Source organism: Meriones unguiculatus, chromosome 9 (assembly GCF_030254825.1).
Source record: "Meriones unguiculatus strain TT.TT164.6M chromosome 9, Bangor_MerUng_6.1, whole genome shotgun sequence".
In the NCBI taxonomy this organism is placed as follows: domain Eukaryota; kingdom Metazoa; phylum Chordata; class Mammalia; order Rodentia; family Muridae; genus Meriones; species Meriones unguiculatus.
Window position 1 is genome coordinate 100594619 of NC_083357.1, and position 288358 is coordinate 100882976.

Genomic DNA, 288358 nt, shown 5'->3' on the forward strand with positions numbered 1-288358 from the left:
CTAAGTGGGTTCCAGGCCAACTGAGGACGTAGTTTGAGACTCTCACTCACACCTAAAAAGAAAAAAAAAAAAAAAACAACTTGAGTTTATGCTTTATCTGTAACTATATCCATTTCCCTGAATTGCAGCATCAGATGTGTGTTTGAGAAAACAAAACTACAAAGCAAAGTATGCTAGTTTAAGGAGAAACCCTAGCTTTATTAAATTTATAGAAATTAATAGAGTTGCATGTAGAAATTAATCTTAATTGAGTACATAGATAGTTTAGCTTGAATTTTCCTCTTCTCAGTGAAACAGACAACAGATTGCATGCCACCATATTACCGTAGTAACATGGTAATATTACCCTTAGTATGTACATACCTGTAGAGATAAGAAGGGTATTACCTAAGGGTACATACCTGTAGAGATAAGAAGGCAATTGCTACCTATATTTTAGGTAATTGGACTAGAGAATTCGATACTACAATGGAGCAGCTGAGAGTGGCCATTGTCGCAGTAAATTCTACCAGAGTGGACACAGGACTAGCCACAGGATTATCATCATGGATTGCTGCAGCCATGAATCATCTGAAGGAATGGGCGGGCATGGGAGCGTTAGCAGGCCTTCTGGTGTTGGTCTCCTTGGTTTGCCTGTGGTGTATATGCAAGATTAGAGTCTCACAACAGCGTAATGCAGCCATGATCATTCAGGCCTTTACAACCATTGAAGCAGGACAGTCTCCCCAAGCATGGTTGGCTACCATAAAAATGTTACGCTCAGGATGCGAGGCTAAGCACTGCACTCAGGGTCAGCCGCTTTCGACCCAGAGAAGAGCATGTCTGATTGCATGCGGGTTGATGCCCCAGGTCCCGCCTCTGAGAAAAAGATATCGGTCAGGTCTGATGCTCTTTGGGTGGATGACACCTAAATGAACATCAGTACAAAGTCCCAATTTATTTCTAATATCAGAGATCAGACCTGTACTCTTGCCTGATGCGTCTAAAACAAAAAGGGGGAACTTTGTAGAGAGCTGCGGAATGCTATGCCTCAAAGATGGAGCTGGTTTCCGCCTTCCACCTTCCCGATGGTGAGTACTCTCTGTCAGGAACAATTCCACATTTGGCTAAGGCTGAGGATCTGGCTTGCTTCCATGTATGTGGACCTATCTGCATTGCCCACGTGGCACGCTGGGGTTGGCTACCCAGAGGCTATTTAAGCTGTGGGCTGGCTTTCCCTAGGGTCAGATGATTGTTCAGGGTTCCTGAATAAACTGCATTGAAAAAAAAAAAAAGAGAAGGCAATTGCTGGATCACAGTCGTTCCCAGCCTGTGCATTGAGACACCTTCAGGGTCTCTTTCATGGGAGTCTCCTAAGATCATGGGAAAACAGCTATTTACATTGTGATCCGTAATAAATTTGTAGCCAAATTACATCTGCATTTTTTTCACATAATAAAATTACAGTTACAAAGTAGCGATGAAAAGAATTTCATGGTTGGCAGTCACTGCAGCATGAGGACTGCAGAATAAGGAAGAGTCAGAACCACTGCCTTAAGGTGTCCAGAGAACCATCATCAAAGCTGGAGAACATGAACAGGGGTTCTGAGTAACCAGTATGTCTGACAACAGTGGGGCCTGAGAACAGGAAGTGGGTATCAGGGATTCTCAAAGTACTGTTGGATCAGCTCCCATGCTGCTCTCCTAAGTGTCTCTGAATGCATTGTGTTTCCCTACAGCGCTCTGGACAATGTGTTGCCTTTATATTCTCACAGAGTTAACGTGAAAATTTACTTGTTGAAGAAAGTATATAACTAGTATTCTTAGCTATGAATATTCTGCTGTGGGGCAGATCTCTGAGACTTGCTCATCCGCTACAACTCAAACTTAGTACCCTTTAACCTGTCCATTTTCCTCTTTCTCAGGCTAGTCTTAGTAGTACCTTCAGTGAGCGGAGTTTATGCTGAGTGTTCCTGCAGCACCAACTTGTGATAATGAAAAGAGAACAGAGAATGGGAGGAAAGATTAGAAAGTAGCAGCTGTACTTAAGGCATAAGTTGTGATGAAGGCTTCATGGATGCCTACTTACCTACAAACTCAAGTATATACATTAAACAGGCAGGTACAACTTCTGTGTGAGAATCACATATCAGTAAAGTAGATTTTTTTAGTTAAATTATAAATATAGTAATCTTTGATCCTAGCTGTATCATTCCAATACTGTAGCCAGTGAAAATGTGAACAGATTCATTTTACATATAATAATAATCACACATTGTCCTGTAAAATCACTCAGTGTTTATCTAAGCCTCTGCTTTTGTGCATTTTTATTTTATTTTTGAGGTAGTATATTACATTTCTTCCTTCTCTCTGCTCCCTTCAACTTCTCCCACATACCACTCCTTGCACACACACACACACACACACACACACACACACACACACACTTATACAAATCACTCCCATACCTACGGCTCAGAGAACAGCACAGAAGGGATGATAAAAAGATTGTAAGAGCCAAAGATCAGGGAGTTTGCTGTTAGATTGTGTCTCCTAATGATGTTGGGAGTTATACCCATGAAGTATCGCTAGTATTACTACCCAAACAAGGGCTGAACAAAGACTACATTAACAGACTTGTCAAAACAGATGGGAAAAACCCATGAGAATTCAACCTTGAACAAGGAACTACAGAAAACTAAGGAATACTGAAAGCAGGAGAAACAGTCTTTCTCAGGAAAGAGCCTACCAACTGGTTATCCAATCCCAAATGGTTAGCCCTGAAAACACACATGACGCAGCATAAGCTTCTGTTGCTAAGATCACAATTTTAGAAGATATGGTTGCTGTTCTCTGGCACAATTCAAACTCTTAGCCCTAGCTTTTACTATTTTCCTTTCTCAATCTCAATTTCTCCATCTTATTCATCCTCTCTTTGAACACGCTTGTTGCTCTTAGGTGGCCTCATTTACTAGAACCAGAAAAAAAGTAAAGTTGTAGTCTTGGATCACACCGAAATTGATAGGAGAAAACAAATTATTTAAAAGCACCATTATGAAAAAAAAGTTATATATACAAAGAATAACTTTTGTCTCACCGGGGGAGAGTGAAATTATGTATGATTTATTTAAATGTATTTCAAAAATAGGATCTACTTAGCCAATGCAGTACATTAATAAACAAATAATAGTGTCAATAAAAATCGTCACGGTGCACTCACTAATCCGCTGACAGTACAGGAAAGGATTTCATTAATAACAGTAATTGACAGGTAGGACTCTATAAAATTTTTAAAAAATCAGTGTAGTTAATTCAGAGAAGAGACAGCTTATAAAATGGGACATAATTGTGGGTAGTTATTTATCCAACAGAGCATTAATATCTACAATATTCAAATAATAAACATATAGTTCTTTAAAAATGAACTACATATTCTGCCATACTTGCAGACAGGAGCCTAGCATATATGTCACCAGAGAGGCTTCACCCAGCAACTGATAGGACCTGATGCAGAGGTCGACATCAAAATATTAAGTGGAGCTTCCTGTGGAAGAGAGGGAGAGAGAATTGAAGCAATCAGAGAAGTCAAGAAAACCTACAGACTTAACTAACCTGGACCCATAGGGGCTCGTAGAGACTGAACTGACAACCAGAGAGCATGCATGGGATGGACCATGGACCTCTGCACATATGTAACAGTTGTGGAACTTGGTCCCACAGAGTTGTGGGACTCCGAAAGCAGCAGCAGGTGCTGTCTCTGACTCTGTTGCCTGCCCTTGGGTCCCTTTCCCCTAACTTGACTCTCTTGTCTAGCCTCAGTAGCAGAAGATGTGCCTAGTCTAAATGCAATTTGATATGTCAAAGCTGGTTGATATCCATGGGCAGAGGAGGGGATGGGGGAGAGGGAAGGACTGGGAGGAGAGGAGGGAAGGGAAGCTATGATCAGGATGTAAAATAAATAAAAAAATGTATGTCTTCAAAAGTATATTTGATTAGTCCTTGATGAGTGCTGTGTGCTGACCATTGGTCTAGCCATCGAGGATGGTGGAGCTCTTAAGTGTGTTGTGAAGAAGTTAGGTGATGTCATTGTTTAGTGTGAACTGTAGCACCCAAGCTCACCTGATTCCTAGCTGATGTCTGCTTTGGAAGGCTATGGAAACTTTAGGATGTGATGCCTATGTGGAGAACTTAGGCTTTTCTGAGGAGATATGATTTAGGGACTGTTGGTATCCTTAAAAACAAAACAAACAAAAAATCTTTTATCTTTTTCTTCCAACTCCACCTTAATCCTTTCCAACACCCCAACACCAGGCAGGAGAGGGAAAGGGTTAGTGGGAGAGGGGGCGCAGTTCTCTTAGCTGCTTCCTGCTGGTTAGGGCCCTGGGTTCCTTGGAGCCAGTCCAGCCATCCTTTCAGGAGATCTCCAACTTCTTATCACACAGCAGCTACCGAAAGCAGCAAGGGTGAAGCAGAAGCAGCCTTGCTCTTTCTGTGAGCTCCCAACACTCTCTGGGCTGTGGCATTTGGTCTCTCTCCAGATTCCTCAGATTTAAACTATCTGCAGCTGGCAAAGATCTCCCCTTGGAGCCTTCAGGAGACAGTCAGCTTCTGTGGACCATCTGAATCAGGCCCACTTCTCACACCTATGACCAAAACAAAAAACATGTTTATGTCCACAACAAGGGACCATAGTCAGACCTCGCTTTCAGTCTTTCCTTCATGGGTCCCTCTCTGTCTCTTTCTATCTTTGTCTCTTCCTGCCTCCAACCCCATTGAGATAAAATTTCTTTTTAAGTTGCGTCTTTTAGCTGTTTTATCAAAACCAGAAAGGCAACTAACACAGATAATAATAGATTTATATTATAATCATGGTAGTTATTTTGTTATAAAAAGAACTGTTTATTAGAAAATAAAGTGTTGATTTTGTGTTTATTCAAACACATTCTCCTTATTTGAAACTACCCTCCCCAAAAAACTCTCAAATTCATACCTATGCCAGTCTTAGCAGAAATAATCTTTTTTATGAATCAGCTATGATACACGAATTTTGTTGACTTCTCATCTTTGCTATACTCTGCTGACCATATCTGAATTTAAAGAAAAATAAAAGGTTATTGAATGCTGAAACTGTCCTTTGTGCTTTTTTATCCACTCTTATCAGTGACTCTCAAGGCTTCCTTTACAATGCATGGGCTCTTGCAATGACTTCTTCAGCGGTGAAGGTCCGTGGTCAATGGATGACAGTCTGTAGTTCTTTCTTGTACTGTTACTTAAAAAAAAAAACAAAACAGTTACCTTAATGTGATTTTTTTTTCCCATTGAACCTGATGGAAGGAAGAGTTTGCCACATCAAACTGACACCAGATACTGATAACCTAGTGTACTACAGGGTGCAATATCCCAGAGGCCACATCAGCAGTAAAGTATGCAAAATAACGTTCACTTGTTTCTGCTGAGCTGTCTTCACAGGCTCCATGCCCTCTTTCCTGTATCTTCTTTCACCTCTGGACTCAGCAAGAATTCTGCTACATTCTGTCAGAGCCTCGTCCTGTTGTTAATTCTAGTATAGAATCGATTTCAAGTCCATGTTTTGACTATCATGAACCATACCCGACAAGGTTTACTCTCTGAACTACCCAAAGGAATTAACGGGAAGTTCTTTTCACCACTGCAGGCTCAAAGCACGACGGTATCACTGTGACAAACCTTTGAACAATTCACTTCTCCTGAACATAGTTTCTACTTCTACATTGTTTTGGTATCAGTGATTGATAACTGATACAAGGAGCAGATCAAACATTCTCGGACCTTCTTTCTAAGAGCAATGGCTACCACAGCATTTTCTTCACTGCCCAGAGTCCGCCAAGGATTGCCAGGGTGTTAGTCACTCTTGAACCTATCAAGAATAATTTAGGTATGTGGATGCTTCCATTAATAAGGTTTTGTCTAACTAGGCCCACCAATGGAAAATATTGTTAATAAATATTGAAAATAAATAAGACAATCTCAGATACTCATAAGGGTTCTGGAAAAATGTGTTTACAGAATTGAAGTCCGGAGGAACCAACTAAAGTGATAGCAGTCAGAGTGATCAATGGCACTAATATTTGATTGAGAATGAGCCCTCATGAGGTTTAAAAATAAAGTGTCTCTTCAAAACAGTTACACATCTAAGGATTAGGGGTGCTATTTGAGAGGCAATTGGGTAATGAGGGCACTAACTTCATCAGGTGATTAATCCATGGATTGGTTAAATGGGCCAGTAGAAGTCAAAACCTAACTGAAGATTGTGAATGTGCTTCAAGGATTTATCTTAACAGTGTGCTCTCTTCCTCTCCCTCTTTCTCTCTCTCACTTGCTGCACCTGGCTTTCATAGGATGAGAAGATTTTGTCTACTATGTCCTTTTTGTCATGATGTTACATCAACACAAGACCTAAGATGGGGGTAGGCAACCATGGACTGAAGCTATGAGCCCAAAACATACATACATAGATACATGTATATGTGCATGTGTGTGTGTTTGTGTGTGTGTTGTCTTATGGTTTCATTGACCAAGGTAACACTTATAAAGGAAAACGTTTAATTGGGGCTGGCTTACAGTTCAGAGGTTTAGTCCATTATCTCCATGGTGGGAAGCATGACAAAGTGCTGGAGAAGGAGCTGAGAGTTCTGCATCGTGATCTGCATGCAGCAGAAGGATATGATGTGTCTCACTGAGTATAGCCTGAGCTTATATAACCTCAAAGCTCACCTGCAAAGGGACATACTTCCTCCAACTAGGCCACACCTACTCCAAAAAGGCCATATCTCCTAAAAGTGCCACTCCATACAGGCCAAGCGTTCAAACACATGAGTCTATGGAGGCCATCCCATTCAAACCACTGTATACATACATATTTAAACATTTATATATGTAGGCATGTATATGGGCCTTACACAATCCTGGTTGTGCGAAATTTAATGTATACAAAGAAAGCATTTAACATAAGCCAGGCTCAAAGTAGGGGTGGAATGAATATGAAAGGATAATGATGATGATTATCTTTCAATGCTACAGAATTTTGATTTCTTATATTTTTAATTTTTAATTTTATGGAGGTAATCCTACCATCTGTGAACATTCTATAACTTAGTCTCTTTTCGACCACATAAATTCTGTGGAAAAATTATAAAACTTCTCTACCTTTTAGTCAGGCTTGGGTTCTTTAACACATTCTAAAATGTTGCTCCAGAAATTTAAAATAACTTTTAATATTTTTAAGTGTGTTCTACATTTTTCCACACAACGTTCCACTGAGAGGTATTTATTCCATTATTGTAATTGGATTTATAATGTAGATAATGTAGTGTGGCCAAAGAATATGACACAGAAGGTTAGCCAATAACCACACCATAACTCTTCGTCCTGCCCTCAGTTGAGGACTCAGTTAACTACTCACCTAGTGTAATATGTTCTAGTGTAATATGTAATATGTAATATGTACCTAGTGTAATATGTTCTGTACCGTACCAAAAATGCAAGCTCATTGTGCCCAGTGCCCTAGTAGAGTCTTCCAATCTAAGATGACAAAGAGAAATGAAATTGATCAATGTAAGACAAAGAATACTAATTGTGTATACCAGAATGTAACTACAGAAAATTCTGTTGCCACTTAGCAATATGGGTTTTATTTTGATAATAAAGTATGAGTATTTGTATCAGTCTCTGGAAACATTAGCCTTAGTAACTTTCAGCTAAGCTGATGACAGCATGCTCTACCCCAAACTGTCATCTTGATCATAATTCAAAGTTGTTTTTATTTTTATTTTTTTCAGTTTTACTGTCATCCATCCTTCTCTCTGTGAGTTAGATTCTGGTCTGGTTATCTTTTTGATTCCCCTCACACAGCCATCTTTGTCCTCTGACTAATCAAAGAAGAGAGGCATAGGCCAATGCATAATGCCCTGGCTTTCTGTTTGTAATACTCCAAACTGAAGACCTGCAATTATTCATTAACAAGTGTGTATGTCACACCTAACTGATGCTCTTAGAAGATACAATGTATGAAAGAAGGGGGAGTTAATATGACCTGGAGAGGACAGGAGCTCCATAGGACCAAATATATCAGGGCACAGGGTCTTTTATGAGACTGTTTCTCCAACCAAGAACCATGTATATATATAACCTAGAACCCCTGCTCAGATGTAGCCCATGGTAGCTCAGTATCCAAGTGGGTACCCTAGTAAGGGGAAGAGGGACTATTTCTGACATGAACTCAATGGTGGGCTCTTTGATCTCCCCCCCCCCCCCCCGCAAGGGAGAAGCAGCCCTGCTAGGCCACAGAGGAGGACTTTGCAGCCAGTCCTGAAGATACCTGATAAACCAGGGTCAGATGAAAGGGGAGGAGTTCCTCCCCTATCAGTGGACTTGGAAAGGGGCAGGGAGGAGATGAGGGAGGGAGGGTGGGATTGAGAGGGAATGAGGGAGTGGGATACAGCTGGAATACAAAGTTAATAAAATATAACTCAAAGAAAAAATAAAAAAGAAGAGACAATGTATCAGATCCTCAGGTTTTTTCTGATTCCATGTTTGCATTTGACTTCCCATGCTCATTTTACATGAGTAATTAACAGCCATCACAATGAAATGGTGATTTTGTGAGGGCACAAACTGTACCTTATTTACGTCTTGGGTTTTAGCATCGGATTGCTACTAAGTGAAGCTCAGTATTAGTACACATGGCTTTGCTTTCGTTTTATGTTCTACTCTTGTCTAGTCAGATTAACACCGGCCAGCTTTAGTAACTCCCACATGGATGATTATGGAGCCCATATGAAGAAAAATATATAAGAATAAAATAAAAATGAAACCCAGCAACAGTTTCCTTCTTTCCAGCCAATGAGTCGAAACAGAATAAATCTGAGTTCTTAACACTTCTCGCTTATGATTGGCAACACAAAGATTCATTTCCTCAGATGCCTGTTTTGAGCATTCAATGTTCTCCAGCTGTGGGTTTGCAAGACTGACTAATGCTCTGAGGCCCTAAGATGCAGACTTTTATTAAGTGGACAACTGGAGTGTCACCGGCACAGTTTCTGCACAGTACATTAATTTAGAGAGAAAAAGGTTTCTGGGTAACTTAACCAAACCGAACAGCTATTTCCACTTTACCTGAATAAAGTATTTTCATGTTTTATCACACTAGTTTGCAACTGCAAAAGCTTCACCCAGTTTTTAAGAGTGGCTATGAACTGTCAGGATACATTATTTGAAATGAAGCCTGACAGCTCCAGGCTTGAAAGTAAAATACATTTTATTGTTTAAAAGCATTTCTCCATCACCTCACTTTCATAACTCCCCCAACCCGCCAAACTCCACCTACCCCACTGCTGCTCATAGGCACAAACATTCTGCAATGGTTTCACCCTCGCCAGATAGGAGAAAAGATGATGTGTTCTCTTCTTATTTTGAAAGGAACCAGAAGAATAATTACTGAGTTAGGTTTCCATACATGAAGCAAATAGGTACAGAAGCTATGTTGCTACTACAGAATGCAGAATTAGAAGCAAAACAAAGAGAAAAAAAAAACCTGCTGAATCAATATCTGAGGTTTGATCATTTCCCCAATCTGCTTGGTTTGGTTCTGGATCTGCCATAAAAAAAGTTAGCCTGATGACTCAGTTGAAGGAGGGTGACAAGGTAAAGTCGTTCATCTTTTTTATACTAGAGATTCTTGGGTCCTTAAAGCAATCTCTGGCCTGATTCCAAATTCCAGTGCTGCTGACTTGTCACAGAGTGCTGTTTTCCCAGAGAAACATCTCCCTAGATTCTCGAAAATTACCCTGAGGTTCCTCTGCACTCTGGGTATCCCTTAGTATTTTTTTGAAGACATATTCTTGGAAACACCAAAGTGGGGAATAGTTTGCCAGTGAATTCTCTTTTCCAGAAATTCATAGCTGTCTTCCTACCACAGTGTTACTGTGGCTGAAGAGATGCAGGATTCTATTCTGAGAGCACACGGCAGGAGAGAAGGACTGGGAAAAATTAACTCACAAATGCAAAACCTTTTGTTGTTACTGATGCTCTATAATGGAAGCCTCATCTCCCATGTATATTATCATCTGGCAAACTAGTTACACATTTAATAAGGTTTTGCTGTATAAATTATAAATGAAATAAACAATTCTGTCACCATGGTGTGCAATGAATACACCACATGTTACATGTAAATATATTAGTCATTTGCCTTTTGTTTATGTGTCACTGAAATCCATTTTCTTTATGCTGTATTTTCTATTCCCTATGGGCTCCAGAGTCGTTTCAGTCCTACGCATATCGGCCTTTAAAGTGGAATGATGTTGTTATTGTCCTCTTCCTGCCCAGTTTTAATAACACCTGCTTTTTGTGCCAGTTTCATTTACTGCTGCAAATTGTTAATTCAACAGAGAACAACAACAAAACAAAACAACAAGACAAAATACCCAACCACCCTAACGGTAAATGTGACTCCAAAAAAGGAGCTGTGTGATATATTGCCAAAATATAGAGAACATATTGGAACAATTTTTATTCTCATTATTCCCCCCCAATTAAATATGAGCATAAAGCAAGTTTACGCATTCTGCATGTCTCCCTCACCCACCCCTCCCTCCACTCTCAACCCAAACCCTTGGCTTTTAACGAGATAATTTTTTTTTTTAAAAAAGAATCAACAATAGCCTTTCAAGTGGTGGCATTTTTATTTTAAGCAGAGCAGCATAGATGCATGTTGGTTGCAAATGTGGACTCTTCCGATGGCTCTCCACGGTGTGACAGCTGTGGATGGGATCAAGACAAAAGCAGTGACGGCTCCAAGAAAATGATGGCTTAGGCATCTCCAGCCCAATCAATAATCTGGCATGTTCAGGTCAATCACTTCATGGCCGCGTTTAGTTCAAGCCAGTCAAAGATTATTAGCTTGACACCCAGAGGCTATTTCTTGCCGCTGTGGATGGCAGCTTAGGCTAATATGTATCTCTTCAGAACCAAGTACGGAGAGAGTATTTACAACGATGGACCACCACACAGACTTTAGAGACAGTCCAATTTGTTGGGACTGAACTGATGCCATATCACAGTCCAATTTATGCTACTATTACCTTGTCTTTCGTCCACTTCAAGGCTCTACAAAAATGTTTTGAAACTTCTACTGTACTTCTGCTTCTGACTTTAGAATCTGGGGATAGAACGAGGGATAAGAATATCTTTCTTATAAACCTAGAAAGGAACACCTAGACAATCACCCAAAGGAGTGATTCCCCAACCATTGCATTCCATTCTTACCTCATCCTGATAAATCACTAACATAATCCTGGAAAGATCTACTCTGGACAGAAAATGCAGGCTGTAGACAATCATTATTTCAAATTAGTTACAGGCTAATGGTATCATGATCATGATCTGATCAAAGAGATGGTTAAAAGTGGGGTCCAAAATGCATGGAAAAGCATTATAAATTACTAAAAGGGCAATAGAGTTGAGCGGGGAGAGCCATTTCTAGCTGCCATGCAGGTTCCATCGCTGCAGCCTGTGAAGGCGTTCTGTTGCCTACCGTGGTTTTCACATATGCACGCTGATGGGAAACAGTTTGTGGAGAGGAGGGATCCACAGGAGTACCTGGAAAGGGCTCCGGCTGTCAGAGACTTCACTGATCATGTTTTACTGTTTCTCCTGGACGGCATGCCATAGAGTATAATAAATCTCAGTTTGTTTATATTCTGAGTCTGTATTTGCACTTTGGTGATTATATTTGAATTCATGCAAGATCCCCCTTTTTTTTAAGAACTCCAGCATAATCTTCTCATTAATCCTGTCCTGTTTGTCTGTTATTAATAGGCCACTGTACAATGTATTCTGCTGCAAAACTCCACCAGGCATGACTAATTCAGATAATTAATTTGCTAGAACATTAACACCATCAAATGAGCCTGCTAAACCGGTAAATTTAAAGTAAATTAAACTTAATGTGCAGGTTATTGCAATTAAGTCTGCCTTGTCTTTCTGAGGGATTTCAACATCCTCAGTATTTAAGAGGCAATCATAATGCATGCAAGTGGGCGGGCTTTTTGGCTAATTAACACAAGAGTCTAATCTGCTTTTCAATTAGGATGGATGTTTATAATGTGCGGGCGACAGTGTTGCGATTCTGTGCAGCCTAACAGGAGCGCACAGCATAATTATAGCTGAAAAGAGAGGCTCATGCCGGGCCTTTTTAGGGGTTAATGAGACATTGGCAGCTTCCAGCTGAGGAGATCGAGCCAGTTTAGTGTAGCTTCAAGAGGAAACCACCCATAGGGGTTTCCTTTGAAGTGTCAAAAGGTCCCCTTGTTCTGGGTGGCTTATGTTTCATTTGTCTGAGTGGCATATCAAAAATTGATGAGCTGCCAGCAGCAGTCCCTATGACATTAATTCACCAATTGTGTTTCTAATAGTTTCATCCTTAAATAAATTTGGATGATGAGAATGGTAAGGGGAGTCAAGGTTCTGAAAACAATGAAGAGGGGCCAGGCCGATGTTCGGTTTTTATACAGTACAGATGAATGTAGCAGTGGTAAATGTTAATGGCAGGCCAGGCCTGCTGAATCCTGGGTTATTAGCTGGTGCAAGACAAAGATGCATTGTGCCAGTGCCCTCTATTGAACAACAGTGGCTCAGACACCAATAAAGATGTGGCCTTCAGTGACACAGGGTTTAAACTCTAAATACGTGGGAGAAGCGTCTCACAGGAGGCTTTAGAAGATGAAACGTGTAGGAAGCTGAGGTGAGTGTTCCTTGCAAACCCTGAAAACAAAGTCATATGTGCATCGGGCTGAGGTTGAGGGGTTACAGCCAAGTAAACACATAATAAGAATGCCACACTTAATCAAAGAAATAGCTATTAACTCCCTTGTACCTAAAATAAACAGCAGGCTAAGGTGTATGGGCTCTGTTTAAAGCTAAGCTGTGGCAATACGTGTGTGACACGGTCTTCCTACAGTACCTTTAGGGTCTAGTTCCTATAAAGACAGGCATGCCAAATAACTTCACTCCCAGGTCTTCAAAACTCTGTGGAGATAGCATTACCTTTTAAAAAGAAGTTATGGGTTGAAAAAAACTATGACAAGGATGATGACTGTGCCTACCATGCCCCCATTTGATCTGGGTACAGACACATGGTTTGGAAGAGCTAAGATACACTTTCAAAATACTTAGGTGAGCACCCAAAAATGTGAAGACACCAAAAGCCTGTACAAAAATGAAGCTGTTCACCTCTTCAGTACTGCATATGTCTTTTAAGAATATCGAATTATGTTTGGTGATTAAAAAGATAATTGTAAAGATGGACCTTCCTCTGGACTTAACACGAATAAAGCAAGTTATTGCTGTGTAAAACTCTTCTGTTGCGCAGAGATGAACGAGGCAGTCACTTAACGTATTCCAATTGCTGTTGAAATCACTAATCAAATTATCTACGGTAGTGGGAACTTTCATAAACTACTAGTGTTACAGAGATATTCAAAGAAAGCTATGACATATTATAGCAGATACTGCTGAATAAATGCAGTGATGCATTCATTCAAGTGCGTATGCTCTCAGCATTGCTGTTATTGTTGTTATCCCAAAATGACCCTGTGTAATAAGCTAAGATGGGGGGGGGTGTCATGTCTCTGTGACTGAAATATGGCCATACATTTGAGAATTGAGAGAGAATTAGTCACTTAAAGGGTCACTTTAACCTGAATGTGAGGGGAAGTTTTTGTGAGAAAACAGTATTTATACTGAAATATAAATGGTGCTAAGGATTTGAGTAAGACATGACCTATTTTGTGGTTTCAAAAGATCATTATTTTTGTCTATTATCTTGAAATTAGCAGTGGTATGGTAGAGCATCAGCCATGAACCATGAAGCTACTCCATTCCTCCTTCTAATGTCTCCAGAAACCACTTCCTAGACCCAATTTCAGGACTCAAAATATCATATAAAAATAGGTTCGCCAAACATTGTTGTAGAAAAGTAAATTTTGGAATAAATTATTTTACATTTAAGTAGGCGTATAGAGTTGGAACTCAGATACATGAGTACAGATTTGGAATTTTTAAATGGAATTTCATGTTACTTGAAGTCAAAAGAAGAAACATCTTTATAGTTATCTTCATAAACATCACATAAAATTTGGTATTCAGAGCTGAAGAGGTAAACACAGAAGTTTCACCACATATTCAAAAGCATGGAGTAGTAAATTCTGCCTGAGGAGTTCACGTGAAGTGGTAGAGTCCCGTCCCTAAGTTACAGAGAACAAGAGAAGTCAGCCAAGGAGGCAGAAGCTGAATGGCCGCTGAGGTCAGGGGAGCTAGCATGAAAATGAAGGAGAATGACACTGCAAACAAAGGGAAATGCTTCCAGAACAACACAGCAGCCAGCTGTGTTGAATGTTAATGAGAGATTGAGTAAGATGAAAAGACACAAATGTCTATTGGATTTAGCATCATGAAGGTCAATTGTGACCTTGACAAGAGTCATTTTCATGATTGGAGGGGCCAGAAGGAAACCTGCTTGGGGAAAGAATGGCTGATGAGGAAGTTGGGACAGTGTCTGCAAATAGTCATAGGGGAATAGAAATAAAATGGTGGCAAGGAGGCTATAAAATCCAAGAGATACTTCTCAACATGGAAGAACTCAGGCGTGTGGTGGTAACAACAATTTGGGAAACAGAAATTTGGTGACAGAAGAAAAGAAAACAATAGGAAGCCCACATACATGGAGAAGAAATGGTCATTAGTGGGAGCAAACTCCTGAAAATGAAAGGAGAGTCAGTATGGGGAGAGTCTCAGGAAGAGGTTAGAAGAGACTCAAGAGAAACAGTTCTTGAGGACCAAACAAAAACAAAAACTAATCCACTTCAAATCCCAATAATTATGGTGTCCATAATAATTTTCAGTGTGTTTAGTAAGTATTAAGATGCATATTTAATAAAAACAGAAAAATAAGAAATGAGCACTTTTGCCCTGCAGACTATCAATGTAGTTACTGAGACATATGGGCAACCTTTGGGCAGAGTACAGGGAATCTTAGGAAAGAAGTGGGAAACAGTAAGATCTGGAGAGGACAGACACTCCATAAGGAGAGCAACAGAACCAAAAAATCTGAGCACAGGGGTCTTTCCTGAGACTGCTATTCCAACCAAGGACTATGCATGGAGATAACCTAAGACCCCTGCACAGATGTAGCCCATGGCAGTTCAATATCCAAATGGGTTCCATTGTAATAGGAACAGGGACTATCTCTGACATGAACTGATTGGCCTGCTCTTTAATTACCTCCCCCTGAGGGGGAAGCAGCATTACCAGGCCACAGAAGAGGACAAGGCAGCCACTCCTGATGAGACCTAATTGACTAGGATCAGAAGGAAGGAAAAGAAGTCCTCCCCTATCAGTGAACTTGGAGAGGGGCATGCATGCAGAGGGTGGAGGAAGGGAGGGATTGGGACGGGAGGAGGGAGGGAACCACGAGGGGGGGATACAAAGTGAGTAAAGTGTAATTAATAAAGAAAAATTAAATTAAATTAAATTAAAAAAAAGAAATGAGCACTTGTATTCCAAGAATAATGAGGTGCTTTTACAGTGGGGGAAAAGAGTTTTATTCTTTTTGGTTGAAAAACCAATGATAAGACTTAAAATCAGTAACAATCTATTTGGTCCTAGGGACCTGCAGTCATTAGGCAACTAGAGACAGTTCATCTGTACCAGATATTTGATGAAAAGTTAAGTGTGGGCTTGCGGTTTGTGTCCATGTTGGCTGTCCTTGCCACTTCCTCGTGGGTCCTCAGTGGCTCGTTTTTAAATGTGCCTGGGTATTTGTTTCCTTAGGTCCTAGGTACTCTTTCAACCTTATTAACTACTATGAGAATTGGAAGGAAGCTATACTACTTTTCCTAGGGAAGAAGAGAAAAATTTGTTATCTAATACCAAATGGTCAGCACTAAGAACATACATACACATAACATTACACACCCTGAATGAGTTATATTAGGAGCATATACGCATATGTATGTACACATATATTTGAATATAACAACAATTATTGAGAAAAATGTCATAAATTTGAAATAAAGCAAGAATGGACATATGGGAGGCTTGGGAAGGAGGAATGGGACAGGAGAAATGATGTAATTATGTTATATTCTCAAAAATAAAAAAAAGAAACTTAAAATATTTTTTATTTTTATTAATTACAGTTTATTCATTTTGTAGTTCCCCTGTAGCTCCCTCCTTCATTCCCTCTCAAGCCCATCTTTCCTCCCCCTTCTCCACCCATGCCTTTCCCCCAGTCCACTGATAGGGGAGGACTTCCTCTCCTTCCTTCTGATCCTAGTCTATCAGGTCTCATCAGGAGTGGCTGCATTGTCTTCCTCTGTGGCCTGGTAAGGCTGCTAACGGCTCAGTGGGAGGTGATCAATGAGCAGGCCAATCAGTTCATGTCAGAGGCAGTCCTTGTCCCCATTACTATGGAACCCACTTGGACACTGAACTGCCATGGGCTACATCTATGCAGAGGTTCTAGCTTATCTCCATGAATGGTCTTGGTTGGAGTATCAGTCTCAGAGAAGACACCTGTGCCCAGATTTTTTGGTTCTGTTGCTCTCCTTGTGGAGCTCTTATCCTCTCCAGGTCTTACTATCTCCCCCTTTAATCAGATTCCCTGCACTCTGCCCAAAGTTTGGCTATAAGTCTCATTATCTACTTTGACACCCTTTCAGAGGCCCTCTGTGGTAGGTTCCTGACCTGTTCCCTGTTGTTTTCTTTTTCTGATGTCCATCCTCTTTGCCTTTTTGAACGGAGATTGAGCATCTTAGCCAGTTGGTGGGAATGTAACCTTGTACAACCATTTTGGAAATCAATCTGGTGTTTTCTCAGACAATTAGGAATAGTGCTACCTCAGAATCTAGCTATACCACTCCTAGGCATATTTACAAAAGATGCTGAAGTATACAACAAGGACATTTGCTCAACCATGTTTGTAGAATCTTTATTTATAATAGCCAGAAGCTGGAAACAACCCAGATCCCGCTCAGTTGAAGAATGGATACAGAAATTGTGATACGTCTACACAATGGAATATTACTCAGCAATAAAAAAAAAACAAACAAGGAAATTATGAAATTTTCAGGCAAATAGTGGGAACTGGAAAAGATCATCCTGAGTGAGGTATCCCAGAAGCAGAAAGACACACGTGGTATATACTCACTTATAAGTGGGTATTAGACATATAATATAGGATAAACATACTAACATCTGTACACCTAAAGAAGCTAAGCAAGAAGGAGAACTCTGACTAAGATGCTCAATACCCATTAAAATAATTTTAAAATAGTAATTTTATGTTTTTAGAAAAGTCAGTCAAGAGCCATAAACATCCTGTCTCTCTCTCTCTCTTCCCATTCATATTCAGTTTGTGTCCCAGAAAAATTCATGATAGCTTCTTCAATTATTATTGTTACATATATATACATATGTACATGTACATATATTGTGTAAGTTCTATATGTATGCACACATGTATATACAACTCAATAAGTAAATTTATCTTTGCCTGTGTGAACATGTGTCTAAGCATGACTACTTGGGTTGGTCAATATATGTGGGAATTGAAGCTTGGAGGATGCTCATTCTCCCTTTAAGCAGACATTGACCATCTGAAGCTTCTTATCTAAATGTGGTATCTTGTGAGATTTCCCCTGTTTTGGTTTGGTGTGGTATTACCGTGTGGGTATTGTTCAGACAATCATACTGTTCTGAATTCATGGTGCAGATTCCCTGTCATACACAGGAGACACTATCCCACAGCAGATACCCTGATGATCTTCTGGCTCTTACAATCTTTCTGACCCCTCTTCCCCATTTTTAATTCAGCGCTAGGTGTAAAGATTGAAAGAAAGATATATCAGTTGGAGTTTGGCACCCCACTGTTGGTTGTCTGCATTTGGATGAGTTGTGGTTCTCTGTGATAGTTTCCATCACTGTAAAATAGAGTTCTTTGATGAGGGCTGATAACTACAGCTGTCTACTGGGTATAAGGGTATTTAGAATACGTTTAGAAATTATATTGGCTTATGAACATGGCAGAAATGTTTCCTCTTGGGTCTCTCTCACCATTTCTTCCTGCTGTGTGAGCTGTAATTCCAATTACACAGTGTTGGTTACCTGCATTATAGTAGTGCCACTATTGCACCACTGTAAATATCTTGCTAATTTAGCCATTGTTGTGGCTCAGAGACTTAGAGATGAGTAGGGTAATTGACTGCTTCTTTTCCTTGGCAGTTTTCATAGAATCTTCCAATACTATGAGAGATATCCTCAGAGAGGAGGCATGCAGATTCATTCCAGTCTTGATTCCTCAAAGTATTATGTGCAAAGTGTGTGGTGTCTTCCACACTAGGTTCTTACCTTCAGGTTCTGGGAGGCAATCAAGGGCAACAGAGATAGTCTATATTGTTTTGGGAGTCTCTTAGACTTTCTTGACCAACAGGTCTTGAAAGTTGCAAGTTATTCTCCTGTATATACTTACCACAGTTTTAAAATCCATTCATCCATTGATAAGTAGTTAAGTTGCTTGTTATCTTGAGGATGGAAAAAGGGCATTTCTTCAACATGCTGATTTTGGATATAGACTCAGAAGTAGAATTGCTTGACCAAATGAAAATCCTGCTTTTTTTTTAAAAAAAAGAAACTATGCTATTTTCTAAATTGTCTGTACTAACTTACTATACCACCAACAACGTTCAAAGATCACGTTACCCAAAGCTTACCTTTCATCTCTGTGATAATAGACATGTTACCAGCAATATTTGGTTTCTAGTTACATTGTAATTTGAATTTCATTGATATATCATATCTTATCTTTGCAGTTATTCATCTGACAGAGGGTTAGAATTCAGAATATCCAAAAGGCTAAACATTAAGAAAACAAACAATCCTATTAAAATGGGGCACAGAACTAAGGAGTTCTTTAGAAATAAAATTAAAATAGCTGAGAGGTTTTTTTAAACGATCAATATCTTTAACCATCAGTGAAATGAGGAGTAAAACTACTTTGGCAGTTTATCTTACCCCATCCTAATGGGGGTAAAAATGAAAAAAGACAAATACCGACATGTATGTGGGGAAAAGGAAACACATGTCCTCTGCGGGCAGGAGTGCCAGCTGATGACACCACTACAGAAATTAGTTTGAAAGTTTCGCAAAGAACTGTAAAAATCTACATGATCCAGCTGTGCTAATCTTGGGAACATACCTCAGGAACACCTTAACCTACCATAGAAATACCTGTTCATCCACGTTCATTTCTGCTTTATTTACAGTAGCCAGGAAACAAAACAGCCTAGGTGTTCATCAAAGGTCGAACGGATAATGAAATGAGGTACATTTACACAAGGATGATGGAAGATGGTGGTTGTTTAACCTCGTATCTGTTGGCTATTTAGATGTCTGTTTTCCCAGAAACGACTCTTCTGATCCTTTGTCCACCTTTTACATACATACAATTTGTAAATATTTTCTCTAAATATGTAAATTATCTCTTTCCTCTTTTCATTATTTACTATATAATAGTTTTTTGGTTTAACCACCTACTTTTATTTTCATTGATCAAATAGAGAATCAGATGGTTTTTCTTGGTGAAATGTCCATCTCTTTAGAATTCAAATAGCTGAGAGGATTTTTCTTTTTGTTTTGTTTTTTACCCACAAAGCTTATGGGGCTGTGCACTACCACATACATTATTTAGTATCAATCAACTAATTGATAGCTAATAAACTGGATTCAGAACAGTTAAGACACTTTCCCTGAGATATGTCTAGATTGCAATGAAGAGTCTATCTCAGGACTTCAGATCCTAGATCTTTCTATTCTACACCATTAACAAGTAGATGAAAATTCTTTCCAGTTTCTAAGCCTATTTAGGTGAGAACCCAGCAACATTCAAGGATGTTATTTTCATAAGCGTGACACAGTGTTCATTCATAATTGGGAGGGCAATAAAATGAGACTAACATAAAGAACCTGAATATTCTTTGCTCAGCTATCTATCTTTAATGCATTCTCAGCATCTGTGAGTCAGATTATCCTAGAATAGAGTTGATGGTACTGAAGTAACTCAGAGTTCCCAAGGCTCGGTGACTGTGATGACTAGACTGAATTCTCATTCACATGACGTGACCTATGAGCAAAGTAATTATTCTCTTCTAAGCTGCAGCTCAACATGAATATCATAACCAACGAAGCATAAAGATGAGAACCCAATGATCTGACACCTCTGTATGTCCCCAAATTATAGCTTCTGCAAACTTCTGCCCTAGGTATGTTTCATCAACAGCACCACAACAATCTCCAGGTTCAAGCTCCAAACGTCAGGCTCCTGTTGAGAGGCTCCCCCTCTTCATCTCCAGCATCACAAAACCATTTACCAAATTCTTTAGATTATTCCATTTTTCTATCTGACTTCAGTATGTTCAGTAGTTTTGTTACTATTGCATATGAGACTATCTACCACAGATACCATTTGGGAAATGGTTTTGTTGTTGGTTTTTTGTTTTGTTTTGTTTGTTTGTTTGTTTTGTTTTACTTTATATTAGAAGTGTAATGCTTCAGAGAGACAAAACAGAGCATGAACCTTGGATTCATAACCTATGTTTTTATTTTGAAGTGTTTCCTTAATTTCTGTAAAACAGGGATGATAAAGGCTTCATTCCACAGGATTGTTGTAAGAATTAAAAGGCCTAAATGATGAAGTGCTTTGGATGGAATAAAATCCTGTAGACCTGGTAGGAATTATCATTATTAATATTAATGTGAACCAGGCAGTAATAACCTTGAAGCAATTAGCAGCTGTTAATACACTAAACTGGATTTACTTGTCCTAATGAACTATAGGATGGCTTTACTTAAAGGGCAAAAGCGATTGTTAATTTTCTCAAGCATCCATTAAGCACATATTGTGTGGTAGGTCCTGTGGTGAGTACAGTAGATAATACAAGTCAAAAGAAGTTAGTTTCTGTCCTCCTGGACACTAAACTATTATATGACAAAATCAGAAAGAATCAAAGGACAATGAGAGACTTATAAGGGCAACATGATTTGAAACAGGCTGCATTAGAAATGATTTAGTTGAGCGTTACATGCTGTCACTTGACTAATCCAGGCACTTAGACGAAGCAGGAGATTCTGTGTTTGAAGCCAGCATACACTACCCAGTAGGCTTAAAACAAACAAACAAACAAGACATTTTAGTTGAGATGATAGAGCACAACAGAGAGAGAATAAGCATTCCCCAGTGACGAGGATAATTGAGTAGTTGAAACACAGTGAAGAGTTGGCTACAGACAACTGTGTCATAGCTCTGAGACCTACACAATAACTTAAGCCTCCAAGCTGCTGAGCTGTGGTGAGGAGTCAGAAAAGAAAGGTGAACCTCTTGCCTCTGAGACTAGACTGTGTGGGAACTTTGGCTGTCATGCTTCAAGGATGAGGGCTGGCCTCAGAATTAGGAATTCCTTCAAGCTCCCAGGTGACACTGACAGTTGATTATGGCCGGCCTCTGAGAGGCAGGGCTGAATCCCTTTTTCACGAGAGCAGTGGTTCTCAACCTTCCCAGTGCTGCAACCCTTTAATACAGTTCCCCGTTTTGTGCTGACCCCCAACCATAAAATTATTTTTGTTCCCACTTTAGAACAGTCATCTTGATACTGTTCCTGTTGTGAATGGCAATGTGGTATTTCCCGATGGTCTCCCACAATGCCTGTGGAAAGGGTCATGACCCATGGGTTGAGAACCTCTGTGCTAGAGTCTGTTCAGTAAATATAAAATAAAAACAAAACAAAAACAAAAAAAACCTCCAGCCTTCTGTCCTGATCCCAGTCGAATTCATGACCTCTTCCTGTTTGGTTGACATTGTCAGTAAGCTTCTTATTTATGCAATCATTCCCAATTCTGGAAAAAGTGAGAGCAAATGCAAGGTATAAAAGCATAAGGTCTGTTTAACCAGAGGTTGCCTGAAATTCATACCAAAATCTCCTATCTGTCTATGTTTCTTAAACAACAGTGAATCATGATTTTATTTTCATTTCTTTTTTCTTTTTTTCTATTTATTTATTTGAGACAGATTTTCAAATGAAGACTAAGCTGTCCTAAAAATGATTCTCTTGCCTCAGCCTCCTAAATACTGACATTACAATGGGACAGCATGCTCACCTAAATTGTTATAACTGACAAACATAAGTGATATAAATTGATACTTTTAAACCGGATAACTGAGAAAGTGAATACATAAAAATACATGGGGAAGGATGACAAATAACTCGAGTATTCATGATGGCAATAATAAAAATTTGAGAATGTTTCCATTATAGTTTTATATCTTTCTTTGTTTTGTGGAATAAAACTTTTAAATTTAAAAGAGTGGGTTAAATGAGGATTAGGGAATGAGAAGAACTGGAGCCAGATGATACAGGACGGACTGGAAGAAGGAGAGGGAAGAGGAGGAGATAATGTGATTATATTTTATATTATTAATAAGGAAAAATTAATCTCCAATACTTTGTTGAGGCTTTAGTAGTTTTCTTTATTTTCTTTCTAAAACCCATGGCACATGGATTCTTCTGGAGTATAAATGACCATACTTATCAGGCCACACTTGCTTGACCAATCTAATTGCAGACACAAGATCATTTGCTGATGCTCTCATGAACTCCGTTCTAAAGGATTTGCTCAGAGAGCATTGATGCCCTCAGAAAACTTTGAAAAAGTGTTCCATTAGAAACAACTTTGTCCATGCCATATATTTTCTGCTTATATCTCCATCATTTATATTCTGTAGGACACTTGGGTGAAAATTTCATTTCTCTTGCTTGGGGGACCATGTGCTATGGCTTATTCCTCGCCTGAAATTATGAGCTCATGGTGACAGCATAAGATGCTAAATTCGGAGTCACAGAAATCACACTGAAAAATTCCAACCTCTGCCACAGCACTTCATTCATACACAGACAAACACACACACACACACACACAAGAGAGAAAAAAAGCAGTATTTTTTCCTCAGTAAGATTCATTAGTTACAAATTATTTGTTAATTATAATTGAAGTATAGCACCAACATTTCTTTAAGCCTTGGAAATAGCCAAGCTGTCAAAAATGTATTGACACCTTTACGATTGGGTGGTAAAAAAAAACAATAAATTATCCAAATGTTTTCAGCCTCTTATGAGGCCTCAAAAAGTGCGACAGAGTTGTATACAGTGGGCATCCAATGGTGGATATAACTGAAGCTCTGCCTAGCAGGATCTAGTACAGGGGGGAAATCTATTGGCCCGACAGTGTTGACTTCCCCGTTGCTGCCTCATTCTATAACTCACCAGGTTTCATAACCGTCAACTTATCTATAACCTTCAATGTTCAGTCTGCAATGCAGGTAGGTGCCATAATATTCCAGGTATCAGAGCCAAAAATAATGAGGGGAGTTCAAATGGAAGAATTCTGCATATCATACTAATCTAAGGGAAATCTGTAGGTGGGGAAAGTAATAAAGTTTGGATTGGCTGCAAGATGGTTTTTGGAATACATTAAAATGGATACCATGAAAATTCCCATTAAACAACATATAATACCATAAAAGATTTTTATTTTTATTAATTACACTTTATTCACTTTGTATCTCCCCATAAGCCCCTCCCTCCTCCCCTCCCAATCTCACCTTCCCATCCCCTTCTTCACGCATGCCCCTCCCCAAGTCCACTGATAGGGGAGGTCCTCCTCCCCTTCCTTCTGATCTTAGTCTATCAGATCTCATCAGGAGTGGCTGCATTGTCATCTTCTGTGGCCTGGTAAGGCTGCTCCCCCCTCAGGGGGAGGTGATCAAAGAGCAGGCCAATAAGATTATGTCAGAGGCAGTCCCTCTTCCCATTACTATGTAACCCACTTGGACACTGAAGTGCCATGGGCTACATCTGCGCAGGGGTTCTTTGGTTATCTCCATGCATGGTACTTGGTTGGAGCATGAATCTCTGGGAAGACCTCTGTGTTCAAATTTTCTGGTTCTGTTGTTCTCCTTGTGGAGTTCCTGTCCTCTCCAGATCTTACTATTTCCCACTTCTTACATAAGATTCCATGCACACTGCCCAACAGTTGGCCATAAGTCTCAGCATCTGCTTTGATAGTCTGCAGGGAAGAGCCTTTCAGAGGCCCTCCGTGGCGGGTTTCTAGCTTGTTTCCTGCTTCTTCTGCTGTCCTTTCTCTTTGCCTTTCAGGATGGGGATTGAGAATTTTAGTCAGGGTCCTCTCTCTTGATTAGTTTCTTTAGGTGTACAGATTGTAGTAGGTTTATCCTATATTATAGGTCTATATGAGTGAGTATATACCGTGTGTGTCTTTCTGCTTCTGGGACAGCTCACTCAGGATGATCCTTTCCAGGTCCCACCATTTACCTGCAAATTTCATAATTTCCTTATTTTTCATTGCTGAGTAATAAAAGACTTTTTAAAAGGACAAAATAATAGAATTTCATTAAATTTTGTCCTTCATTACAGCTTTATTACACATTGGTTTGGTATCTGGGGATTTGTTTGCCAGGAGATTTAGAAGTCTTTCAATTGCACTACAATACTGTGTGGCCATTTTATATTAGGTAGAGGATCAACAAAATGTAAGTGCCCTGGATAGTGTAGCTGAAGATAACAGGAGATTTTGAAGACTAAAGAGATCTCTGCTACAATTCAGTTTTCTAGACTGCCATTGGTCGGGCATTTTACAAGTTTATGTTAAAGGTTCCCCACATCCAGGTGGACACACATGAATACCCACAAAGTATAGGGCATAGTCCTGACCATGGAGGTTGGTAATTTACCTGTGGTTGGATAAATAATAGTGGTGCCTTTTTAAAATCTTGGAAATGTGAAATAATATAAAAAAATTGTACTTGAGGAAGTTATAGCACTTCAAATTATCAATCTGAAGTGCTATTATTTATATTTATGTATATCACATATATGTTAAAGTATATTGGAAAAAAACAAGAAATATAGAAATGGGCAGGACTGTGCCAGAAGACCAGCTCAATTAACGACTAGCTGTGTGATGGGGAGGAATGTTCTTAACCTCTTGAGGCTTTGGTTTCCTAATCTCTGAGAATCGGTTAATAATGCATAACTCATGGAGTTGCTGTGAGAATTAAGCCAGATAATATTTATGAGGAATCTAGCATAGAGCCTGGCACACAGCAGGAACTCAGTAAATATTAGTTTCCCTTCTTCTTTACTGTGGGGGATTCTGGTACATCAAAGATGTGGGCCCTAAAGTCTACGCTCCTGCAATCTAATTAGGAAGATGAGACAATTCCTCCAGAGAAGAAATATGTTAGGTAATAGTGAAAAGTGATAACTGAGCATGCATTAGAGCCTCTGGAACTAAGAAAGAGAGAACTGGTAACAGACGGGATCAGGAGAAATGTTCTTTAAAAAAAGGGATGTAAGTGGGGTAAACAGGGGGCTGCTAAAGGTTGAGAGGGGAAAAGAGGTCCAGAATGACTTTACCTGCCGGTGACTAGAGAGGATAGCAGGAGTTGACATGAACAAGTCAATGTGGAAACCATGGAGCAGGACAAGAATACTACAACAAGGCTTAGAATTTTAGGACAGAGGAACAAGAGCAAAGAAGTGATTTAGAAAGTAAATCAATGGTACAAACATCCTGTATGTTTGTTTCCTCCCAACTCAACTATAATGTCCTGAACCAAATACCCATGTCCACATATTTTTGACCTAGTGCTTGTAATGGCCTAGTAACGTGTCAGAAATAATTTTATGCCTGTTCTACTGAATGGCATAATTCCATGGTTTTAAATCTGATGGTTATTAATACAAAATATTTTTATTTACCACATAAGTATCAGGTACAGAGATATCATTTAGGAGCAGACATTTAGACTAAAAGACTTACCCATCAATGAATATTCAGTGGTGTTCAACTCTTGTCTGATAACCTACAATTTTCCCTTAGAAGCTTAACTTGGAATGGTGTGACCAAGAGAATTTCTAACTCAAAAAAGCAGAATGCCATTGTTCTTTATGAACACCCTTAAGCTGAATGATTATTTTCCTAGAGACTTTAATGTATCTATAGTCTCAAAATATATCAGGAGCAATTAATGAACACTTAAGAGTGGCAAAACTTAATCTTGAAAATATCCAATGTAATTTTCTATATGCATATTATTTTCTCTTTTTACTTTATAAATTGTTAAACTGTGGTAGTCAAGAAAGAAGACAGGAGATTCTCAGATGTTTTGCCACCTTGGGAATAAAATCAATTACATTTTTCTTCAGTACTTCTAAGGGTTAATTGTCTCACAGCTAGACTTTATTTGTAACTGCAAACTACTTCACACATTACTTAAACTGGATATAGCAATGACAGCTACTTCATAGGATCATTCTAAGAATTAAATAAAATTAATTCTGTAGTGATTTTAGCACAACACCAAACACAATATAACCATTTATTGAATGTAAACAAACATAATTGTTACAAAATAGACACCACATCTTTATTGCAAATTTGGAGTTATACCTTCCTCCTATGTGAAAAATGGGACCATCTTTTTTTATATAATGAATTATATATAATCATTTAAAAATAATTCAACCAAACTGTTTTGAATGCTTCACTGACACTCACGCATGCAGTATTTAAAACAAATGAGACTAATGCTTTGCCCTCTAGGATCCTGTAGTTAATTGGGATATACCTGCAGAGGAATCTAGTGAAATAAGTACTACATGTGAATTATAGCCAAAGTGGTGGGTGGGTGCAGGGAAGAGAGTGATTAACTGAGTGTGGAAGGTTAGGAAAGAGAAAAGGTAATTATCAATTGGACGTTATTAAGGCAATGAAACTGAGTCAAATAGAAAATGGAAGCAATGAGCATTTTAGATGTCATATACAGAAAATGAAAAGTGTGAAAAAATGTACTATATTGTGGGAAAATTACACCTCTCCTTTGACTAATACATTTTTCTTTTGTTTGTTTGTTTGTTTGTTTTATTGGTTGGTTGGCTTTGGTTGGACGGTTAGTTGGTTGTTGGGTTGGTTTGGGTTTTGTCTGCTTCTTTGTGGTTGTTTGCAAAAAAAAAAAAACTATGGTTGTAATTACTGGAAATGTTGATAATGGATGGGAAATGTATGGATTATAAGGGGGTAGATATTTTGGGGGTAAAGAGGTAAGAACGCTTAGCATGAAGTCAACTTGTGGTCACTATAGGCACAATGTTTCCCAGAAGGCCTAGACCTTATTCACCATGCATAATGGAAGTAAGTCTATCTATTATTGTTCAGACTTTCCCAATAGCACTGTCACCAGGAGTGTAAAGTCATTCTACATAGCATGTTAGTCATTTTCCTTATCACTGTGACAAATTTTCTGAAAGAAGCATGTCAAGAAGGAAAAGTTTACGTTGCTTCCTGATGTTATAGAGGTTTCTGCCCACTGTGCTGAGAAAGGCATGATGGAGAAGCTCCATTGTGATATGCATGTGAGACAGTAGGTGTTCACGTGATCCAGGACAAATGGCAAAGAATGTCAGGTGGGACTAGGGCTGCGCGAAGTCCAAAGGGCCACCCTTAGGCACCTACTGCCATCTTCCAGATCCTATGTTCTAAAGGCCCCAAATCTTTTCAAACAGTGCTAAAAGCCACAGAACAAGCATCAAGACAGAAGGAAGCCCAGGAAGGACGTTTCAGATCCAAACACAAGGACTCTGAGACATAGTTCTCTTTGAAATTTTGAGTAATACATACATAGATGACATACATAGCATACATAGATGACAGTAAAGAGTGGGAGATATAGGTTTATGAGAAAGACTTAGAAAATATGAATATAACTTTTATGAAAATTCTAGTTCCAAATCTCATCATATGGCTATTGCTAATTGAATTCAAATCAAGGAAGTGTGTTCAGAAACAAAGCCATGAGACACAGAATAATGGCATGATTGACAATAAATGATAGAGAGAGAGAGATGATGATGATGGACAGACAGACAGATTAGATAGATAGTTGGACACAGAGCATCTAAAAGAGGTTCAGAATAAAAAAGGTGACTTCTAGAATAAGAGGTCCTTATGGGGACAGATATTCAGAAACCATGATTACACCCACAGAGTAACACTGATCAAGTGCACTGAGTGTTAATGGATTACTTACTCATCTGAGTCAGGTGAGACTGAACAGTTTCAGATGCAACCAGCTGCATGAAACCAAATTGCTCTTACCAGATGGGCAGAAAGGGGGGAAATAAAGTCTATAATCTACTATAAGCCAGGTTACTAAAGGCCAAGAATAGTTATTAAGGGTCAGTCCAAGACAACCCAGGGAACTATCCTGCACATGTATACTGTGCCCATGAGATAACAGATATCGTGGGAAGATAGAAAGGCAAAGGTGTTTGTTTCACAGGGATAAGGTGTAAGAGTTCAGCATGACTGTACTGAGCAATGCTCATCCATGCTCTCTGGATCATGATCCTCTGGAGAGCCATGCAGAGTGACCATATGAGGATGTATATGCATGAATTTGTGGGTCTCAGATCTATCTATCATCCATCCAGCCATCTGTCTCTCTCTCTATCATCTACATATTTGTCTCTATATGTTTACATTCAATACCTGGCAAAAATAAGATATGTATTAGTGACTGTGCATATAAACCCTTGTGAGTTTTTTTTTAAGACTTTGCTTTTACCATAAATGTTTATTAAGGACCTACTATGAACACAACTATCAGATGCTGGGAATGAGGCTCTTGTTTGTACTTCAGGACAAGGAGACCTCAGTGATGACACTTCATGTAATTTGTGTAAGGGAGACAGTATTAAAAACAAATTACTTGTATATAAAAGAATCATGTCAGGAGTACAGGATGGGATGACAATGTGGAAAGAAAACAAGCTAGTATTTGGGAACAAAAAAAATCTTAGAAGAGTATTTCTTGAGAGTCACAAAGATGAGTAAGTTATTAAGTTTTGCCTGCAAAGCAATAGCTCATGGGGTAAAGCTTGTTAGAATTTCAGAGAAAATAATTACATTAAAGAACTAAAAGACAAAAGACCCTCTGAAAAGACATGCAAAAAGTTATTTGAAGACTTAAGAGGAGCAGATGTTTTAGGGGAAAGAGACTTGCCCCCTTGGAAAACACTGGTCTTGAGATTGTGCCTTCCAGGCAGAACTAGATGTTGGAACAGAGATAGGAGAAACCTTCCAGGGAAGGGACAGGCTGAGCACGGTTTGTTGGCAGCAGGGCATGGTGGCAAAGATCTAGGAGATAATTTCACTCGAATCTACTAGAGGTAGAGGAGCTGGGTGACCAGTTATAAAGATTGTTTAGATTAGACACTTACTAGCTAGATAAGAATGAAGACTGTGACTTCAGGCAATTGTCTCACAATTGTTTTCAACAACCTTTAAAGAAGTGTTACATGGACTGAACCAGCAGTGACCATGAAACAAGGGAGCGAGATATTGGGTTGGAGGAGTTAGACGCATCCAAGGGTTTTGCTTTTACCACAAATATTTATTAAGGACTACTATGAGCACAGCTATCAGATGCTGGGATTGAGGCACTGGTGGGTGCTTAAGGATGAGGACACCTCAGTGACACACACCTCATACAGTTTCCTCCCTGCATGGCTTTCTGGACCATCATTACTGAAACAGTGTTGCTGTTTCTTTATTTTTACTCTATACATGTTACAGTTACTGTCCTTTAAGCACTGTCTGAAAACAGCGTGCTGCTTCAGGGAGGAGGAATAACATCAAATATGAAATACACTGGGGTCTGCACTGATGCAGCTGGGCACTGCCATGTCACACTGTGTGCGTGCTACCTTGGCCTAAAGTACTTCATATTTGTACTAACTGTGAGCTGGCAGTTGGCCTTTGTATACAGTCTGTTCCCCAGGGATGACCCATGGGCAAGTAAATCTTCCCTAGCCGAGCTGCAGTGCTTTATGAATGATGATTGTGTAATGATTTTTTAATAAAAATATATTCTAATGTTTACTTGAAGCTTGGCATTATCCATCCATGTACTCCTTCATTTAAATAAAATAAAGCACAGGAAAGATGTTTCCAAAGAGGTTTCAATTTGAGCCACTCTCCATAAATCTCCTCTGACTTCTTTGCTTTATGTTTTCAAAAGTGGAGGGAGAAAGCTATTGGAATGTTAGCGTGCTGGAATTTTTTGTTGGTTGTTGATGGTATAAAATCAGTATCATTATATAAAGCAACTGCCAAGTAAGTATGTTCTACTCACAAATCCAGATCTCTTTATGACTGTGGTCTTAGATCTAATTAAGGAATTTCTAAATGCTGTATTTTTGAAGTGTTTCGAAAAAACAAAACAAAAGATACCTACCACATTTTAGCTGAGATTTGTGAAATATTAGCTCTGGACATAAAGGAAGCTGCCCATTCTAAAGCTGAACTTTAATAAATTACAGCAGCATTCCATCTTTCATAATGCTGTTGTGAAAGAATGTTCCTCTGCTAAAGCCTTCGTGAGGCAAGAGCTGGAAGGATTTTTCACTGCTATGAGGTCCTCTGAAAGGACTAGATAAACACCATATGAATTCTGAAGACATTTCATTCCTTCCAAAACTCAAAACCTGAAATAAAAATGGTTTAGTGTGTTTTGTGGGTAGATGATGAGGACATGTAGGTTCCAAGAGGTGTATTTTAGCCATAATGAACTTCAATAAACATATAACACGATGCCTAGTAGGCATTCATATTTTCTATCTCTAGAGTAGAAATTGGGTTAAAAGCATTGTAGCAAAGGAGGCTTCTCTGAGCTAGTACAGGATAGAAGATCTTTTTGCCATATATTTAAATTTTTCCTTTATTTTTAAAATTTGTTATGTGTTTATAATTTATCCATTTATATCCTGATTGTAGCCCCGCCCCGTGCATCTCCTCCTGGCCACAGAAACAGGGAGCTCACCTCTCCCTCCATCCAACCCTAGCCTATCAAGTCTTATCAGGACTGCCTGGATCCTCTTCCTCTGTGGCCTGGCAAAGCAGCCCAGCCAGGGGAAAGTAATCAAAGAGCAGGTAACCTGTTCCCCTTACTAGGAAACCCAAATGCAGACTGAGCTGCGCATGGGCTACATCTGAGAAGAGGGCCTAGGTACTCTTCACGTATGGTCCTTGGTTGGTGTATCAGTCTCTACACCACCACCACCACTGTGCTCTGGGGCAGATTTGTTGGCTTTGTTGTTGTCCTCGTGGAGTTACTGTCCCTTCTGTGTCTATCTCCCACTCTTACATAAGACTTGCTCTGCCCAAAGTTTGGTTGTGAGTCTCAGCATCTCCTTGGCTCCCCTGATGGGTGAAGTCTTTCAGAGGACATCTATCCCATCCTGTTCCCTCTCTTCAACCACTTTCATTATCTATTCTATTTGCCCTTCTGAATAAGAATTAAGCATCCTTCCTAGGGTCCTCCATGTTATTTAGCTTCTTTAGGTCTATGGATTTTAGTATGGTTATCCTGTATTATGTGGCTAATATCCACTTATAATTGAGTACATACCATGCGTGTCTTTCTGTCTCTGGATTACCTCACTCAGAATGATTTTTTCTAGTTCCCACCATCTGAATGCAAATTTCATAATTTCCTTGTTTTTAATAGCTGAGTAGAATTCTCACAGTCTGATGTCAGCCTCCTCCCTCCTCTTCTCCCTGTGCCACCATCATGCCACTACCCCACAATACTTCCCTCTTTATCTCAGAAAAGAGGAGGCTAAGCGTACCAACCCACCCTGGCATTTCATGCTGCCAGAGGACTAAATGTCTCCTCTCCCACTGAGGCCTGACAAGGCAGCCTAGCCCAGGGAAAGTGATCCAAAGGCAGGCAAGAGACTTACAGAGAGCCCCTACTCCCATTGTATTCTAAATGTTTCTGCATGTCATAGAACAGATGTTTCTTCATTCATTCTTGCACCATCCATCTATAAATACAAAAATAAAACTTGGGAACATATTCCAACAGTACAAAACTTGATGCTCATGCCTGGGAAAACCAAAGATGGCAAATCTGTTCCTTGTCATGTTTAGGAGGACTGTATGTCTCCACACCATGAAACAACTACTAAATGTGGAAACACTTGAAGGAAAGAGGTAGCCTTGTTAGTAGTGCAATAGTTATGGCCTGAGAATCTGATATCCAGAAAGCAAAATACCACTTTCTCTTCAAATAGGTTTTACCATGCAGCCATTAATAAAGAAACTATCATAAGTCAGGATGAGTTGTCTTAAAATCCACACTTGGAACATATCCCCTGGTGAGGGAGCTACAGTAAGAGTTGTATTCAGACCCCCATAATGCTGATGATAATTCACTTCTGCATTTTATTTTGTGTGAACACTCATGAAATAAAACCTGAATGCTGTGCAAGACTTTGAAGGATTTGGCTCCAAAGACTTAACCTATTTTAGAATGATTTTTTTATTTTATGTACAATTTTAAATGTATTTAAAGAAATATCACTTTGCATTTTCAGATCTATACATATGTAACCCTTGGAAGTTGAAAAATTAGAAACTCTGTGTTAGCTATATTTAATGTATAGTTTCTATGGACATATATTTCTGCATATAACTGTAAATACATGTCATTGTATATATCTATACACTATACAAATGTTTATATAATTTATACATATGCATACACTACACACCTACAAACACACATGTGTTTACAGACAAATTCACTCATGTGAGTGCTTTATTGGGTTCATGTGATCAGCAGCCAATATGTTACTGCCTTGGCCTTTCTTCTTTTTTACACAAAGAGCCAGATTTGCCTCTGGCCACACTCTGCACTCTGTAGAACATACACACAACTTCAAAGAGGCCACGTAAGCACTAGGCTTTTGAAGCTAGGCAGAAGGCGTATGTCTACACGCCTTAAGGCACAGGAAGGTCAACCAATGCCCTTATGGTCACACAGAAAATGTATCTTTGTGATCAAACCAGCAGTGAAAAGTCTCAAACCTTCCACTCCAGCATCACTCCGAGTCATACAGACAAATGCTAATTATTGCAAAAAGCACTGTGATGGCCAATACCTCATTCAGAAACAACTCATCAGGAAGTGGATGGGTTATGAGCAGATTTCTGTTGTAGTTTATGGTAGTTAATATTTGGGGATTCTTACAAAAGGCCCTTTTTGCACTTTATACCTGTCTAACCTGAAATATAAAGTGATATGTACTATTATTGCTATTTGTTGCTCACTTTATAGCTATTTAACCCTTTTCTACCCCTGCAAAATATGCACAGATACTATCTTTGTGTTATAGATAATAGACCCAATGCTTGCATAAATAAGTAGACAGGGTTCTGAACAGCAGAAGCGGGGCTGCAGTCGTGGGTTCTCTGTCTTTAAGCTTGTGTCTGCCTCTTATAAAAATTTAACTGAGATATTTCTTTGAATACTTGAAGCATTGTGCTAAGGAGTGCCTGCCTTACCTCTGTGACATTCATCACATGCTATTTTGTAAAGGTTTTTATTATCTTCATTTCTTAGCCAAAGGACAAAGACCCCTAAAATGTCCTTAATTCCCACATATCCTGCCTCTCCCTTAGATTTTCTATCTCTCTCTCATCAGAATTGTAATTTGGAGGGGAAAGTACGTTGCAGATCAGTCTTAGAACACCACTGCTAAGCACTTCTTGACTCATTCCTCTTCCAGTCACCTTGCTTTCCGTGAGAGCTATGGGAAAGTACATATAAATAACTTTAAACAAGAGCTATGTCCCTCACCCCAAACCGATGGTGAAATCTAAGCTATGTTTCATGTTTCACAGTGAACTCATGGGTGTACTTTGTGTTATTCATCTGTGTAGATCACAAAATCATCTATGATGAGTGTAAAAACTGTGCACAGCCATAGTATGAAAATAAATGAAAATACACAGATCGATATAATCTTCTGAACCTTGCCCTTCAAGGCTGACCTATCACAGTGTAAGTACCTAGCACATAAACTCATTCAATAGGCCATTGCCTCTTTCCGTGCCTTCAGACAAGAGCTTCTACCTGAATATAGCAAGTGCCTCTTGGGAGCATACTTTGAAGGCAATGCTGTTCATGACGGTGGAAGCTTTCCTGTCTGTCTTCCCTCCAAACCCCCTTCACCAGGAGCTACCCTTCCCTGGCCAAAGTTGTTCGACCCAACTTCTGTACAACTTGTGAAGTTCGTGGCATTTACAACAAATGCTCTCTCTGCCAGTCACCTTCAGGCCTTTGAGCAGACAATGGAACTGCTGACTCTGATTGTTTTTGCCTAGGCTCATACTCTGTCCATGGCTGAGGCATGAGACTTTCCCATAGCTAAAAGCAGGGCATTACTAGCCTGTTTCCCCCGACTAAACTGCAACACGGAAACCTAAGCATGCATTGTACTTTTTCCACTGGGGAGACAGCCTTTCTCTTAGCATGAGAGAAACTCATACTAGGAAAATCCATTTTAGATTTACTCACTCATCCATGAAGCAAAACTATGCCAATCAGCCATATAATATGTCAAAGCGAGATTCTAGAAAAAGCCTTATGTTGGATGATTTACCCGCCTGCTTTGATTCTTAAATTCTCCATTCCCTTGCTGACTTATATTTGGTCAATTATTACTAAGAACAAGTACCTCTCCATTTTGAAGATGGACACAAGAGTATTCAGGCTGCCAGTTTCATCAATTCTTTCAACATCAACAGCAATAGCATCGAGGAAGTACAAAAAGTAGAAAAGGGACCAAAACCAAAAGAGAAAAAGTAAAAAACAGAGATAATCTGATATCTGGGTACAAACTTTGGTGCATCCACAAGGACAACAAGGCTCTTTCAGAAAACAATATTCCTCCCATCTGGAGCCTGGCACTCGGAGGTCATGGACCCTTTTGTTTTATACATTCTAGAAAACATCTGAATTCTATCTGTAGTTCCCATTGAATTCTGCCTAATTCTATGATCTGCAAAGTAGATGAAAGGGGGATCACAATCTTCAATGGAATACCGAGCAAATTTGTTTAGCATAAGACAAAAACAATGTCTATTCCCTATGAATCATCATTCAAAAGTTAAACTTTTCGATCATGACAGAACTTTAGGACATATGATTTCATTAGACTTGACGTTAGTTTCTCCATCCATCAAATGTGTGAACACGGTTTTGGAAGAAACTGGTATAGTCATATTAAAGGGGGAATGACAAAAATTTCTATTTAAAAGGCAAAAGACAGAGGGAGCATGGGTCCTAACCCTGTCTTCATTTAAATAAGATGACGAGCAAATAGAAATAAAGAGCAAATAGGTTGAATTTGTGTGTGTGTACGTGTGTGTGTGTGTGTGTGTGTGTGTGTGTGTGTGCAATTTGTTTGGGGAGGATCCATAGTTAAACTATTGCAGGACACCATTCCATCCTCTACCTGAGGAATGTCGAGTAGTCCTTAGGCAAAAAACATGTTCACCTCCCTTTCTCCCCATAAAACCTGTTCAGCAAGGACCTAGAATTCCTGGAAATTCCCTCCACCCTATGCTAATGAGACCTTGGCTTTCAGCCAATGACTTTTTCCCATACCTTATCTTCCCCTACAACTCTACTGGTGCCCCTAGGATAATTAAGTACTGTGTACCTTTTCTTACTATAGGACTGTGCCACTTGCATGTAAATGAAGTATCTCTGGCACTCCTAGCCCCATCGAATCAAATACATTCACCCTCAAAACTCTTTCCACTACCCAAGGTTTATAAGTTCCTGTTCTCACATAAAATAAAGGGGCTGCCCTCATCCATTTTACCATGACTGTCTGAGATCTTTCATTTATTCTGGGGAAGGAAAAACTCCCCTCCTCCCTGGAGACTTTGTGGCTAGACTCCCCAGTTTAGCCTCTGGCTAGGCAGCCATAGTGGCCTTGATAGCCACTGAAACCTGCCCTGTCACCATGAGCTCAGAACTCATCTGTGAAGGCAAGCTGCTGACCACTGAGGAAGCAGCAACTCTACCTGCTTTCTGGCTGTGGGCATTCACTTACATCCTCTGCCATTAGCATGGAAGGGCTGTAACACTGTGATATCTCTACCAGCTTTGGAACTCCCAAGTTTCCTGTGTCATCTGATAGAAGCAATCTCATTAAAAAAGAGCTAATTGTAACACGTGGAAAACTTTTCTACACCTCCAGTGAAGTTGGGAGTCTTTTGCATGGACCTCACTCTGGGAGCTCTGATTTGCAGGACCAGTTTCTCACATTCCAGCAGTTTATATAGAGGGTAGATGTTGAGGTGGGCCAAATCAAAGCCCCGGCTGAGCTGGTCAGTCTGCCAGCTCCTCACCACCCACCCAACCAGGGTGAGCTCTCCAGCACTGTCCCAGCTAGCTCACCTCATGCCACAGCTAGCAAGAGCCAAGGCCAGCTCTCTCATTCTCATGCCTGTTGGGCTGAATCAGCTATGCCCAAGACACCAGAGCCAACTCTACTTGCTGCCCAGGTGAGGCGCAGAGTTCATTCTCAAGAGTGTTGCACCTGGTGAGGGGCGGGGAAAGCTCTCCCACTCTCAGGAACCTGGCAGAGAGTGAGTGAGGAGAGAGCATCTCTCCTTCACCCATGCTACCACCACATGGCAGACGAGTTGTGGGACCAACTCTCCAGTGCTGACCCCCTTAGAGCTTACTCACCTGCACCCATACCACAAGGGACAGCTCTACTGTGCTGCTGAGGCAAGGTGTGGGGTTAGCTTTCCAGCCTGGCTGCTTCAGGATGCAAGGCGTGGGGAGAGAGGAGAATCTCTCCTGCAACCCCATGCCATCTCACTGCCAGTGAGGGTCAGGGACAGCTCTCCAGAGTTCATGGCCTTGGAGCTGGATTACCTGCCACCACCACCGCTACCACCACACACAAGGCCAGCTCTACTGTGATTTCTGGGCAAGGTGAGATGTTCATTCTCCTGAGTGTTGCAGTTTGTGAGGGGCAAGGCCAGCTCTGCTCAGCCCTCAGACATCAACATGGCTCCAGACAGCAGCCCAGACCAGGGATATCTGCTTGGCCTTTGGAGTTAACAAGCTGCTGCAGAGCCATGGGCCCGGACATGACCCTGAGTGGCAGCGTGGGCCAGGACCTCTCCATGGCCTTAGATGGCATTGCTGGCTACTCACATCAGGTTGTTCCTCGCTCCATTTTTGTGTCTCTTCATTGTGCCCACATCCTTCTGCTCCTCTTTGTCTTCTATCTCTCCACCACTTATCTGAGGGGACCTCTGAGTTTCTGGTGGTCATCTTGGTTATGTTCTGCCCACCCAGGCTGGCAGTGCAGGGCTGGAGGATGAAGAGATTCATTCTTAAAACTCAATGGTAAACTTCCTAATTACATAAAATGTATAGCAAATAAAACATTCAGTTTCATGAATACATTACCTCTTTTGGAGTTATTGGCCGGTGAATTCCCAGCAAGCCTCAAACATCAAAGGCTGTTGTCAATGCTCGTTTGCCCTATAGAACTTGACCATAAGACCCTGTTGCTGAAGCCAATACATATGTAAACATGCAGGACATGAGAAACCAAGCTGCTATTCACCTGGATGGGAGCAGTTAACCACTTTCTTATTGGATAGAAAGCTGATCCACAAGATTAAACCATACTACTAATAGGGCCCAGAAACTCTGACTAGACAGGTCATAGGTCATAGAGGAGAATCTATTACTGTTATTCCAATAAGTCAACAAAGTAGTAAACTAATTCTTAAAAGATCACTGTATCTACAGATTAGTGTATCTCTGATCTCTCATCAGACAAGCTTCTTTTTATTGTATGCAGCAATTAACAGGCCCACAACCATTCGAGATGAAGAAAATAAGAGTGTGTGGAATGTTCAGCTCTAAACAAGAATTTTATGTCACATCCTTCCTTTCCAAGGCTCAGGGATCATTGTGGAAGGGGAGAGAGCAATGCTGTAATAGCTAGAGGATGACTAAAAAAAAATCTTTTCTGGACACAGCAGGACAGTTGCACATATGAACTCACGGTGTCTGTGACAGCATTCATAGAAACTGTGCAAGCTCAAGCCAGAAAAAAATTCCGTCGTGGAGAGAGAAGGTGGGCACAAAGTCTCACCCCAAACTAAAAAGCAATTAGCAGTTATTAGCTACAGCAAAATCAGTTTTATTTAAGGATGAAGTGGTTCCTGGAAGGTAACTACATCCAGTGGAGGGCGACACAACTAAGAGTATATGGGCAGCAAAAACTGGACATGTTAAGTATCAAAAATTAAAGAAAGCAGAAATAAAGTTGGGTGGGTAGGGAAGGGAGAGGATCTGGCCTGAGTTAGGGGACAGGATGAATATGATCAAAATGCACTTGTGAAATTCCCAAAGAACTAATTTTTTTTATTTTATTTTTTTTTATCAGTTACATTTTATTAACTCTGTATCCCAGCCGTGTCCCGATCCCTCATTCACTCCCAGTCCCTCCCTCCCTCCCTCATCTCCACTGTGCCCCTTTCCAAGTCCACTGATGGGGGGGACCTCCTCCCCATTCATCTGATCCTGATTTATCAGGTATCTTCAGGACTGGCTACAAAGCCCTCCTCTGTGGCCTAACAGGACTGCTCCTCCCTTCGGGGGTGGGGAGACCAAAGAGCCAGTCATTGAGTTCCTGTTAGAAATAGTCCTTGTTCCCCTCACTTCGGGAAACCAATTGGTTACTGAGCTACCACAAGCTACATCTGAGTGGAGGTTCTAGGTTATATCCATACATGGTCCTTGGTTGAATGTCAGTCTCAGAAAAGACCCTGTGCCCAGATATATTTGGTCCTTGTGGAGCTCCTATCCTTTCCCCATCAGACTAACTCCCCTTCTTTCTTATGATTCCCTGTACTCTGCCAAAGGTTTGGTCATGAGTCTTTGCTTTGAAAACACTGCTAGTTAGAGTCTTTCAGATGCGCTCAGTAGACTCCTGTCATATGTTCAATGCACATCCCATCTGTCTTTCTAAACGAGGATTGATCATCTTACCCCATGTCCGCTCAATTGATTATCTTTTTTAGGTGTATAGATTTCATTATGTTTATCAAATCTTATAGGTCTATATAAGTGAGTATATCCCATATTTGTCTTTCTCCTTCTGGGATATTTCACTCAGAATGATCTTTTCTAGATCCCACCATTTGCCTGCAAATTTCATGATTTCCTCCTTTTTGATTGCTGAGTAGTATTCCATTGTATAAAAATACCACAATTTCTGTACCCATTCCACCGTTGATGGACATCTGGGTTGTTTCCAGGTTCTGGCTATTACAAATAGAGCTGCTATAAACATGGTTGAGCAAGTGTCCTTTTTGTGTACTTGAACAAACTTTGGGTATATACCTAGCAAAGGATACCGTCATCAAAACAAAACGACTGCCTACAGATTGGGAAAGAATCTTCACTAACCCTTTATCTGACAGAGGACTAATATCCAGTATATACAAAGAACTAAAGAAGCTGAAAAGCAGCAATCTAAGTAATCCAATTAAAAAATGGGGAACAGAGCTAAACAGAGAATTCTCGACAGAGGAATATCGAATGGCAGAAAAACACTTAAAGAAATGCTCATCCTCATTAGCCATCAGGGAAATGCAAATCAAAACGACCCTGAGATATCACCTTACACCCATCAGAATGGCCAAGATGAAAAACTCAAGCAATAACACATGGCTGGAGAGGTTGTGGAGAAAGGGGAACCCTCCTCCACTGCTGGTGGGAATGTAAACTGGTACAACCACTCTGGAAAGCTATCTGGCGCTTTCTAAGACAAATAGGAATAGTGCTTCCTCCAGACCCAGCTATACCACTGCTAGGTATATACCCAAAGTTTGTTCAAGAACTAATTTTTAAAAGTAAAAATACGTATGATGTTTTTCATATGTCTGTCAAATAGTTGAAATTCTATTGTTGAAGTTGATTAAAATCTTTAAAATCTACTGTGCTTATATGGAATAGAGTTTGACTACTGTTAACAATAAATGAAAGTAAAATTGTATAATGAGGCAAATTTCTCAAATAAGAAAATATCCAGGGGGGGTCCCTGCAGAGATGGATACTCCAACCAAGGACCATGCATGGAGCACACCTACCCCCTGTTCAAGGAAAGCCCATTGGCTGCTCAGTTTCTATGTGGGTCTCCTAGTATGGGGAGCAGGGGCTGTCTCTGACATGAACTCAGTGGCTGGCTCTTTGATCACCTCCCCTGGTGGGGTGCAGCCTTGCCAGGCCACAGAGGAAGATGATGCAGCCAGTTCTTATGAGACCTGATAAGCTAGGGACAGATGGAAGGGGAAGGAGGTCCTCCCCTATGAGGGGACTAGTGAAGGGCATAGGCGGAGAAGTGGAAGGGTGGGTGGAACTGGGAGGAGATGAGGGAGGAGGCTGCAGCAGGGATACAAAAGGAATGAATTGTAGTAAATAAATGTATAAATAAAATTAAATTAAAAATATTAATCTTAAAAATGAAGATAAATTCATACATATGAATAAAGAGCTACAATGTTTTTACCTTTAAGAAATTATAGGTATTTAAGAAATTAAAATGTGATTTTTTTAGGTTTATAATATTTATAACTTGTACTATGAAACAAATCTATACTTTAAATATTATAATAGCGCTATCTTATAAAAGTTCTTTCAGAATTTTATTAGTGTGATTTTTTTCATGAATCATTAATTTCACTAAGGAAAAGGTGAAAATGGAAGGACTGATAATAAAATAACTCCAATATACTGAATTTTAAAATCAAGAATAAATTAGATGAAACCTGTTCTCAGAAGTAGCATGCGATTAGGAAGATGTGTGATTGGCTAAACTTTAGTTCATGTGTATGCTTCCATGGTTGTAGGATCTATCAGAAAGAGCTTTCTCCTGCTATTTGGGGTGGTCAATACACCTCCAACAACGGAACAATTGTAGCAGGGGCTCTGGGGACTTCTCCGGCTAATACCTGAAGTCTAGTAGACACGTAAATCAGATCACATGTTAATAGCTTGTTGCTGGAACCTGTTCAGGAATGTTGCCAAAGGCCCTTCCTCTTACATGAGCAGTAGTAGAGTAATAACCTATGCTAGGTCTCCTTCTGACAACTGACACCAGGGATTCTCACAAATAAAAAAAACCTTTGAGACTTTGAGAACTTGTCACCAAGTTCTATGAAACTGCCCTAACTCCCAATACACAGACTTTCCCCATCTGACTTTCAAATTTTTTTAATGTCTCAAAGTCTGTTGCATGTGGCTCTTTGAAAAGTTTTTCATAATCCAAAACCATCTGCCAGGGACATGCAGAAAAATGGTCATGGGGCTGGCTCATCTAGATTCGCTGCGATAAAGTCCTCTCACATGTCCCTTGCCATCTGTGACCATAAGCAAGATACTCAGAACTTCTGTAGCTCGCTTTCCCCTTTTGGAAATGGAGGTTAGATTTTAAACTTCCTCATTAAGTCATCTGAGGAAAGAAACAAAGCATAAAAAACACATGACCCCACAAAAGAAGCAAAGTGTAGAGTTTTGTAAAGCATTTAATGGGCTACATTATTTGTCTTTATCTAAATTTATAATTACAGAAATAAAACTACAATAAGGTATTTTTGTAAGCAATCATTCCATAATGACATGTATTTCAGCAATGTCCCTTCATCAGATAAATAAATGCAACAGCTCAAATAAGGAGGGTGTGGATGTGATGGGCCTTGACTCTAGAGATAACACATGCAGGTATCATATTGTGATTTTAAAAATCATCACATTTCCCCTTCTTTTGAGATAAAAATAAAATTGCAGAGGCCATGCATGAAAAGTCAATTTTAAATGTGTCCCAGTAAATACCCAAGCAATCTAAAGTTGTTATGATCGGTAGCAAAACTGGATTGCAGCCTGCCAACTCTGCCTTTCTTAATTATAGAATACAATTTCAGTTTTGAGCCTTCCAACCCAAGGTTTACAAAAGCTAAGAGAACTCCACTGCTCAGCTGCTGATTACATCAGCAGAGCCCCTTTCGCAGGTCCTTTCCGACTGGGTTTGGATGATAATTACTTAGGAAGTGTTTGATCTCAATGATGAATACATGATTAGTTTTTCATGAAATCAGTCAACCACACTGCACAGCACTACTCATGTGAGACCTTGTTGATTTAGCTGTTAGAAAGCACACATCTCCCTCGGTTCAGATGTGGGACATTGGTCCTTGGGGAAAAGAGGGTGGGAAAAAGGGCAAGTTTGTGGGTAATGATATTGCAGAGGTGGATGGCTAAGATATTGCCTCATTTTCCTCCCACTTATACTCATCTGGCTGTCATTCTACTGCACGACTCCTGATTTCATTTCAGTGGCAGATATTTTTTTCAAGGAAAGAAAGAAAGATAGATAGAAAGAATGAAAGAAAGAAGGAAGGAAGGAAGGAAGGAAGGAAGGAAGGAAGGAAGGAAGGAAGGAAAGTGAACTGCAGAGTTTCATGACACTATTGTTATCTTTCAACCCTATAGGGGGTGTTGCATTGATGAATAATATTTTATATGTGAAATGTTTATGTGATTTTTCAAGAGTGGTAATCCTGCTACCACTTAACTTTGATGCATTGCGAGCATAGGTTCTCTTCTGTAAAGTGCTTTTAGACACCCCTCCCATAAATTGACTTAAGAGTTAGAAATGGAGCATTCCACACAACTTGGATGTGCAATAGAAAATTGTCTAGGAGAGTATTTTATGTTTGGTTTACACACACACACACACACAAAAAAAAAAAAAAAAAACAAAACAAAAAAAAACAAAAAAAAAACCACACTTTCCTAAAAGGCCTAGGTTGAGTATATACACTTCTTTGTTTCTTTGTGTCTGTGTGTATACTGTGTGTGTGTGTGTGTGTGTGTGTGTGTGTGTGTGTGATATGTACTGCCTATGAGTCAATACAACTTGTGTTTTCTTACACAGCAACTAATCCTGCTCAGAGGTCGGTTAAAAGGATTCAGTTGTTCATCTTTAAACTGTAACTTGTTTGTTTAAAAAGGTATAAACATTACACTTGAAAAGAATAAAGAAATCAATTCTGTAAAATGCCTGATTTTTACTAACTCAGTGCAGGCCTAAGTGAAATGGTCCTCTAGATTAATCTCATGAAAACAATTTATAAAAATGATTTTTCCAATACTCTATCTTCATAATAATAATTATAAAACTGTTTTGAAGAGAGAGCATTATACAGTTTGCACACACACACACATTGTTTCAAAAAATCATCCTCAAACAATACTATAATATTTTGGTCAAAACACCTTTGAAAATCATGTTCATGTCTTTGTTGTTTGAAGAGTAGAGATGGGGCTGGAGAGCTGGCACAGCAGTTAAGAATACTTGCTTCTCTTCCAGAAAACTCGAAGTCTGCTCCCAGAACCGGGGACCAGCTCCGGGGGCTCTGACACTTCTGCTCTCTGAGGGCACTTGAGCTCATGTCCACATGCAAATGTACACATTTACACATAATCTTAAAATGATTAAATACATCTTTTTAAAGTAGAGATTAAGTAATCCTGTGTGACTGTTTGATATTTGCACTGGAAGCTGAGACAGTGAGTCCTTTTAGAAGAGGATTTCTTGGAGGCATTAATATTTCGGAGCAGACCATGCCAACTCTTTGTTGTGGATGTGCCTTCTACATCTTTAGCACTGCCCTGACCTCAGCCCATTAGAAGCCACCTCCATCCCCTTTGCATCTCAGACTCAGCAATCAGAAATGCCTCAGGACATTCTCCAATATGTTCTGGAGCCAAAGTTGTCCTGATTAAGAACTGTTGTTTGGGGCAAGAAAGAGTTTTTCAGACCTGTGTCATTTCTTTTTTTTTTTTTTAATTTAATTTTATTTTATTCATTACACTTTATTCCCTTTGTGGCCCCCCATAAGCCCCTCCCTACTCCCCTCCTGGTCCCACCCTCCCTCCTCTTTAACAAACTCTGTCAGACAACGGGACAGGATAAGGAGCCATATTTGTTCCACGGACTAAAAATATATGCCAAGTTACATGCAAATAGCAGTAGCTGGTTCCTACACAGCATCTCTCATATGCTGTGGTGGTTCTTTATCTGCAAATTTCACTTTTGGAATAAAAATGAGTGGAAAGGGTAACTTCAGAAGGTATAAGAGTTAAAAGAGCAGACAGTTCATTTTGATGACATGCCTTGAATAAATGTGATAAATGTTAATATGAAAGGAGGTCATTTCGTTGGTATAAATTGTCTAGACAGATTCATTGTGCAGTGTGAAAGGATGTCTTTACAACAGTGAATAACTGATATCAGAAGCAAAATTTCTGCTGTGTCTGAGGCAGGACCACCCACCGCTGTTAAATTTTCATAGGCTGACTTAACTATTATCTCATTATTCTTTTCCAAATGAAATAGTCAAGCTGAAAATGCAAACAAGTAAGGTTTTTGAATAGCATAAATAGTACCATTTTTATCATTTAGAGCTACAAACACATTGCAGCACCAACAAAATTGCCCTGTTAACCCAAATGCCACTCTGTTTTTGCAGTAAATTCTAGAACATGGCAGGCCTCTCTCAGCATTTCAGGTTCCTGCACTAGATCATCAAAATTACCCACATTTAGATTTTCTTTTCCTCTTCCAAAGGCACATAGCCTCAAAAAAATGAATTTACAGCACTTAGTATTTTAAAATATAAAATTGAGCTGACAAATAAGTTTTTGTTACCAACGCCCAAGGTCTACTTTGTACACCAATGCGAGCGCTTAATGCTACTGAAAATGGTGTTGATCTTCATTGAAATTTGCTCTAGTGGTGAATCAGATGTTCGCCAAGCCCTTCAAATCCATCTGTTGGCTCTTTTTTGAAATAAAATCTTTAATGATGGGTAAAAATATCTAATATTCAATATGCCAGGCAGAGAAATAGAGTTTTTACATGTATCACCTCACTTACTCTTTAAAACAACCCAGTGGAGTATAGAAACAGCACAGTAGCTAGGGGACCTGGGTTTGAATTCCAACAACCACAGGATGTCCATAACCTTCTTAAACACATGTCCAGTGGATCTAATACCTTCTCTTTTGCCTCTGTGTGCACTAATCATGTATGTGGTTCACATGCATACATGCAGGCAAAACATCTATACACATAAAATAAAATAACTAAATATTGTTTTAAACCACCAGTGAAAAGCCTCGTTATTATTCTTTGATGACTCTCTAGTGAAGAGAGATTGATACTTCTCACACTAGCTAGAAAAGCAGCTGAGTTTTGTTGATAACCAGCCTGTATATATTGCTTACTGGGTGTTTTTGATAGTGCCTACTTTTTTCTTTCCATATTTTTACAACAGATGGTACAAAATGATTAGCTAGGCATTCCTTGATGAACTGAAGTCCAGAGATAAAATAATCTTATTTAACTGAGTAATAAGAACAAAAGATCTGGTTTAACGCAATGTCAATCCTGGGTTTATGACTAAAATTTCACTAATCTATAGCTTGCACTAAAACATGCATTGCAATCTCCATTCTGAGTAGAAGGGCTGATTGTATTTTGATCACATCCACCCAGACTTTCTTCATGGCGCTTGCCAAGGACTACAGTAAAATCATTTACTTGAGTGTTGGTTCCTAGTTAGGTGCTACTATTCTCTAGCCTGAAAATATAGCAAAGCTTTTCTGAAGAAGAAGAAGGAGGAGGAGGAGGAGGAGGAGGAGGAGGAGGAGGAGGAAGGAAGGAAGGAAGGAAGGAAGGAAGGAAGGAAGGAAGGAAGGAAGGAAGGAAGGAAGGAAAAGCAGTTTCCTTGGCCTCACTCATCAGTCTGCAGAGAATTAAGCCATGTTAATAATAAGAAGCAGGAGAAGGAGGGGAGGGGCGCAGAATAACTTCTGCAGGGGATGGTAATTCTTTGCTGGCAACTTGCCACAAGTACAGTGGAATTCTAATTTCTAACCTGGTTCTTAGGGGCTAATTCCAAATCTCAATGAATTTGGCACCATTTTACTGATATCAACAAAAATAATGAAAGTCTTGTAACAGTCTTGTAACATCTGAACTGTCTCAGAAATGAAGACTTACAGCCAGCCAGTGCTATGACCATCCACCCTGTGTCAGAAGGGGTCACTATTAAACTAAATGCCCATTTTTCATCATACATGTTGAAAATGCAACTCAAGTGTCTGAGAAAGATGGATGGATTCATTGTTAGGGTATGGAGACAGCAGCTTGGGGCTCCGTGACTTGAGGCCTATGGCTATTTTTGCCACAAGGTGTGTTCCCTGGGGCATTGTAGATCATTTCTGCATAAGGAGTTGCCTTGGGTGGCAGGCTAATAGGACTAACACCTAACACAAGGGTTCCCATGATAGTATATTCTAAGCGACTAGAGACAGATTTATTAATAGAAACATTACACGAGCCACTCAGCCGCATCTGTTTTGGAAACAGAATAAAAATTGTGTTGGTAATAAGTTGGGCTTTCTAAACAAAACCAGGGAAAGTAAGTCCTCTCCTTATATAAGAGTGAAAATCTGGCTTTCTGTATCTATAACACCAAGCACAGTTAGTGACCTTTCTATAGGAATTTGACATGTTTATAGCCTAAGGGATGAACACAGACCTGTAAATCAAGCTTGGGCATGAGATATAAGAATTACCTAAGTATCAAAAACACAGAACACTATGAGCGTGCATTAAGCATCTGCCTGAATAAGAGATGATCTACCTCAGATGCTGCTTCTGACTGCTACGAAAACACGGCCTAAAATTGCAGCCATAAAATAATTCCCACATAATGAAATGATGGGGAAGACTCTTCTCCCACTGTGCAAGGATATCAGAGATGGGGTCGGTACTTTAAAGGGAAATCAAAACCCGAGAGAATCAGATTTTCCAGACCCATAAAAGGTAGGGTGGGGATTAAGAATAATATCATTCATTTACAATAAAGATCTCCTTAATTTAAAACCCAGGAAACCAAAATAATAGACTTTGAATTAACTGTTTCAGTCTCCTTATGCTTTCACTTCTTTTATTCTTCATTTAATACCATGAGGATATCCTTGATTTATATGTAGTTAATATTGAAGTAATGAGGTCTTCGATTAATTTTTTAAAGTGATAAAAAGCCTCCTGCTTCAAATTTGTTCCACAAAATTTACTTGTCTCTCTACCCGGAACCCTGGTATGTTTCCTTGGTCACTGATTTTTCTTGAGATGGCTCTAATATAAGCAGTTGAAAAGAGAGCGACCCCACGTAGAATGTGCTAAAATGGAAACATCTTTTTCACTTTCATGACTTGGCTAGCCATTTACAACAGCCATAAAAAAAAAACAAAAACAAAACAAAAACAAAAAAAAAAACAGCTTACACTAAGTATTAGGTCATCACTACTCTGAGTTCTGTGCTTCAGGAGGAAACATTGTGTTGGTCATAAGATTGTTTACCTTTTTTTTTTCCACTTCAAAGAGCCTACACCCGGTCCAGGAGGCTCGCTGAAGGTCACCCTCTGGGGAAGACTCCTGGATAGCAGTTTGGAACAACTGTGTAGGATCTTTAGAGTTCTCCAAGCTAACAATTGACCAGGCTAGTCCAGGCTGTTTGCTTTGAAGAAAACATATCATAGTGTTAACGCTCATACTTATGCTTATACTCTAATTTATGGTAGTGTGACAAATAAGGTGACAGCAAAAATGTTTAGGTAGGTTAATTGGAAAGAGTTTAGACATACCCAAGACATGAGCAATTCAGAATAAAAGCCAGTTGGCTCCAATGTGGCTATTGCAAAGTGAAGAATAATGTCAAATTTCTAAGATTTGGTGTAGAATATCTCGTTGATGAGTTTGCGTATCTTGAATTTTGAAATAATAAGTATTTGGGGGCATCAGGCTACATTAAATATTTTATTAAAACTAATTTCCTTAGACTGTAATTGAAATGCGTAAGACACTACACTCTTTAATCTCCAGGCTGCTTTTGGTGTTTCTCACAGCAACAGGCAGCAGACTAAGCCAAGCTTGTATAACTATGCAGGTCCCTAGCCATCCTCCTCAGCACATCAAGAGATCTTTAAAGAAGCTGGAGTTGTGGAAATGTACTGCCAGTATCAGGCCAAGGTTCATGACTATTTTCATTATGTAAATGTTAGCCCTTCATTGGAGTTAGAATATTGCACTAAAGAAAAAAAAGGCTCTCAATGTTATATAACAATAAATTTTTTTGTTCATTCTTTGCTTAGACTTCCAGTAATATATTTTGTCACATAAGTTTTAATAAAATAATAGACAATAAAAGAATTGAAATAGTATAGTCTAAATAGAAACTGAGGATGGGACTGAGAGACAAATATTGCCAGAAACCACTGTGCTCTACATTCATAATGTCCCCAAATGAAGGAAGATAGTTAAGACTTGATGCTAGTCTAATCGTTTTCTTTATTGTTGTTTTTCTTGTTACTGTCGTCTTTTCTTCTAGCTACTAACCATGATCATGAAATAAATAACTGTATAGAAAGATAAAATATTAAAAAAAACTACCAGAGATACTAGAAAACACTACATTTTAAAAGAATGATATTTATACAAGTAGGAATTAATGTCTTTTCAATTTTCTCTGCCTAAAATCAGGGAAAGGTACCATACAAGTTAGCCTGCTGTTACCCTGTGGTTTGTACATGTCAGTCAAAAAGGAGGCTCTGTAAGGGTCAGCATATATAAGAGCATGGTTTCCAAACTAAGAAGACTCTCTAGGCAATGAAAAGATAACAATACTGCATGGCAAGTGAAGCAGGGTACTTGCAGCAAGCCTTTGGATGACTTTGTCTCTGTCCTGTTGGATTTGCTTTGGTGGGATATACTTGCTAAGACCTGGAGCTCTCTGAACTTCTCTATTACATTTTAATTCACAGTGATGTGATCCATCACAGATTACCAAACACATGGCTACTCCATCGAACTCACAGGACCAAAGAATTTCCACACTGCTCATTGTTAGTCTTCTTTTAGAGGAAATGCAAACTCACAAACACTTCTATCATTTACCATCAGAGGAAACTGAGTTCAACTGTCCATGTGCCCTACAGTTTCAGCTCTAGTCTTCACTATATGGACTAAGCAATTTCTTTAAATAAAGCAAAAGTTTTAATATACTCTGGGTTAGATGAAAAGTTTTGTATAATTTTGTGTCTACTACCCTATCTGCAATAACCAAAGGGGGAAAGGTCGACACTGGGAACCATATTCAAATAGTCATTCACAGGTGGACTGTCAAACACGATACACCTGCAGACACAAGTCTTCTAGACTTTCCCAACACATGCTGAGTCTTCCACCATTCAATGAAATGCATGTAATACTTTTAGATAGATCGTGTATTCAAAATAACTTCATCATTTAATAAATAAATTGACAGTCAAAAGGATGTCAATTTCCTTGTCAGAGCCAATATTGACAGACTATATGCTGTGATGCAAATGCCATTAACTTACTCATTCATTCATTTGTTTATTTGTTCATTCCCCAAATGTTTGCTGAAAACAATGCCAGAACACTGGTAGCTGCATTCTAAGTGCTAGATATGTATACCGAATAAGACAAGCAAGAGTCTGTGGTCACTGGGGCTCTTGTCTAGCAAGGAGGAAGGGTACTTATATTGCCTGAACCTTATAAAGATGTGAATCAGTGTTACATACTTTGTGCTCATGAAAACGACAGTAGAAATTATGACAATGGTAAGAAACACAAACATTTTAAATGCAGATACATTGGTTTGGTGAGAAAGGAGAAAATTATAACATGCGTACACTCATCTGGTTCTAAAATGTACATCCTGTATACTTCATCATAACAGCCTTTAGGAAGGAGTTAAGCCCTTGAAGCTTTAGACTGTGTGTGTGCATGCTCACATATGTGTGCACACATGTCTAAAATGCCGAAGAGGATGAATTCAGAATTGTTAAGTTCAAGAAGGATGCAGTCAGCACACACCAAAAAGAGAACACGTATATGTAAAACTTTATAATAAACCCTGATGGGAGCCCAGAAGAGACTGTGAAACGGAGAGAGGGAATGAAACCCAAGGTAAAGGCAGTGCAAAGCCAAGCTTCAGGCAGGGAAGAATTAGGGACCCTTAAGGAGGCCAAGGAGCTTTCTCCAAGTGAATAAATAGCAAAGGGTTTTAAAAGCAAGTTCCTTTAAGAGATTTTGAGCTCTTCCCACACCAAATGATACATTGTTGTAAGGTATTTATATGTAATACTCATATATAACATCTCAGTTGAATTTCTTCTTAGTCACTTTAATATTTGGGGTTTTTATCATTACATGTGTCCTTTTACTTGCAGAGCTGTGTGATGTTTCTATTTGTAAGTGCATTACAATTCAATGATTTTTTTTATTTCAAAAAAGTAAAAGCAATAAAATTCTATCACTACATTTATACTACCTTGAGGAAAAGGTTTACAAAAATTCTTCATTTACTAGGTAATAAAGGGCAGCACTGAGCTGGATCCCTTGATACCAGGAAAGCTTTTTGCAAGATTAAATGGGATTATCATCAATAGGCCCACAGGGTGTTTGGATTTGAATTAAATATAGAAATCTTATTAACAAAATTTACATTCCTCCCTTAACCTTAATCTAATTTTGCTGGCCTCTAATATACAGCAGCTCTGCAGAATGGCGTATGGCTTGCCATCCACCCATTTTTTCCACTCTAATCAGAAGCCACTGGTCAATGTGGGCAGAAATAGATGCATGAATTTTAAGCTGTTCATTGCATTTACTTTTTTAATATAAACCAACATTTTATTCATGAAAACATTAAATATTATATGACTAGCAAAATACTTTATACCTTACAATTCATTCTGAAATGGAAAGTTTTTGTTGGTTCCTTGTAATTATTGTTCTTCAGCTGGCTGTCTTTGCTCTATCTCCCTCAAGACCAGTGACAGCAGCTTCATTTCCTAACAGGGACAATTTAACTGCACCTTCTGCAGACAAGGAATTAACCCCAAGGAATTGCATGAATGATGATAATTCTAAGGCCTGACGTTGGCAATGGGCCCTGTCAGCAAGACAGAGGAGCTTTGAAGTGTTTCTCTTCCTCCTACAGGAAACCACTCTCACTGTCATTTGCGGGGGGTGGGGGCAAGACAGAGAAGATGGGACCCCAAGGTGAAATATATTATAGGAACAAACTATTCTGAGACATTCTCAGTGATCCATATTCAAATTGTCACCAGAAATCCTTCCCTTTCATTTAAATGGCTAAGAAAATGGAATAGTTGAAGGTGGTGAAGAAGGCCATGTTATCGGTTCACCCTGGTGTGTTTAGGTACTGCAGAGCAGTACATTGACATGGATGATCTCCAAGATAATGAAAAATGCAATCAAATAACGTTGTGGCAGAGTCCAATTCATAAAATATTTTTACACGGAATTTTATATTTCAAAAGTTCTGACAGTAGCGAATTATCCAAGATGTTGAAAAGTTAAAATGGAAGATAGTGTATCCTCGGCTTGGCTTGCTTGTTTTCTAAGCAAGAGGATAATCTTTTGCACTCTGATACTTTATTTTAGGCACAGACATTGTACTCCTTTTCTCCAGTGTGTGAAGAAAACACACATTTTTTTTTGTTAATGTGCATTAACAGACAAGCAAGTCGACCCAAGGCACAAATACCATGCGCCCAAATTCCTTGGGGAGGGTAGCAAGCAAATGTCTGCTACCAGTGGAGAATGCGAAAGCTTTTGTTGTTATGTTGATAGTTGTTACTCTTTTTTTTTTCTTTTTTTTTTCTTTTATTTCTTTTTATCAGTTACATTTTATTAACTCTGTATCCCAGCCGTGTCCCGATCCCTCATTCCCTCCCAGTCCCTCCCTCCCTCCCTCCCTCATCTCCACCTTGCCCCTTTCCAAGTCCACTGATAGGGGGGACCTCCTCCCCATTCATCTGATCCTGTTTTATCAGGTATCTTCAGGACTGGCTGCAAAGCCCTCCTCTGTGGCCTAAAAGGACTGCTCCTCCCTTCGGGGGTGGGGAGACCAAAGAGCCAGTCATCGAGTTCCTGTTAGAAATAGTCCCTGTTCCCCTCACTTTGGGAAACCAATTGGTTACTGAGCTACCACAGGCTACATCTGAGTGGAGGTTCTAGGTTATATCCATACATGGTCCTTGGTTGAATGTCAGTCTCAGAAAAGACCCTGTGCCCAGATATATTTGGTCCTTGTGGAGCTCCTATCCTTTCCCCATCAGACTAACTCCCCTTCTTTCTTATGATTCCCTGTACTCTGCCAAAGGTTTGGTCATGAGTCTTTGCTTTGAAAACACTGCTAGTTAGAGTCTTTCAGATGCGCTCAGTAGACTCCTGTCATACGTTCAATGCACATCCCATCTGTCTTTCTAAATGAGGATTGATCATCTTACCCCATGTCCGCTCAATTGATTATCTTTTTTAGGTGTATAGATTTCATTATGTTTATCATATCTTATAGGTCTATATAAGTGAGTATATCCCATGTTTGTCTTTCTCCTTCTGGGATATTTCACTCAGAATGATCTTTTCTAGATCCCACCATTTGCCTGCAAATTTCATGATTTCCTCCTTTTTGATTGCTGAGTAGTATTCCATTGTATAAAAATACCACAATTTCTGTACCCATTCCACCGTTGATGGACATCTGGGTTGTTTCCAGGTCAAAGTGGATCAAGGACCTCAACATAAAACCAGATACCCTAAATCAATTGGAAAAAAAAGTGGGGAACAGCCTAGAACTCATTGGCACAGGAGACAACTTCCTGAACAGAACACCAACAGCACAGGCTCTAAGAGCAACAATCAATAAATGGGACCTCATGAAACTGAAAAGTTTCTGTAAAGCAAAGGATACCGTCATCAAAACAAAACGACTGCCTACAGATTGGGAAAGAATCCTCACTAACCCTTTATCTGACAGAGGACTAATATCCAGTATATACAAAGAACTAAAGAAGCTGAAAAGCAGCAATCCAAGTAATCCAATTAAAAAATGGGGAACAGAGCTAAACAGAGAATTCTCGACAGAGGAATATCGAATGGCAGAAAAACACTTAAAGAAATGCTCATCCTCATTAGCCATCAGGGAAATGCAAATCAAAACGACCCTGAGATATCACCTTACACCCATCAGAATGGCCAAGATGAAAAACTCAAGCGATAACACATGCTGGAGAGGTTGTGGAGAAAGGGGAACCCTGCTCCACTGCTGGTGGGAATGTAAACTGGTACAACCACTCTGGAAAGCTATCTGGCGCTTTCTAAGACAAATAGGAATAGTGCTTCCTCCAGACCCAGCTATATCACTGCTAGGTATATACCCAAAGTTTGTTCAAGTACACAAAAAGGACACTTGCTCAACCATGTTTATAGCAGCTCTATTTGTAATAGTTGTTACTCTTAAAGGGAGAAATCCGGAGAGTTCTAAGAGGAGGAGTCTCCCAACTTCAGCTTCCTACCAGATTAATAGAGAAAACACAATGCCAAAGGAAACTCGGCTCAGACAAGCTGCTAAGGCAATTCCACTGTATTATGATGTTGTGGTATGTTACTCTGATGACCAAAAGAAATATGGTGCATGGTACATAAGTCACACTTCCAGTTAGAAGTATAGACATACTGTGTTAAATGTAAAAGAGAGTAGATTTTTAGTTATGCTTACTGTTTGAAAATTTTATGTATGCATATGGTAAATTTTGATTAGATGTACATGATTTCCTCCTTGACAATTCCTCCCCATCCACACCCCCACAGATATTCACTCCCAATTCCCTGAGTTCTTTTCTTTTAAAAACCCAGGCTTCACTTCTAGGTGCCAGTATGTGCAGGAGGTAGAGTCCAAGGAACATGGACAGGCTCTCCAGGCCACATCCCTGAAGAAAATTGACTCTTCCTGTCCCAGCAACCATCAGTGCCCATTTACGGCACAGCTAAAGCTGTGACCTCATGACATACCTCCTCTCCTATTCATGCTACAGATTTTTTCTGGCTTGATCCTTCATGGTTCTTATGAATGCTGTAGGAGACAGTGTGAATTCAGGTGTGCAACTGCCTTGTGATGTCACAGCAAACACTGTTTTGTTTTAGCCATACACTGCTCTGGCTGTAACAATCTTTCTCCTCCCTCTTCCTCAAAGATCCTTTTGGGAGGGGCATGGAATGCATGTCCTGTTTAGGGCTGCTGTCTCTAATTCTCTGTTCTTTGACTACAGTGGGTCTCTGCATTAATTGCCATTTACTGAAGAAAAAAAAAAACTTTTCTGATGAGGTGATGAGACAAACTCCTGTACGGCTACAAAGATAAGTGTTTAGGAAGTAGTTTGATGCCATTTATATTTAGCAGAATAATGATAATAGGTTCTCCCCTAGGGCCTGTGATCTATGCGGCTATGGTTTCTTAGTTCCATTAATCTTACACTAGGAATGAGTTCTGACTTGTGCAGCAGCATTTAAATGCATTCAGAAAGTGCCTAGTTACTGCTATAACATCTCTGCCTCTACTACATGCTCTCTAGCCCACTCGCTATTGTAGTATCCATAAGTCACAGATAGGTAAGATGAACGATTGATTTACTCCCTCAGTAGCATGGACAGTACCCCCAGCACTGTGAAAAGAATCCAGGAGAGATGACGTTTCCAGGTCAGTTCTAGCCTCCACTGTCTATGACTCAGTATTTGGTGTACTCAGCGATAATGTCATACATGAGCAATGACACTGGACTGTCTAGTCTCCACTGTCTATGACTCAGAATTTGGTGTACTCAGCGATAGTGTCATACATGAGCAATGACAATGGACTGTCATGTATTGGGGTCTCTGAGACCTCACTGACTAAAAATGTCACACTTTCACCTAGCATTAGGCTTTTTATTTGATAGTGGATGGTGCCTGGAAGGGGTGTTGTCTCCCTGTCACAGGGCAGTTCCATTTAACCTCTTTTTGTTTCTGTGTAAATGTGTTCTAAGAAGCTTCTACAGTAGGAGGACTCTATATGATCTTCAGGGTTAGTTATCCTTCCTACACATCCTCCTCTGCTTTTTCCTCCCATATCCCTCCCCACTCAACCCCTTTTGCCCCATAATTGCTCATTCCCTCTTTATATTACTTATAGTTTATCTCACATCCTTTGAAAGTTCCCCATGTGGTGCTTACTATGTTCTCTCTTCTATGGGTGCACACAAACCTCAATGTTCAAAGCTAGCATCCACAGAAAAAGAACATATGGCACTTGTCTTATGGGTCTAGGTCACCTCACTCAAAATAATTATCTCCAGCCCCATCCATTTACCTTCGAATTTAGTGATTTTATTTTTCTTTGCGGCTGAATAATATTACGTTGTGTGCATGCACAACATTTTCATTGTCTGTATTATTGATGACCATCTAGGCAGTTTCCTAGATGCTGTATTATAACAGCAGTGAGCATGGATAAGGAAGTATCTCTGGATCAGGATACAGAGTCCCCTGGGGACATTCTTAGGAGCAGTACAGGTGGATCATGATATAGATATACTTTAGCATCTTTTAGAACTTCCGTGCTGGTTTTTGTAATGGATCCACCGATTTACACTCCTACCAAGAGTGAATAAATACTCCTCTTTCCCACAATTACACTACTATTTGTAGTCAGTTAGTTTGTATTGAGGTTAATTTTATAAAACTGCATTTGTTTCTCTTTCACTTTTAACCTGCTATCACCTAAATAACTGAGACTCTTACTTTTTTTTTAATAATAAGCTTCACAACACAATAACTGAGCAGATATTACTCTAGTCTCAACCCTCTAAACTAATCTGGTTTCCTCCCAGCATTCATCTCAGAGATACTTGTACTTTAGCTTTTACTTAACTGCAGCTCTTCACCTTACATCTCTTGGATGGCTCTCACGGCTCAGTCTCCTTACTTCCTCTTCTAATGCCCCTTCTCCTTGCTGGCAGGAAGTACAGCCCTATAGAAAATCTACTGATTTTGTGTGGCAATTTGCAACTTATCCCTTTGCTAAATATATTTATAAGCCAAAGGAACTTTCTGGTGGAATCTCTAGAGTCTTTTATGTATAGAATCCAATCATCTGTAAGGATGGACACTGAATTCTTTCCTATTTGTATCCCTTTATCTTCTTTTCTTGTGTTATTTTTTTTTTTTTAGGTAAGATCAGTCACTATTTTGAATAAGAATATGGAGAGCTGATATGTTTACTTTGTTTCTAATTTTAGTAGAAATGCTTCATTTTTTTTTCAGTTTGGAATGATGTCGGAGCTGGGTGTGGTGGTGCACAACTGTACTGAACACTCAGAGAGGCAGAGGCACAGGCACACAACTCTCTGTGAGTTTGATGCCAGGCTGGTCTACAAAGCAAATCCAGGACAGCCAATTCTAAACAAAGAAACCCTGTCTTGAAAAACCAAAGGGGAAAAAAAGAGAAAGAGAGAAAAAGATGTTGGCTATAGGTTTGTAAATATTGCCTTATTATGTTGAGATATGTCTCTCATATCCCTAGACTCTCCAGAATTTTTATCAAAGGCCTTTTCTTCATCTAATGAGTGATCATGTGGTTTCTGTCCTTAAGACTAGTCTTGTGATACATTAGTTTGTTATATGTTTGTACATTGAACCATCCCTGAATCTCTGTGATGATGCTGGCTTGACATGTTCTTGAATTCAGTTTCCAAGTATTTAATTGAGATTTTTTACATCTATGTTCATCAGAAGATTAGTCTATAATTTTATTTCTTGTTGTGTCTTTATCTAGTCTATATATTAGTGTAATGCTGGCTCCATGAAAATAATTTGGAAACATTTGTTTCCTTTAATATTTCACAAAATATTTTGAGAAACATTGATCTCATATTTCTTTTCTTTAAAAATCTGATAAACTTTTAATTAAATCCATCTGGTCCTGGAATTTGGAGGATGCTGTTTTTTTATTCAGTCTATTGCTTATGCTGTATCTATTTAAATTTTTGTCTTTTCTTGGCTTAACTTTGATTATTTGCATTCTTGCTAATACTTTTATATAGCAGTTAGAACTATAAACTTTTCTTTTAGAACCAGCTTTTTTGTATCCATAGATTTTTGGTATGTTGTGTTTTTATTTTTATTCAATTATAGGAAATTTTAATTTAAAAAATCCTTTGCTTATCTGTTTATCATTCAGTGTCATTGTTCAATTTCTATGACTATGTATGTTCCTATGTAATTCCTATGACTATGTGGTTCTTATTGCTGTTGATGTTTATGTTATTCCACTGTAATCAGATACATTACAAGGAATTATTTCAATTTTCCTGTATTTGCTGAGAGATCCTTTGTGTCCAAATGTGTGTCTTATTGTGGCAAAAGTCCTACGGGCCCTGTGTGGATGGAATGCTCTGTAGATATGCTAAGTCCATTTGGTCTGGGCCGTTCTTTAGACCCATCATTTTTCTCTTCACCTTTTTGTGTGTTCATTTGTGAAAGTGAGGTATCAATGTCACATCATATTAATGTGTTGGGTTAATCTGGTACTTTACATCCAAAAGTACTTATTTTATGAAACTGCTTACACCAAAATTTGGCACCAACACACTGAGAATTGTAATGTCTTTTTGGTGCATTTCTTACTTTAATCCATGAAGCAGCTTTCTTTATGTTTTCTGATTAATTTTGGTATGAAGCAATTCCATGTTCAATTTGTTTGGAGTATCCTTGCCCACATTTCTATTTTAAGGTGACTTATATTTTTAAATCTAGTCTACTAGTCCGTGTCATTTGATTTGGGAATTGAAGCCACTGTTTTCAAAGGTATTACTGAAAGATGTATATTGATTCCTGTCATTGTGCTGATTTTATTTTTTTTAGTGAATTTCAATATCTCAAATGAGAGAAATCACGAAGTGCTTATCCTTGGTTATATTTCCATGTCCTTGAAAATTGGTACCGCTGAGTACTTTTTCTGTTAAAAATTGGCTGTTTGTCTTCTTTAAAAATGTCTGAATGACAGAGCTATGGCCACCTTGGCTACTTCCTCTATCTTACTGTTAGCGAGCTCTTTGCTACACCAACCAATCACCAGCATGATTAATTTAAATACATATTATCTTTTTGCTTTTTGAACAACATTGCATCATCCAGTTAACTTTTTTTCCCAACCCAGTTGACAGTAAAAAAAAAAAAAAAGGAAAATTTAAGTTGCTAAGTTTTTTTCTTACCTTTTGTTTTTCTTTTACTATTATCTTATATTACAATTTATTTGGTAAGGTTTGTATGGCAAGTTGATTGCATTTATTATGCAAAGAATGAGGACAACTGAGTGTAGAAGGTAAGAGTGTACAGAGCTTGGAAGCGCTTAGGAGCTACACACATCATCACATAAGTTTTTCCCACTTCTCCTGTCATTCTCTCTGAATCCTCACCTAACTCAGGAAGGTCTTATGGTGCACATGTTTAAACTTATCCCTTGCCTAATTCATACATTAAATCCTGCCTCTTCCATTAGCAAGGGGGTAATCTTTAGGTTAGTGCATTCTATGAGGCATGTTGACCCAAGGTCAAAGAGACCATTACTGAGACTGCTATAATGTTTTCTCCTGTTGTCTATGAGGCTAAAGGTCTGGAATCTTAATTAGGATTACTTCATGGGATTCTCCATCCTGCGTTTCCGTATTCCCTAAATTCTCTATCACATAAAATCTATACAATAGAGTTTATCCAACAGCATTTAGTAATCACCCACAGTATACCAAACCTCTTCTCGATGTTAAGGATTTGGCATTAAATAAAGCAGGTGAAAATTCTGTTCTTATATTTTCCTCTAGAGAAGAAAAGGAAAAAGGGAATCACACCAAGATATATCAGACACTGACTGTGAAAAGATTGGAAATCATTTACTAACAGATAACCATATGCTGGGTGTTGGAAGGGTATTTATCTGTGGTGGTGGCAGGTGTTTTAAGAATCAGCTAACTACCAAAAGCCTCGGGGTGAATGGCCAATGCAGAAGGATGTTGGAATGAGTGCTCTATCACCTTGACTCTAACATCACTGAGGAATGTGCAGTGTGACAGGAGCAAAAACCAGCCAGGGAAGCTGAAGAAGAGTACTCAGAGCACTGGGAACATGAGAGCTTCCGACTTGTAGTCCCAAATCCTCATTCTCACAGCTGTTATCTTTCTACATAATAAAGAGACTGTGTTAGGCAATAGAAAGTGGATTGCCATTCTGCCTAAGAGAAGAAGGGAATCCATTACGTAAAACAACAACTGGAAAGTGTGTCAGGAACTGAAGTAAGCCAGGCACAGAACAAGTGCTTAGAAGCCAGCAGCATTGAACTTCGTGTTAGGTGCTAACACATAGAAGCTGCCTATGCTATGGAAATTCATGACGGAGCTGATTAAGTTAGAGAAGGCTTCAAAGCAGCAAAAGCAGCAGCTAAGCAATGAAACGTCGAGTCTGAGAGTGGACAGTTGGGTTTGACTAAGACCATAGTAGGCATGGTTGAGCAATGTTGGCTTTCTCTCTCCCTGAACCAAGATGAAGTCTTCTCAACACTCTGCTAATCCATAGAAATTGGTTAGAATTGACGTGGAAACAAAACAAAACAGAACAGAACAAACAAACAAACAAACAAGAAAACAGGAAGGAAAGTTGAATATATTTCAGGCAGGAGTAAGAAATATTATCCAGAGTAGATGCAAGCAAGTTCACATCCTGTTTTCAGATTTGAGAGTAGATATAATATTGTAAAGAAAACTTTTAAAAATTAGAGGAATAAATTAAGTCAGCTTATAAATACTGTGCCCATATAAAAAAAATTATGATTAGTCTTGATTGCTAGAGTATTAACCAGTACCCTGTAATACTCTTATGTGCACCCCCACCCTTCATTTGCTAATTTGTAGTTGAGTAATCTGCCTTCCTGTCTCACAGATATGCCCACAGACCAACCTAGTAAGGGCAATTACTCAATCGAGACTCTTTTCAGGCGATTCTAGGCTGTGTGAAGTTGGCAGTCAATTCTTACTAGGACATGCAGTAAAATGAAAATAAGACACATATTAAAACATCAGTATTCTCTATTTCAAGGGCACTGGTCTTTTTAGTGGTGAGCCAAAGGCCTTAAAATTGAGCAGTTTCCGAATTATAGCACTGGCAATTTCTGAACAGCAAAGACTGTTGCAGGAGATTGCCTACACATTGTAGAATGTTTGCCAATATTTCTTCTTTCTCTAATCATTAGATGCCAAAAGCATCTCTTAGTAGTGACCATGAAGTGTTCCCAAACATTGCCAGATATCCTCTATACAACAAAACTACCCCAGCTGAGAAACACTGAGCCCCAAAAAACACTCTGATGATACTGACTGTATTTAGACTTCTGAAACCTCTTCACCAGGCAACTAAGAAAGCTGACCCAGACTTTGTAGTCTGAAAAGTCTGATTGACTGTCAAGCTAACAACAGTCAAAGAAGCATTAAAAACTCAGTGATTTCTTTTTGAAATGGTTTCTTGGTATCAATTCAAATAGAAACAAATGTAAATTGACATTTGTACTGACATTTCATGCATTATCATTGGTTTAACATCCAGGAGGACAAGTTTTGCAAAACATTATAGTAAGAGAGGCTTTGTGTGAATGAAGACAAATGGGCAGATTCAGAAAAAACATAGGATGCTATTGGCATCATTTCCCATGAGCCAGAAAATGCTCTGACATTGTAGGCTGACAAAGAAAGGCCTAAACTCAAACATATTTCAACATGCATTCAGGAAGGATTTTCTGTGCTTTTAAGGATCAAGCAATATATTTTCTAATATTCAGGAAGAGTTTGTGTATGTGTATATGTGTGTGTGTGTGTGTGTGTGTGTGTGTGTGGACATGTGTGTGAATACCAGAAACTCTTTAATATATGTGCTTTTACAGTATTTTTTATCTCCCAGCATTTGCTTTTTACACTCTTTAGAGCTTGACACATTCTCAGTGATTAATTAATAAAATGAGACATGTGTCTAAAGTAAATAGCAATATCCCTTATAGCAGTAAAATTCTATGATGGTGAATACCAAAATTTCATTATACCAGAAGTCTCTAAGAAGTAATAACCCAGTTATATCTAAAATACTCTCAGCTCTGAACTATACTTAACAATTTCTTAATTATAAACCACAGTCTCCGGATGTCATTACAGACATATTCAAGTACCTTAAATGAACCGTGCAAGTAATTATTATTATTATTATTATTATTATTGTTGTTGTTGTTAGCTTGTCTTATGAGTGTGTCATGGTGTCTCAAGCCTCAGCTAAGGATTGGGGATGTTAAATTGGCAGACTTCTTTCCTCTAGAAATTTGAAATTTAGCTAGGAATATTGGCCATTACAAGAAAAATATTACCACATTTTGGGGTCAATAGCAAATGAGAGACATAGACTATGCATGCTAAGGAAATTCTGAGGATGAATTCTGGGATGAATATTACAAATTAAAGAAAAACTTAATGAGCGCACAATGTTCATCAAGAAACTGTGTTAGTGTTCTGAACTTGTGAAAACACATGGACTCTGAGATCAGAAAGCCTGGAGTCAGCATTCTAATTTCCACTCTGCTAGCTATGTGCTTTGAGACCTATTGCTTAACTTCTCTAGTCTTCCATTGTGAAATCAGCACAAAAACAATAGAATTTCATCAAAGGTTGTTGTGATGCAGTAGCAGGATTAAATTATTTGGCTCACACAGTCTGTGTACTCAGAACCACAGCTGGCACAAGCAATTCAAGTGTTAAAAACTTGTTAAAAAGAATTCCCCTCTCAGAGGACTAAGGGAGAGACATAGGGGGAGAAGAAAGAGGGAGGGAGGGAGGTACTGAGAGGAGACAAGGGAGGGGGCTACAGCAGGGACACAAAGTAAAAGAATTATAATAAATAATAAATAAATAAAAATTTAAACAAAAACAGTACAATGCTCCTGAAAGACACAGGCTCACCACTTAAATATATCCGAGATTCTGATCTGGGTCATAAAAATGTCCTTAGAGTCACTGAGCATCATCACTTTCGATGGGTTTCAGTCCTTCTGTACCTAATTGTAGAACTGTTGGAGAAAGAAAAGTAGTGACAGTCGCTGTGTGCCAGGCAGTGTGCCTGCTGCAGAACTCAAACACACACTGCTGCCTGATGTAGAATTTGTCTTCCATATGTCATTCCAGTAAGTGCTTATTCATCACTTGATGTTGAAACAGTAATTAACAGGCAAGGTGTGGTAACTATGGCAATTCTCAGGCATTTCATGGTTAGAGCTGCACATGTACCATTAGGAAATCAGAATCCTCTTATTCTGATTCTGTGGTAATAACAGCAACATAATAAATAAAGCCCTGGAGTCCAAGTCCTGAATCTAATGGCAACTAGCCATTAGACTGAAAAAAGCTTGGAAAATCTCCTTCCCTAAGTCTCCTTCCCTCTCCATGTCTCTCTCTTCCTGCATATCTCAAAGAGAAATAATGTACATAATCTGCATCACAGGACGGGGTCAAAGCTCACGGTATGTGGAGCACAGGCCTGTCTTGAAAACAGTACATATGAAAGTGCTAAAGCTTTTTAATTGAAAAGGTCATAGTAGGGGATCTACAAATAGAATTCAAAAGCATTACTTGAAAGAGGGATAATTTTAAGAAATTCAGTCAATAGCCACATGTTTGTGGCTCATGTCCTAATAATAACAGAGTTTAAATTTCTGAACACTGTGTTGGGATGAAGCCAGCCCCGAAGGACCCCTTCCATGGCAAGGGGGGCTTGTGTTTTCTTTAATGTAGCCGAGGTAGATGAGTTTCCTAGATGGTGTACCAGGCTGACTTGCCCGGCATCATGCAATATTAGCAACATTCTTTTCTTCTCTTTGCAGACTGTTGAGTGATCTGTGATGAAAACTAACAAGCAGCTGTCAAAATCCGAAACCCAGGCTTTCCTGACAGAAGGTCCACTGGACTTTCATATCAAGAGAGCCTTTAGAAGGAGGCTGCTGCCTCTCTCTCTCTTTCTCTCTCTTTCTCTTCCTCTCTCTTTCTCTCTCTCTCTCCCTCTCTCTCTCTCTCTGGCAACAGAGCTCATCAGAATTGCTGGACTCTTGACTTTAAGGGCATGCTGTCTTCCATGAAGGACTTTTGATCATGGAGCTTTTTATTCAGATTTGTCTTCACATTATGGTGAATCAATATCTTGCAACTGCCCAAGTCCCAGTCAGAAGCACACCTCTCCATCAGGCAGGGAGGCCTCCTAATTGAGGAAAAGTCAGAGACCTAGGCGCTGAGCCCTCAGGCCATGGTCTGCACCCACTCTCTCCCTTCACAGCCTTCTAGGGATGGTGGAAATAAAATTTAGAGACATGACAGGCGCAACCTAGAAGGATCAATGCCTGTCACTTGCCACCAGTGTTTACTGCTGCCCCTGCTCTTCAGAGGGTGTTTTTCTTTTATAGCTTAGGGGAACTTAACCTTTTAAAAATGGGAAGATGGTTTCTTCATGAATTTTAAATTATTTTATCTCCTTTGTCTAGTATTGTTGATTAGATTAAAATGAGTATTCACTTCCCCCTCCCCAGGACCAAATTTTGTTCAGTAATAGCTGAGGAAAAATAAATGTAAATTGTTATGCTGGTATTTGCGGCCACAGACAGAAGGAGTCATATTGGTAACGACTTCTGTAACAATGCACCTGGAGAAAACAGCATCCTCGTTTCCTCAGTGACAGCAGAAAGTAGAAAGGAAATTCTGTTCTCAAATTGTCACCACTTTTTTTTTTTAACTAAGCTATTTATATGTCTGGAGAGTATTAAAGGAAATCAAATGCCTCAGTGAGAATTTAAAGTACATGAGCATGAGTTCTAGTATGTCCTGCTATACCAGTACTTGTATGTCTATGGAGCTAAGGACATTTTCCCTTTTCAGCCAATTGTTTGGGAATCTATGAAACATGTCATAATTTTTCCATAGCTAAACTAGAGGAGAGACAAAAGATGAGTCTATCTTTAGTAAGTCAGATCATTGATGAATAGACTATTTTCATCATTCCAGAAGAAAATTCTAGACAATTAGAACTCAATGAATTAAAAACAGATTATTAGATATGTTGAAACAACTGATATCCCTGTTTCTAAATTATTGAGCTTTTTGTATGCACTTTTTGTTCAAGGAAAACTGATGTTAGACATAATAATCCTCAGGCCCAAAAGGCTTTGAAGTCTTTCACAATTCATCAAAGAAAAATAGATTTCACTTAATATACTACTGTAACCCAAGTGATAACACAAACCAGCACAAAGGTTTCATTGCTAAAATTATTGGATGGTGAAGTGGCTCAGTCACTTGACCCCCAGTCTAGACAGTTAGTTTCTTAAACATTCCCGCTAACTTTGTTAATTCCACGTTCTTCTAAACACAAGTTTCTTAGACTGAAATTTCTTTCTAAAATTATATTAAAGAATAAAGACTACATCAAATTTTCTTGCATATTGTTTCTAGGAAGTTATTTTGTGAACATATTTGCCAGCTAGAAAATGTTTATATTTAAACTTACAAATACATGACGATTTAGATTGGCGTGTATTAAACATAAATACGTATGCAATACATATGTGATTATATGGCAAAAGGAACGGTGAATCACTGTATCTATTTAACAAGCTATACTACAGTTTAACTGGCCGAATGACCAATTTTTACTCTTTGGTAAAGGTAACATTGTGGTTGAAAGTACCCAACTTTTTTTTTTTAGAAAATACCCACCTTATACATATGTGTAAGATTTTCATAAACCAAGCATACTCACAGGTCAAGAGACTTGTTTACTTTTCATACAAAATTCAAAAATACATGAAAAACTATAATGAATGTAAGCTTACAGATAACCAGAATTTTGCATATAAATGAACTGCCATGTTTTCATAATCATAGTACTTGCACAACTATGTACAAGGACTATATAAATGTAGGACGTGGAATTAACAAAGTTAGCCAGAATGTTTAAGAAACTAACTGTCTAGACTGGGGGTTAAGTGACTGAGCCACTTCACCATCCAATAATTTTAGCAATGAAACCTTTGTGCTGGTTTGTGTTATCACTTGGGTTACAGTAGTATATTAAGTGAAATCTATTTTTCTTTGATGAATTGTGAAAGACTTCAAAGCCTTTTGGGCCTGAGGATTATTATGTCTAACATCAGTTCTCCTTGAACAAAAAGTGAGTGCAAAAAGCTCAATAATTTTGAAACAGGGATATCAGTTGTTTCAACATATCTCATAATCTGTTTTTAATTCATTGAATTCTAATTGTTCAGACTATTCTTCTAGAATGATGAAAATAGTCTATTCATCAATGATCTGACTTACTAAAGATAGACTTGTCTTCTGTGCTAAATGTCTATATTTTCATCAGTACTTACACAAGCTGAGCAGTGTGTACAAATTAAGAAAATTTATAAACTACACTAACTTTAAGAGCTGTGTTTGGAACAGAACACCTGTGGGTTTTGGAGTACTCACAGGTATGAAAGAGCTGATGTCCTGTGTCTTTCAATGATCCATAGAAGTTCTTTCTTAATAAATAAATAAACGCCCTCTTGCTTTTGAAGTCTTGGAATAGGTCATCTCCTCTGCGTTCGAAAAAGGTCTTTTCTAACTCAAATACTTTTCATAATTCTCGTACTTATATGAATTCTTTAGTTCTTAAAATTCTTGTAACTACTGCAAAATCCAGTACAAAAGGCCTTTAGTGATAGAACTATTGCCTGAATGTGGGAACCCTTGTTTTTTCTCCCCTTTGGTGATTTTGATACTTGGTGTCCAACTTAGAATTGAAAACATTGCAGTGTATTCTGAGACTCTTAAAACAGCTGTCTGTCTTTCCAATAAGAACCCATTAATTACATTCAATTCTTTCTACTTTGATATCTCATTAAAATCTTATAAATGATCATGCAGTGACCTTGAAGGTTATGCATAATACATGAAAGTAAACCTGCAGTAAAATGTATTCTTTCACTCCTGACTGCCTACAACCCATGCTTCTGCTCCTCTCCCAAGTGACTCCAGTTGGGAGAGCTCTGCTAACGGCGCCAAGGTAGGCCAGGATGTGCACACCTCTCAGCTCTGGTATCTTTCTTAGTTGTGACAGCTGCAATATGTTAATGGCTTCCTTTTGGATGTGATGGCCTGGTTACCACTTAGGGCACTATGCTAATTAACATAGGATGGGGACAACAGGTGCAAATGTCATTTTATATCAGCATCATGCACATGCAAAGAGAAGCTTGCAGCCCGGAAGCAGGCCAGGAAAATGTTAACTTGAGTCAGCAGCCTTGCAATCTCTGAACAGATCGGCTTTAATGCCCCTGATTAAAGGATTCACAGGAGAAGCCTCCATGGCCATTTTCTCTCTCTCTTCTGCAATAATGGTATTTCTGAATGTGTGTGGGTGCTTTCATAAGCTTTTTAAACGTTTTATTTTAACAAAAGTTGCTTAGGTAGCAAAAAAGCACAAGGTCTGTGTTTAAGACTTTCTTATTGAATGAAAGTTCTGCTAAGACATTTAGTGCACTTAGCATCTTCAGAAATGTACATGGTTTTTGCACAGAAAAGTCATGTCAGTGAGCACAAGGTAATGTTCCCTGCATATTTGTTGCATCTTTTTAAATTTGTGTGTTTATTTGAAAGTTGGTTCCTTTTGACCTATATTTTTCTTACTTTTAATGAAATTGAGCAAAAGTGTAAGCATAAAAATTCTTCTTAAGGCACAATTTCTTGTGCCCACTTTAAGAGTAAAGAGGAACAACAACAAAAATGAGTAAAGAGGAAATTCACAAATGAACACCTTAGAGTAAGAAGCAATCATTTCTTCTTTAAAACATAACATTGTTATTTAAACAAAGCGATTTAGGAGAACTTTAATAAGGGTCACTCACATGTTGTATAAAGTGTCCCCAAGAGAAAATGTGTTCCGTGTTTGAGTTTTGAGACTCATATTTAATATCTAAGGCAACAGCAAGTTATAGAGGAAGGGGCGACTGTATGCTGACACTATTCTGGTATCAGTGGCATCTATGAAACTTTGTGCTCAATTTAAGAGCATCTTTCCTGAAGGGTCAATTCAGATGTGCAGAAGGAGTCATGCATAGAATTTTGTGATTTGAACTTTAATACTGGATACAATTGGTTTCAAATTGTATATCTGACCCTGTGTGGCTTGAATGAGCAGCTTAACTCATCTTGGATATACCTTTCTCTTTGCAATAACAACAATTTTTGCTTCAAAGTATCAGCATGAAAATTAAATAATATCATTCAGGGGATGCGTCCAGCAGATGGTGTTACTGGATAGCAGGGAGAGGAGCAAACAGCGTCCGTCCTACAAAGGTTGTTCATTTATTCATTACCCTTTAGAACACACCACAACCTGTGACACCATGAGATTCCTAAGGTCAGACCAAACATGCCAAAGGTAATAAATAAATGAACACCAAGAACTGTCATTTTCACTTAGCTCTTTTAATGGGTACTAAGGAGAATTTCACTCCTAATCTGCAGCCAAATTTTTCACAGCTCTTAGTTTTTTTCTAGCAGTCTGTAAGCTTACAACCTGCCAGGATCATGCACTGTGCTGCCCTCTTCTGCACTGTCCCTTACCTTCTTCCTCTCCCTCCCTCTCTCTTTTTCCATCCTCCTCCCTTCCCTCATCCTCCCCATTTCCCTTCTCTTCTCCTCTCTGGGCCACAGGCTGTTCTCTTCTTCTAGGACCTTCCCTCACCTGCATACTCTTAGATCTGATTTTTCCCTTCCTATGCTGTCTTGGTATTCCAAACTTCAGGAGCCACTCTGGCCAAGACTGATCTCCTCAAAAATACAAAGGGAAGTGTTAAAAGAGGGGGCATGAGCAGATAAGTATAATAGGGTGTTATGAGGAGGAACCAAAAGTGTATAATACCCCACCTCTCACAAATGACAACTAATACCTACATGCCCATTGCTCTGCTAGAAGCTAGAATAAAGCAAACTCAAAGGAACAAATATGGTAGAATATCAATTCCATGAACACTCTCTGAAATTCATATTCATGCTTTTATGAAAATGTGTTTTTATCTCAAACACAGAAATATCAGAGAGAAATGACAGGACTAGAGAGAACGCACAGGCAAAGGTCTATCAATCCTATCTGATAAATTACAGACATTTAGCAGGGAATGCAGAGTAAACTATCTCTCCACACTTCTACTTTTAATGAGGCAAGGCAATATTTACTGAAATAGTTTCTAATGTATTTTTCATATTCTGTCAATCCTGTTTCCTCATATGCTCTCATTCATTGAATCGATGGCATTTCTCACTTGCAGATCAATGGCAGCCTGAAATAAGGCAGAGCTCAGTTTTAAGTTCCCAATCAGACAGTTTTTCTAAGACTACAGGCTTAAAGTCAGATGTGTTGGAGGGTGGGGAATGGGTTTTCCAAGTTCCAATAGCTTTACTACATTCTAAATGCAAACATGCCTGGGCCACTGGCTCACTTGGCAGTGCAGAGCAGGCTCTTTACTAAGTAGAAAACAACAATGAAAGTCTATAGAAAGTAAAACCCTCTTAGATGCTGCCTGGTTCCTCAAGAAGACAGCCAACCTCTGTGTCACATGGCTCTCCTTTTTCCACTTTCCTGGCATTTCCCTCCCTGGGATTTCCTTTCCTCATGGGCAGAGGCCCAATCCAAGAGAGTTCATAAGGAAAGCATTAGGTACATACTTGTCAAATACTTAAAAACAAGATATAGGCGATGACAACCGCTTAGCAAAGGTTAACTGTCACTACAGCAAATGGTAATAAGCGTCACTGCATCTGTTAGCATTTTCATTCACATTGTGGTGTCATATGTAACTAGCTTCTTTGACTGTATTAAAATGAGAAATCAGACAGACTGCGAGCAGACAGTGTCACATGCCAAAAAGGAAAAGTAGTTTAAATTTATTCAACTAAGTATTAGTTGAGCATCATTAAGACAGCCTGACCAAGGTGCAAAGTTAGCAACTGCAAAGACCCAGCTGCATCTGAACAAAACCTGTCTGTCTTTGTATGCCTTGAGAGTTACGGGGGCTGAAACTGTAGTCTCCTTCCCAGCAGCAGCATTTATAAGTGGTCCATCCAATAAAGAGTGAAGACCAACAAAGACTGTCTGGAAAGTATCCTTTGATGACTACTGACAGCCCACATACTCTGCTTTTCCATGGTTCTCTTTCATCAGTTGAGCAAGGCATGTGTAGAAAGTAGGGGGTGATGCACTAAAGTTTTTAGTTGTGGAAGGTATACTCATGACCAGTTGTGAGCCAGGCTTCAGATCACAGGGTTTTGAACAAAGAAATAAGATTAATTTTTAAGTGATCTTGTAGGAACTTGGGCTTTCCTTTTTAAGCAAGGAGGATGTAACATAGGCACCCTCCCAAGCTTCCCTCAAAGTCACTAGTGCAAAGCAGAAGTTCTGAAACCCACAGCTGGAACAGGACTTCGCCACGCTCTATCCTGGAGCTCTCATCTGCGCAATTCCTAAGTCATTGTGTGCTCATAGCTACAGGAACTTTTATGATGATTCCAGTGTTTGACTGACATACATAATGCCACCCATTCCTCACCTGACTATTAACATAATACTGCCCCGAAGATCAGGGCGAGATCTCTGTGGGTATATGAGAATTCTCGGAAATGGGGACTTGTTACTGAAAGAATTCTACTGACAAGCAGTTTAGCTTCTGTTTGTTTAGGTTTTCATTTGTTTAGGTGGCTGGTTGGTTGGTTGGTTGGTTGGTTGGTTGGTTTGGATTCTGCTCCCCCAACGTTGGTTTTAAGAAACAGGGTCTCACTTTGTAGTTTTGGTCACTTTGTAGTCTTGGTTGGCCTAGAGTTCATAAAGAACCACCTGCCTGTGCTTCAACTGCTGGACTTAAAGTCATGAGCCACCATGCTGGGTACAGTTTGTTCTTTTAACCCATACTTCTCTTTGAACCATTCAAACCATTTTTTCTTCTTGTAATTTTTTTTTCATTAAATGTATGTAGAATACACTAGAACATTGCCAGCGTGTTGTTGCAGCATCGGGCTTCCTCAGTTATGGATCTGCCTCTCAGCACTGTTGTTAGGTACTTAATATATACCAAATATTTTCAAAATACTAAGGAAAGCGGTCTTACTGGCTATTTCTCATTCTGATGTTTATGAGCCAAATGACTAGGCTGTTGTCGTAGGCGATTGGCAGGAAAGAAACCCCATGCCTCTTCTCCCTATGTTCTGGGTTCCCTCACAGTGTGGAGACCCCAAGAGAACTGGGCACTTTCACAGTGGCTGTGCATTTCAAAAGTGGGTGTCCCATGCAAAGCAGAATTTCCCTTTCCCCCTCCTGACAAAGCTTCAGAGAGCACACAGTATCAATGATCACGGTCTACCCATTACAAGCAAGCCACAAACTTTTCAAGGACAGAAGAAAGAGATTCCACTACTGGGGACAGTGCTGGCAAACTTCCAGAGGGACAGGTAGGAAAGGAAGTCATATTGCAGCCATCAGGGAAAAGGCAATCTTTCGTTGATATAACTGATGAAAATTAAGGGGAAAGTCATTTGATCTAGTTAGTTGAGTTGGCTTTGGAGTTTTCAGCAGTTACAGGGCATTCTTAGAAGCATCTTTTTCCTACTCTGGAAACTACTCATTAAAAACAAAAAGGCAAGAATGCTGGTGCAATGTAACACAATAAGGATGTGCCCATCCTTAAATTATGCTTAGGAACACGTTAGATAAGGATGTTTTGTGGGAAGGAACTGAGAAGTATGTATTTTTAAGCTTTTTGTGTGTGTTATAGAACGTGTGGGATCAGGCTGAATTCATGGCTCTTCATCAGAACAGCTTTGATGGGTTCGTACATGAACATGTTCCTAGAACATCTGGATTCCTATGTGAAACAAAGCCACTTCTTAGGCCAACACTGAACAATTATAAGAAACTATTAGATTCTGCAGGTATAAATATGCTTTGAACATGAACCTGAAAGATGAAAGTAGCAAAATACAACTGTCAAAATAGCACAGAGATTATCTAAACTATGAAAATGATATTTGTTCTGAGAGGAAGCATGGCTTTATAGTAACTAAATTGCATAATCATCTATATTTTCAATATTATGTAATAACACAACCTTAAATGTCCAAGTTATCTGTCATATCTTTTGTAAATATACAGCTTTCAAAGTAATCAGTGAGGGAAGATTGAAGGATATATGCTTCCTTTCAAACCCATAACAAATTAGTAAATAATTCAGAACCAAATGCTATCTTAATAGAGTATCTTAGTAAAATGTCGCTCTTTAAAAATTTTTACACTTTCAATTCAAAACACAACACACACACACAAAAATCTATCTTCTTCATGAAGAGATATTTAGCTAATGGAATTATAACTCCTTGCCTTGGCTCATGAATTGTGCTTGCTCTCTCAGAAATCCAGGCAGCATTTACAGGGCTTTTAACTCCAGAAAGCCAAACCCTGGGTGGGCCTGCTAATACCGAGCACATTTTATTTTCATGCACTTCCATTTGCGTGTGCAAATACCCATATTTGCTCATGGAAATTGCACAGGCAAGCAGATGTTAATTTAGAAAAAGGACAGCCCTATTCAGCACGCACCGATGCATGAAGAAACACATGCTTTCAGAGCATGAAGATTTTCCAATCTCTGGATAGTTCGAGAAGAGAAAAAAATTAATGTTCATGTACACATCGTGACTAAATTGACAAATAATAGGAGTGTACTTGAAGCCTGATAAAACTTAGCATTATTGCATTTTACACCCATGCTATTCTAACTTACTTACATAATTCAGTGTAATTTTTCTACTTTGAGCAGCAACAAAAACCTACTAATCTAAGGACAATTCACTCCTTTATCCCCTCCTCCTTCCTAGGAGGAGATTCCTAGGATCATTCTTCCTGCCTGTAGAAGCTGAGGGCCTCTGGTGAAGATTTTCATGTCAGTGCCTTTGCTTTCTCCTTGGCTGAAATACTTGGTAATGTGAAAACTGCTCCCTTGATTACTTTTGTTAATAAAGCTGGACCTAGCTCTGACCTGCAAAGGCTCACTCCTAGTGGCCTTCTCTGCCAGCTAGATCCCACTTCCAAAATCCTGCAGCTTCCCAAAACAGTGCCACCAGCTGAGAGAAATAAAAGCACTCATAGTAAGAGCATGTGAGGGACATTTCAGGTTCAAATCATAACGAGAGGTCTTTCCACTGTAGCTTGTGGGTTCTGCTCTGGATATGGTTCTCAAGATAAGAGATCAACTGATAGAGAGTAAACTTGCTGAGTTAACAGACCCCAGTTGAGAAGTGCCCAGAATCTCCAGTTCCTTCAGCCATCCTGGGTGTTCTTACTGAATCAGTCTTCTCAAGCATGGCAATGTCTCTGTTTAAGCCAGTTTGTCTACTACTACAGTGCTACACACACACACACACACACACACACACAGAGAGAGAGAGAGAGAGAGAGAGACAGAGACAGAGACAGAGACAGAGACAGAAACAGAGACAGAGATAGAGATAAAGAAACAGAGACAGAGAGGCAGAAATGAGACACACAGGTGCGTGCAGCTTTAATGGGTAGGTAACTTCACCAATCCAGCGGACAGACTCAAAGAGCACGAAGCTCAACACTGTGTGCTCCACAGCTAAGCCTCCTTTGAGTCTTCAGTGGCCCATTTACTTAGCTCGTTGTTTGTCAGAGGGATGCTAACAATATCAGCCTAAGAATTTGTAAAATACTTTTTAGTTTACAAGTCCAGGATACTACTTATTTGGCTGAAAAGAAAGAGGAAGACGCAGAGAGGTGGGTGGCAGGGGGGAGGGGAGGCAGGAAGAGAGAAAATAGACACACAAAATAGTAAACCATATAATTAACTGTTGTAGACAATATCAGCAGCAGAAAACACACATCCCACACAAACTGAAGAGCACTCTCCCACCAGAATGACAAAGCATTTAGTGAGCAAGGAAGAATGACACCTCTGAGAGCCGGTACCTTCATTTGCAAAGGACCTGAATTACCCTGTTGTAATTCGACGTGATCTTTTTTTTAATCTATTTTGATAAGATTAACATGACATCTGAGTATTTAAAAGAAAATGAATACAAGAGAAATGAAAACACTCAAAAGTAAGACAGGCAAAAGGGAAAGGAAAGATAGGGAAAGCAGTAAGCTATCTTTCCCAACAAGATTTACATCAAGATTACAAAAAAAGTCATAATTTTGACTTGCCAATGAGGTTCAAAAGGTGTTATGAATAGGTTAACTACTAGATATCCCAGATTTAGACAGACTAAAGGGTAATGAAAACAAATGATGAAAGAACAATAAATGTAGAATTATTTATGAAAATAGCCTAAGCTAGCAATATATAAACTTTACCTCATTCATGGGGTATGGTAATTATCTAGGTACTAATGCAGATTGCTCATGGGGACAGAGTTCTTCCTCCACCTTTTCTAAACTGAGGCTCACTTAAAGTAGTCAAAAGAAGTTGACTACGTTTTACCTACAAAGTTTAACTTAAAAAATAACTTTTTATACTTAGCTATTTACAAACTATATGTACTTGTACATATATAATGTGCAATCTCCACTGCAGCCATTTCAAGTGTATAATAATGGAAACCAGAGTTATTTTGGACAAGCAAAATTCATTCGAACTTTGATGATGTGTACTCGTGTGTGTGTGCTTTCATAACGTCTATGACACAGATATAATATGATTTAGATTAGACTGAGGGCAGGTATGGATCAGTGTTAGAACACATAAGGCCATGCGTTCTATCCCCAGGAACAAAGAAAATTTTCATTATTGGGACTAAAACAAGAAAAAGTGCTCAGTAAATATCTATGGGCAACAGAAATGCTGTCTGCATGTGTGAAAATGTTTCATGACTAAATATTGTTTTTAAAGTTCCTAATTGAATTATGTCATTAACTAATTTTACAATCATAGTAATTTCACAACATAGTAATATAACATTTAAAATATTTATTATAAGTTTTTCAACTTAACATACATATAAGTGTAGGAGTTACACTTCTGATGAAAAAATACAAAACAAGAAACAGATTTAACCCTGTTGGATTATTTGAATACTTTCTCTAAAATGTATTTTAGAAAATAGTCTATGTATTTTAGAAAAATTCTAAATTTTCTAAAACATAATTTCTTGCTATTTTGAAATTCTTCGTGGCTTAAAAACTCATTGTACCTCCTCCGTTTTTATTTATTTTCTCATTTAAAAAAAAGTTTCAAATATCAATCTCTGGCCAAATCCGTTTTGTGGTTAATAGATTGCCATATTACCTAACAACTATAGTCTAATTAGTCTGTATCTTTGTTAAGGGGCAAGCATCCTATTAGTAAACATTTAAAATTTTAATATGGTAATTTGTTCACAATACAATGTGATCTCTACAGCCTTCCACCTGAAGCATATTCAGCGTAGGTCAGAGGTTAATGTGAGCCAAGATGAACAGTGTCAACATCAGCCAAGATATAGAATCTCAGGTCCGAGAGCAGGTGCCCTTTGCTGTCTGTGTCTAGCTTTGTGGTAGAGTTCCAGCAGCCACAATTCTAATTAGCTGATTATAAAGATCCGTCCCGTTTTTGTTTAATCTTTAGACACACAGCACACTAAGATTTTCTGTACCCTACCAGGTAACTTACCCGACATCTCCTCGCCTGCCAAGATGCTGCTGTACAATACCTGCTGTTGCGCTGTGATAACCTGACACAGCACTGTCCACGTTAACTAACAGTCCGTGTAAAACTGATGAGACCTGAATCGTTAGTAGTCCTGTGTCAAGGACTGCTTTCTGAGATTCAGTCCGGATTTCATTCCATCAAATCTTCTTCCCTCCGAATGACTGCTGATTACTGAATCATGAGGCATTAGTCATTCCGAAAATATGTCTTTACTGTCCTTAATAGTTTTATGGGAGTTTTCTCAAGTGCACCCCAAATCACAAGTCATGTCCTCTCCCAAGTTAAAAAAAAAAAATCTGGTTCAGTCTGAACACATTCCATGTCCTCATTAATTTCTACAGCTCCATGTGTGAAACAAAGCCAAGTGAGAAATATTAATTAGTACAGATTCTCTTTGAAGAAGGAACCACATAAATGTGACTAAATAGTTTTACTAATCTCCTTGGTGCTGGGCACGGTGGCACATTCCTTTAATCCCAGTACTCAGGACTAATAGGTAGGTAGATGTCTTCAAGGCCAGCGAGCTCTAGAGAGTAAGCTCCGAACCAGACAAGGACACACAGTGATACTCTGTCTGAAACAAAAACAAAAGTCTACTTTGTACTTTCAGATCCTTTCCTAAAATTACAAACATCTATGAGGCAATTTAAATTATAAAACGTTACATTTCACCCTCTTTTATCTAGGATTATCACTAATCAAAATAACTAATATATTTATATGTTTTTGCTTTATAACATAGGTTTGAAAGTCCTTATTTTAAAATAAATGTGAAAATGTCATGGTATTTTTTTTCCAAGAAAATTCCAGTAATCCTAAAAAATGAACCATTTTGCTACATATTGAATAAATAAAAGTGAAAAGGGGCCACGTGGTTTCACATCTTCCATTGGCAAAAATGCATCAGATAAGCAAATCTCCATTGTTTAGATCCAGGATCAAGAAATGAACTTTGCATGAAAAAGTAAAAGCTTTGCATCAAAAGCAAAGGGATTAAAAAAGACTCCAGGTAATGACTGACATACTACTGTATTGGGGGGAGGGGCAGGGACTAAGGTCAGTGGGAGCTAGGAGCTAGCAGGAGAAGAGTGTCACCAAGAGCAAGAACTCCAGAGAATTATGAAACATTCATTGAGGGTTGTCTCAGCTGGCCTCAAACTTCACCAACTTGGAGCAGTGTGAAGGAACCTGTGTCCTGCCTTCCTGAAGGTAGATGTCTCATGGAGGTTATCTCGCCATCGTAAAATGAGTGGCATTTTTATTTTCACCTGATATTTTCTAGGAACAAGGCTGGAAACCTACTTTTTGACCTGAGAAAATTCAAGGAATTATTCTCTTTAAAAGTTATCTTGCTTGGCAGACACGTATATCTAGTTCCAGCAAATCTACTTAAACGTGCTATTTGGAGATTCATAAAAGTTGAATAAGTCAAATTTGCTCTGTGTTTTATCCCTCAATCAACCTTCAAGACTGTTTTATTTCTTCTCCTGTTTTAATATGTTTAAAGGATAAGGAAGAAATATGGTCCTTTCGGTGTACTATTTAGGTCCTCTCTCTCTCTCTCTCTCTCTCTCTCTCTCTCTCTCTCTCTCTCTCTCCTCTAAGAACCTCACAAATCAAAAAGGAAACAAATATTTTCTAGATTGTTTTTTCCACATGCCTGCCCTCTTGGCAATATTTACTGAAGACACGGCTGCATAGGAAGGGCAATCACCCACATACGAAAAAGAGAAATGGCGAAATTATCTCCTTCCACAAGACCCTTAGAAAAACAAAAATGCACGCTCCACAGATTTTGTGCAGAAGAAGCTTCAAAAATTAAAATTTAGTTGCTCTCTGAGTGGGGAGTTTGTGTGGTCTCAGTTTAAGACAATGGAGATTTCTTATTAGAAGACAAAATATGAGCTTAAGACATTTAAGCCTAAATGTCTTTGTGACCTGGTTTCTGAGGATGGGAATGTTATGCCGAAAATGAACAAAATAATGTGAACAGCATATACTTGGAGCCAAGTACTGAACTGTGACATAAAAACAAGTCTCACAGGACGGAGCAGAGCAAAGTGGGAGTGAGTTGAAGAATTCTGTCTTTGTTTCCTTCTGTTTTTCCTTCCTTCCTGTTCCATTGATGATGAGCATGTGTACAGTAAGATAAAGGGACTGCGCTGATGAACATAAACACAATTGAGGGTCCGCCAATCTGTACCTGTGTAACTCACACCCACACTGAGGGCGAGAGCCGTCTAGCATTTTCACTTGCTTCTTCCATGTCAATGCACTCATCTCAGCCAAAGTTCAGCCGTGTTCTGCTTCCTCTTACACAAGGAAGACTAGTGAAACTGTAACTACAGACGACAGAAAGAAGCAAGACACTGAAACTAACCCTGAAGTGCAAGGAAGAGGATGCAGGAGATGGCAGCCTTGGGGAAACTGGGCTTTTTAATTTTGTGCTTTGAATTATATTTATATCCAACCCCCTTTCCTCTCTACCCTCCAAATCTTCCCACGCTCCTCCTTGCTCTCTCTCCATTCATGGCCTCTTTTTTGAAACTGTTGTTACATATATACCTGAGTACATAAATACAAACTGTTCAGTATGTATATTACTTGCATGTATGTAATCTCAGGGAAGGCTCCTTGGAATTGGAAAACCAACTGTGGCTCTCTTCCTTGGGGAAGACCAGTTCTCCTGTTCTCAGCATGCACATACTTTTTTTTTTCCCCCGAGGGGAAAAGGGACCTAGGATTGAGGCACCACGAGCTTTTCCTCCATGCTCTTAGCATGTCCATAGGTGTCATCATTATTCAGCTCCTGTTCACGCAGACATGTTTGTGAGACTTCACGGGTATAACTTCCCTGACATTTCTAAGAGACACAATTGCACTACAAACTTCCTGTTCCTGTGGCTCTTATAATGCCACCCTTTCCCCAACGATCCCTAAATGTATAGGTATAGGAATTGTCTTGTAGATGTATCTGTTGGGACTCGGTATCTCCCACAAAATCTCTTTGTATATTCTGATTAGTTGTGTTTTTGTTTTGTTTTGTTTTTTGTAATGGTCCCAATCTATTACAAAGAGAAGTTTCTTTGATGAGGGATGAAAAGTACACTTATCTGTGGTTTTTAGGATAAATATGTAGAATGTAGTTAAGAATTATACTCGTTTAGTAAAGTAATGGTTGTAGATTTTCTTCCAAGATCCATAACTTCTTTAGTCATGGATAGTCGGCAAGCCTGCCAGTACTAGACATGATTTCCCTCTTGTTAAGTGGACCTTAAGACCAGTTAGAAAACTATTACTTACCACCAAGGTATGCATGCCACCATTGCACACTTAATGTTATCATGTATGCTGGTCAAGGTTGTAGGTCATAGGCATTGTACCTGGTAGATCTAATGGTTGCTTTTTTCCCTCAGAAGCTTGTATGTTTCCTTGTAGTACCTAGGAGAATGTTTTCAGGTGAGTTCCAGCTCAGGGACCCCTGGGCTCAAGGTCTGGAGTGCATGGTGTCTTCAAAAATAAGGACTTGCCTGCCACCTTTGGGAACAGTGATCTTGCAAATCATTACTGGACACCACTCCCTTTTAAACTACCCCCAGCCAATCCTCACTTCTTCCAGGGACTGATAGAGGTCTGCAGAGAGCAAGGAAAACCTTTTCTCCCTTTTCCCATTTAGAGAGCTACATCTATGTGGGAGAGTTACCTGCTATTAGCTCTGTCAAAATCTTGATTGTACCACGGGGATTGTGCATGTGTCTGACAAACTTCATAACTGTTTGATTATTTCTTTAAATTTTTTTAATTATTATTTAATTTATACTGGTGTCCTGTCTCCATGTACGTCTGTGTGAGGGTATCAGATACCCTGGAACTGGAATTACAGACAGTAGTGGATTGCCGTGTGGGTGTTGGGATTTGAACCTGGGTCCTTTAGAAGAGAAGCCAGTGATCTTAAGCTCTAAGCCATCTGTCCAGCTCCTAATTTATTTCTTATTTATTTATTATTTGGGTGAGGGGACTCTCAAACCATGCCAAGTGTGTAGAAATCAGAAGACAAACAGCAGGGGTCAATTCTCTTTTTCTACAATATGGGTCACAAGAAGCAAACACAGGTAGGTCATCAGGCTTGATTCATGGGTATCTCATAAAGTTCACACACTGACACACTTAAATCATTATAAATGGAAAGTTATGGACAGGTGAAAAATATACAAATAAGTAGTGTTCATATGGAGAGATAGACACAGACAGACAAGTAGATGGAGAGGTAGGCAGGCAGGCAGACGGACACAGACAGACAGACACAGGATAAAGGAGAGGAGATGGCCCAGAGTGGGCAAAGCACAGGGATCCAACAAAGCTAACTGGTAAAGAACTATTAAGGTTCCTGGCAGCATTGACAACATTTCATAAGAACATAACAGATGAAGGGAAAAACTCTTATGGAAGTCATGAAATCCATGATGCCATGTGTGCCAAGTTGTCATCTTCTGACAGTCATAAATTTACTGTAAGTAGATAATATTTCCTAAGATCTGGACCATCAATGGCTGAGCAGTTGTTAAAGATGAAGCCTTCACTATCCCTTTTAGAACAATCCCTTCACATGTGCTATTAAATGTACTTATTTCATCTACAAGGTTTGCCAAACTAACAGCTCCACCGAGGATGCCAAACTCCCAGTTGTACCTGAAATTACTTTGAATTGCTGGTGGCTGTAAGCTTGCTAGAATATTAAATAAAATAAAATCTAATAAAATGTTAAATTTTTTAAGCACTTAATTCCCACAGTTAGAAATTCCTCTGCGTTTCCCATTTCCTGCCTGTAGCTAGAAATCACAGGTTCACTGACAAGCTGATTTCTGTCAAGGGTTGCAATTTGTTTCCTACGTAAACAAGTTAGGAACATTTCAACAAACTGACGTATGAGCCAATGTACCCATTGGTAGTTGGCTTTCTTTGAGCGGGGCTTTGAAACTATAGCAGTAAGCATAACAAAAATCCCAAGAGAAAATGTGCTAATACGACACTTAAACATTGCCCCTGTTCACGTGATTTCAGTGCTTTTTAATGCGTTTGGAGTTTATTTCAATCATGACCAACATTTCTGAAGTTGCATAAACATTTTAGTATCAATGTGTTTGTGTTCAGTTAAGGCATTGATTGCCTAAAATATGATCATTCATAATTGTCATTCAATAAAAATAAAAAGATGATCCGGCTGCAAGCCTGCTAAGGATGCTAGTGTCATTTCTTTTTGGAAATTCTAGGAGCAGCCTAAACAACATAGAAAGTGAATGAAAAAACAAGTGACCGTAGAAAATAATAAATAAAACTGTTGTTATTTAGAGGTACTATGTTTATCTATACAAAATTTGTAAAGAGTATGTGAAATTATTAGAATTAAACATGAGGACAGGGAAGTCAGTTATTGCCATTTTTGAGGCTTGGTAGTAGGTACCTGAAATATGAGTGCAAACTTTTACTTTTTGTGTGTTTGACATCCTCATAAGAAAACTTTTAAATTTATGTATAACTTTATGTAAATGAATTGTATTTACATCATTTTCTTCTCCCTCATTCTTCTCCTCCCTCTGACTCCTCCTGTGTCATACTCTGTCTCAAATTCATAGTCCTTTAGAATAAATATATGTGTGTATGTTTATGTGTGTGTAAATATAATTAATACAAGATATGTATATATTTATGTATCCTTCTAGTCAAAATTCCTACAACATTCTTAACAGAAAAAGAAAAATTTATCCTAAAACTGATATGAATCTGAAGGAGACTCCAGGTAGCCAAAGCGACCCTGAGCAAAGAGAATGTCAGAGCAAATAACATTCAAGATTTTAAAAAATATCACAAAGCCATTGTATCCCAAACAGTATGGTATGGATACAAAGGCAGACATGTAGATCTATAAAAATAGAATTCGCAAACATAAGTGCACATAACTGCTGGTATTTTACAGAGACAAAAAATACACAGTGCAGAAAAGAGAGCATCTTCCACAAATGGTGCTAGAAAAAATAGATGTTCACATATGGAAGAATAAAATTAGAGAATAACTTAAAATTGAATATTTCACTGCAAGTATGAATTTCTGATTTCTGAAAAGTGGAAATTCAAGCTAGAGTGAGCTGACTCTTGGTTGGTCCTGGTAGCAGTTGCTGAAACTGAGTAGCAAGTTCCCTTGTGCACAAAGCATGTAGTCATTGGTTGGCATGACTGTATCCTTCAGTCACCTGCAGCATTTGCTGCCTTCACCTGCTTCACTCTTGCATTGTTGGCCCAAACTCTGTGTACAGCTTCCATGCAAGGAATGTTATCTCTCTGAGTTTCTTTCATCACCATCTAATGCAAAGGCAAAGCAAGTCCAAATCGGGCAATGGTTCTAGAAATGAATGTGACGATGTGCTGAGGAAATGCTAGACATCTAATAAATACTGACAATTACTATTTTATTAGAAAAAGCTTGAAAACCATGTAAATTTCTCAGCAGAGAAGTCAAATTTAGATTTTTTTTGTAATGACTTTTTTATATTATAGCTAACTAACACTGTCAAAACTTTGCTGGTTTTTGAATAAGCACCTAAATTTAAAATGTCTGTTTGGTTGCCTGGTTGGTTAGTTGGGATGATTCTAAAAATCTAATCCATGCAAGCATTCTACCACAAAATAAGACTTCCAACTCTCCCAAGGAGCTTTAAAAATAGGAGGTGGAAACTGACATCTAAACAGCTAATTCTAGGCAATGGACTGTGGAAGCACAGAAAATACACATAAAATATTCATACTTAATTCTGTCCCCAAAAGTATACATGTGTAAATATCTCATCCTGAAATAAGCAATGAGGAAATCAGAGCAAAGGGTAGCTGAGGGTAAGAAAAACAGAAATTGAGTAAGGATTGCTACCTCCTATCTCTTTACTGAGAAGGACTGCAGTACCGGTCCAGTATACTGAGGTAGCCAAAGCTTAAGGAACACCGTGATGGTTTACCTCCGTGGCCTACTGGATGAACTTTGGGCTGACCCTGGCCATGGGCCTCCAAGGAAGTCTGTGGAGAAATCTCCTAATGTGATTAATTGAAATCAGAAGACCTGCCCACTGTGGATGGTGACATTTCTTGGGTTAGAATCCTGAGCTGCATAAGCAGTAAAAAGTGAGTGAGATGAACACAGGTAATCTCAGTTGTGGTCTTCTGGATTGTGGATGCATGAGAGCAGATGCTCCATGCTCTTGCTGCCCTACATGATGGTATGCACTTTAAGCTGTGAGCATGGGAAACCCTTTCTCCCTTCAGAGGCTTTTGTCGTGGTACTCTATCACAGCAACAGGAAAAGAAACTATTATAAGATTCACAATGCTGCAACATCAGGGGCACGTGTTCAGAGAGCAGTCAACTGAGTTCATGATAGAGGCAGCCCCTGATCCCCTCACTCAGTGATCCATGTGGAGATGGAGCTGCCAATCGGCCACATCTGAACAGGGCATCCTGGGTGTCTCCATGCATCATCATCCGTTGGTCCATCAGTCTCTGCGGGACACCCTCCAAGCAGTCCTGATGAGACTTAACAAGCTATGGGCAGATGTCAACAGCAGAGAACTCCCCTTTTCAGTGGGCTAGGGGAAGGGGATGAAGGGAAGAGGGGGGGAGTGTGGGACTAGAGGAGATGACGGAGGGAGCTTCAATCATCATATATAATGAATAAATTGTGAAGACAAAAAAATAAAATTTCACATTTAACCAGAGAACTCCTTCAAAGGATAAACACCTTCAGCAAAGTGGATGGATACAAAATCAACTCAAAAAAATCAGAAGCCCTCCTGTATACCAAAGACAAAAGGGCCAAGAAAGAAATTAGGGAAAGAACACCCTTCACAATAGCCACTAATAACATAAAGTACTTTGGTGTGACTCTAGCCAAGCAAGTGAAAGACCTGTTTGAGAAAAACGTCAAGTCTCTGAAGAAATAAATTGAAGAAGATATCAGAAGAGGGAAAGATCTCCTGTGCTCATGGATTTGTAGGATTAATATAGTGAAAATGGCCATTCTGCCAAAAGCAATCTACAGAATCAATCTACAGATACAATTCAATCTACAAATACAATTCTTTACATACCTAAAAAATTCTCAACTTCAGAGGAGAAACAAAAAAACCCAGAATTTCCAAAATGATCCTGTATAACAATAAATTGTCTGGGGGTATCTCCATCCCTGATCTCAAGCTGTACTACAGAGCAATAGTTATAAAAACTGCATGGTATTGGCATAGAAAAAGAATAGTGGATCAATGGAATCGAAAAGAAGACCCAGAAATAAACCCACACACCTATAGATATTTGATTTTTGACAAAGAAGTCAAAACCATTCAATGGAAAAAAGACAGCATCTTCAACAAATGGTGATGGTCCAACTGGATGTTTACATGCAGAAAAATGCAAATAGATCCATATTTATCACCCTGCACAAAACTAAAGTCCAAGTGAATCAAAGACCTCAACATAAAACCAGACACATTAAATCAGTTAGAAGAGTGGGGAAGACCCTAGAACTCACTGGCACAGAAGACTATTTCCTGAACAGAATACCAACAGCATAGGCTCTAAGATCAACAATAAATAAATGGGTACTCATGAAACTGAAAAGCTTCTGTAAAGCAAAAGACACTGTCGTCAAAACAAAACAACAGACTACAGATTGGGAAAGGATCTTCACCAACCCTACATCTGACAGAGGGCTAATATCCAGTATATATGAAGAACTCAAGAAGTTAAAAAGCAACAAATCAAGTAATCCAATTAAGAAATGGGGTACGGAGCTAAACATAGAACTCTTTAGAGGATTGTAGAATGGCAGAAAAAACACTTAAAGAAATGTTCATCGTCCTTAGTCATCAAGGAGATGCAAATCAAAACGAGATTTCACCTTACACCCATTAGAATGGCTAAGATCAAAAACTCATGTGACATTACATGCTGGAGAGGTTGTGGAGAAAGGGGAACCCTCTCCCATTGCTGGTGGGATTTTAAACTTGTACAACCACTTTGTAAATCAATCTGGCACTATCTCAGACAATTAGGAATAGTGCTTCCTCAAGATCCAGCTATACCACTCCTAGGCATATATCCAAAAGATGCTCAAGTACACAACAAGGACATTTGTTCAACCATGTTTGCAGCAGCTTTATCGTCTACAAAAGCAAACACAGGGCAGCCAAGGCTTCACAGAGAAACGGTATCTCGGAAAACAAACAAACAAACAAATAAACAAACAGAGAAACAAAAATGTGCATTACCTCTATGGTCATCCTATTTTTTAAAGAGTCACTGGTTCTGTAATATCAGAATGACTTAAGTAATAATCCATCTCAAAACAAAGGAATCACCTTCACGTAGCTTTTGTAAGATTTATTTTTTTAATGCTACGCATAAAAGTGATCCTTTCGGTTCTGGGCATGCCATCATCCCTCAGGGAAAAGATGTTGCATCTGAATGTGTGTACACAGAAAAACATAATTAACTGCAGATCAGCAATGTCTTCAAACAGTGCGGAGGATGAAGTAACACGTTTTCAGGTTTGGGAAAGACTTCGTGGTGGAGGTTGTAACTCAGTGTTGACAGGTCACAACTGTAGAATGGGTGAAGGACAGGAGGATGACGCCCACAGAAGGCACTGTACCTACAAGGGTGTGTGTGCTGGCAGACGTTACAGAATGAAGAGCACTTTACTTTATCGAACGCGTGATGTGAAGACAGAGGAAACGAAGCGGGAAAGGCAAGCTGAACACTGTGGAGTTAAAACATTGTTTAAAATAAGACCACCAGTGGGAGCCTCGGTCAATAGCGGAGATCTTTCAGGAGGCCTGTCCTGGGGAAGTACATTGTGCTCTGATGACTGGGGTCTTGACCAGAGAGAAACAAAGAGAGTGGATATGCAGCAGGGGCCTGTACATCACCTTGGAGCACCTACCGCACGGCTGTCCCAGCTCTGGGAAGGATCAGGTTTCCTAATTACATGAAAAGACGCCCTGCAAAGTACAGAGGGAAACCCATGTTCGTCTGCACTAAAGATCTTAGACACAGCTTTATCCAAGAAGCGACTCAGGTGCAGGTCCTCAGGCTCCTTGTCCTCTTGAACTCTCACCAGGATTGGGAGCGAATTAGAGTAAATTGTGCTTTGCTTTGCCAAGAATGAAAAGGAAAGAGGAAAAAAAAATCTAAAATGAAATTAAAAAAAAAAAAGTAGGTCTCCCTTTGTTTTCCTAACTTCCCACTGGGTTCTTGAGTCGTTAGGAATCGGTTCCAGTTGCTCCGGCTTCCCCGGAGCTGGCTGCCATGGCTTTGGCTCCTGCCCTCCAGTGTAACACATGCAGCCTGCAGACCCACTCTACACCCAGCCTTTTATCCGAGGGAGCAAGAGCGCCTTCCTGCCTTCGGAAAGCTCACCCGGCTGCCTGCTCCAAATGTGAGTGCTGCCTTTTAAATAATGCGGAGACTTTCTCGAAATAGGCACTCCGTGCCTGAAAACTGGATGCTTGTTTCATTGTGATCTCTTCATTGGTTCCTAGTCTTCAGACTCCCTAGAGAATGTCACAAATTCACAAGCAATTGAACATTATATATATATACATATATATATATACATATATATGTGTGTGTGTGTGTATCACCTGAAGCTCTGATTAGCCTAGAAAGGAGTGTTAGAAAAAAATAAAGAAAAACATATTCGTTAGCAGACAGATCCCTGTCAGAGACATGGGAGAAAAAGCTTAAAAAGCAAGTTGGTCTATTGAAAGGGCAAGCAGAGTATCTTAACTACTCTCCTCCACCGTATTTTAAGTAGCTTTAGAATGATCTTTGCCTCTTTCCTCTCTTTATAATGAAATATCAACAGGAAAAAAATGATCAGAAAGTAGCAGTGACTATGAACCAGAATTCTACACGGAGAGGAACAATGGGAAGGATTGATAGAACATGGGAGCAGAAGCCGGCTCCAGGCAGCCGCGGGATCCGTGATCCTTAAGCTCCTTCAGATGGCAAGGTTAAATGAGATGGCTCGCTGATTTAGCACCTCCAATAGAAAGGCATCAGAAGTGTTCATTACGGGAAACACCTGTGAAGCAGGCTGTAGAGGGGGCAGAGGAGCTCAGCAGGGCCCTCATACCAGACAGATTGGCCATCTGTGAAGAAAAGCAAACAAGTTTTGGTGAAAGTGTCTTCATTGTGGGTCTAGAAAAACCACAAAGCTCGGTGGGTAGTTCTCAAGTTTATGTCCTCATCAAAGACCCCTCCATCCTCCAGGAAAAGGCCCAACAAAGCATCCGAGCTGTACCTACTCATCGACTAGGGCAGCCTGCAGGAACTGTAGCCCCCTAGCAATGCTCGTGATGGCTTTCCAAGGGCAACAATGATAACAGACAATTAAGTTTGCTGCTAAAAGAGGCCTTCAAGCTATATTCTCACAGCCTGGACCAACATCTGCGAAAAGCACTTGACACTGGTAATTGACCTATAGAAGCCATTCCTTAGAAAGGACCTTTCCCCCTTAAATGTCAGATATTTTGTTGGTATGAATGACAAGCAGAATACAGAGTTTAAATTAGATTTGTGTTACAAGTTGATCATTATTTCCTAAATGAGAGGTTCTGACAAAGTTGAGTTTGAGAATAGCCTAGCAATAGGAATGTTTGCTCAATAGCAACTTATGCTCATATTCAGAGAGGCTGAAGCAGTAAAAGGCTAACTACTTGGATACAAAGCCCGTCAGTTTTCGAGAATCAAGGCAGGAGTTGGCATTAGCCTTTTAATGGCAAATGTTTGGTAGGCAGCATCTTATTCTGACTCACAGCAGCTTTGAAGAACGTGAAGGGTAAATGTAGTCACAGAGGTATGTGTAAGGTTTGCGAACACGGAGTGGATATTAACATGAAGCAATTTGTTATGGAGTTTTCAGAAAGCCCCTAGCACAGTACTGTGGCAGGCATAAGGTCGCCTTCTTCATTATTTCCTGGCTATAATTTTATCTACATCTAACAAGAATGTTTCCACTTAACAAAGAGCAATTTAAGCTGTTTCTTTCCACGGCTGATCTGCCACCACTATGAATGAATGAATTGGTAACTATCCAGACTAAGAAGTTCATTGAGAGCTGATACACTGGGAAAAATAAATGGTCATCAAGTCCCTTCAAGACTTGGAAGACAAAAGTACCCAGGACAGAGACTCACAAAAACTTCACCAGAATGTATGAGACATAGCCGGCTACAATCCTTGTGTTTGATTTTTTTGTGGTGGTAAGACAATTAGAAATCTGTGATTTCTAGCAGTATGCAGATAAAATGAGTATTAACAAAGACTCATAAGAAATACCCTGGATGAGGAGAGAAATACTTCAAGAAAAGAACAAAAATAACACAAGAAAAGAATGAAGGCCAAGGGACTGCAAAGATCAATGTTACTGCTAGCAAAGAAAAAAAAAAATACAGTTGTGTGCATGTGTGTGTAGAGGCCAGAGGTTGACGTTTTACTTCATCACTCTCCCCTTTATTGACTGAGGCAAGATTTCTGACTGGAGCTGCCTGATGCAGTTGGTCTCTCTCAGGGATTCCCTGCCTCGGCTTCCTAAGTACCACAACTACAGGTGGGCAGCCACGCTATACCAGCATTTTTGTGGGTGCTGGAGGTTCAAACACCTGGTACTCAAACTTGCAGGAAAAGTGCTTTTCTTTTTTTCCCCCCTGTAGGGTAAATCTTTGTCAGGATAATTTGTGATCAAAACCTTCAGTCATTTTACCCTCACGTCAAGTCTCTTTCTCTTCTTGAAAACTATGAAATGTATTTTAAAATAAAACATGAACAGTAAAAAAGAAGAAGAAGAAATGCAGCATCTGATAGTGAACTGGAGACTGGGTAACATCGGGGGTAAAGATTCAGCAATGACTTGCTCTTCCATGAGGAAAGACCAATAGGATGGAAGCTCTTCAGGGAATAGCAATGTGGGTCAGCACTTACGAGTGCTGCTGCTTCTGCAAAGGACCTAGTTTTGGTTCCTAGCATCTACCTGGTGGCTCAGAACCAGCTGTGACTCCAGTTTTAAAGGATCTGGCACACTCTTCTGATCTCCATGGGCTCCTGCGTGAGCATGCCACACATATGTCAAATCAAGCATATAATCGCTCTTTCTCTCTCAATAAATCTTTACATAAACAAACAAACTTCAAAAAGTCATTTTGGGATTGTGGCCATTTCCATACGTTAAATTCCTGGAAGGTCGTATAGGCGTTAATAGCATCTCACTTGAATGTGGATGAGGTGGTATTCTTATGTACTCATCTTCCGTAGCAGAGCTGTCGTGACATATTAGCGGATTTATAGGGCCAAACATAACAGCAAGGTCACATGATGCTGACACTATGACCACATCTTCGTTCAATAAATGCCCATTTATGTGGGCTCCACACACTGTGTAAAGATTTCATCCCTTCATATTCAAGGAGGTCATCTGTTGCCTCTGGTTTGCATTGTGTAAGTTTCTGTGGTTTTTCAACATTATCCTTTTCTCAGCTGATCAAAATTATCCTATGAAAACAGAAGTATGAAATTTTTCATCAATATATCTTTCTAGTCGTTACATACATATCTTTATAGAGTAGTGCACAGCTAATGTACATATTTTTAAATTTTTATTTATATTTCGTCTATGTGTATTGGTGTTTTGGCTGCATGTGTGTCCATGTAACATGTACATACCTATTGCCCTCGGTGGCCAGAAGAAACTTTGGATCCCCTAGGATTGAAGTTACAGATGGTTGTTAAACCATTATGTAGGTTCCAGGAATTTAACCCAAATCCTCTGGAAGAGCAGCCAGTGGTCCTAACCACTGAGCCACCTCTATATCCCCAGCTAATACATATTTAAATACAGACAGATCTCCAGCTATCTAGGAGTTTAGGATTTTACTAACTTTTTGACCTTGCAAAAATCACTTAACCTTGTGACTCTCAGAACACAGGACCTTGGATAAAGCCTAATACATAATGGATGCTTAATCAGTTATGGCATGCAATATATTTCCTAAATTATTAGCAATGGGAAAACATGTAGGAAATGCCTTACAACCTATAAAAAGCAAACTTGCCTGAGTAAATAGTTATAATAATTAAAGCAATGATAGCTGCTTGTAAGTATACAGTTATGGGTTGAATACTAGCAAAAGACAGGAAAAATCGAAAGTAAATAAAAGTGACCCTCACAATGCAGAGCATTCTATGTATCAATGCAGCCCCATGAGGCAGGCTTAGCATTGCATATGGAAAAGGAAAGGTAAATGTGACCAAATATTTACTACCAGTTGCTCCATAACAACCTCCAGATCAAAGAACTACTAATCTTTACAAACCAGGAGCCTGTAGTCAGTATCAGATATTTTTCCTGTGTCTTCTTTAATATTTTCTCAGTTTATTTCATACTTTGATTTTTGTGTGCCTGAGCCCAAGTATGTGCTGCTTTTCAAGCAAATTGACATATTACATCCCCTAGGAAACAGGGCCTTCTCTGAAATATATGGATCTTCTCCTGCCTGGAAGAGAAAAGTCTTCCTGTCCTAATCGGGTCAAGGCCCCTCCTTGTTCAGCCCAGAGGTTGCTCAGCAGTAGCTGGTATGGAGAATGCTTCCTACTCTGTAACTGTCTGTTACCATGGAGACATGCTAATTAGTGAATGATGAGAAAGCCAGAGGAGTGCAGGGTCTATAAAATCAGGAGAACCAAAGGGAAATGAGTGGAGAAATATGGATGGAGAGAAATGAGAAGATTTTGTGGACAATAGCAGGTTAGATGTCCTCGGATGATCAGATCACAATGAGGAAGGAGAAAGGGGTTGGGAAAAGGAAAGAGTATCAGTGACAGAGTTTGATGAAGGACCAGAGACTGTAGCTTGAAAAAAGAAATGGGAGACTACGCTGCACTGAGAATAAATTCCCAGGGTCATCGGATGTTGCAAAGATGTATTTGAAAGGTAGTAAAGACCCATGTTTCTTTTCCCAAAGAGAAGCAATGTGACATTCAGGACCATCAAAAGAGACTGTAGATTTCTACAGGCATTTCTCTGCTCGAAGTTGGGCCCATATTTGCCAGCCTATCACAATGTTCTGGGCTGAGTGTCGGTGTGTGATGGTCCTGTCTAATTCTCTGTGACAAGTGTGTCCTTGGAGTTCTGTATCCAGAAAAAGATGTGTGTGGCATGGAGAGGTGGGGGGTGGGGCAGGGTGGAGGACACAAGCGACAAGTTCAAGTGTAATGTTTTAAGAAGACAATATACACCTGAAAATGCTCATGAGCATATAAGCTTATGTACCTAAGGCATTTTGCAATCAGTCTTCTAAAGAGATAATCATTTTATCTTATATTGTTATATTAATAACTTAAGAGTTTTCTGACTTGTTTAAAACATCATATATTATGTCCTAACACTATATTATATTTGAGTTTTGCATATCTTCATAGCATAAATTTTTTTGAAAGCATAAAAATGTTGCTATTCTAATGAATAGAATGAAGGACACAGTATTCTGACCAGAATGTTTCTATCTAAGAAGGAAGAGATCTGGTCTATTGGGTTAGTTAGTGGACAGTTCCGGAGGTTGGTAAGTTGCATCTTTAAAGTTCTCATCTGTAAATCCACAGGCATTCCGTGCCTTAGAAATCCAACTCCTAGCTCTGTATTTCCCTTCTTTTTGTCTAGCAATACTTTCCTTCATTTTTCAGATACTCTCTTTCATCTATCAAGTCTACACAAATACCATTCTCCTCAGGAGCAAACTCGGGAACCCTTCTCTTTGCTCTTGATGTGCTTGGTATCTGTGCCTATTAGACGTGGATGCTGTTAAGGTAAACACTCCTGTGAGTGACTGCTGCTCTGCACTCACAAATGCTGCCTGTGAATCTTACAGGACTATAGGCATTTCCAAAACAACTCAGCTTCTATTTTTTTATAATTTTTACTTTTTCTATTAATTGCAGGTTATTTACTTTGTATCCCAGCCATAGCCCCCTCCTTCATTCCCTCCCTTCCTCATCTCCTCCCTGCCCCTTTCCAAATCCACTGATTGGGGAGGTCCTCCTCCCCTTCCACCTGACCCTAGCTTATCAGGTATCTTCAGGACTGGCTGCAATGTCCTCCTCTGTGGCCTAGCAAGGCTGCTTCTCCCTTGGTGGTGATGAGGGCGGGGGGGGGGGGGGTGAGGTCAAAGAGCCAGCCATTGAATTCATATCAGAAATATTCCTTGTTCCCCTTACTAGGGAATCCACTTGGAGACTGAGATCCCATGGGCTATGTCTAAGCAGGGGTTCTAGGTTATATCCATACATGCTCCTTGGTTGGAGAAAAAGTCTCATAGAAGACCCCTGTGCCCATATTCGAACTTAGCTTCTATTAATATTTGGACGCCCTATTAGTCTAGAACCAATTCCAAGTTCTAGAACCTAAAAAGCCAGCTTTGGAGTGGGGTCATCAGGACAGAGCCCTGATTAGTTAATAAGGAAGAAATACCAGGGTCTCTTCCCACCCACTGACTTTATTCTCTGTTACTTTACTTTCTCTAAGACTTTTTATCATAACAGTCGTTGCCACTGAGTCACTGTGACCACAATACCTGACAGGAACGACTTAAGGAGGAAAGCTTTATTTGGGCTCCTGCTTTCAGCCCATCATGGTTGGAAAGGTGTGGCTGAGCAGCCCAAGTGGAAACTTCACGTCCCAGAGAGCCATGATAATGACAGGAATCAGAGGCCGAGTAGAACTTTCAAAGGCCCACCCTTAGTGACTCCTTCACTAGCTCCACCTCACCTCTTAGAGCTTCCACGACCTCTCAAATCCACACTACCACCTAGGAAAAACCCTAAGCCTGAGGAGGACATTTCAGATTCAAACTACAACATCATGGCTTCAAATACCACTATGATAGAAATGGCCCAACAAGTGGCTTTTCATGATTCTGAATGGCATGTACTTCTTTTCCTGCTACATTGTCTTTTTTACTTCTGAGTTATACAATACACGGACGTACACCCATACACCATGTGCATAAACCCACATCACACTCCATGCAGGACTATCTGAAAATAGCAATCCCAGCAGGTGAAGACTTTGATGGAATGAATTTTCATAAAAATCACATTAGCTTCCATCATCTATGAATGCTGACTGAGGGCGACAGGTCAGAATCACTTAGAAGAACCATCAGAAGGAACTGGAGCATACCACCCCAGAAAAGAGAGCAGACCAAGTGCTGATGTCTTAGTGGTGAACTCCAAGCATACTATATGCAGCTTGAGAATGCTAAGGACCAAGGACCACTAGAAGAAAGGAAGGGAGACAAGAAAAAGTCACATACAAATTCACTTGTTCTGACTCAAGACAACTATGAGGAAAGTTAAAACTATATCATCATACTCCAGGCCACTACGTGGAAAAATATGGCATGGCCCTTTGAATGTGTGTTACTGTACTTTTTATAGTATACCATTTCCTATTACCAAAGAGATGACAATAATGTAATTTTAAGTGTGTGTGTGTGTGTGTGTGTGTGTGTGTGTGTGTAGATTTTGGAGGAAAAGGCTTGTCATATTTTTTTTTCCTTTCATTGAAAATGGATTTATTTCCTCACAATTGTATATCCTGATTATATTTTCTCCTCCCTCTACTCCTTTGAGTTTCTCCCCACCTCCTCTTCCATTCTGTCTCTCATTAGAAAAAAAAATAGGCTTCTAAGGGATATATAATTATAATATAATTATAATAATAAATAGAAACAAAGACAAACAATCAGAGTTGGGCAAGACAAACAAACAGAAGCAAGAGAGCCTCCCCACAAAACAAGGCACAAGAATTGGAGGCCTACTCATTTGCATACTCAGAAATCCCATAAAAACCCTACATCGAAAGCCGTAATAATATGCAGAGGACTGATGCCGACCAGTGCAGGCCCTGTACATGCTGCTTCAGCCTCTGTGAGTTCTAAGGGCTTTGATCATGGTGATTTAGAGGTTCTTGTTTTCTCGGTGTCCTCCAGCCCCCTCTGGCTCTAACACTCTTTCCATCATCTCCTCTTCCGCAAGGTTCCCTGAGCCCTGAAGAGAGAGACTTGATGGAGACATCCTTTTTAGGAATGGGTGATCCAAGGTCTCTCATTCTGCATAATGTCTTTCTATCAGTCTTTCAGAAAAAAAATCACAAAAGTACATAAATTAAAGTCAAACAAATAACAATAAGACAAAAAATGGCAAAATGACATATAATGTCCAAAAAAATTCCATGGAATGTGTTTTGTGTTGACCAACTACTCCTGGCCATGGGATCTGCCCTGAGGCATGGTTGATACAGCCTGTGGCACTCTATTGGGACAGACCGATTTTCCCCTTTGAGCCAGTACCAACTGTAAATAGGTTCTTGATTAAGGGATTGAACCCATATTCCTTTCCTCCTCTCAGTGTTGGAACCCCATCCAGCTTGAACCTCTGTGTGTCTGTTTTCACAGACTTAGTTTTAAATCTGCATCTGTTCCACTCTCTTTTGCTCAGCATTTTGGGAATCTTTTTATTTTTCTTCAGTCCTCATATAAGAAAACCTAAGAGGTCAGAGTAAACCCTCTACTTTAAAACATGACACCACCAGTATCACAGTATTACCATTTGATCGTATACATTACGAAGCACATTTTATATTACAAATTGAGGTTTTCATGTTATGACGGCCCTTCAGTTTTTCGGAGTTATTAATCTCAAATTTTTGTAAATTTTGGAGGATATTATACATTTTCCAGATAAACTGAGCAAGGATCATTAACACCATTTCGTCTTAATGTTTTAAATTTACATTTTATTTAAATATGCTACACAGGTGTATATCTGTAACTTAAATCATAATTTGCTTGGAAATGATAATTTGGGAAATATTCAAGAATATAAAGCCAGGGAGTGATGAGCTTGTCTTCAAACACCTCTCTGTAGCGGGCGTTTTGGTTGCCTAAATCCTCCTCTTCTTTCTCAGGAGTCTGTTTGCATTCTGCACGGCTTACACAACTCTGCTGTCTGGGGCTCTGGTTCCATCTCCACACTGCCAGAGGCTCTAAGAAGAATCTGTAATTTCTCTAGCTTCCCACTTTTATTTCTTTGGTTTGTAGACTGGGCTTGAATTACAGAAAGACTATTCTGAAAAACAATGAGCAAAACCAAGAAAAATTTGCCAACCCACCAAGTCCTATGACACTGAAAAATATTATCTCATTTCTGAGTGATGCTACTGAGAGAAAGGGAGATGAGTCAATAAGGAGTTCAAAGTGCAAAGGCACAAAATGCAAAGTGTATGTGTGCGTGTGTCGCAGTGTGTTCTCTCTAAGGATATGCAAATAAGAAATGATCAGTGGTTCTTAATGAGTAATAGCCTAATACCAAGTTAATAACATAGCACTGTCCTTAAACAAAACAATTAACAATTTAGGCAAAACAAAACAAAAACCATTTCCCCATATTAAGCAGATCATTAGGGGATAGTTCTACCCTGTATAGAGGCCTATAAGAGCATAGAGAAAGGCAGGGCACATCCAGAAACCTGACATAACGATGATGAAAATCCTAGGAAAGGCAGGTATGCAAAGGGAAAAATAGAACTGAGCCCACTTTTTAGTGTAAGGGGTAGGATTTGCACATAAGAGGTATTTAGAGGTATTTTGAGACTTTGATTATTATTGAGTAATTGATTCCAACAATTAGATATCCTTCAAATTCATTATTTCACACTTCTAAGAAAAAAAAAAGGCAAGAAGTTTCTTTTAATTTTGCTATTGTTTAGTTTATTATTATTATTATTTGAGAGGCTGACTTACAAGCTATTTAAATGATTCTGGAAGTAAAAATAATGTTTAAAATAGCCAATACATTTGGCTTAGTTTTGTTTTAAGGACTTCTCAACGGAATAGTAGCACAATTTGAAATGATACTATAAGCAATAGTAAAATGAACCTGTCACAGTTTATGTGTGTTTTATTTGAGTGTTGGTGTGCACGTAGGTATGTGTGCAGTACCTGAACAGGCCAGCAGAGGGGATCATATTTCCTGGAACTGGAGTTGTAGTAGTTTGTGAGTGGCCATGGGGTGTTGGGAAGCAGACTCTGGTCCTTTCCAAAAGCATCAAGGGCTCAGAACTGCTAAGAGCTATGTCTCCAGGACCCTAAAATAATTTTTTACTTTTTCTAAACCAAACAAGTAAAGTTTTCCTAAACTAGGAAATCTTTCTAAATAAAGCCATGCTATTTTGGTACCAATAATATAAATCATTATCCAAAGCTTGCTGAGTTACTGTAAATTAGTAAAGTACACTAATTTATTATTATTATTATTATTATTATTATTACTATTACAATGTATTTGATTTTTTTTCCCAGCTGTGGTTTTCTCCCTCATCTATTCCCAATCCCACCCTTCCTTCCTCATTTCCCCCCATGCCCCTCCCCTAGTCCACTGATAGGGGCTTTACTAAAGAGCAATAGTAATAAAAATTGCATGGTACTGGCAGAGAAACAGTGTGGAAAATCAATAGAATTAAATAGAAGACCCAGATATAAACCCACACACCTATGGATACTTGGTATTTTACAAAGAAGCCAAAAAATACAATGGAAAAAAGACAGCATCTTCAACAAATGGTGCTGGTCTAATTGGATGTCTACATGCAGAAAAATGAAAATAGATCCATATTTATCACCCTGCACAAAACTGAAGTCTGAGTGAATCAAAGACTTCAACATGAAACCAGACACACTAAACCTGTTAGAAGAAGAAAGTGGGAAAGAGCCTTGAACTCATTGTCACAGGGGACAACTTCCTGAACAGAACACCAGCAGCACAGGCTCTAAGAGCAACAATCAATAAATGGGACCTCATGAAACTGAAAAGCTTCTCTAAAGCAAAGGACACAGTCATGAGAACAAAACAACTGCCTACAGACTGGGAAAGGACCTTCACCAAACGTATATCTGGCAGGGGGATAATATCCAGAATATGTAAAGAACTCAAGAAGTTAAACACCTACAAATCAAGTAATCCAATTAAAATGGGGGAGGAGCATGGATGGAGAAGAGGAAACAGGGAAGAAGGGTGGGATTGGTAGTGGACAAGGAGGGGGTTACAGTTGGGATACAAAGTGAATAAACTTTAATTAATAAAAATAAATAAATAAAAATGGGGTATGGAGCTAAACAAAGAATTCTCAATAGAGGAATATCGAATGGCAGAAAAACACTTAATGAAATGTTCAGCATCCTTAGTCATCAGGGAAATGCAAATCAAAACGACCCTGAGATTTCACCTTATACCTATCAGAATGGCTATGATCAAAAACTCAAGTGACATCACATGCTTGAGAGGATGTGGAGAAAGGCGAACCCTCCTCCATTGCTGGTGGGAATGTAATCCTGTACAACAACTTTGGAAATCAATCTGGCACTTTCTCAGACAATTAGGAATAGTGCTACATCAAGATCCAGCTATACCACTCCTAGGCATATATCCAAAAGATGCTCAAGTATACAAGAACATTTGCTCAACCATGTTCATAGCAGCTTTATTCGTAATAGCCAGAACCTGGAAACAACCCAGATACCCCTCAACTGAGGAATGGATACAGAAGTGGTGGTACATTTACACAATGGAATACTACTCAGCAATTAAAAACAAGGAAATCATGAAATTTGTAGGCAAATGGTGAGAACTAGAAAAGATCATCCTAAGTGAGGTATCCCAGAAGCAGAAAGACACACATGGCATATCCTCACTTATAAGTGGATATTAGACATATAATATAGGAGAAACATACTAAAATCCATACACTGAAAGAAGCTAAGCAAGAATGAGGACCCTGGGTAAGATACTCAATTCTCCTTCAGAAAGGCAAATGGGATGAACATCAGAAGAGGAAGAAAACAGTGAACAGGACAGGAATCTACCACAGAGGGCCCCTGAAAGATTCTACCCAGCAGGGTATCAAATCAGATGCTGAGACTCAGCCAAACTTTAGGCAGAGTCCATGGGATCTTAGAAAAGAAGAGGGAGATAGAAAGAAGGGGATAGAAGCTCCACAAGGAGAGTAGCAGAACCAAAATATCTGGGCACAGGGGTCTTTTCTGAGACTGATACTCCAACCAATGACCATGCATGGAGATAACCTAGAACCCCTGCACAGATGAAGCCCATGGCAGCTCAGTGTCCAAGTGGGTTCTCTAGTAAGAGGAACAGGGGCTGTCTCTGACATGAACTCAGTTGTTGTCTCTTTGATCACCTCCCCCTGAATGGGGGCAGCCTCACCAGGCCACAAAAAAACAAACAAACAAACAAACAAAAAAAAAAACAATGCAGCCAGTCCTGATGAGACCTGATAGGCTAGGGTCAGATGGAAGGGGAGGAGGACCTCCTTTATCATTAGACTTGGGAAGGGGCATGGGAGAAGAAGAGGGGGGAGGGCCGTATTAAGAGGGAAGGAAGGAGGGGGCTACAGCTGGGGTACAAAGTGAATAAATTGTAATAAATTAAAAATAAATAAATAATAATTTAAAAAGACTGACATTTAAAACAAAAACATCTCACAACTCAACAGAAGACGTAGTCCTGAAATTGTTTTTTTTTAATTTTTATATTTTATTCACAATTTATTAATTATATATTCTGATTGAAGCCTCCTCGATCAACTTCCCCAGTCCCACCCTCCGTTCCTCTTTCCCTCATCTTCTTCCCCTAGTCCACTGAAAGGAGGAGTTTTCTGCTATTGCCATCTGCCCATAGCTTGTTAAGTCTCACCAGGACTACTTGGATCCTCTTTTTCCATGGCCTGGCAAGGAACGAGGGATGAGTGCTCAGAGAGCAGCCAACTGAGTTCATGATAGAAGTATCCCCTGATCCCCTCACTCAGAGATCCACATGGAGACTGAGCTTCCAATTGGCCACATCTGAGCAGGTGTTCTAGGTCCTCTCCATGCATGGTCCTCCATTGGTGCATGAGTCTCTGCAGGACCACCTGGGCTCAGATCTTTTGGTTTTGTTGGTCTCCTTGTGGAGCTCCTCTCTCTTCCTTGTCCCTCTAATCCCACCCCTTTCTTCCTTCATAAGACTCCCTGTGCTCTGTCCAAAGTTTGGCCCTGAGACTCAGCATCTGCTTTGATCCCCTGTTGGGTGAATCCTTTCAGAGGACCCTCTATAGTAGACTCCCATCCTGTTTCCTCTCTTCCACCGCTTCTGGTGTCTATCCTGTTTGACATTCTAAATGAAATTTAAGCATTCTCCCTTGGGTCCTCTTTAGTGTTTAGCTTCTTTAGGTCTGTAGATGGCTGTCCTATATTATATAGCTAATATCCACTTATTAGTAAGTGTATACTATTCCTGTCTTTCTGTTTCTGGGTTACCTCACTCAGGATGATCTCTTCTAGTTTCATTCATTCTCCTGCAAATTTCATGATTTCCTTGTTTTTAATAGCTGAGTAGTATTCCATTGTGTAGATGTACCACAATTTTTGTATCCATTCCTCCACTGAGGGACATCTAGGTTGTTTCCAGATTCTGGCTATTACAAATAAAGCTGTTATGTACGTAGTTGAAATTGTTTTAATGTAAAAATACTTTAACAATTCACTAAACAATGTTTACTGATGATAAAAAATAAAAACGACATGAAAAAGATGCTCACCACTGTGGTCAATAGAGATTTAAATAAAAACAAGGTGGGCTGGAAGGCAAACTGCAGTCTGGGTGTAATATATTAGAGAGGAATAAATAAAATAATAAAATAAAATAAAAATGATACATTAATAGTCCACACAGCGTGACATTACTCTTCCAGAATCAGACTTGTAGGGTCCACATGAGAGTCAGAAAACAGAGAATTCAAACCAGACATCCCTATCAGACATAACCAGCCCAGCAATTTGGACAATTTAGTTAAGAGACAGATAACACACAGCAACTTAACAAATTGTTAAGATTTCAGCCTTAATAAATTTTTGGTAAGGTGTCTCAATGAGCAAGTAATGCTACATGTACTTTCTATAAGTGTGCAGGGTGCTAATATATATATGAATATATCCTCTTTGTTTCCTTGCAGAGAAACTTTTGAACCTCATAGGCTAGCCCCACCTGGCCTGATGATTCGTTGTGCTTTCCGTCATTTTTCCAGCACATTGATTCTTCATTTTATTCTCAGACACATGAGCAAATTAGCTAATGGGGACTTTTTATTCACATATGTTAAAAAGTTTTCTGAGCTCACAAAACCCCTGTTGTATGTCTAAAACAAAATTTAAAAAAGATGTAACTATAGACTAATGAGAATGGCAAAAAGAAAAAAAAACAATTAACCGACACTCCGGGAGATATTAGAGGAACAGAAGTCTCCCCTAACCTGCCAGAAGGAAGTGTGCTTCCATCTCTTTAGAGCACAGTGCAGCCATTACCTGACATCTCATCTTACAGTGTCTCTTCCCAATGAAGAGACATATCATATATGAGAGATCATATCCCAGCACCCACACCAGAAGGCTTATAACTGCCTGCCACTTGAGCTCGGGGGAGGTCTATTGACACTGGCCTCCCCAGGATTAGCACTTACATGCCCAGATACACAACAGCCACATAAATACACATAACTTAAAATAAATGTTTAAAATGTTCTTACCTATTAACCATGGGTGTGACCTATGAATCCACATTGGTAGGTATTTTATTCAAGGGGTATGAAAAGATACATATCTAGTAAAAGACCTATAGACAAATTGTAATAGCAATCTTATTCATAATTCAGAGAATGTGGAAAGAGGCCAAATTCATAGGAACCATGGAATGAATAAATAGACATATTAGAATAAAATTGAAAAATAGAATATTACTTAGGAAAAAAAAAGGGAACAAATTAACAATACATACAACGCTATGGATGAATCTTAAAAACAACATGCAAAAATAGATGTCAGACACAAAAAAACCTACATGCCATTCAATGTACATGAGATTCTAAGCAAACAAAATTATAGAGACAGAGAGTGATCCTAAGAGAGAGAGAGGGCAGGCTGTACAGAAGCACGGGAGATTTTTAGAGTGATGGTACTCCATCACTGTAAAATTACAATGCTCCAAATTTGAGGTTTAAGCTATGTGTCTGTAAGAAGTTTTTAATAGCTTCAAAAGTTATAAATAGGGAGTAATGTTTACTTTTTGTAAATTGTACTTTTTTCTATATCTAGCTGACAATTGGTTGCTCTATTACAGAAGCTCTATAAATGTGCAACTTTGTGCCTGCACACACACACACACACACACACACACACACACACACACACACGTCAAGCAGCTGGCTTTTCAGTGGTGGTGGGAATTCAGAGGATTAGATCATGTGCTATGGCAGCATTCCACATCACTCGCTGACTCTGAATAATCAGGGCATTTTACCAACAAAACCATCCACAACCACCACAAATCAGCATGCTGCATCAATAAGCAAGTTTTTCACATCGGATTTTGTTCTGTTTTCCGTTTATTATTGTAGGTGATGATTAATATTCACTATTGATATATCTTCTGGTGAAGCTGCTGTTAATCCTAAACAGCTGTATACCCAAATCACCACGCAGACACTGGGATTTATTTAATTAACCTAGAACACAATGCTAGGCAATAGCTGTTCCATCTGAAACCTCCAAGCCCTCATAGTTCCCTAACATTTAGATTTCCCACATTATCCTTGATTTTAGTGATATATTAGGTCCAATCCATCTCTCTACCTCGTTCCAAGACCTTTTCTCCAACCTCTGTTCTACCAGCTCTCGTCTGCCCCTCTCTCCTCCTCCTCCTCTGCCTCCCACCTTCCTGTCCTCTGGCTCCTCCCTCTCTTCTTGCTTCCTTTCTATTGCTCAACATTGTGGCTAGTTACTTTATTTTGGCATGTTTACACAAAGTTGAGACAGGTGATGCTTAGACTAAGTATCACAATGCAATGTCCGGATTGAAACAGAGAGTGGAGGAGAGAAATCAGCATTTGAATGAACAAGGGTAAGGTGTATACATTTCAAAAGAACATTATACCAACAGTTTATTTTTCCTCTAAGTGCAAAGCTGTCCAGTTGGTAGCCATCCACTCCCAATGTGCCCTATACGCTCAGCTCACATGTCCTCCATAGGACCTTATGCTTAACTGGCATCGTTTTCCACAGGGCAGTAATGAAAACGAGACCACCCCATCTCAGTGCATGCTGCTTCATTATCCTTTCACTTAAATGGTTCCTACCCACAAAAGTGAGACCCTGACATCACCACAGCAGGCCCACAGCGGTGTTGGTTATGTGAAAAACCATTACCAGGAAGATTCATTTCTACCACACGCTAGACCTTTTGTTGTAATTCCTTATATAAAATCCCCTTTCCCCCTTGACCATTAATACTGATAATTATATCTGTATTTCTTAAGAATATTATGAGTTGCCATTTCTGCATAGTAGCAGATTGAATTTATTCACCTTACGGATATATTATTATCACAGATAATAACTGCAGCATGATAATTATCATTAATTATTCATTTGGATTAAGAGGCAAATAGGCTTGTATTCAAGGGTCTTCCAGAGCACTGCTCATTGTTCCTCAGCCCTGTGTGCCAGTGTGACTAATTCATACTCTTTTCTGAGCTGCTGTTGACATCTGACGGGTCCCATATGTATTTATTTGAAAATATAATAAAAGGAATGAGAATACCATCTCAAGATGGAGTCACTAAAACAGACATATGGCTTCTTCGTTGCCCTCTAAGTGAAAGTATGCGATTGTCTGTTAGAGCCAGGCTGCTGTGATCATTGCGTTAGTAGATGCGTCTCTCTGCATCTTTGACTCAGACTGCTTAAACGTAGATAAGCCTGTACATTTACATAATCGCTTTTTGTAAAGCAATAATGGTAATACTTTAAGTGGTACAGTTTATCTCTTGTTGAACCAGGGCTTTGGTACAGTTTTCTTGTACTTCCATTTTAAAATGACTGAAGTTAAACATGCAAAATGAGATCTCAAAGTTTAGAAATCTGTGATGAAATCAAGATGAGAGGGGAGCAAAGAAAAGGGGGCAGATCACTTGTAAAACAAGTTCTGGTGAAGGTTTAGCTAACATACACTCAAATAGATATAAGCATATTGGTAACATCTCTTTTGGTTTTTTCTCTCTTGGTATTAGTCCTTATCTTTTTAATCTGTAATTTATATTTGTACTTCTAGGTAGATAGAAAAAGGCAGTAAGATAGGATGGAAAGCTGTAAGATCTAGTCAACTGATTTTGATATACTGAAATGACTGCAAGGTTTTTTCTCTTTTTCTCATTCTGTTTAGCAGTAGAATAAAGGGGGGAGGACACAGTGTTGACTATTATATTTTAAGCCATTTTATGCTTACTTTTGTCAATATATTGTTTGCCATCGCTTGTTTATTCCTCATAGTATTTTGCTGAGCAGAGTTTTCAGTGCTCAGTGCACTTTCTTGGCAATAGACATATATAGGCACAGCACATGTCCAGAACGTATATCTAGCATAACTGAAATTCTGTGTCCCTGATCTGCACCTTGCTCCAGCTGGCCATACTTCCTTATCTCCCATTTTACAGGAATGGAGATCTACGGATAGATATACACTCGAAAATTGTACACCCAGTTCTTATTTGTTAGTAGAAAAGACATTTTAATCATGCTTATAATAGTAATTAGTCATTAATATATGTTTAGCATATGCATTACTCTACAATGAGCAAGTTATATGCATTATCTGTGGAGAAAACTCGTGATTAAATAGCTCCCTCTGACCATGGGTTGTTTATGAAGAAGTTTCAATCTACAATAAATAACACTAATTAACAACTAACAAAGTAATATGATAACATTAAAACATTTCTTTTAAAAAACTTGGTGTAGTTCAGTGCTATAACCATTTCCTAGCATGCACAAGAAACTGGGTTCTACCTCAAGCACTGAAACATTAATTAAGTCTTGGGAATTTGGACCCTCACGGTGCTTCACAAGCATTCATTCAAAATAAAATACTAAGATTCTAGGCTCTAGCCGAGGAATTGGGGTTGTACCTCTGAGTAGCACAAGGCTGAACAGTGTCTTTCTTGTTGAAGAAGATAGATAATACAGGAGCATTTGTAGGAGTGGAGCTACAACACAGAAAAATAATGCAGATAGGACAGTAAGGAAGGCAGGTGGGACCTTGGTCAGATTCTTAGGATGAGGTGGGCAGAGAAGGCACTGTGAATGGTGGTAAATGAAGGCTAGGAAGAGTGTGGGTTACTGGAGTTCACTCCAAGCCAGCCAGAGAGTGCAAAGCTATACAGATGAATGTATGTTTGGATAAAAAGGAATCAGAACTCACTAAGCACCTTGCACTGGATAAAAATGTTCTTGCTGACTATATTTAATTTGTTGTCAGCCTCTTTAATTTTCCTCTGAACATTTTTTTCCTCTCTTGCTCTGAATAAGATTCTCTTCTGGCTGCATCTCTTTGATCAGATTGTTTATGTATTTCTTCTTGTCCATGTTATGTTGACAATTCTGTCAAGCCCTTGGAATCAGATTCTAAAAATGGAATTCTCTCCTAATGGTGAGGATCACTTGAATATAAAATTACTAGGAAACATGAAAAAAAATAGTACAATTGCAGTTGTGTTATAACTGGATTACAGAATGCATCCGTGGGCTGGAAGAAGAGGCCAAATAACATGGATTGTTTGTCTTGGTATTCTCTGGTTTTCTAAAAGAAAAACTGACTTTAAATCAATCATGTCTGTTTAAGATATACCTAAGAGCTAGAAATTCTTTTTTCTTTCTCTAGAGGATCTCATATTTTATAATTTCATCAGGTTCAACCTTATAGTCATACTTGTTTAAAGTTTTATTTTATTTTATTCATTTATTTATTACAATTTATTCATTTTGTATCCCTGCTGCAGCTCCCTTCCTCATCTCTTCCCTGTCCCACCATCCCTCCCTCTTCTCCCCGGCATGCCCTTTTCCTAGTTCTCTGATAGGGGAGGTCCTCCTCCCCTTCTGTCTGACCCTAGCCTATCAAGTCTCATCAAGACTGTCTACATCATCTTCCCTGAGGCCCTGCAGCCCCCAGGGGGAGGTGATTAAAGGGCTAGCCACTGAGTTCATGTCAGAGACAGCTCCTGTTCACTTTACTCGGGAACCCACTTGGAAACTGAGCTGCCTATGGGCTTCCTCTGAACAGGTGGTCTAGGTCCTCTCTATGCATGGACCTTGGTTGGAGTATCAGTCTCTGAAGGCCCTCCAGGCCCAGGTATTTTGACTCTGTTTTTCTCCTTGTAGAGATCCTGTCTCCTCCAGGTCAGCAATTCAAAACAAGGAAATCATGAAATTTGCAGGCAAATGGTGGGAACCAGAAAAGATCATCCTGAGTGAGGTATCTCAGAAGCAGAAAGACACATATGTATATACTCACTTTTAAGTGGATATTAGACATACAATAGAGGATAAACATACTGAAATCTGCAGTCCTAAAGAAGCTAAACAACAAAGAGGACCCTAGGGAAGATGCTTAATACTCATCTGAGTATTACGAGATACTGAGACTTGTAGCCAAACTTTGGGCAGAGAGCCAGAAACTTTATGGAAGAAGAGGAAGATAGAGCTAGGATTTCTTGAAAGCTTGCGTTGTGTGGAGGTTTCTGCTAACAATTTCACTTGTCACTTCTGACCCTCATGATGATCCACTATGGTAAGAATCAGCACTCGGCATCCATGCCAGGAAGCTGAGGCTGGGCCCCAGCTGAGGCTGGGCCCCAGCTGAGGCTGGGCTCTCACTCCAAAGGGTGTGCTCCTAGTTGCCACCTCACAGTCACAGCTTGGAGACGGCAAAGGCTTTCAACAGTGTGTGGCACAGTCACATTGTGGGGAGCTTAGAAAAGTGGGCGATGCTTTCAGTTCAGGAGAGACTTGGTGCCTTAGACTAAGGCTGACAGTGACAGCAGGAACACTTGGCCAGCTGCCAGTGGATGCTGAGGTCCTTTTGAGAGTCAGGTGCTGAGTGAGAGGTGGAATGCCTATTCAAATAAGCCACAGGATAATTGTATTGCTGTGGCTTATGTAATTTTCCTGTGTCAGAGGAAATCTGGCCTTTATTTCTGTTTGTCTTATATCTCTCCAAGGTAAAACACCCTCCCAGAAAGAGATATGAATCAATAAATATGCACAAGTTTTGCGTTTGAAACATGTCACTGTGGCCACTGGAAGTGACTGCCACTATGGTGATTTCATTAACCTCAATGGGGTCTTCAGAGCTCTAAACAGTTTGTTAGTGGTGGTAAACTCTGTAGGAGGGTCTATTCTAAGCCATTAACTTTCTGTTTTGGGAAAAATAAGCTGCTTAGTTGAAACACCATTGAAATAGGGTAGGCTGTGGGTAGAGGGTTAGGTCTTTGTCTTGAGAAAGACTATGAAATACTTTTGTATACAACTGATTTGTTTTTTAAAAAAAAACACACGTTCTTTTTTTTAAGATTAAAAAAACATTCTAACTAAACTACCATCACCAGGTTTTTTAAGTACCTGTCCATCCTTCTAAAGCAAACCTTAGTTCCAGATCTCTGCTCTAGCAAAAGTGATAAAGATGCTACGATAAAGCTGGGAGCTTTGACACACTTTGATAATCCCAGCAGTTGGGAAGGTGAGTCAGGAGGTTTGCCACAAGTTCAAGGCAAATATGAAATTCATAGTAAGTTCTATGCTAGCCTGGACTGCAAAGTGAGCTTCTGTAAACAAACACAAAAAACAGCAAGATGTTTAGATATGTTTGCATGATTGCATGATTTTCACACTTGATTAAAACTATCAGTAGCTATAATTCAACTTCTAAACCTAAACTGCTGTGCAAAAACATTGAGTACATGCTCATTCTTTGCTTTTGAAAAGATGGAGTAATTATTTACATAAAGGGCTTCTGCTTTTCTTCCTTTTAAAAAGAAAAGACAGCATATATACAAACAAGTCAAATAGAGGATAAGGGAGAAATAGGCGCAGTGTAATAATGATAAGAAAACATAACTGCATGGAGGTAGATATCAAATTGTCACTCATTACTCCAGTGGGGAGAAAGTTAGAGGGCAATTAGCAGCAGCAAACACAAATGGAAGGATAATCTCTAAGACAACAGTAAACACAGTCTATGCACAATGAGACAGAAAGGATGGGCAAGCAGAAATAACAGCGGAGCAGGCATAGCAGCCGTGGGAAGAAGGGCTTTTTTATGCAATGGACAAACAAAATAGATCTTTCCAGCCCTCTTACTCATTTCCAGTATTGTCAGTTTTCAGTTTATTCTGGACAACCAGAGGCAACAGCTCTTCAGAAAGTCAATAACAATGAGCCTCTCTACGTGGAAAAGCTTGCTCTTGGTGAGCAAAAACATTTGCTGGACAAGAGAAATGCCTTTCAAAAAGGGAGCTATAAAATAGAAAATGGTGATTCAGCCCTGGAAAATCAAAGAACAGATAATTATGTTACTGTGAGGAAAGACCTAAGGGATGCGAATCAGTTTGCTCAGCCACATTCAGAAGCACAGGAAGTAATTAAGGTGGAGAATTTTTGGAATAAGAAAACGATGATTGGAAGATGTCTAACACATCGACTAGTTTGCAGTACTTGCGTGAATCAGAGCATCCTAGACCAAACTAGATGCCTTCACTTCAATGGTCTTTAGAGAATTGAGTCATTTCTCTCAGTTATCTATTAATTCTGTGGAGGAGCTTTTTGCACATATGTACTGTGTGTGAGTCATATACACAAGGAGGAAGTTTGCAAATATTAACACCTGACAGCTCATGTTCAGTGATTTCAGAAGGTTTTAGATGTACACATCATCCTGTTTGCTCTGCATACTCTATACCTAAGAAACCGTTATTTCAGATCTCATCTATGGGAAACGAAGGCCTAAAGCTGTGTCTTGCTGAAAATAAACCTTTAACTCGGATCTCTCAAATTACTAAACCCAAGCTCACGACAAGTAACAAACAAGGACATTCTAGAAAACAGCAGGTCTCAGACAACGTTAGGATCTTCCCTTTGATCAGACCACTTTTCTGTTTAAAACTCACTGGTCTTTACAATAGCCTGGAAGGAGGGGGTGAGGCAGGGGATGAAGGTGAGTGGCAAGAATGAAGATAAGAAAAAGTAACCATGGTGACTGATCCCTGAGGGATGGTGGTGATAGTTGTAATGGTGTTGATGTGTGTTTTGTCGATGAGAAAAGGTAAGAGGCTGAGTGACCCACTCAGCCATTTAGCAAAGCTACATAGCAAGGTGACTGGAGAGTTCACCCCTTCAGGGTCTCTACTTAACATCCTGGGTTCTTCCTTCCTCCCTCTCAATATCATTTTACACCTCAGCTGCTGCGTTGGCTTGCTATTGCCATAGAATAAATGGCCATGGACTTGGATGTCTAAAACGTGACCTTACTTTCTCAGTTTCCCTAAGTCAGGAGTTTGGAGCTGCATAGCTGGGTCCTTGGGTCAGTGTCTCAGTGCACTGACTTAGGAAGTAACTACCCATGCCCCTTTCCAAAACGCACATGGTTGGAAGAAGTTAGCGCCGCGCCATCACAGGAGCTGTGATTTCCGCAGTCAGGAGTCTCCTTTGCCTCCTGAGGACCCTGCAGTTCTTTGCCACGTGGTCCAGTCGGAAACCATCTTAAAATGTGGCTGCTCACTTCTTTGAAGTCAGTGGGCGAATGAATCTCTCTGGCTTGCTGACTTTCCAAGAGCTCACTGATTAGGTCAGGCCCACGCAAGACAGGCTCCAGGTGTTCAAGCTAAACTGATGGAAATTCTTAATTTTAGATCCCTACAATTTTCCCATATAATCCAGCATAGTCACAGAAGTGATCTCATACTGTCTTTATATACCTTCCAAGTAGAAGCAATTTACAGGTCCTACTCACACGCACGAAAGGAGGACTATGCAACATCACCGGGCACTGAGGATCACCTTAGAACTTTGCAGAACAGGCCAGTGTTAGCAGTGCAAACTCCAGGATTTGCTTCCTTGCCCCACAACTAAGCTGCCCCCTGCTCGCAGGTACATTCCTGTGACTGGCCCATCAAACAGTGTATCCCTCGATGTGGTCACGGCGTACCCCCCAGTGGAGGTTGGTCCCTTTCAGTCCGCAGTGTTATACAGTCTGCTGCAATGCAAGCAATGACCCTTCTGCAGCGCAGGAGAAATGGCAGCAGTTAGTATTCAGATGATGGCCCGTGTTCAGAGACAGTAGTGCTCGTCGATAAATAAGGTTTTAAAAGCTGTATTATCTTCTTGGATTTTTACCCAGTCTCACATTCAGGCACCTGTGACAACTCAGACATCTATATTGTCTTAGAAAATGCTGCTCTCCACATTCCCACTAATGGCAGATCTCTGAACCATTGTGTTTTCACTATATTTCTGATAGAGAATCATTCATGCTGGTGTCGGCCATAGTTTTATGGACTAGCTGCTTTTATTAAAAAAAAAAAAAATGGAGTGGAGTTACCTAATTGGGGACTTAGAAATGATCTGGGAAAAAATAAATAAATAAATTAATTAAAAAAACCAAGGGAAGACCATGACCACATGCTTTTAAAGGACTAAAAATAAGAAAGTCTGTAAGAAAAACTAAATAGAACATTTTGTAACAAAGTAGAGGACAAAGCTGAGGCCACAGAAAACAGATCCACTGGAAGAAAAGTGTTTTAAATTCTCAAGCCACAACTGAACAAGCAACTCAAAAAACTACAATGGAAACTATAAGTCTCAGTCTCTGCGTCTCTGGGCTGCTTAAATTCATATTACTCTTGGAAAATATATCTAGAATTTATTTTAACATTTTCACAAGTAGGGAGTACTGAGATTTTTGCTTCTGGTCACAGCTGAAAAGCTTGAATCATTATTTCCTCCCTGGGTTTTAGTTCATTGTGTGAAGCAAAGCATGTAGCCTGGGTTATCCTTAAACTTGCAGTAATCATTCTGCCTGTGTATTTTGAGTCCTGTGATCACAGGCCAGCACCACCATGTCTGACTCTGTTTCACCCTTTTGCATAGAAAGACCTGGAATGCAGACATTTTAAGAATCATTTGCTCATTTTCTTAACGTGATGTACATCTGAGATAATAACAGAATGTCCCATCTCAATAATTATTAAAAGCTGTAAGAGGAATATTTGGAACTCAGGAGCCATTCAAACATTTTGCTACAGAAGTCTTTGGTTTTTATTTTGTTGTTGTTGTTGTTTGCTTGTTTTGTTTTGTTTTGTTTTTTTAAGTTCTAAGGCAATTCCATAACTGATTTATTGTGCTGTTAAACAAAGGCTTCTCTTTGGCTGTCAAAAATTCAGGATTCCCTACGAGTAGAAAACCTTTAAAGACTCTAAAAGCAAAAGCTTGTGAAACAAGCACGAAAATGACTGTGCTGAATATTCTGGGTAGCTCAGAGGGAAGAGGGGAGCAGAGAGAGAAAAGAAGCATTTGGTATTTTAAAAACTCAGATAATAAACAAATGAACACAAGGAAATAACAGAGTTTATCCCTTATTTTATGCTGAGTTTGAAGACAGACTCAGGTCTGCTCCATGCCCAACAGACTGCAGTTGCTGTGCAGAGACCAAAGGAAAGGGGGAGGGGGTGAAGGCCAACAAAGCTCTTGTGGGCTGAGGAGAAGTCAGCAGTGTAACGATACCTCAAATCTATATTTGTCCTGCTCTTACAGTAAGCTCTGCTTTCTGTTGTCTATTAATAGTTGGCACTTCTGTAAATCCGCATCTCAGCAATGAGAACCAATGTCCATAATGGTGACCTGAGGGCTGCAGGAGCCTCCTGTGCCCTCAGGAGAGGTCCCATGCCCTTTGCACTGTAAGCTCCAGTTTGTCTAGACAGGCTTGGCCAGTCGTGTAAGGTGTGTAGGAAGAAAGCCCATGTCCTTCATACCTAGCATCCTGGAAGCCATTCCCTCAGATGTTAGCACAGCCTGACTCCCAGAATAGGGCCCTTGTAAGTTCTGGCAAACTAATGAATGGAAGCCAGTGCTACCAAAGACTTTCTCATGAAGCTTTCATTGTGCTAGCACCAGGACAAAGTAGTTTTTTTTTTTCTTTCTGTAAAGTATCTTAATGATTTTTCCCACAAATGCTCATGAACTACCCTTCTCTACCCACCCTGGAATAACAAGTCTCTGTCCATAGCTTCTCATAGCTGTCCCCACCTTCCTTGCTCCTTTCCCTTCTCTTATAACAGCACCCAGCTTTCAGACTCACTTGCTATGCTTTCCTTGTCACTGAGCCTACAGATGTAGACAGATGGCCTTTACTCTCTATTACTTAAGTCAATGTAATTGACTTACTCCAGCATGCTGAGATTTGTTCCTGTTCTTCGTCCCTCACAAAATGTCACCTGTGATTGAGCCCATCTGCAGACATTATTTTTGATAATATAATGTCTTTTCAACTATTTGATAATTTCAGAAAGTATACTTTGATCATACACACCCCTACTCCTACCTCTACCCACCCCCGCATCTACCACTTCCTCCCTACTCCCCCACTTTTTGTTCTTTTTTATTTTTATAAAATAATTCACTTATTTATTCACTTAGCATCACGATCATAGTCCCCTCCCTCTTCTCCTCCATATCCCACTCTCCCTGCCTCTTTCTCTCCCTCTTACTCCTCAGGAAAGGGGAGCCCCCCACCAACCAACTTACCTCAATTCAAGTCACATCAGGACTGAGTACATCCTTTTCCCCTATGGTCTGGCAAGGCAACCCCACCAGGGGAAGTGGTCAAAAGCAGGCAATAGAGTCCTTGTCTAAAGCAGCCCATGCTCCCTTTACTAGGGAACCACATGAAGTTCAAACTACCCATCTGCTACATCTGTGTAGGGGTCTAGGTCTAGTCCATGCATGGTCCTTGGTTGATACTTCAGTCTCCACAAGCCCCTCTGGACCCTGCTTAGTTGACTCAGTTGGTCTTCTTGTGGGGCTCCTGCCCCCTCCAACTCCTTCTATCCCCCCCCTCCACACACACACACACTTTTCCACAAGACTCCCTATGCTTAGTCCAATGCTTGGCTGTGAGTCTCAGCATCTGTTTCGATCAGCTGCTGGGTGGAACCTCTCAGAGGACAGTTATGCTAGACTCCTATCTGTGAGCATAGCAGAATATCATTAATAGTGTCAGGGTGTTATCTCTCTCTACCATGGGGTGGGTCTCAGCTTGGGCCAGGCATTGGTTGGACATTCCTTCAATCTCGCTGTATCTTTATGCCTGTACATCTTGTAAGCAGGATAAATTTTGGGTTCAAAGTTTTTGTGGGTGGGTTTGTGTTCCCCTCCCTCCGCCAGGAGCCCTGAAAGAACTAGACTAAGTTTTCTATCTCCTAGATACTTACTCTTCTTTTTTCTTCAGTGTTCCTTTTGCCTTGGGTTTAGAGGTAGTATTATGAATGTGCTAACTAGAGGTAGGCATTTTGACCAGCACTGGCTGGCTGTGAGAATCTCCAGCTGCTACAAAAAGATGCTTCTTTCATGAGAACTGAGAGCTGCACTTTTCTGTAGATACAAGGCTGAGTATTTAGACTGCACTGAGAAATTAGGCTGCTTTCGGAAATGTGGCAGTTGCATATTCTCCTGTAGCTTCCATGGCTTGACCAACCACGGGGAGTTGGCTAAGTTTGATAGTCATTTGGCAGACATTCATTTTGGTCTCAAAGGTGAAGCTGAAATTTAAAACCCCTCCAAGAAACCTCTGTAGGTACCGTTGTCCATCCATGTTCTTTCATATTTTATGCACCCCTATATCTAAGGCAGGTCCTTTCTTTCTCCCCACACAGGTCTCTTGAAATTGAGTTAAGTCAATAAAGATCATATTATAAGAATGCCATCTTCAAGATAAAATGAGTATGTTTAATCATAGAAATTCAGAGTACTTAGGATAATAATGCTTATTCTCTAAAGCTGGACTCTCTTTGTTGACATGAAGATGTAGTATTTACTCTCAATATCAAATGAGTGAGGCTAAATATAACTTGATAAACAGGAAGGAAAAAAGAAAGGGAAAACAACAGGGAGGAAGAAGGGGTTAATAAACCTTTTAGATGACCTATTAACTGAATCATCTTAACTATAAGATAGCTTTTCCAAGGCAAAATAGGTAAAGCTTTGGATTTCCAACTAGATTGTAGAGTAATCCATGTTTTTGAAATTGCCCAGTTGATTTAATTAGCACATCATAAGTGGCATGAGCAACAAAAGCTGCTTTTAGCTAGGTGGTGGTGGCACACACCTTTCATCGCAGCACCAGGGATGCAAAGGCAGGACTATCTCTGTGATTTCGAGCTCAGCTTGGTCTATAGAGTGAGTTCCAGAACATCCAGGACTGCACAGAGAAACCCTGGTGCAAACAAACAAACACCTGCTTTTATATACACCCAGGATAACCCAGCCTGGTCTGTGGCTTATTAACAATAGAGCCCCGAAGGCACCTTCTTTGGTGCTTAACTCTATAGACATGCATTTGAGATAAAATAAAAAAATTAAAATTTAAAAAAACCTCTAGCTCTTCACATTGTTAAACATGTGAAATGTGAGGACTGGTTAGAGTGCCTGTGTGTGTTCTCAAACAGTACAAATGGAAAGCAGTTTTTAAAAGCTGTTTAAACTCCTACCTCATCCAGTATATACCACTCTGGAAGCTGGAGAGCAATGAAAAGACTCCAACAAAGAAAAGCATATGGACCCACAGAGGCATGTAAAGGCAGATGGCAAGCAGTCAACACCAGTTCTGAGAGATGTCAGAAGCACAAAATGGTCTTTTGCCAAGGCACGCCCTTGCTATGTCTGAACTTCTTCCCTTAAATTTTCATCCCTTTGGGTCAGGAGATCTCATAGGCAATTGCTTTTAGAGCCTAAACACACACTGGGGAGATGGATCAATGATAGGTGAGAATGTCTGCTGGGCAAAGGCGAGGATCTGGGTTTGGATCCCAACCCTCACATAAAAAGTCAGGCATGGCTGCACATGTAATCCCAGCCCTGTGTAGGGAGAGACAGCGGGGACACTGAGTCTTGCTGGTGGTCAGCTACAACTCCAGGGACAGACCCTGTCTCAACGGAATAAAGAGGGATGATGAATGGATGAAGAGTGATGAAACAGAACACCAATGTTATCCTCTGGATATGTCATTCTTCTAGGAATATGTCCACACAAGAGCATGTAACACAACACACACATCAAGAGAGAGAGAGCTACAGATCAGCTATTTTCATCATAGAAATAGCAATCTCTCTGGAAACCTATATAGAATGGTGTGTCTGAAGACAAAAAGGATGCTCATGGCTTTTGCCACAAGAGATACCACTCATTTCAGGGTCCTTTGAAATAGCTCTGAGAATTCCTAAGTAGGGCTTTCATCTGCATTCTAGTAAGTCTTAGTATATAGATGCCAACGTACACCTAGCATTTTGGTTTCCCTGTAGTACCTGCACATACCACAAAGCTCAACTGGGCTAAGATGCAGCCAGGCTGCTTGGTGAAGTGCTCTGTCACCAAAGATTCCAATCAGTGCCTCCAGCACTGCTGCTGCTTATAGCAATGCTGAGCTCCATCATTTCCCAGGAAGCCATCTTTCCTTCCAACCAAAGCTTCCTCTGCTAATGTTTCTTTCGTCCTAAGCCTCCTGCCTCAGCATTTTACAACTTTGCTCATCCGTGTATTATTATTTCTGTGTCCCAGGACTCTGGATGAAATAATTTGGGGCAAATCATATGGACAATTTTAATGAAAACCACGTGGGAATACATTCCACCCCAGTCCTCTGACATTGATCCTTTCCATCTAGGACACACTTTTTCCCCTCGGAAAAAATGGCTTTCTGATTATTTTTAGTGGTGAATTAAAACACACCATTAATTTTAACCTTTCCCAAAAAACAGCTAAAACTATAAAAAAAACTCAAATAGTTTAAATCTTTGTTTTCTGGCTTCCAGAGGTGCTGTTTGGGAGGTTACCCTACTATGAATTCTCTATATATGACCAACTATTTTTTCTTTTTGTTCCTATCTCAGAGAAAATGTTCAAGAAATTTGCTTTCCATCCTGTAGGACTGGATAGATCCAAGCTGGCAATGAAGGGTGTTGGAGAAGAGAGAAATTTTAAAACTAAAACCTTTCCAAAAATTATTCCCACAGACGCTTCTCAGGAAACTTTGAGAACACTGACTACACCAGTTAAAGTAGTAATCAAAATGATAAGAAATTTAAGAATCAGGGACAGGAAATATAGCTCAAAGACATAAGGAACCCTGAGGCAAGGAGAGGCTTACAGGAGTACAGACCAGGCAGGCAAGGGGCACGAGGTTGTAGAAAAGACTTTAAATAAATGGAATTGTTGGCTTGATAAGGGAAAGTGTTGAGAAGAGATTTAGATAGGCAGGGTTAAAGCTGTGAGAACTAAGGGAGCAAGTAATTAGAATTCTCAGAAATATAAATTTAAATATTGTAGAAAAATCAAAGTAATGAGCTTCCATCCCATACCTTAGCCCTAGATTACACAGCATCAGAATGGTGTCCATGCTGAATATCAAGCTCATCAAAATTTAAAGCAAGTGGTTCAGGAAGATCATGTACAGGAAGTATTAATGTATGTGTGTTTAAGATGAGGAAATTCCAGGTGCTTCCAGAAGGCCATCAATTCAAATCTTCTTTGAAAGATAGACAGGCACTAATATAAGACTGATGCTTTAAATCCGGTTGGTGGCAGAACTGGATTTAAATGGTAGAATGATTATGTCTGGAGAAAGGGAAGTGGTTTGGAAAAAAATGACAAACTGAGCCACTTACTAACAAAACTTAGAAACATGGAATACTCTTTAAAGTCTTTGCATAGGTACATTTAGTGAAAACATACGTCCAAAACCATTTGAGTAGTATCTTGGTATTGCCCATCCCACTACCCTCTTGCAGTGTGCTCAATAAACATCTTTATTCCCTTCTGGTCTAAAAAGTGAATTCATTCATTGTCCATCAATCTTGCCAATCCCTTCTCCAACAAACCATAGGTAAATGATTGAGGCGGAAACCGACAATGAGCCTTGTAAGAGCTCTAAGTCTTAGCGTGTTCCAGGTCTGACACAAAGCTAAGGCAGATGATGTCATAGTCTCACAGATGGTGCGGGTGATTTGTCCTATCAACAGTCGTATGAGGTCAGGCACCTACGTGACCATATCACAAATGGAAAACTGGGCCTCAGTGAAATCAAATTGGTTGCTTGCAGTCACAACTTTCTTATTTATCCAGTAGCTGTTCGTGGATCACTGCTTTTCCACCTGCCAGATTAGAACTTTACCAGACTGCTCTGATTATAAAGTGTATGTTTTTCTCCCTTTACTATTTTGTCTCCCATAAAAACAGTCCCAAAACTAAAATAGATCTCAAGGTCTGAGTCTTTAAAAGACTACATTTCTATGGAGAAGAGAAGCCTTTAAAAATATGTAATTCTGACTGTACCAGTGAAGTTAATTTAAGTGAGGAGGAAATGAGATTGAAGGTCAAAGTGCCCAAAATAGATACAAAATTATCTCTTTCATGAACTCAGACTTTTTAATATATTGAGTGAGCCAGAAAGAGATTGAAAAAAAGTAGAGAAAATAGGCAAAATCTGTAAGGTTGAAATCAGTTTCCCAGTGAAAACAAGATAGTTTCATAAATGTCCTAGATTGACAAAATAGGCCATAATAAAAACAGAAAGGAAGGTTTGTGTTTGTTTCCCAAAGTTGTTGTGATATTAACAAATATTTTAAAAAAACAGCCAGTTTTTTGCTTTTTCTGCATTGAGGAAATGCAGATCACAATGAAACTGTGAAAATTATAAACTAAAACTGTAGAATAAACATTGCTGAGTTGATTGAAAGCCAAACCACAAGAGGAACTGATGAGCAAACATTTAAGAAATGTATATGAACTTTGAAGGTTTGCTTCCAAACTCCAACAGAATTGTGCAAAAGGATTTTGAAGTTCCCTGTGTCATTCATCATGAGGTCATCTGAAAACTAAGAGACTCATAACGAAACAAAAAATAATTATCAATATGTGAGAAAAAGTGTTTTTGGAAACTGAAGATTGGCGATTTGGAAAGGTTCTCAACCACATTGTTAAGCTGTTTGGCAAACATTCAGGTAGGAGGAGCTCAGCCTGTAAGCACGCATGAACCACAGTAACCACCATTTCATCCTGTGCCAGCATTGTTTCCCTTTTCCTTCACACCACACAACTACTCTTTAAGCAGAGTGCATTTCCAAACTATAGGCAAAGCTAGCCCTCTCATCCCCACTGCCACAGCCTGGATAGGAGCCCTTCATGGCTCACTTAGGTTTTGTCACTGCTGGTCTTTCATTTCATTTCTAATGCATTCACCATTCAGCAAATTTTCCTTCACACAACACAAGCTGAGGCCTCTGTGCACCTAAGAGAAGATACCTCAGTGTCTTCTTAGCCTTTTCCTACTTCACTGAAATAATGACCTGCCTGACGAGATGACATTTTTACTGCAGTTTCATTGTGATCTTTCGCACACTCAGCTCCAGGGCTGTGGACTTTTGTGAAAACAAGCTTTGCAACTTCTTTTCTTCCTTCAGAATCTCAGCTATCCCTTCTGCATGGATGCTGTCCCCAGTTCTCCTCATCTTCCCAGCATCCTCTTCCAGTCTCTTGTAAGGGACAACATCCTTGGCCCCTAGACTTTTCTATCTTATTAATGTTTCCTTAAGAACACCAATCTTGGCTTTGTTCCTCACAAAAGTCAGCTCCACAAGAGTAATGGTCTTGTCCATTTTGATCTTCTTTCAGTTCTCAGCACTTAATGTAATGTGATAGTTGAAAGAGTTTCAAACAATACCACTGGGGGAAAAGAGGAATAACTAAATGCTGAACATTTTTATTTTAAAATGGAAAGTAACAATCGTGGTAAGTTTACCATGGAGCTATGTGGGAGAATCATAGTTAGCAACATGGTGAATAAAATGGAAGACCAAAGGACTGATACAGATTTTCTGAGGATATTTCCCATTCAATACTTTTCATAGTAACTTTCCCAAAGAATAGAAACCATGACATTCAAGTAAGCATGTGGAGTATGACCTGCAGATGCAGATGGAGCTCTGAAGGACACAGAAAACTTGGCTGGTTTCTGGTGGCTACAGAGACAGGAAAGTTGAAGCTAAAGAGAGGTTGTTCAAACTATAAGTGTAGATGGAATTCTAGCAGGGTTCAGTGAATTATGTAGCTGCAAACAGAAGGGAAGTGCTCACTTACCATTGGTTCATGAAATGTGGTCCTGATGGTTAGAGGGAGCAGTTATCAATTCATTTACTAATCAACCTTACAAACAAATTCCTATCTACAAGACAGATGAAGTCCTTCATTTTAGTTTTATTATTCAAGGCAGAAGGATCTAGATATAGGATGGGAATGATAGCATGGTTACTTATAATTCCATGAACTTCATATAATATAGGAACTCACTTCTAGAGTTGTATGTTAGGAATTATTGGGAGGAATGTGGGAGGTATCAGAGGTATCAAAAATAAGGCAATATACATGTCCAGAAAGGCAGAGCTATAACACATGATAAATAATATTTAAGAGAAGTGGAGCTGCATATACTTAAAATATAGATCATTTGAGAATCCAGACACTATCTCCACTTATTTTTAAAGTGGTGTGTGATGACAATTGCACTCCACTGGAGCTCTTTTGAACAGGGCTGGGATGTCCAAGTTGATGCCAAAGGATGGAGATGAGTTCCCATAGGGCCTACTCCTTCTCTTTAGTCTCGCAGAATCAAATGAGCTCCCTAGCAAATAGAGTCCACTGTGGCCGAGTCATACATGTATATCCAGCATGATGTTTTAAAAAGTACAGGCCATGGACACATGCAGTGCTAGGCTGGTGCCTCAATAGTACCTCAGTCTAAGTACAGTGCTGCCAGTCCACAAGAGAGCCACAGAGTCTGACCAGAGCTTCCTGTATTTAAAGTCAATGTGAGAGCGTGCACTACCATGCCTTCGTGCTTGCACTAGGCTTTTTGTATTATTCTCTGTGGAGACTGGGCAGCTGGTGAATGCTCTGGTTCGGATAAGGATTTCCTGTTACCATTGGTCAGTCCAACTGGCTAGCCATCATAAATGAATAAGCAGATATAAATTCCCAAATAAGTAAACACTGGGTTCTGCTTTTATATTTATTAACTACAGAGTTTCTCTGCCACATCCTGTGATGAAAGGGGGAAAGTGATGAGATTAAATATGCAAATTATTAAATTACAAGACTTTTCACTAAAAGAAAGTGTTAATAAGTACTTTCATATCATCATTTAGCATTTCTTACTGTTACTCCTTTTCTCCTACCTTCGCAGATACACACACACACACACACACACACACAGGATCTCTTCTCTTGTAGGACATAACTGACTATATAGCTAGGGTACACTTACGGATATCTTCATCCCAAGTTTACACACTAAACTTGCTCTGATAAAAATGTTTTTATTAATAACCTAAAAATTTAATGAAAGCCCTATCTTTTAAAAAATATCCATTTCTCCTTTTACACTAAATTTATAATGAACCTTTGGGAAATTTCTGAAGTTCTTACACACATATTAATTCCCATTAATTAACATAAAGGCTAAAATGAAAATAAAAGTAGTTTCAGTCCTTGGAAAGGGCAGGGCTCCAAGCAGAAGAATCCCTGACTCAGGATGTTCTCTATGCTTGAGTGAGCTGCTGCTTGGCTCTGGATTCCAGGTCCTTGGAGCAACACAGGACTACAGCAAAACTCAGAGGCACCTGCCAAGAGCCCAGGGCTATTTCTTCATAGCACCATGTCAGGAGCTGCACAAGGTGAATGAAAGACCACATGCAGGCCAAGTTCAAACCCCATCATGTCTTATACAATCTCCACAGCTTCCTTACCACAGCAGGAAAGTACAGGTGCACCCAAAGGCAAAGCATCTCGACAGTTTGTGATGGCTGCAAGTTTCCTGGTTCTACTTCTTGCTACTTTTAGGAGTTTCTAAGACATTCTCCCTGAGTCTCTAAGAATTGCTTTAAAAAGAAAACATATTTCCCCATTTTTGAACTGAAGAAAATTCAGAGAAAAACTGGTGGATTTGTCCCAAAATGTACAGGTCTTTTTCTCTTGAAATACAGAGGTCATATGGGATAGTCACAGAGATAAGGACAAAGACTGCATTTAGAATACCTGAAGTCCTGGCTTCCACTACTGGCATCATAATAAAAGAAATAACCAGAAAGTTCTGAGACCAGTTCCTAGTATTTTAACAAAACAAAATAGCAGGCTAGCTACTCCTCCCATGTTAAAGCATAATTTTTCCCTGGACATCAAGCTTCTTTGAAAAAGTAGAAAAAGTATTCATGCAGGCAACACTCCCCTTTCCAAATATGCAGACATACAGCAGTTCTCAAACAGGACATGAGAACAAAGAGCCAGGCCAGAATTTGAACCTGTCACTTTAAAGCTGATGCTCAACTTGCTAAAGCTTTCCCCCAGGATAATAGCCTCATGGAAGGAGTCTGCTGGCAGGTCTTCTTCTACTGACTTCCGGATGCTGTGGCTGTCTGATTGTCCTCCAGGAAGCCCTGCCACAGGAGAGGAAGTAACTATGTGCCCAAGGAAAGCAGAAACTGAACCTGGTATGCTTGTAAAATATGAAGGGATTACAACAGATATTGCTGTGATATAACTAGGCCCTGGCCATGTACTCTATGGAGATGTTGTGCCTCGGTATATCCTGGCAGCATGCAGCAAGGGATAGAGGGCTTTGGTTGATTTACTCAGATACACAGAAAAGTCAGACAGAAGAGAGAATGGTGAAAAAGAGGAAAATGGTGTGTGTGTGTGTGTGTGTGTGTGTTAATGTAATGTAGCTACAAGTTGAAAGAGTACTACAGGAACACAAGGGAAAAAGAAGATATATACAAGCTTAATTAATAGAATTCAGATGAAAGAAGGGGGAAAATTAAATATTCATTATAGATTTCATAAAACTGTGAAAGAAAACAAACTCTCAATCAAAAAATGCATTGGAGATACAAAAACTTTAAAAATTAAGAATTGAGAAGGAAATATGAAAAACACAAGCTGTTTAAATTACTCTGTGGGTATGTGTGATGATTTATGTGAATGGCTGGGAGGTGACAGAACATAAACTTGTGAAAGGAGACAGTAGGAGACATGAAAGATCTTAGAGATAATAATGGACAAGGGAATATGCCTGTGACCAGTTCAGCGTACTCCTTGATAAGCTGGAGAACTGAAGATTTAAAGTCCGGAATAGAGAAGAGAATAAAGCAGAGCTAGGAAATAATAATTATGGGAATAATTATAGAAAATAAGAATAATTACAAACATAACAGTATCTGAGACTTCGAAAAATGTTCAGAGGTGCCTAAAAGCATGCCAGTTATTTCAGATTTAGTGTCTAACCCATTAAGATTTAAATAAAATATAAAAAAGTTGTATACCTTGTGTGCCAAACTTTTTTGTAAAAGTTCTTTACATATGTGTATATTTAAAATAATATTCTAATTTCTATTTTGATTTCTCCTTTTTATTGAACTAGATTATGTTCTTATACACTATATCCTGCTTATAATTTCCCCTCCCTCTACTCCTCTCACTTCATCCCCTGGCTCCCAGGATCGACTCCCCTTCTGTCTCTCATGAGCAAAGAACAGGCCTTTAAGCGATAACAACCACACATGACAAAATAAAATAAAAGATGAATCAAAAACTATCATATCAAAGTTGGACTCAGCAACCCAAGAGGAGGAAAAGAGTCCCAAGAGCAGGCACAAGAGTCAGAGATCCCCTTGTTCTCGCAGTTGGGAATCCCATTAAAAACACCAAGGTAAAAGCTGTAAAAGGTACACAGACGACCTGGTGCAGACCTCTATAGGTCTGCTGAGTCAGACTCTGTGAGCTCATATGTGCCTTGCTGAGTTGATTCAGAGCCCTTTCTGAAATTGGCAGGTAAAATGAAAACTAAAAACTCACCATGCTTGTAGAAAAAGCAGAGGTGGGAGCTCCTAAAAGATGGGCCGGGAAACTGAGTTATAAATTTATATTATAAAAGATTGAGAAAGTTTTTCTTTGATTTGCATTTTTATCTGAGCTAATTGACACTTTGGAAAACTCAAAGTATTTCAAAGAGCCAGGCTTTTTAAGTCCAGGCTAATCCTCCAATGTTTCTTCCCAGATCATTGAACCAGGTCCCTTTAGCCCTAGCAAGACATGAATTTGTAATATCCACCAAGCAAAGGAGCTGTCCACGCAGGGAGGCACAGTACCACAGATACGCAGCTGATTATTGGGTGGACGGATTGATCACTCCTTCCACTTTCCTCGTAGCTGCACTTTGGGACTTGCTATTTCTTCAAATCAAAGTATGTGTGAACCATGTGGTACCCTCTGTGTGCCTTTGATTCTGAAAAGAAACACTCTCCCTGCCTATAATAATTGTCAATAATCTCAAAGAAACCACAGAGAGGCAGAGATCCATAAAGAAAAGAAGAATGCTCCTGCTCTGTGGATGCAGACCATTCCGTCAAAGAAGCTGCACAGGAATCTAAAGCGCCCACTTTCACATGACCACAAAGTTTCTCCCACCATCTTGCCAACACTCTGCCTGTAGAGGCTGGGGCGATGGAAGCGCTACTCCACACAGTCTTGGCTTGAAATACATCTCTAAATTATCAAGGCTAGTCCTGAAAGCTTTAACTACTACTATCCAAGCATGATGTACTCCTGAAGTTAAAAAATGAGCGCACATGAAATCGGCTTAGACTTCAGTGTAGCTGTCACATATTATAACCTCCATGTTAAGAATTTGCTCACACTCCTCTTCCAAATTCATAACTGAGGACCCTAAAGGCCACCAGCCCTGCATTGATCTAACATCTCCACCCTACCTTTGGTTTTTCCGCACAGCATCCTGTTTATTGAACATGCTTCTCCAAGTGTGTGTGTATTGGCTACTTGCAGGAATCAGAACATCAATAGACTGAAAGAATTCAATTTGCTATTGGATGACGACAGATTGCTCATCAGCTTCAGTGGACGGCGGAAAGCCAGTCTTTTCTAGTGTGCATTTCGCCATCTGATAACATGGCGACCTTTTCCAGGAATCCATCCCACTGTTCTTGGCCCTGGTCCCTGGAGAAGAACCACATTTCCCATGACCACCCATAGATTAAGAGGATGTGTTTTTCCATAAATAGTCACAGTGAGAAGAATCATCCAATTAAGAATCAGTTTCTCCCTTGGAGACTCTGCTTTTACCTGTTGACACTCTCCAGGAGCCAAAATAAATGAGTACATTAACCTGGTCTGTTAAATTAAGCAATGAAATGTACTCAGGTCTCCCTTCTTCAGACTGAGCCTATGTTTTTCCTTAGATATCCACCTATAGTTTCTTTCAGCATCTTCAGAAACACAAATAAAACAACTTAAAAAAAACTACAAAAAGAAATAGCTACAATAAGAGAATATTTTTCCTGCTGTTTCTGAAACTCTAAGTTTAACCTCTTTGAGGTTCCACCAACGATGTCGAATAGTTCATCATAACCACTTTTTTTCTTATTATATATAGTTTTAATACCCTGAGAAATAAAAGTGCTGAACTCTATCTGATATTTTACTGAACTCCTGAACTATTCTGAGCTAAGTATGACAGATGCCCTAGTGCTCGAGCGAAGAAGATGTTCTTTTAGCTCAGGCTCAGAACATTTCCATTAAAAACCGGAGACCTCAGTCTTAACCTTGGCGATGCCTCCTCCATGTGATTAATTATTTTTATGTGCACTGCAGTCCATTAAGGAAGTGTCAGTATGCCTTAGGATGCTGACTCTTCCACATGAATCCCTCTGCCCACTTTGTTCTCTATCTTCATCCAGGAAAATAAAGAATCACGGTTCCCGCACTTTAATTTCAGATTTTAAAAAAAAAGATGTTATGGTTTTTATATTTTAACTTATGTTTCTCCTTGGTGTTATTCTCTTGAAGAATTCTTCTGGTACCACGAGGCTTGTTTAAATTTAAAAAGTTAAAACAGAAACATGCAATCAGTAAAAAATCTAGGGCAATCATCCAGAAAGGAACGATACATGTGGTCTTTTGTCACTTGCGGTTTACTGCGACTTTACCGTTTGTATAGACAGCATGACCCACTTTAAATATGCCCGTGGTCCTAGCGGTATATGCTTTACAACGTCTGCCTATTTGGTTGCAATGTTTTATTGAAACAAGAACTATATTGTTGTGTGGAACTGAAGGAGGAAAAGGATGTTTGGTGGCTTTTTTTGTACTTAACTCTATGAAAGTGAGATGTCTTCTGTGTATCTGGTATGATGTTTATAAAGAACAAAAAGGTAGAATATCATCAAAATATTTCATAATTGAATTAATGAATTAAAAGGATGCATTTTCTCATCTGTTTCACCTTGGAAGGCAAAATTTCATTTTTAGGAAACAGGCAAATATATAAACTATTTCTCTCTCTTTAAAAAAAAAACTTTTCTATTGCTCCTTGAAGTTCTAAGTATTGACACTCAGTAATTTTATTTTCCAACTATAATTATGTACAAGATTTTTAAAACTCCACATGGATACAGTCCTACTTTTTCTCTTGGTCAATATCCATAATTTTTAATTATTAAAGTATTTGTTTCAAATCAAGTTTTTGAAGTTGCTGCATAGTTACAGCTCTTAGCTGCATGTTAAAAAACAGAAGGCAAAAAAGAGCAACGCAGTCTCATTCCTTAGGAAGAGACTGACCATACATTGTCCCTAATGCTTCCGTCATCCTACAGATACATTTCAGAGAAACACAGACTGTGAAGAACTTAACGCTCCACTGACTGGGATAGTGTTTGACCCCGGAATTTTGTTTTCTTCTAAATGAATCAGACATATTATTAGTAATAAGTATATAAATACCAATTCTTGTTTTCATTCTTTTTTAAAATTTGTTTATGTATATTGGTGTTTTGCCTGAATATGTCTATGTACTGTATATATGCCCGGTGACCTCAGAGGCCAGAAGAGGGCACCAGATTCCCTGGAGCTGGAGTTAACAATGGTGGTGAGCTTGGAACTGAATCTAGAGCAGCCGGTGCTCTTACCACTGAGCCATCTCTTCAGCCCTTTGTTATTGCTCTTAATACCATATACAAGAAGGAAAGAAAGAAAGAAAGAAAGAAAGAAAGAAAGAAAGAAAGAAAGAAAGAAAGAAAGAAAGAAAGAAAGAAAGAAAGAAGAAGAAGGAAGGAAGGAAGGAAGGAAGGAAGGAAGGAAGGAAGGAAGGAAGGAAGGAAGGAAGGAAGGAAGGAAAGTAAAGAGAAGCCAGCCACCTACTCCCCAGGAAGCAAATATTAAACCTTAATTACTCTGCTGTGATAAAACTAAAACTTTACATCTACTACAATGAAGGCAACATTGGCACTAACAGGCGCCACAATCCTAGTTACACCAAGCAATGATATATATTCTCATTTTATGTTTGCCACCCTCTAACCCAGGTGCATTTGAGAGACTTGTATTGCCATCATGTTCTCATAGATTCTGCAACAGCCCTTGGTGAATAAAGGGTATAGAGCACTAAAAGTAATAAATGAAAACAGCCCTAACTGAGAACTAGTGCCAGCTTATGGATGGTGAGGGAGGAAGAGTCTGTTTTCTCCAGGGTTGCAGCCTCTGGTTCACTGAGCATGTTCCAGTGCATGGCCCTCACCCACTGCACACATGGGCAGCTCTAGCTGGACTCAGTGTGTTTTAAAGAAATAAAAGAAGATGACATGAATGTGGGCGAGAATATGGAAGAGCCTGGGAGAAATTTAAAAGGTTAGGGAGTGGATATGATCAAAATTGATTTGTTTATTGTTTATTGATTGATCTTAATAAGTTGGAGTTGAGAGCAGAGAAAGCAGAAGAAATACATAGTGTTTTATAATGAAGAGATGAGATATTTAGAAGGTGTTGGCTATGATATGTAATAGGTCTTAGGATTATAACTTGTTTTTTACCATTCCACCAAGATTAGTGGAAATAAGACATCCTAGACACTCTCTTTTATGACAGTGAAGCCACCCCTCACCATGCCTTCCCCATCACAATAGGCTGTGTCCTCTTAAACCATGAGCCATAAAACAACCAGAAACACACAAACGGCCATATCCATAAAATAAAATTTTAATTGTTTTAAACATATCTCACCTGTTAGTTTTGTTTGGCGGACGAGTGCATGCAGCTTTTCCAGCGAACCGGAGTTCGGTTCCCAGCACCGGTGTCAGGTGGCTTACAGTCAACTCTGACTCCAGCTACAGGGGAGTCTGTTCCTTTTTCTGACTTATGCAGGCACTGTCCTTACACATACACACACGCATACCAGCCTGCACACACGGTTTCTAAATAAATAACAAAGGGTAAAGGGTGGCTAATTCTTCTCATCTATTACCCTGTGTTCACATCATAGTCTCTTCTGAATACTGCCTTGTTGTGTATGGCAGAAGAGAACTGGTCCAGTTAGGCCCTTTCAACAAGCTTTTGGAGACTGAGGACTGTAAGTATCTCTGTATTTAAACACATGTCAGTAGACCTGTGATGGGTTGAAAGGGAATGGCCCTCATAGGCTCATAGAGTATGCTCTAAAATTTAACTTTTTCCTTTTATTTTCAAACTACTATTTAAAATTTGAACTCCATGAAAAACAACATACATATTTATTATTTCTTCTACTTACCAGCTAGCCTAATGTGTTGAAATTCGTCTTTGGACTCTTAAAATTTTCTGAAGTCAGAGCCCTTTCTTTTCCATAGAAACTAGGTATGCAAATAAGTCACTAAAAGAATTGTTGGTAGTTTACCTTCCCCCCACAATTTCAACCCCAAGGAATGCGTATCTAGTTTAAGCTGCAGTCTATTACACTCTAGAATACACCATAAAATACTGGTACTACAAGTTGCATCAAACAAGTAAACATTTGTTATGGGGACAGTAAAATTTACTTTTCACAAAAGGAGCCTACAGTAATAATGCATTGCATTCTATTTCCCAGAATGCTTCTTAAGTATGTTAATAAAGTCTTTATTGTGTCTGCTTATAAAAGTCGCCACCATTTCCCATTAGAAAGTCTCTGTTTATTCATCAAACATTTACTGACAGTGACTGCTGGGAGCAGCCTCAGATTTCCACTCCATTACACGTTTGTGGCATAAAGCACATTAATTATAGATATATTACAATATTCAACTCATTGAGGAAAAATTAGATGATCAAGGCTCATTTTCCTTGACAATAAGCAAGTTAATGAAAATACTAATTACCTGGTGATGAAGTGGAGCCTTCAGGATTGAATGCTGAGCGTCTCCAAGAGAGTTCTGTGGCTCTAGCTCAGAATATTAAAGCCAGAAGCATTGCGAGCCTAGGAGGTGGCCCTTGCAATTGTCCAGTGCTCTTTAATCTGAACGATGAAGATAGATCAAGCTGAGATGGATCTGTGTAAAATGTTATGGGGAGACACTGAAAATAGACAGTGTCAACCAAAAGAAAAAAATGTTAATTACTGTTATTTGGATGACAAATCAACTTCATTACAAAAAGTAGTATGGAAAATCGAGTTGCTGTCATTTAGGACATTGCTGTATTAGAACTCTTTTCAGCCATTTTGAATTACAAGGGAGAAAGCATCTTGAAATCTCATCTCTCGGTCTCTGCAAAGTCAGTGGGAACCTCTCAGCAGGCGAGCAGCAATTCTCATCAGGTAAGACTATAGCAGCCTGTGAAGCAGGCCCTAACAGCTGAGGGTTGTTGACTCAGCTAGCAGAGTACCCAGCATGCACAGGGCCGGAAGTTCCATCCCCAGCACTGAACACAGTGGGCATAGTGGCATAGGACTGGAATCAGCACTGGAGAGGTAAAATCTGGATGATCAAGAATTAAAGTTCATTTACAGCCACATAGGATATTCAGCAACAGCCTGGGATGCATAAAACCCTATGTAAATATATGTGTGTGTGTGTGTGTGTGTGTGTGTGTGTCACCGGGCAGTGGTGGTTCATGCTTTTAATCCCAGTACTCAGGAAACAGAGGCAGGCAGATCTGTATGTTCAAGGCTAGCCTGGTCTACAAAGTGAGTTCCAGGACAGCCAGGACTATACAAAGAAACCCTGTCTCAAGAAAAACAAAAATAAAATAAAATGGGACTGGAGAGATGGCTCAGAGGTTAAGAGCACTGGCTGCTCTTCCAGAGGTCCTGAGTTCGATTCCCAGCAACAACATGGTGGCTCACAACCATCTAGAATGAGATCTGGTGCCCTCTGGCATGCAAGCATGCATGTAAGCCGAACATTGTATACATAATAAATAAATAAATAAATAAATCTTTAAAAAAGATAAGATAAAAGCTTCTTTCTAAATAAGTATAGAAAAATATCTATGTTTGTTGTTATCTAAAAAATAAAATAAAATAAATTCAAACAATGAATTGTCCCTATATGCCTTTTGGAATGCCTAAAATGAAAGCTGGAAATAGAAATAGCAAGCTAAGGTATGCTATAACAGAAAGTCTCAAGTATTGCTGGTAGGGGTACAAAATGGCCCAACCACTCTGAAACACAGACAAGAAATATGCTTACAAAACTAAACACAATCTAAATATGATATCTATTCTTTACCATTTACTCAGGTAATTTGAAAAGGTAAGTCCACATAAATCCTGGACATAAAATATGTATTTCCACTTACTGACTCAAAAATAGGTACAACCAAGGTATGTGATTTGGTGCTGTTTCATATGTTTTTGCTAGTGATAACTGTTTGTTTTGTAGTGGTGGGGAGCTAGCATGACCTCATATTGTTAGGAAAGGGCTCCACCACTAAGTTACACTTCCAGTAAAGATATAAAAAACTTACGTGTTCTAGTCCTAGAACACCATTCAGCAATAATTAAGTTAAACTATAAAGCCATATATATATAAATATTAAGTGCATCTTGCTAGGTGAAAATAGGCCAGTCTGGAAAGATTGCATACTAAGTGATTCCAATATGACACTCTGGAAAAAAAACAAGCTATAGGGAGGCTAACATAGTCAGTGCCGTGAGGAACAGGGGACATGAAAAAAGATCGAAATGATGAAGCTATTCACTTATTTAGACAGTGAAATTATTATGTGTGAAACTGTAGACATGAATTAATGAGACTGTGCCTTTGTCAAAACCTTTGTAGCACTAAAATGGGTGTACATTATAAATTTAAATTTTAGAGATCAGGAGAAGACAGGACAATGTAGAATGCAACTCAAAAAAGGCTAACTGCCACTTACCCAAATGAGATAGAGGAACTGGTATGCTAAGTTACGCTGTGCATGAATAAACTTTGTAATGCCAAGGGGAAAACATATAAGTTCTTCACTCTAGTTGGTAGCATTGTTTTGTACAAGGGCATAGGTTAATAATTCTAAAATTACTATGACACATACTGGAATTAGATAAGTAGATGAAAATCAATGGATCTCAAATGCTTGTTATTGGAATGAATCCTTATACATAGGCAAGATTGTACACGGGTAGTGATACAATCAGCCACCAGCATAGGTGTTGCTAAATACAGATACACACCCGTATACTAAATACTTCGCACATAAAATAATTTGTTTACATATAATGTATATGTGTGTGTATGTATGTATAATACATTTGTGAAAACAAAACCACAATGATGGGGTATGTAAAAAACACACAGGCACAAATCAGAAAATCTACCAATGGCTACAGACAGAATACTTTGTGCAAAAAATTAAATTATATTAGATCATATCCCAAAAAGTTATACAATAGTTATCTGTGAATATATACCGTATAGATAGACAAATGATCAATAGATGATATGTAGACAAATAGTAGGTAGATAAATAGATGAGAAAGAGAGATGATAGATAATGATGAAGAAGAAGATAGATATGGATGGGTATAATAGATTGATAGTAGACTGATAGATTATAGATAAATAGATGATCCACAGATAAATAAACAGAGAGGTAGTTGACAGATAGTAGGTAGACAGATGATAGGAGATAGATAGATAGATAGATAGATAGATAGATAGATAGATAGTTAGATAAATAGAAGATAAAAGACGAATCTCTTGTGAAGAACCCCAAACAATGCATACAGCCTTCTCCATTCTCAAAGAGATGAGCATAACCTCTTTTCTAATAATGGAGTTACACGTAATTACATCCTTCCAAAGAGACTAGGATGGAAAGAAGGAGGAAACAACAATTACAACAATGGTAAAAAAAAAATCTATTAAACATTCCATTAATCATGTGAACAGCAAGAAGTTAGACTGGTAACATATACATACATTTCATTTACAAAGAGGTAACTGTACCTCTGTGGTCACCCTTCTAGAAGCATGCTACTAAACCCATTCAACAAAAATGTGGACAGTATTCTTCAAAACTGTCAAGGTCATTAAAAAAAAAATCTGAGAAGCTGTCACACTGGAGTAGAAACCAAAGAGATGTGACAGCTAAATGCAAAGTGGTATTCTGAGTCGAAAGAAAAAAAAGTGATATTGTAAGCCAACTAAGGAAACACTGATAAAACAGGGAATTTAATTAGTAAGGATAATAATTGTATATATTATAATGATATATTATAATTTATACTATATTGTTATAATGCTATATAATAATAATGGTCTTTCATTAACTATGACAACTATGCAATGCTAATGTAAGATGCTAATGGGGAGGTAACTGAGGGATCAAAGGAACCCTGTGCTGGACATAAATAGTTTTTCTATTGACTGAAAAGTGTACTAAAATAAAAGTTTATTTAAAAAATACTAAAAAAAATAAATCACATGATTGAATGATTTCTTTCATCACTCAAGCTAACAGTCTAGGAATGAGCACACTGCTGAGAGTATCTTCCAAATTGTATCAATGTCCATTTCCCATGCTAGACTAACGGATGTGTGCAGCCCCTCCCTCTTCCCCGGCATCATCCACAGGGTACCTGCCAAACAGCTGTGCTGCAGAGCAGCCTCAGCTGCCCATTGAGAGATGGCTACATCACACACTTGTTCTTAGGTTCTTGACTGATGTGCTGGCATGCCTCAAATACAACTTCTTCTAAAAATGGACATGAGGAAAACATACATTCGTACAACCTGCAGTTCAGTTTGTTGCTCTTCCGAAGTGCTTGATTTAGAAATAGTTACTTAATAATTCAACATGGACACTTCTTTGTTCCCATTGACTTTCAATTCAATCAGCGGAGCTGCCTTTGGATTTTTCATTATTATGAAGACTGAGATATTTTATAAGAGCAAACAGCTGTTCTGGCGGATTAATATTCCTTCTTGTCACCCTGCAATGAAAGCGTACTGGGAATTTTTTTTTCTTTTGAGAAGAACTTTAGATCCAAATAATTTAATCCACTGACCACCAATTACTTTGCCCCACTCCTCTGCCCTGGTTCTTAGAAGCCTTGCCTAGCCAAGTTCAGTGAGCTCTTCAGCTTTAAGTGTCACAGTGAAATGTGCAAACATTAGGAGACCAGATCTCTCCCACTTCTCCTTTCCTCCCCACTCCTCTTCCTTCTCTTCTTTCCTTCCTCCCTCCCTTCTCTCTCCTCTCTCTCTTCTCTCTCTCTCTTCTCTCTCTCTCTCCCCACATTCATTTACTCTGCAGAAGTGACTTAAGCTCTAAAGGCTTTCTTCTGCTTCCACTGGATGGAGCATATTGCTGTCTTGTATCAGAGGTTTGCGGAATGACCATGCACTTATTGCACAAATAGTTTTTTAATATCTGCTCTGTTGTTGGCAATAGAGAAGGCACTGGAGTTGTAATATTTAAAAGAAAAAAAACCCACAGAATTGCCGAATTATAGAACTTGCATTCCAGTATTAGGTTTAGGAGTTGGGGCGGGGCAAGAATTAAAGGATCAGAAATTCAAGGTCTGTTTTGCCTGCACGATAAGTTCGAGGTGAGCCTGAACTACATGAGCAAAGTCTATCTTAAGGGGAAAACAAAAATGTAATGAATTAGCTAATTAATTAAATTGTGTTAAGATATGAAGTATTACAAAGAGAGATTTAAGGGAAGGTAATTTTAAGCATGATCAAAACAGGCTTTGCTGAGAATTGACATTTGAGTGAAAACCTTAGGGACCCCAGACAGGCAATCGTGAGAACTGTCGAAGAAGGATTCTCTACAGGAGAGAGATCAGCACTGCGTGAAGACCCTGAAGCAAAAGCATGCTGCACTAGTCCAAGAGCATCAGAGAACAGAATGTGGTTGGAACCAACTGGTTCATGAGAAGAGTAGCAAGAGATAATTGATAAAATTAGCAACACAGTGACAATTTGTTGAGAAAACAGACAGGCAGAGTCTTGTGTGTTGTTCATAGAGCTTTGTGTTTTATTCTGGGTAAAGCAAAGCCATTGTAAACAGTAATAGCTTAATCTTTTTATGCTTTAACAAGACCACCACAGGTAGAAAATAAATCAGGGGTAGGGGCAGAAGTAAAGAAAGCAGAAATGAAGCCCTATTCTAAGGGAGCAACTACAGTAGGTTCGGGGGCCAGAGTCCTGACAAGAAAGATACTAGAAAATGATTGGTCCCAAATATGTTGTAATGATGTTGATACTAGAATTTTCCCCCATACTCAATGTAAGACATGAGAGAAATAGAAGCATCTTTCCCCCGATGCTTTTCTCTTCACAATTAGAACATTGAAGTTCTTATTGATATATATATATATATATATATATATATATATATATATGACACACAGTTGGAGAAATAATTTGTAAGTTTCATGCTTAATATATCTATTTTAAGCATTTAAACAAATGTCAATAATGCACAGCTTGACTGTTGAGTCTGCTGTCAATGGGGGGAAATGCCAACCAAAGTTCAAAATATGCAAATGATCAGGGTATAGATGGTGTTGGAAACAATGAGAGTTGTATAGAGGCCAAGAAAGTGAGAAGAGTTGGAAAGGAGATAAGGTTTCCAAGGACCCCTTCCGGGACTCCGTATTTTAAAAGGTCAAGGGATATACAAACAGCATTGAGAACAGGCATGGGTTGAGAATAAGACAGAAGGAAGAGTGGGAGAGCCTAAAAAGAGGAGTGCTCCAGGGGAGAGACTCTTCAGTCTTATGACACCCAACTGGCAGGTTAAGATGAGGTCTCACGTTTGACCTTCTGATTTAGTGGTGTGGAGATCATTACAACGCTGTTTGCAGGCAAGAGAGTGTAACTGAGTTCAAGAGTAAATGAGAGATCTCTTTCTTTCTTTTTTTTTTTTTAATCGCCGTATTATGGCTACATGAAACATTAGCACTAGAAGGAGCTAATTACAAGTTTTCTGACAGTCTGAAGTTGTCAGAATGAAAAATTGGAAAGGGTACATAAGAAGGGAATAATTGAAGACAGAAGTATAGGCGGAGCTTGGGTAGAGTCTTCTTGTAAAGAAGTAGGGGAGAAATGAGCAGTATCGCAAGGAAACAGAGTCCAAAGAGGTTTTCATTTCTTTGGTTTGGTTATCTTGCTTATTTCAAGCTAGTAGAAACAAGACCACATCCATATACCAATGGGAATGAGCTGGTAGAAGGATAAAGAGGGCTTATGCAGGCCAGGGAGAGGAATGCAACTTGCAGCTCCTGTGCTGGTCCAGACGGGAAGGGCAAGTGCCCTCATGCGGACACGTAGCAGGCAGATGGGCACATCCTCTCCGATTGTTGTGTATTTCCCACCAAACCGGAAGCAGTTTCACAAATGAGGGCAAGTGTGTTTGGATTTCAAGAGTGTTGGGATTTTAAAGAAAGGGGAAAGAGTGAAGTTGTCTCTTCTAGGGTGTGGGAAAGAGAGCATTTGGGATGCTTAGAAGTAAACAGTATGCAAGCAATGTAAAAAGCAAGGCCGGAAGCTGGGGGGGGGGTGAGAGCGCACTGGCTCAGGTCCTCTTTTTCTCTTTGATCCTTATCAATAGCCTTCACTTGAATTGAGACAGGCCACCTAGGAAAGCTCCCGGATCAATAACGAAGCTCTACCGTCTGTAATGTCATAACATGACGAAAATCCTCACATGCGTTTTGTTTAATCTCTTCCTTTCCACAGCTGTGAAGCAAAAGTTAGATCATCCTGAATGTTCTTCTGCTAAGGACCAGATTTTAGCTCACAGATAAGCAACTAAATGTGTGCACGCACGCGTGCATATGTGTGTGTGGTGCCTTTACTCATAAAGAGAAAATCCAAGAGCCTCCAAAGCCAAGGAGCTTGGTTTGAACTAGCAAGGGCTGCCCTGTGATGACTAACTGTCCTGCTAATTTCAGAGGACCAGTGTTTCCCCACCTCCCAGGGCTCACTTCACAAGTTGGGCTGGAAAACAGAAGAGTCCCAAGAGAACTATCTCTCTAAGCAGCAATCCAGGGGGAGGCTCCTGAGTGACATTTCAACCAAGAGCAAAGGGGATTGTTAACACCTATTTTGTAAATACAGATCCTTGGGATTCAAGCTGATTCCTGACCCTTGGGGGGTAGGAAGGGCATTTTTAGTTCTTTGGGCTACCAGCCAAATTTGTCTCCTGCTAAAGAAACCAGATGAATAACTATGACTGAAATGAAGAGGATGAGATGGAGAAGCTATTTTTTTTTTTTCAGAACTTGGAATAGACAGTATCCTTTAATGAAGGACAAGGGAAGGGGTAGAGCTCAATGGCTTTCTCAGAAGGAAATCAGATCTCTAGATGATGGAAGATGACCACCTCACTGCCATGGCTTAAGGTCTGTCTCCCTAAGAGTAAACTGGGACACGTTTCTGCCCAGGGATTCCCCACACGTTCCCCACACCCAGCAACCCGAGGGAGCCCAGACTCTCTCAGTGCACAGTGCAAGGCCAGCGTGTAGCTCGCACAGATGATGGCAGACAAAGAAATTTCTCCTCAGTTGCTTAATTTCTAACTGCTGTCAGATTTTGTCGGGCCTGCTGCCGCGTTCTGTCTGTTAGCATTCCGGCTTTGACCTGAGGATTTTTCTGTCATTTCGCTCCTCCAGCGGGGCATGTTGCAGTTAAGTTTCAAAGCCTGTGGAACTATCACAAAGAAATTACTGAGCCCGTGTCTCAGGTACAATGCCAACAGTTATAAAGAACAACGAGCCGGCCAGGAAACCTTAATGCCTCCATTAATATAGACATTAATTTTGAAAAGCCTCGACAGCTATAACATCTTTTTTAAGCAAAAGGAAAAAAAAAAAAAAACACTTTTCCTTTATCTGCAAAATGCTTCCTTCTTTGTACATAGCAGCTGCCTCAAGCCCCCTTCCACTGACTGTTTTAATTTGTCTTTAATATCAGATGCACCTTATCGATTTTTTTCTGTGTATATTTTCATTCTGAATAATTCAGAGCCATGATTTTTTTCCCCATTATGGTCAATAGCAGGAGCAAATTTTGAGGATAATCAATTGAGCCCTGACTGACAATTCCTGCTGTTGATATCCCCAGAAGTGAGGGCGGGGGAACAGCAGGGGATAATATGCCCCAACAGTCAATCACAGCTATCAGCAAATGAGCCAACATGGATTTGTGTGAGGGATGGAGATCCATACAGCAGACCAGAAAGGCCAGCTAATAGTTGGCTCTTTTTACTTTTCATCATACAGCACACCAGCTGTGCCAGCGAGAATTATGGTCTGTTCTCCTATACATTTTCTTCTTTACTAACGTAGCTTTAAAACCATGACTTAAAGGTGTCATCTTTCATATGAATATGTACATCATCTTGACATCAATTCTTAATGATTTGTTCATATTTTAGCTGTGCTTTTTTCCAAAATAGGATAGGAAAATTGGACAGCTTCCAGGAAGCCAGTCCGGGGAATAAATAATTGTCACATTTTAATTCAGATAATATGGTTGAAATTAATTATCACAGAGCTGACAGAAACCATACAAGTTGGTCTAGACTCCTCTCACCTGCAGGAAGAGCACATTTTCTGTGTCTGTCTTGGTGTTGGCATTCATCCAAGCCTTTGACACACTCAATTTACTACAAAATTGGCATCCCTCTATCTCATAAAGGAATCCAAGTGTAACGGTAAATAGTACCCAATGCACGATACGATTAGTACAGATCGGATGAAAGCTAATAAAAATCAGACACTGGGTTTCAACAATTTAGTGTTTTAGAGCATCTATCGCTTTCCTAAGACATTTTTATAAAATCCTGAATTAGCAGGATGCACGGGAGGCAGATGGGCTTTTTCATCCTCCCAGAGCTGTTGAGATCAGAACCCAGAGAGCAAAAGAGAGTTGGGTTAACACAGCAATTCAATTTCAATTATGTAGAGTAAATGGTATTTTTCAGGTCTGATGGTTTTTGAAAACTATTTGAAGGTCTAGTGTTATACATGTGGTCTGTGCTGATCTGTAAAAGTAGCGGCTGTCACACTAACCAATTCAAAAACTGGAGTATGATTATGATGTCTGGCAATCACAGACAAATATTTCTGAAGTGACCTCTGATAAACAATGCAGGATTCCTAACAAATTGTTGGTTATAAAATAAAGGTCATAGATTTAATAACTCCTGTAATGGATATCTGGATTTGCCTGTCTACAGCAGAGATCCATAAAATTTAGAAAACATCTGTAGTTAATTGTAAAGTAGCTTATAGTTAAATAATAGTCCAATGTATGCAAAGAAAAGGGGGAATTTAGAAGTCCTGGTTTAGTTTACGATAGATAACTTATTTATAAATCTCTGTAATTTATTATTAATGTCCTTATACAATAATCGCTCATGCATATAAACAGAGTTAACCTTAAAATTTCATACTGACTCCTGTTTCTTTACAAAAGAGGTGTTTTGGCTTTGGAATTCATTAGTTTTAAAGGTTCTTGAGCACATGAAAGACATATGTTACCTTATATTTTGTGGGGAAAAATGGTGATTCTTTCTTCACAATTCTATTTTATTCATAAATAAACTTCGTGGAGAAAATAATTACTCTCACTAAAAAGTTCATTTTCCAGGAATTAATTTTATTGTTACAATTTATATATCAAAAAATTAAGGATAAGCTATCTGTAAAGCTAGAATTTAATATTTGAATACCAACATAGCTTTCATCGGGTGTATTATATCAGTGCTCACATGTTCTGCTATTCTCTTCATCAATAATTCTCTGATTTGTTCATGTTCTCTAAGGGAAAATAAATTTTTGAGAACTATGTAGTATATCAATGTGCTACATGTAGAATATAATACAAAAACAGGTTTTTTGGTAAATGTTAATAAATGTAACAATGAACATTTTCCAAAATTGACCAAATGCTGATGTAAAGTTGGAGCATTAAAATGGCAAGCATGGCTACTAAACTAGTGACAACCAAGCAACAGCTGAAGATATTTAACAAAGCTAACTTGGTAAAGATGACGCTCTCAGTCTGCTTTTCCTGGTCAGCTATAAATGTTTTAATGGTTTATGTTAATGTTTGTATCAAAATACAGTTCTCTCTTTTTGAAGTAAACAAAAAGAATTAGACTGATGAGTCAAAATAAATGGGTTCTAGCACTACTGAGTTATTTTGTGATCTTAGTTGGACTAGTTAATAATAATATAAACAATAATAATAATAGCTACAATTTATAGAAGGTTTTCCTTCAATCAAAAGTTATTTCCACTCACCCACACAAAGATGTTGTGAGACAGGCACCATTTTCATTTGCATTTTTCAGATATTGAATTTAAAGACTATCGAGGTAATAATTGCTTGCAGTTACAATACTGTAAGTGACTGACGGTGTCAAGAAGACTAAATTCAGGCCTTCTCAACTCCTAAACCCCTAAATGTATATTGTCTGTACAAGCGCCAGAGGTGAAACAAATGATTGCCCTCAGCTTCTTAAGTCTGATGCTCAAATTTATATGCACTCTTAAGCACATAAGGATTTCCCCCACTTTTCCTCTGAAATGTATCCTTATTTAAATTTTTTTGTTTGTTTTGAATAAGAGGTTTTTGTTTTTAAATGCTTCCATTCATAAGACTCATAGGGTAGTCACTGAAATAAATGAGGAAAGGGCCTTAAGGCTGACTCTCCGCCCCTCCTTCAGGAATGTGGCAAATTGAGGGAGAAGGTAAAGACAGCTGTTGATGAAGATGATGCTGCCACTCACAGGCCATTTCCCATCACAAAAGACCTGGCTAGGTAGTTGTAGGACTGTGATGTTCTCAGCTCAAGCTTTCTAACTTAATCGCCACGCCGTTGTGAAAACAAAAAGTCATGGTGCCGTACATAAAGTGTACCTCTGTTCAAAGAAGTGCCGCGGTTTCAAAGAGTCAATGGAGAGAGATCAAGTGACTTTAGCTAATCTTGGATGCAGTTCAGGGCTAAGAGTGTAAGTGTAGGTTCCGCTCAAACCCTTTCTGCCACGATATATGTGTTCCTGGACAATTTATTCAACTTCTCTGAGCTCTGGTTTCTTAAGGTGGAGAGAAGTGTAACGGATTCTTGTAGATAGCTTCATGCACGGGATGGTCATGAAGAATTAGCAAACGAGTGAGCATTCATAACATGCTCACTAATAATATGACAGTACCTGTCATAACGAATAAGCTCAGAAAGTGTCAGTCCTCATGCTTTAGCAAAGAGATACCTGTCTAAATATTTCCTAGAAATTGACCACAAAGCCAGACTGCCTTTATAAAGAAGAGGCTAGTAATAATTCTGAATAAAGATATGCCAAGCAAAAAGGAAGAGCAAGGTTAATATACCCCTCAGAAAACTAATTTCCTATCTCTTTGGCCAAGCCAGTCCTGAAACTCAAACTTATTCTAAACTTCAGTCTTGGGAACACATAGCACCATGGTCATGTGCCTGCTCAAATATCTCCAGGTGGCCCTTGAAGATCCCCACATACCCAATAGAACATGTGTGTGTCTACATATTTCATCTTTAATTCACTTACTAGCAGGGAAATACATTGAAACATTATGGATATTTCAGCGAAGTATATGATGGATTTTTATATGTGTATCCAAGAAAGAAAAATGTGTATCTTCTACAGGCCATAATTGTGGCACTATGCTAATGGAAATCACTCTAACACTTTATTCATAAGGGTCATTTATAAATGATGTATGAATGTCCATAAATGCCTCTCTTATTTGCTATTAATAGTTAGGAATGCTATTATTTTTACATAAGCCAGTGTTATGCCTTTTGAATGGAAGCAACAATAGGTATAATGTGTTGGAATGACTCTACAGATAAAATAAGCATATTTTTGCTTGGTTATTAACTACAATAAAGTATTTCCACTTGGGTTATTTAAGGTTGTATTTAGATTTCATCTTTAATTTGGAAAAACCTCAGGGTGCTGTTTTCAATGAAATGTATCAATCATAACACTTGGAGTCCAATTATTACACTTCAGCTAAATTGCTTACTGTGATCTTATCACTTACAGCACACTTCAAAACCACCAGTGAGTTGTCATGAAAATATTTTCTTTTCTCAGAGTTTAAAAATTACACTAGTAATATTTTCCAATTGGATTTGTTTATGCGAAAGGCTCCATCACACATTGGCATTGGCAGGCACAGTGAGGGGAACATAAAAACCCAGACATTCGTCCTTTGGTTTGCCATTGCTGTCAGAAGGAAAGGGTCAATTACCGTCTTGCTCTTCTTCCCAACAGGGGGAACATACTGCAGGAGTAGAGGCAGAAGTTCTGAAGGGTCTTTTGGGATTTGACAGATCTTATTAAATGTTCATTTCATGAAGTAGTTTGTTCTAGATGTAGAAGAAAAGGTAAATGCTCTCCAGAGTCATTTACTTAAAGATTATTCCATCAGTATTTTGCATGGAAGAATCATCCAGCAATATCCTGAGCAGTATTTCTTCTTACTTCTCTCACTTAGTACTACTTCCATCCAAAAAGATAGACATATGCTTCAGAAACCCATGCCTGCAGCTGCCATATCTGGATAATTTCCTAAAAGAGAACGATCACCTAAATCCTAATGCAAACTATTTTGTGGTACACGAGTCAGAGGAAAAGAAAGACAAGAATGCATCTCCTTTCTTTCCTATGTTTTCCAGGTTTTTTGACACGTCATCCTTTCCTACTATATAAAGTCTGGACCTCAAGTAAATCCAGATTAAAGATAATACTATATTGTAGGCTATTTCCAGAACTATGGAAGAAATGGGAAAAAAAATCAACAGATGCTGTGAGTTAAAAGGTTGAGTAAATTAGATAGGAAAAACACACATATTTTTAGAGCAATGAAACTACCCTATATTGTTAGGTATGTCATTATGCATTTGTCCGCGGCCACAGAAGTACGTGAACCCTCATGTAAACTACGTGCCTCCTGTGCTTGTTGCACTCCAATGTAGAGTCATCAGATGAAGCTTTGCTGAGGGACAGACTATGAACATGGAGAAGGAATACACTGACCTTTTAACTGCTGTGGTCCTCAGATCACTCTGAAAAAGTAAAAGTTGCTTTCAATAAGAGCATGCTGCTGCAAAGGAAAGCACTTTTCATCTCTTCTGGTCACCCCAAAGGCTGCTGAGCAGCATGTTGTGAGAGCTGGGGAGGGACAGAAAATAGGAGGAAGGACCCCAGGCTCTCAGGCCAGTGGATAGAAGACAATCTCAGTCAGATTCACATCTTTGCCCTAGGCCAGATGTGCCTAAAAGCTTCATGCCTTTGCATAGAGCCTCCTACAGGGACATCAATTCCCTTAGAAGTCACACACTTGAAAAACCAGATCTGCTGACATACCTTCAGTTTTACTTCCATTCTTTGCTTAATAGAGAGGAGGTGGAGGATCTGTACTAATACAATGAAAGCTCTGATTCTTATTAAGAAAATCAAGGTATGTGAACCTTGCTCAAGGCTGACATACATGCTTAAGAACAGAGAGGTAATGGTTCTAGATAGAGCTTTCTTATGTGGTGCTCTGCAAATTCATTCTTCTGGCTAGATTTATGGAATTTAAGCATACAAATACAAAATCAGGTGAGAAAAAATAATACTGTGAACTGTGTTTTTCTGCACTTCAGGACACTTTACACAGTGCCTGATATATAAGTAGGCTCACAGAGATACTGATCAAATAAAGAGAAGATTTATTAGTACACTGGGTGAGTAGATGAATGGATGAGTGGTGAGTGAGTGGATGGATGTATAAGTAGGTGGATGGATGGATGGGTGGGTAGGTGGGTGGATGGATGGATGGATGGATGGATGGGTAGGTGGATGGATGGATGGATGGATGCTTGGACAGATGGACAGAGAGACTGATGCCTGAACTAAATGTTTCTCAACATTGCTTTATTTATTGCATTATTAGGCTATCTTAGAAAACTGGAAGAAGTGAAGCCCCAGAGACAGAGACTATGATCCTTGTAGAGTTACAGATGTGAGGGTAGAGACAAAATGAAAAGTGTTTTTCTTCTCTGATCAAGGACAAGCCTTGTTATACCCAGCAATGAAGAGAGCTGAGTACATGGTCAGTTCCTCTTAGTGTCACAGCTTTGATAAGCGCTGCACCACCAGACGAGATCAGAGATATATAACACTTACTTGTGGTTATAACTTTCATATCTTAGTTTCTCTCTCTCTCTTTCTCTCTCTTGGATAATTTGCATGCATGGGATTCTAGTATCCTTACCTGGAGAAGAGGTTTATGGCAGGAGACAGCACAAATGAGGAATTAAAAAATGGGATAGTTGAGAAACTGGGTAATTTAATCTGAAGCTAGTCAATGGATCTCATAAAACTGATAAAGAAAATTCAAGGTTTGTTTTTTTTTTTTTTTTTTAGTTCTCTGTCAGCCACCATATGAACATGAGATTAATCTACAGTGGGTGAATTCACACCTTCCGCCCTCAGCAAGCTAGAAGGCATCTGTTTACATGTCAAGTTCCTGATCTGCTAGAGTGACTTAAATGAAACCTTTCTCTTCATGGCATCCTTTGCATCCTTTGCTACAGGAATGTGGGACATGGTGAAAAGTGCTCAGTAATTCACCAAGTCTGACCCAGGAGAGAAGCACTTGGCCCTAATCACAGAGCTGAATGACAATGATAGCTACCAACAGAATTCATCCATGGCCATTGATTATATAACCTCATTTAATATTTACAGTGGTAGTTACCACTGAGCCCTGTTTTAATAGTAACCCGAAAAATGCTCAGTCAAAAGAGAATTTTGCTAAAAAGACTGAATGATCTCAACAGATGACTCAGCTGTTAAAAGCTAGACTCAAAACCAAAACCAAAAAGCCTTAGAGAAGTTAATGAACCTAAACCGAAACATTGTATTTGACAAGACCATAATTTAGAAGAGAGGATTGTGGAGCCTGGGTACATTCTCAGTAAAGTACTCTATTAGTACAGGCAACAGGGCCCTGGACCCTATCTCCACCACACCCCAAACACTGACAACAAAAGAGGCCAAGGAATTCCACTTTCTAATCTTGATTTCTTGAAGCTAAGTCTTAATGCTAAATAACTAAAGAGTCCATCAACACAGCTTTATTCCAGTCTTTTCTCACATTTGAAAGAGCAAAGCAAGGAATCAGACAGCCAGTATCTAACTTTTAAAGCAAATAGCAGCATATTCTGTGCATGTTCTCAGAGCAGGACAGAGGCAGCTGTATTGCTTCACTTTTTCATTTATTTAGTTGGTGAGTCAGTCACTCTGTGGGAATTTAAGAAATTATGTTTTGTTTGAACAAATATTCTGAATGGACAAGTCTACCACATTTATTTTATCATATAAAATAAATTATATGCTTAATGGACCTGCTATAGTTTCTTATATTAGCCACAAATAAGAAAGTTAAGCAAAATGTTAAATATAGTTATACAAGCATGCATCTTTTTCAAAGTTAAAAGTTTCTACTTCTTCTATAGCCTAAATCAGTTAACCACTCCCTGAACATTACAGCCTATTGAGGTTATACTGCAGTGTTTTATGTATCCTTAAATGATTTGCTGGTAACAACCAAGAAAATATCCAGCTAATTACCAAGGAAGCTCAGCTATCTCTAAGGCCCTAATTATTAAAGTCCAGTGAGACACAAATCAATACCAAGAAGGAGAGGAAGAGAAAGCATAAGAGGAACATCCAGGGTGCTCAGAGAAGACAGCTTCTCTTAGAATGATGGACACCTCCTTCCTCCTTACTTTCTAGCTAATTGAGAGTATGGAGATGTTAAGGAGATAGAACTGGCTACAGCCAGCCACATTACTTCCCAAAAGGGCTCAGCCATCAGGCTGAAATAACCAAGCCCTTCTTGAGGAGCCCACAAAGAATTCCTGGAAAATGCAAAGCATATTTGATTTCGCATTATCCAACAGCATAAGATGATATATTAATATTCTCCCTGAATTCAAAGTGTATATTGATTTTTTGAACCTTAGATAACTTAACTAGGTTACATTTGCATTATGTAGTATAAAATAAACATTTTGAATTATTTCTGCTCACATCTCAGATTGAGTATTGAGTTCAAAACAGCTCTTCTTTGCCTGAATTGATGGAACAAGCAAAGCTAAGGTACTCATCAAATATTTATGTATATTAAGTATTACATTTATTCATAATCAGAATCTAAAATAATTTTAATAGGTAGATGCATCTGATAGTAATATCAAATCGAGAGAAGTTCATTAAGGATTATATGGTATCTAGTAACTAAGAATGAAGCCCAATGTTATATAAAACAAAAAGGAAACTATAGTGCTTTAAGGAAAGAAAAGGGTGAATTTCACAATTTATACAAGTGTATTTCTAAGAAAATGTTATAATTCTAGTGAAACTTTTATTTTAAAAAAGATATTTCAAAAACCTCATAAAATATCAAATTTATATTCAGATCTTCCCAAAGCCATTGGTGTTATCCCAAAATTGTTTCCTAGTTCATTGGCCATTAATCTTGTATTTAATATACTTATTGGAGTTGTATAGTTCTTTATGCTCCTTTAATCCAGAATAGTTGTTTTACCTGTCTTTTTTTTTTTTATGACATGGACTTTTGAAAGTATCTAGGGTCTAGTGGTCATGTGTGGTATGCCTTACACTCCGAATTTACTAGTTGTTTTTTCATGACGCACACTTTAACTTCTAACTCCTCATCTCTTGTGTTTCCTAAAACTGGCAATTTAAATTGAAAACTTGTACTTACATGGAGTGTTTTCAGCAATGCTGGAAAGTTCACATGTTTATGTAGTATGTATAAAGTCAGGTTATCCATCCAGAGGGTGGAGTGAACTTTACTCATTGGTGAGATGGAAACCATCTGACCTCCCTCCCATGTGTGTACATTTTTCCCATTTCCGTCAGTCTGTTCGTATTTTATTCCTCACTGCCTTTTCTCTCAATGACTTTATTAATCACTAATAACATTTCCTTGCTCAACTACTATAAATGAAACTATAGAACCATGATTTCTGGTGTTAGAATCTCTTCTACACTGATTACCCGCTATTTTTCTTCGGAGAATTTTTCTTCTGTTTTTCCTCCTTCCTCATAATTCAATAATTTTGTACTTTATTTCAGTCCTAACACTTTCTATATTATACCTAATCTCATCTGCTCTACAATGAAGACATTGAAGCACAATATTAAGTAACGTGCGCAGAAACTGTCAGGTTTCTTCAGCTACTTCCGGTCATGTGAGGAATCTGATCAACCAATCAGATACAAAAGAATTTATCTTGAGGTACCTTAGCTATGGTACTACGACAAAGAGTACCCTGAGAAAATTTCAAGAATTGGTGTCTAAATGTTTCACTGTGCACTGGAACTATAGTAAATGAAAAAATAGAAAACACGAGCTGCGTTAGTGTGGCTTAGGAAGGCATCTCCCCGCCCCGTCCTCTAAGAACTAAAAGCCAGGTTAAAAATCTGGGAAGCTCTTAAAGGGGGACACAGGAGATTCATTCATCCAACTTCTGGGCCAAGACTTGAAAGCAGCACATACATGATTTCTAGGTTACTCCCTATTGGCCTTCTCAGTATTCTGCTAGAGGACAAATGATTGGGTTTTTCAGCACCAAGCTAATTTTGTCCTGTTATAATTAAACCGATAAATGTTGGGCAAATTTTCACCTGAGTAATCAGTACAATCTCTGTGTATCTAATTCCTTCTCTCCTTTCTCTACCTCTTGTTATTTCTTCACCTGTAGAAGAGTTATTAATTATGCACACAAGGTTAAAAAAATCGTACTATCATCATCTCCAGCTGGGCATTCTTTCTCCTAACTTCAGTTACTTTTGCTCTTTCTCACTTCACACGCCTATTGCTTTCTTCTGGAGAGGATGAAAAACTTGACCCTTATGAAAGACAAAATGACATAATTTGTTCTTTTATTAGGAAACATTTAATATTGCATCCACGATTGAGCAGATGCATTGCTAGATCTTAGAGGCATGAAGTATCAGGGTTTCGTCCTACATTTGTGCCCATCATAATGTTGTAAGCACAAAAACACAAGTACATCTAGCAGGTCAGGAAGTTCAAGCAGGATACTGCCTCTGCACACTGATGAAAACTTGCCCCGGCTCTTTTCATATCAACTTGACACAAGCTACATTCATCTGAGAGGAGGAAACTTCAATGGAGAAAATGCCTCCATAAGATCAGGCTGTAGGCAGGCCTGTAATGGTGTTCTTAGTGACTGATAGGGGCATGCAGTCCATTGTCAGTGCAGATGCCCTTGGGCTGCTGGTCCTGGGTTCTATAGGAAAGAGGATGGAGCAAGCCATGAGGAACCAGGCAGTAAGCAGATTCCCTCCATGGCATCTGCATCAGCAACTACCTAAAGGTTGCCTCATGGCCTTGCAATAAGGAAACAGAGCGTGAGTGCGTGCGCACATGTATGTGTGGCTATGGTCATGTGTGTAGTCAAGAGGTCAGCATGAGATGTCCTCCCCTATCACCCTCCACTTTGCTTTTTCTTTTTTTTTTTTTTTTCAATGCAGTTTATTCAGGAACATTGAACAATCCTCGGACCCCGGGGAAAGCCAGCCCACAGCTTAAATAGCCTCTGGGTAGCCAACCCAGGCGTGCCACGTGGGCAATGCAGATAGGTCCACATACATGGAAGCAAGCCAGATCCTCGGCCTTAGCCAAATGTGGAGTTGTTCCTGACAGAGAGCACTCACCATCGGGAAGGTGGAGGGCGGAAACCAGCTCCATCTTTAAGGCATAGCATTCTGCAGCTCTCTACAGTTCCCCCTTTTTGTTTTAGACGCATCAGGCAAGAGTAGAGGTCTGATCTCTGATATTAGAAATAAATTGGGACTTTGTACAGATGTTCATTTAGGTGTCATCCACCCAAAGAGCATCGGACCAGTCCGATACCTTTTTCTCAGAGGCGGGACCTGGGGCATCAACCCGCATGCAATCAGACTTGCTCTTCTCTGGGTCCAAAGCGGCTGACCCTGAGTGCAGTGCTTAGCCTCGCATCCTGAGCGTATCATTTTAGCTTTTTATGGTATCCAACCATGCTTGGGGAGAATGCCTTGCTTCAATGGCTGTAAAGGCCTGAATGATCATGGCTGCATCACACTGTTGTGAGACTCTAATCTTGCATATATACCACAGGCAAACCAAGGAGACCAACACCAGAAGGCCTGCTAACACTCCCATGCCCGCCCATTCCTTCAGATGATTCATGGCTGCAGCAATCCATGTTGATAATCCTGTGGCTAGTCCTGCGTCCACTCCGGTAGAATTTACTGTGACAATGGCCACTCTCAGCTGCTCCATCGTAGTATCGAATTCTCCAGTCCAATTACCTAAAATATAGCTCGACAATTGTTTAGACAGATTTGCAGCGCAGGAAAAATTCTCATGTTGTATGCTAGTGACACAAAGTCCAGCATACTTTCATTGACAGCCAGGTTGAGCGATTTGCCATAGGGTATCAATTTGCTCCTGCAAGAGGTCAATCCTCTGATTGAACACCATCAAGCTTCCTTTTAGTTGAGCATTAATTCCTTTATGTACAACTAAGGCATGAGCTACATTGGCTAAATGATTATTCAGGGTCTGAGCAGTCTGCCCAGTATGACTCATGGCTAATGCCCTGGTGGTAGCTCCAACAGCAGTCAATGAGATGGTAGTAACAATGGTGGCTATAGTTCCAAGATCCCTTTTCTGTCTGAAGAGAGTCAATGCGTGAGGGGCATCAATGGGCATAGGCACCCAGTGAGGCATGCGAGTAACCAGGGCATGTCTACATGTAGAAAAATGAAAATAGATCCATACTTGTCACCCTGCACAAAACTGAAGTCCAAGCAGACACTTTGCTTTTTCAAGACAGCGACTCACTCAACCTTGAGCTCACCAGTTGGTTGGAATGGCTAGCCAGCAAACCCCAGGTGTCCTCTTGCCTCTAAGCCTGCCCCCAGCTCTGAGATTGCCGGCACACCCCTCCAGGCTCACTTTGTTGTTGTTGTTTACTGTTTATTATTATTAGTTACATTTTATTAACTCTGTATCCCAACTGTATCCCGCTCCCTTATTCCCTCCCAATCCCACCCTTAGTAGTCCATTTTCTTAATATCTTCAAGAAATGGAGATATTTAGGTAGGCTCAGTGGCTCAGGCTTGTAATCCCAGCGCTCGGTGAGGCAGAGGCAGGCAGATCTCTGTGAGTTCAAGGCCAGCCTGGTCTACAAAGCCAAGGCTACACAGAGAAACCCTGTCTCGAAAATACCACAAATAAATAAGCAAACAGACAAATAGGGATATTTGAGTTTTATCTTTCGATGTCAGGCCTATACCAACACAGATGTAGAAAACTCCAGGGGACTAACTCCCAGAACTCGGAGTCCAGCTGGAAAAAGGTAGTTTTCCAGAGCGCAGTCAAAGTTCCCTCCGTGGTGAGCCTGGTGAACAACCTTTAGTGAGTCATTTGCATGGCCAGGTCTCAGTTTCCTCATTTTCACACAAGATGCTGGCCTTCCCTCCTTACCCACTAGAAATGGTGAGTACTTCTAAATGCAAGGGCTAAGGATTCCTTTTCACAGACAGAGTGACCCCGGTGCCTCTCGCTATCACACTCGCGCTGGAGTGACCAGGTTCACTGCTGGCCCGAGTAAGCTGAACTAAGACCTCATCCCTTTCACATCATGTGCTGGGTCCCCGGGAACTCTCTCACACTATCTGCAGCTTCTGTTAAACCACACACCAGAAAACAGGAACCCCAAGAAGAATGGACAGTAAGGCTTAACCGAACCTAGGAAGTCTCTATCAGGAAAAATAATGGGCCCCTTCCCAGCCGTCTAACAACCATGTTTTCTCTGTGCCTGTGAACGCTTCTGCTAAGAAATCGTGCATTTAGCAATTTTTCTAGCAAATGTTTGCCGTACATCTGAAATGTTCACATGAGAATGAAATTGTTTATAACTCAGAATATAGACATAGCACCATTACCCTGAAGCCCAGGAACTCTTGTTAGAGGATGAAACCAGAGGCTCGGAGCCAGGCCAGTCATGCTATAGACACAGCCAACTCTGAATGGGGACCAGGTGACAGCACAGTTGGGGCTCCACAAATTCATAAGCATGTTCTAGCAGGAGCCTGGCTTTGCCTGCCCTTAGATATCTCAGAGCAGTTAGTACTAAATGTATTTCCACAAGAACAACTCTTCTCTACAAATGAAACCATCAATGAGAATTTGGACTGCATTTTTAGATAACTGATAGACATAATTTAGAATATTAAGCACGCCTATCCTTCTAAGATTAAAATATTTTGGGCTGAAATGAGAGGTGATTTTTTTATTATTATTATTATTATTATTATTATTATTATTTGAGAAGTTAGGCCAGAAACCTAAATAGGAATATGTGCCAGGAAAAGACCCTGATGTGGCTTGCTTTACTGTTGCTTGTTTTACTGTTTCATGGTACCATACAGCGTAAAACATGGGCACTTAAGATGCCCGTGTTTTTATTCTTTCACACTTACTTAGAGCTGTTTCAGAGTTCATCAAAGGCATATAAATGTAAGTATTAAGAGGGACATACAATCAAATGCAATCAAAATATTGTAAACACATACGTAAAACATCATAAACATACGTAAAACATTTGCTTTCCCTCTCCCACTCTTCACACACATTGTCCTCCTCCTCTTCTATATTCATGGTGGATGTGTTCTATAATTCTTCTTTTCTTCTTCCTCCACTTAAGATCTTGTTTTCTCCTTTCTTGGTCCCTTTTCTAGTTTTATGTGTGAATTACATATACACACATAAAATTAAAATACAGGATTCATATGCACTGGATAGTTTTAGTTTTTCAGTGTGACACACTCTAGAGTTATGTGAGAAGAAGAAGCACAGTGGAGAAAATGCCTCCATCAGCTGCCTATAGGCACGTTTGTAAGGCATTTTCTTGATTAGTGATTAAATGTGGGGGGGCCAGCCCACTAGGGGTGGCATCACCCCTGGGCAAATTGTCTTAAGAAATAGGGTTGAGCAAGCCACACGGAGTAAACAGTCCAGGAAACAGCATTCCTCCGTGGCCCCTGCTTCAGTTTCTAACTCAGGTTCCTGCCCGACTTTTCTTCGTGATGATCAGTAATAAGAACTAAATAAGAACTAACTAAACAGTAATAAGAACTAAATAAGAAATAAATAAACCCATTCCCTCCCCAAACTGCTTTTGACTATGGCATTTTATACCAGCAACAGAAACTAATTTAGGAAAATATATGTGAGAGTAAAAGTGGCATTTGTCTTTCTGATTTTTGGTTACTTCGTTTACCAAAATAATACGTATAATAATAAGTTCCATCCAATTACTGAAAAATACTGTGGTTTTATTTTTCTTTTAAAAGGAAGGTCTTAAATGTATGTGTATGGGTGTGCCTGCATGAGATTGTATGCACCATATGCATACAGGTGTCCAAGTATGTGACAGGACATTGGATCCCCAGAAACAGGAGATATGGGTAGTTGTGAGTCATCTAATGTGGGTACTGAAAACTGAACTCAGGTCTTCTCCAAGTCATAAGTCAGTAAGTGCTTTTAATTGATGAACCATCTCTCCAAGCCTTTTTCATCTTTCTCTATAGTGATATAAAATTTCATAGTGTCTGTACCATGCTCACTTTGTCCATTGATAGATACCTAGGAAGTTCCAGGTCTCAGTTTGGTAAACAGTGTGACAATAATCACGAATGTTCCAGTATAATATAGTAAATGTGCTTATCTGAGTCACTCAGCATTTCAGCGCCTATTATTAGGAAAGAGAAAAACATGGCACAATTGTACAGTTCTTTCATTAAGGCCATTATACAGTCAAAAACAGAGGATGGTATGTGGGAAAACTTCTGTAAAGTAAATGCTTAAGGGATGATGGTGATGATGGTGGGAGTGGGGGTGGTAGTAGCTATGGATCTAAAATAAAATATTTTGGAAGAAGTGAAGCTAGAGGCTTGAACTGAATTCATTCATTCAATGAATGTCATTGAATGAATGCAGATGTTAATGCTGTGCTGAGGGAAGAAATAAATATGCACAAATTATCATAACAGGGAAGATATGAAAAATATTTTCTTTGGATTCTGTCTGTGATTAAAAAGATATATCTGGCTTCAGTGTGCTTTCCAGAGCTATCACACTTATGATCTTTGCAATTAACTTCTCAAATATTCATATTAAATGGCACTCTATAAAAATAATGAATTCAGAAAATTACTATGTATGACAAGACTAAAGGAAAGCAAAACATTTTTCTTCATACCAAGTACTTTCAGAAGGTTGAGAGTCATGGATAATGAATGTGATGTGCTCTCAGACATGATACTCACAATTAATAAAATAATCATTTATGGAGTTTTACTGGGTATATATATGTGTATATACCCACACTTACAAGGAGGCCCCATGCCCACCAGTAGATGACTAACACAGAACAAATTCAATACTATTCTTGTAGGGTTGGTTGGGTTTTTTTTTTTTTTTTTTTGTCTCATATTGCTTTATTTGGACATTTTTATCTTACTGGTTTTCTACATATTATATATTATGATTTTTGATTTAATGCTTTTATGGTTTGTCTGTGTGTGTCTTGTATTTTTTTCTTTCTTTTCTTAAAATACTGGCTTAGTTGTCATTTTTATTAGCCTGATTGTTTTCTAAAGAGAAAGAAAACTTAGAGTCAGATGGATGGGGAAATGGGAAGGATCTAGGAGGCTCGATGAGAGAGGAGAAACTATGAACAGAATACCTTGTATAAAAAATATTTTTAATAAAAATGAAGAAAGGTATTCATTTTAAGAATAATTTAACCTGTTGGTTTTACCAAAAACAACATGATAATGATCTTTTCTACGATTAGATATTTAAACACAAGTGTACATGTGAATTTTAAAAAAGTACGGTTTACATGACCAGAAAACTTGGATAAATCCATTTCCCCCAAATAATCTACTGTAGTCATATTCAAGCTTAGTTCAACCATTTCTAAAGACTAGCAAGTGCCTCCACGGTACTCTGTGAAAATGGTGCAGAAACCAAGGGGCTGCAAGTAACTTCTAATTTTGAACTGGGAAAACCCTTTTAATGTTTTATTTACTTGGATGTTTTGTTGAAACAATAAACATTTACCTTACAAGTAAAAAAAAAAAAAAAAAAAAAGGATTCAAATGTGACCCTCCATTGATCCAAAAGTACTCAGCCATGAAAACCTTATTTCAGACTTCAAGAATAAACTGGGTTTAGAGAAATTTGTGTGGAGCAGAAACTAACATGCAGAATAATTAGATTGCCCAGCTTATGCCACAAAGTAAGAAATAGAATAGAATTTAATAGTAAACCTTGAAGCTGGAAAGATTGCCCAGTGGTTGGGAGTACTTGCTGTTGCTCCAGAGGAGCTAGGTTTAATTCACAGAGCCTGCATGGTGGCTCACAGCCACCTCTAAGTCCAGCCCCCATGAAGCTGACTCCCTCTTCTCGCCTCGTGGGGGGACTGCATGCACATGCTGGTGTAGACACATGTGCCGAAAAAAACACCCAAACATCTATAAATAAATAAATCTTACCGAAGTGTTTCTCAAGTTACCCACTCACTACTGCATTTCCCTGAACTCAAAAAGCCAGTCCATGAAGAACAATCATTAATTTCACAAACATGCTTCCGTGTAATATCTTCTAGTTTGGTAATTTCTTTGTCCCTTGATTTAATTATAACTATAAAAGACTTTGTGTCCTGCCACTCTGGGTGTGGGCCTTAACACACACCTAAGGTGTGGGCCTTAATCCTGCTTTTCACTAATTTTGTCCTTGTCCTAAAGCACCTAACTCACTCACCAAATAGTTGTTCTGTCCTTCTCTTTCTGCTCCACACAAGACTGGCCTTTCCCATAAACACTGAGCCCACTCTCGAAGCACCATTTCAGATGATCTTTTGCTCCTTACAATTCATGTCCTTTAGGAACTCTGTACTCATCTCAACTCTGATTAAGTCTTGTTAGTTGACTACATCCTACAGGGCTGTACTTGAATCATAAAGGACTGTGATCTTCATTTCCACATGGTTCTTCAAATTGTGCCAGCTCCAACAGTTCACATTAGAATCCCAGCATCTCCACAGACTGTTTTCCTTTCGAAGTCCAGATAAAGGGGCATGAGTTAGGCAAAGCCAACAGTCACCCAGTCACCCACGCAGTTACCGATTCCTAATCAGAGTTGGTTATTAATCTGAATCTATTTAAGTATAGTAATAATGTGATATGCTAAATAATCTTTTGACATAAAGATGAATTAAGTTCTGTTTCTCACATGCAGCATGTCAAGATAAAGATTATAACAGACAGTTAAGGAGGTCAGTCTGTTCATATCGCTTTGGGTTCAACATTTCAAAGTATATCTGAAGTGGCGTGTAGGAGGATGCGTTGATGTGTTTACCACCACAGCTATGTGACTGTGGCACTGTGAGTGTAAACCATATGAATAAGCAGAGCCAAGGAACAATAGGACTTTCTGGGATCGGAACTCTAAAAAATTCAAAAGAGAAAACAGGAAACATTTTCTTAAAAATTATAAAACAGACAAGAGCGTAACTGAATTGCACTGGATCCATCGGTAATGCCACAGAATCATTGTAAATGTATAGATAGTGAGCAGTCATAAGAGCATAAATTGCTGTCGCTGGCAATTAAAGCAATCCTGGACCCTAGGGAAACTAAATGTGCTCATGGCTTCTACTGTGGTTAGTAACATACAATAAAGAGCAGAACTAGGCCTCCGGAGGGACTCTGCACAAGGTTGTAGACAGATGTTCTGAATCTTCAAGTCCAACTGGAGTGTATTTAGGTCAAGGAAGAGGGCGGAACAAGAAGGAAAAAAAAAGCTGAACATAAATGTGTTATGTTGGCTCTAGTAGAAGTTTCAATAGCAATTTTTCCTGATATGTGCCTTCTAAAAAGAAATAGGACTCCGCAGAACGATAGCTACTTTGAAAGTAGAAATTTGGGTCTAATTGGAACTACATGAAAATATAGTATCAGAGAATCTTATACATGCTTCATGGAAAACTTGCCATAAGGAATCAGGCTCAAAAGAGCAATGTGGGTTTTTTTTTTTAAGTGAAAATTATTTCATACTCATACTTCCGTTAAATTAAATTTTCTTAAAAACTAACTTATTTTAATTTTCAAAAGAGATAGATAGGAATGTGTGTGTGTGTGTTTGCTTGTGGAACACAGAGATTGACACTCAATTGTTTCTGTGGCTTACTTTTTGAGGCAGAGCATCTCTCTCTGAAGTGAGGGCTTGCCAGCTGCCTAGACTGGCAGGTCAGTGAGCCCCAGAGAGCCTCTTGCTTCTGCCTTCCCAGGTCTGGATGTGCACTCCTCACCAGCATGATGTGGGTGCTGACAGAGTAAACTCAGGTCCTCATGCTAGTACAGCAAGTACATTACTGATTGAGCCATCCCCTGTGCCCTAAAAGTAATTTTACTTTTTCTACATAGTCTTTCTCTCATGAAGATCTGTTTAGGTTGATGTGTTCAACGAAAACAAAAGTCCACATTGCCTTATTGTTCCAAATGATGTGTGATTCTTAGCGACAACAGAAACGTAAGAGTAGACTTTATATCAATTTATTTTATGTCATGAATAAGTTTGACACTTATGAAGGAGGAAACCATGTGACATTATGAAGTACTCAGAAAACAACAACATTTACGCAGTTCTGCTGGCAGCTATCTTAACTTCCATCTCTCCCTCTTTCTGCATCTATTCACTGCTTTGTCTCTATTACTTGCTCTGCCAAGCACAGCTTACACACGTGCATACTGTTCCTTCCCGTCTAAATCACGGTTTTAGCCTACACACGTTCCTTCAAGAACGGCGAGATGATTGCATTTCTAGAGTCTAGAAGGTGACTTCCGCTCCCCAAGCCTCCGCTCTTGCCACAAAGAGGAGAAAATGGCATCAGTTGTACCTACATAAGAAGGACTCATACAGCTTCTTAGCAATATATAAAACATATAAAGGAGACAAATTAATACATTCATTCATTTTCCTTCTCTGGACTGGTTGTAGCCTGAGTTATTTCTTCCTCAGGCTACAATGGTGGTCAAGTTGGCCTATTATGGGACAAGCAAACATGAGTGTGGATATGAGCTTAAAAACATGATAACACAGTAGTATATCTTCTTAAGATGTGAGAATGGTGATATGAATGGCAATCAGCACATCCGCGCATGTTCTGTTGGCTGGAGATTCCAACATGGCTTCCCTTTTAACTTTACTTTCTTTAAGTTGGTGAGCACAAAAGCATCTATCCCACCGGTTTATAGTGTTAGATTTGGACTTACTGAGAAAACACTAAAGACCACAGTCCTCAAATAACTAAACAAAAAATGAAAGGATAATCAAGAGGGGGGGAAAACAAACTAAAGTTGAGGGGGTTTCTTTCTACTTTTTTCTTTTAAGCCTCCCGTCTAAGTGACCCATCTCTTTTACTAATTTCTTTCTTTTACTGTGATACCAAGAGCTAAGCTATCAAGGAGAACTACTAAAAAAAAGAGAAACTAGAGAAAGTGCATACTGTTCCAGCCTTCCGGTGCCTGTGACACCGACTGCAGAAGAAAGCTCTCCATCTCTGAAGGAAAGACCCTCATTTTCCAGTTAGTGTGCTTGTGACAGGGGTGCTTGTGATTCTGGAGCGTACCTGAGGAGTGAATTCTGCCGCGAAGAGCTGATGGGCAGTCAGGGAACTCCTGTGATCCCTACGCCCGAGGGTCTGAGGAAAAGCAGGAGGACTAGACCAGCTTGCTCTTCACAGTGAAACTTGTCTCAGAAAAAGAAAAGAGGCCTAGGTTGAGAAAAATGCCTCAGGGGGGTAAAAGTGGTGGGTTTGTGGGCATTCACACCTGAGTTTGTATGCTCCACACCTACGCAGAAAGCCCAGCGTGGGTGTGAGGAGGGGCAGAGACAGGCAGATCCTGAAAGCTCACTCGCCAGGAAGCCTAGCCAGAACAGTGGGTTTTTGGTTCAGTGAGAGTCCCAATTTCAAAGCAATAAGGCAGGAAGTGGTGAGGGAAGTCCTAAAATACTGTTCTGACCTCCACATGGAAGCACAGAGCCAGTGTGCTTATACACTCATGTGCACGCGCCACACATACAGCACACGATACACACGAGTGTGCACACACTAAAATGGGGAAAGAGGAAGGGCAAGGGGGAGAGAGAGAAGTAACATCCCATGGGTCGTGTGCCCAGGAGAGTGAAGAAGGTGAGGATATGTAGAAATTAAGTGAGAAGTCAGGAAATCAGAACTAGTGTAGTAAAAACTGAATTCCTAAGAGAGCGAATTGAAGGTAGCCTTAAAAAATGTGTTTCGATACATTCCAAACAAAACAAAGCTTCCCTTGTGTTGTGGGGATCATTGAATGCTACTTCTCTGCTGGCAAAACATAGCAAGAGAGAATGCTGCAAAGATCAATACCTATTTATTTTTAGGGAACCCCGGAGAATGGCATCCAGTGGGGTTCCAGCACCATTGTCACTCCAGGCTGATGTGCCCTCTGTCTTTGTGAATTCTGCCCACTAGAGCAAACAGGCACATCACCCGAAAGGTGGTTAGAGCCATGTGGGCTACCTGGAGGAAAAAGAGGGTGAGAAATTGGCCCAATGCCATCTCCTCTTTAGAAGTTCATTATTAAAGGAAAATCAGCAGTAAGAGATAAGACTTTTGTTTTAAGGGACAAGAAGAAGAAGAAGAAGAAGAAGAAGAAGAAGAAGAAGAAGAAGAAGAAGAAGAAGAAGAAGAAGAAGAAGAAGAAGAAGAAGGAAAAATGAAGGAGAAATAAAAATACATATAAATCTCTAATATTGAAAAGGTTTTTCCAAGTATGACCCATCCAAAACCAAGTGTGGAGTGCTCCATAGGAAAGCTGAGGAAGAGGATGAAGGAGGCATGCTCGGGCATTGCCAGGACACCATGGAACAACAAGGAATTCTTTCATTGTGTCCCAGAGGTTCAAAGTCCTTACAGTGTTCCAGAAAAGAAGTGCTCTGGGCTCTTTGATATTGAACTTGTCTCAGATTCAGCAGGCTCTGAGTCAGGAAGCCACAACAGTTAAAAACAAGGATATCAGAAAGTTTTTGGATGGTATCTATGTGTCTAAAAAGGGAACTGTGCAGCAGGCTGAAGAAGAAGACCTAAGTTATCCTGCTCCAGAAACAAGATCCTGAGTTATAAGTTTGATTTGGGGTATCTTTTGGAACAGTAAAAGACTTATTTTGAAGAAGGAGGAGGAGGAGGAAGAAACACTCCAGGAAGAATGGTTTACTGAATAATTATCTCCTCCCACCCTCAGTTGTCTGAAACTGAACACCAGACAAGTATATGAACTGCATTTCCAGAGCCTTCCAGAAGAGCATCTCCCCAAGGATGTGGGATATGTCGCTGAGTCATGAGGCAGCATCACCAACAGAGCAGGGCTCTCTGTTTAGTAAAGGTCTACTTGCCGGTAACTTTGGCTTTCTCTCAGCACCGTCTGCTGACAGATTTACTCCACAGGTATAAACTGCAGCCTTCCCCAATACTCTTTGTTTCTTTTGCATGGTTCCCACCATCCCCACAGACTGGTCCAGCGTATTGGATTGCATGTTCCCCACGCAAATTAGATCCCTCTCAGCACTAGTCCAAAGTCCTTCCAACTCCTGCAGCCATGTCCCTTTGGTTTGCTTGTCTGGCACATGTCTGACGTGAGGGAGATTTTTGGAGCTTATATCTGCAGGCAGGTCTCTGCACAGCCCAGCATCCTGAGTGTCCCCTTCTTTGGTCCCGTTCTGTTTGTTTTGACTACTGCACTTGACGAGCAAGAAGGAAAGATTTGAGGGGAAATTGTGCTTTTGGTTCGGTACTTCTTTTTATAAACATATGTCATAAGTAGTGTTTAGAAAGTCTGTTTCAAATGAAGATCCTTGTCCTGTATGTCAAAAGCTGACCTCAGTTTCATTGCTATTGTGTCTGGCTGGCAGCTTCTGTACATGGGTGACTATGTCGCATCTCAGGCGACACAGAAAGGTATCTTTGGGTCTTAGTTTGGGTTTTATCACTCTGAAGAGACATCATGACCATGGAAACTCTTATAAAGAAAATCATCTAACTGGGGCTGGCTACAGGTTCAGAGGTTTCGTCTATTATCATCAGGGCATGAAACGTGGCAGCGTGCAGGCAGACACAGTGCTGGAGACGTAGCTGAGAGTTCTACATCTGGATCGGAAGGCAACAGGAAGAGAGAGACATGGGTCTGACTTGAGCCCCTGAAACTTCAAATCCTACCCTGAGTGACATGCTTCCTCCACAAGGCCACACCCACTCCAATAAGAACACACTTCCTAATAGTGCTAGTCCCTAAAAGCCTGTAGAGGTCACTTTCATGCAAACCACTACACTTTGTGAAGAATGTCAACGAATTACAGACCACCCCCAATCTGACTAGCTCCCTGTAACAATTTAGGTAAATACAGGGACACTGTTTATTTAAGAATCTTGGTCTCCTGGCTAATTTTTATTCCAGTCTTTTCCGCCTTACAACAGTTCCAAAAAAAAAAAAAAAAAGCAGGGTTGGGGAGGAGTATTATTTTCACTCATCTGTGACTTGATAACAGCCACCAAATTCATCTGATTTAAGGCTAAAGATTGAACCCAAATTGTCTATTTTATGTGGTATGTTACACACACACACATTTCTTGAGGCTGGTGAGCTGTTTCCACAGCCAAGAATACTGGCTTGCTCTTCCAGAGGACGTGGGTTTTTGTCGTTCTGACAAAACCATCTATAACTCCGGTCCTAGAGGATCTGACACCCTCTTCTGGCCTCTGGAGGTGTGAGGAGGCCTCTGGAGGCCTCATGTGGTGTACAGACATGCATGCAGGCAAAATACACATAAAAATGTTTAAAGAAGAAAAAGATTAAGAAAAATCATTTCTATCTTCTTTTAAACAAGCAGGAAAAGAAAGATCCTGGGAAACTCAGGAAACATTTACAATAATGTAAAGTGATGATTGAACTGTTGGCAGAGCGATCCTCAGCTCTTGGCCTGAAGTTGTACATTCACTAAGAACCCAAACTGTTCGGAGTTGTCCTACCAAGCCACATTCAAATTGCTAGATTGGGAATGGTGCTGATTTTGTTTTTCTCCTTTAAATTATCTACAAAGTACAAAATCAGTTTAAATCCTTAGTAAAATGAAAATAAATTTATTTACTAGAAATTACTAACAATAAGTACATAAGTTTTAAAAAAAGGCATTGTGCTGTGAGTTCTAAATATATCAAAAATGTGGGGAAATATCGGAGATAGGATTTTCTCAAATCCTTGGAAAGTAACTGCACAATTCCAAAACATGTACTCAACTAGAAATTAAATTCCAGAAATCTTGTTTAAGGTGAGAAGATGACTCCCTTATAAAGGAGGTGAAAAGAAGACGAAACGTAAAGATCTGAAAGTGTAGAAGAAGCAGGATGCTTTGACTCATTAGCTGCATTGTGCATGCACAACGAGACACAAAAACAGCCAAGAAGGCAAGGACAAAATTAAGCAGTAATGATGATTTATAGTAAGATACTCTGAGACATGACAGAAGTCTCAATACACCAAAAGGAAAATCTTGTTTGCTCAAATTATTTGTTTCTTCTGTCTAATGAACATAATTCTAATATACAAGTGATAACACTGGCATTTCTTTGAAATGTTGATTCAGTTTAATTATGAAAATCACCAAGGTATTTCCTAGCTGCTGCATCACTCCCTGTACTAAGATTAATCACATCAACATCATTCATTTAATCTTCAAAGAGGAAGCAGTTGTCCACAAAAGCCTTCAAATAGCTTCATTAGTGCAATTTTTCAGTCTCAAACACTTAGCTGGCAGCATATGATTGAGAGTAAGATCATTATATTCTTCTATTTCCTAATCTAATTTTTTTAATGTTTCCACATTTAATGTAGAAATGTGCAAGTGTGGAGGTTTCGTCTTTTCTTTGTTTGGCAAACAGCTCGAAACATGAAGAGAAGATGGATTTTGATTAACAAGATGTTTGGTCATTGTGGCTTCAAGTCATGAAATTTAATGTACAGGCCCACAATCAGTTCTTTTCCCCTTTTGGACTTTGATGTAAAAAGGATCAGGCCTAAAAATATTGCAGGCTTTTTTGTTCTGTTTTGTTTTGTTTTTGTATAGACAAAGAAAAACTCAGAGCAGGAAGACATTTTCCAAGTTCAGGAAGAAGTACAATGGTCATTACAAATAAAACTTCCTTGGGGTATTAAAATGAAGATTGAAATTTATGTTTAAAAATGAATATAACCTCATTCATATCTCTGCAGCATGACCCACTTTAAGCATCATTTCTTGTTTTAAAAGCATTAGTTGTTCTTTCTCACATTGCAAACCAATACTTATCAGAGCTCCACAAAAAAGCGCTGTTCTATTTGCTGCACAGATCTAATTATAAGTTACTCATTTACAATAAAAAGAGTTAGGGCCTAGCATCTATTGACGTGTGGTGCTGGTCTTCTGTAATGATAGTACCTACTCTGAAGAATTATAAAATACAACAGAAAATAAAATTTGCTGAGCCCATTACCAAGAAGCAAAACTTGCTAAATGGCACTTTAAACTTTGCCTCTGATGAAGGAATGATTTATTTGGCGTTTGACTGGCCCACTTGCGGCAATCATTACATTGCTATATTCAGTGACTGTGCAAAGGGGAAAGTAAGGATAAATCATCCAGAGACGCTCTCGAGTTAATATCTGGTGACCACATAACGCCAAATTTTTAACACAAGATCTGTCTGTGACAGCATAAATAATGGAGTGTAGTTGCAGTTCAGGTCAAGAGAGTGGGGCATTTGATCATGAAAACAGTCTATAACTAATTGAAATGACATGACATAATTGCACAGGAATTGATAACACAAATTATATAGAGAAAATTATGACATTTAAAATATTAACCTCATTTAAATTGCTTTCAAATAAAATGGTAATATATTTGTAAAACCAAATGCAAATCAACAGTACATGATTTTAAGATAAAATATAAGAATGGAAAGAGCCCCAGTTGAAAATTATCCGCCATTTGCCAGCCTTCTGAGAACAGTAGTAAACTAGCAACATTGAAAAGAGAAGCAAGAAACTATCACTTATAAGTGTTCAATATGATCACAAGGGAAACCTGTGTGTTGTTTAACTTGAGTGTGTATGAGGTTTCCTTGCCTACTTTATATAATTGGGGGAATACAAAGGTAAAACAAACAAGCTTTTCTTTTGAGACGGCTTTATTACAGCTAAAAAGCCAGGGGTACAAATGTATCTTTACAGTAGAATCCATTGTGAGTTAAAGGGTACAGAAAGGAAGAACATTTCTAAGATGTCATGTGCACAAGAGCAGAGATGCCTTCGTGGTCTGGCAACCTCTGAGCTGGGCAGGATGGGGAATATGTTGAAAAGACAAGATTTTTCAGAGAAAATGATAATTTTTACAGTTTAAAATGTTTTACCTCATGGAGACACACACCTTTAATCCCAGTACTTAGGGAGGTAGAGACAGGCGGATTGCTGTGAGTTTGAGGCCAGCCTGGTCTACAAAGTAAATCCAGGACAGCCAAAGCCACGCAGAGAAACCCTGTCTAGGAAAACACACGTATATGTGTGTGTGTGTGTCCTACTCTTTTGAGTCACTTAGTGCATTTGTGTCTCCTGCATAGAAAAGTTAAGTTCCTTTGTGTTACAATATCAAGAGAAATTTCATGAAAATAAATGATAATTCAAGAAGACTCAGTATTCATTCCAGATGACATTTTTAATAGTTCGTGTCAGACATTTAATCCATACAATCTAAAAATAAGACAAAAGCAATAACATAATAATATTGAACTTGAGCAAGTATTTCTAACCAGATAGAACAATGTGACTCCTTTACTTTTTTCAGATAACAAAATAGACTTATTTCTGTTCATGTGATGTCTGATAAAAATGATTGTCATGAGGCCAGGGTAGTGACGCACACCTTTGATACTAGTACCCTGGATGCAAAGGCAGATGGTTCTCTGAGTTTGAGGCCAGCCTGGGCTACACAACAAGTTCCAGGATAGCCGGGCCTACACAGAGAAACCCTGTCTTGAAAAAAACAAATATACTGAGCATTTTGAAAAAAAATGAACATTCTAAGAAAATGGGTAGGACTATGAATTATATAGTCCTATGAGCTTCTTAGTATTTCTTTTCCTGTATGTGCACATTTTTTAACATCTGTCTTGGGTTGGGAGCAGAAATCTGATGGTAGATAATGGTTAGCCTATCAACACCTGTATTAATTCAGATAATCAAATGTTATTTTATGTAAGAAAGAAAATAAAACATGAACTTACTGGATTTATCTAATTCACAAGTACTTCCGATATGTTCTTGATCATTTCAATAGTCATCTTAAAAGTAAAGAGCCTGTCTTGCAGTACCAGAAAATATTGAGAAACCAACACAAAAAATGAGGGCCAGGAAAGAACTGAATGTATATTCCTGTATGCTAGCACGTAAAAGATAAATCCTTCACACTGAGAAAAGTTGGGGATATAAAAGCGTTCCTACACAGACTAATCCCTGATATGGGCCCCCTTCCAAACCTCTCAGATTCGCCTGGCTAATTTCGGAGTATGCAGTGGCTCTTTCAACTCTGTGCCTAGCTGAACCGCCTCCTTCTCTGAACTCTGAGGAGCTGAGATTCACCTTTCTGACCATCTTTCCTGTCTTCTATATATCCTCATAAAATATTTACTCTTCTCCTGAATGACCGCTCTGATTATCCCTAGACTCCTTTCAGATTCCCTGATGATGTCACGGAAACGTTAAACCCATTATGCTAAGTTGGGACCTCCATCTGCACTGACCTCTTGGCACAAGCTTCGAGGACAGCATGATATTTTTACATAAAAGTTAGTCTTCATTCAAATCCTTGAGGTCTGATCCTGAAAAAACACTGACAGCTCAATCAACCCTAATAAATACTTAACTAGGTCCATGGAAAAAACACAGAATACAGTTCCACTAAGAAAATCCATTATACATTTACAATGGAGTCGTAAAATATGTCTATAAAGTGTACAATTATTTTACCATATTTTTATAGGAAAATGATCATTTAGTGTAATTTACAGGTTTAACCTAAAGGTAGTAAGTGTATGGCATTCCTTTTCATTAAGCTATTAGGGCAGTCAGGAGTGACAGCACCCAGCTCTAATTATCCTTAAAGTAGTGTTTCAAACTGATCATGCATAATGAAATTACAAATCATAATTAAATTAATTTATATTGATTTAAGATTTTATAAGTTTTTAATAACTACAGTGCAGAATATCTATTTCCACAAGCTAACATTAGTATTTTCAAGCTGGAGAGCACCTTTCTGTCATTTCTTAATGACTTCTGAAGCTTGCAGCTACTTTATTGTAGGCAAAGACTAAGTTCTGGCCCTGGAAGTGAGGCCTGGAACTGAAGGTCAAGTACTGGAACTCATGCCTCCCAGAGGTCCTAGGTGCTAGCTAACCCTGCCACCACTGCAAAACAATATCCCACATCTACACGTTTTGAGCATTCAAATACGGTTTTGCCAACACTTTACATTCAATTTAGAATCATGAGAATTTTAAAATATATCCGCATCGGAACCACACTGCCCTCCCCTCTCCAAGCACTCCTCCTGCCCTCCGTTGCCTTCACAAACCGCACAGGCCTTGCACGTGAAAATGACCGCGACTTTTCTATTTGTTTCTTTTGGCTTTTCGAGACAGGGTTCCTCTCTGTAGCCTTGGTTGTCCTGGACTTGCTTTGTAGACCAGGCTGGCCTGGAACTCACAGCCTGCCTCTGCCTCCCGAGTGCTGGGATCAAAGGTGTGCACCACCACGCCCTGCTCAGCTACTTTTCGATACTCTTGGGACCGAGTCACTGACTCAAATAGTGTAAGTGAAAAAGTCCTTCCCCAATTTTAATGAGAGTAAACTGTGGAGGCCCAAGCAAACTCCGCCCCACACAGCAACCTGCCTTGCTCCCTCCAGCCTCGGTCCATTCCAGATACATCCCTGATACAGCCACTGCCGTGAAGGAGTAAAGCTCCCTGGGGTGTTCACCTCTGAAGGGCCAGTCAGACACCCCAGACACCTCCCCTTGTTTCTCTCTAGAACTGCCTGGAGAGCTGAGGTAGTCAGGAGGTGGTAATGGTTCTTAAAGATTCACGTTGTTTTGTGATAGAAACAACTATTGAAAAAGTTTGTCACTTCAGTCTGGTTTTGTCACTACTCAAGAACTACTCCCTTATGACAGGGTAGTGTGTATGCTGGGTCAGACCTACCGAGGAATCCAGGTGCACAACCCTCCTTTTCAGACCTCCAGAGCCTGGGAACTGAAAGCTGCTTGTGCTAGCCTGCTGCTCTCACAGGGAAATCTCTACTTCGGGTAGAGACTTGAGGATTTTTATTTTATTTTGCTTTTTGATTCAGTGGTTTTCTCTGAATGTTTGACTAGCCGTAAGGTCCAATGTGGTGGGAAAGACGAATATGAAACCATCGGATTCAGGAGGGCCAGCTTGGAAACGGAAGTGACATAAGATTTCGAAAATGATCTCAGAAGGCCAGCTTGTCAACAAGTGCCTACTGAGCTTTGGGGCTCGAGCTCCCTAGTGCGGAGGCAAGAGCTCTTTACATCGTGATGAGGTCACCTCCGCGCCTCCCTTTGCTGCTCACTAGCGACCCCTCTAGGTGATGGGAGGAAACGAGAAGATGTGGGAAAGCACAGAAGCTCGTCGAGGGCTAGGATTGCCAACGACTTTTGGAGGAATATATCCAAGGGAAAGCTTTCATCCTGGAGTTCACATGACTTGCTGGTGAAAGCTTCCTTCCTGCCCCGCCCTTGCCCAGCACAGAAGCCTCATCTGAGCCCCTCACTGGGGCCACTAGGACCTCTGGGACTGAGCTCCTTATGACCAACCATAAGGAAAGGAACAACCATACCAGAGAGAAAGAGTCTGGTCTTCATCACTCTGGGAAGTCCATAGTGTCGGAACTTCCAGCGGGCAATGCTCAAGGTTGAGAAGTCCCCAAAATCAGCTAGAGGTCAGGGGCGCTGAGAAGGGAAGGAGACCCAGAGCAGACACAAGGTGAAGACAGGGGGAGTTCGGGGGTCCCCTTTGGCGACCACCTTCGACCTAAATCTGTCCTTCGCGAGTTCCAACCACTGCAGTGATTTCAGATCCCAACAAGCTAATGTCACTTTCTTTACACATGCTCTAGCTATTGAACAACACACAGAAGCATTCAGCAAAACACGCCCAGGGCAAGGAAGCACGAAAGGACCCCAAACCTGAGCAGATACAAGCCTTGGTCCTCTCTTCAGAGTCAGCTTGGTCCACACCCCTTCCCTGACACATGTCAGAAGGGACTGAAAACCTAAGACAAGCCTTGATGGTAACTGGCACAGCCACCTCCCTATTCCATGTCAACATCGGGTCCTTGTGGGCTCACTAACTGTCAACAATAGTCTTCTAGCCTGATGCAGAATTTTTTTTCCTTTTCTATTTATTTTCCTTTCTATTTCTACGGACAGGTGGGGTTCTCTCACTGGACAGGGAATTTCTCTAAAAGAAAGTGGTAACTTAACCAAAGCACTTGGGAAGATTCTTAAACTGTAAAGCGGTCTTTACAAGAAATATTCTGCAGAGAAAGGGGATAGGAAAGGGACAGCCGAGTGTTCTCCAGCAGTCTCTAAGCACATGGCTGGGAGAAAATAAAATTAGTTCAAGCAACCATGGCACATTGCTCCCCTTAATTGATGCTAACAGATGGTAATACGAATTTTCTTAAACTTCAGTTAGAGTTTGGCAGGAAACTCAAGACCGTGGCCTTAGGACTGGAAAAGGTCTGTCCTGTGTGTCCCAGTTCTTAGATTGGCATAATAACCCCCACTGTCCTGAATAAATTACAGTATTCCCCCATGGTGTGTATGTGGGGGGGGAGAGATAATAAAAATGAACTAGTTTAGAAATTAATAAAAAAAAACCTCAACAACCACTGGCTTTAATGATATCTTCCAATTAGGGGTCAATTTTAGTACATATTGGACAAACTGGGTGGGGTGGACTGACATTTTTTTCCCAGCATCGATATGTACGACTAGCAGTCTAGGTTGTTAAGTTTCCAAGCAGGAATGAGTTTAAAATGCATGGATTCTATTATGTGTACAATTTAATCACAAGGTATTTAAAATAGACATTTCCATCTAAAATCCAATCAGAAATCAACACTTCCTCAGGCGTTAGATGATCATCTCGATTTTGCATTTGTAAACTGGGAGAAATAAATGTGACTTGTGGATACCAAGAGGTCAAGTACGGCTGCTCAAATATTTTTCTTACAAAATGACGGATTTATTAGACAAATAAGTAGCCCGGCTGATGCAAAACCCCCAGTGATTGAATTTTGACGTTAAGTCAACAACAACTGGAACTACATCAGTGCTTCAAGATTTAGTTATGATGGTAGAGATTACTGAACAAATAAGAGCCAGAAATGAATACAGATTTCTGAGGAGCTGCCCCTGGCACCCTCTTCTTGACATTCTCCTCCATATGCTCCCCCTGCTCATACTGTATTATAATTAAAGGACCTGCCTATGTCTCACGATTGGAAAGGAACTTTAAAATAATTAGGCATATTTTTCTGTTTAAAAAAAAAAAGGCAGGCTCAGAGAGAAAGCCAATTGAGTTTCATAATAAATTCCTTCCTGGCCTGAAAGTCACCCACAATTAGATTAGAGAGAGAATGCATCGGGTATTTTTTCTCTCTCTTTTTTCCTTCTTCCTTCCTTACTTCCTTCTTTCCTTCCTTCCTTCCTTCCTTCCTTCCTTCCTTCCTTCCTTCCTTCCTTCCTTCCTTCCTTCCTCCTCTCTTTTTTCATCTTTATTTTTCCATTGGTTCTTTCTTTTATATTCTTTCTTTTTAAGTTCTTTTTCATTAAGAGTTTTGGTCACATACTCTGTCTTCTGCCTCCATTATTACAGAACACAGCATTTTGTGTAGTTTGAGGATATGTTAGCATCCCATTCAAAGATTAGGACACACTGGTAAGTAATTAAATTGCCGAGTTTCGGGAGAATGTAGGAGTTCACCACTGCAGTGTCCAGAGCAGCAGATACTGTTGCGCTGGCCGTGGTGCTGAAATTTTGACTTGCAAGCACCTCTCAAGGAAGCTTTTTTTTTTTTTTTCCCCTTCTGAAAGGTACCTTAAATATAAAGCAGTTCATTTCTAATATTTTCATGGATAACATGGAAACTAATATGTTCCTGATGTGAAATTTGGTTATATCTATACATACATACATACATACATATATACACGATGTCTTTATTGCAGAGGGAAAGTGACTCAGTTTCCCCTTGTCCCATCAAGCATCCATCCATTTGCTCCTTCTTTTATGGCATGATTCTCAGCTATTTCCTCTCGTTTATGGAGCTTCTTGATATATAGAGAAAAAAACTATATTTGATTTTAAGGCTTTGTCTTAGTAAAGACTTAAGATAATTTGTTCCTGTAACTAGAATTTTGCTTTCCAGGCTGCCAGACTAGAGGCTATAAACTTTAGCCAGATATTTATTTAAATACAATGATAATTCCACTCTGGAAAATAAATCACCCAGTTTGCTTCTCTACCAGTTTGCCATATTCTCTTACCATGTAAGCCCGCAGCCCCAAACTGCACACATGTTTGCATTATGCTGAATTTTAAAATCAAGTGTGCAAGGAGACTTCGCTGGAATGTACACCTAGAAACCTAGAGGTTAACCCTGAGCTAGTCTAGAATTCCTACAAGGGAGCGCATGATAGTTTTTGCCCCTGTTGTTCTCATGAGTAGATAATAACTTGTTACAAATGAAACCTTTCTATTAGTAGGGATAACGTAGTCTTCTTTAAAGAAAAAAAATGAATTGCATCCTTTCCCCCCAAATACTTCTGTTGGCAGTAGCCTGAACTCATCTCTAAATTTATATTTCAATATGCTCTTTAAGATGCAAAATTCCTGTCAAATTAAAGGGTGCTTGTGTCTTGCCCGCTTCCAACAAATCACTGCAGCTCCTAATAAATCCAGCTGGGCTTCCTTCCACAGCCTGATGCTGCTGAAATCATTATTGTCCTGCCTTGTTTCATGTCAGAGGCCTCTTTGCCTCATCTGTCATGAAACCAATTTCACTTTATTTACATCCATTTGCTAGTTTAATTACTGTGCTGATGAATAGCCTGAAGGAATTAAGTTACGAGTCTTTGGAAACCAAAAGCGACAGATATATGGGCTACCTTTTAACTACAGGGAAAGAAATAAAGGCTAGTGGCTTGCACCAAAATTTAAAGATAAAAAGTGTTTCTCTCTACCAAGCCACATTGAAATCCAGGATGATCCATCTTTGTGTATTCATCATCTCCTGGATGACAGTATGCTTTAGAATTCTTCATATTTACAGACTGACTTCACTTCTGTACAATTGTATTCTCCATTTTAAAATGCACCTCCTTTTTTTTCCCCTAACAGTCACATATTATTTCCCAGCCAAACCAAAGAATCTAAAGTAGTGGGATCTTTATTAAAGGCGTATAGCAATGTTGACCTTTCCCTGTATCTAAGATAGAAAGATGCCTTTATGAGCACTGTAAAACTTAATACCTCCAGTCTAACACCCAGTACAAAGTACTTGACCTGTATTATGTACAGACTGTAATAGTGCTCAGATAATTTTTGTTTCATATAATTAAGCACAGTTTCACCTTTGCCTTTAATGTTTTTAAACCTTGAGTAAGAACATTTTGCTACCTTTCCTCTTTACATACCCAACATAATAGAACATGGTGAGTGCACGCTAATGACAGGGTCTTATGATGTAAGTGAAAGATCCACTCTCAAGTATATGTAAGCAATCAAGTACTTACACACACACACACACACACACCAAAAACATACACTCGATATTCTTGTAGTCACTTCATATTTCATAAATTAGCATTTGCAACATAAGTTTATAATCATGACAATATTTAAAAGAAGACATACTCAGTGGCAATTACCCCAGATTATGTCATTATTATAAATTTAATAATAGAAAATTGGTACCTTTCATATTGTTTATCATCACCATCAATGAAAACAACAAATACACCCAAATTGACTTTTGATTTTATATTTGCTGTAGTCCCAGGTAGGGCTGCACATGGGGAAAAGTTAGGTTTTAAATTTATCCAGATCGGTTTTCTACCATTGCTGTGTTTCAGGTATAGTTTCTAACTTTTTAAAATTAATACACTGATTTGACTTCCTTAATTGTGTGGTTTAGGCACATGACAAATATTAATCACTTAATAAATTTTTATTTATTTTTTTCTTATTGAGTTTAGCATGCATAGCACTCATAGTTTCCCCATTGCTGGGACAGAGTTACTTTCAAGGCTGCACAAACTTTCCAAACTAAATATCTAGCTGAAACTTACTTTAAACATTGGGAGGTAAGAAATTTCAAAGCGGAAACAAGAGAGGTAAGCTTTTATAAATGTGTTGTTTTTCTCCACCTGCATATTCTGCAGTTTAATTTATCATAAATTCACCTTAGAGGAAGGGGCAAAAATGCAAATGTGTTATACTTCCTGTCAGAACAATTAGAAGTGGGGAAGCCCCTATTGCCCAGGCAGATATATATTAATGTATTACATATTCATTATAAATCCCCAGACACTTCTCTGCATGCCTTCCTTGGGTCCCTATAATAAACATTTCCCCTGCTCCTCTCTCTGTTTTTAATAAAATTCATCTATAAAACAATACATATCATAAAAACTTTTTTTGTATGTGCCAAGAGAGTCTTGCTTGTAAAAGTTGTTAAATAAAGGAACCCATTACAGGACCCTTGAAGTAAAACTTCCTTCTACTCAGTATACACAGACACTATGCTAATTCCTTGGTAGACGTTTGTAAATAGTCTTCCACTTTAATGCAAAGGAAAGCTGGGTTGATCTTTTTAGTATATATTTTATCCCCCCCCCCTTTTTTTTTAATCAAGGTGTCTGGAAGAGATTTAAAATGTTTTCTCTTTTCCTCTCCCCCTCCCCCAGCTCTCTCATTCTCCCCCTTTCCAAGTCCTTCCCCTCCTTCTCCAGCTCCTTTTGATTAATAGATCCATGTGGCTAACGGCCTGACATATGGTGTTCGAAGCAGCTTGAGATGGTACCTTAGGCATCCCCTACGGCCATTAACATATTAGGGGCTTCTGTGCACTCAGACAGCCAGACCTCATTGAGAGCCAGCGTTTGCAGAAAGGCTGCACCCCAGAGCTGTTTGATAGAGAGTCTCAATAATGCACCACTCTTCCACTTTAGGGGACCAGCTTCTGGTGCTGAGACACTGAGGCGGGGTTGAATGAAATTTAGAAATAAGATTCAGTTACATTCAGCAACAATAAAAAAAAAAAAGTGCTTACATCTGTTTGTACATGGATAGGCAGGTGGAGGCTGAGCTCCAAGCTCACAAACAGCCACAGCTCTGGAGGAGCACATCAGCAAACAGCTAATGTCAGCTGCCTGGATTTATTTTGTTTAAAGATTTATTTTGCTTAAAGACTTCTTTATACCCAGAATACTAGCAGTAAAGTACCAGCATAATTACTGATAAATATTCTTCAAAAGCAAAAACAGAACAGCATAATTTTAAAGGGACACTTTATTCGGAATCTTGTGGCTAGATATTTTTTTTTCCTAGTAGAAGAAATCAAATGCAGTTTACATCTGTAGCCTTAAAGAGATCAACAGGAAGGAAAGTAATGAAAATTTAACTTTAAAGGGTGTATTCGTATTTCAAATATAGTGGTAAATCAAATCCTTAGAGAGATCAACCATCTTCAGAAGCAAAAGTTTACTAACAAACAAAAACTAACAAACAACAACTCTGGAAGGTAGGACAAACCCCAAGAGCATAGGACCGAATATATCAATTTTGGGTGAGGGAGATAGTATTAAAAATCAAAGGATACATCTCATTCCGAGCTCATTTGATTCACTTTAACCTCAGAACTGAAGCTTGAAATTCGCCCACGTTCTCGCCCTTCCAGCCTCCCGCTGAGAAGCCACTACGCCCCTTTTGAACTATATTCTGGCTGTTTGCTTGGCAAATAAATACTGTTCCGCCCTATTAAACCTTTTAGGTAGTTTTCATCTCCGAATTTCTCAAATACAGAGCTAATAAGGCGAGGCTTTGAAGCTGTTTTACTTTCAAACTATAGCCCCGAGGCGTTAAAACCCACAAAAAAGGTAAGTGAGAAAGTAAATTGCCAGGAGCAAGGCACACCCTCCCTTTCAAAATTGCTGGGACCACAGCCGGAACGGTCCGTTTCCGTGCAGAACCTGGTTTGTGTTGGAAGTCCCTGGGGTCTGTTCGGGTGCCACTTAGTCAAGAGACAAGTTTAAGTTTAAAAGCCTGGGAAATTCTTGGGGAGTAGGAGGGAGGAGGTGGAGACGGGCGGTAAAGGCCAAAATGCTTTCCCTAAGTTGATGCTGGCAGACAAGTGCCAGATAGAAGGTAAAGATTAGGAATTGGCAGGAAGTTTACGGAACCAGCAATAGAACTTCTGCTTGAGGCGTGGTAGCGAGCGCTTCTAGACTGCTGGCCGCGCTTCAACTCACTTCGAACCTAGACATTAAGATCACCCTTTGGGAAGACTCTGTAAGCGTGCAGTTGTTCCCTGCTTTTCCCAGTCCCAAGACCTCCCCTGTAACCCGCCCCCGCCCCAATACATCCCTTCATGAGATCCTTTAGTTTAAGGTAGGCAAAGAAAGCAACTGAAGCGTATCTGTTTATTTAAAACCGGGAGCGCTTGCCCCGGAAAGGCTACATATTTTAAGTAGATTTGAGAAGAAGAAAAAAGCTAAGCCTGGTCGAAACACCTTTGTACCTCGTCAAAGGCACCCTACCTGCCCTTTCAAATACCTGCATTTCCACTGCTAAAACAGAATGCCGGTTTAAGGTGCTGCACAGCTCAGGACGAGAGCTCCCAAACCAGTGAGCCTCAAAGCCCTCTTCCTATTTAGCTTCTCTTTCTTTTTCTTTCTTTCATCACAACGAGTTGGTAAAGTCGCATAGATGATCAAGATTAACATAAATCATTATTAGTTATTAGGATTTGCTCTAAATTACACTGTGAATATCGCACCAGACCCATCTGCCGCCCCTGCTCTCTCAGCAATAGATTGCAGATAAAATAAATGTCCTTACCCCATTAGAAGGTTCCTGTCTCTGTAGCCAAAAGCCAAACAAAAGCAATAAATACCAGGCTTTTTCTCTCCACTATTCAGCTGTGACTCTTTTCATCAGCTCTTCCTCTGGAAAAGCTCAATAGCTGCCTGAAAATATTGCATTTTATATCACCAAAGGGCGATTAATATTGCATTAACTGTATTTAACATTTTTTAAGCGCGAGTAATCTACAATGAGTTACTTTCTGGTGGTAAGTACAGGGCCATGAGAACTCCTGCAGACCACTTAAGATAGCCTTGTGAACGTATTATTTATCTCACACGTTGTTTTCTTTCTTTCTTTCTTTCTTTTTTTTTTTTTTTTAATAATGTAAGGGTGTGCCGCGCGATGTTTGAAGTAGAAGGAGCCGTGCTAATGGTCTGCTGAAAGTATTCTGACACTGTCTGGAGACGGCCAGGTCTCTGCCTTCATTAAATGTTTATTGTCAACACTTGGCAAGGACGGGAGGGGGAGAGGAGACCTGTGCAAGTGAATTTCCGCGGCTGGATATTGTCAACGTTTTGTTTTATTCTGATTCACGTCTACAGAAGTTTGTATACACTGTGCTGTGCTGGGGCTAGGCGTCGGCGTTATTAAACAAACTTTCCCTTGTAATTCGTTTTATTCGATAAACGCGCAGTCCCTTTCCATGCCCCCTTTTGCCAACTCTTCGTTGAGCTCTCTGCCAGCCCCTTCCGCTGTCCTTCACCCCTTCAGTCCTCTCTTCCAGCAAATCTCAGAGACAGGCTGGGACCCGCTTCCCCGCTCCACCCTGGAGTCTGAGGGAGAACCCGAGGGCTTTGCAGCAGCCCAGTTCTTTCGCCCAGATAGAAACCCTCTCCAGTCTGATAAACTCGCACCCATAGCGCGCATTGGTCAAGTTGCGTCTTGTCAACAAAGCAAAAGCCTAGGACGACTCATTCAGGTTCTTTAAAATAAACGAACAACTGCAACCCCCAACCCCCGCCAAAAAAATAAAAACAAAATGTGCAAAAGCAATTTTGAAACTTCTGCATCCTTTGACTGTCTTTTGGCCCGGGCAACTCGGGACGCAGAGAGAGTATTTCTAGCTAATGCGAGACGCGAGTCCCCTTTCCTTTCCACGCACGCCGTCCTCGGCGGCACTTAGGAGAGGGACCCGACCTCTGACCTAGCCTAATTCTGAAACCCGGAACTGCAGCTGACTCCCCGGAGGGCCGTGGGCATCTTCAGTGCGCATGTGCAGGCTCTGCCTCCTCCCCCCCCTCCCGCGGTCCCCTCCCGCCGCGCTCACGGTCCTCCAGGACGGGCCCCGCCACCGTCTGCGCGCGGCGGCCACCTGTGCGCACGCGCGGGGGATGCCACGGCCTTGGGCTCTTCACCCGCTCGCGTCCTCCGGTGCGCGGCTGGGTGCTGCCCGGGACCGGGGAAGGGCTGGCTGCTGGGCTGGCATTTCGGGGCCGAGCGCCGGGCGGCCCCGCCGGCGGTTCCCGCAGCCGCAGGGGCTCGGGGGAGCGCCCACACGGCCCGCGCCACCCTCTGCAAGCCGCGCTTTCCTTCCCACGGAGGGAGTCACCCAGGGCCGTTTCCCATCCAGCTGACTTGACAACAATTAAGAAAGTTTTTAATTAGCTTCTTGTTATCCTCCGCTTTATTAATTTCCAGAACTCTCGGGCCATGAATTATTCAGAGAGCAAGCCAGCCCGAGTGGGGTGGCCGCGCGTCCGCGTCGCGCGCGCCCCGGCTGGACTGTGGCCGCGTTGCCCGCCTCAAGTCACAGAGGCGCAAGGGTTTGATCAAATATTAAATAACGTAATTATTGCGACAAGGCTTATCTCGCAGGTGAAAAAGAGGCCCCCGCGAGAACTTGATTTCAGCGGCTTTTTTTTTAATCAATTAAGCTGGTGGCCTCCGTTAAAACAGCCCACGAGGACTGTGTGGCTCTTCCGGTGTGGCTCAGGCTGGTGTCGCGATGATAGTGATGGCAGAACATTATCCAGTATAATTGTGGTCGTCACCTCCCCTCTGGCCATCGAGACTCTCAGAATAAGGTTGGGGACACTGGTTTTTGCCAGTCAAAAGCTCCTATTTAAACTTGAGGCACTAAAGAAGGAAAACCCACCCACTTGCGAGACAGAATAGGGGTTTGAGCAGGTGACACTCAAGCCAGGGGCCCAGACAACAAAGGTGAAGCTGAGCCCGGGGCTGGGACTTACCAACTGGGTCTTGCTCTTGGCCCTCTCTCTGCTGAGTCCAAGTATAAGAACTGGACCCAAGTAATCTCATCATCATCACCAGAAAGTAAAAGCCGAAACAACCATGGCGGTGGGTGCCTACGGTTTATTTAACAGCTTATAATTGAAGTTGAGAGTTAGAACAGGCATTAGACAAAAATCTATCCAGAAGTCAGCTGGTGGATGCCCAGGGCATCCTTTCTTAGACCTACAGAAAAAGCAGAGCCCCATGAAGAGTTCGGAAAGCAATTTTAAGAGGAAGGTAGCAGGTGCATTCAATACATAGTTTTCTCTTTCCCTCTCCTATTCTGCTCCTGCGTGTCTTAAGACTCAGAGCCCAGTTCTCCCATCCTCTGGAACCTGTGTTCTTCAGAGTTCAGAACCACGCGTTTTATTTCCACCCATTAGCAGATGCGGGAAGAAAGCCAAGGTTGGCGTGAATTGTAGACTTTCGGAACCAGAGAACTTGGAAAAGACAAAACTAACACGGATCAGCAAACCACTGCCTTATCTTCACGAGTTTTGATTTTCAGTTTTTTTCCGTGAGCTGACAACTAAAGAATTCTTAAAAGGGCACTGTCAATCCTTCCTGCAGTGTGTACATTCTCACTCACCAGAAAGCAAAACGGTTTTTTTCTTTTCCTTTTTGGTTTTGCACAGTTTCCTACTACATAAAATAGGAAACCCTGCAAAGCAATGCATTTTCACGATGTTTTATTAACATAATAGTCTTTTTTTTTGTCCTGGGCAAGGATTTACTTAATACAAAACAAATGCTTAAATTCTTAATACATACATTATCCATTATCATAGAATACAAATGTATTGGCCTGCAACATTTCTGTTTGAGCAGATTATTAGAAAACGACCTTTGTAAATCTTTTTATTTGTTCATTCCTGGATCTCCAACAATGAAATCTGGTCATACTTTTTCTATAAAATAATGTGTTCTTTTACAAATGTATTTTATTAGAAACTCTGATGATATTTCAAGTCAATAACAGAAGCAAACCAATTTTGATGGAAGAGATCTATTTTTAAAAATACCTCTAGTGCTTTTTAAAATATTAACAACTGTTTTAAAATCACACCTTTTTAAAATGTACTATTCTTTTCTGAACATCAGTTTTCTTTCACAGATATGCCGGTGAAATTAAAAAGATTCAGCTAAAATAGGATGACTTCGGAGGATATAGTCCCAGCTATTAAGAAAGTTTGTACATTTGGCATTTGATCTAGTCCCAGGTCACCAAAAACTAGAAAACCCCTTGTCAATCTGGAGCAATTGGTGGTCCCCACAACGTTCTAAATGAAGAGAAACGTTTGACAAGTTATCCGGACAGATCAAAGGGTAGTTTTGGAATTTATTAACTGTCAAAGAAAAGCCATTTAGTCACAACATTTTTAGAAGTGTTTTCAGAGTAGAAATGCACATTCGAACTCCCAGATGCCTGTGTCTCTGACCTTCAACTTAAATGCTTTTCAGAGACCTGGTTATTTACAACTTTCCATCATCACTCTGAGCGGACTGCTGCGGCTTAAGTTTCTGTAATTAAAATCAAAACTTTGATAAAATACGGGCAAGTAATTCATTTTACCCAGAGCACCGGTTATCATGAGTTATCTGAAACTAAATTCTCATTTAGAGAAAAAAAAAAAAACAAACAAAACAAAAACAACAAAAAAAATCTATTCTCATCCTTTCACTCTCTTTGATGTCCCTTTATTCTTCCTTCTTGTTTGTTTTTAAAACTTTTAATTGAGTTGTTGTTTTGTTTCTTTTTCTTTTTGTGGTCTTGTCTCATTTGTTGAACAGCTCTGCTAGGACTTGGCTCAATGCAAACACAAAAATGCACCCGAATCATAAAACTGCTCTTCTTTCAGTTATGTTTTATTTTTAAGTGTACTGGGACACAGCTCCCTGTTGTATGTTGGCGCACAGAAATGGTTCTGATGGGGGGGGGGATAGGGCAATAGAGCAAAGACATAACCAAGGATAAAGCTCCGCAGACACAACATGGACAGGAGGACCAGTCCGTGAGACGTTCAGGATTAACACTGGCAGTTTGTGTGAGCCTGTGCATGAAAGAAAATATTTACAATAATGCTGTGTTTTCAGTGGAAACAGGCAGGAAACTGTGAAATCACACTATCCACAAAACGGTCTACCAGAAAGCCAGCCCGGTTTAGTGCTCAGTTTCAAATGCATAGAATGTTTTGTGCTGCAAACAATGATATACAACATAATTAAATAAACAACACCTAACCAGAGTGAGACCTAATTGTATTTCTTTCTGCACCTTTCAAATCATGCATGATTTCAGTCCTGTTAACAGTAGTGTTCCCCCCCCCTCGTCTGTTCTGTTTCCATCTTTAGTTATGGTTAAATGATAATAACAAATCATCTCCATGTGAGATCCAAATAGCATCTTGTACACAATGCAGGCATTTCACCCAACTACCTTCAACTGTCTTTCTCGTTTTTTTGTTTTTGTTTTTTTTTTTTTTAAATCCATCAGCAGCTTGGATTATTAGTATGAAATACCATACACGATTTTCTATTTTGGAAACTCATAGTGCAAATCAAAGTTTTTGAGACTCAACATTTATCCCCAGTAATAAATGATCCTTGAACAACAACAACAATAACAACAATAAGGAAACAACTGTCCTGCTTTCCCCAGGTAAGTGCAGACCTATTTGAAACAAACAAGGTGAGGGAGGGCCTTTAAATCTTTAAATGTCTTCCTCTCTTCTGGGATTTTAGGTGGTTTTTTTCTTAGAGCCCACTCTGCCCTCAAAAGAAAGCAGAAACTTCCCAGCTTTTCAGCAACTTCATGTTCTCCAAGAGAGAGAGAAAGGGGGACCTAGAAGAATAAGGTGAGTCTTCTTCAGTGGGGAAAGCCCAAAATGGAAGGAAGTTTCTCCCCCCCCCCCAAGATCTTTCACCCTAGCATTCAATTTGAATTAGTAACAAGAAGTGGCAGAAAGATAGAATGAATCCGGACTGAAAAACAAAGGGCAAGCTAAGGGAAAGCTATGTAAGTAGGGTTGGGAGGGAAAATATTATTTCCAGAAAATCTGTTTACGTAGACGTGAACTCTGTTTACGGAGATGTGAAACTCTTACTGTAGTTGTTATAATCATTTAATTATCCCAGAATAAAGTATTTACTTCAGAGAACCTTATTTCTGTGTTTTGGACTCTTGTGCCTAAAGACCCTCACCTGACCAAGACTAGGCCACAGGAGTGTGGCCCTTGGGCTTCTGGAATGTAAAGATTCCTTGCGAAGGGCCAGGAAGCCTAGGCTCCAGCACCTGGGCTGAAGCAGAGCCTTGGAGTCTCTTTGGAAGAGGGAGTAAACCAAAGAGGGTATGGATGGGAGGATGTGGGATTTCAGAAGGGAAAATTAAACACAGAACAGCTAGCTTCCTACCCAGAAGTTCATGCTCCAGTTTGGTTTTCATTTAGGACTCACTTGTGTGTGCGAGGTTGGGCGGTGGAAGCAGTGGTATTGCTGTTTTCTCCTCCTAGGGGAATACCGTTCCCTGCAGTTAAATTCCTAAAGCATCTTTGTCTCCCCCACCTCTTTATTTGTGTAGGGTTTTATGTCTTGTTTTTTTTTTTTTTTTTTTTTCTTTTTCTTTTCTTTTTGGTGGTGGTTGGTAGTTTCATCTTTTTACATAGTTCCTTGGTCCCCACATGATCTTGGTGTCTCTGGTCAAGAAAATGGTCCACCCCCAGTTCTCCCCCGACCTCTCCCCCCCACCCTAGTCCCCAGAACCATCCTGCTCCTCAAAACCCCTGGCTCCACTCTTTGCTTTCTTCCCCCCACGCCCTGCTCTCCCAAATGCCCCCCATTCTCTCCTGCCTACCCAACCTTTCTCCACACCCAGCACCCCTGTTTTCTAGGCTGGGGGACTGTCGGGGCAGGGTGCAGAATGGGGCTGAGGAAAGGGCATGTAAAGGGACTCCCCAAATGCAGGCAGGATAAAGGATGCTCTAAACGAGGGGGAAAGGGCCAGGGGTGAGCCCCAGAAACGCACCCCTCAGTTCCCCAGTCTGCCCCACCCGGCACCTCACACCCTTCTCAGTAAGTGGCCGAGAATTTCATCCGCTTCTGCTTCTGTCTCTGGTTGCAAAACCACACCCGCACCACGTTCTTTTTGAGGTCCAGTTTCTCAGCGATGGCTGCGATCTTCTCCGACGAGGGCCGGGGCTGTACGGCAAAATAGGCCTCGAGGGAGCGCTTCTCGGGCGCGGCGATGGAAGTCCGCTTGCGCTTCTTCTCGCCGCCGTTGAAGAGCTCGGGCTTGTTCATTTTCTCACGCTGCGCGCCCTCGGCCTCCTCCAGCCACGCCTGCAGGATGGGCTTGAGCGCGATCATGTTGTTGTGCGAGAGCGTGAGCGACTCGAACCTGCAGATGGTGCTCTGGCTGAGCGAGCCCACGCCCGGGATCTTGAGGTTGGCCAGCGCCGAGCCCACGTCGGCCTGCGTCACGCCCAGCTTGATACGCCGCTGCTTGAAGCGCTCGGCGAACGCCTCGAGCTCGCGCGGGTCCGTGTCCGAGTCGCAGATGGACGCCAGGCCCGCCGCGCCCACCACCGCCGCCGCCGCCGACGCCGCCGCCACCTGCCCGGCTGCCGCCGCCGCCGCCGCCGCCGCCGCGCCGTGGTGCGCGGCCGCCGCCACCAGCCCGGGGTGCGGCAGCCCGGACGGCATGTTCATGGCGGCCGCGGCCGCGGGGTGCGACAGGTGGCCCAGGCCGTGCATGTGCGGGTGCGGGTGCGCCGAGCCGCCCAGCAACCCGCCGCCCGGGCCTGCGCCGCCGCCGCCGCCCGGGCCGCCGCCGCCGCCGCCCCCGGGGCCGCCGCCGCCCGGGCCGCCGCCGCCGCCCCCCGGGCCGCCGCCGCCCCCGGGGCCGTCGTGGGCGCCGCCGCCGCCGCCCGCCGCGCCCGCGCCCCCCGCGCCGGCCATGAGCGCGAGCGACGGCGACGAGATGTGGTCCAGCAGGTCGCCGGGCTCGAGCGCCTGGTGGTGGTGGTGGTGGTGGTGGTGGTGCGCCAGCGGCACGGTGGACGTGGACGTGCAGGGCACGCTGTTCATCGTGTGGTACGTGGCGTCCGGCTTGAAAGGGTGGCTCTTGCCCTGGGACACCGCGATGTCCACGGCCGCCAGCGCCTCGGCCCGCGCCAGCAGCGTCTCGTCCAGGCTGGCGAAGAGGTTGCTCTGCAGCTGCAGGCGACACAAACCAAACAAAACAAAAAGGAAAAAGAGAAAAGAAAAGGGGGGGGGGGGGAAGACCAAAACAACAAAACCAACCAAACAACAACAACAACAAAAAACCACACAGACCAAACACACGAGCCGGAAAACACCGGCAAAAGGCAAACACAAAGCGACCAAAATAACAACGGGGGTGGTGGGAAGAGCGGGGTAAACGCAGAAGCGGGGGACGCACGGAGAACGGGCAGGGGGACCAGCAGGGGAGGGCCAGGGCGGCAGCGAAGGGGGCAGAAGGGGACGCGGGAACACATTCCGGGAAAGCGAGTGGGAGACGGAAAGGGGGCGAAAAGAAGAAGGGGAAAAAAGAAGAAGAAGAAGAAGAAGAAGAAGAAGAAGAAGAAGAAACGGAGATGTAACTCGAAGCTAAGGACCCGCGTCACACACCCGAGTGAGCACACAGACCGCCTCGTGCAGGCGTGAAATGGACAGAGAAAGTGGAGCGAAGTCGGAGCGTCCTGGCCCCGGCTCTCCCCCACTGGCCGCGGGCGCAGGACGGAGGCGCGGGCGGCCGGGAGCGCGGCCTGGGGCGCCGGGGGGCACGCGTGCCTCGCCGCGGGAGCCCTCCGTGAAGTCCCGCCCGCGGAAGCGGGGCCCGGGGCCGCGCGCGGCAGCCCCCCGACATGCAGCAGCTCGGAGCGGGGGAGGGGGCCGCGGGCGCGGGGCGCTTACCGGCGGCGTGGGCAGGCAGGCCCGCCGGATGGCCTCGGAGCTGGAGTGCAGCGACGGGTACTTGTGCTCAGGGAGGGTGGGATGCATGGCAAAGTGAGGCTGCTTGCTGTTCATGGACATCATCTTGGCGGCTTGGCATGTAAATCCACAAACACTCGCAAAGTCCGCGGCAAAGTGCGCACGCCGGCTCGCCCGGCCTCCCTGCCGGGGCTGCGGCGGCGGCTCGCCCTGGCCTCGCCGCGGGGCCGCTGCCGCCGCTGCCGCCGCGGGGCCGCCGCCTCGGACCGCGCAGAGCGCCGGCGCGCGGGTCTCGCGGTCCGGCTCCTGCAAGCGCTCTAGCCCGGCGCGCCGACGGGATGCACTCCTCTTACACCTGAGCCCCACTTCTCGCGGCCGGCCCGGGGAGCTCTCGCGAGAGCTCGCGGCCCCGCCGCGCTGACGGACAGCAGCTGTCTTCGCCTGTCTGGCGCGCGCTCCCCCGGCTCCGCGGCGCCGTGCCCCGGCGAGCGCGCGCGTGCTCGTCGAGCCGCGGCCGGCCGGCGGCGGCGGCAGCGCGTGGGAAGCCGCTCTTAGAGTGACCACCGGCGAGGACAGCGCAGGTGATGCACCTGTGGCTGGCCAGGCATGCGCGCTGCACGGCCCACCTCTCCGCCCGCCGGTCCGCAGAGATCAAAAAGGCCAGCTATTGTCTCAGGGTAGGCACCTCCTGGAGGCAGAAGGACAGGATTTGGGCGCTCCTCGACCGTGTGCTTCCCCCCACCCCTGTCGCCTACCCAGAATATATGTGCGTTATCTGGGCACACCTCCACTACCGGGGGCCTAACGAGCTGTTATATAATGTACACAGAGAGGCATTTGTATGTTAAATTATGCCCGCGCATTCCTCTGTATATGGAGAAAAATAACAACACAGAGATGCGACGTGGAAGACGCTGTCTTTATGCTGCAAGAACCTGTTTCTTTCATGGTTTATAAATAGGCTCCTGGAGAATAATAGCCGTGACAGACAGTTGTTTGAAGCAGTCAGACGCTATTGATTTCCACGTAATTTAATTTCTCTGCATACTTTGTTGTTGTTGTGAATATAACTGTGTCAGGCACCACCAGTGACAGTCACTTAGGAGCCAGCATATGCTTTCTACTCGGGGAAGGCTGCTGAAATGAAACTGTGCATTTTTCTTATTGTTTGTCTCCTGTAACAGTGTACAAACTCACTTTTCAAAGCAGCTCTAGGTGATCTGAGGCTTCCAGTCATCAAAAGCGAAAAATAGTTAACAGGGTGTAGCCAGGATCTTTTCCTCTTTGGTCACACACACACACACACACACACACACACACACACTTTTTTCTTTATCTTTCTTTCTTTCCCCCCCCCCCCCCCCCGGCTAGAAACTCCAGGAAAAGAAAACCACTTCTGAGAAAAGAGAATAAGATTTTGAAAAGAGAACTTTCTTTTGCATCGTTTTGGCTCCTTGTTTGTTGCTGATTTTTTTGGTTGTTTATTTGTTTTTTATTTGCTTGCTTATATAATTTTCCTTCCCTAGGATGCAGAATGAAGCTAACCTATAGGAGATTGTGATTCAAAATATTTAAGTCAGCTTGAAAGTTCTAGTACACTGTCTGGTCCAGCCAATAATAATAATAATAATAATAATAATAATAATAGTGTGTTATCAAGATCTAAGAAGAAGAAATCAATTAACCAACCTGTTATAGTACCCGTATGTAGCAAAAGATCAAGAGCCTCTCTAGGGAGCTTTGGCTCGGGTGTCTAAGTCCCTAAGGAGGCAGTACTTGCCTAGGGTGATAATAAAGGTCCAGATGTTATCACATCTGCTAGTGAGAGAGCCTGAGAGAGGCAAGAAACTGCTTATGGGAAGCAGAGATCAGATAAATAATCTTTCAGGTCACTTGCACACCAAGGAGGTCTGCATTGTCACCAAAAGGCAGATCACATTTCTGCAAACCGAAATCTGCGGTCCAGAAGATTTTATTTTTCCTTTTGCTCTAAAGTGAGTACGTTTTCAGGATACCCACTCATTTATTCAGATTCCAAGAAGAGCCCACAGGCGTCACCGACTTGTTCTTTCTTTTCTTTCCTTTCTGTCCTCCCACCCCCTCCCTTTCCTCTAGCCTGAGAGGGAAGTGAGAAGGATGTTCATTTGCTGGTGCAAGAAGGAGCCACTTCTTCATCCATTACGTGGTTCCCCTGGGAGCACTAAATGCAACTTTATCTCAGCGGGAAATGGACCATGAGCGGGACATCGCTGGAGGGAAAGAGTGAGTCCTGCGGTCCCCGACCCACCGGGTGTCCAGACTTAATCTAATCCTTCCTGACACCCACTCACTGCAGTGGGTCCTTGTGCTCTCTTGCCGGGTTTAAGACAGAACGCCCCGCCTTCTTAGAAGCAAGCTCCAGCAGCCTGGGCTCCACGTCCTAGGGGAAATGTTTGCCTCTAGGGGCCTTAAATGGCTCAGGACAGACTAAAAGGCAAACAGGGTAGGTTTGTGGCCAGATGGATCCATTGGGTGGGGGCTGGAGGGCACATGCCCTTACCTACTCCAAGCAAACTTCCTTCTATTGACCCTTCTGACCCCGGGAGACTTATGGACCAGCAGGGAGATGCAGGAGCTAACCATTTCAAGAGCCCCTTACCAACTCACCTCTTTGGCAACAGGGTACTTTCCCTTTTCTGAAGAAGGCTTTTTCTTCCCCCCTCCCCACTAGAAATTAGGGACTGTGGGTCCAATCCAAGGGTCACCCATGCCTCGTTTGTTTGCCAACATACTTGTAACATCCAGAGCTTTGTCAAACAATACTAATACTTAGAAAAAGAAGAAGGGCCAGTTGGGCAGAGACAAGAAAAAAAAAGACAGGAATTGGTTCAACAGGCCGAGGCTGGTTGAAGGTTGCAAGATCTGTGAAGGGGTCTCCTGAAGATAAAGCCTGGGGCGGGGTGTGCTTGCCCTAGGAGAGGCACCCTGGCTCTTTTCACAGTCCCCTGACAAGCTTCATTATCTTCCTTCCTTACCTGTTTGCTCAGCCAGCCATGGTCTGGGCCAGCTTCAGACACTGGAGATAAAAGGAACTCTAATTTATGAGTATCTGGTCTCTCAAGAGTTTAAGGTCTGTGAGGACTGGAAGCCACAGGAAGCGGGTATACATGCTATAGGTGCAGCGTGGTGATGAGAGACTGTCCCAAGGAAGTACAAAAGGATGCCTGGAGAGCCATCCTGCCCAAGAATGCACACCCTAAGCTCCACCACCCCCCTCCCCGGACACTTCCTTCTGCAGGGTAAAAGCAGCAAAGGGTGGTTAAGTCAGCCTTGGCTCTGCCCTCCCTCCTGTCACGGCTTTGTTTTCCTGGCTTGGCAACTGCTGTAACTAGTTGGTCCCTGCCTTTGCTAATGGTGCCCAGTGTGGGGTCTGCACCTTGGCATGGGTTCCTGGGCAGTCCATCACCCCGCCTGTTTCTTGTTTAATGACCAACACAGATAACCCCCCCCCCCATCTCATAAGCTTTGCGTTTTATCAAGAGAGGGGTAATGAAGGCACAGCTATTGATTTCCAAGGAATTTCTGCCCCCGGGGACAGGGACTCTATCATCTGGATCAGAGACACATTTCTTTCCCTCATTAATTAATTTTCTCCTCATCCTTTGGCAGCCCTGACTTTATATTTCCTTTGGCAACCAGGGAGCACACTGGTTAGTTAGAGTGAGGACACTTGAGAGGGACCCTGAGCAAGGGCCTGCTCAGTCTGTGGGAGAACTCTCTCTTGGCTCCACCTTTCACCCAGGAGGATGCGTGGGGCTGCTGCTGCCCATCTGGATGCTGGTTTTTCCTTTCAAAGGGATGCTGGAAACTGCATTTCCGGTATAGCTTCCACCTCCGTGGCTGCTCTCCGGGAGGTGACAGTGTGTGAACAGAGGAAAACAGCAGGAAGAGGGTACTTGTGATACAGGTATGGCAGGTGTGGTGGGAGTGACCCAGGGAAGTACAGATTCCTGCAGAATGCAGCTGCAGGCTGTGCTACCCAGCCCCTGGTGGGGAAGGAGGCTGGTCAAGGCTTTGGGAGTCATGTGTCTGCAAGCACAGGCGAATTCAAAATGAGTCATTTGTCCAGGCTCAGCGAGAACCCAGCATTCATAGGCAACTCAAAGGCCCCAAAGCTGCAGCTTCAAAGGCCGCTTAAGCACGGAGTGAAAGGTCCAGGCAGGAGGGATATAGGCCTAAGGTAGGGCCTGAGGTTCCCAGTGGAGGATGAGCTTTGTCAGTTCTAGTCCGCGCCTCCCTGCTCCAACGCTGCACTGTGGAGGATTGGCGTGGTCCCAGGACGACTCCCCAGGGCAGGAAGAACATCACCTCTTAAACTTCCCTCACTGAGTATCCCGGCCTCCATGGGGTTCACACAGTCCTGCCCAGGCCCAGGCCCTACTCAGGTGTCCCTGCACTCAGGACACTACGCCTACTCCACCTAGTACTAGGCTGTAACCCTGTTCTGCATGGTCCTCGGTGTTTAGGTGTTTAATCTGCACCCAAAGCCAGGACTCCCGGGTTTCCGGGAAGTCACTGTCATTGCTCTGCCTCCAGCAGCTAGCGTCCCTTGCTCTGCCAGGTCCAGGCTTGAGAGGCACTGGGCCCATCCTGCTCGTTTTCTAAGACTACTTGTGCACACTCAGAATGATCTGTAGGTTGGCCAAGTACTGGGAGGGGTTCTCAAGTAAAACAGTGGTGGTGGTGGGGGGGAGAGAACCATCTTTCTCTTTCTTTCTTTCTTTCTTTCTTTCTTTCTTTCTTTCTTTCTTTCTTTTCTTTTCTTTCTTTTTCTTTCTCTTTTTTTCCACTCTTCCTCTTTTCCTTCTTTCCTCTCTTTCTTTTCTTTCTTCTTCCTTTACTTCGTTGTTTTTTTTTTTTTTTCGTTTTTCCACTCTCCCCTGGAAGTTTAACTCAAAGGCAACTTCCTTTGGGTAGTGATCACTACTGTAGGTGATCACTCCATCCAAAGATGGCCTCGTGACCTGAATTGGTCATCCGAAGTAAGTTCATTACGGATCACTCTCTACGATACGCTGTGAACAGATTTGCGTCCATTTCCACCCTAACCTCTCATCAAACCCACCTACCTTACGAAACCCTCCCTGCCTGTCCGTCAACAGCGTTACTGCTGCAGGCCTAATGGTCGCTGTCCTCCGCTTAACAAGGTCGACGGCCCCTGTGATTTAGGGCCGGGAAGAGCAGAGGCTCCCCAGCTCCGGCTGCGCCCTGCGGGTCTCGGGGCTGGAGGAGCGCGCCGCTCAGAGAAGGAGCGTCCAGGTCCCCCGGTTAAAATAACGACAAACAAACTTGTCCACAGGTACGTCGGCCCCTGACCCCGCGCGACACCATGCGAGTTCTGTCGCCTTTCCGTGCCAGGCAGCCGCAGCGCCGGCCGCTGGGTCCCGGACGCAAATTGGCCCCGCTTTCCGGGCGCGTTCCCGCCGAGGACCGGCCGTTCCGCCCAGGGGACTGAGGATGCAGGAGGGCGCGCCCGCCGACCTCCGCCGGCTCCCCTCGGCCTCCGGGAGCTGGATCCCTCGAGGGTCTGGAAGCCGAGGAGGAAACCGCGAGGCGGCCAGTCCGAGGCCGGGCGTGCGGAGCTGGGTCCTGTCGCCCGGCTCCACCGCTCGCCGGCGCCGCCGCCAGCCGCCCCTCCTTCCCGCCGCCCGCACAAATCAAAGCCCCTTGCGAGGGACTGGGAAATAGTTGCCTTGTCATGTAACACATTGCCCTGATTTATTATAAAATTTTAACGAAATCATGCATATTTTAACAGCCTTTAATCACTGCATGAAAATTTAATTCATGGACTGTAGCGCGTTTAAATAAATGAAGTGTTAATTCATTAGGATTAATTAATTTGTTAAAGGATTGTGTGCAAGGTTAAGGTGGAACGAAAACTCTTTGTTGGTTTCGCGTCTTAATCGCCAGGTTTCGAGAGTGATAATAAAATGAAAGGAAACCGCAGACCCGGCTGCTGGAATGCGGGAGGCCTGGGAAGGACCAGAGGAGAGCGCCCTCCCGAGCGCGGGAAACTTGGGCTGGAGGGATCCGGCGGGTGGGTCCTCCCAAGTGACCTCGGGAAAGGGAGGGCTTGGGCAGAGGCGAAGCTGGCAGGACTCCCGAAAGGCTGAGTTCGCGAGGCTCCGTGGTGGGGAAGGGGACTGAGCTGCTGCGGCTGGGCCAGACCCTGCCTCCTCACCCTAAACACCAGGACGAACTTCCCCAAGGCCTCGGAGGGCCTGGCCTCGGCTTAATGGACAGCAGACAGGCCGCCCCACCATCTCTGAAACCTTCCAGCGCCTGGGGAGCCGCCGTCTCGCCACCAGGCCGCCGGTTCAGGCGGCTGGAGCGAGACCCAGAGTCCCTGGGGCTTCTGAAAAGAGGCGGAGCAAAGCTCCACTTGATTGCTGTGGCCGGAGCAATACCGGATACCCTTTGTCGTTAGGAGCCTGGACTTCAGTACCTCTTCCAAGAAGGCCGCTCCAGTGCACGCAGACACGCAGAAGAGAGGTCCTCTTCAGCAACCAACTCTTGTTTATGCTTCTAGACTTTAAGGGAAAAACGCCTCTGCGAAGCTTCCAGACTTCCTAACTGTTCACCTACGTAGTAAGAATCAAATAGGACAATTCCACCCACGCTCCTCACACTTAAGTTTTGGCAAATGACTGAGGCAAACGTTCGCCCTTTGGAGAACGGGTCTTTGTATGCTAACAAACACAAAATGCCCTCAAGTCCACACAAACGTTTAATCCAACCAAAGGGCCTGCTGCCCCCTAATGCAACACCGAAGGCCTTATCTGAAAAAGAGGAAGTGCAAGTCAAGGTGTTCCAGATTGCCTCAGTCACATCAGACTGAGTCCATCCTCGCTGTGCTCCAGATGGGTTCTTAAATCTACACCTTAATAGATGCTTCCTCGATGTGAGTAGGGTTCCGAGAATTAGGCAATAAATGTTCACTCTGCACTCTGAGATCATTGCTTAAAAGGTTTTCTCTGCCAAGTATTATTAAGGGGATCGGGTTACATTGTGATAGGCAAGGGCTGCTTCGCAGGACTCCCACAGACAGGGATGAAAAACCTTCCATGAGGCTTGGGAAACGTTGCTAGGCTAACAGGCTGCACACCATGAGCTGTTGATTTCAATTTTATACTCTCCACGTACATACCATTCACAGGTACAGAATGAGGGAGAACATCTCCTGTATGTATTGCATTTTTAATAACTAGAGACCATCAGGTGTGTAGAAACAATAAGGTCCTGAAACATAACAGAGCTCCAGACCAAGGTCTTCTCTTGTTCAACGATACCTTTGTTTCAAGCCAACACAGTCACCAAAGAAAGGGAAAGTAATTCAGATGTGAAACTAGGGGGTTGTGTATGTTAGCTAATTCAATAAAGCAGAAGACTTAACTTTTAGGTGGGATGAAGGTTTTTCAGTTAAGAGGACTAACTATATTTTCATGACAAGAAGCCTCTAAGATCTTTAGAGAGCTATACGTAGCTTTTTAAAAACTTGACTTGTCCTCATCAAGTGTATTTGAGCAAGTGTACCTTTTCCCAATACAGCTTGAGTGGAATGAAGCAGTAGGGAAGACTTAGCTCATAAATATATCAGTTAATGTGAACTTTTTAAAGCACTGTGTGCTAAACGGCTGTGCCACCGAACATCCCAACTCAAACCTTCAAATTTCACATGCTGTCTTGAGCTTTAGACTCAGGAAGACAGGCAGGAACCGAATGCTACTTAGAAACAAATACTCCCAAGATGCTTTAAAAAGAATCATTGAGAAATTCCAAATACATCCCTTTTTTGTACAAATGCAGACAGAGAAGAGAGCCACCTTTGTAGCTGGACAGCCAGCTCCAAGCTACGGTTCCATAGCATTCCAGCAGTGTGGTCAACAATTCGGTTTGGTTTTCCACAAATTGGAAGTTTTGAAAGTGGATTATATGAAATAGAGGCTAGAAAAATATTTTGGTTTCAAGTGTTTTTTTTTTTTTTTTTTTTTGAGTTAGAATCTTGTGTACCTGAGGCTTTTAACTTGGTATGCAATTGAACTTAAAAAATTATTACTTTAATGTTTGTGGTTGTTTGGCCCGTGTTTGCCTATGCACCACCTGCATACCTGTACCCTCAGAGGCCAGAAGAGGGTGTCCCTCCCCCCTGGGGGTGATCCCTTAGAACTGGAGTCAGTTCTGAGTCGCCATATGGGTGCAGGGAACAGAATGGAGATCTTCTGGAAGAGCAGCTAGTGTTCTTAATCACTGAGCTCTCTCTCCTGCCTTGGAACTAGTATCATCTAGTTTTTACCTCAAAACTGCTGGGATCAACAGGTATGTTCTACCATATAGAGTTTATGCAGTGCTGGGGATGAAACACAAGCCACTGGCCACATCAGAAAAGGACTTTACCAACTAAGCTACGCCCCAACCTGTTTTGTTTGTAACAGACATGGTATGCGTATTTAAAAATCTAAGAAGCTACCTATCTATTATGAGATCTGATACCAGCAGTAAGGAAGAATGAAAAGTCAAATCCTATACAATTATCCCCGATAGCTGAGAAATGGAAAGGGTTTTAATTATGCACTCATGTTTTTTGTTTTCGGGAGGAAGGATGCTCCTCCAGAAGCGCGAAGGTAAGCAGCTAAGAAATAGTCTGGCCCAAGGAGGGTGTACTCACCCATGCTGGTCACTGATGAACCAGGCTACAGATTTCAACTTCCATGCCATAATGATACACATTTTGATTAAAAAAAAAATTCAGTCTTGATTGTGGAATTTGTGCTTAATTCCTTTGTCATGGCACACTTAGTTAGGCTTATACAAGAAAAGAAATAGACATTGCTTGCAGTTTTGCCCACTAGGAAGTTTACAATCAAGGCAACAGAAGATACAGCTTTTGGTGTGTGCCTATTCTGTTCTGCAAGATGGTGGCCACTATGTCTGCAAGAGGCAAGCTAGTGCCCTCTACCTTGCTTGCAAAGTCATTATCCCTACCCTTTTATGACAATCACTTCCCAGTGGTACCACCTCTTAACACCATTACCTGGGGATTGGATTTCAATAGATCCAGTTGGGGGGAAATTTAGACCATAGTACTCACAATTACCAAGACAAAGCCCTCTTAATTTCTACATGAATTCCTCATGTATAACCGTATCATCAAGGATATCTAAATTGCCACTAGGTCTGAAAATATCCATTAATTTTACCACGGCAAAAAACTGAATTATTGGAAAATATGTATGATAAAACAAACACTACTCTGTCATCTTTCCCCAGCTTGGTTATTATTACTTCTAAAAGAAGAGAGCATGATTTTTTAGATCATAAAAATGATTTGTTGTATTTTTTATGGTTTCATCAAATCCTCAGAGTCTATTATAACAAGGGTCAGCAGATTCTTAGGTAAAAGGGCAGACAGTACATATTTTAGATTGTGTGAGTCAAAGTTGCTGTGGCAAGTATTCAGCTCTCCTGTTCTTGTCAAAGGCAGACACTTCAACTGTTTTAGTAAGAGTTTAGACACACAATCTGACTTCCATGTTTTATGGTATTAAGTACTTTTTAATATAAAACACAAGGGAACATTACAAGACTTTTTTGTTATTGTTTTCTCCTAGGAGCAGGGTATGGGTGCAGCTGCATCTGGCCTAGAGCCCTGGCCTAGTGTCTCCAAGGTCCTGGGCCTCTATGCCGAAACACAAACAGGTGCAGACTACCAGAGTTGATCAACTGCTATAAAATGAGTTGAAAATAGTATTTGAGGTCTTTGGAGGCTGATTCATTAGCCAAGATGACATAAAGACATGCAGTGCATATGGTATCTTTTATTCAATTCACATAAAAAAGCATGCAGTGTTAAGGTAAGACAATACACGTAAAATGCTCAGTGCACATTAGATAAACAAGTTATTAGCATACAGACTCATTTTTACAGCCTAGAGTGGCATACCAAACATGTTTAAAATAATGTACTTTTTAAAGCCTAAACTAAAAGTTGTGCTTAGCTTACATATTCCCACTCCCACTTGTTACTTTTCATGAAAAAATGTCCTACATAATAGATATTGATTAGCCAATAAGAACTTCCTTTTTCTCTAGATGGAGAATGGAAGAGGCGAAAAGGCTCCCACAGTGAGCAGTGGCATGCAAACAAGAACTTTAACACACAAAGGGCTCCCTGTGACACAATGGATCAGAAACCTAAAAGACTGCTTTTCTATCTACACATCTGGAAAATAAAGCTAGGATGTTCATGTTACTCTAAATCCAACAGATCAGTGCCTGCCTTCCAATACATAATGATCTCTAACTTCACACACACACACACACACACACACACACACACACGCTCAAAGATGAGCAAACAGAAACTACCTGGAATAGTATATTCATTCAAAAAACATGTTTCATACTAGCAGAGTATTTTCACTCATACACACTCTCACACATACGAGTGTACATTTAAGAGTATGCATGCAGGCAGAGACACAGAACGGATAGATCACAATGTAACAAACTGTAAACATCTATATAAAACCTAAGAAAATGTCAGTGACTACCCTAAGGTCAGAGTGCCATTTCTCCAGCATGGCCTTGATAATAGGTATAAATGCCATAAATAAGAAGGGACATACAAAATCATTTCTGCTCTTGAAATAGCTTTAGAGAGCAGTACAGATAATACCAAAAGTTCTAAGAAACACAAGTTCTGAAGACAGTTGAGGCTTAACCGGCCACCATATCTAACAGTTAAATAAGATCTGAGAAAACAACATACAGTCAATCCAGGTACATGTAACACTCATTGAAAACAAAACAACAAACAACAAAGAGATAAATCACATCCTTCTCCTAACCTCCCTGGTAAAAACGATAACCACATGAAAATGAAAGGCCAAAGTTTCTTCAAGATGAAGTATCCTGGAGACAGATAAGTCTGGCTTGACACTTAACTGGAGATTATCAGTTCAGGACTGTGTAGAACCTTCATGAAGTGACTACAGTACATTAAAGACACCCACACCGCTTTCAGTATGAAGCCACAGAGGACATCTGGTGAGTCAGCTTTTGGTTGCTTTAGATGGGCTGGCGTTGGACAAGCTGCTCTGTATCTTTCTTTTTGTTGACTGATTCACACTCTTACTCCTCTTTTCAGGCGCAAAGGCAGTAGACCAGGGAGACTGAAGGGGGCTGTGGAGGCTCTGCATCTCTGAAGACATCTTAAATAAGGACGATCCAAACCTCTGATCCTCAAATAGTCCTTGGGAACCGCTTAACAGAACACCCTGGGAAAACTCTGTCTGAAACAGACAGCTTTGGGGTTTGACTTCCCCAGTTCCTGAATGAGAGGTGGGATGGAGGGAAAAATCGTCACTCATCTCTTGGTCAGATGGAGAGAGAAGAAAAAAGGAGGTGGGTTTCCACTCACTTGCATTTTCTAACCGGTCAGTAGCAAGGACATTTTTGGAAAGATTCACTTTAGTTCCTTCTTCCAACTTGTCAGCTTCCTCGAGAAACTCCCTGCCCTGAGGCGACTTTGAGGAGCCCTCCAGCTCCACTGATTTAAAACCGTTACTACAAGGGCTCTTGCTGTTGTCTGACTCTGACATCATGGAATCCAGCTCAGAGATTTTGTCAAGATAAGCAGCGTCCATGGACGCCTCACTGGATGTTCTTGTCCGGTTCATTTCAAGAGAGCGAATACAATTTAGTCTCTTGGACAGGCACAATCCTGACTTCTCACTCAATTTTGAAGGTATTTCCCCAACAGAATTTGCTATCGTGTTCCCCTCAGAACTGTCAAAATCCAAGCTTTGGGCATAGCTGGTGGAGCAACAATCCCAAAATCCTGTCTTGGGGGAAGCAAAGCAGTCTGATTTCTTCTCATTTTCACTTCTATTTATATCATCCTCTGAAGAATTGTTATTACAGGCATTTGGAGAATCACAAAAATCATCAAACACAAGTTTTCTGAGATGGTTTGCATGCTTTTTAGAACTCCCTGCTTTGATTACAGGGTTGTCTCTGTTTTCTGGAGTGTTTAGCTGAAGACAGCTCAGTGACAAAGGAGTGCAAGGAGCCGGGAGATCATACAGCTCTTCCTCTTTGTAAGGCGCACAGTCACTTGGCTTCCCCCACTCTCTTTCCAAGTAAGCATCCATTGGTGTCTCTCTTACAGCTAGAAGCATTTCTGTAGGCTTGGGGTATCTATCTTTGCTTTTGGAACAGTTCGATTCAGTCCTGATGGTGCTTTCCTGTCTGGCAGAACTGGTGTCAGTGAGTCTGCTGCTGGAGGGTGTTGCCAGGTGAGAAGCCGAACTGGAGGTGGCTGAGGCAGCCTGCTTTCTGGTACTGTCACTCTGATTCTTTGATGCCACAATCTCATCACTGCCTTTGGGCCCACTGCCATCTGCAGAGGGTGCCCTCTGGCAAAGAGCATCCATATCTTCCTTTGCCTCATCTAAATGTTTCAATTGTGTTACTTGAGACTCTAGTTCCTCTATATATTTATCACTTCGTTCTAGAGCTTTCTTGAGGCGATTGGTTTCACGTTCATACTGTTCTACTTTGGACTGAAGAGCAGCAACTGTAAACCTTCCAAACCTGAAAAGAATGAAAGGATGGTTAATGCTATAGCCCAGACTGTTTTCTTTGCAAAATTTAAGTGTAAACTCTCCCAACCCACATAACAGTGGCAGATCCAATCATGTAACAGTGACATTTCAGAACACTTACTGAATAGGACAAAAGCAATGCTAGTGTAGTACCTTCAAAAAAGTGATTACACTTTTTTCAATAATGTGTAATAATGAGCACATAACAGAAAAAAACCTAGTAAGACATTTTAGTGGTCAGGCTAATGTTTGAGACAAAGGCGGAAAGCTGCTGCTGATTTCCTTTCCAAGAGCTAGCTATCAATCCAGCTCACATATGCATGAAGAGTTATCCCCTAAAACAATGGCAAAGATTTATGATAACATTTGAACAGTGGTCCACATCTTGAAATATTTACATTCAATCATTTTCCTATCGTACAGCAGTGTTTTACAATACATTTCTTATACAATGTCACCTTGTCAAACATAAAATGTCAATTTGAAATTCAGAAATCCTAGACGTCTCAGGAGGGGAGGTTTTAAATACTTATTTGGACCTTTTCAATTATAGTCACTGTTGATATGAAGCTTTTTTCTTGGCCTTTCTCAACACTAGGCTTTAATTCATTTCAGCTCTCCTTATTTTCAGCATTTTACAACTGTGTAGGACATCAATCTCATTTTTTCCAACTTTGAAATACGAAGTCGGTGCTTGTGGTTCCAACATACTACACATAAAAACATTTTTATACTTTCTGAAAAGGAATATTTGAAAGTAACAAGGAAGAACATCAAAAATTCACTCTTTACCTGGTACTATCTTTTTTCCATTATTCCGTTAAGAATGGGCACTGGGTTCCGTTGAGAAAACAATTTTCTTTCGAGCAGCTAGTACAGGTTGGAAGTAAATCTGGGACTGCAGCCCTAGACTTAGTAAGACTATTCCAGCTCCTTAATTCTCACAGGAAACTGTTTACATAGGCTATCATGAAAAATCCCCCTACTTCCTTACACTTCTTCAGGCTTTAGTCGTCTTCCTGTTAACTTCCATACTAACCGACCTCTAAGAATTTGGGGGCTGTTTGCAGGAAGCTATTTGAGAAGGTATCTTCTAAGAACTGCTCTTTTGTCTTCCCTTTCTTCCTAAATGTAAAAATAACTAAAACTAAGAAAATGCATCAGCTTTAATGAAAGGGCACAAGAAGCCAACGGCAACTGTACCTTGTACACCCATGTGTTGTAGACAATCACTCGATGCCTGTCACCTCCTAAACCCCTTGTCCACTTTCTCTCCAGCATAGCACTGCTTTCTTGCTACTGACAGAAAAAATCCAAGAGCAAAGGTAAATATAGAATCATCACATCTCAGGATAGAAAGGGCTTTAAAAGATGCGACTGCTGAATATTGATCTGCTCACTGCAATTAACTCAACTCCCAGAGCACACTGCCTTCAACTTCTAAAACGCAAGACAAGAGCAAGAGACATAACAGAAACAAAAACCAGAGGAACAAACGTCTTCATCTTAAAACAACGTTTGCTACTATATGCATTTGGTTAAGTAATGGCAGAGTTTTTGTTAAAAAAAAATATTTGGCTTCTAAATATAGTTGATGGCAGAGCTGTTGTTCTGCAAGAGAACTTTAGAAAGGTGGCCAAAAATCATAGTGCATTCTGCAAACATGTTTGTGAGTTCCTGATTGAACCTACTCTTGCATAATCAATTAACCTGCATGTTTTTAAATGGAAAAACTGTGTAGCATGTTTATTTAATGCAAAGAGCAAGAGTGACAGCCTTACATTTATTCACAGAAATTCTTTTTTTTTAAGTACAGACTTTAAAAACACAGGTATTTTCCCATGAAAAACCCAAATGCTTTAAAATCGAATAATGCCATCAGAAAGCACATCAGCTGCTACCAAAGGATGTCACTGGGAACTAATGATAAACAAGAAATGCTTTTACATATGTGTGTGTGTTACAGACTTTTTTGTGTGCTGTGTAGAGGTCAAAGAAGGATGCCAAGTGCCCTCTATTTATGCCTTATTGCTTGAGGTAGGGTCTCTCAAGTGAAGCTTTTCTGGCCAGACTAGCCAACAAGCTGCAATGGTCCTCCTGTCCCCTTTCCAACAGCAGTGTATATGTCCAGGCATGGCTTTCTGTATATGACAGGGATCCATACTCGGATTCTCCCTCTTGTGCTGTGAGAGCTCTTGCTCACGGGGCCATCTCCCCAGCACCCCTTCTCTCCCCCTTAATTATATTTTTAAAAGAAGTAACAGAGGTTCTGAGTTGAAGTCAGTGATATTCCTAGTCATATTTTTTGTATCATTTTGGAGTGAAAGCTGAAGTGCCATGAAAACTAACTGACATCGGCATCAGAACATATATTAAGAAGGACAAGCAAAGCACAACTCATTTTTTAAAAGTTAGGCTGTTTTCTAAAAGGTCAATGACTTCAGATCTCTTAACGTTCCATTTTAACACTTCACACAAATTTCTAATACTGAGTGAATGGAACTTTTTGACCGTGCTAATGGGCACACTGACAGAAATGTATAATCCAAACCATGGGAGCTGACTTGTCTTCTGACCCCTCTATTACAGCCGATGTGCAGGAGGGTAGGGGCCCTGGAAGTCTACATCACTGCTGCACTGTTAGAACCATTCCTGATACACGGCAGTCCTTTGTTAAATATATCAGATATATCAGCCCCCTACTTTAAGTTACGTTAGTTTCTGCATTAAGGCAAAGCCTACACAAAGGATAAACAAGCTAAATCCTCTGTCCTTTTATGTGCATGTATTATGATAGTCACTACATTATTAAACCAAATACATTCCATACATGTGACTTCTTTTTTTGATTTACAATAAGGAAAGCAATGGAGTGGCATGTAGCTTTTTATTACAGACTTTACACAACACAGCCTTTTAATTACAGGCTTAATTACACTTACAGCTTCACCCAGCAAGCTTTCTTTTCCTTGAGTAAAAGACTCTGAATAGATGAGGTTTTTTTGACCTAGGAGTCAGGGAAATTTTAGTGATTTCAAGATACTTTTATTAAATTTGGCAAAAGGTAAGCTATCACACAGAAATAACAACTAATGCCACATATAATGGCATTCTTCCACGAAATAAGACAACAAACACAAGAGCTTATTTATCTTTTGGTTTTAATACTCTCTTATTTCTCCTAATTCTAGATATTTCCAGAGTGCATAACATTAAATGAAGCAATGCCAAGGCAGGCCAGAGGGATTTCCAAGTATCATTTAACATTACTTCCTTTTCCTGAGCAAATTTCAAAATGGTGCATTTTTATAAACATTCCATTAGAGACCAAAAAGCTCTGATTTTCAAAGTAGCAGTGATGGCCAAAGGCTTCATTATGCCAGAAAAACACTGTGAACAGTTTGTGAGCAGATATTGGAAATACATTTGCCAGAATCTAGAGATGTGTACAGGACTTTTGAGCCTGCCAATATCAATTGAAGTATACATTCTGGATGAGAAAAAAAGGATACAGAAGCAAAAACCTGCTCCTGCCCCTGCTAGAATAAAAAAAGTCTCATTAATTTGACCCTTTTTTGAACATTTATTTTTTCCTTTTAAAATGACTTATTGAGAATATCATATACAAGTATTTACATTATTCTTCCCTTTCTTTTCTTCGCTCTAATTCCTGTCATGTACTCCTGACTCTTCAAATCTGTGGCATCTTACTTGTCCTTTGGTTATCTTTGGTTATTTATATGTGTGTGTAAGTTTATAAACACAGTCTTCTGAAGTCATTCAGCATTCTCATGTGTTTGGGTCTGACCTCTTGGGATTAGCTAATGAACCATGGTCTTCTCCCTGGAGAGGACTGACTCTCCCTCTCCCAGCAGCCTTCAATTGCCTGGAGTTCTTATTCTTCTAGAGGTCAAGTCCTGTGAGACTCTTCCTTCCATGCTGGCATTTCAATTGGTAGTGTCCATCTTTTAAGTTCTTGTTTAGGCAAACATACTGTTGAGATTCTGGGGTGTATTCTCCCTGTTACACATAGGAGACTCTATCTCACAGCAGACATGACAACTACATTAAGAAAACAATGCTAAGAATACATAGTTCCTAAGACCACTTCCCCACACACAGCTTTTCATAAAAAAGGAACAAATGTGCTTTAAAGAGACCAGAAGAAAACAAAGAAGGCAAGAATAATTATTGGAACCTAGCATCTGAATAACTATGTTTTCAGCATCTATATAATTAGCTAGTTTAGAAACTGATGCCTTTTCCTTCTCAACCCCAGTTAAAGGACTAACTACAATCAGCACGGGGGACTGACAAAACTGCCAAAAACTTCAGAAGGGCATTCTTCCTACAGAATGTTTTATCATATTCTTGTTTATTTTGTGTGTGTGCACCCGCATGTGTACACATAGGCACATGTGCTCCCACCGCAGCATGAATGTGGGAATCAGAGGACAAATTTCAGAGCTAGCTCTCCCCTTAGTTGCAAAGCTTGGCAGTAGATATCTTTTAATGCTGCGCTATCCTGAGCATGGCATTCATGAGGAACAAGGCTTCCCTTTTGCCTCCTCCAAATGTAAAGGCGAGTAAGTCATCAGGCTAGAGACACACACCAGGCACCATCATGCTTGCAGAAGAACCTCTGACTTCCTATTTTTTTCCTTACCTGCTTACTGTCCGAGGTAACGGAAGCAGAGTGAAAGCACTCTGAGTCTGGACTGGTTGTTGTGGTGTGGCCCGTCTGACAACTCTCGTGCTATTAAGCGTTAAGATAGGCATATCAAAGTCTATTTCAGGATGCTTCTTTTAAAATCCACATGACTTTGGAAAGGGGGCAAATAATACAGAGCCTAGAGTCAGTGCACAACTAACTCCAAGTACCTCAAATAATACAGAGCCTAGAGTCAGTGCACAACTAACTCCAAGTACCTCAAATAATACAGAGCCTAGAGTCAGTGCACAACTAACTCCAAGTACCTCAAATAATACAGAGCCTAGAGTCAGTGCACAACTAACTCCAAGTACCTCAAATAATACAGAGCCTAGAGTCAGTGCACAACCAACTCCAAGTACCTCAAAAGACTGTGCAGGCTTTCTTGCTAGGGGACGGCAGGGCCAGATGATACTCCCCTAAGAGAGTTCCCTCTGTCATGAGCTTGGTTGCCTGATCTTTGATCACTTGCCTCTCCCGATGCAGCCTTGCCAGGCCACAGAGGAAGGGGATCCAGGCAGCCCTGATGAGACTTAACAAGCTATGGGCAGATGGCAGAGAAGGAGAACTCCCCCTTTCAGTGGACTAGTGGAAGGGGATGGGGGGAAGAGAGGAGTAGGGTGGAACTGGGGGGAGTTGAGGGAGGGGGCTGCAATCAAGATATATAATAAATAAATTGTGAAAAAAAGAAAGTTCTTCACAACTTATAATTAAATGTTCAGTCTTGTACAGATTGCTCTACTGTGTTGCTAAACGTCTTTGTAGAGCTCTTGAAGTCTTTTTACTTCTGGTAAACTTGTCCTACTATCGAGGTAATAACAAGCATCAGAGGAAGTTTCTGTGACCTGAAGTCTTGGCATAGTTAGGAAACCTTGCCTTTGGAGCACCAGGCTGATACTGGAGCACTGAGGACACACCAACGAAGGCAACACAAAAGGGAGACTGAGAATGTTTGCAGAAAGATGTACTCAGGGCAAAGCTACAAGACTGCCGGCAACTTGTTCCCTAGTGTGACTCCTGGCAACTTGCAGAAAAAGACTTCATAGATTTGCCATGTTAAGGATTTTTCCTTTGTACCTTCAGTTCTAAATCTTGTTAGAGATCAGTATTTCCTGGGCTGGCAAGAGGGTTCTGCAGGTAAAGGTGCTTGCTGCCATGCCTGATGATGATCTGAGTTCAATCTTAGAAACTCAGGTGGTGAAAGGAGAGAACTGATTCAAGCAAGTTGTTCTCTGATTGCCAAACATGCAGCACATGGAATGCAAGCACCATACATACACACTTGCACAAAATCAACAACTAAATATGAACAAGCAATAAGGAAGGAAGGAAGGAGGAAGGGAGGGAGGAAAGGAGGGAGGGAGTGGAGGAAGGAAGGAGGGAGGGAAGGAAGGAAGGAAGGCAGGCAGACATGGAACTCCCCTGGGGTGGGAGGACAGCTGTGAAGCACTGGTATGTCTCTGTAGCCAGTTAGTTCTGTCTGGAGTTACGACCATGTGCCTATTGCAAGCTTTTGTCTTTATTTTTGGTATTGTTCTTCTGTTTTAGTATTTTCTTTACCATTCCTGTATGTACTGAATTGCTGGCAGTACATCATGGCTTTCCATCACTAGAGATCATAATGCTAACATGATGCACGGAGACTGTTGATTGGTTGTCCCATTATTTTAAGATTTCTTATTGCTCGTACTATCTTACTCCACATAAACAGGACAAATACATAATGTTTTTACTTTCAGCACTTTGAAGTCCATGAGCCATAAAAGATACACTAAAAATTACATAAATCATTGTTTTCTTATTGCTAGAACTATATCCTAAATGGATATTAGAAAAAGGTTTTCAGGACTGACATCCTTGCTTAACATGGTTCCAATAAGCACACATTACCTTACTTTAGTTAAGTCTCCTAACAGCACAGTTAAAATTTTAGTTATTGCATCATATTAACTGTGAGTAACTTCATAACATAAAGCCTCCCCCTTACAGCTTTCAATAAATACAATCAACAGGTGGATATTACAATTAGCACCAACCAGAGCACCTCTTCCAAAGCCATCAGTGGCCAGGTCTGCTTTGTAGTGAGCACACTGACAGCAAACGAGTTATGCTGCCTTCCTGTCTACCAGTGAGATTCCTCACATGACATTTCAGAGAAGCAGACAAACAGAAGACAGAACTAATGCTGTGGTAAAACCAGAATTCAATGACAACGCAGTTAGGAAAGAAATAGCTGACTGTAATAATCACAATGCTTGTCTGTTCACGAGACTCCAGATATGCCAGAAGAGCCTAACAGAAGAAAACTTCCAACAAAGATGAGGAGTCACTGAGGTGAAGAGGATGAAGACAGCTACAGGAAATGACAAGCGGGAGGAACAAACCCTTCACATTAGAGCATGTGGATGTCACTGCACTAAGAGGAAAGAACAAAATGCAGACACAGACATATGATCACTTATCAAAGTATCAAAAAGAGGTTAGCTCACTGTCCTAGTTTTCTTTCTTTTGCTACAGTAAACAACATGACCAAAAGCAACATGGAAAGGATTTGTTTGGCTTATCCTGCATAGGGTTTATAAAATGAGTGGGCAAACTGTCTTAGTAATCACTGGGAAAGTTCATAATTGTCCTATAGATTTTAATTTTTTTCTCAAAACAGTACATCTTACATCAACATAAACGTTTATGGACACAAGACTAATATTTAGTACACCAATATTTATTTAGCACAGTTTGAAAAACCTGATGTCACAATTCATCACTGATGGAAGTCAGTGCAGGAACCAAAGTGGAGACCAAGGAAGAACTCTACTTAAGGGTTTGTCTACTGTAGCCTGTTCAGCCTGCTTTATTTTCATTTATTTATTTTTTTTATTAGTTACATTTTATTAACTTTGTATTCCAGCTGCATCCCACTCCCTCCCAATCCCACCCTCCCTCCCTCATCTCCTCCCTGCCCCTTTCCAAGTCCACTGATAGGGGAGAACCTCCTCCCCTTCCATCTGACCCTGTTTTATCAGGTATCTTCAGGACTGGCTGCAAAGTCCTTCTCTGTGGCCTAGCAAGGCTGCTCCTCCCTTGGGGGGTGGGGAGGTCAAAGAGCCAGCCATTGAGTTCATGTCAGAAATAGTCCCTGTTCCCCTTACTAGGGTACCCACTTGGATACTGAGCTGCCATGGGCTACATCTGAGCAGAGGTTCTAGGTTATATCCATACATGGTCCTTGGTTGGAGAAACAGTCTCATTTAAGACCCCTGTGCACAGATATATTTGGTCCTTGTGGAGCGCCTGTCCTCTCCAGGTCAAATTAACTCCCCCTTCTTTCATATGATTCTCTGTACTCTGCTGAAGGTTTGGTTGCTTTCTTACACAACCTAGAACCAACTACCCAGGGGCAGCTCTGCCTGTAGTGGGCTGGGTCCTTTCACAGCAGTCATTAACCCAGAAAATGCCTCACAGATTGCTAAAAGGCAAATCGCATAGAGGTATTTCTTCAGCTGAGTTTTCCTCTTTCCAGATAATCCTAGTTTGTGTCAAGTTAACAAAATACTAAGCACACTCACATACATGAAGAGAAGACAAGCATAGTTCTGCATGACTTGTGTTTTCAACAAAGAAGTAATGCTTTAATGTCTCAAAGTTGCAAGTGTCTACACTGTGCTTTATCAGCATTAATGTACTAAATATTACTATTACCATTTTCATGTCCATATACATTTACGCTGATAATAAGACATAATATTTTGACAAAATATTAAAGTCCACAGGACAATTGTGAATTTTCCCCAGTGATTATTAAGACAGCTTACCTACTCATTTTGTGAACCACTATGCAGAATAAAGACTACCAAAATTAATATAATAGATGAGACATGTCTCAAAAATGTGTATTTAAGAACAACTACAATTACTTTTACAAAGTCTGATCTAGGCACTGAAGCGATGGGTCAGAAGCTGTGAGCACTTGCTGCTCTTTCAGAGGACTAGAGTTTGGTTCCCAATACTCACATTTGCGGGCTCACAACCACCTGTCATTCTAGTCCTAGAGGATCCTACTCCCTCTTCTGGCCTCTGAGGGCACCGCATGCATGTGGTACACAGACACAAATGCAAGCAAAAAATCCATACATATAATAAAGTTATTTTAAGAAGAAAAGAATAATCTATTCTCAGAGTGTATTTATCACAGAGTTGCTGTCTATGTAGGAATAAGTTCAGGGTTTGTTTTGTTTCTTTACAGACAGGGGTTCCTTATATTGGTGAGGCTATCCTTAATCTCAGGATTCCCCAACCCCTTTCAGCCTTTCAAATACTGGAGTTATAGGCATGCTGGCCTAAGTATTTTCTTTGTCGTATTTCTTTCTTTTTCTATAGTATATTCAATACTTCATTATACACAATCTACCAATTAGAAAATTCCATGACATTAAAAATTTCAATTGAACATAACATAAGTGAGTAGCCTGTAGTACGAACCTGTCAGGAATCTTAGTCTGATGGGTATGGGAAGCACAGGAAAGATTAGCCTGGGGACCTGCCTTATATATGTACACAGAGGGTCCAAAACTGAGGGCATTTCAGGTAAAGAGGAAAGGGAATATCCAACTGAAGAAATTCAGAATTATAATTGGGGGCAGGAAAGAAGACTCAAATGCCTCAGCATGAGTCTTTTCTCACCTGCTTCTATGGCTTGATTGTACATTTCCCACGTCTATTTCAACACTGTGTATGTTTTGAATTGATTATAAGCCCCACCTCAGTCATAGGCTTAGAAACTGAGTGTCTCCTACATGATAGCCAGATTCTATACCACTAAGCCACATTCCCATTCCCAGCTGGCTACACATTGCCAAAACACATTCCTAAAAACGCTTCCTCAATTTTTTTTTCTTTTTAAAATTAAGCACTTAGGTACATAGATTTGTAGAAAATTTCCAATCAAAAAAGTACTGCTCATGACAATCTTCATCAGACCTTATTTCTGTAAAAATGTGTAGTGAAGTGCATTGAGGGGGACCGGAAGCACATCCTCTACAACCTAAGATAAGCAACATCTGTTCTTCAGCACATCAAAGACTGAACACGAAGAAGGAGAGTTCACTTCTGTGTATGACTTAGCAACAGTAATTAGAACAAATATTTAATGAATCCAGTGACTGCTATTAGCACTGATGATGGCACTAAGAGCAGCACCACGATTCACTGGATGGTTATTGATGGGAATTAGAAAGATGGGAATTGGGTTAATGCCTCTTCCTTCTATTTTTCTGAAGTAATATATCAAAAGCAAGGCGGAAGCTGGCATGGTGGCGCTGCCTGTAACACCAGCTACACAGGAGCTAACCCAGGAGGACTCCAAGCTTGAAGCCAACAGGGAGACACACAGGGAGGCTGTCTCAAAACAAAAGCAAGGTAGAACTCTTGGCAGGCTTTCAGATTGAGAACAGGGTTTAAAAACGCAGAAGCAACATAATTTTAAAAGAAGTTCTTTAGTGTTTGTTAAACTAACCATGCACTTGTAGTTAGCGATTCCTGTGCTGGAACCTGAAGTTCTTAATAGAAATGACTGTTGTGTTGTGCAACATATGTGAAGGGGGACACATTAATCCCTTTGGAGGCAAGTCTCTATGAAAACTTGAGCCCACACAGGGTCACAAGGAGAAATACACACTGTTTTTTGCCAGCTTTTTTTTTTCTTCCCTGTATCACTGATAACAGAGACTTGGTCTCTAGTCCTTTGCTTGAAAACTATAGTGAATCACCTTTTCCAAACCCACCTCTCCCCCAGCAAGCTCTGTTCTCTCTATGGTATCAGTGATAGATTCATTTTAATATGAGATGAATCCCATTTTTTGGAATATTTACTAAAGGACTAATCTTGAAGTCTTTATGGTTATTGATGATAATCAATGGGAAAAATACTAGCTTATATCCTTTTACATTTCTAAAAGTAAAAACAGGCATATTTCTAAAGCATAGTAATCATAACAAAATGCCAACAATAGAAAACTACTGATGAGTTATAAATCAATCTTGAAACTTATGAGAGACAAATATCTGTATATGTATTTTGTTCACTTTTGTTAAATCCTCTCATTCTTCCTCTGTCCCTTCTCTCTCTCCAAAAGGAATAGTCAAAATAATGAACTGTGATCTCCCTACTCTGTAATTATTACTCAGATGAGTTATCAAGATCTAATGTGTGCTCAGGGGGCTACTGAGGAAGGACTATAAGGTAATCAGAAGCCATTGTTCCTGTTCTCAAATATTCATTCATAATCTGACAACCATAGGGCTTCGTTATCAACATGCATTACAAGCAACTAAACTATCCTATCACTATAATAAAGACGAGCTGACAGACAACTGCAATAACTGTCTATCATCAATTAGCTGTTATCCAGAGAAGGGCCCTCAGGCACCCAGCCCAGGGGCTTGAGCACAAGTGGCTGTCACAGTCTGGCCCCAGGGTATTATCAGGCTTCCCTGGATACTCTCCAAGTTCCCCTTCTGGGAAAACCAAAGGGCAGAGCAGAATCAGTCACCAGATCAGGCTGGGGTCAAATACCAGGATTCACTGTGTTTGTCAGAGCACAAGAGAGGAGAGCCCCAGCCAGCCAGATCAGACCAGACCAGCAGTGCTGATAAGAAAGCTCAGGTTATTAGCATATGGGTCCTTAGGAAAAGCAGACTCATGAACTACATCTAAGCCACTGCTTAGAGCCAGCACTGAGAAAAGAAATCCAGTGCATGGAGAGACAAGAAACCCAGGACTGGAGAAAAATAAACTAACACACCTCCTGTTCCCTTCTCTAACTTCCAATTTCTGACATACCTTAGAGGAGAAAGCTTCAGAAAATTTCCTGTTTTTGTCAATCGGAGAAAATGCTAATCTCTGATGTCCTGTTCTCTTAAGGCTCTTATACACTCTAAGCACATAAAGCAACTGAAAAATCTTAGCACTCCATCTTTGTTCCCTCATTATCCCTGCACTTCTTCTAGGCAGGGTACTTTTTGGATCACAGGTTTTCTTGGTGGGTTTTTGTTCCCCTCCTTCCACTAGTCCTGCCTGGCTAGAAGGTGGTCATGTCAGTCTTCTGTCCCCGATGTTATGAGTCTCAGCTAGAGTCACGCCCATATCCTCTCAGGAGCCTACCCTGTTGCAAGCCTCCAGCTTGACAAAGAGATGTCTCCTCTCAATTTCCCTTCTTGTTCCCAGCCCTCTTACCTCCCACCCCCATTCTCCCCATATCTGATCCCCACTCTTTTATCCCTCCCCATTCCATCTCCTGCCCAGTTCCCTCTCTTCCCATTCACTTCTGCTGTCTATTCCATTTTCCCTTCTGAGTGACATTCTGGTACCCTCCCTTGGGTCCTCCTTGTTACTTAGCTTCTTTGAGTATGTGGATTATAGTATGAGGGAATGTCCAACCAATAACTGGCCCAACCTTAGACCTACCCTACAACAGAAAACCAGCCCCTGACACTATTAATGATACTCTGCTATGTTCGCAGACAGGAGCCTAACTTGACCGTCTTGCCATTCCAGCCAGAAGCTGTTTGAGACAGATGCTGGGACCTGCAGCCAAGCATGAGGCAGAGCTCCTGGGGTTCTGTGGAAGTGTTAGGGGAAAGATGGAAGGACCTAGATGGGACAGGAATCTTATATGAAGACCAACAGAGACAACTAACCCAGTTGCATAGGGGCTTTCAGAGACAGAGACGTCAACTCAGGAGGATGCATGGTCTGGACCTAGGCTCCCTGCACATATGTGGCTGATGGGAGGCTTGGTCTTCATCTGAGGCACCTGGTAAGTGGGGGGTAGGGGTGCCATTTCTCATATGGACTCTATTACCTGCTTTTGGATCTTTTCCCCCTGGCAGGGCTGCCTTGCCTGGCCTCAGCGGGTGAGGATATGGTCAGTCCTAATGAGACTTGATGTGCTGGGCAGGTTGATATGGGGGAGGGGGCTCTTCTTTTTAGGGGGGAAGGGAAAAGGAGGGAAGAGGGGGGCTGGGAGGAGAGGAGGGAGGGGCACTCATGGGATATAAAGTAAATAAACTGAAATTAAAAAAAAAATCTAGCACCCTGGTTTGTTTACCATAAGTGGTGGTGAAGTTAGCTGTACAGACAGTTTATTTCTTTTGGGTCCCCAAAAGGAAGCCATGCATGCATATACAGATGCATATTTATATAGTATAAATATATATACCTATGCATTTGGAAATAAATCCAAATGCCCCTGGGTTGTCATGACAGTCATGATGCTGATCAGTACACAGCATGATTACCAAAGTAATGACTAACAGAATACTTGTAAAAATAAAAGGAAGGCGCTCCTCTACCTAGGGAAGCTGCAGAGGTCTTCAAAGATAGTGACACTGGGCTAGATTTCAAACAATGGGGAGCCACTAACTTGTAGTAGTAACAATAATAACAAAGAATAATAATACTAAAAATCAACTGCTGGGAAAGACTAAGATAAAGATAAGTGTAAGCCAAGTCATACAAGTGAGCCCAGGGAGAAACCCCACATGACTAGAGCAGAAAACAAGGAAGAAATCAAGAAAAAAGGGGGAAACAAGAAAAAAGAAGAAATGAAGAATATTGAAAGGTCAAGCGATCAAGACCTTTCAGACTGGAGTAAGAAATTTGAGCTTTACTATGAAGGTGACTGGGAGCCACAAAATGTCATCAAATGGAACAACTTGATCAGATGTAGTCTAGATTTCAGGCAATAATAAAGTGGATACTTAAGGTTCAGGAGACACTCAAGGGGGAAAAAGCAAGTAGTGAGGTTAAATAAGAATTTATGGGAATGATTTGATAGTTTACAGATGCAGTTACAAGAGGTATGTTCAAAAGAACAACTGAGCAGCCAGGTGTGGAATGAGGAGAAATAGTAAAAAACCAGCCACTCAATGAGTAATAAAATCACTGAGAACACAAACAAACCAAGAGGAAAAATAGTTTTCTGTACATGGTGGAGTGTACTGGGTATAATTATTAGACACATACAAAAAAAAAAAAAAATCCACCCCTCTTCTTTGTTATGTTGTGGTGGTTTAGTGAGAATTTCCCTCATAGGTTCATATATTTGAAGGTTTTGTTCCCAATTGGTGGAACTGTTTGAGAAGGGTTAGGAGGTGTGGCCTTGTTGGAGGAGGTATGTCATTGATAGGCTTTGAGGTTTCATAAGCCCACGCCTGCCCTGGTCCTTCTCTGCCTGTGCTTCCTGTCTGTAGACCAGGATGTGAGCTCTGAGCTAATGCTCCATTGCCATGCCTACCTATTGCCACACTCATCACCATGAAGGCCAAGAACTAAATCCCTGAATCTTGCAAGCAAGCCCCCAATTAAATGCTTTCTTTTATAACCTACCTTTGTCATACTGTCTACAGCAACAGAACATTACCTAAGACACATGAAGGTATAGACTAATTCCTTTAATATGTTTAATAATGAATATTTATTTAAATTGAGAGTATCAACGAGCTAAATGATGTGTCTAATGTTATCTACTTGTTAATTTGGTAATTTAACCAATACTTATCAGGTACTTTCCAGGAATGAGACAGTGAAAAAGACAGGTTTCAAAATTCTTACTCTTTTGAATTCAGAATTCAGAATGAAAGAGACAGAAAACAAAGAGATAAGCAACTAAACAAACACAGTAACTTGAGAGTGTAAAAAGACCCTAATGAGCATACTATAGGAATGGCTGAGTGTTAAATATGGACTCTATTATGAGTGCATTTAGAAGTTCACTTCGCTTAACCCTGAGTGTAACCTTTATGGTAGGTAAGCTCCACTGGCCCCACTTCAAAGAAGCCCAAAACAAGATGGAAAACCCCCAGAGGTTGTAAGAACAGTTAGTGTTCAGTCCCAAAGAGTCTAGCACTAGAACCCATGTTCATCACCACCATATTCAAGTATTTCCCTGTCGATTTTCTTATTTTGGCCTTGTGACAAGAAATGGTAAGGAAACAGGAAGCATTGAAGGCAGGAGCTGATTTCAACAATATGATCAGAAAAAGTGGCACTGATGATAGAGGCAGCTACATAAAGATCAGAAAGTAGAGAATCCAAAAGCAAAGGACACTAGCCTTGCATATCCTATGAACAGAAAGCCAGGACAGCTGGAGAGAGGTGAGCTGGGCAGCATGGAGAAGGAAGAGACAAGTACAGAAGAGCTTATGCTGAGTCTGAATTTTCTCTTTTGGAAATTCCTGGGCAGTTTCAGGCAAGAGGTTTAAGCAACTTGATTTACACTTTACCATAGATAATTTTGATGTGCAGCAGAAAATGAATTGTACAGAGAACACAGGGACAGAGTAGAAGCACAGAAATGTGAATTCAGGGAGCCTGCTTCTGGAGCTAAGCTCTTAACCACCATGCTTTGTGCTAACAAGAGTATAAACATGATTCTGCAGTTCAGGAAAAGAAGCAGGCCAATCTTTTACCTTTGTTCTTAGACAGTCTGACACATTGGTAGCTGATTATTAAAGCCATACAGACAAGCTGGTTCAAGAAACAAAAATGCCTTTAGCTTCCCCTAAAAGGAGGGAGGACATGGATACATACAGGTATAACTGACAAGCCTTGAGGTTGTTGTGCAGTACAGAAAGCTGCATTCAGGGAGAAAGCTAAGCCACAGACCACAACAAAGACACAATGATAACACTTAATACTCAAGATACATATTTATAGAAACAAAAGTTATTAAATCCAAAATCTAACTATGCCCAAGTTTTATATAAATGACTTTTAGAATTTAAAAATAATTACATTTTTATTTTTTAAAAATATTTATGTGTGTGTGCATGTATATGAGTGAAGGGTGGAAATATGTGCATGGGAGTATCATGCCTGCAGAGGCCAGAGAGGGTGTTAGATTTCCTGGTGCTGGTGCTGGAGTTATAAGCAGTTTAAGCCACCTGATGTGGGTGCTAGGAACCAAACTTGGGTCCTCTATGAAAGCAATACACACTCTTAACTGAGCCATCTCTCCAGCCTCAATTTCCAAAATGTTATACATCTGGCATCATTCTAAACAACTGAGGTGACTCAGCAGCTGAGGAAAGAGTGGCTGTTTTCTGCCTATGGTTTGAATTTGAATGTCCTCTGTTCGCTCATGTTTGGACTACTCCATGGAAGGCTGTGGAGCTGGCTGGAAGCAGCTCACTCAGTAGGGTAGCACTCTTTACATTACAACTGGCCGTGGTTCTGCTCTGGTCTAGCTGTGCCATCGGAACAGTGGCTGCCTCGATGTTCTGATGCTGCAGCCACATGTCTTCCAGCTTTGACAGGCTGAAAGTTCTCTGAAACAGTAAGCGTAAAAGAAGCCTTTCCTCTTTTTAATTATCTGTTTGGTACTATGATCACAGTAATGTGAAAGGAATAGGGAAAATCATTACCAAGTGTGGGGCCACAGCTGCAATAAAGTAAGCCTGATCATGTAGTTCTTAGGTCTTTGGAAAAAGCTTGTGGGAAAAATGGAAGAGTTTGGAGATATAGATTAAAGGAGTCTTCAAAGCCTCTAAGTAGAGCCTAATGGGTGATTCCAGTGGGGATTCTGAAGGCCAGAATGCTGATAGAAATACTGATAGTAAAGACTGCATATGAAGCTTCAGATGGGAACAAAGATTAGAAACAATTAAACCAGGGACCATTTATGTAATGTTCTGACAAAGAATTTAGCTATACTCTGCCTATCTCCTGAAATGTTGAGTGAGGCCTAATTCATCATAGTTTGTCAGAGAAAGTTTCTAGATAGCACTGGATTCAGGCTCTGAAAAGGAGAGATGGCTCAGTGGCCAAGATGATATATCACTTTTGCAAAGGTCTAGAGTTCCGTTCTTAGCACCTATTCTGGGCAGCTCACAACTGCTTCTCTATCTCCAGGGAATCTAATTCCCTCTTCTGGACTTGGTGGGCATCTGCATTCACATATGCTGATACCAACACATGGACACACACATACACATAGGTTTTATTAAAAAAAAGAAATAGCTATTTTTCATTACTTTTAGCTAGGTTTATAATGAGAATCAAGAGCAAAGAATGGAGGGTTTTTAAACCATGTAGTTTGGCAAAAAAAAAAAAAAAAAAGGGGCACACGACCTGAGTTAATGCTGTAGCTGTAGACAACAGAGATGTTAGTAAGATTAAAATCACTAAGCTGAAGCAGCACACTTTTCACTGGGACAATAGGAAAGATAATCAAAGGTGTTACCCTCCTAGTAGCGTGGGTCATGGAGTCCACTAGACAGGACTCCTAGTGGAGAGAGGGAAACACCAACCCACCCATAGAAACTTTGACCCAAAATTTACCCTGCCTACAAGATGTGCAGGGATAAAGACAGAGCAGAGAGTGAGGGAATGTCCAACCAATGCATGGCCCAACCTGAGACCCACCCCATGGGAGAGAGCCAATCCCTGACACTATTAATGATACTCTGCTATGCTTGCAGACAGAAGTCTAGTATATCTGTCCTCTGAAAGGCTCCACCCATCAGCAGATAAAAATAGATGCTGAGATTCACAGCTAAACATTAGGCAAAGCATAGACAGTCTTGTGGAAAAGCGGGAGGAAGGATAGTTTTTGGAGGGGACAGGAGCTCCACAAGAAGACCAACAGAGCCAACCAACCAGAGCCCAGAGAGGCTTGTGGAGACTAAAGCACCCAACCAAGGTCCATACATGGACTGAACTTAGGCCCCTTACAGAGCTGTAGCTGATGAACAGCTAAGATGTCCTGTTTCAGAACTTTGAAACTTTAAGGAGTGGAGACTGTTTAGACTATAGGAAATTTTAAAGTAGGACTTCAAAAGTACATTTGGTATTATAACATGGGCAGCAACTTCTGTACTGTTAGCTGTCAGTATCACAACTTAGATATGTATGTCTGCAAGGGCTCATGTTTTAAATACTTGGTGGTCTCTGTGGCATGGCTATGAAGACTATTAGAGCCTTAGGACCTGGACCTGGCTGTGAAAGTAGGTTACTAGAGGGAACCTTTGAAAGCTATACTCACCCCTGGTCCCTGTCTAGCTCTCTGCTTCCTGATACATGCCATATGAATAATGAGCTACCTCCTATTCCCACTGACATGAACAGACCCCCTCAAACTATGCTCTGACTGATGGCCAGAAATCTCAGAAACTATAAAGCAAAATTAATCTTTTTACCCTTAAATTGTTTCTGTCATATATTTTTGGTAACTAAGATTGAGTACTGGGGTGGAGGGGCACATAAGGGAGGGACCTGTGTGACAGACTAAGGGACTTTCAAATGTGTCCTAAGTAGAAATATCACAGTTCTTCAAGTTAAATAGCCACTCAAGAGTTCCCAACTCCAGCACGTACAAATGCAACCACTCTTGCTGACACAGCTTAGGAAGAGTATTTGGAGTTGAGGAAATTTAGAAATATTAAAAATTCAGTATTAAACTCTTCCCTTTTGGCATGCTCCCATTCTATACTATGTGGGGGTGTAATGCTCTTGATATTTCTCACTATATACTCACACTAAGAACAAGTCTTTGAGCTGGGCAGTGGGGCCGCACACCTTTGGCCCCAGCACCTGGGAGGCAGAGGCAGGAAGACCTCTAAGTTCAAAGCCAGGTTGGTCTACAGAATGAGTTTGAGGACAGCTAGGACTACACAGAGACACCTTGTCTCAAAAAGCAAAAAGCGACCAAAATTCTCAAAACAAACAAACAAACAAACAAAAAGCAAGTCTCTGAACTCAGAGAAGCAGATTGTAGATGTAGTGAAGTCTTGCTAGCCAGGAAGTATGGCGATGGCTATTAGGATGCAGTGGTGTAAAATTACAATAAAGGACTTTTCTGATGGTTTTGAGAAGGAAGGCACTATTTCGTAAGTACAAACATGATGTATGCTTACAACTGGAAACAGTGACAGGGGCTGTGATAATATTTGAAGGAGTCAATGGAGGCCTTTAGTTCATGAATGGTATTAGTACCCACACAAAAGTCCAACGATGTTCTTTGTCCTCTTTTCCCACATGAAGACACAACAAAAACACAGTTATTTATGAATCAGAAAATTGGCTCAGCTTCCAGAACTGTAAGAACAAGTGTTTATGACTTGTAAACCACTCAATATATGGATATTTTGTTATAGCAGCCCCAAAAGTCCAAGATAATCATTTTCTTAAATAACTATGATACTTATAGTCTGAGAGGCTATGTGCTTTTTTCACTTATTCAACCCAAGATGTATTAAAACCAAGACATCAAGTTCTATAAAACGAAGTAGTTATATTTTTGAATATGAAAACTGTACTTTTAGTTCAAACACAAGAAAGTCATGGTACAGTTATAATTAGTTGTGATATGAGCCCAGAAGCGAAAATACAAGACCTTTAACAGAAAGTCCAGCAGAAGGGCCCAGTCTATTTCAGGGTTTGTTTGGCAGGGCATGTATTTTATACAACTTAAAGCCTATCTTATAGTATTAGATAAAAAGAAAAACATTTTAAAGTATTTCTGGTTTGGCTATAAAGCTGAGTTTTCTTCAGATGTTCAACCTGAAAATTCAAAGCCATGTCATCACCCATTAAATGCTAGACATTTCTTTAGAGAGTCCATATCAGGACAAATGAGAAGGTAAATATCTGGCCTCCTCCTGGTATAATGAATTCAGAAAAAAAAAAAAAAAAACACTAAAAAGGAAAACAAAAAAAAGGACTGCATTTTTCTGAAAATCTACTTAGATACAATGAATTTCTGGCAAAAACTAAAGTGGATGATATGAAAACCCTGAAGAATGTATTTTTCAAAGCATCCACATGCTCGAGAGCACTTTTACATTGAAGCTAAGGATGGGAAAATGTCCAGTGTACTTTAAGATTAGCTATAACAGAGGATCCAGGATAGAACAGAAAGCAACAGCAAGAAAGATAAATGATAACTCAGACTTTCATCATAAAAGTTAACCCAATATAAATGCTCAAGTTCTCCTTGTTTTCAATGGGGGGAGTCTGCCACAGGCTATGTGAAGCCCTCTGTTTCAGTGGTTGTATTTGGAAACAAGGTCTTGAAGAGGTAATTAATGTTAAATTAGGTCACAAGGATGAGATCTAACCCTATAGAGTAGTGTTCTTAGAAGAGAGATAAAAACTCTTTCATTCTTCTTTCTTTACTATTTCAAAATATAATAAAAAGTTGCTGTAAGTCAGAAAGAGCTTGTACCAGAAAAGAACCTGCCAAACAAACCTTGTTCTGAGGCTTCGGCCCCTGTGGGAACAAATAAATGTACCATTTCTATCAGACTGTGTGTTTGCTATGGAGGCCTGAGACGGCGGGCACACCTTCTAATTCTTCTTTACTCTCTATAGTTAAAGCGCTGCCCTGTGTAACAGTGCTCAAGTTGAGAACAGCACAAGTTACGGGATGTATCGGAGGGCAACACTGTGTAGACAGAGTCAGAAGTGTTCCTTTACACACCACCAACAAGGCGGGAAAAAAAGAATTAGTCAAGCCACTTCCTATGCACAGAAGGAAAGGAATGGGTGATTTCTGTATGTTTGCATTTACTTTTAAATTCTTAAAATTTCATATTCTTTTCTACACAAATATAAGTACTCTGCAGGGAACCATATTTGGATATTTTCATTGTGATCAGCTTCTCTCTGAATCCCACCAAGATTTACCAAGGCAGAGTGAACAAGGCTATACATCAAAGGCAGAACATTTAATCCCTCAATGCTTTGCAAACTGATCTGGGATAGCATCAGCTCCAATCACCGTTCAAGTGAGACTGCTCCCTTCCTATGAGCAGGAATGCAAGTTCAAGACAGCAAATGTTACAGTGATTCTGGACTCAGACATGTGGCAGCTTGTGTCCAAGTACATGGGGCCAGATTTCCTCGGGTGAGATGCTCCAGTTATTTATCTGGTAGAAGTCATGGATATTTAAAAGCACACATCTTTGTGGCTGGCATTAAATTTGAAATCTGGTGGGCAACTTTTCAAGAAATAAAAGCTACAAACAAAATAGCTTTCGTTCCATTCAGCACGCTGTGGGAAAGGGCTAATGGATAAGCATTACTGTGACTGGCAGGGCGAGCTGCCAATAACGGGGATTCAAGCCTACATAAATGCAACACTTTCTCGGCTTATTTCACTAATTTGTCAAAGTAGAACATTATCTGATGGGAAGGAAAAACAAGACTGAAGAGCATGGGAGTAGGAAACATTTAAGAGTAAAAGTTATACCTTCTGTTTTTTCCCACTGGTTTGTAATCTCTCCTTTGTGTAATTAGGATTTACTTTTCCTAAACCACAGTGCATTCAACAAGGGCTGTTTCATTTCTGGGAGTATGCACTTCCATTATTTGCTTATTACTGCTTTGTCTTCCTACAGCAGAAAAATGACTGATGGCTAGTGGTCAGCAGTGAAGAAATAGTGACATTCTGATACACATCCTCCAGAGAGACTGCAGCCATATTGTCTCCTTGTCTCCTTGTCTTCCTGTTTCCTCATGGTGGTGAGGTAAAGACTCCAAACGTGTTCTCATCTTTAACTCCTATTTCTTTCTTACCTTTAGATAGTCAAATGTTAAGCAGGTCAAAACTTTCAATTTCATTATTATTATTTTCTTTTGTACAGTTTAGTCATTTTATATCCCAATTGTAGGCCACTCCCTCAATTCCTCCTAATCCCATCATCCCTCCCCCTTCCCCCAATCCTCTTCCCCTAGTCCACTGAAAGGAGTAGTTCTCCTCCTTTGCCAACTGCCCATAGCTTGTCAAGTCTCATAAGGACTTCCTGGATCCTCTTCCTCAGTGGCCTGGTAAGGCTGCATCGCCAGGGGCAAGTGATCAAAGAGTAGGCAACCAATTTTATGACATAGGCAGCCTCTGCTCCCCTTACTCGGAAACCTACATGGAGACTGACCCCCAACAGGGGATCGAAGAAGATGCTGAGACTCACAGCCAAACTTGGGGCAGAACAAAGGGAGTCTTAAGTGGAGGGTGGGAGGATAAAAGGACACTTAGGGGACAGTAGCACCACAAGGAGACCAACAAAGCTAAAAAATCTGAACCCAGGGGGTCCTGCAGAGACTGATGTATCAACCAAGGACCATGCATGGAGAGGACCTAGAGCCCCTGCTCAGATGTAGCCCATGGGCACCTCAGTCTCAAATGCAGTCTCAAATAATCAGTCCAAGATTCAGTGACAACACCTCATTTTATTTCAGCCAAAACGTTCCATATCATTGTTAAGTGCTCAGACTGAGGTGGTCCCCCTTGAGTCCAAGTGTTACTTCTTCTTCCACTTAACACTGAGCAGATTAGAAAAGTGAGTCTACATGAAACTGAAAAGCTTCTGTAAAGCAAAGGACCCTGTTTTAAGAACAAAATGACAGCCTACATATTGGGAAAGAATCTTCACCAATTCTATATCTGACAAAGGGCTAATATCCAAAATATATGAAGAACTCAAGAAGTTAAACAGCAACAAATCAATTAATCCAATTAAAAAATGGGGTACAGAGCTAAACAGAGAATTCTCAATACAGGAATATTGAATTGCAGAGAAACACTTAAAGAAATGTTCAACATCCATAGCTATCAGGGAAATACAAATAAAAAAAAAGACTGAGATTTCACCTTATACCATCAAAATGGCTAAGATCAAAATCTCAAGTGACAACACATTCTACAGAGGATGTGAAGAAAGGAGAACGCTCTCTCCATTGCTGGTAGGAATGTTGACTTGTACAACCACTTTGGAAATCAATCTGGCATTTTCTCAGACAATTAGGAATACTGCTACATCAAGATCCAGCTATACCACTCCAAGGTTTATATGCAAAAGATGCTCAAGTATATAACAGGGACACCTGCTCAACCATGATCACAGCAGCTTTATTCATAATAGCCAGAGGCTGGAAAGAACCCAAATGTCCCTCAGTTGAGGAATGGATATAGAAATTGTGGTATATTTTACACAACTGAATACTACTCAGCAATTAAAAACAAGGAAATCATGAAATTTGCAGGTAAATGGTAAGAACTACAAAAGATCATTCTGAGTGAGGTATCCCAGAAGCAGAAAGACACACATGGTATATACTCACCATGGATATTAGACATATAATGTAAGATAAACATACTAAAATCTATACATGTAAAGAAGCTAAGCAAGACAGAGGACCCTGGGTAAGATGCTCAATCCTCATTCAGTAAGGCAAATGGGATGTACATCAGAAGAGGAAGAAAACAGGGAACAGGACGGGAGCCTACCACAGAAGGCCTCTGACAAGACTCTACCCTGCAGTGTATCAAAGCAGAGGCTGAGAGTCATAGCCAAACAGTAGGCAGAATGCAGGGAATATTATGAAAGAAGGGAGAGATAGAAGATCTGGAGGGGACAGGAGCTCCACAAGGAGAGAAAAAAAAAATCTGGACAGAAGGGGTCTTTTCTGAGACCTGATACTCCAACCAAAGACCATTTGTGGAGATAACCTAGAACCCCTGCACAGATGTAGCCAGTGGCACCTCAGCATTCAAGTAGGTTCCCTAGTAATGGGAACAGGGACTATCTCTGACATGAACTCAGTGGCCTGCTCTTTGGTCACCTCTTCCTGAGGAGGGTGAAGCCTTACTAGGCTACAGAAGAAGACAATGCAGCCAGTCCTGATGAGAACTGATAAACTAGAATCAGAGGGAAGGGGAAGAGGACCTTCCCTATCAGTGGACTTGGGGAGGGGCATGGGAGGAGATGAGGGCGGGTAGGGTTGCGAGGGAATAAGGGAAGGGTCTATAGCTGGGATACAAAGTGAATAAACTATAATTAATAAAACAATAAATTAAAAAAAGAAAAGTGAATCTAATCTCTCTGTGCCTCTGTCCTCAAACTTCTGAGTAGTAATGTAAGTTATCTCCTATTGTACCAGACAGAGAATGTACTACATAAACAATTAACTATTATCAAGATTATCTCAAAAAACAGCTAAAGGGCACTGTTTTAATCTAATTATTTGTTAGTACTATTAAACAGTTATATGTAAAGCCAAGTGAAGGCTCACTTGTCTTAGGTATCACGCAACAATATTTTTATACATCAAAGAAGGAAGAGTTAAGAATGAAATCCTTCTAAATTAGTCTCAACTGAAAGTAAGGCTTTCACTTGCCGTTCAGAACATTCGACTCTCCTAATTGATGAAGCAAATGGAAAGCACGATCCGTCAGAGAGTTGGCTTAGAGGCACTAACAGGCAGTGACTTAGCCCTGTGAGATACATACTTTTGAGGAGATCTGTTGTCCACCTCAGCCTTCAGTCGTAAATTCTCCCTCAGCAGGCCACCATTTTCTAACTTCAATTTTTTATTTGCCTGAAAAAAAAAGTTAAAAAAATAATTACAAGTTAACACAAAAGTACCTTGTAAAAATTATGACATGAGCCATCTGAATTCTTACAGCAATATCAGAAAATTGAATACCTGACACAGGCCTCAGAAATGTGAAATCACCAGAGGGAATAGTGTGAAACTGCAAATACAACTAGGCATTTAAAATTTATGTTCCCCAAGCACTTTCTAAATCCTGTGCTCAGGGAAATAAAGCTGTGTTAGTTAGCTAGCTCAAAGCCACCAAGGGACCATGCTAATGGCAAATATATGTTTCTTTTTTTCATTTTACTATAACTGAATGCTCTAAACAATACAAGATTACATCATAAGCAGTATTTACAAACTAATGTTAAAGAGTTAATTCTTAAACCATGAAACTAATTTCTTGGTTACTACTTAAAAACACTTCTCTAGTAATAAATCTAACATGAGTAAGTAATTTATTTTCTTTCTTCAAAAAGTCTTTCTTATTCTCTGTCTTCCAACTGATACCCTTAAAATTTTGGGCAGTATTTTCTTGTAAGTTCCACCAATTGTTCCTGGACATACATATGTAAGAAAAAGTCCTTTAAGCATGACCTTTTCTCCCCTTGATTTGTCCAATACAAAAAAGTTACTAAAAACATTCAGTGGCTCACCTGAAAATTAGCCTGTCCCAAGAAGAAGGGAGAGAAGCTAAAAGCTCGGTATCATGGGTAGCCTTAAAAAAACTTAATGTTCTTAGACTTTAGAATTTTCTTAAAAGCCTTCTTATTTAAATTCCTGCTACTGCATTTGTGTATTACTAACAAAAGTTTAACCGTATACATTTGCCACGAAATTTACTCAGTCATGAAAATGGCTAGAACATTTATTTTCGCTGCTGAGGAGTCAAAGAATTACAACCAGGAAAAAAGAAAGGGAAGCCTAGGAAGTTTTTAAAATACATGTGTTAAAAAACTTGACCTGTGCTTCTGAGTAACTTCCATAATGTACCACTTACCTACTTACATACAAGTGTGCCTCAACAGTCCTAAGAAAAGGAGGGTGCAGAATGCTCATTTGCAGCCTACACCCTTACTTAAACTTATCCAATTTCCTTTTGTGCTGGTTTACTTATACCCATTCAGATCCACTTTGGGCTCTGAGCAGCTGCTCCCCTTCACAGATGCACACAAACCAGGATGGTGGAGGGTTAATTCTTTAAGTGACTGACAGATATCGCTTCTGCCCCCTGATGATATAAGGAAAGCCATTTACTCCCTCATATACACAAACAATGAATTAAGCTTTCAAGCATAGCACCATAAAAGGAGGCACTTAGTGAATATTTTTTGATGATAACAACAAGCTTAAATTAGAACGCACTTGGTTTCCTTCCCTGCCCCCATCTCCTAAAACAGGTATCACTATTAGTGTGCTTCAAGGTCTCTTAGCAGTCCTGTGGTTTTTAAAGACTTCTTACAGGCTGAATAGCTTCTAGAAGCAAATAAAGGCTACAAACAGTAGAGTTCTGCGTACTGATAGTACCTGGGATTATCAAAGATCTTAATTATTGTGCATTCTCAACTTTGACTGTTAATGATCTCTCATGTTTCCAAACTCAACCGAATCCAGGAAGCATCAGAAGTCCATTTGCCTACACCAAGTTGTACTTTACTAAATGGTTTGCATTCCTGTATCTGATTTACAAAATTATTCACACTTCATATTTGTGATTTTGTCTCTGTAGTCAGTGTTATTCATTTATAGCCTATTACCCAATACTCTCACTGGATATGCCAAACAGGCTGATTAAATATCCCAAATAATTGTGATGTCTTAGGATGGCAACAACCACTGAATTTATAAATAACTGTTTTTATATAGTATTTTTTTCATGTATTACACATAGTGACATTATAAGGCTAGAATGGATTCTGCATAGAGCTTAATGCTCTAAGAAGTATCTCTGCCAAAGACTTAGTAACTATAGAAGATCACACAGAGCTTGCTGGTGGCTCACGAAAGGCATGGAAGTCACAGGAGAAAATGCTGATTAATAATAGTATAACTCCTCTGATGTCATTCCTTTTAATTGTTATTACCTTTCAATAAAGGTAACATGTTTACACTAAGGCTGGCTGCTAACACACAAATGAAACTACATACTTCCCCCATTAAAATTCAGTGAATTATGTATGTATTTTCTTTTTTTCTGAAAGCAGTTTCCCTCTGCCTTTCGTACTGGCCTTTTATGAATCGCACAGCACTTGTTTTGTATATGGAGAGATGTTTACACTGAGTTGAAGATGTTTCTCTACTGTTTAACCTCACTGAAGATATGAGAGCTAATATGCAGTGGTTCTTCTGTAAAATATCAAAGGGAGTCCATTAACGATTTCACGGCTTAGGATACAGTAATTCAGAATAAGAATAGCATTTTAAGGGAATACAGAAAGGTTAAAAGGGCACCTGCAGAAATGAGTGCCATAAAACCATATGCATTTAGCACTACTGTACTCCAGAGCAGATAATCCTGAAGTCAAGCTAAAGGCTGATCTTTGTTCCAGAAAGCAATATAATACCTGTCACTGTTCTAGTACTAAGAGCATGCATCTTTATCTCCTTGCAAAATTTAAAAAAAAAATCCTAAAAGTTTGTTTACTTCCCCAACTAGTATTCCCTTTATCTTGTTGGAGGGTAGACAAATAGGAAAATGAATCAGACTCATCTACCACATTACTTTTTTCCATAAGTGGTCTAAAGTAGGTGCTCCCAGCTTTCCGTGAATTAGTCAACAAACTTTTAATATGTATTCAGCTTTCAAAATCAGATAATAGTAGTGCTAGAAAAAACCTGGTTAAAAACTTTTGTTCAGGTGTGTACAGAGGTACATACCAGTAATCCTAACACTAGGAATCTGAGGCAGGAGGATGGCTGGTTTGAGGCCAGCTTGGGCTACGTAGCAAGTTCCAGACAAACCTCAGCTATATACTGAGATCGTGCCTCAAAAAACAAGCAAACAAATGTTTCTTTGCTAAGTAGGGAAATAGAATATGCTTGTTTAAATGCACATAAATCAGCCACTTCTGTAAGCCTAAAAAAATTAAGGCAAATCCCAAGGAAGGGGGAACAGAATCACATGCTTCAAGCAGATCCAACTCTCCCAGCAGAAGCACTCTCATACAGAAGTGCTACCGCATCTCCCATTATAGTCACAAATGGAACCTCCTGATAGTTCTTGGCAGCCACTGACAGCTAATGAGAATACGTTTTCCTCTTGCATTTAAATGCTCATCCAGGGCTTAGTACTGCTCGCACAAATTAGCTAATGGTGAGTGAAGGTATATGGCTATTTATACTTTTGGAAGTACTTAAAATATTGCAGAACTTTAAAAATAAGCATGATAGATTTTTTTTCCAAGACTACAACTTACCTCTTTTAACTTATCCACATCATCTTTTACTTTTTCATAAATTTCATTGGCTGTTCTGAGCTTTTTCTTCCACTCTGCTACTGTTTCTGGGTCAATTTTACTTGGATTATCTGTTGCTGGATGTTTGTCTTCATTTTGACTGCCCTGCATCAAGGCTAAGGGATCCAGAATAGTCTTGATCTGCGACTCCAAGCTGAGATTTTTACTTTTAAGTTCTTCTACTTCTTTCTGCAAACACTCTATTTCATCCTGAAAAAGAATGGAAGGTAAAAATTAGATAGAGACGAATGGTTTATGTGTGCTAAGCCAGCTATGCTAATGGCTTATGTGTGATAAGCCAGAATCAATGTGTTCTTCAATATTACACTCCAACTTTGAGGGCTACATGGGCCCTTTATGTATCATAACAAGCTTTGTGAGGAAAAAGTCAGTTTACATTCTCAAAATGAATTTTGACTCTCATAAAGATTGGTAACACTAATTACATATTAATTTAAAGACAGTGCTGGTTTTTCAAAAAATGCCATAACCCTTTGATTTTGTTTAAGGTATCATCAAGAAAAAAAAAAAAAAACCATGAATTTCAACAACAACAAAAAAAAATGTAGATTCCAATTCAGTAGAAAAATTTGAAGCCTGTTATTTGCTTTAGAAAGAAATTTTAAAAATGCTTGTCAAAATAGTCAAACAGAATTTTGTTTGTCTGTTTGACTGATTAATTGACTGATTGTTTTTTTGTTTTTGTTTTTGAGACAGGGTTTCTCTGTGTATACTTGGCTGTCCTAGACTCACTTTGTAGACCAGGCTTTTCTTGAACTCACAGAGATTCACCTGCTTCTGCCTCTCAGAGTGCTGGGATTACAGGTGTGTGCCACTGTGACCAGCTGATGTTGTGACAACACTACAAGGGAAAAGCATCAAGAGGTGATTTGGCCAGGAGGGCCTCAAGAAAGAGTTAATGCTGTTATGTTGGGATGAATGAGTTATCAAAGAATGGCTTCCTGAGTTTAAAAAAAAAAATGAGCTCCAGCACTCTTACTTCTCTTATTCTTTTGTTTTCCATCATCAGGTTGACAATGTCTTAACTTTAGCCTGGCCAAAAAAATTCTATTTATTAAAAATTAGCCAGTTTAAGGTGTTCTGAAGAGAACACAGACTTAGGTAAATGTTCTCTCTGATGAGTATCTTATGACATTTATTTATTATGTAAGAGTGCATTTTAGGTTTGTCATAGTACTATTTACTATTTTAAATTGTAATATATTTAATAGCATTCTAAAAGAAGTCATGTTCCCCCACTCCAACTTCTTCTTCTTTTTTTTTTGAGACAGTGTCTCTCTATGCCAGTGTCTCTCAACTTGGGAGTGAAGTGACCCTGTCACAGGGGCTGCATATCAGATAATATCCTGAATATCAGATATTTACATTATGGTTCAGCATAGTAGCAAAAGTAGAAATAGCAACTAAATAACTTTATGATTGAGGTCACTACAACATGAGGAACTATATTAAAGCACTGCTGCATTAGGAAGGTTGAGAACCATTGCTCTATGTAGTCCTGGCTTTACTAGAACTCACTATATAGACCAGGCAGCCCTTGGACTCTGAAATCTGCCTGCCTCTTCCCCAAAGTGCTGTAATTAAAGGTGTGAGCCAGCACACCCAGGATAAGCACTTGTGTTCTGTAAGTTAAGACGGCAATGAGTAAGCAAACATGCATTTATACACTTGCAAATGTGGGAAACACATGCAGGAATGAACATTTATTCCATCACTTGTGCTGCAGGGTATTACAAGAGTATCTGAGGCTGCTGACGTCACTTCCACGTACTGAGTTGAACTCAGACATTTTCTATTACACGATGTTTATAAAACAGTTGTGGTACCAATCAGCCATTCTGTTCTTCAAACTCTAAACTAGGGGATGAAGAGCCTTCAGAGTCTTAGAAATCCCTAGTCCTCCAGAAACAGTCAAAACCTGCAGGATTTCACAAGTCCCCCTCTGCTTTGTACAGGGTTTTTCTGTGTTTACTGTATTTCTTCACCCCCAATAAAACTTTTCTTCACCAGTTAAAAAGGGAGATTTCCATAAAACTACACCATGTATATAAGTATATACTTTTACATACATACATAAAATCTCCATCCCTCTTTTAGTGATGATAAAATGACATAGGGACTAATGTTTGCTGTGGAAATGCATATTTATTCCAGTAGCATGAACTCACTTGGAAAACTCCTACCTTCATGTAAGTCAGTCTGCTCAGTCACCATTAGACAGAAATTAGAAATACCGTATCTACCACAAAGCTGATTAGTGTACCAGAACCAGTCAAGTTTATAATCATTGGCCAATCTATAACAAATCAATTGTGTTTCCTAGGTAGGCTTTTTAAATTGCTCTTTAAAAAAGAAAAAAAAGAAGAAGAAGTAAATATGAAATGACTGCAGAAAAGGAGGGGGTGTGGGGAAATAGAGAGAGGGTGGGACAGGGAAGAGAAGAGGGAGGGGGCTACAACTGGGATATAAAGTGAATAAATAAATAAACTTAATAAGAAAAAGATTGTGGAAACACAAATTGCTAAAGAAACACACACACAGTTTTAAAAAGGATGGGGCATCCAAGACAGCCAAGGCTACAAAGAAAAACCCTTTCTCAAAAAACAAAACCAAAAACAACAAAAAAAAAAAAAAAAAAAAAGAAAAAGAAAAAGAAAAGGAGAGGGGCTAGAGATGGCTCCACATTTAAGAGCACTGGCTTCTAGAGGCTTCTAGAGGACCTGGGTTTAAGATTCCCAGCACCCACATGGGAGCTTACAACCACCTGCAACTCTAGTCCCAGGGGATCCAATACCCTCTCCTGGCCTCAGATACCTAGTACCCATGTGGTGCATTGGCATACATGCAAACAAAACACTTATACACATAAAATTTTGAAGAAGAAAAAGGAAAAAAGAAAAATGTTTCTATTTCTTCCTTTTCTATGAAATCCTAGTCATCCATCCTTTACTTAAAAACATTCCTTTATTTAAAATAGAAAAGGAGAATTTATCAAGTATGTTTAGATTGGCACTAAAGGTTTCAGCCTGGGCATGGTGGTGAATGTGTGTAATCTTGGAAGGCAAAGGCAGAAATATCTAAACGATCTCAAAAAACAATCAAACAACCCCTGATCCCTCCCCACGCCCAAAAAAGACCTGAGAAAAAATAAAATCATCAAAATTTCATAGGATTAGGCTCTAAAATGTATGTGGACTTACATCAGTTTTTACCTTAAGTTCACTGCTAAAACCATTTTAAACTTCAATATTATTTACCTCATATTCTTTATGGAGTAACTCAAGTCTGGTTTTCCGAAGATGCTTCCTGACTGTATGGCTTAGCATAGGTTCACTTTCACTTGTTCCTCCTATAGGGGGAAAAAAGAGTCAAGGACTAAGTGGGACTTTGAGACCATTTAGAGTTACCATTTAGGCCTTTCTCTTCGTTAACCCTTAGGGGAAAAAATTAACATCATAAGAAATCCCTTCAGTTAAATATTACATTTTGTTTACTTACATATATAACTTACCATAACAAAGTCAATGGAAGAAATGGCTACGTAGAAATAATTCACCAATTTTGAATAATGGTAATCTAAAACCAGCAAGTAATAATGGCAAATCTAAAAACAATAATTAAATAATAAAGCCAATCATTATATTTAAACAAAACAACCAAGATTACGTATATATATATATATATATATATATATATATATATATGTGTGTGTGTGTGTGTGTATATATATATATATGTAATCTTGGTTGTTTATATATATAAAACAAGTCTGAGTACTGGTGACACAATTCTTACTGATTCTAATGACCCACTTACAATGTACTGAGTCCTAACATTATCTGTGTACCCCAACTTGTGAGAAATATATCCAATATGAATTATTTTAGAGAGCTCTGAACTAATCATGGGGTTACTGCCTTTGTTGTTCGCAGCATGATAGCAGAAGCATTTTATAGTTGTTTTTTTTTTGTTTTGTTTTTTAGGACAGCCTATCCAAACACAAGAATGAATGGAATATTTTACTTCAGAAAGTTCATTCATATTATTTACATAGGAATAAATGAAGCAGAAAGAGATGTGATGAAAACTAAGGAAAAATATTAAGCTACTTTGATTATCAATACTGTCATTTTACACAAAGATCTGACTTCTTGCTGAAGTTAAGTAGGTCTACGTGTAAAGAGTTTGACCCCATCGACAGCAAAATAGCAGAGGATGAGCCTTTTCCCAGACTTCACCCCTGTGGCCACAACAGAAGCTCTGGAGCCAACTCTGGTCCCAAAGTCTCACTCAGTTGTTTGCTCTCTGTCATGTATTTTCCTTTATATTTCTATCACAAACAGTATTTAAGACAATTTCCTCTAATTTTAGCCCACTACAACTTAAGTTTTTTGAAAGATGGGCTGGAGAGATGGTTTAGCCATTAAAGGCTAGGCTTACAACCAAAAACATGTTTACTGAAGGCTACTGTCTACCTATGGCTAATTATAGACTCACTTAATGTTTACTAAAGAAAAACAAAAATGTACTCCCTAAAGTAAAAATAAAACACCCAGAGCCTCTCTGAACACATTATTTTCCCAGCTACCACTCAAAACCACTCTCACTTCTCCTAATATGGCACTAATTTTTCTTGTTAAACCTGTAGTGGCTTCACATCCTCCTTAACTGGACCTGCATCTCCAATCTGCCTATCTACATTTCTTCTCTCCTCTACCGTGCATCCCACACAGCAACATTCCTAAAGCACACTCTGGGCACATCATTCCCATGCACAAAACCTAAAGGTCACCTGCTTCATCAATCGCTCCTCAGTTCCACACCTTCCTTCCTACACCCTCTGATCCTTTATTTTTCCTTTTCCCTTCTCAGCACCTGTGACTTTAAACCATTAACACTTCTGTTTCCAGGAATGGAAGGATGTAAGCTGCATGTGGCCTGAGCATTATTTCAGGATCCTTCACAGTCCCCTCCACTACACACACTATATATAATTACTTATGAACCCAAAGTGATGTTAACCTGTAATGGTAAAAACTTTGTATCAGTCTTCCCCCAAACAAAAAATATTTATAAACTGCTTAAATCTATTCTTATGCACATATAAAATGGATCCATACCAATAATCTCTTTACAAGGGTTTTCAGGAGTGATGGGGACTCTGCAGGCTGGACACTGGCTGTTATTCTTCAACCACAAGTCGATACAAACGGAACAAAACACATGGTTGTTGGTGCATACGACAGGCTGACGTACCTTTGAAAGAAGAAACATCACTTTTAGTTCAGGAAAACTGTCATAACTGGATCTGCAATATGGTTTTGTTTAGAACAAACAAATTATTCATTTCAAATATAGTTTAGGGGAGAATAACTGGGAATTGAAATGATGCTTCTCTTGACTACACTGTTTTATAGGACAGAGAAGCAAGCTGACAGAGCTGGTCATGGAGACTGCAACTTTGACCTGAGATGCTTATTATATATTTAACATTCACGGACAAAAAGGAAAATGCTTTCTATTCATTAAAGTCTGGGACCTTTTTTCTCAGGATTTAGGATGACAGAATCATTAGTCTGATGGCTGAATTTTTCACTACAGCATAAAGCACCAACAGCCATCTAATAAGCATTACAAAAAGATCTGCTGTGATTTTGATGTGGTTTGTCATTACTCATTTCCCAATATACTGGGATGAGGTGTTAGGACCACTAGGATTACGTGTTGAGAAGTAGGTATTGAATTAGGTCTTGGTAAGAACAATTAGTTTCCATAAAAGCTGGCTGATATAAAACGCCAAACCTGGATCTCTCCCTAGGCTCCTTTTCTATCTCACCATACAACTCTTTTTCTTTCTTTTCTCCTCCTTTCTTCACATGACTGGAAATTCAGGTCACACTGTGTTCACAGATGTTCTAATTTTATCCTTCTGTTCTAAAATTTCTCAAGATCCTCAGATGTCCAAATACCAGTAAGACAGTACCATATTTATTCTACGTCCCTTCTTCCCATCCACATTCTACTGCAGAATTTTTTAAAGTACCTTATACCCCAAGATTAAGAAGCCCAGTAATGAAGGAAGTTATTTTTTCAGATTAGTAGCTATTTTTATAATGGTAATTATGGTGGTGTGAGTGAGCACAGCTCCCATAGGCTCATATATCTTAATTTTTAGTTACAATGGGGTGGAATTGTTTGAAAGGATTAGGGGGTATGGCTTTGTTGGGGGGGCTATGTCACTGGACTTTGAGGTTTCAAAAGCCCAAGCCAGGCCCCGTCTGTCACTGCCTACATTTCAGGATGCAGCTCTCAATTATTTCTCCAGCAGCACGCCTGTCATGCCTCCGAAAACTTATGGAAGTTAGCACTGAAGACATAGAACCATACACATTATATAAGGTTATATAAGGGGCATCGAAATACCTCACTTTGCAAGAAACTATGTAAAAGGAACCAGCGAAACAATTAAAGGCAATCAGAATTTTCTATGTATTTGCCCATACACTAAATATTAAAGAGATCCCCAATCTAGAGGATGGTGTTGACCAAATATACACCAGTTGATGCATTATTTAGTAAAATGTGAATGACAGGAGGAATAGCTTTTATATATGGTCAAAATCCAAGTCATGTTTTGGTCATGTGATATTTCTTATATCCAACTCAATTTGAAATGGGTAAAAGTCTGGCATAGGCAGCTTTGAGTGTCACTGGCACAAGAAATGACAGCATAGGACTAGAGCAGATTCCCAGGACAGGCAAAAGGCCTAGAAGAAAAGGGCACTTAGCAAGTACAAGAGGAGCAAGTATAAGAGAACAGGGCCTGTGGTATCAGGAAGAACATGGCAGCTGTTACAGAAATCAATAAAAAGAAGCTTCTCAGTAGGAGGCAGTGCCCAAGTTCAGTCAGATGCTGGTGAAATGGAGAAGACCATGGGATTAAGCTGTACGGGAATGATTTGCTACTGAAGTTCCTCAGCAAATGATGGGAACAAAAACATAAGGTAGCTGATACAATGAAAGATGAAGATAGAGAATAGAGACAAGTCTCAGATATGAAGGAGAAAGCAAACAAATTAGACTACAGTTAGCACTGCCACAGTGATGGAGAGGGCAGAGTTATCATAGCTAGAGACAGCAAAATTCCCAAGAAGCCAAAAGGGGAATGGAATTGAGGCACCAGGAAGATTTTGTCTTACATAGGAGGGAGAATCAGCTTCTTTGCCATTGAAGAAAGCAGGTTGTGTGAAACCAAACACAAAGGGTTGATCTGAGGATGAGAAAGAAGAGGGGATTCAAGTTCCAGCTTTCTCAGTTGGAACTTATACTTCAATCTTTAAATATAAAGTGAGGTTATCAGCAAAAAGTGAGAAGGAAATCTGAGAAAAGGAAAGTAAAGCAGTTATTTTGAAAAGTAAAAAGCAAGTTTATTAGGGTATGTAGTAGAACTAATTTTCTTTAATTCCTATTTGAGATCTGTGGTTGTGAATGAAATGTGAGACCATTTTCAACTGTTAAGCTGCAGGAAATAGATAAGGAGTTTAGTTTATCCAGAGTTGAGGTTCTGCCAAAGAGAAAGGGAAAGAAAGGAAAGTGGTAGCAAATGGTCATAAGGAAATGGGTACTTAAGTATGACAATGACAAGGTGACACAGCATCAATGGGTAGGTAGGTCTTAGTAAGGCTGAAGAGTGAGTGTAACAAAAATGGAAGCGCATTTGGGCAAGATACTAGGGGTGGCACAATGCTTTCTAACATTTGTCTGGGGCCATGTCATCTGATATGCCCTATTTTCTCTCTTAATCTCATGTCCATGTGGTTAATGTTTGTTCTATGCTTACAATTCCCTAGTCTCTCTGACCTCAGTAAGATATAGAGTTCTAAAATAAACCTGGGGCCAACTCCTGGCATCTCACTTTTTAACCTTGATCAAACCTTTTGGTTACTGTAAACATATTTTTTATCTCAGAAAATAATGACTTAACCTAATACTCTTTGTGTGTTACTTTAAGTTCAATAATATACACTAGCAAACTCTTTCACGTAAGTTTCCCTGCACTCATATGGACACAGACAGAGAGACAGTCAGACAGGCAGGCAGGCAGGCAGACAGACAGACATAGACACACACACAAATATTGCATAACCAAGGAATCAAATACATAAAAGAAGTTAGAGATGCCAGAAACGTGGGAAGGAAAACATGTTGGGAAACTGCAGGCAGTGAGCAGGGCGAAGCATGACTATGTGGATGATCCCTAGCAAGGCTACAGAGAGAGGACTTCCTAGTTCCTTGGGTATAAAATTCTACAGTGTGCCAAGGATGCCTGGTGTAGAGTGCTAGGCTCTCATGTGTGCTTTGTTGGGTTTCAGTCTTGTTTTAATCCTTTCTGCATTCCTATTCCTCCCCTTTGGGAAGAAAATGTTTACCTCACATCATCACACTTTGGAATTATGTAACTTGGTTTTCAGTTCTTTTCTTCTGTGTCTCTCACGTACACATCTTTCCCTGAGTCTCACGAGATTTTTGTTTGTTTTTTCAAGACAGGGTTTCTCTGTGCAGCTCTAGCTGTCCTGGAACTCACTTTGTAGAGCAGGCTGGCCTTGAACTCACAGAGATCCACCTGCCTCTGTCTCCCGAGTGCTGGGATTACAGGCATGAGCCACCATGCTCAGCTCACGAGATTTTTTTTAACAATATTAGAATAGTTAAAACTTTGGGACTCTTGGAGATGAGCTGAACACATTTCATACTTTGAGACAGATGTGAAGCTATTGAGGACAAGGATCCAACACTATAGTTTGGATCCTATATATTCCCCAAAGGCCCACGTGCTGAAGGCTTTATCCCCAGCCTGTGGGCTCCTGGGAGACAGTAGAACCCTGAGAATATCACTTGTGTGCCCTTGAAGGCTACTGAGACCCGTCTTTCTGCTTCTACTCTCTGCTTCCTAGTTCCAAAGAACAGGTTCCTGTACCATGAACTCCTGTTGCCATGTTCTATGCTTCGAAAAAATATGAACTAAAATAAACAGTTCCTGCTTACAACATACTTAAAGCTCAGGAAAAGTTTCTCTCACATTTACATGATTACATCGTTGCTAACAGCATGCTTTCCCCCCCTTTAATGCTCACTTTTCTGTTTGTGTTTTGCTTAGAAAATTGGTTATATTCCCACTTTCAGCATTATACTTAATCTCAACGGGGAAAGAAGTAGTGCCTTGCTCTTTCTATATTAGCATCTGGTACACTGTTTGAAAGATAGTAGGAATAATAAAAATAAATTTTGATTCATCAAGTCAGAAAGTGTCTTCTAAAGCAAAAGCTTCATGGTCAAACAGTAAAGAAAAAGTTTTACCTCTCCATGCAGTACACTGAAATGATACAAAAGAACAACCACAGGCAGACTACTTCACTCTGGGTGCTTGGGGCCATTAACAATGCTCCAAGAATTATTTGCACTGTTGGAACCTACTCTTATTGTCTATGTGCTGGAGTTTTTGAAGTCAACTAGTCCACTTCTCTGTACAGGCTTCTTATCAGGTGATGATTTCCAGAGGGCAGTATTGTGTTAGCTTCATGATCCTACAGAAAAGATGGTGGGCTAGAAGCTGCCTACATGTGACAGGTTAAGAAGAAATATCAATGAAAGAATAGACTCTATTCCAAAATCAAAAAGGAGATTCAGAAATATACACAAGTGATGATATAATGGCACAGAGTGTTAAGAAAAGGGTGGGCAATGCACAGGAAAAAAAAGAAGTCAAATGACAGCTTCTCCCACGGGGATCCCCAACAAGCTAGAGCCTCTGAAGGAAAGAGACCACCAGCCACCCTGTAAAGAAAGCTAAGCTTGGCTGGCAGATTCGTAGTCCCTTAGCTGTGCAGCTTCTCCCATCTTCTCCAGACTCCCCAGATTATATAGCCTTCTCTGGGGCAGCCAGGTTCATTTTGAGGGGTGTCTCCCCAATGAAATGAGAGTAGGGAAAGAACCACAATACTTTATGGGTGAGGCTTGTACTTTTCAATGCCCCAAAGTACAGATCTTCCTGCTGGAGGGATATGGATGTCTTGAGTACTTGACTGGAGCTTTCTGAATCTACAGTAGTGCAAGGCAAACAGGTGGATCAAGGCTTGGAGCTGTTTAACTCCAGAATCATTCTCACTTGGAAGAAACTGTTATACAACAAAAGGGAATAATTGTTCAAGCAAATGCAACAATTTTAAACATAAATGAAGTAAGCATTACTGAACAGACACTTCAGAGTAGTTGAAGAGCAGCTTGGTCTTCATGAGGGTCCCCTAGCAACTGGAGCAGGGGATGTCTCTGACATGGACACAGCTGCTTGCTTTTGAATCACTTTCCCCTAACCGCGGTGTCTTGTCTGGCCTCAGAGGAAGAGAATGTGCTCATTCCTGATGTGACTTGATATATGCTGGGGCAGGCTGGTATGAGGGGGTGGCTCCCTTTTCTGAGGAGAAGGGGAGGTGGAAGGGAGGAAAAGAATGAGAGGATGGAACCAGGAGAGGAAAGAGGGGGCTGCAATCAGGGTATAGAGTGAATAAATAAATTAATGAGAAAAAAATCTATATCATCAATCAAGTAGAATAAATATCTAGAGAATATTCCAGCCAATAGAAACAGAATAACACATTCTCCTCAGCAGTTCATGTAACCATCACTAAAACCGATGACATTCTAGGTCACAGAGAAAATTTTAAATGTGAAAGAACAGAAATAATCTTTTAGCTCCCATCCAGCAATAGTGAACTAAAGTAGACAACAAAGACAACAAGCTAAGAAACTACACAAATGCTGAAGATTGACCAATACATTCTTGATAACCAGTGGGTCCCTGAAGAGTCAATGTGGGTATTTATAAAATTCTAGAAGCAACTGAAAATTAAAAACATACCTTCCCGGAACTTCTGTGATATAGAGTAATGGTTCTCAACGTTCCTGACGCTGTGCCCTTTAATACATGTTGTGGTGGTCCGCAACCATACAATTATTTCATTGCTCCTCCATAATTCTAAAATTACTTTTGTTATGAATCATAATGTAAATATCCAACATGCCGGGTATCTGAGATGCAACCCCAAAGTGGTCAAGACCCACAGTTGAGAACCGCTGGTGTAGAGGCTGGGCCCAAACCTGGGTCTTCTGCAAGAGTAGTGAGTACTCTTAACCATGGAGTCATTACTTTAGCCCCCTTCCTGTGTTCTTGAGCAAGATTTACCAAAAAAATTTTGAGAAGTTTTGTGTTTGTGTTCACCAGTGAAATTGTCCTGTAGTCTCATCTTTTCTCTTTTCTCTAAGGCACTCTTAAGACCAAAGTTTATAGCTATGAGAGCTCACACCAAAAGATCTTAAATAAAAAGCAAAATGATGTGCCATGAGGTCACAAAAATAAGAACAAAAGAAGGCAGCCAGAAATAATAAAGATTAGGACAAAAATTAATGAAATGGAGACTAAAGAACAATACATGAAATCACACAGAAAGGGGTTTCTTTGAGAAGATAATCGAGATTGACAAACTCCTACCCAAATTGGCCAATTGAAAAAGAACCACTTTAACGAAGTGGATGAAGATGTTATAACAGATTCCAATGAAATACAGATGGTTGTTTGATGTACTATAAAACTTCAATCCCCTAAACCTTCACAATCTCTAAGAAGTGCATAAATTTGTAGACATACTGAAATTAAACCAAGATGATATAAACAACTTAAACAGATCCAAATTAAATAATGAAACTGAAGCAGCAATCAAAAGGTCTTTATAAAGTAAAATCCCAATCAGTGGATGGGCTAATGAACTGCCATGACAGTTCTTAAATAAAAATGGCCAATATATACTTGAAAGTGTTTCCCATTCTACGCCTTCAGGAAGTGAATACTAAGCTGCTCTGACAGTCCATCTTTATCAGAACGACATCACCAAGGAACAAGCGCAACAGATGCTAGTGACAACCTTATAGACTGCTGGTACAATGTAACTGGTAAGCACTACGGATGTCACCGTTTTTGAAGGTTCCTCAAAAACTAAAATTAGAACTACGCATGACCCACATGTCCTGCTGGAATATATAAAAGGGTTCTAAGTCGACATACTACAGAGGTACTTGAACGTCCACATTTACTGCTGTAATACTCCTAATAGTTAAGATACAGAACCAATTCACATGTCCATCAACAGACGAATGGGTAAATAGGATATTTATACAAAACTAAATTTGACTAAGTTACAACAAAAAATGAAATCACGTTCTGCAGGAATATAGATGGAACTGGACATTATTATGCTTAGGAGAAAGAAGCAAAAATAAAATACAAAATGTGTTCTTTCATATGTGAAATCTAGATTTAAATTATGTCTATATAGGTAAGGAAATAGGAAATAGCACATGAAAAGTGAGGGAAAGATCTTAATAGGAAAGGGAGGTTATAGAATACACGTGGCACAAAAGCAGGAGGGACTATTTGGGGAGAAAAGAGCCAAGAGAAAAATGAAAAAAAAAAAGATATATGAAATCTATTACTTTAGATACTGTGGTGGTTTGAAAAGGAAATGCCTCCAACAGGTTCACAGAACTGAACACATGGACCATGGCTACTGGCACTGTGTTTGGGGAACCTTTGTGTTAAAGGTTAAGGAAGCTTTAGGAAGTAGAGCCATGCAAGAGAAAACACATCACTGATCTGAGAGTTTACAGCCTTGGCCCATTTGCAAGTGACTCTCTTTGCTTCCTGCTGAGTATGTGATCTCTCAGCTTCCTCATTGGACCACTCCTGCCCTGTCATTTCTGCCATCATGGTATCTCCCACTGGAACCAAAAGCCAAAATAAACTTGTTCTTCCACAGTTCACTTTTGGTCATGGTGTTTTAGCACAGCAACAAAAATTAATACAGAAGTTGGTACCAGGAGACACAGGGTATTGCTGTAAAGCACCCAATTGTTTTTCTTTCTCTTTTCTCCCTCCCCCCCCCCCCCTTTTTAAGTATGGTGGACTGTGAAACTTTGGACTAAAAAAGCAGTAAAGTTTAATCCCAGCACTGGGGAAGCAAAGGCAGGTGGATCTCTGAGTTCTAAGTTTGAGGTCAGCCAGGCCTACAGAGCAAGTTCCAGGACAGCTAAGGCTACACAGAGGAAAAAATAAAATAAAATAAAAACAAAAATAAAAACAAACAAACAAAAGTAGTAGACTAAAAAAAAACAAAAATAAAAACAAACACACAAAAGTAGTAGACTGCTATCAGCGAACATTAAAAGGTCTTCCTTATAAGAGCCTAGAAAACAATAGTGACAAGAATAATGTGGATTCTAGAAGACTGGCTCAAGAGATTTCAGAGATGGACTAGAGAATTTTGGAGGATATTTTGGCAAAACTTTAGCTGCCTTCTCTATCCATGCCCTAAAAACTTGCCTGAATTAAATTTAAAGAAATTTCCTTGGCAGAGGAAATTTCAAGATAGCATAAGAGTGGGGCTGTGGTATGGTTATTACTAAAACTCATAATTCCACAATGAACAGAACAAGTGGGCACAAAAAATTCTAAAACTGTACATTTTGGAGAGAAAAAGTTACAGGCAAGGCTTGTGCTGAAAGCGAGGCTGCAATTGTTAAAGAGATTGGCATTAAGGAGAGGCCTCTGCTCTGCATTGAAGGAAGGAAGGTCTGAGGGCAGGGCTCTACCCAAACACATAAATGGAGAAAGCCTAAGGGGTAGCTTGCTCCTAAAAAGCCACTGCTTCAACATACTAAAGCTGCTGCTAATGTGGGCAAGTGGGTTGAGGGTTCATTCCAAGCTGGCAGCAAAATTTGGTGGTTATCTTCTATGTGGTACTGTCTTTGGAGGCGCAAAAGTTAAAGAGTGAGGGAGTCATGAGTTCTTCCTCTACTGTTTCAGAGATGCACTAAAGCCAGGCAACACCTAGTAGGGAAGCTGAGAGGGCTAGAGAGCCTTCTGTGAGCCCGCTGTGAGTGAAGAACCCAAGACATTAGAGACGCCCACACCATGAGACATCTGCCAGGAGAGCTGCATTCAGGGAGGGGTACAACTTCAGGAGAGATGTCGGTTGCAGGCAGCAAAGCTGGGGGGAGGTAGGCCGTCTAAGTCTTTTGATACTAAACTCTCAGACACTGGACACAGAGCTACAAGAGTGTGTGTCCTGCTGGGTTTTGGTCTAGGATTTCTTCACTATGTCCCATTCCTCCACTTTGGGATGGTAATGCACAGTCTGTACCATCTTATGTTGGAAATATGTATTCTTTAAGTTCTATATTATAGAGGGGTCACAGTTAAAAGATTGCCTTGAGTCTCAGAAGAGACTTTGGATTTTTAAACACTGCTGAGATAGCAAAAGGCCATGAGGACATTAAAAGTTGTAGTAAATTCATTTGTGTTATGACATGGCCATGAGCTTATTGATGGCAGGGAGTGGAATGTAGTGGTTTGAATGTCCCCATAAACTTGGGTATTCGAATACTTGGACTGAGGCTGGTCCCACTATTTGGGAAGACTAAGGAAACTCTAAGAAGTGGGCCTTACTGGAGGAGGTGGACCACCAGGCTTTGAGAACATACAGTATCACCTTACTTCCACTTCACTCCGTCTCTCTACATTCTGCTCTGGCGGCCTACAACCATACCTCCCCAACCAGCACAAAGCAAACTCTTTCTTCCATTAGTCACTTTTGTTTCTGGTGTTTTTATCAGGGCAGCAAAAAGTAAGTAATTCAAACACTAACTTAAAAATAAGATTTTTTTTTTATTGTTCTCAAAGTACAAAGTACAAAGAATTTAGTAGTCCTTCAGTTCTTGTTTGCTTGTGTTCCTCTCTCCAGTTGCCACCATATAAAGTAGCCAAGCATGCACAGAATTAACACTTTTAAGAACACAGAAGTTATAACTTTGCCCAGGTGATTAGTCTTTATGATAAAATTTCTCTCAATGAGATCTCCAGCAATAAAAATATAAAAAGGCAGGGTCACAATGGCAAAGTTTAAGTGACATGTAAAATATCAAACACTTCAGGGTTACACATATTGAAATACTAAGCATCATAAGATACTATTTCTAAGATGGTGAAGAAAAGGCAGAGAAGAAAGAGTAAGTATAACTCTGTGCTCTTCATACTGAATGGACAGGAAAGGGCAGTCTTTGGTGCAAAGATTAACTCTACAACCTGTCTCTTTTCCTTCCTTCCATCCCCCAACCCCTTTTTTATTACAAGGGTTTTCTATATAGCCCTAACTGTCCTGGAACTCAACCTGCAGGCCAGACTAGCATTGACTCAGGGATCTGCCTGTCTCTGCCTTCCCAGTCTTGGCCTAAGGGCATGTGTCAGCACACTCAGCTTCAGTCTCTCTATAATGTAACTTTAGCTCTTGAATGAGCAAATCCTCTTCTTAAAACTGCAAATGTATTTGAGAGTTATGTTTAAAGTTCTTCTTCATTAATTGCCCTATTACCTTTGGCTCACTGACTAGGAATATATTGGCTTAGGTAGGGTTTTCTCATTTGTGGTACTAATTAACACTTTTCTACACTGAAGAAATTTTGTGTTGTATATCTTAGGAAATTTAGCCAGCAGCAGCTCTGGAATCCACCAATCAGATGCCATTGGTTTTCCCCTGGGGGCAATCAAGAAACTACATATTCACAAATGTTCCTGAACAAGACCACACAAATCCTTCCAAAAGTTAATGGGGTTGATACAATTAAATATATTTTTAGCTGTGAAACTAAGATGCAAGGAAATAAATGGTACAGATTATAATTGGCAAAGCCTGAATTGTATTCAATTTTTAAAAAAAGCTACGCCCTGGAGCAAGGTTAATAAACAATAATCTGGAAGTAAACAAAAACAGACGTAGGTTTGAAAGAAGTAAATGATGGCAATGATGAAATGTATGGGTATAAAAAAAATATAGATCAAATCCACCAACTGCCCAGGTCAAATAGCACCTTGTGGAAGCCACTCTTCAGCTTGCCACAGAGATGAAGCAAGCCATTCTTTCTCACAGCACAAGCACTTATTTCACTCGCCTTTTACTCTGACTCTGTCTTAGGATTCCAATCCTAACTTGCTTTTATTTATTGAACTGGCAAATCTATGCTGAACCTTCAGCATCTAAAACGGGCAATCTCATTGGCTGACACTCATTTTTCCCCCCTGGGCTATAAATTGCGGCCTATTTTCTCAGGCAAACTACATACAAAACGCAAACCAGGGTGGAAAGGAATTGTTCCAGTTTTCCGTTCTTGAACCACTCAGTAAAGGCACGCTTTTTAAAAACTGAATCAGAGGCACAAACGGAAATGAAAGGGAATATGAGTGCATGAGAATATTCAAAACTCCGCTTCCAACACCAAACTACTTTCTCCATATAGTTTCACAAACCCGTGGGCACCTCTCGCCTCTTGTGACTGACCCCATCTCCGAGTTAAGACCACGCTTCTCATTCTCGACTGTACAGAGGGGAGTGGGGGGCAGGTACCATCATTTATTTCTCAGATTTTAACACAGGGCAAAAGCCATCCTCCAGACGAGGATGGGAAAAGGGAAAGACCTTAAAAACGGACCGAGGACCCTCGAACCATCTCCCTGGGCGTACGGGAGATCGGGGGGCTCGGAGGAGGCTCCCGGGAGCCCCGCTTTCCTGCGCTGCCCGCCGCCCGGGCTGCAGAAGAGGATGGACACTGCGGCGCGGAGACGAACCTGCTCCTGGCAGGCCGGGGCCGCAGGCCGCCCACACCCGGGCTGCAGGCCCGCTCCGAGAGGCGCCGGTGAGCCCATCGATCCGGGTCGTCCCCGCGTCCCCCCGGACCGGCCTCCCGCCGCCCAGCAGCGCGCAGCTCAGCCTCCCCGGGCATCCCGGCGCCTCCCGCCGCGTCCCCGCCCAGCCCCGGGCCTCGCTCGGCTCCCGCGGGCGTTCGGTCCCCAGCCCCGTCTCCTAGCCGTACCCATTACCTTCCCCAAGCAAATGTGGCACGTGATGGGCAGAGTGAGGGACAATGTAACGTTCTGCACGGTCTGAGCCATGGCAGCGTTCAGAATCCCGCCAACACGGAAGTCCCGCCGACAGCAGCTCTTCGCCACGCTGGGGACGCGCGAGGCAGGCTACGGCAGCCTGGCAGGGCCACAGCGAGCCGAGCCGGGCGCGGGGACGGAAACGCGCTTCGTAGACGCGTGGTCGCCCCGGCATTTCCCCGTCCCTTATTAAACAACAACTATTATTAATAACGTATCTAGGAGCGGTCCCGGGAGCTGAAACACTGCTGGGAGTGGGGAGGAACGGCGGCCCACGAGAGTTTTCGAGACTCTTGAAAATTTCAGAAAAGTGTAACTAGTTCAGGAAGGAGAGAAAGCGATGGAGTTTCGATCTCTGGGGGATGCGCAGGTGACCCGCAGGTCTTGAGAAAGCAGAGTCATCAAGGCTTTCAAATTTTCAGAGCGAGTGTGCCCTCTCAGTTCCCTTTCCGTTCCTGCAGCGTGCTTCCAGAAGGTACGGTAACTGCCTGAAGAAGTAGTTTTCTTCATGCAGAAGGATCTGAATACATTTACAATCTCCCTTCTCCTGGAAGAGAAACTTTCGCTAGCCCTCCCCTGCTTTCCCGAGCAGGAGGTTTAAGCATTCTCGCCAAGGCTCTGATTCACCCAGAGTGGGGAAACCGCAAAGCAGGACATACGCTTGCACAATGCATTTTAACGACTTCATTGTAGGTACAAGCAGGAAGAGAAACGTACCGCTTGGGTAGTTCAACTCCACTAATTACCGTTTCCCAACAGAGAGAGGGAGAGAGAGAGAGAAAAAAGATGTAAATGTTCCCAAATGACCCTTACCTATAAGATTTGGGATTTAACTGAGGCTTGGTGTAAATGAGAATGAGCTAGTGTGAGAAATGATGCAAACGAAGGCAGTGTGTGAGATGGGGAAATTTGGAAACGAGCGCAGTGCCTTTTGCTTCTATCTCTGTGACAGAGGCCGCATACAGAAAGGGAATGAGCTCTTGACTGATAGAGAAGAAAGACAGAGCTGCCTTGGACAACTTCCTATGTCATGCCTCAGGCAGAGTATTAAAACATCTGCTTCTTAATGCTGTGTGTGTGTGTGTGTGTGTGTGTGTGTGTGTGTGTGTGTGTGTTCGTGTAATGAAGGTGGAGGCTAATTATCATGGCTCTAAAATAACCAGGCAATAATGTAATTGGAGAAGCTGGCAAGTGCTCTGAAGAAGGCGAAGTCCAATTAAAAACTGGCTCACTAGTGACAGCTCACTATCCTTGTGCCTGAGAATTAGAAGCTACCTTGAACTTGGAATTGGAGAACCAGGGAAAACAGTCACACTGCCTAGTGGACACCTTCCGAATGCCTGGCAGGAGAGCAATCTGCTTCTAAAACCTGTGGTTATTTGAAAGCAAGGTCAACATTTATTCCAGGTCCAGAATTCACACGTTTAGCCGATGCATCTTTCACATTCCAGCTTTGAACTCAGGAAGAGAAACCCTCATGGTTTCAGGGCCTCCTTCTACAGCCTCTGAATGAGACAGAGGCGTGAGAATGACCTGCCAGGGATATCCATCCCTGAGGTCCTACAGCAGGGGACAGATGTGTAGAAGATACTTCTGTGCCACTTCTTACCTGCCAACTTCAAAACAGTTCCTGGTGTTGCGGTGACCCCAACCATAAAATTGTTCTCATTGCTGCTTCATAACTGTAATTTTGCTATTCTTATGAACCAAAATGTGTTTTCTGATGGTCTTACCTGATCCCTGTGAAAGGGTGAGTCTACATCCAGAGCCCCATTTCGTTTGTTTGTTTTGCTATTGTTGTTGCTGCTGTTGTTGTTTTGAGACAGAGTTTCTCTGTGTAGCCCTGGCTGTCACTCATTCTCTTACCTGGCTGGACTCAAAATCAGAGATCTGCCTGGCTGTGCCTCCTGAGTGCTGGGATTAAAAGTGTGGCCACCGCTGCCAGGCAAGAGAACCGATGATTTTGATGATCATGTCAATACCTAGTCTCAAAGATAAAATTTAAAAATAAAACCTGTTTTAATTAGAATAATAAGATTTAAGGCCGGCTCGGGGACACCTGTGATCCCAGCACTCAGGGAGGCAGAGGCAGGTGGATCTCTGTGAGTTTGAGGCCAGCCTGGTCTAGAAAGTGAGTCCAGGACAGCCAAGGCTACACAGAGAAACCCTGTCTCGAAAAACCAAAAATCAAATAAATAAATTTAGATATTTCTAACAGTTCTTCCTACTTTTGCTCCTTTTTGATGCAGCTTTCCAATGCTTTGCACATATAGCTATATCTGTACTTGTTTAATTCTATTATAGTAGATTATTGTTTATTATGTTAACAAATTATAGGATTATGTTTCTTTTCTTTTTTTTCCTTTTTTTTTTTCTTTTGGAGAGCATCTCACTATGTAGCCTTGGCTGGCCTGAAAATTCCTCTGTACACCAGACTGTCCTGTAACCAATAGAGATCCCCTTTCTCTACCTCCTGAGTATTAACACTAAAAGCACATACAACCATGCCCGGGCTCAAACTACATTTCTAAGTTTACGGACTGCATTTAATTATTTTTGGTGTATGTTTATCAGTGATTATTCCACAAATATATTTTACCTACTATAACCTGCATTTTTATAAGTTCAAACTATTTTTATTTTTAATAATGTCTTTTTTGGGGGTGCATGGAAAAGGAAGACTGTACTGTTTTGTTTTGTTTTTGATAATTATAAAAAACACTAAGATTCATTTTGGGAAAATTAAACTATCTAAAATGCACAATATAATAAGTGAAAGTTCATTTACATTTTCTTTTTTTAAGATTTCTTTATTATTTATACACTGCTCTGCCTGCATGTATGTGTACACACCAGTAGAGGGCACCAGACCTCATTATAGATGGTTGTGAGCCAGGATGTGGTTGCTGGGAATTGAAGTCAGGACCTTGGAAGGGCAGCCAGCGCTCTTAACCACTGAGCCATCTCTCCAGCACCCTCATCTACATTTTCAACACACGTCTCTGTCACTCTAAACACTCTAGGACATATCCCCACAAACATTTAAACTTGTATATTACTGTATGAATAAGCACAGATCAGATCATGGTATAATAGGCCCACTTTGTTCACAGCACGCATATATACAGTTGTGTGTGTGTGTGTGTGTGTGTGTGTGTGCAGACATCCACATAATATTGCCATGAATATGGGTTGATTAGGACTCTCTAGGTCCGTAAGGGTTCCATGCCAGATCCCAGGCTTTTCTTCAGATCATGCAGCAGCTCAAGGGCAAAAACTCTCCTCTCTGCATTGTGAAGAGCATTTCCCATTTTGGACAAATTATGTTGTCAATAGGTATTGTTGACACAGATGCAAAGAGACACTGTCATTACTCTAAAAGAGCAAGATGCCGTGGGTCACTGACTACATATTTTTAATTTCACCTTTCTTTTTTTCTCTTTTTGGATTTTTGGTTTTTGTTTGTCTCTTTTTTTCCTTCCTCTCCACACCCCACTCCCCTTCCACTCAGCCAGGTTTCTCTGTGTAGCGCTGGCTGTCCTGGAGTCTAGCTGGCCTTGAACTCAGAGATGTAGTGCCTGCCTCTGCCTCCTGAGAGCTGGGATTAAAGGCAAGTTCCAGCACCGCCTGGCTCTTTCTTTATTTTTAATTAAAATAGCTTTTTAAAAATTCAACATATTCTTTTTTAAAAATACTGATTTGCATGTGCTCAAGTGTGTGTGGTAACCAGAGAGCAACTTGCAGAAGCCTTTTTCTCTCATTCCACCATGTGGGTTTTGGGGATGCAACCCGGGTTGCCAGGCTTGATGATGAGGGGTGTCATTGCCTGATAAGCCAATTGACTGACCAAGTACAAATCAATCTTTCTTTCTTTCTTTCTTTCTTTCTTTCTTTCTTTCTTTCTTTCTTTCTTGACAGGGTTTTTCTGTGTATAACCCTAGCCCTAGATGTCCTAGAATTAGCTCTGTAGACCAGGCTGGCCTTGAACTCAGAGATCCACCTGCCTCTGCATCCCTAGTGCTGGAATTAAAGGCATGCACCACCATGGATGGCAGTATATTTTTGTAGCCTTACAAGAGGCTGTGACCTGAGGAGTTCAGTTACAAGTGGTACCTGGAATAGGTAAATTAAGGACCCCCTCCAATCTTTAGAATTACAAACTTGTAGCACTCCAAAGGCTCTTAGGGGTGGCTATGAAGGCCTAGTCTTTCGCAGATAAAGAGTTTGAGGCTTGGCTATGGTAACACAGCAGATAATGTTAGAAACAGAGCTAACATCCAGTTCATCCTTGACCATGCTCTGAGGTTGTTGGCTCATTGCCTTTGTGCAAGACGTATTATTATTATTAATAAAGTAGTTCAGTAATAAAAAGTCAGTCATAATTGAATTTCTTTGCTATGAAAACCATCAAATAGCCCTGAAACACCTTTTACCCCTTGTTTAAATCAGATTCATTTTAATGATAAATTATTTAAAAGCAAGTTTTAAAAAAATAAAATCTTAAGTGCTATTAAAAATTGATTAGGAATGCATTATTCTCTCATTGACCCAGTTTAGATTGTTTTTTAAATTTTTTTTGGTCAAAGCTAATAAATTTGAGCAGATGTTTCAGATAGATGGTTTGTAATCGTTGGATCACCAGTCAATTAATCACAACTTCATAAATATTGATTTCACATTAAATTTAGTTTCCATTTCTGAAAGACCTTTTTTGTTTGTTTTAAATTTATACACCCCACCTGGATTGTGGTTAAAAGTAAGAAAACTCATAAAAATTTTATTACAAATTAATCAGAGGTACTGGTACAGTTGCATGGGTGTCATACGAGGTATCATCCTCCCAAAGGCTTGGAATTATGATCTAAAATATCACAAGATGGTGGCAGAAAAATGTTTCTTATTGAAGCAGAGATTTGGGCTGCTCATCTCCAGTGTCTTTGTGTTTTACTTATGAATACATTGATCTATGTTGCTCACTTTCATTTCACAGCTTTATTCTTCATTCCTACCTTTGTTTGTTCGGTGCGTGTTTATTAGAAGTATGAAGGAAAGATCATTCAAATAACTTTCTCTCATGGAGCTTCCCTTCTGTTGCAAAACTTGCCTGCATTGGCTTGAAGCAAAATCTGGCTTCTTGGGTAGCAATAGAAATTGTACATCAAGCTCAGACTCAAATGTAGCATAGTAGTTTCAGAATAATGTATAAGTATTTATTAATTTGCTTGCTCCACCAACATCTAAGTACTTTTATGTGCTAGGCACTTGTCTAGTGGCTGGGTGTAAAACTTTGAATCAAACAAGATCACCGGCTTCATTTATCTACTGAACAAATATTTATTGATTATCAATAATGTGTCAGTCACTGTACTGGAAATGAGGTATTTCATGAACCTGACAACTGAGTCTAGTGCGTGTATTCCATCCTAAAGCATCTGGATCTGCAGTCATTTCTCTCCTGGATAATCTTGTTGCTGGTTTGCCCCTGGCCATTGTGACATAGCAGGTTATAATATTAAATATTTTAAAATGTTGCAAATTGGGTGATTGTTTTAAATTATGTCATTTTTAAGAGAACATTTTATTTCCACCTAGGGCTAAATGTTGCTTCACGAATGTTTGTCGAATGGGTAGGAGATAAATGAAGGAAATATCCCATCTGGGAATACTGTAACAAGAACGACCAAGGTTGGAACGTTTGTAGGGTTTTCTAGAATACTGTGAGGAAGAGGAAACAGGCTCCACAAGATTGCTTCCAATATTAAGTTGACCATGTGAGCACACTTATTTTCCTCTGGCTTTCATTTCGTGTGTGAACAAGAGTTCCAAGGTGATACTACCCCAGAGGAACCCCTAAACCAGGCTACTATAAAGAAAGTGAGTGGTTTTATACTATTTCCAGAAAACCTACAAATACTTGCCTTCTATTTGAGAACACTTCTCCTGAAAGAGCATCTTGCACACGACCATAGGGTCTTTAGCAGCTGGCTGGAGTCTTGTCGAGTTGCTTTTCCTAGAATCCTGAGTTCCATGCTTTTTCCACCAATTAATTATGTTAATGAAATATTTATGGATTCATCAGTCACCGAGTCATTGGCTGACTATAATCTTCATTTAAGGTAGAGCCCCCTATCCCCAGTGTTCAGTAGTCTTCCTCCCTTCCATGCCACACCAATCATTGCGATACTTGCATGGACGTTTGATACACAGTTAGCAAACTGCTGTGGAAATCTGAGGAAACAACCCCAGCAGTGTCATTCATCTGATCCTATGGTAGATGGTCACTACATCTCCTATGGGCATGTCAGGGATCTGGGCAATATAGCCTCAAAATGATCTAAGTTTAAAATGAGAACCTCCGAAAACACCAGAGCTTGTTGTTAAATTTAATTATATCATCAAACAACTATCAACACAGAAATTCATCATCTGGTCTGCAGGAAGTGTGTGAGTGGCTGAAGCATTCTCAAAAACTATGGGGTCACCCGTGAGACCCTCTAAAAAGTCAGAAGCATCAGGGAAGCATGATGAAAAACACCCACATAGAGCACAAGTGGCATTGTGCTGTTAGCTTGCTTCAGCTTTGAAGAGCCAGAAATGAGGCTAGGGGTGGCATTGCATGACTTCTCCCCAGCAAAGGCAGGTGTATCTCTGTCACTTCAAGGCCAGCCTGGCCTACAAAGCCACTTCCAGGATGGCCAGGGCTACACAGTGAGACCTTAACTCTGAAAACCAATGCGAAATGAAGCCAGAACAACAACAAAAACCCAGCCAGAAACCGGAATATAGGAATTCAGTCAGCATTATCATATTCAACTTAACAGACTTACATATGGACGAATAAAGAACAGTGGAGACTGGTGAATTTATAAAGAAAGAAATCCGTTTGATGTGACTTATATCTTTCATTGCCATGTTAGATTTGGTTGCCGTGACCTGAGGGATAAAAAGTAAGGATTTTTTTAGTCTTGCGATTCTGGAGGTCTCAGTCCACTGCCTTTGGAATGGGGTGAGGCAGAAAATCAGAGCAGGGAGAGTGCAGTGGGGCAGAGCTGCTCAACTCATAGAGGTAAGGAGCAGGGCTGGGAGAAATGCCCAGAGGCAAGATGCAGCATCTTTCCTGGGCATGTCCACAGTGATACACTTCCTCCTAGTTTACAGCACCTTCAAATAATGCCATTGTCCTACTTTGTTTCTGCCACTGTGATAATTACTGTGACAAAAAAAGTGACTTGGGAAGAAGAGGATTTATTTGTATTACACATTCCAGGCCATAGTCCATCACTGATGGAAGTTGGGGCAGGAACTGAAGCAGGAACCCGGAGACAATCACTGAAGCAGAGACCACTGAGGAAGGGGCCTTACTGCCTTGTTCGGTCTTCTTGTTTGTACAACCAGGACCACCTGTTCAGGGGTGGCAACACCTGCCATGGCCTGGGTCCTTTTACATCAATCAAAAATCAAGAAAATGCCTCACAGGCTTTCTTACAGGCTAATCTAATGGTGGCATTTCCTCAGTTGTGGGTCCCTCTTCCCGGATGACCCTAGTGTGTTAGTTTAAGTGTGATCCTCACAGTTCTGATATTTAATAGTTGATTCCTTTCGGGAGCTAGGCCAATCCAAGGCTTTCTCAGAGTCCTCAATGAGAGGACAAATGGAATGCTAGTTCTGTGTGCTTGCTCAGGGAAGACATGGCAAGGTCCAGTCAATGGCTGGTACCAGGATTTCAAAGAAATTAAGGTTTCAGAAAAAGTGACTTATTCCTTCTGAAGAGAATAGAGTAATCAACTCCAAGGTTCAGTCTGTGGTACACTTGAAACAAGCTGTGTCCCTTAGCAGAACGTTAGTTTTCTGCTAGCTTTGTCCCATTGCATGATAGCTTTCTGCTGACTCTGTTTCATTTTCCCTCCTACAAACTGTAAATACAATGCTGTACTTCTTAATGAACTTGCTGGGCATAAGATTTAGTGTGTGTAATATCTCCTAATCCCAGTTTTCCTATCTTCTTTATTTTCTCATCCCCTGGTCCTCTCTTTCAGAAAACTCACACTGAAGAATGACATGCTTGTTCAGGTCAGGTTCCCAGTAAGTAGCTGGTTGGGGAATCACAGGGAGTGTGGTCTTGCTGGAAGAAGTATGTCAATGGGGATGGGCTTTGAGGTTTCAAAAGACCTGCACCATTTTAGGTTCTCCCTGTTTCCTGCTTCCAGTTGGAGATATGAGCCCTCAGCTCTGAGCTTCCTTTTCTGCCATCTGCTGCCCTCCACATTATGGAATTGATCCCCTGTAACTATAAATGCAAAATAAACTCTTTCTTCTATATATTGCCTTGTTGTGATGTTTTATAATAGTAATAGACACCCTAAGATACCTGGTGTCTTAGTTACTATCCCATTGCTGTGAGGAGACACCGTGATTAAGACAACTTTTAAAAATTAAGCATTTAATTGGATCTGATATAGGCTTTTTAAATCTCAAAGCCTACTCCCAGTGACACACCTCCCTCACAGGGCCTCCAACAAGGTCACACCTCCTCCACCAATGCTACACCTCCTAATCCTTCCTAAGCAGTTTCACTAAACTGGGGACTAACCATTCAAACACGAGCCTTTAGGGGGCCATTCTCATTCAAACCACCACACCTAGTTTTGTCAGGTTGACAAAACTAAGCAGCCATCAAAATTTAAAGCCATCAATGGATTAATCTATTGATTAGACCAGAGTCCTCTTGATACAGTCACTTCCTAAGAGCCCTACACATGAGTATTACATTGCAGCTGGGTTTTTAACATGTGAGCTTTTGAGGGACAGCTTTATGTCCAAACCATAATTTGTTTTTTTTTTTCTAGTTTATTCTTTTTTTTCCTTTTATTCTTCTCTCATACATTACATCCCAACCACAATTTCCACTCCCTCCACTCCTCCTAGGCCCTTTTCCCACCTTCCCTCTTCCCCAGATCCTCTCCTACACCATTTCCCTTCAGAAGAAAAGAACAGGCCTCCCAGAAATACCACCAAACATGGCCTTACAAGATATAATGCAAATAGGCAGAAAGCTTCGTATCAATGCTGGGCAGGCAACCCAGTAGGAGGAAAAGGATCTCAAGTGCAGGCAGAAGAGTCCGAGATACCCCCACTCCCACTGTTGGGAGTCTCATAAGAACACCAAGATACACCACCATAAGGTATATACGGAAGCCCTGCCTCAGAGCCATATTGGGTCCTTGTCTGTCAGTTCAGCCTCTGGGAGCCTCTGGGAGTCCTGTTTAGTTGGCTCTGTGAGCTGTGCTCTCACAATGACCTCTACCCCTCTGGCTCCTACCATCTTTCCTCCCCTCTTCTTTGGGGTTCCCTGAACTCTGCCTAGCGTTTAGATGTGTGTCTCTGCATCTGCTCCCATCTGTTGCTGGATCATACCTCTCTGACAATTGGGCTAGGCATCCATCTATGAGTGTTACAGAATATCATTAGGAATCACTGAATTTTTGGCCAGTCATGTTTTGTTCTACCCTGGGTCTCTAGATTGTCCTGCCTCTGGCTCCTGGACATCCCCGCTGTGTCAGGAGTGGGCTCTCTCTTGAGTCATGCACCTCAAGTTGTAGAAGTCATTGACTGGCCACTCTCACAAGTTCTTCACCACCATTACCCCAGCACTATTAAGCAAAACAGATCAACTAAAGTGAAGAGTGGATAATGGAAATGTGGTACATTTACACAATGGAGTATTGCTTTGCTGTTAAAAAACAATTACATCTTGAAATTTGCAAGCAAATGGATCCAATGAGAGAAGATCATCCTGAGTGAGGGAACCCAGACCCAGAAAGACAAACATGGTATCTACTGACTTGTTACTAGAAAATAGCTGTTAGGTAAAGCTTAGCTACTACAATCCACAGACCCAGAGAGGGTTAGTAACAAGGAGGGCTCAAGTAGGGATGAAGGAGGCTGGGGGGGGGGAGGAGTATGACACTTGGATCTCCCTGGGAAGGGAAATAGAATAGATATTGTTGGTGGATGGGGTTGGGTGGGGACAGGAACAGGAGGGATCAGATGAAGGGAAGATGGAAGGAGAGAGTACTGTGAGAGTCCACTTGAATTGTGGGGTTGCATTTGGGGAGCAATATAGAGATCTAGTACAGTGGAAGCTCCCTGTAGTCTACAAGCACGAGCCCAGCAAGATCTGCTAGTAATGGGGGGATACGGAGCTTGAGCTGGCCATCTTCTATCACCAGGCAAGACTCCCAGCGGTGGGACTGGTACATCAACCCAACCACAAACCATCGTTCTTGAGTAACCATGACTTTAGAACAAGAAGGTGAACAGCATAACTTTGGATAAACACTTAGGAAACAATTGAGTTTGGTTTTTATTGCAACTCTTTTCTTAGAAACGTAACTCCAGCAAGGCTGCAGAGGTAATCTATCAATAGTAGTTAGTTCTAGAGTGAGTAGTATGTGTTTCTTTCAACAACTCTGGGAAACTAACTGCCAACGTCTCCGTTTCATGGCTCAGAAAACTGAGGTTTTGAGGAATAGCAGTAGAGATTAAGTGCTGTCTATTAGTGGACTTCCTGATTTGTGGACCAGTAGCTGTTTATTCAATGGTCAGTTGTCAAGATAACATGGTATTTGTCTTCAAAGATCTTGAATCAGTTGATTTAATTTGATTGATGTCTACGGATATAGCTCAATGGTAGGATAGTTGACTGGCATTCATGAAACCCTAAGTTTAATTCCCAGAAAAAAAAAATAAGTAAATAAATAAATAAATTTATCAAATGGAATAGACTAAGTTAATGTAGCCATGTCAGCCAGCACTTAGGGAACGCCCAAATGCATACATACATATGTAGTATGTATGTCTGACTCACATACATAATACTGTAGAACCCCAAGAAGATCCCTTTCATTCTAGGGACTGTGTAGATTTTTCCATCTCTAGGAAAGAATGGTCAGAGTACACTGTAGAAAGCAAGGAAAGGGCTCTCAGAACCAACTGGCTGTGTGTGCAGAGAAACCGATTCAGCAGGACAGTGTCTCTGACACTAGAATGCATATAACTGGAAAGAGAATTAAGATTGTCCCAGAAATTTTAGTTTGAATAATGGGAGTGGGCAAGAACATGGACAATCAGTTGTAAGTTCACTGAGTACTCAGTACTGTGTTTCACAATCTCACTTACATGGAAAATCTAAACATGTCAAGCATATTGAATGAGAGGAAGATCACAGGAGCCTGAGGTGTGGAGAAATACGAAAAGAAGTTGGCCAAAGGGTGCAAATTTTCAGGCACCAAGGAAGGATGAGGTTTTGACTGATGACTCCTTACATAGCATGATGGCTCTGACTGAGGACGTGAGTTCAGTTCACAGCACCCACATGGGGGACGTGGTGGCTCATCGCCATCTGTAACTGCAGTTCTGGGGATCTGACACCCTCTTCTGGCCTCTGTGGACATTGCATAAATGTGTGAGGTACATATATACATACACAGGGAAAACATGCTTACACATTATAAACAAAAACTAAATGAAAAATTTTAAATTTCAACTGCCTACAGCCTTTCTTTAAAATGTTGAAAGTATTAATTTAGAATATATTTTTCATTTTAGGGAAATAAAGGAAGTCATTCTTTAGAAGAGAAAGCAAAGAAGAGGAGAAATTTGTGCATTTTATATTTATACCATATATACTCTATATTTGTAGGCATGCACTTTCTACTTAGCGTTTTTATATATTTACGTAGGAAATATCTGTGATCCAGAACGTAAGTAAGTAGAGAGCTCAGACTGTCAACGCTATAGTTAGAATGACCTATAATTCTGTGACTCTAAAGTATCTTTAAGTGCTTTTGGGGATGCCTAAACATGCAGTAAACTATGTCAAGGTTAATTCTTGTTAATTATATTTTATTATATTTTAGATATCAGTTATCTTTGGGTGATATTTCTTGTTGCTTTCGTTTAACCTGTGTTTTAGTTTGCTATCTGCCAACATTGTGAAAAGGTGCTTACCTGGCATATTTGATTTTCATGTGTCTTTCTGCTATGAGTGTAAATGTTGTATTTAATAAAGCAGCTCTTCAAAATCAAAGGTCTATTGCCTAGGTGTCTTATTTCTGCCGTAATAGTATGCTTGCTTTTTTATTTAAAAAAAATTGAGACATCCTGTTAGAAAATATTAATTTGGTTTGCAAAAGAAATCTGCATAAGATATTGACATATGGCACCAGTGAAGTTCTAAAAGTTCATCAATAAGGCCTACTTTGTAGGGATGCATGTGGGCAATCAGTGTTTCCAGGGTGCTCTTTCACATTCTCTCTGAAGTTATAATCCATCTCAGCCAAGATTGGTGTTGAGGTTAGACAACTCATCCTGGAGCCTCCTCTTCATCCTAAATTTGAAAAATTGTTCTAGATTTGTTTTCAGTAGCAATGCCGGCACTTGTACTGAATTCCATTTTCTGGATGGCAGTCATTGCAGAGAACTTAATTCAAAGGAAAACGTTAATTCTAAAACATCAGGAGCTTCATTTTCAGTTTCTTGGGCCTTGCATCTTGTTGGTATCTACACAACAACCTTCCTGTGACCAGAAGAGTTTATTGATGCATTTGCGTTTGACAAAAGAGACTTATTTGTTCAACAAGAGCATTTAAAATGTATTGTGTGCCAACCACTGATACAGGTTTGATACTCAACACAAAATTGCAAACTTTCTAGACTGCATTTTGGTAAGAGCTCAGAGAGGTATGTTACAGTATAAATACTGTGTGATTTGTTACAGGCAGATATATTTATTTTCATGTATAACATGAAAGCATTGTATTAGAATGTCTGCTATCCTCTATAATTGGTTTAGTGGACAAGATGGAAGAAAGTCAGTTGTTGTGAATGACAATAATATTGGGGACAGGCTCTCAAGCTTCTCTCACTGTGCGGGTACTGTGTGAACACACTGAGCTAGACTAACTTCATGATGGTTCTACGGACCTGAAACTTTTAGCTGTAATTGCTTCATTGTTTAGAAACTAGCGCCTCTGCAGGTGTGTGAGGCTGCTAACTTTGCTTTGTAGCAGACTATAGTTTTCCGAGCACTTTGAACACCTCATCTGATTAGCTTATCATCAGATTGGAAAGATGAGTAAGTAAGGTGCTCTTCTTCTACGCTACATTTAAAGAAACTAAGGCCAAGTGACTTGCCTTGGAACAGGGAACTAACACGCATTAGGACAAAGGCCCATAGGCTTCCCTTTATTCAAATTCTGGTACAGCTGTGTCTGTTTAAAGGCAAACACTGACCTTGTAAGAACTTTATTAAGTTTTTATTGTATTCTAGACAGCACAAAGAAAGATACTTTGAATATGGACCCAATCTTACTCTTATGATATTTATAGTCCAGCAGGGGCAAGGAATACTATACAAAGCTAACTCCTAAAAAGAAATAGCATTGGCTAAGAGTCTTCAGAGATATTAAAATATGTGGCAATTGGAAATAAGAAGGTTATTTTAAGTGTGAATAAAATAAACTTCATGAAAAAAACATCATTTGAACTGGTCATATGTAGACAGGAGGGGACATGCTCTTCTAGGTAGAGGTGATAGCTTGTGCTAAATTATGAAAACAATAAAGCATTAAGAACACTCTATGGCTCACTCTAATTGGAGCACATACTGGGTGAAGGTCAGAAGCAGAGAAGCTGGGGAGTTAGGCCAAGGCCAGCCATGAAGGTTCTTCACATTGGCCTCTGCTTTATAAGCTTTACGGAGTCAAAAGCAACTTCTGAGTAAGCGAGTATAGATACTCTACAAAATAAAGCCATGGAATGTAAAAGCAGCTTGTCACGTGTGATTCATGTAGTGTACTCACTGAATGTATTAAGCAGTAAGTATGGTGATATGTGAACATAAGGGAGATAGTTGTTGACAGGCAAGATTGGTGACAGATTTCCTGGCACAAGGATGACCTGGTTGAGGGTTAGAAGGAGAGTCAGAGGGGGGTCTTAGTAGATGGGAGTGATGGTAAAGATAAGTGGGGTTACAGCACTCATTCCCTTGAGATCCCTCATCACTTTAGGAATAAAAAGAGAGATGCTTTTTGGACTGCAAAGTGCATGGACTGGAATGTCCCCTGTGTGAAACTTCAGGCATCAGAGATCCCTAAAAGCAACCCAGGATGACAGGAGAGTGGGCAAATATACCCACTGGACAGTGTAATCTAATATCAGAGCAAGTTCTGGGCTAGGACAATACTACCACTGTGGGACCCACAAAAATGTGACTCAACTCTACAGAGAATACCAGGCTTTTAGCCTATGTGTATAGCACCGAGACTTGAGCAGTCATCGTTAGAGCAGCAGAGTATAGATAAAAGAAAACAGCCTGTGTGGCTGGACAAACCACATAAGCTCAGCCTGAAGCAACACAGAGCCCTTGTAAACAGCTGGGCAACAGCTGTGGCTGACATCCCCCGCTGGCATGCTGCTGTCAGCAACACACACGCTTGATACCTAGAAAGAGATATTCAGTGTTCAAGGCTAAACACAGGGGTATTGGGTCTCGCATGCTGGGCCTAAGACAGACATAAACAGATAGGCTTTTTTTCCTCTCCCTCTCTCTCTGCTTGCAGACTGATTGTAAATGACTCTCCCAGCAAGGGCAAAACACAAGCATATCTCCTTCTCAGTTCCAAGAGATGAGGAGGCTCAGGCTTAGTGATTAAGACTCCACAGCTCTTACAGAGCACCTAAGTTTGGTTCCCAGCATCAAGGCCAAGCATCTCTCAACTGCCAGGGATTCCAGGTCTGTTGACCTATTCTTGTCTCCCTTGGCACTTGGCTCTTATGCACATAATCCCACCTCAGACACACATGCACATATCTAACTAAAAAATAAATCTTAAATTAAAAAAGGCTCCACTTAGCTCTTAAATCTTATTGCACCTCACACAGAAGCCCATCTACAATTGGAAGCCTTTAGTTTACAAGTTCATATTCTAAGAAACTTTAAACGTGCAGTTTTGAGGAGTTGGGGATCTGTACCACACTCTAGCTCAGCAAGCCCTTTACTGACAGAGCCATCTCCCCAGCCTCAGCAAGGGTCTCAAATCCTTATATCCTTTGCAAATGTGACTTATTGGTGAAGCCAGGAGAGATTTGAATATGAGCCACTTGGCCCAATTAGGATTTCAGGTTGCTTTCAGGTATTGAATGTTCCTGATGCATTCACTCCTCTCTCAAAGCCTCAGAAGCATCAGTTTACTTGTGGATTAATCGTTGCATTTCTTCACTGAAGCAAAAAGTCAAGGTTAGCAGCATTTGCACAAAGATGTCTGAAACATCCTTTGAAAATGATGTTTTGTGTTATTTCGAACACTGTAGCTCTAAAGAGGTTCCTATGTCAGAATCACCTTCTTAAGATAGATTCCTCCCACCACACAGCTACTAAGTTTCTAGGCTGTGTCTTTATGGAGGCTCATGTTTGAGAACTACAGGGAGAAACGCCTTTCTTGAATCTTTTCTCCAGTTTTGTGATATGGCCGCTGGCTTCTAGTTTGGAGAAAATGGGTCACAGGAAGACAGAGTTTGTATCTCATCTCTCATGCCCTTTATAATCAAGTCAATGCATTTGTATTGAAAGCATCAGGGAAACGACAGCCTCTGATCTCTGGAAAAGAAGGGGTTAACTTGCAGGATGCTAACTAGCTGGGCTGGATTATACCTGCTCTAGGCAGGAAAGCACCTAAGTCTGTTGGCTGCGGGCAATGGAGTCCCTAAGGGGTGCGGGGCACAGGCATCTGTGGTCAGAGGCATTTTTACTGCCTGTTCTGTGAGGCTGAGGAAAGGGAATGTCATTGTATTGAAGTAAGGAGTGGAGGCAAAGTGGCAGAAGCCATTTCTTAGAGGTTTGAAATGACTGCACAGCTACAAAACTTGATAAACAATGGCTTAAAATTATTTTGTAACAAAGTTAAAACATTGCAGTAACTGTTCCTGGTATCCAGAATCCAAGCATAATGCTTAAAGAATGAATGACTACCACTGAAATAGGAAAAGACAGGTGAGTATGATACCTTCACCTACCACTTAAGGCCACCCAACCTCAACAGAACTTTCCAGCCATATCAGACATACATTATTATTTCTCCCCTTCTCACTACCATCCTGATTCCCGCTCAGATCTTATCACTATATCATTGTGTTTTCAAAGACAGACTTAAATACCAAGCATTGCCTAACTGTGCTCCCAGTCCTCACCCCTGCCCCTTTCTGCTGTCATTTTCTTTCAGGACCTCCTTGCTTTGTTCATGTTAGGGGGTTCTTCCTCACTTCACAATACTAAGCCTAATCTAACATTTGTTTCTATTAATCTCAGGATCTTGCACAGAGTCCTATCTTACATCATACCTGCAATTCTTAACTGGGCAGTGGTTTAGCTCCTCAGCATTTAATTGACGGTGCCTGGAGACACTTTGGGTGGGGGCTATAGGTCAGAGGGGTAGGGCTGTTACTGGGGAGTAGAGGTCAGAGATGCTACAAGCATCATCTGAGGCACAGCACAGTCTCATTTCAGTCCTTTGGGAGGAACATGTAATTATACAGTCCAAGATAGCAAGATGTTAAAGCTGAGAAATCTTAGCTTAAGTTGGGATATGACAAAGTGTTTGCTAGAAACAACTTGAACATTTGACAAGCCATGTTCCTGTCTCTATACTGTTTCTCATATATGCTCATATATATATATATATATATATATATATATATGCTAATGTTGAGAATGAACTTGTAATAACAGTGACTTCTAATGTGCGGGTGAAACAATTTGATTTCTAAGTGTGATCAGTGTTGGGAATTAGAAACCAAATGCTTTTGTTCATGCTGTAGGTTCACTTCCTATACAACTTCTTAACTTCCTATACAACTCAGGTGAATTTCAGAGGAGCAGATCTTTACATAAGGAAGATATTCCCACAGGAGTTTAGAATGGTTTCTTCTGGTCATTTATAAGTCGAACCACGGAACTTGGTGAATTTTATGTACTAAATGTAGCCATGCTCCCACATAAAACTGCAGGGGGAACTGCACTTACCACAGGAGAGACTCCGGTATGCAGCTGCGTGGAAACACAGCTTTCAAACGATGTCAACTCACCTACTTAGACCAAAGAGGCTGTCAGTTAATTTAACAAACTATCCCTGTTCCCTGATCTTTGGGCCATAAAAATTGTTCATCTGCTCAGTCACAGGCCATTTAATTTTGGATGCATCGTTGCCAGTTGGTTACAGTAATTAGCATTCCCTGTATTGAAGCAGCTTCCCTGAAGCTATGCTAAGCAGGGTTGCACTTTTGTGTGGAAACATAAGCTGGGTTGTGCAAATGAGCCTGGCCACCCATCTTAGAGACAGAAGCCCTAACTGCCATCGTCTTGGCTCGGGGTGCCTTCCAGGCCCACCTGCAGATCTTATTTACTGATTATTAATGACAAAAACTGTAGGCAGCTGTGAAAGGCACAGCATGGCAACTCAAAGCTGCAACTCAAAACTATCCTCGGTGGGACAGTAATTTTCTTGAATGACACCTGACTTCATTTTAATTTCTTTCTTTGCTCCAAATGCACTTGTGCTAGAGAAATGCAATAGAAAGTCAATGAGTTCCAGGTTTAATAGGCAGACTTGCAACATTTGTGGGTGCATCTGTTAGTTTCCTGGCAGAAGTGATGTGTTTGGCGGGGAAATGTGTGTTTGTGTTTGTTCCAGAGCTGGCACACAGCTCGTAAGGCGATGATTCAGCAGAACCCCTGGAGAGATGCCGGAGAACAAGGTTACCTGATGGTTTGCTAGTTGCCTGTCTATGGAGATCACATATCATATAGATTTAAATATCTAATTTGATTAAATAAGCGTTAATCTTCAAACAGCACTAGTGTTTATGCTTGGGAGACCCAGATTACCAGCTCAATTTAGAGGAACACAGTATTCCACATAAAAGTCTGAAAATGAATGGCCTCATTAAGAATGAAAACTAGATTTAGTTATTTGAAATACCCACATCTGTATTTTAGTTTGTACATCTGTAGTTTTGGTTTCCTGGGAAACCACCATGCAAGGATTTGTAAGAAGGGTTTATCATATATTGCTTTATATCTGCGGTGATTTTATTTCTTCTTTTTCTTTTTTCTTTTCTAATGCACAGAACATAGTATTTCACCAGTGGAATTCATTTTGCATGGTTAATTTCCAGATTAATAGTATGAACACCTTGAATATAATTAAAAATAAGTTAGATTGTTTTCTCTTATCTGACTGATGCTAGCGCAAAGACTGGGCTCCAGTTCACACCAGTTTCTGTCTTGTCTTTTACTGCAAGTTTCAATTGTTCAAATGAATAAAAACATCTTAACTTGAAAATTTTTGAGATGAGAAAGTTATAAATTTTATGATGGATCGGCTATTTTGCTGTCCTCTTTAATCACTATAGTCTCTAAGCACAGTGAACTGTTAATTAAAAAATGATCTACATAGTCTAGATAAAATTAATCTTTATTTGCATATGCTTTGAAGTAAAATGAAGTAAACATTACAAATAAGGAAAAGAGCCACTTTCAGTCTTTGCTGATTGTGCTTGGACTTGGTAATTATGACTGACACAATGAAAGAAAAGCAACAAACTTATTATTACTGCTACTTGACTATATGTTTCTTTATAAGCATCACCAAAGGGTCATTTTCATTAATGTGAAGACAATAATCAGAACAATGAATGTTGGAAATCAAAGAGAAAAAAAACAACTGGATCAAATTCAAGTAATTTCTTGTATCATTTATTACTAAACAACAACACAAATCAGAAAGAAAGAAAGAAAGAAGGAAAGAAAGAAAAGGAAGGAAGTAAAATGAAAGAAAAGGAAAGAGTCACAGAATCTATAATGGAACAGACACTGCAGGAGAAGCAGTGAGAAAAAAATAGTTCAGGACCCCATTTTAGGAACTGCTTTAAACTACATTGAAAGAGCTAAAGCAGGAGGAAGAAGTGAGACAACTTTTTATTGTCCTTGGTGTATTTTGTTATGGTGTACCTTTAAAGTCTTATTAGGATACAGGGGCTAAGGCCTGCTTCCAACTGCTTGCTACAACTATTCATTTTTACTTACAGTCTTGCTTTTGGTAGAGGGGGAGAAGGAATGTAAATACGTGTCTAAGAGCATTGCGGCGAATGGCCTTTGGAAAGCTTTATTGACAAGCTCCACCTCAGTTATAAATGAAGGGAAAGGCAAAGTGTTTGTCACGGTGTCTTTTTATTGGGGTCTCCCAGCAGGTTACTCTGGTCAATGTCCAGAATGAAACAAGAAAAGGAATTCAGGCCACTAAAATCCCAGACTGTATTTTATCAATCTCAGTGGAGAAGGAAGCTGAGGGATAAGATGAGAGAGAGAGAGAGAGAGAGACAGACAGACAGACAGACAGACAGACAGACAGATAGACAGAGAGAGATAGAGACAGAAAAATGGAGATAGACACACATACAGGCAGAGACAGAGACAGACAGACACACAGAGAGACACAGAAACACACACAGATTTCTTAGCTGATTACAAGGAACTTTTGTTTTAGCTAAGAATTTTTCTAAGTGAGTCAGTGAGATAGGAAAAAAAAAAAAAAAAGAAAACCCTGTCTTTAAACACCAGAGGTTTATTTATTGTATGGAATAAATACACCTATTGTACTCAGTCTCATGTGTTATAACAATCCATAACTCTGAATACTATCACAGCAAATTATACTAAAAATCATAAGAGCGAATATTCGGAATCCAGGAAAGAGACAGCTAGGGAGAAGGAGGTTGAAAGGGATGGGAGAGGTAAGAATGGGAGAGGTAAGGATAGGAGAGGATGCTCAGAATGCACTGTATACATGTATAAACTGTCAAAGAACACAACTGATTAAACACAATGAGGGCGGGGACTGGCTGGAGAGATGGCTCTGCACTCAAGAGCACTGGCTGCTCTTTCGGGGAGCTCCAGCTCAATTCCCAGCACCACATGGAAGCTCACACCTGTCTGTAACCTCAGCTCCATTTGACACCCTCTTCTGTCCTCTGTGGTGTAGAAACATACACGCAGGCAAAACACCCCCACACATAAAATAAATATATTTATTTAAAAATTTAAAAAGTAGGGAGCAGATGAAATGATGGTAACAGTGGCAAAATCCACCTAATGTATGAATGGGAAGGTTCTTCACCATTGTCTGAGCATATTAGCAGGAAATCAGTTCCCCGCCCGCCCCCCTCAGGATATATGCAAAACAGTGGCTGGGCTGCTTCTTAATTCTTCGTATACAGATTACAGAGCATTGCTATTGACAGCAAGAAAATGAGGAGATACCATGAGGGCGTAGACTCCTACTTTTGAAATCTCTCAAAGTCAATACGGAAGTCTGAAGATGGGGTGGGGTATGAACCTGTGTCAGCTCTGCATGGCAGTGATAGTTAATTCCGGAGGCTGTCCTGGGGAGCCAATTGATTTTCCATCATCCTGGATATAAGAGACCTCTTTATTCACACTTTATTTCTTTCTGTAGTTTTATTTACCTCAATCTGTTGTCAACATCAATCTGAAAACATTAGTGTTTATCTTCACTCAAGAGGGAGCACATCCACACAACTTCTATTATGTTAGTCAGTTTATCACTGTTGTTTTTAATCTCTTACTGGGTCTAATTTGTACGTTGAACTTTATCAAAGGTATGTACATGTACAGAAAGAATATAATTGGAACTATTACATTTTCAAACACTCACTATGGGTTTTAGGATATATTTTAAACAGAAGGAAGAAATGCTATATTTATGTCTAGTAGCATAAATATGTCTAGTGATCTGGAGTAGTGGGAAGGCACAAGCACAGTAATCATATTTTGTTATATGCAAATTTAAGGATGTGGTTAGCCCAGACACAGACACACACAGACACACACACACACACACACACACACACACACACACACACACCCTTGGCAAGCCTCTGATTCAGTTAGGAGGCAGGAGAAAAGAGAAAGGTAGGAGCCCCTACTCCAATGGTGGTTTTGTGGTGTAGGCTAGGCAAAGCAGAGCAGACAAACACTGTAGGATTCCTTCTTTGGATACTTTGAGTGGCCACAGGCTGCAAGCTGGTCTCTATGTGTTCAATACCTGGCCTTGAGGCAATTAGAAACAAGAGGTGTAGTGGTTTAGTATGAGAGTTAGCTAAAAGAGGTGGCTCAGAATCTGATCTTTGGACTAGTTGACCGCTAAAGCTGTGCTAATAAGTAAATTGCTTCCCTATCTGTAGAAATTAGCTAACTGTGAAAGGGGTGGTCTCGTTCCTGATTTTCCAGGATCTCATGATGATAAAGCACCTGAGAATAAGAGAAGAAGAAGAAGAAGAAGAAGAAGAAGAAGAAGAGGAGGAGGAGGAGGAGGAGGAGGAGGAGGAGGAGGAGGAGGAGGAGGAGGAGGAGGAGGAGGAGGAGGAGGAGGAGCAGGAGGAGGAGGAGGAGGAGGAGGAGGAGGAGGAGGAGGAGAAGGAGGAAGAAAACCATACCCTTTAATGCTTTCCTTCATAGTTCCAAATAGTAGTGCTGAAATGTAAGAGAAAAATCTTGACACTGACTGGGCATTTGTGTTTCATTCAGAAGTAGAAGATTGGTTAGCAGATGAGCACTTGGTTTATATTTGGCCAAACATAATAATAATTGTGGCTAGTTATTGATTTGCTCTTTGTCAGGCTTTACGCTCTTTGACGGCTTCACAGTGCAGGTACCGTTAACCACCACTGCTGTTGGAAGAAACAAAACCTTGCAAAGCTTTAGCAGTTTGACTGGTTAATTCACCAAAACCGACCAGCAGCCCTGACGCTACAATCCAACCTGTGTCCTTCTTACAATTCACACCTCGACTTTGTGATTCTACAAAAAAATATAAATAAAGGAATAAATGTAGCATAAAGAGACTGACTGAGTGGTGCTAGTACCGCAAAGAGAGAAAGACCATTTCAGGAAAAAGCAATATTAATATACTCTCCCAACAACAGAAAAGGTATTTGGAAATGGAAAAACTGTGAAAAATATGTTAGAATATAAGCAAATTGTTTCCATGGAAACACATACAGTTTTATGAAATCTATCACAGTGCCCTTATGTTTTACCTTTCACGGAAGGATGGTCTCTGCTGAGAGTGGGTTTAAGTGTGGTTCTAGGCAGTACAGAAGTACGGAAGAGTGATGGAGGAAGACCCTGCTCCCCAATAACACAGGTTGGAGTCCAGTATCAAACTCTCTGGTAGCCTGTCTGTGTTGTGAAGTCAAACCTGAGGTTTGAGAGGGAAATGAGAGCTACACAGCTATTTCTGGAAATACCATTTTCAGATGGACAGAAAAAAGTCTCAAGAAGGGAATGGAAAGAGTTGGGGAAAATTATAAAGAGACAGATTTTCATTCCTATTTGAGAAAAAGGCAACAAGAAAAATGGTTTGTTCATAAGATAAAATTTAGCAAAACCAATGAAGAAGAAAGGTGAGGGCTGATAGAATAAGGGCACAGGAGAGGACATGAGTGGGAGCCAAATGTTCTATATCCTCATTAAAGACAAAAAGGGGACACTGGCTAAAATAGCAGCAGAAAGGCAATCAATCAGACACAAGAGCACACGGTAAGGCTTCTGAAATATTGGAACTAAGAGCCAGATCCACATTTTGATGCCTTGCCTTCATTAATTCTTTGCTATTGACCAATATGAATGATGGAATTCATTTTTCCCAACTCTCTCTTTGCTATGTAGAGCTGAAGCCAAGTGCTAGCTCAGCTCCCCTCTTGTGGCCACTTTGTATTTTTCCCTGTGATAAACTACTTTTTAGAATTTGTTTTTTTAAATAAATCTACAAGATTTAAATACCCAACTCTCTTCTCTCAAAGTTTGAAATTAAAAACATGGTGTAGTGGAGAAGGGGCTGTTCTACCTAATTCTCAATCTGGGGCTTTCGAAACAATAGTAATCTGTAGATACACACTAATACTAATCTGCCTATGCCTATTTGTTTATACATATATATATATATATCACATATACATACATATAACACACATATATAAGTTATATATATGTTTATACATACATTGTTTATATATATATAGTTATATACTTACATAACAATGTAAGAAATAGCTCTGGGTTGGAGATAGTATGAACTTTGTGATAAGAGTCCCCAGGTCAAACACAGAGTATGGTAGTCTGATACTCAGGAGATAGGAACCCCTGTTTTCACTTTTTCAAGCTAGTTAACGTAACATTAGCTTTCTCATTGTCTATATATTTCTTCCTTGATACAAACTAGCAAATGGTGCTGTCATAAAGATAGTGTGTATGCCTTAGATTTATTGGGAAAATAAGATTAACGTCACCATATTGGAACAGGATCTTACCAGGTTCTTTATCCTCATGTCAAGCTGGCGGGAGAGTAGAATGGTCTTCAGTTTATAGAGGAGGATCTGAGGTGAAAAGAGATTGGATGGCCTGTCTAAATCCACAGTATAGGGAGGTGAGCCTGCAACCAATTCAAAGTTTTCTATTTCCAAATCTTTCTCTATGCTTAGCACATGGACTTTTAAAAGCGGATAGTGTTGGGGACCTTGTTAAAGCACAGCTACTGATTTAGTGGCTACCAGGTACGGTGAGCAGTTCTGCACTTCTAACACGCTTCCAGGCCTGCTGCTGTCCTAGGTTTGTGGGCCATAAATCCCCCATTCCGGGCTGGCAAATACAGAAAGATCTTAAGTTGGTTTCTTCTTGAAGTTTGGGGCCGTGAGTGTGCTTTTGAAAACTTCCTTTAGCAGTTAAATATATCTCCACTACTTAGGACTTGATAACAACTTTGATCATAAAGAGATGTTGAATTTCAAGTATTTTTATGAATTGATGTAAATATGCCTTTAACATTGAATTCATTAATTTTTTTTCAGACATTGGATTAACCTTGAATGATAGTTATTGAAAATAATGTTATTTTGTCTTTCAATTCTAGATGTGATAAAAGTGGATTTTGTGGAAGATAAATAATGAAAATGTAAATAAAAATAACCAAATCCTCATTGCTCAGTGATATTGTTAGTATATTGTTCTCACTCAATTTTCAAAAAGGTTATTATGAGCAATTATAAAGGATTAAGAAGGAAACCACACACACACACACACATATAAATATAATATACATCTTTTTGAATAATTTTTTTTCTTGAGCTTTTAAAATTACTAGGCATTACAAGCATGCTATGCTTTGTGTATTTTTGTAGTTTCTTTAGTCTAGAATGTCCATTGACAAGCTTTGCTTTTTTTTGTGTATTTGTTTATATTTACCATTGGAAATTGGTAGTATCTTCAGATATACATTGTCACTATATTTTAAACAAATTATGAGATTCACTATTAGAAATAAAATTGTAGGTTCTAAGTATAAATATATAAATAATATTGTAATAAATATATCACTTCATTTATTCCTGTGTGTGTGTGTGTGTGTGTGTGTGTGTGTGTGTACAGGTGCACACATCCTGGAGTGCTGGGGAGGTCAGAGGACAAGTCTTAGAAGTTGATTCTCTCCTGCCACCTTGTGAGATCCCAAGATGGAACTCAAGGCCATCAGGCCTGCGTGCAGGCTCCTCTACCCACTGGGCTATCCTGCCAGCTCAAATTTGAAGATTCCTGGTGGCAAATCCCTTATGAATAGCATCATACTTTGTTTCTGTCAAGTTTTTAGAAAGGTGTTTTTGAAAGTTTGCAGTTGTTGGGATGTGTGAGCCATGAAGCACATGGGGAGGTCAGAAGACAGCTTTAGGGAGATGGTTCTTCTCTTCCATTACCTACAATGGACTCCAGGGCATCAAGCTTAGATGGTCAGTTCATGTAGCAGCAAGTGTCTTTACCTGCAGAGCCACCTCAAAGTCCCTTTTTTTGTCATATTTTAAATTAACATAATTTTTTAGAGTAGTGCTAGGTTCACAGTAAAATTGAGTGCAAAGCTGAGAAGGTTCCCACAGAACTGCTTTGCTGAGAAAGGAGCGGAAAGGCACAGGGAGTGGACTGCATGCTTTGCAACCTGCTTTCAGATAAAAAGGCCTTGCTCTTTCTTGAAAGGCATCCTGACAAAATGCGCCAAGGCAAAGATATGAATCCTGAAAACAAGGGTTCCAATCCTGGTTCCACTACCTTTTAATTCTTTGATCAGGGTAAATTATTTAACCTTTTGTATGTCAATTTTTCAGGTGTAAATGGGAATAAACACCTTTCTAATAGGGTTATTTAGTGCCTTAAGTAGGCAAATAGATGTTACAATTACATACATGGATTTAGATACCATATATTAATATATATTATATTCATATATATATAATGTTTAAACAAGTGTATGGCACAGGGCAAGCTATCATTATTGAGGTAGCTCTCGCTTCATTTTTTTTTTCCATTTTGTTTTTCAAGATAGGATTTCTCTGTGTAGCCTGGCTGTCCTGGACTCATTCTGTAGACCAGACTGGCCTTGAACTCACAGCTATCCGCCTGCCTCCCTGAGCGCTGGGATTAAAGGCGTGTGCCACTACTCTCTCAGCTTCTAGTCTTATAATTTGAAATAGAGGAGTACAACTGAGCTGAAAGAGGTGGAGCCTGCTCTTAACCTCGGCCTCAGCCCTCGGGAGGCTGAGACAGAAGGATCTCAGGCGTGAGAGCACTCTGAGCTACAGACAGGACTCACATCAAGTAAAAGAATGACTAGCAATTCAATTACCATATGAGGCGCATATTCTGTGTTTTTCACTGTAACCCTGGGTATTTTCACTTACAGGGATGGTGGCAGCCAAGAGGGGGGTGACATAAAATGTCTACTAGGGTAGACCCCGTTTTGTAATCAGTCTGGAGCCTTTGGCTTAGCACGTGGGTGGTAGGGCTACATCCCAAAGGGCATCATTGGTGCTGTTTGGAGAAAGACTTACACTCACAAAGTTCCCCTAAGTTAATTTTGTTTTTAACTGCTGAGGAACTTCCCTCATTTGCATTGACTCTCAGTGACCTACCCTCAGGCAAACCCCGACCTACAGTCAGAGGTGTGGATTAAAATAGAACTGTGTATTTGAATGCATAACAATTTTTACCTATGGGATTTTGTGGTCCACACTAGCAGCACTAGCGTGTACCTGGATCAACCAGGTGAGGAGGCGGAAGGGGTATTGCTTGTGCTAACAGGGCCCTACTCAAGATTTGTAGGCTTTCAGCTGATAAACATTCATTTCCTTAATGGGATGATAGCCTTTTCAGTTTTGCTCTTGTATGACTTGCATCATTAGCCCATGCCCTTTGCAACAAGGGAGGCTGAGACGAGGTGAAAAAGAAACAGCAGGAGAATAAGAACTTGCAAAGATTCAGCTTTTGTGGCAGCCTTACAGCTTGAAACAGATGTAGAAAAATGATAGAGAGAATGGAGACAATATCACAAATAAGCAAAGCTATTTTCAATTCTGGCTTTTAAAATATAATTGCCTGGGTACAGGTAATTCTTAATACAGAAAAGTGCCCTTTGAGGTTTGTGAAATAAAAGCGGCATTGGGTGGCCTGCAAGCAGTGCTGGTGAACTTCCTGGTGGTATGACCAGCTCAGGTACCACCCGGGCCCAGACCCAGGGCTCTGGGTTGGCCCTCCCCAAAATCTACACCGTCTGCAAATTGTTGGGACACATGAAATGGCCAGTCTTGCTGATCCAAAGCTGCAGGATCTCCATGACATAGGGAAACAACTGGATTACTAGGGGAATGTCCTGACCAGGATACAATATTGTTGGTGTCACAGAAGCCAGAGATTTTGAGCTACACTAATGACTCATTGCAATGAACATTTGCAAGTGAAGACGTGTGGACAGACAGATGTACATCCTGGAACACACTGTGACATATTACAGCTTCCACAATGAGATTTTTTTATGCTATATTTTTGTAGTTATTGTTTGTTTTGTCTTTTTATTCGGGGGAGGTTGCCAGGGTAAAGGGTGCATATGAGGAGGTGAGGAGATGAGCAGGACAGGGGTGCATGAAGTGAACCTCATAAAGAATCAATACAAAGTTTTTGTTTGTTTGTTTTTGTTTTAAATTTCTTGTGTTACCACCTCCCTCCTCTTCGTGGCAGTGTTATTGCTCTTCTACTACTGTCATTTGCCTGGCAGAATCTTGTGGTGGCTTGAATGAGGATGACTCCATATACTTGTATATTTGAATGCTTGGTGGAACTGTTTGTGAAGGATTAGGAGGTGTGACCTTGTTAGAGGAGGTGTGTCATGGCGGGGGGGTGTCTTTGAGGTTTTTATTATTTTTTTATATGATTGTTTTGCCTGTGTATACGTTGGCACACCACCAGCATGCCTGGTGATTTCAGAAGCCAGCATTGGATTCCCTGGCATTGGAATTAGAGATGGCTGTGAGCCACCATGTGGGTGTTTCGAATTGAATCTGGCTCCTCTGAAAGCGCAGCAAGTGCTCTTAACCACTCCCTGAAGTTCCGAAAGCCCATGCCATTGCTAGTTATCTCTCTCTGCCTCATGGCTGTTGTCTCAACATGTAAGCTCCCAGCTCCCGCCTCAGCACCGTGTCCCCCTGCCTGCTTCCACGTTCTCTCCGTTATGGTCATCAACTCTAACGCTCTGCAACTGTAAGCAAGCTGCCTACCATCTCTTTGTTGTATAAGTTGCCTTAGTTGTAGGGTATCCTTACAGCAACAGAAAAGTAACCAAGGCAGATCTTCATTCTAATTGGCTAGCAAAGCTTGAGCACGGCCATTCCCTGAAATCAGATATTTGTAAAGAAGCAGCTGGTGCTCTCGACAGTCCCCACGTTTCCACAGTTCCCCAACTCTGTTACAACATAACACCGTGGACCACTGAAGCAGAAAATCATTAATAAGAAGTAGATTGTCCACTCTGAAGGGAAAATGGGTTAGCATTATACTAACTTTTATCTAACCCTACTGATATCTATGGATTACTGTAGTCTGTCTCTTCCTGAATTACCTTGATCAGGATTTAATGGGTTTATATAAACTTTCTTGATAGTATGTGGATTTCTTAAAATTGTTCTCACAAGATAAAACTTGCATGATACTTTTAAAATAGTGACTCTATTTACAGACAAGAAAAATAAGACCCTTTAGGGAATATTTAAGTTTCCTTGGGTAAGATCTCCAATGCTGTCACTTTCAAAATGATGCCACTGCTATTTCAGGATGGTCCTGTTTACTATGGACTGGGATTCTGTTAATAATGTGACAATACCACCGGCATAGAAGCTGCTTCATCGTCATGTAATAGCTGTGTCCTGTTAAATTAAGTAACCCCATCTTTGACTTATATGAAATACTGAGTTTATTAAGGCAAGCTTTCTGTCCCTATTTAGGGCATGGGCTCCCGCTGGGCAGGAATGAGTTGATTCTAAAGAAACCGACAGTTTGCCTCCTGTAGAATGATTTTGGGGTCTCTAAGCTCTTTGGCTGATTATCTACAACAAGTAATCCATAAATCAGTACTGGTATTATAGTGTTAGGATGTCTTTACTGTATTTTACATATCGTAAGCCAAGCTTTTGATTATATTCCTTGACATAGATTTATCCCTTTGAATTAATAGCATGGCTCCTAAGAACACAAAATACTATTAAAAATTCAACATTAAATAGTCAACTTTGAGTGAAATGAGAAACAACAACAAGATTGAGCTTAGAAAGGATGCTAACTAGACATGGTAAGATGAACAGTGGTATCTAAGTTTCTGTTAGGTAAAAAAAATGACCTAGGAAATGTTTTATAGAACTCATAAATGTAAATGTATGTTTCTTAAAGACAAGGTGAATTTCTTTCATCTGGAGCCAGGCCCTAATCCAGAAACTGGAAAATCTAGATTTCATTCATGAACCAATTACTATGGAATCATCAAAGTGAGTTACTACCACAAGGCACGGCCCCACTATGGGAATGCTTAGCAGATTTGTAAGCCAAGTAGTAAGAACTGACTGCTTCAGAGATGTCCTGGCAAGTTTCATTTCCTGAAACTTTAATTAAAACAGATTTCACATCTACCCTTCACACAGGGATAATATTACCCTATAATTTTCATTGGCAGTTTTTGTTGAGGCTGTTAACTAGTACTGGTACTTTTTAAACATTTTTTGCCACACTGGGGATGCGTCCTTTTTACAGTGTGACTCACTGTTTACAATGTCATTAGTTGTCCTATTCCTTTTTGCCCTACAAAGAACTTTATAATGCAGATAAATTTATTTTATGTTATCTATCTTATATTGAATATAAGACAGGAAATGTGAAAGGTGGAGCCCATTTGCTTCAGTAAGGATAAAAAAAATTTAAAAGAAAACAATAAATGAAAAACAAGGAAAGGACAGAAAAGTCAATTTTCCAACCTTCACCCAGTCTCCTTATGGCTGGGCTGGCATTCTTAAAATTCTTCTGCAGGTTAGATGAAACAGGCTGCAGCTTAGCTGGGGGTTTGTAAGACTCCACAAGCTAGTGTAAATGTTACAGAAGGTAGCAAATACTTAATGACTTGTGTCAAAGAGGCATGTACCTAGCCCTTCTCTGGCTCCTAATTCTACACCTTTGACACTGCATTCTTCCTTTCATGGTCTGGAACAGTACTATGGTCAGAACAGGTGGGACACTATGTGTGCTGGTTAGTGTTTGTTTGTTTGTTTGTTTGTTTGTTTTTTCTTGTCAGCTTGAAACAAGCTAGAGTGGTCTGAGAAGAGGAACTTCGATCAGAAAATGCCTCTGTAAGATTGGCCTCTGGGCCATGCCTATGGGGCATTTGCTTGATCAATGATTGCCATGAGAGCGCAGGTGGTCCTGGGTTGTCCAGGAGTAGATGAGAAAGCCAGGGGAAGCAAGTCAGGAAGCAGTGTTCTTCCATGTCCTCTGCTCAAGTTCCTGCTTCTAAGTTTATGCTTTTTGTTCCTGTCTTGGCCCCCCTCAATGACAGGCTGTGATCGAAAGTGGCTTTTTCATCATAGTGTTCATCAGAGCAATAGAATGCAAACTACGGCAGTGTGCCTGAACAGATTTCATCTCTAGATTCCACATATCTTGAAATATCTTGGAAGATGACTCTGTGCCTACAAAAGCGCTGGAAGCCGGAACTTAACGAGAGGACATGGAAGAGCACTGCTTACCTGCTTGTCTTTTTATATAACCCAGGGCAGCCTGCCCATTGGTAGCACCTCTCACCACGGGCTGCTTCCTCAATCACCAGTCTATAAAATGACCCACAGCCCTGCCTACAGGCCAATCTTATGGAGGAATTTTCTCAATTTCAGGCTCCCTTTTTCCGGATGATCCTAGCTTGTGTCAAGTTGACAAAAACAAAACAAAACAAAACAGAAACCTAGGCAGCTTAAGGCATATACTTCAATTTGCTCATGTATTCTCCTGTTAAGGAACGTTTGAGATTTTTTGTTTTGTCTTGTTTTTTGTTTGTTTGTTTAGATTTGCGATATTATAAATGAAACTACCATAAACATAAGCAACATTCTTGTACCCTAGCCCCTAGGAATACTACATTTATGTTTTGTTCATTGTGGGAATGCTATACAGGTTGAATCATAGATTCAATAATTTACTGGGATAGTCTATTTCACTTACCATGACTTTCAGGATATTTATCCAAGTTTTTGTACACATCAATTATCATACTTCTCTACTTGTTGAATTGTATTTTATGGCATGAATGTTCTATAATCTGTTTAGCGATTCACTAGTCATAAGACATCTGGATTGACTCCAATGTAGGCCATAATAAGTAAGGATTCTGTGAACAATTATGCATAGGTTTAGTGTGAGCACAGGTTTTTATTAATTGAGGATGAATACTCAAGAGGGAAATTTCCACGTGATGTGGTAATTGCATAATTATTTAGTTTTGTATGAAGCTACCCAGCCTTCTCCCTGACTGGCTTTACCATTTTCTTTTCCAATCAGTGACATGTGAATGATCCAGACGCTCCACATCTCCATCAACATTTGATGTTGTCAACTTTGCTTATCCATCTCGGTAGGTATGATCTCTATGACTTAAACTAAGAGTTCATTGCCATTGAACTTTTTGCCTTTGTTTGCAACCCATATGGTATTCTTCTTAAAATGTTTGTTTATATCTTCTGTCCATATTTAACTGGGTTGCCTATAATTTTGCTGTTGAGTCATGAGAGTTCCTCAAGTAGTCTAGATACTAGATATTTGTTAAAGAATTTCTGATTTTCAAGGGTATCCTCATAGTTAGCTGCTGATCTTTTCACCCTTTTATAAATAAAAATGTCATTCACAGAGCAAAGCTTTGAAGTTTTATTATTATTGGTTTTATTATTAGTATTTTTTTAAAAGTTGTCTGACTCTGCAGGCAAGGCTGGATTTAGGCCAATGGTAACCTTCCGCTGCCCAAGTGCTGGAATTACAGGAAGGGAGCCTCCATGGCTGGCTAGAAGTTTGATGATTTTTCTTTGTTTACAAATTGTATTTACTTGTTTTGTTAAAAAAAATTGTATTTACAAATTGTATTTTCTTAGATCTTATATTTCTCAACAGTCTTTCATTTGTTTATTCATAAGCATCTCAAATACTTCGCACTGGATTATATCTTGGTACTACATGATAATTTAAAATTCTGATATTTTTTCCACATTGCATCAAAGTGACTAGCACTGATTAGACTCTGTGTTTGTACACTGGATTTGTGCTGGAGTCTTTAGGTACTTTATCTAAACTAAATGATGAGTTAGAAATAGATTTGCACCCAGTAATTTTCTTTGCTTATTATGCATATAGTATATGTATAATACATACCTGCTGTGTATTACACATATGTATGTATGATACAGATCTGTGAGCATATCTGTGTTTGTACATGTGTATGAATGTGAAGGCCAGGGGCAGCAACGGTGTCTTCCTCTATTGTTATCCACCTTGATTTTAAGAAAATTCTTTTTTTAAAAAAGACTAAAATATAGTCCATCTTAACTTTTGAACCATGGTCTCTCATTGGTCCCAAAGCTCATAGGTAGAGTATCTGCCAGCAAGCTTTCAGACCTGCTCATTGTCTCTGCCCTGCCCCGAGTTGGAGGGTGACAGATATGCTTCATCATGATCAGATTTTTACATGAATGCTGGTGATCCTAAATCAGGTCCTCATGCTAGGGTGCTGGTGCTGACGCATGAATGACTGAGCCAACATCTCTCAGCGCACAGCCACTTTTAAAGAAAGAGTACCTTATGTTGAAGATTCAGCATTACATTTCATTCTGTAGCTCACCAATGAGCCTAGAATGTACTGAGGAAGAATATAATGCAAAATCAAATGCTGAAATTTTTTTTTTGCATTCAAGGCACATTTAAAACCAATAAATAAAACAACTTTATGACACATGCTATTAATTAAAGAGCAATAAAAGATCAGCTCAATTACTTTGTAATAGTGGCTCCTCACAGATGTCTGTGGATTGAATAACGGAAGGCAAGATGCGCTCTCCCAGATTCCCCATCTGATGTTGCTCACTCAGCCTCTTTTTTGGCTGCTGTGAGTTTAACCGCTCCTGCTTATTTTTATTCTGGCTTCTAGATGCCTGTGGCTGTGTACTCACCAATGTTAAATAAACAGTCTACATCCTCCAGCTGGAGGCCCTGCTTTTTTTTGAGAAATGTCTGTGCTTTTATTGCAACAAGTACAAATGAAAGTTGGTCCAATTACATAAACTTATTAAATATTATATGAATCACGTTGCTACCACCACTGATGTATGTTGTGATTCATTCCCAGTTTAATGACAATAAATAGTCATTCCCCCAGACAGGGGAGCTTTTGCAGATGGCTACCTCCGCTCCTCAGCTGGCTGCTGTTCCCTCAGAAAGCTGAGTTGGCTCCACAGCCGTGGAAGCTGCCGCATAACCAGGATGCTGATGAAGAGCAAGCCCGAAGTGGCGCAGAAAGGGAGCCGTTTATCACAGGGCAGAACGTCTTCTGTAAGCATAGGTGAGCTATGCAGGATAGGATCAGGGGCAAGGCTCATATGGCAGCTTTATTTCTTTTGAAAATACATGTACCACAACTTACGCCATCAAGAGTCCATTCTTGAGCATCAACAGCCAGGGTTAGAATTTACATAATTTTCTGATTTTTCTTTCTTCTTTTCTTTTTAAAAACATTTTATTGATTAAATTTGCCCTTCGACGATGTCATCTATCTATGTCTATCTATGTATGTATGCATATGTCTCCACCTATCTATCTATCTATCTATCTATCTATCTATCTATCTATCTATCTATCTATCTATCTCATTCCATTTATTCTCTATTCTCACCCCCTCCTCTCCTATCTCCCTCCAACCATTGTCATCCTGCCCTCTCTCCTCCCTGCAGGTCTCTTTCTCACATTTATGTCTTTTTGTTTTCTGATCCACTGAGTTTAACCAGTGCTGTCTGTGTAACTACACTTAGAAACTAATGGCTGGAGGTTGGCAGGCTCACCAGTGGTTACACAACTGAAGACAATGGCTGGCCTTCCCCGGAATCCACAGTAAACTTCTACAGTCACTAGTGGTTCAGGGAGAGGTAGGTCCCCATGTGTCTTGATCTATTATTGGCTGTTGACAGGGTTAGTATTGTGTGGAACCTGTATGGGTAACTGAAGTTGCTGTGAGGTTGAGATTGTGTTTACGAAGGCTGTATTGTGCCTTAAAGATAGCATTTTCCAGACTGCATCACCAGTTCTCACTCTTTCTCCCTTGTGTGTGTCTGTGTGAGAGAGAGAGAGAAAGGGAGAGACAGAGACAGAGACAGACAGAGACAGAAACAGAGACAGAGAGAGACAGAGACAGAGACAAAGGGGGGATATGTGTGCACCTGAGTAGACTTGCCTCTGGAGGAGGCCATTGGCATTTGATCTCTCTGGAGGGTCAGTCTTTGTGAGCTGCTCAATGTGGGTGTTGAGGACTAGTCTAGAGGCACTCTTAACTACTGAGCCACATTTCCAGCCCTATGGCTCTTGTTCCCACTCTCCTTTCAGAGATGCTCTCTGGGCCACAACAGGGTATTAAAAATCTAAGTAGATAGAACATTCAACTTATTCTATTCCCTTGAATAACCATGGGGCTCTGCATTCACGGTTATACACTGCAAAGAGACCCATCTGTAACTAAGGAGGAGAAGAACATTTGTTTTTGAGCCTGAATGTAATGTTTAGAAGGCAGTTTGACAATGTCTGATTTACTAAACAACTGTACAGAGTTTCCTCTTAGGCTTTGTATCCTCCCAGTTCTGGGTCTTTTAAGACTTGCTATCATTACAGGACTTTATCCATTTTCAGTGGAGCCTAATCTTGTTTCTTTAAGGGCAGGTTTTGTTTCTAAAAGTTGGTAAAGGGATACAAAGTGAATAAACTGTAATTAATATAAAAAATAAAAATTTCGTTAAAAAATACCTGGAAGCTGAACATAGTGGTGCAGGCCTTTAATTACAGAGCTCAAGGCCAGCCTGGTCCATAGAGTGGTTTCCAGGACATAGCCAGGGCTATGCAGAGGAACCCTGTATCACCCCTCTCCCCATCAAAAAAGAGGTATCTATGTGATTCTAAAGGGATGAAAGCAAACTTCCATAGTTCTTTCCCTCCCTCTCGCCTTCTCTTCTTTTCCTTCTTGTCCTCCTTTTCCTTTTTGTCCCTTCTCCTTTCCTTTTTCCTCCTCCTCTCTCTCCTCCTCCTCTCCCTCCTCCTCCTCTTCCTCCTCCTCCTCCTCTTCCTTCTCTCCCCACCTCTTCTTTTTACTTTCTTCTCCTTGTACTTCTCCTTCTCTTTGGTTTTGTGAGATGTGGTCTTGCCATGTAGGCAGGTTGCCTCCGACCCGTGATTCTCATAGCCCAGCATGCACTGTGCTTTTGCTGTGATTATAGGCATGTGCACCATGCCCAGCTTGAAATTGATTTTTATTTGGGTTTTGAAATGGTTTTCATGACTTGAGAGCTAAACATAATGGAAGCCTCATTGGCTTATAATTCTCAACCTTGCTTTTTACAAGGTCAAAACTCATTTGTGGGAATACATTCTATGTTGCCTAGTTAAATGTCATTAATACCATCTGAATTCCTCTTTCATGTCTTGTCAGGAAATTGTGGGATTAACCAGAGCCTCACAATGTCCTTTTTCTGCCAAATTCAGATCATCTCTCATTTAGTTTGTTCTTTATCCAAGGGACCCGATAAAACCTATTTATAACATGGGCTCGCCCAGTTACTGATGGAAAAGACAAGCTCTGGGTTGGGAATAAGTGGTTAATTCCTAGAACAGCTAGCAGTGTGTGAGTCTGTGTGTGTGTGTGTGTGTGTGTGTGTGTGTGTGTGTGTGTTTCAGATTTACGCTATTTTCTCACTTTATTGTAGTTTGATTAAATCCAAATGTAAATTTAGTCTTTCAGCTGATACTGTATAATTCTTACTTATAATGAACCTGGAACTTTTAGATGTATATTTGGTATTATGTTGAAAGGTGTTATCTTTAAGAAGGAAAGCCATTCCATGTCCTTACAAAAGTCCAGGGATCCAGTGTAATTGCAGAGCAAGCAAGAGAATCCTTCAAAGGAGGAAGATGAGATTAATTGAAATAAGTAAAGAGTGAGTTCTGTGAGGACCAGGAGGAACATGGTTGCTGGTGCACACCAAATGCATGCCTATGTACCATGCTTGCTATGAGCAGGACATTATCTCATGTAAGTCTGGAAATTAGTGCATTGGTAATTATTTTCCACTGCACTGTGTAGCTTAGGAAATGGACATTGCATGCAAGTCCACACAGCAGTAAATAGTAAACTGGCTTCTAACCCACATCTTTCTAAGGGCAAATTCTTTTTTAATGCTTTTCTCAGTTTGTACATTGGCTGAGGCTGGGTAGTACATGTTGGTCATCACATCAGAAGAATGAAAACAGCGTTGTTTTCATTACTTGAACCATTAGGGGTGCTCTAAAACTTAATTAAAGATGTAAAAGTGCTATGATATGAGACATAATATTGTAATCAAGACTAGATTTGGGTGCCTGGAAAATTGAAGCTTTGAAAAAAGACAAAATTGGCTAGTCACCCACTTTCTTGGAGAGAGTTTCTTCTTTACAGAATGGAAGCATCTGTTTAACCTAGAATGCACAAAAGGTGGTCACCCTTACGCAGACTATAGCACCTTGACTTCCCTAATCATACTGCCACCTTGGCTTTCTGCTATGAACGTTTATTGTATAGTCTTATCTCTTCTCTCTCTGAGGGTTTTTTCCCTGTTTTTTTTTTTTTTTTTTTTTAAAAGACCTAGAGTAGCATGGCTTACTTTTGGTCTGTGCGTTGCAACTTCTAGGAAACAGAAATGTTTGTTTTTCATGGTGACCAGCTCTACACACAGAATGTCAAACATAGCCTTTGGGCTCTGCATCTCTCAGTTAATTTACATGTTCTTCCTGTATCACCTGTTTGCTGTGAAAGACAAGAACTTTCGAGCACAGCAGGAAGTTTGCTGCTGCCGGTGACGACAGCTGAGAAATTGATGGAGGTTGGAATGAAGGGTTTCTTATCTCCTTGTTCTTCTAGACAAATTTTGAAACCATCAAGAGGGTTTTTGTTTCGTTTTGTATCATCTCGCATGATAATATTGCTTATTTTCTTTCCAACACTTTTACTTGGAGGGTTTATTTTATAGATTGTGTTTTATTTATTTATTTTTTTCAATGCAGTTTATTCAGGAACCTTGCACAATCATCAGACCCTGTAGTTTGTGTTTTAAATTGCTTGTTTAACTGTTGATCTTAACCAGACTGCAAGCTTTCCCTGTCATGTTCAAAATTATACACTCAGCTTATCGCCACACCCTTGACACTCACGATCTTTTTATAGGGTAAATGAATGACTATTAATTAAGTAGTTGGCTTCAGTAATTTACAGATACTTTTCACTCAATATTCAACTGGAAATTATGTTATAAAAACATGATATTATCAAAATATAAAAGGTAAATGCTTGAAAGTGTTTTGTGAAGAATTTATGAGGTTAAGACACAATGTGAAATTTGGGCAAAGAAGGAGATCACACATACAGGAGCACAGCCATGGGAGTCCCCTGTTAGGCTCCTCCTGGTTGTAGAGTCTATATCTTTTTCTTCTTGGAAGTTCTCCATACAGCTGCTTGCCCATGGGATTCTGCAAGCTTCCAAATCTGTGGACCTTGCAGAGAGTCTGTTGCTCACAGGGAAAACGAGGGACAGCACTGACTTTGGCTGCCAGAGCAACTTCAGGTCATTTATTCTGTTTGCTTCTATTTTAGCAGAGTGATCTAGATAAAATATGCAGACACTGCATGCAGACTCCAAAAGATGAACGTTGAAGAGAATCCAACCAACATGGAAGAAAGCCCACTCTTTTTTTCTTTTGAGAGATGATGCTCCATCCAGAAGACAATTCATAAATGTACAATTTTACTAGTGTTCTAGTGAGTGTTCCTATAACTTAATTCTGCCTTTATTTCAAGTCCTTTGTTTTGTAGAAAATGAAAACAATGTAGAAAACATAGAAACATTGCTATAGTATTTTATTCTTGCTCAGAAGTAAACTGCCCACTTACAGTGTCTTTGCCTATTTCAGGTCAAGTTCCTTCTTCAATCTATTGTAATATGAACCCATCATTATGATATAGGTCCATTTAAATCACTCCAACGTATTTATTGACAATTTTATGGGTGATTAAAGGTATGTGGCTTATTTAAATAAAATAAATACTGAAATGAAACTAAATATAAACCGTTTTCCCAGCTACACACATATCAAAAGAACACAACAAAATTGTAGGTTAAAAAAAAATCTCTAAAAATATATAATAGAAAACAAAGACTGTTTTATGGGAATAATCATCCCTCCTCCTTTTCTTCCTCTTTCCTTCTCTTTTTGGGGCTTGTATCTGTCCTTCAGCATTGTTGGGCTGGAGTCATGAGCTGATAACCATATGGAACTGAGCTACCCAGAAAGACATTCAAACATTAAACTTTCAAATAAAAGGTCACTCCACTGATTTCTTTAGGTAAGTGATTGTTCCTGTGTTATCAACTCAATATTATATACTGAAATATTATATATAGAAATATTCAGAAAAGGGGCCCAGATTTTTTTTAACCAAATGAAAATAAACATAAAAAGTCCTAGTGAATTAAGGCTAAAGCTTTTTCAGGAAAGTGGTCACAGGAAAAGTGATAACTAATGTTAGCCTTTTTTCCCCCTACTTAAAAGGCATAACTTTTTATGGTAGCCAACCATGCTTGGGGAGACTGTCCTGCTTCAATGGCTGTAAAGGCCTGAATGGTCATGGCTGCATTACGCTGTTGTGAGACTCTAATCTTGCATATATACCACAGGCAAACCAAGAAGACCAACACCAAAAGCTAAAATGTTACGCTCAGGATGCGAGGCTAAGCACTGCACTCAGGGTCAGCCGCTTTGGACCCAGAGAAGAGCATGTCTGATTGCATGCGGGTTGATGCCCCAGGTCCCGCCTCTGAGAATCGGTCGGGTCTGATGCTCTTTGGGTGGATGACACCTAAATGAACATCGGTACAAAGTCCCAATTTATTTCTAATATCAGAGATCAGACCTCTACTCTTGCCTGATGTGTCTAAAACAAAAAGGGGGAACTGTAGAGAGCTGCGGAATGCTGTGCCTTAACGATGGAGCTGGTTTCCGCCTTCCACCTTCCCGATGGTGAGTGCTCTCTGTCACAAACAACTCCACATTTGGCTAAGGCTGAGGATCTGGCTTGCTTCCATGTATGTGGACCTATCTGCATTGCCCAGGTGGCATGCTGGGGTTGGCTACCCAGAAGCTATTTCAGCTGTGGGCTGGCTTTCCCCAGGGTCAGATGATTGTTCAAGGTTCCTGAATAAACTGCATTGAAAAAAAAATATTAAAAAAAATAAAAATAAAAAAAGCATAACTAACAAAGACAACCCAAGCATTCATTGTTTAGAGAAAATGAAAGGAAAAGAAAACTTTTACACACAGTAAAATTTCAGCTCCTGAGTATCACATAGAGTTAATTATGTCCATATTTGACAAATTGGGATGGGGAGGTGGCTCAGGGACAAAGTGCATGCTGAGCCATCATATGGATCTGAATCCAGATCTCCATGCCCATGTACAAAGGTGGGTGTGGTGACATGTACAAGCATAATCTCAGCTCCAGGAAGGCAGAAACTAGAGACACCTGGGGCTTGGTAGTCCGCCATCTTAGCCAAACCGTGGGATCTGGCTCCAGCAGGGGGCTGTTTAACAAAAAGATGGAGGACTTGTATAAAACATGAGCCAGCAGTAAAGCTCAACTGTTGTTCTTGCAGAGGACCCACAATCGATTCCCAGCACATACACGGTGGCTCATATCCATAACTCAGTTCCATCCATAACCTTAGTCCAAGGGATCCAACGTGATGCACATATGTACATGAGGACAAAGAATTCAAATTTCCATACACATAAAATAAATTAAGAAAAGAAAATAAAATGAGGTAGAGAATGACAGAGAAAGGCACTGGATGCTGAGTTCTTGGCTCTGCATATGCACACAAACACACACACATATTGCACGCATGTGTACATACACATTACACAACCACACAGAAGTAAACACTATGCGAGGCATGGTGGGCCAGGCCGTAATCCCAGGGCTCAGAACACCAAGGCATAACAATTCCTATGAGTTCAGCGGTAACCTGAGCCACACAATAGGTACCAGGGTGAGTCTGAGAAACGGAGAACTTGTCTCAAAACATACAGAATATGAGCATTCTGCCTCTGTTTATTGCACCACTATTCCTTAAATGAAAATGGCTTGTCTGTCAATTCATAAATTAAGGTAAGAAAAGTACTATGTAGTCATAAATAAATACATATTTATTGTGATATAACAGAAATGTCAACATGTGTATATTAATGCATGATATGTATGTATGTACAAATGTGATATGTATATACACATAAAACATACATGGAATAGAAAATTATTTGACTTAAAAAAAGAGAAGATGAATGAATAATCTGGAGAATATGACATTGTTTAATAAGTTAGACACAGAAAGGCAAATACTTCATGATCTCACTTAGGTGTAGCATCTAAAATAGACTTACAGAACTAGAGAGCAGAATGATGATCACCAAAGGCTGAAGGGAGAAGAAATAAATATTTTAAAGAGCACTAATTTAAGTGACATAAGATCTATCAGTTCTGGAGATCTAATATCTAACATTGTGATTGTGACCACACACACACACTCACACACACAGAGGGTCTGTGTGACATGACAGCTATTTAGCTCTATAATTATAGTACTCATTATATATAATGTTTATCTAAAAATATTAAGCTAAAATATTAAATTTAAAAATATTAAAATAAAAATATTACCATAAATGTGTAACTTTTTTGAGACAGGATCACACTGTGTATTGCATCTCTGGCTAGCCTGGAACTTGCTGTGTAAACCAGGCTGCCCTCCTGCTCATGGAGATCTGCTTGCTTCTGTATTCTGAGTGCCAAGGTTAAAGTCATGCATCTCTACCATTCCTGATGTATATGTTAGTCACTAAAATGTGAACATCATAATCTAATAAAGATTCAAGTGAATGCCCAATGTAATTGGTGACTTTGCTCCCAGCAACAAATGTTTGCATTTGCCAGATGTTTTCCAAGATCCAGGAATTCAGTGGTGGAGACCTTCATGCTTCACAGAGGTGGTGACAAGAATGTCATAACCTTCAGCAAACAAGAGACCCTGAGAACAAATACAGTCAGTTACGAATAAAGAATGTATGCATCCGTTTATAAGTGATAGGACCTGTTGTCCAATGGAAGGACTCCTTCCATTGGGTTGTATTTCTTGCATTTTCTTTTTCAGTTTCTTACTTGTGTGTGGTATAATCCTTCTCCTCCCATAACTGTTTAACCTCTTCTCCCCAACGAGATCCATTTCTCCTTTTACCTGTCCTGTTTTGTATACATGCAGGAGGTCACAGCACTGTGTGTTCATGATTGCTGCAGCCGTGTCATACACAGAACTCAGATATTGTTTGTTGCGTTCCCATCCCCTGGTGTTGCTATCTGTATGCTCTTCTACAACCTTGGTTAAGATTTGGGTTCCTTATTTTCATATGGCTGCCTATCGTTTCTGACTTCTAGAGGTATTTATTTTCTGTAGAGCTCTGATCCCATGTCCACGGAGCCATTTCCATAGCCATGTAAAGGGCTATGTTCCTTTAGCTCACGCGGCATAACCCTACAGTACATGACTTCTCCAGTCAGCATTTACCTAATGCCACACATCATTTACCTCTCAAGCTGTCCAGGTCCACCAGATGAAGACACTAATACAGAGGGACACAAACTTCCTTCAAGCTGTTTCCATGGGAATCATATATCCATGCTCTTACAAACAAGATTTATTCTTTAAGACTTTTATACATATGCTTTCTTTCTAAGCTAAAAGTGAACCTCGTGAATCTCCTTACTAAGCAAGGGAAAGACTTGGCTAATTCTCTACTTGTAATGATAAGCACAGTCCCTTTTATAAGCATGTTTTGTTTTCTGTTGAGATCCAAGGTGGCCACCCCTAGACAGGGTAGCTCAATACCATTTGATGGCATGTGCTGAACGTGACCAAGCTGCTCCTGGGTCACACAGAATGGGCCAGGTGATTCTTTTTCAATCTCAGCTACTATTTTCAGCAGTTTTCCTACTTGTATCTTCTTTCCTATTATAAATCTGAGTCAATTCATCACAATAGTAGAACATCTACAATGAATAAGCTACTGTTCTAAATGTTAACAATTATATCTAGAAGTGGTGGCTGTCTAAGAGGGTCTTAGAATTACATGGAGGTATGGTAAACGGGGCAGGGTGGGAGTCTTGAGTCTTTGAATCTTCTTTTGGATGCTTTCTGGGATCCTGTTCAATTTTATTGAGTAGAGAATACTAACTCATTTCCTGGGTTAATGGCAGGAAGTTTTCTACTCTTCCCAGAATTGAACCTTCCTCTTCATACACACTCTCTGTCCCCTTTCTCTACCAAATTTAACTATTAATTATCATCCAATGCAGTGTAAGCTGTACTTATTTTTCTTGCCTATTATCTATCTTCTTCTATGCCATGAGGCTAAGTTTTAGTCATTCTCTTTTCTCAGGAACTTAGTAAATATTTGGTGAATGAATGATGAATGAGTGTCCAAATAAACTCATTCTTTCGAATGAATGCTTAATCTATAGCATGCATTAGATATAGGGGACTTAATTAAATTTCCTGAATTCATAAGCAAAATAAAATTGAATAATCCTGCCCTCATGTACTTTATATTTTGTGGCAGATATTGATCATTAAACAGTCCTATAAATATGTGACTACAAACAGTATTTATACATTTTTGTCTCCATAAGTAGTCAATAACCACCAATGACTCATCGCACTATGAACTCTAAATTGCTTAAATCTGTTTTATAATTGGCAGAGAGGAAATTTATCTACACTAGATTTATGACTCAATAAAACTGAACATTTCTTGATAATGTTAAGGAATAAAAGAACGCTACACTGCCCTCTTCCAGTCTGTCCAGTACCTAACACATTTAATGAAGAGAGTTGATGTCCTAGGCAAATCATGTCATGTCCTTTGCTGCTTAGAGGCACCATTCAGATTAAAGCTCTTGAAGTATGTGAAACTTCAAATATACATTCAACTAATTTGTTTTCAATGCACTGCTGTTTGTTTCAACAAAACAATAAAGTTTGGAAACTTTTAATTTTGTGGCACATAAATCAGAGCTTTCTGTTTCAATGTGAATTACATAAGTCTATTGATTTTTCATGGCTTTGGAAGTAAAACACAACCTAACCTGAGCATTCATTATCAGGGCACATACATTTTGCTCAAAAAGCATTTTCAATTTTAAGATTAAATTTTCAGGGATGGGCAAACATTCGTGTGTGTGTGTGTGTGTGTGTGTGTAATTATTTTTAAAGTCTGTCAATCAACAATTGCATATTTTCCTCTTATGTCCATTTGCCAAGGAATGCAAATAATATTTATCAGAAAGTTTCATCCTAGGTTAAACTCAAGCCTACAATGCTGCTCCTTGCAGTTCAGTGTCTATAATAAGCAACCTTCCAACCTTCCAAGGGAAAGTTGGTAAATAAAGTTGTCATATGTATTGACAGTAATAACTGAACTATCACTACCCACAGGCCCTCCTCCCTTTCCCCAAATTTTAGAATTTACATAGAAGAATTTTTCAGCTCCAAGTACATACCAGCTGCAGTCTTTAAAGTCTCATATTATTTTGTTAGTACTGGGCCTGCCTACGTGAGCAAAAACATGGGAACTGCATCCTAATGCTGTTGACAAGATTTTTTATTTTCATGATTACTTCTCTGCCTTTTTTTTTTGCCTGCAGGCAAAGGTTGGCATACATGTCAAGAGAATGTTCTCCAGCTGGGGCCTGCAGTACAGAGAATTGTATATACCAGGGGCTCATGGGACTCTAGGCAGATTATTATGGTAATATTGGAGGCTGTTGTCCTCTCCCTCCCACAGCTGGGCCGCCTCTCTCATTGTAAGTATTGAAGCAATATGTTTTGCAAATTATACGTTGGGAACAACAGGGACCCAGTAAAGTGAGGAAAAAGAGAAACATTGCAAAATGCTGCCTTTAATATTATATTTTTCTTGTTCATCAAGGAAAATAAATTAAAGCTTTAATTTTTTAAAATTAAATGAGGATCATATATTGAAAAAGAGCTATAAGAGCACAAAACTTAATATTGATTTTATTGAGTGAGAATTTTAAGAAAATATCATTACAGAGAAATTAGACAGTAGCCTGATTCAAGAGAATCATGGTAAGATTACATAACAGCCGTTATTATGGATTTCAAAAATCCTTTTGAGTCCAATGAAGCTGGGTTAGCAAAAACCGCACAAAAAATATCATTTTAATTAGTGCTAATGTGATCTCGTCATGGTCCAGCTGTTTCACACAGGATGCAAACGCGTGTTACTTTATTAGTAATGCATCTTAGGAAAAAAATGTCACTTCTGATTTCAAACATTTGTCATTAAAATACATTTTAATACAATAGTAGAATAACATGATTGATTTAGCCAAATGAGGCATCACTTAAACCCAGGAAAAAAAAAAGACTTAAAAGCCTTCTTAATTGAGGAAGAAATGTCTCTCTCTCTCTGCTCTTCCTTTCTAGAAACATTAACAACAAAATAAGAATAAGAGTTAGATTTCTAATGAGAATTTTGGGGACATGAAGTATAAAAAGAAGTTAACATTTCAATAATTCACAAATTAGTACTTTTCTTTTATAGAACTCAAAGTCCACTCCCCTCAAATTGAAAACTGTAGGTGAATTTTAACAAGCCCTGTGCTATTTCAGTTTGCAATAATGAATTTAAATTTATTCATCAGCAAACACTTCCATGTCTCCCTCAATCAAAAGTCTACAACTCATTCTTTGGCATTCAGCTTTCATTCTTTTAGCCAGTATTAAACTCTTCACTGACATGAAACCCTGCTCTCATAAGAAGGGAACTACATTCTGATTTTAAAACTTGGGAGTATGGCTCAGATACTTCCCTGAAATTCTTATTTGTTTTTCACAAGATTGAGTTTTTCTCACATGGGACAATAGTCTTAAGTGCAGTACATTTATTTGTAATGATTCCTCTATGTTTTTTCTAAAAAAAAACCCTATAAAACAGCTCACCATGAGCAATCTCATGCCAAAATAATATATTTATCTAGTCTATCTCCGTGATATCATGCCAAGACATTTTAGCTTGCTATTGATAAGAATATTCACATACAATTTACTCCCCTCAGCTAGATATTCATTGAGGAGGAATTTGGTAGATAAAAGGCTGATAGGAAGTGATATTCAGCACAAAAGCCAAGTTCTATGATCTTTTACTGAATTATGGCTATCATTTGGAAGTGCTGGTGCTGAGAAAGACAGAAATTCACTATTGTTTTTTAGCATTGCTTATATTATTCCGATCATTTACTCAGTGTTCAGTCAAAAAAAAGCTCAACTTGACTGATGTCTCCAGAAAATTTACTTTTCTGTTTTCAGACTTTTCTATGTGATGTAGGATAGCTCCATATTATTTTATTTTAAACTCTTCTTGGCAAGTTTACTCTTTTGAAAGACTGAGAGGCTAAACAAAAGCCAACTTTGAATTTTATAAAATAGACACTTTTCTTAGATGTCTATCTGTATTCTCTTGGCATATAAGGGATTTCCTTGTCAAAACAATTTTACAATAAATTTGTTTAAGCTTTTAGGCAACCAGCTGATCATTTTAAAATAGAAGTTAAGAAAATACCCAAATTTTCTACACATAATGACACAGTATAGCGAGTCTAGTAGATGAAGAATGTGAGTACATGAAGCCATGAAATGATTTGGCTTTGTTCCCTTGTGTCCTTAGGCTATACTTATTCTCAAGTTGTACAACTAATTTGCGTTCCACTAATTATGAGTGGGTGAAATAATCCACACTAGTCTACTCCTATTTTTACTTTGAACTCTTGGTAGTATATTTTCTTGGTGTTTATTTTCCATTGTTTAAAATAGATATATTTTCTGCTTTCTTAAGGTACTACATACTGGACCTACTAGGAGCAAATCCATAGGAATCAAGGACCCTCAATTGCTATGGTAATTTTTTCTTATTTCCTCCATCACTTAGAAGGTCCAGGCCCAAATCAGATAAAAGATGAAAGTTTCATAAAGCTAAGATGGCATCAGATGACAATGGACGGAGTCAAAGTGTTGGCAAAATAGATGGCAGCTATGTGAGCCACCACTTAATCCATCATGGCTTTCATGAACAACATGGCTTATTGGAAATTACTCATAAAAATTGGAATTCACAGCTTTATATTTAATGAAGGTCTGTTGTGTGTCTATTCATGGCTAGCTATTGTCAGGGGTTCTATTGAAATTGAAGATAAGAGTTTCTGCCCTTAAAAGAGCATTAGGAGGATAATATTCATCAAAGGACAAAGTATAGGGTAAAAACTTGCCATATTATGATTGAGTAGCACAAACAAGTAGGCTCACTGTGAGCAAAGCCATCTAGCCAGATTCCAGGTGAAGAGAGCTGGATAGAAATGTTGACTTCTGGGATGGAATTGTTATGTGACACTGTTTCCTAGAAGACATGAGCAAATGTCAACTCATCCAAGATAGGGAATCAGTCACAGACCAGAGTATGGATACCACCAACATCCAGCTTGGTGAGCCAACTAGTTTTATTGGGAGTATTTACAGGACCAGAGATGACTCAAAGAGAGTTGCATCACCAAAGTTCACTCCATCATGGGGACAACCAATGAAGCTAGAAACCTGGAACTTGCATGACTTGCAGGCAACTCATCAGTTTTGAGAGTGTCTCCTCCAGACAGCTTAACAGGTCTCTACCTCTTCCAAACAGCTATTTTGAGCTTCCCCTAGGCAGCTCTATTTGTCTGAGAGTCTCTCTCAGCAGTCTTTATCATTATAGCATATATATTTTGACGGGGGAGTGTCTAATAAATCTGGTCAGTTTCAGGGACTTCCTGCAGCTAATAGATTATTTATTTTAAAGTTTTTGAGCAGCCTGCTGGCAGGATAGGACATTCCACCTCCTTTTAGAACATCCTGTGTCTTAAGGAACTTTTCTCCAAGATGTTATGTTTTATCTTGGAGAAAATAAATACAGTAAGAGTGAATGAAGACAGTGAAATGAATGTGGGGATTAATAGAAACCTTCTGTGGAGTTTCTTAGTGTTAACGGAAAACAATTCAATCATTTAGATGATGATAACTTATTTATATGTTTTACTGGGCACATTCTCCCAGAACAGTGTTTTTGTAAGATTATCGAACAGGTGCAAATAGGCCCAAAGGTAATTTTCTAGGTTCACATAATCAAAACCTCAACTGTTTTGCATTTTTTGATGGTTGACAGCTAGTAAGAAAGACAAAGACAGTGAACTCACAATGTTCAAAGCTTTTTCCTGAGCCACACTTAAAAAGTAACAAAGCTTCTGTTTAATCGGCTTTCTGACTTTGAGACTCCACAGATATATCCAAGAGAATCTGTATGTTTGATTAATATCCTTACTCAGATTAATGTCAGGCTAAATTTTAGGTTCACGAGTAAAAATTTCACAGTTGCAACAGGCAGCTAACAGGTAATCAGATACTGTAATATCAGATTTGAATCCATGAAATTACAGCTAACATACACACAGTCTTATTAGAAACCAGGTATAATGCTAAGTTATTTCAAATGTGTTATCCTTTTAGTTTCTATAATACTGCTGTAGAGGTAGCCATCCTTTTCTATTATGTAGGTAATGGGTAAGTCAACTCAAAGCTGTTTATGACTGTGTAATTTCCATAAAGTTAAATGACATATTTGAAATTTAACTGTTTTATTCTAGCTACCTCTTCTATGCTTCATAGTTGTTTTTCTCTGGTGTCCAGGGAGAGTTTTGTACAGTTCCCTTATTTGAACAGCTATATGGCTGAAAGGAATAAAATTCATTTTCCAATAATGTAAGGCAGGAAAAGTCTACTTCTGCCAACAGTAAACAATTTACTCAAATCCCTTCTTCGGAATTGTTTCTGTTTAAGTTACCATAGCTTTGTGAAGGTTTAGGAAATGTGTGCTGATAAATACATTTAAAAAAGGTTAACATCATGTTAAAGACCTGAAACTGAAATTCCACTTAGTTTATGAAAAGCATGAAAAACCAGAATCGCATAAGAGTCACGGTGAGGTAGGAATCTGAACAGTGATGTTAATGCTTCCATTCAAGCTTTTCTTTTATTAATTATTATTTTTCATTAATTTATTTATTTGATCACTTCGCAGCCTGATCTCAGGCCCTTCCCTCCCCTCCTCCCAGTCCCACCCTCACATCTTCCTCCCCGATTCCTCCCTTCCTTCTCTGGGGAGCAGAGGATACCTCACCCTGCTACATCAAGTTGCAGCAGGACTAGTGCATCTTCTCCCACTGAGGCCAGGCAAGGCAGCCCAGCTAGAGAAAAGGGATCCAGTAGCAGGCAACAGAATCAGAGACAATGGGAGCCCCTACTCCCATTGTTAGGGGACCCGCATGTTGACCAAGATGCCCATCTGCTACGTATATGTAGGGGTCAAGGTCCAGCCCATGCATGCTCTTTGGCTGGTGATTCAGTCTCTGTGAGCCCTCATGGGCCCAGGTTAGTTTACTCAATAGGTCATCTTGTGGTGTCCTTGACCCGCCTGGCTCCCTCAATCCTTTCCCCCACTCTTCCACAAGACTCCCTAAGCTCCACCTATTGTTGGCTGTGGGTCTCTGTATCTGTTTCCATCTGCTGCTGGATGAGGCCTCTCAGAAGACAGTTAGGCTAGGCTCCTGTCTGCAAGCATAGCAGAGGATCATTAATCAGTTTCATTCAGGCCTTTCAACGAAACATTAATTTGCAATAAAGCATCATGGATAGGGACAGGACCTCTGGAGTCAGGCTATCTACTGTATAAATCTGAAGTCTTCTTGTCGTCCCCCTCCCCCCCCCGGGGGCACCTCTTCTTCTGTGCTAGCAATTGAACTCAGGGCCTTAGATATGCCAGACAAGTGCTTTACCACCGAGCCATACGAACTATATTCCCTGCCCCAAATCTGACTTTTGTGACTAAGAAGTGTGTGACATTCAACAAGCTGCTTGGATTTCCTCAGTCTTACTTTCTCCTCCTGTAAAATGTAATAATAATAGGGTCCTCCTTGTGGGAGTGTAGTAACTATTAAATGGGATGGTCCATGAGGAGCTTCTGAAACGGTGCCTGGAACATGCTGGCATGCTTCAAATATGTCAGTTTGTTAAGCAAACACCATGCTTAGTGTCAGGTGTAGTTCATAAAGATGCTGAGGCTAAAGGAGCTCCTCATTTCTCTTCCTTCAAGGTCCTATGTCTAGATATTCTGCCTTGTTTTTCTTTTCCGTCTGTAGAGGGAATGGCCTTATTTCAATTTCTTCCCTCAGTAGAGGTTCTTTTGTAGAGCCCGGAGAAGTCCTGTGCTTAAGGACTGTTGGCAGTTTGGAAATGAGCTCATAGGTTATAGGAAGGGAAAGGAGGAGCAGCTCAAGGACCCATTCAGTGTTAGTTTTAATGCCTGAGCATGGACAGGCCCATCTGACTCATCCTCTTCAGCTCCAAAGGCACCTTTGATCTCACCTTTGTGTTCTTTTGCCTTTGGGACACTCAGATGCTGAGGACTGCTTTGTCTTCTGCTCTCCAATTGCATCTGCCTAAGATTTCAGCCCTCTGTGGCTCAGCCCTGCGTAGCCATGTGCTCCAGCACATGCAAGCTGCTTCTCTCTCAAAAGCAGGATGGGAAGGGAGGGGAATCCTTCAACCTTTCAAAACCAAGGAGTAAATATAAAGTAATTGAGCCAAAGTAGCAAAGTAGGCAGTGGCTTGGGACTACACTTTGCATATAAATAGCTGATTTTCCCTTTGAAACTACAAACTTGAGGAGAACTGGCTGTTATTTGGTTGCTCACAAGATGTAGCTTTTGGCCACTGAAACCCTAACAAGGCTCACATTCTCTCCCACTGCAGAAAGCCAATGCTAAAGGACTGACATGGAGAAATGATGGTGCCCAGGCTCGTGTATTAAAAAAAAAAATACTTTCCATTGCTATGAATTCTTGAAAAAGGTTGATGAAACTGATTTTTTAAAATATTCTTTAAACATATTTAGTTTTGTGCTACTGGGTTTTGCTTATATCAGAGACTATTTTGCAAAAAGAAAAAAAAAGTAGGCTATCTTAAAATTTATAACTAGACCTTAAAATTGGGAGCTAGTATATTTGTATTCTTTCCTCTGGTAGTGAAAAAAAAATGTACTTTGTTCTTTCACATCTGTGAAAATTTGTGGAAAGAGTCAGCATGGGGTTAAGTAAAAGCGGCTCTCTAACTGCTCCCAAATTCCTGTTACATGTGCTTTATGAGAAGGTTTCCTGAGGGAATTTTATTTGCTGATTCTTTATCAATTTTATTTCTCTCTGTGCAAGGTGGTGTATTGTTGCTGTTATTATTGTTTATCTCTGCATCACTGCATAAGGCAGCCTTGCATCTTCCTTTGCTAGATTCTCTTGTCCCCTCTTAATCTAATATGAGAAGAATCAAAATTTAAATAAATAAATAAATATATATATATAATATAAAGATCATTTTAAGAGTTACTTTCCTGCTCTTTCCAAGCACTTCTAATGGGAAGTATTAGAACAGGATGATATGACAAAGTTAAGAAAATATTTGTCTTTTTTTCTGTGTTTTCATGCTGCTTTCTAGTTGATTTATCTCATTATTTAATGCCAAAATGTGAGACCTGATAAAATAATAATGCAAAATACTGTATGCTTGCTTAGTTTTTATTGTATCAATTTGTATTGAAAATACATAAAATATTTAAAAAATAATAATGCAAAAATTAATTAGGTCTGATGAACACTGGGGTGTTCGTCTCGACAGGCCTTGAGTAACTGTGTTTTTGTTCTCAGGAGTGCGTCACATTGATTTAGAAGAGATGAAGACATGGTCGGAGAAAGACTAAAATACCACGTGTTGCCACTGGCCCCCAAGTGCTTTAATTTTCTCCAAGAGCCCCACAGAGGCATTATGGCTTGTCAAAAGGCATGGATTAATCAAGTAACATTCATTGCAGGCAATTTACCAAGTGCTTTTTACCTGCTTATCCAATGTAATTTGCCTAACTGTGAAGTTGGAACTTAACCCCACCTTAAAATAACTGGCTATTGACTCTATCTTCATTTAAGAATAGATTCTAGCCAGGGTCTAAATTCTGACATATGTCCTTTTACTGGTCAGTAAGGCCTGTGATAAGTGTTTCATGAATATTACTTATGAATCCCAAACTAGTTCTTTTAAATGGTATTGCTTATTTAGATACAGTCAATTAAAGTGTATGGAGGTCCACAACCTTGTATAACACTGAGTGGGTAAAGTTGCCCATTACCAAACCTGATGACCTAAGTCCAGTCTCAGAGACCCATATGGTGAAAAGAGAGACCTGATGCCTTCAAGTTGGCCTCTGACCCCCACATACACCCTAAAAAATAAGTTATATATATATATATATATATATATATATATATATATATATATTTAAATGTGAAAATCAAGCAGAACCTTGTTCAAATGCTGCAGAACTTGTGCTACTAGGATTGGAATTGGAGAACATTGATTCCAAGATCTGCTTTATTAGTTCATTCAACTTTAGTGTCCTTGCCACTGGCGTCCTAAAAAAAAAAAACTTCAACATGTAGTGCCCATGTTTAATACTTTTAACCAATTATTATATACCAACATCTCCCAGTAGGGAACCAATTGCTATTAATGGTATATGAGCTATTGCCTATAGTTTTATATGGTTTGAAAAGGTACCAGATAGGACCATTTTGTTTGTCCGTAAAAATACAAAATAAGTTATTCCTTCAAGATCTACAAAAGAGCCAGGACTTGTGGCTCATCTTATAATTCTATCTACACAAAAGGCAGAGGCATTATTTCTCTGTTTAGCTTCTAGCAGGGGCTGTCTCTGACATGGACCCAGTGGCCGGCTCTTTGGTCACCTCCCCCTGGTGAGGTGACCTAACTAGGCTACAGAGGATCCAGGCAGTCCTGAAGAGACCTGATAGGCTAGAATCAGATAGTAGGGGGGAAGAACCTCCCCTATCTGTGGAAGAGGGAAGATGGAGG

The 288358-nt window shown here is 40.2% G+C and overlaps 2 protein-coding genes and 1 long non-coding RNA gene across 4 annotated transcripts; all 3 read right to left on the minus strand.

Annotated features, from left to right (window-relative positions):
- Nucleotides 1–3091: 3091 nt before the first annotated feature.
- LOC132656651 (uncharacterized) lies at nucleotides 3092–171162 on the minus strand. The gene is made up of 5 exons (XR_009594371.1): nucleotides 170977–171162; nucleotides 37232–37390; nucleotides 4970–5066; nucleotides 4099–4622; nucleotides 3092–3523 (listed from the first exon to the last, which is right to left on the minus strand). It is a non-coding gene; the product is annotated as an uncharacterized LOC132656651 (long non-coding RNA).
- A 3980-nt stretch (nucleotides 171163–175142) lies between these two features.
- Pou4f1 (POU class 4 homeobox 1) lies at nucleotides 175143–179546 on the minus strand. The gene is made up of 2 exons (XM_021647056.2): nucleotides 179167–179546; nucleotides 175143–178446 (listed from the first exon to the last, which is right to left on the minus strand). The coding sequence occupies exons 1-2, from the start codon at nucleotides 179287–179289 to the stop codon at nucleotides 177301–177303; spliced, it is 1269 nt and encodes a 422-aa protein (XP_021502731.1). The 5' UTR covers nucleotides 179290–179546; the 3' UTR covers nucleotides 175143–177300.
- Nucleotides 179547–189021: 9475 nt separating this feature from the next.
- Obi1 (ORC ubiquitin ligase 1) lies at nucleotides 189022–236553 on the minus strand. 2 transcript variants are annotated; one of them, XM_021647054.2, is made up of 6 exons: nucleotides 236369–236553; nucleotides 224511–224646; nucleotides 222648–222739; nucleotides 219331–219579; nucleotides 215826–215914; nucleotides 189022–191820 (listed from the first exon to the last, which is right to left on the minus strand). In XM_021647054.2, exons 1-6 carry the CDS (start codon nucleotides 236438–236440, stop codon nucleotides 190278–190280), a joined length of 2181 nt encoding a protein of 726 aa, XP_021502729.1. In that variant the 5' UTR covers nucleotides 236441–236553; the 3' UTR covers nucleotides 189022–190277. The 2 variants fall into 2 exon arrangements, with proteins under 2 accessions (XP_021502729.1, XP_060247556.1); XM_060391573.1 differs by having other exon boundaries at nucleotides 236362–236517.
- Nucleotides 236554–288358: the final 51805 nt, after the last annotated feature.

Coding starts and splice junctions, on each gene's coding strand:
- Pou4f1 (XM_021647056.2), bottom strand. CDS start 179,289: ATGATGTCCATGAACAGCAAGCAGCCTCACTTTGCCATGCATCCCACC. Junction 178,447..179,166: donor CCTGCCTGCCCACGCCGCCG/GTAAGCGCCCCG, acceptor TGTCGCCTGCAG/CTGCAGAGCAACCTCTTCGC.
- Obi1 (XM_021647054.2), bottom strand. CDS start 236,440: ATGGCTCAGACCGTGCAGAACGTTACATTGTCCCTCACTCTGCCCATC. Junction 222,740..224,510: donor CCCTTGTAAAGAGATTATTG/GTATGGATCCAT, acceptor TTCCCCCTATAG/GAGGAACAAGTGAAAGTGAA. Junction 215,915..219,330: donor ATGTGGATAAGTTAAAAGAG/GTAAGTTGTAGT, acceptor TTTTTTTTTCAG/GCAAATAAAAAATTGAAGTT.